Source organism: Xiphophorus hellerii, chromosome 22 (genome assembly GCF_003331165.1).
Source record: "Xiphophorus hellerii strain 12219 chromosome 22, Xiphophorus_hellerii-4.1, whole genome shotgun sequence".
NCBI lineage: Eukaryota > Metazoa > Chordata > Actinopteri > Cyprinodontiformes > Poeciliidae > Xiphophorus > Xiphophorus hellerii.
Window position 1 is genome coordinate 4,713,627 of NC_045693.1, and position 213,218 is coordinate 4,926,844.

General features: G+C 37.0%; 4 protein-coding genes across 6 annotated transcripts; 2 read left to right on the forward strand and 2 right to left on the reverse strand.

Annotated features, from left to right (window-relative positions):
• Positions 1–1,847: 1,847 nt before the first annotated feature.
• Positions 1,848–9,469, reverse strand: ccnj (cyclin J). The gene is made up of 6 exons (XM_032552574.1): positions 9,348–9,469; positions 9,062–9,153; positions 6,105–6,315; positions 5,010–5,309; positions 4,272–4,431; positions 1,848–2,710 (listed from the first exon to the last, which is right to left on the reverse strand). Exons 2-6 carry the CDS (start codon positions 9,128–9,130, stop codon positions 2,395–2,397), a joined length of 1,056 nt encoding a protein of 351 aa, XP_032408465.1. The 5' UTR covers positions 9,131–9,153; positions 9,348–9,469; the 3' UTR covers positions 1,848–2,394.
• Positions 9,470–13,212: 3,743 nt separating this feature from the next.
• On the forward strand, positions 13,213–19,158 carry znf518a (zinc finger protein 518A). Its single transcript, XM_032553988.1, has 3 exons — positions 13,213–13,522; positions 14,286–16,175; positions 18,104–19,158. The coding sequence occupies exons 2-3, from the start codon at positions 14,300–14,302 to the stop codon at positions 18,751–18,753; spliced, it is 2,526 nt and encodes an 841-aa protein (XP_032409879.1). The 5' UTR covers positions 13,213–13,522; positions 14,286–14,299; the 3' UTR covers positions 18,754–19,158.
• A 3,131-nt stretch (positions 19,159–22,289) lies between these two features.
• On the reverse strand, positions 22,290–58,580 carry blnk (B cell linker). Of its 3 annotated transcripts, none has more exons than XM_032554081.1 (24): positions 58,287–58,580; positions 58,094–58,156; positions 43,367–43,413; positions 36,165–36,230; positions 33,061–33,107; positions 32,561–32,598; positions 32,370–32,478; positions 31,665–31,771; positions 31,516–31,585; positions 31,323–31,391; positions 29,295–29,320; positions 29,158–29,186; positions 27,811–27,864; positions 27,449–27,467; positions 27,308–27,353; positions 27,123–27,183; positions 27,021–27,048; positions 26,474–26,504; positions 24,663–24,738; positions 24,515–24,543; positions 24,377–24,432; positions 24,218–24,301; positions 23,983–24,138; positions 22,290–23,233 (listed from the first exon to the last, which is right to left on the reverse strand). In XM_032554081.1, the coding sequence occupies exons 1-24, from the start codon at positions 58,353–58,355 to the stop codon at positions 23,117–23,119; spliced, it is 1,497 nt and encodes a 498-aa protein (XP_032409972.1). In that variant the 5' UTR covers positions 58,356–58,580; the 3' UTR covers positions 22,290–23,116. The 3 variants fall into 3 exon arrangements, with proteins under 3 accessions (XP_032409972.1, XP_032409971.1, XP_032409973.1); XM_032554080.1 differs by having other exon boundaries at positions 27,434–27,467; positions 58,287–58,579; XM_032554082.1 differs by lacking the exons at positions 43,367–43,413; positions 58,094–58,156; positions 58,287–58,580 and adding an exon at positions 36,435–36,610 and having other exon boundaries at positions 27,434–27,467.
• A 9,459-nt stretch (positions 58,581–68,039) lies between these two features.
• Positions 68,040–161,091, forward strand: dntt (deoxynucleotidyltransferase, terminal). The gene is made up of 11 exons (XM_032552410.1): positions 68,040–68,582; positions 78,541–78,715; positions 84,031–84,132; positions 98,442–98,612; positions 105,148–105,219; positions 105,299–105,422; positions 107,191–107,323; positions 116,426–116,528; positions 129,478–129,726; positions 129,933–130,016; positions 160,766–161,091. Exons 1-11 carry the CDS (start codon positions 68,389–68,391, stop codon positions 160,850–160,852), a joined length of 1,494 nt encoding a protein of 497 aa, XP_032408301.1. The 5' UTR covers positions 68,040–68,388; the 3' UTR covers positions 160,853–161,091.
• The last annotated feature ends 52,127 nt before the right edge of the window (positions 161,092–213,218 follow it).

Here is a 213,218-nt window from a genome sequence, read left to right on the forward strand (position 1 = left end):
TGTTTCTGAAAATAGTTAAATTAAAGCAAAGAAAAAAACCAACAATGTGTATTGGTGGTAATTTTGCAATTTAACATGACAGGCAACCATAGTTTGAGTTTTGATTGCTTTTTTTCTCCTTGAAGTTCATGCCACTGTTGCCTGCTGTTTTGTGGGTTCAGAGTTGAAACCAGAAAAATATTTTTAGGGTTTTATTTTTTGCTGATAATGAAAGACACAACCATGTAGGACTCATTTTATTATAGATTTAGTTAAAAAAGCTCTGGTTGTTTCCATTCATGCAGAGAAACAGATGGGTGAGTGGACTGCTGGGGTTTTTCCACACAGAACAACGAGGCAGAAATAAAAAATTAAGAGGAAGTCACTGACTCATTTTTTTAAACTTCCTCACTCCTGAATCTTCTCTGGTAATTATCTAGTCATTGTAATATATTTATATTTCAGGTCAAAGTTTTACATTTTGATAAATTTTTGCAGGACTTAAATCTAATCATTTCACAAGGTTGAAACATACGAACTATTCCTCCTCTGTTTTTAATCTTTACAGGGTTTCTGTAGGATTTAGATCTGGAAACTCAAAAAAAGGATGTTTTGTTCTTTCTGACCATATTTTGGGTTAATCTTCCTACTAAAAGAATAAAAGTTGACCCATTTTCTGTTTTTCCATAGATACCACCAGACTTTTATTCAAAATGTCGTCGTATTTTATTTTTACCGACTTGTTTTTGTTCTGACTGGAAAACAAATTAACGATTTGGAGCAGGCCAGGCAGAGTCCTGACGTGAACCCGACAAAGAATCAATGAAGGAAGCTAAAGATTAAGCAAGAAGGCCTTCTAACTTCAGACACTGCAAAAACAAAAACTCTTACCAAGTATTTTTGGTCCAGTTTCTAGTGCAAATATCTCATACAGTACAATATAGAGGGTAAATATGGTAAATCTGCTTCCTTCTGCACAGGAAACTCCATCCCATTATAACAAGCAGGAACCAGGAATCCATTAGAGGTTTTTACTCACCACATTGTTTTAGTGACAGGAACTCATTTCATTTCAGTCCCCTTAGAGATTTTCATTCAGAAACAATCAGTCTATTCAAAAACAAACTAAGAGTTTGAAAAAAATGACAGCGTGTGATTCACGCCTTAACAAAGAAAAACAAATATTTTTGTTTTAGCTGACCTTTAAATGATCGGTCTGTTTTTACGTCTTCAGGGTCGAAGTTTCTTTTGAGGAGTTTAAAAAAATATATATTCTGATATTTTTCTCTGGAAAATCTGCAGGATGAGCAAGAAGTTTGATGGCTGAGTTTTTTTATTTCTCATTTTTACGTCTGAGATGGCAAGGAAGATTTCTTAGCGCTCAATAGACAAATGCTGCCCTCTGCTGGCTATCAGCTGTCACTTCACTTCACATGCAAAACATGCAGAAGTTTTCGCATTCCTTTGCACATTTGTTACATACACATATATTACACATATATTAATCTGTTATTGGAAATTTTAGGTGGTGGGAAAATAAAGAATGGTTGTTTTACTTGTTTTTTTCGATGTTTGTTACATATCAGTGTAACAAATATGCAAATAATAATAATAAAAAAACATTTCCTGGAAAAACAGGGACATTTGCTAGAAAAAAAATCAAATCTTTAGATTAATATCAGAATTTTTTTTTACAAAAAAAAACTTGGAATTTAAAAATTTAAAACGGCTAAAATTTTCTACAATGGCCCTAATACATCGTTGTAAAAATAAACACTTTCAAGTTTTGGATCTACAATAAATATCGATCTACTTTATTTGCTTGATTTTAGCTTTTTATTTTTGGAAATAAAGATACAGACTCAGTGTTGCAGTCATCCATTTTTAAGGATTTTTATACAGTGAAACTGACAGAATTTCAAGTTGTAACGTTTTCCCCCCTGAACTGGATCATTAACACAGGTCAGCGTCTTATTTAAAAGGACTGTAGAAGCTGACAGAAATCTGGGGGATCATTTTCAGGTGCTGCCATCTTTGTTCTTGACATTTGCCCACACAACTAGAGAAAGAAAACTTAAAAAAGAACAACAACACAACAAAAACTCTTAAGTTTCCCCCTGAAACCCACTTTTGGCTACTGCTGTCTTAACTTTCAACACAGGGTAATTAATACTTCAGGTTGGCATAAAATGAACACAAGGCTTTTTGGTCTGCAGCAGTGATACTAGCAGAGATTGGTGCAAAATAGTCCATCAACATTCACTCTGTATCTCAAACATTAAGAAAAGAAACATCCTCATGTATTGCACACTGTACGGCTCAAAGTGCTGCACAAATCTTATCAAGTCTCCGGAAATTAAAAACAACATTCTGTACGTTCAAACGATCGCGGCTGGTTCTCTCCCAAAACGACAATCATCTGTCGTAGCACGGCGCCTGGTAGCTGTAGTGCATGCTGACCGGGTACGCCCGGCTGGGAAGGCTGGGCTTCGGGTCCAGACAGGCGACGGAGGCTTGTGTGTCGCTCTGCTGGGGGCCCTGCGGGTAGGATGCAGACCTGTGGCTGGCAGGCAGGCATGCCTGTGGGGCTTTCTGAGCAAACTGCATGGAGGGCAGCTGCAGGAACTGCGACACAGCGGCTGGCTGGCCTGAACTGTGGAGCAGCGCCTGGCTCTGCTGCTGCTCAAGGCACTGCTGCTTACTGGCTTCTTCCACATCACTGTCATGTGCACTGAAAAAAAACAATGTCATATTTATAATCCTTTAAATGCATAAATAAAATCCTTGAGTGAGTAGTTTAACCCTTTTATGCATTGTGGTCACTACAGTGGACAGGTATCAAAAAGCCATTTTCTTGTGCTTCTTGTGGATTTCTATGTTATAAATGCACACAGACCACTGAAGTGGACACTAATGCATCATAAAATACACCATCAACTACTGGCCATCAGCTGCAAATGCAAGAAAAATTTTTGTTAAATCCAAAATGGCCGACAGACAAAAAAATAGCACGAGAACCGACCCGGTCCCTCCTTCTACTGTAGACGACTCTTGCAGGTAAAAAAAATATTGTGACATCAGATAACCCCTAAGAACAATACTACTGATGTATCTTGTCAAATAACAACTTTGTATTTGGAGAAAATTACAATTGATCACCTAAAAAAAATAAAGTAAAATAAAAAAAAACTTTTGTACAAATTTTTTTCCCTAGCTTTTTTTTTTATGCCTTACAAAAATAAAAAAAATTTTGGAAAAAAATCCTGAGACAGAGGATCATAATTCATTGATAAAAGGATTAGTTTTGCAAGTGATTGTGTGTAAACTACAGAAGCTGAGAAAGGACATTTTCTCCATACTTTTCTTCCAGATAATTTTCTGGAAATAAGTTCATTTCCCGATGGTTTTCTTGAGAAAAGGAGTAAATTTCCTGTTTTCCGCATATACGTTTTTATGAGTTTTCTCAAAATAAAGAAAGTCATTTTTTTATGGTTTTCTAGATTTAACGAGTTATTTTCTTGTTTTCAGCTTATACTTTTTCCCAATGGTTTCTCCAAATAAGTTGTTCTCCAGATTGTTTTTAAGACGAGTAAATTTTACGTTTTTAACATAAACTCTTTTCCTGAAGGTTTTCCCGAAATAAAGGAATTCATTTCATATGGTTTTCTCACTATAAGTTAACTTCCTATTTTCGGTATAAACATTCTCCAGATAATTTTGTAGCGATGCCGAGTTAATTTCCTATTTTCCACAAATACTTTTCCGCCCCCAAGGGTTTTCTTGAAGAAGTAAATTTTTTTATGGTTTTCTCAAGAGAACTAGTAATTTTTTTGTTTTCTTGATATCCTTCTTCCCGATATTAATTCATTTTCCGATTGTTTTCTTGAGCTAACGAGTAAAATTTCTGTTTTCCACAAATACTCTTTTCTTAAGGTTTTCTCGAGGTAACAAGTTAACTTCCCATTTTTCGTAAAAATATTTTCACTTTAGATAATAAGTTAATTTCACTTTTTCCGTAAATACTTTCCCTCGATAGTTTTCTCGAGATAACAAATCCACCTTCTTGAGATAACGGGTAAATTTTCCGTTTTCCGCATATACTTTTCCCCAATGGTTTCTCTAGATAAGGAGTTAAAAATATCCTAAGTTAATTTCAATCGAGATGTGAGCTGCTGCTCAGGTGAGCCAGCAGAATACAAATGAATCCTTCACTGTTCAAATTTTCAATTGTCAAAACATTGAAACTCTCGTATGTTTTCAGTTATTCACTAGTTTGTCTTGGCCTCTCTCACATGAGCAGCTTCTCCACGCAGGGTATGAGGTTCTCCCAGGCGTAGCCGGTGAGGCGCTGCAGGCGGGTCGGCCAGCTGGGGGAAAGATGGAGGACGAGGCGGGACGCCGCCACGCAGGCAGCAGCCACCAGCGACGGAGCAAAGCACAAAAAGATGTGATCTATGGAAAATTACATAAAAACAAAACACAGATCAGAGGAAGAAATCCAGCCGATAAAACAAAGGTGTCTATTATTAAACCTTTTATGTCAATAATTTCCTCCAGACTCAAAATTCCAGTTTTATCTGTAATTTTATAGAAGAGTTTAAAAACATAAATACAGAATTCACAGGAGATACTTGGAGAAGGGAGGAAGGAAGAAGGATGAAAGGAGGGAAACATGGACAAAAAGAGGAAGGAAAAACAAAAAGAAAGAAAGGAAGAGCGTATACAGGAAGGGTGGAAAAAAGGAGACAGGAAAGGAAGGAAGGAAGGAAGGAAGGAAGGGAGGAAGCAAAGCAGAAAGGAGGGAGGGAAGGAAGGAATGAAAGAAGGAAGCAAAGAAGGAAGAGGAAAAGGAAGGAAGCAAGGAAGGTAGAAGGAGGTAAGGACAGAAAAAAGAAGGTAGGAAGGAAGGAGGGAAGAGAGAAAAGAAATAAAGAAAGACAGAGAGAGAAATAAACTTGTTCCATTCGTCCCTAAAATAAATCTTCAACACACAGAAACAAGTTCTCTGATTTCCTCCGCCTAATCTTCACCTTGCAAGGAGACTTCCAGGAAGTAGTCTGTGTACTTGGCCATGTACAGCTTGGTCTTCTCCAGGCTCGCCAGGGGCCAGCCGTCGTGCAGATCTCCGTCCAGGACGCCGACGGACAAATAGTAATCAATGAAGTGAGCTGCGGTGGGAAGGTACAGGTTCCAGCTGAACGTTTCCAGCAGCAGCAGCTCCATGTGGAGCAAACCCTGCTTGGTCAGGACCAGGTTCATGGAGCTCATGCACCCCAGGCTGTTCAGGGTCTCCAGCTTCGGCACGCGGTCCTCCCTTTCCTCAAATTTACCTGAGTCAACCGGGACAAAGTTAACCGCATCAACAAACCATTCAACATATTATAAACGTTCCTATTCTGTTGGCCAAGTTCCACATACATGCCTGCAAATTTGCTAAAAACAAACCTAACCTCACTGTTTTAGAGATTATTTGAGATGTTTTTTGGACTCTTTAAAATTTTGCACCAACTCTAAAGCTATGAAACTTGTAGCTTAAGTGATGAATTTGATTTGTAACCTGTTATTTTTTTCTCATGGAGTCCTATGAAATTGTTACACCAGCACCTCGAGCATACTACTACTGTCTGCAATTGAATATTCTTTATTTGTGAATAAAATTAATTTTAAAAAAAACAACAACTGCCTGTTAGCGTACATGCAGTAAGTACGCATGCGTGCGCATTAAGAGTCTGCGACGTTTAGAGGAGCTGTCAGTTCGGCATACACGACAAGATACGACAAAAAATAAGTTAAGAAATTGTTTCAATGATAATTAGATGGATATACATGCATTGTCATGGTTTCAAAGTGTGTTTAAAGCAGCCGCAGCTACAATCAACTACAAAACACGCTGTATAAAACTTGATGATGGTCCACATCACTAGCTAACCGCTAAGTTGGGCTGTCATACAGTTGTTAATAAAGTTTACTATCTAACATCTACGTCAGGATGTCATGTTGCTGATTACATAAAAGCAGATGGCAAAGACGGCGCATACTTCTCTGACAGATACAGCCGTCAGTTTTTGCTACGCCTATGGCGATCTGACAAAGCATCTGAACTGAGAAGTCACAGATACACATACTAGCCAGAAGGAGACAGGACAGAGAGACCATGTGAAGCTGCTGCATGGTGACATCATAGCGGTCCATGAAGAGGTCCAGCAGGTAGACGGCCAGGTGTCTGGCCGCGGGGCAAAGGCAGAAGTGGTTGCAGGTGATGGCGATGAGGTCTGCAAAGTATCGCCTGAGGTTCAGCTGAGGGGACTGGCCTCTGTAGGACGGCAGTTTGAGCTCCTGTTCCAGAATCACAACAATAATAAACTGTATTTACAACACAGACACGATGTACAACTCAAATATAGATATTCGCTGTTTTCATCTGTATTCCCTTAAGTTACCAAAATGGACATACAATATAATAATAAAATAAAACCAAAAGTAAAACACTAATAATCCATAGAGATCTGGCATAACATTATGACTTACATTAGGGTTAATTTTTGCTTTAAAAAACGACCTGATGGGACACTGGGAAAGACTATTTTGTGCCAACAAGAGTTAGATTTAATTAAGCTATTAAATCCTAAAAATTCATCTCAATGCTGAACATGTTGCAGCAGCACAGTTGTCCCCAACGCTAATGTCAGCATCCGGAGTTCACATTTCAGAATAAGTTCCATGAATGATCACTTACTAGCACTTTGCACCAATCTTATGGTTGGACAACATAAATAGCAGATTTTAAAACAATCAGAGGTGGGTAGAGTTCCCAAAAAATGTACTTAAGTAAGAGTAGAACAACTTCAACATATTTTTACTCAAGTAAAAGTAAAACGTAGCCATCCAAGTAAAAAAAAGTATTTGGTAAAAAGTCTACTCAAGTACTGAGTAACTGATCGAATTATCAATCATTTAGTCAATCAATTTTGGTATTTTAAGGACAAAATGGCAATAAGTAACAAAAAATAACCAAATCAGGCAAAAGAAAAATTTTCCAAATTGGTTTCTTTCAATAAAAAACTTAAGCTTTAACAAAAACTGCAGGTGTGTGTTTGTGTCTGGTGAATTTTTGGTTAAAACATGTTTCATTCAGTGGGCAGAAGTTCCAGAAATTTTACTAAAGTAAGAGTAACAAAATATTTGGTTAAAAAAATCTACTCAAGTACTGAGTAACTGGTCAAATAATCAATCATTTAATATTTAAAAATGACATCAGACAGACCAAAACATAAAGTTAAGTGGAAACAACAATAATTCATATAAGTAATAAAAAAATAACAAAATTTACTTCTTCCAAATCAGTTTCTTTCAATAAAAAACTTATGAAACTTTAACAAAAACGTCAGGTGTGTGTCTGTCTGTGTCTACACAAACATGTTTTTGGTCCAAACATGTTTGTTTTTCCAGTTAGTTGGTAGAGAATCCAGAAATTTTACTCCAGTAAAAGTAGAAATACTTTATAATAAAATTACTCACGTAAAAGTAAAAAGTAAAGTATAGTAAAATTATTCCTAAAGGTACCTAAAAAAAACTAAAATAAATGTAACTGAGTAAATGTAACTAGTTACTACCAAATTCTGAAAACAATAAATATATTTGTTGTTGAGCTCATATGTCTATTTATTCAATAATTAACCAGCAAAAATGATTATTGAATTGAAAATGTTGCTTAGTTTGTTGATATACAGTTTGATTAATTAACCCTGGTTAATTAAAACATTTTAATCAAGTCCCACCAATAATTAAAAGCATAAAAAACAAGGAAGCATACAAATTTAAGGTAGTTGGACAAGAACCAAACAGTGGTGGTAAATGACAGATTCGATGCATCTCCAAAGCTTGTTGGTGGGATCCAGGTAGGTTCTGTCCAAGACCAAGTGGTGCAAAACTCACTGATGCAGACGAAGGCTTAATGCTGGTTCTGATGAAACGGTGTCAGAATGAAAAGTGTGTTGCAGTTTGTTGCTTATTGGTTAACCAGTCAGGGTTACCATGCTGACCACCAACATTGGGAAACTCGAGCATCAAAACTGCAACAGAAGAATGTCTCCCAAGAATGGTTGCTTACCTGGTGAACCAACAGAACCATGATGCATGATGGGAAAAACATCATCCAGCTAAGGCAGTAGGACGCTTTATGGAGGCTACTTTGACAAATACCACCAACATGATCTTTGCTACAACCGTTCATGGAGACAGTTGAGTGCCTGATATTTTAGCAGCATACTATAATAAATGTATTCTAGTTTAGTTTGCAAACAAACCTACCAGATCACAAATCAATCAAAAGGTCAGATCAATAGAGGCCCCACCTCACAACTTTCAGGAGTGGAGTCAACAAGTCAGGGCAGAAACATAGCTAATAGGCAGAGTTGGGTAAATGTAATTTAATTGCATTTTCTTGATACCTTTTTTTTTAAAGTTTACTTTTAGGAGATCATGTACTATTTTGCACTTTTTACTTGAGTAATTTTATTATGAAGTATTTCTACTCTTACTTGAGTAAACTGTATTTTCTACCCACTGAATGAAGAACAAACATGTTTTAACCAGAAACTGACAGACACAGACACACACCTGCAGTTTCTGTGAAAGTTTTATAAGATTTCTATTGAAAGAAACAGATTTGGAAAAATTTTTATTTTGCCTGATATTGTTATTTTTTGTTACCTATAAAAATTATTGTCATTTTGGTCCTTAAAATACCAAAATTTCCACTCAACTTTACATTTTAGTCCGTCTGATGACGTAATTTTTAAATATAAGATGATTGACAATTTGATCAGATACTCGCTGCTTGAGGAGACTTTTTTTTACCAAATACTTTTTTACTCTTGAATAATTTCTTGGACAGCTACCTTTTACTAGAGTACAATTGTTGCTACCTGCTCAAGGGATGTGGTCTTAATGACATGCCTGACTGGTAAAACATCAGTAACGTACAGGATGAACACAAGCTATCAAAAACGATATAGATGCACTGAAATTGTTAATAATTTTTTCTCCACTGTGGCTCCATTTGATGGTCAATCGCCCTCACTTTGCATCTGAGCGCCTGGTAAATATCTGCAGCAAGTTGTCCCTTCCACCATTGGTCCTCTAGCTCCATTTAAGACAGTGCTTTGAAAACCTCTGGAAGTCAAAACAAAGTTAAAGTGATTAGCACACTCATACTGGGTGCTGAAGATGCGCTCTCAACGTGTAAAACGCAACGTTTTTGCACGCAGGATTTCAACAACACGCATCGGTTAGCGATCCCGTGGGTGTCATAACTCAATCAGCTTTTCAATCCGTCACACGGAAATGAATGATCGGTGCAGACTCACCCAATGCGCAGGTTCACTGGAGAAACAGTGCAGCCTAGACTAGCCGATCATGCTTTGCTTGGTCTCGTTGTTTTAGGCTCGCAAGCGGCAGCAACACGAGTTCTTCAAACTCCCCAGGTGCGTTCAAGTGCTGCTCGAAAAAACCCAACGCCCCATAGCTTGTCAAACAGAACAACCAACCAGAAAGACGCAATGACACCAGAGAAATGGGGTTCGGAAAGTGAAATAAGCATCAAAATGTGAATGAGCCACTTTTAAAGTTATCCGTCGCACATCTTCATGTTTTTTTACCCGTTATTTGATTGTGGCATCTTTACATTTTATTTAGCACTTGAAAGCATCACTACCAACTACGGCCCAACTATAAATTAATGGGTAGTTTTGTAATTGGGCGTTTATGGGGTGTAAAGTTACATTGTCCAAAATTACCAGCAGTAATATGGATTACTGTCATAAGGGAAAAACAAAATGGGGTTCATTATTCAAAGTGATATTTTCAACTTGTTATTATAAATGACATAGTTTCAAACTAAATATTTAGTTAGCGAGTTAAATATTTAGTTTGAGAATAAATAATTAGATTGCCTACTAAATAATCAGCTTTATCTAAATATTTAGTTAGCAATTGATTCATATTTAGCTTGAGGCTAAAGATTTTGCTTCAAACTACAGCCCCAAACGAAATATTTAGCTTGAAGCTACATATTTAACTAAAAAAATTTATCTAAAAATATTTAGCTACTAGTTTCATTAGTAGCTACCGAAAGCTACTAATGAACTATCATTAGCATCTTTCACAACTAAACTAAACTACAAAATAAGCTAATATTTAGCTTAAAACTATACTTTGGAATTTAACTTCAAGCTAAATAGTTACCTAATAAATATATTGAATGATTACATACAATTTTACTCACCAATAAGCAGAAGTGGACTACCAAAATAGTCCTGGGTCTGGTGAACTTGCATAATATAATATAATATATAATATAATTTCACTTCAGCTGTTGCTCATGTCTCCTCTTCTTTATTGTTCCTTCTCCTCTCGACATGTGCAACATCTCAGCTTAAAACGGTGAGCCATTTTAATGGTAATTCAGACTTTTATCAATGAACTCACCAGCAAGAGTTGATGTGGAGGTTCGCAAGGCCCAGCTTTTACTTTGAGCGTTCACATCTGGTTATTAGCAAATGAATTTGCAGCTAAGGATTTACGTTGGTAATTAAATATTTTGTTTGAAACTGTTGCATTTATATATTTTTCTCTTATGATAGGCTAAATAATCAAAATTATTGCCATTAATTTTTCACCGTGTAACTATAGAAACGGCACCCGGTAGGTGTTATATTATTCTATACTTTGACTGCAGGTGGCGCTGTTTCTTCTTTACACCTCAAATGTTTCGTCCCACGTTTCGTATGATCAAGATGTACATACAAAGTGATTACATATCTAAAATTTTAATCAGCTAGAAAAAAAAATTGCCACATTTTCCGCAATGTCAAAAACATTCAGGCCATTTTCACAATAACGTTAGATGACTTCCGTTCTGACTCGATGCGGTGTATCTGTACTTCCAGCTGCTTTTGCCTCAAAAAAACCTGTCTGGAAAATTCACGTAAACTCATCATTTTTAGGGTATAGCGAAAAGTGAGGTTAATAAAAACAATACTGACGTGTTAATTAGCCATGGCAACGTTATCCATTATTGTTAATTTACCATTTTCTTACCGTGTATAAGGGAAACAGCATCTGATTAGCCAGCTAGCAGTGGCTTTTTAGCCAAATGTAGCTAAAATATACACCGCTTCATGTCAGTGCTGTAACGTTAAAAGGTTTACTTTTTCTGTCAACGTTAATAAAAACAGTATTTACCTGTTAGTTAGTTAGTCGTGTCAGTGTTATCCACCATTGTTAATTTAAAATTTTCTTACAGTGTATAAGGGAAACAGCCTACAATTTTAAATTCAGCTAGCTAGCAGCAGCTTTAGCCACGGGTAGCTAAAAATATACACCGCTGCCTGTCAGTGCTGTAAAGTTCAAAGGTTTACTTTCTGTATTAATGTAAAATCACGGACAACTTCCAACATTGTTGCTTGGAATACTGTTGTAAATATTAAATCATTTACATATTCTGATATGATTCATAATTTTTTATTTTGAGTAGGAACTTGGGTAATCGGACTTCAGAGTTAAAAAAAAACCCTGATTGACCTCTGACCTCTCTGCAGTGTTTCTAACATTCTCTAGCAAACCTCTGACACAGATCAATAGACCCATTCAATAATTTCAATAAAGCTCCACCTATCTCACCTTTAGGACTCAACCTACAGCAGTTGGTCTGTAATCAGCGCTGTGATCATTTCACCTTTTACCTTATTAGGAATGTCATGTTTCAGTTACTATTTTATGACAAATATAGTTTTGTAAACGTTTTAAAAAACACTTTGGAAATTAGCGTCTCACTCAATACTGTGTATTTATGACAAAATTATTTGTCATCAATAAACATCCCTTTATAGATATCTATTTTTTATGTTTATTAATTTTGTTGAAAGTTGTACTTGGTTTACTGTATATCTTGGGGTTCATTTGTAGGCTAACCTTTTTTGTTCGTTTGTTTTTTGTTTTGCCTTTGTAAGTCAGACAGGAAGAGCTTTGTTGCCATTTTCTATAAGTATAGAAACAGGACCAGGATGTACCGGGGTGGGCTTATGTTTTTTTTTTAACCATAGCGGGGGGAGAAGAAGGAAACAATAGAAAGATAAATCTTAATTTATTGCTTACCAAGGTGGATAAATAAACCGTAAAATGCAACCTTATAGCTTTTGCACGTTGGACTTCTTTTTTCTGAGAATAAAATACAGAGCAGAAGTGGCTCATTGATAATTGATTTCTGATGTAGGACGCTTGGTGTGAAAACAAAACAATTCAGTTAAAAAGTTCAATTATTCCAGTAACTAAGTAAAACACATTATACTAAATAATTACCTGATGTTTTCAGGTCTCTCCTTTATTATTATTATTTGCTTATGAAATCATATTTGATATTATAATCAAAAGTATTTTTAAAGGTTATTTTCAAACAAAATCTAACAAACCAGCATAATCAGTTTACTCAACATGGCCAAAGTTGGGTTGTAACTAGTTACATTTACTCAAATATATTTACTTGAGTAACTTTTTGGAAAACCCCCCCCAAAAACCTTTAGGAGTATTTTTACTATGTTGTACTTTTTACTTTTACTTGAGTAATTTAATTATGAAGTATCTCCACTCTTGAGTAAAATTTCTGGATTTTCTACCGACTGAATGAAAAACAAACATGTTTTAACCAAAACTTCACCAGACACAAACACACACCTGCAGATTCTGTTAATGTTTTATAAATTTTTTATTGAAAGAAACTGATTTGAAAATATGTTCTTTTGTTATTTTTTTTTTTTGCTACTTATGTAAATTATTGTCATTTTGGTCCTTAAAATACCAACATTTCCATTTAACTTTATATATTGGCTTGTCTGGATTATGTAATTGTAAAATATTAAATGATTAATAATTTGATCAGTCACTCAGTACTTGAGCAGACCTTTTTACTCTTACTAGAGTAATTTCTTGGACAGCTCCTTTTTACTTTTACTTGAGTAAAAATACGTTAGTAGTGCTACTTTTACTTGAGTTCAATTTTTGGGTACTTTACCCAAAAACATGACTACATTGAGATTAAACTACAAACAAGTGGACCCTGTTTACTAATGAAGTAACTTCTAATTAACTTTATTTATTTATGGTTAGAGTAAAAGAGACTGATGAATGCCCCACCTTTCAGTTTAGTAGTTGCAACAACAACAAAAAAAACCCAAACAGAAAACCGTTCAATCCTTTAACGTCACAGTTGTTAATTTCATATTAAATATTGGTTAAACACACTATATTTTGCGGCTGTAACGCGTGAAACTATACAACAAGCTCAACAGGAATGAATAACTCAGCAAAACGGAGTGAAAACATTGGAGGCAGAGGAACAGCGGAGTGTTTGTGTGGAGCTGCAGGCCTGGGACAGCAGCAGCAGCGAGGAAGCTAACGGCTAAAGCTGCTCACAGGCTGTAATCCCCGGATGAAACCATCATGGCTGCCACTCGATGAGCTGTCAAGCTCTCCACAAAAGAAAAAGGTAAAGGGAAAAAAAATTACCCCAAACACCCGAGGCAACTCCACATTTACTATGAATTTATCCCACCCGACAGCTTTGTCTGCGGTAATAAGTCGAGTCGGCGTGAAAACCCGGTGGTGTGCGGGAACTTTATCGTCGCGCTTTGTGCTCTGTAACTTATTTCGTCTTTGTAAGCTCCTCTTCTTAAGCGTCGCGTTAATTCAAACCGCAGTTAACGCCACTAAATGCGTGTTCAGATATAAACAGAGACGCTCAGCCCGTCTCTTTTCCTCTAATTTCTGCTTCTATGTCTTCTCTGCGCGTTGCAAAGCGAGTCTTTATCGCTTTGTTGTGGTTAACTTTAACTAAACAATGGACCAACGACCCCCCGGCTGTTTGTGCTCGGTCGTTTTAAGTTTTAGTGCGTTTCTTGTTTTGCTTTTCCTTTTAACAAGTCGTAAAAAATGATGTCTTTTTTTTTATTTCGTGTGTTTCTTTTGAAAAGTGGTTATGAATCTTGCAGGTGAAGCTATTGTAATTTTCTGCATGTTGTTGATAACTATCCGTATTTGTTGTTTGTGACACACTAATGCCCACAGTGGGGTATTTTGGACCTGGGCCAAGCAACAGGTGGACCTGTTTAAGAACTACAAGCTTATTTTACGGGCTTACATTTAATTATGATCATTAAATTCAAGTAAAATTACATCCCTTGTTCAAAATGTAATTTTTTTACTTCTAAACAATGCTGTTTTCATTAACCGCTGCATATTTTCTGCACCAGAAACCAGAAGAAACATGGATGTTTGCACAGCCACCTCAACGGGCCACAGAAAACGGCAAGTCAGCAAGAAGAATAGAAGCTGGCACAGACGGCTCCACCTCAGGAAAACTGTAGTTCAGCCCCCAGCTATGCAAAGCCAAGATAAGAATGGGCCAAAGAAGATAGCGAAGAAGTGGGAGCAGACCAGCATGTGGCCTCCATCGAAGGAGCCTCCCCGGGAAGCCCGCGTCACAAACGACGGCGGCAGTACGCTCAGGTTCCCCTGCTCTCAATGCGGGGACAACTCGGATTATGCCCCCAAAGACCTGGCGAGGCACTTCATGGAAAAACATGGAGGCAGTCCACCCGTTTTTTCCTGCCATATGTGCACCTTCAGCGCCCATGAATTCTCCTACCTTCAGGTTCACCTGCTAAGCCACAAAGACACTTTTTCTACCTGCAGCATGTGCAACGACAACGTTCAGCGCACCTGGCCTGAGTTTAGTGCACACCTGACTATGTATCACTGCTCGGACGGGAAGTATTCATGCGAAACCTGTAAGAAATTCTCAACATGTGACTTTCGGGTGTTTCTAGACCACATATATAAGCATAATTTTACCGTTGAAGAAAAAGAAGTTGGTGGTCGTCAGTTCTGCGGCGGCGAGGCGCCAGAGAAATGGTTGATCAATAAGAGCGTTAAAACTGCTCATGTTTGCCAGAATAGCAACCAGAGGAAAGATGGGAGGCAAATTCATTCCATAGCAATGAAACCAAATGAGAGGATCCCCAGAGTGAAGACGAGGTTAACGAGAAGCACTGTGAGGGACACCTGCTGGTTGACGCAGGACTGTCTGTCGCTTCCCGGGAAGGAGTTTCTGGATAAATACTGCCATCTTTCTGATGCACAGACAACGTTAGAAGAGACTCAGCAGTTTTTGATGCAATCTGTCACCGGGGAAACCGACGACCAGAAGTGGACCAAGGCTCTCAAATCCGTTCTGTCAAACGTCCCTCAGAAAAACTCCGAAAACGGCATCGCGCCCAACACGTCAGATCTCGCCGTCCTCACGGTCAAGAACAAAATAACGCTAGCTAAGAACGGTGCTGCTTACGCGAAAAGGTTGAAAATGGCCTCCACAGATAAGGAACCTACCTGTCCCCAAAGCGCCGATGGCGACTCTTTGTGCGCAAGTGACCAGAACGGATTTAATCCAAATCTGAAAAACCAGGCGCCTTGTTTGACTGAAAACAAACCACGCAGTGACTTCTCGTCGTCTGGCGCTGGGACGCAGGAAAACCGGGAGAACCGCAAATTAAAGACTGATTCAGAGATCCAGGAAAACGGTGAAAAACTGGAAGAGCCTGTAGATGATGTGGGCATCTGCAAGTCGAGTGATTTAAAATTGCCGAATGAGAGTGAGGGGAAGATGAAAAAACGACGGCGGAGAAGAAAAGCCAGGTTTAAAAAAGTGCAAAGAAAACCAGAAGGAAAGGTCTTAAAGATTGTCATAAAGAAGACTCTGGTAAAGGGGAAGCAGTGGGTTTCTCAAAGCTCTTCATCTCCAAAACATGTTGAGATCGATGGTCATGTGGAGCCGCCAAATCCTCAGCAAAACGCCATCAAAGGTTCCCCGGCAGGCCTTCCTGATCCGTCTAGACGAACTGCAATCTCTGACTCTGTCCGACCAACGGAGGCTGAAGATGCTAAGACGGAAAATGAACATCGAGACGATCTGGAGGAGTCGCAGGATTTCTCAGACAAAAGTGGATCTGCTGAGGGAACAAGCGAAACGAATACCGTGGCTGCATCAGTGACCTATGTGGGAACGCCGCATGAAGAGCCGGCGCTACAAAAATCCAACGAGGAGACGGAGGAGACGAGAAGTCCTGCTGCTTCTTCGCCACATGGTAAGACAGTAATTTATTGTTCAAACTCTGCAGGCATGAAATGAGTACCGGAAAACCACTTTCTGCGAAGAGAGAGTACAGATGAGTGATATGGACTTTTTATCGCAATATTTTCTTTTACTTTATCTTCAGTCGAGTCAAAAAAGAAAAAACACACTAAGCTGAAAAAGCACAATACAAAATTAGCTCAGAAAAAGATAATATTTAATTTCCTGTCAATCACAAGAACACAAAGTGTCACAATAACAAATTTTATTGTCCCAGATAAATTGCGATAACATTGTTGCTTTGAGATAATGATAGTAATAACATAACAATAATGCAAGAACATTTTATTCTCAAAGATAAATAAACTTTAAATTCTAATCAACATTTTAAACTGGACCTGGAAGTCATTTAAAATATCTAATATACAGTACAGACCAAAAGTTTGGACACACCTTTCTAATTCAATGGGTTTTCTTTATTTTCATGACTATTTATAAGGCAATAAATCCCACTTATTAACCTGACAGGGCACACCTATGAAGTGAAAACCATTTCAGGTGACTACCTCTGGAAGCTCATCAAGAAAATGCAGAGTGTGTGCAAAGCAGTAATCACAGCAAAAGGTTGCTACTTTGAAGAAACTAGAATATAAGGGGTATTTTCAGTTGTTTTACACTTTTTTGTTTAGTGCATATTTCCACATGTGTTATTCATAGTTTTGATGCCTTCAGTGTGAATCTACAATGTCAATAGTCATGAAAATAAAGGAAACTCATTGAATTAAAAGGTGTGTCCAAACTTTTGGTCTGTACTGTATAACAGAAATAACAAATAAAATGGACACTGATGTCTCTGTAAACAAATTCGTAGTTAAAAAAAGGACTAGTTGAGATCAAATCACCACTCCAGTCTTCATTCATGTTTTTGACGTTCGCCTGGTTCAACACACACGATGCGTCTAAAAAAGTACTTCCAATGTCGACATCCAAAAAGCTCATCAATGCAGTGTAGAGCTGATTTGTTTATTAAATTTGAGAGGAAAAGGTGATAATAAAACTATGCCACTTGGAAAATTTTGGGTAGAACATATTTACAGGCAAATGTCTTTTTAATATCTTAAATGCAAAATTTCTATCTTTTGTGCAGTTTTGGACTAATTACTGCTCTGAGTGTGATGTTCTTTCAGCAAATGGCCTTTTTTGAGTCTGTATACTCCAGTTAACGATTAAGCAATTTACTAAATGGGTTGATTATTTCAATAATTGATTAATCACAATTAACCCAATTAATTGTTTCAACCCTATTATATTGGCATATAAAATTGCTTGAAAATTGTTATCAAAACAACAATATTATTGTTTATTGCAATTTCTAACTTATTTATCTTGACAGATCTAGCTACAACTGTTCTGATTATTTTGGATCCCATTCTTACCACAAAGTTGTACATAGGCGTTTATTGAGATAAACGATAATATAGTCATTTTGAGAACATTCTCAGATAATAAAATAATGATAAAAATGACATATGAATGCAAGTACTCAAAGATCAAAAACGTTTAATTTCTAAATCATATTTAACACTGGAACTGGAGAACATTTTAAACATCCAAAATAAGAAACAAAACAACAATAATTAAAATGGATTATGAATTCTCTGTCATTTAAAAAATATTAATCAATTTAGCTAAAACAAGGAAAATAGGCAAAAGTAGCAGGAATGTTGTTGTTGAAAAAACAGAACAAACAAAAAAAATAAAACAGAGTGGCTGCTTTTCAATGATATCAAGTGAGACAACCTCTTTAATGACTGGAAATTATCAAGCTTATTTTAATTTATCATGCTATTAATTGATTTACTGCTAATTGTGACAGACCTAGTTGAATGATATTGCTTTACTGTAAATTTTTCCTTTATTAATCACCTTTATTTTTTACAGTGGAGGAAAATTTGGACTCGAGCCTTGAACATCCATCAGAGCAAAGTGATCAAGGGTCAAGATGCGAAGAGGCGTCGACAGATTTCATCCAGCATCTCCTGAGCGGTGTCCGGTCACCTGAAGCTGAAGCGAGTCAGCGGGAGCCGTCAGCTGGGGCGGCCAGGCCTCAGTGTCAGCTGGTTCCGAAACACCAGCCGAGAACGCTGAGGTTAGTCGCCATAAATCCATCCCAGCCAGTCAAACGTCCGGCGGGAGACCAGCCCGTCGTGGTGCTGAACCACCCGGACGCCGACATCCCCCAGGTGGCCCGCATCATGGAGGTCGTCAACAAGTACAGGCAGGTGCGGCGAGTCCTGCTCTCCCAGCAGACTCTCAGGGCTCTATCGGTTCTGAGTGGTGGCGGGGCGGCGGCGATGACGGACGATCAGGGCGAGAACTCGGTACAGGAGAGGTTCACCCTGAGGCTGAAGTTCCGCAGGGTGAGCAGGAAAAAGTACGAAATCGTGGGCGTGGCGTCGCCCGGCCGGGTCGCCTCGTCGAGGGTCTCCTGCTGGTTCTGCGGCCGGGTGTTTGCAAGGCAGGAGGAGATGATGCTCCACCGGCAGCGCCACCTGATGGACTGGAGGAAGCCAAACTGTGAAAAGTCTTAAACGTCAGACACACTGGATGGGGAGGGGGGAAGGAAAATTAAATCTGGAAAAAAACACTGCAAAAACACAAAATCTCACCAAATATTTTTGGTTTAGTTTATTTTTTAAATATTGTACTACACTTTAAACAAGACAGAACTAACTAATATATAACCTTTTAGTTAGTTTGAGTCAGTAATTCTTAATATTGATGAAAACGTTGACACTTATAACATGGGAAAATTTCTTGTTATAAGGAAAATAATCTGCCAGTGGAACTCGAACTGAGTTGCTAGGTAACGGGCTGGGCTTGGCTGGCGTTGCTAGGTAACGACGCCAATAGAATTCGCCCTTTGTCATCAATATTAAGGAATTTTGTACTTAAAACAAGCCTCTATATTTTTGCTAAAAAGTTAGTTGTAAGTATTTTTGTCTTATTTCAAGAGTATTGAGACATTTGTACTAGAAACTAGAGCAAAAATAATCTGCAAGATTTTGTTTTTTGTAGTGAAATTATTGTTTTAGATGTGTCTTGTGATTTTTTTTATTTTTATTTTATAAATAAATTGATGATGCTTGCTGGAAGGTTCACATTCTCAGGGTAAACAGTTACCTTTTGTTTCTCTTCCAGTAAAGCTCAATACAGAGAGTTTAGTTTATTTTTATGAGTCTTTTTGCCTCCATAAAGGTTTTATTTAAGGTGATTTAGGTACACTGTCATGTGGATTATTTTATAAAAACACTGTAATCTGTTAATTTGCCATACCGTCTGCTTTTGGAGCAGATTATGTACGGGTAGACTACACAGTGTGGTAGCTGTCATATTTATGTTATTGGAGGCAGAACGCTGTAAATTACTCAGATATACCAAATGTGTGTATAAAAATAACAAAAAAAGTACAATAAGCTGTCTTACTCAACATTTATTTATCCTGCTTAGATTTAGTCTTTTAATGCTTCTTTTATGCATTATTTCTAAGGAATCTGTGTATTTCTAAATTCTTTTGTATAAACTTTGAATCATGTTCAGAAAGTATATTATTTACTGTGAGAGTTCTATTTTTCATGCTTGTGGGTGTTAATATCCCTGGTCACAATTTTTAATTAGTTTGTCAAAATTGATTTAGAAAAGAGAAAAAAAAGATTTAACAGATTAGATTTTTGTTTTATTTCTTGAAGATTTGAGGTTTGAGGACTTGAAATGATGCTAATTGTTGAATTGCACTATAAAATGTATTTTCCCTCCCTTTACCTCACCTTTTTAGGCCTTAGCCTTTGACAATCCTGCTGTGGCTCTTTGTTTCCCTAATGTAGCCACTGGCCCTTATTTAAATGGGAAATATGTGCAAAAATCCCTGTTTTCAATGATTTCTTTTTAAATTTAAATAATTAGTCTTGTATATAATCCGTTATAGGTACTGTAAAAATAAATAACCTGAGAATATTCACCAAGTGCCTGGGAATTATGACTATGCAATAAAACTGCATGGGTGTGATAGCATTACGAATGAAACTTGCTGTTTTCGAGTGGCGATGATATGAGTCGAAACATTTTTGTTTAAATTTTTACAGTAACTGTTGAAGTAAGAAGTCCAGCTCCCTTTTGCTGCAGCAACACTGTCTCATTCCTCATTGATTTCAATGGATTGTTTCCTGACTGAGCATGAAAAATCCTAATAAAACACGAGTTATAAATTCTTCTGAGTCCGTCTGCTGCTTTGGTTCTACGTGCTAGCTCGTGGGAAGTATGAAATAACAAGACAGTTGACGTTTGGGTACGGGTTGTAAACTCTTCTTACTTCCTCCTATATGTAGCGCACCTGCAGGCAACACATTTCTAACTGCATGTCATTGCTGGTTTCACACGTTGAGTCATTTGGGTTGTTTAAAGAGACAACACTTCAACAGCTGTCGCATATAGAAAGCAGATTAAGATCAGAGTTAAACACTCAGAGTCTGTAAAAGAGTTTACACACCATAAACGTTATCTCAACCACAAAAATTGTAGAGAAAACAAAACATGGTTGAAAGTTGTATATATTATTTCCTGAACAATATTCTAATCCAATAAATTAGAATGTTATTAAAAGGTCTCATTTATTTGCATTATATTGATTAATTACAAACAGATGGGTGTCGGATAAAGCCTTTATTTTTTGTTATTTATGACGATTTTCCACCTACAGCTAATAAAAATAAGATATTCAAAATTATTATGTAATATTACATCTGTTGTTGTATCAAACCACTCATTTCTTCTGGTTCTGGTTTTGGTCTGCTCTGCATCCCCAGAACCAGAACCAAACATGAAGAAGCAGAATTCAGCTTCTGCGCACCACAAACTTTAAGAAAACTGAAAAACAGCCAAAACACTGACTAAAAACCCGCCTGTTTTGGTCTGCTTTTGATTAATAAAAACTGGAACATTGATCAATATATTTGACATGCCTTGATGATTTTCAGGATGTTTGACAAAATGTCAAATTTATTGCTTGTTTCATAATTGGTGACTGATATTTTTTTTAACTTTAAACTTGTTGCTGAAATGTGCTAAACAAATAAACTTGACTTCACATAAGATAACATTTTAGATACATAAATGTAGCCTTAATGGAAAGTATGGTTAATATCTGCTTAAAGGTTGTCAATTTTCATAAAGTACTGAATGCATATTCTAATTTATTGAATAAAGTTTCTGCTGCGCATCCCTACAGCATGATGCTGACATTTCTTTTTCATAGTTTGTTACCAATTGCAATATTACAGATACCAATGTACTTTGAAGAACAGATTTAAAAATCTGTTATATGTCCAGAGTTGGGTAGTAATTAGTTACATTGACTTAAGTAACTTTTTTGAAAAAAATATATTTTAGGAGTATTTTTACTATGCTGTACTTTTTACTCTTACTTGAGTAACATCTAGATTTTCTTCCCACTGAATGAAAAACAAACATGTTTTAACCAAAAAATTACCAGACACAGACCTGCAGTTTTTGTTAAAGTTTCATAAGTTTTTTATTGAAAGAAACTGATTTGGAAAAATTGTCTTTAGCCTGATTTTGTTATTTTTTGTTACTTACATGAATTATTGTCATTTCTGTCAGAATTTACACTTAACTTTATAGTTTGGTCTGTCTGATGATGCAACTTTTAAATATTAAATGACTTTTTACTTTTACTCGAGCAATTTCTTGAATGGCTTCTTTTTACTTTTACTTGAGTAAACAATTGCTGAAATATACAATTTTCGGGTACTCTTCTATCCTCTGAATATATTTAAATTGAGTGAATCTCACCCAAACCCAGATTAAAAAAGAACTACTAAAAAAACTACCAGCCCTTCAAAATGATACTGACTCAGAATCAAACTTTAGCTTTTATGTTGGTTAATGATTTCTGAATCACAAACCCAGCTACTGCCCAAGTATTTTCAGAGTAAATATGTTGTACTTGGATGTCCAGAACAATATGAACTTCAGAAAATATGCAAAAATGTGAAAGCTTAGAATAATAAACGTTTAGAAATTATGATTGAGAGAAAACAAAAACTCGCTCTATAGCACCAGAAAATGAACAGGAGAATTTATTACAATATGAGAAAACAAAAACAGCACCAGAACAAACCTTTGGGAAAAATGTCTTATTGAGTATTTCTACAAAACAGAACTTAATACATTTTACAAAAATGACCTGTAATGAAAGAATGAACATCTATTGTTAAGTAAAGTTCCTGCTTAAAGAAAACTATTGGTGGTAAAAATGCAAAAACTATAATTACCTCCAAAATGCTCTAAAGCGCAGAAAGGATAGCGGCAGTGTCATACTTTGTAGATGTTTTTCAATTAGAGAACCATGGAAACTAGTAATAACAAAACAGGTAGCAGTAAGAAAAGCAATAAACTGTACACTTTACAAGAAGGTTTTTTACTGGCAGAGTGAACAACAATAACCTGCTGCTTAAAAAGAAACAAAAACTATGAGCAAAAACTCATCAAGCATGAGCACAGAGAGATCAGGATGTGCTACAAATGTAAAAACTCCCTCAGTGAAGCATGCAAGTTGCATTATACAGCAAGATAATGGTCACAATGTGGGAAAGGATAGCTGGAAGTAAGGAAAATGTAATTTTGAAGAACTAAAATTCCACATAAATCCACAAGAAGAAGAAGAAAAAGTTGCATCCAGGATAAACCTTCCTGTTCATTTAATTTCTGTAAATGTCTCCATGTGGAAGAACCAGGACTGCAGTGGAATCCTGCAGGAAGTTCCTGAGCAGTTCTTGGCCGGTTTCAAACTACCGTCACCTACAGGTCTGTGTTGTACTTGTAAGCACGTTGAAAACTGGCCGTAAAGATGCAAAGTGAAAAAACTGAGACAGTCATCTATGGCTTTACAGGAAAAAACAGCTTGGTGGCGTCTTTGCTGTTGCTCTGGCTGTCGATCAGAACCAGCAGGTTCCTCTGGTGGTTCTCTATGATGCTAGAGACGCTGCTGAAGAACTGAAGGGTAAAAACACAAGAGAAAAACAACCGGTTTATTGGTTTGACCTAGATATGTTAAAGCCTGAATGCTGTGATGCTTAGTGACAAAAATATTCCCATATAACTAATAATATTAGGACATTTAAATGCACAATTGTCATCTGCATAAGGTTATGTTTAATTTATTCAACATATTTATTGTTGAGGCGTTCAAAACGTTTCAATGAATTGTAAAAGCACGAAATAAGTGGACAAGTTTGAGTCATTTTGAATTTTCTTTGTTCCATAGAACATCTGTACACCTTTGAAAAGCAGAATTAGAGCCTCCTGCACAACCAGCAAGAATGCACCAAGTGTATTCTGGATGGCAAGCCAACAACTAAACATTTGTTTTCTCCAGCAGCCATTGTACAGCACATACAGTGGTCAGACCAGCTGACCAAATGTGCTGGAGTTCAGCTTGGGTTGCTAGGTAACCCAAGCTGGAGTTTGCTGGAGTTGCTAGGTAACAGGAAGTTTTTGCAAATTTGTGACGTTTTTTTCCCCAGACATTTTTGAAAAGGCTCATTTTCCAGACACCAAAAAATATTAATTTACTGTCAACAACAGATGCATGTTTTTTTTAAATTCGAGATCCAAATGGGAGCACAAAAATGTGCAAAATGTGAATTTTGCATAATTAATATGACATTCATCTTCAAGACAAATGTGTCTGCAATGAATTTAAAAGTAGTCTGATGTTAGCAGCCCAAATGAAGGCGCTGTACCTCCTCTCCCTTCTTCTCTCTCCCCAGCGCGTACTGCTTGGTGCTCGGCACGAAGCGGATCGGGATGTTGTAGACTCTGCCTTTGTAAAACACCACTAACGTGTAAGGTTGCTGCACATCCTGACCCGAGCTCTTTCTCACCATGAACGCACCGTCCTGAAACACAAAACACTCCCAGTCAACCCTATGGCTTTCATGGACAAACACTTTCATACGCGCTCTCATCCATTCAAACCTTATTTGATCGCAGTAAAGCGTCATCTGCTGTTTTGCGGTCACACCCGTTGGCAAACCAGGGTTTGTGATAAACATCTGCATCCTGAAATTAAAGCAGTTACAGAGCTGAAACATTTAAATCAACACTCTTTATGTAAAAGTAGATGTAAAAGCACACCTTGTCATGGTCTGTGGAACAATTTTCAGCAGCAATGCAACCCCGCTCAGCTGGTTCTGGGACAATAACTTGCATCAGTTGATTTGGAAAAACAAAGATTTAGTGTGAATGGTTGCGAACTTACGGATCAGAACTTACTGGGTGGTGTAAACTGTGGCAGGGGGATTCTGCAAGGAAGTAAAAAAAAATCAGCAAAATGCAGTAAATACACAGACAGAAGATGTGATTAAAGACAATTCATTATCAGTGAAGTATAAATGTAAAATTTGAACGTAGAGCGCCTTACTTCGGTCGTTTTAGATCCAGTGAGAAAGCTTTAGGAGACGGTTTCTGTTCTGTGTGCATCACAGGCAGGGAGGCGCCTTTGAAAATGCAGACATCCTGAAATTAGCTGCCTTCCTACTTAGTTATTAGCATAATGATGGTTTCCAAAAATAATCATCTAAAGTTCTTTGCAGAAGTATTCACACACTTTCAACTTTTCACATTTTGCAATGCTAGAACCAAGAGGAATAAATTTGTAACATATCCACAAACTTTAATGTTTACATGCCTTGTGTAAGAAATGCCTAAAGTTTGTTCTTTGATGCTTGTTTCTAGTTTTTATTCACACATAAATGCAGGGTACTGTTTTTATTTTAAGTTATTGCATAATTAATTGTATTTAAGTCCAGTTTCTGTTTTCATGTAACTTGCTTTTGGCTCACTTCTGTTGCTAAATACACTGCAAAAAGACATATTCTACTGCAAAAACACTAGAAATAAGACAAAACTAACTTACAAGTAACTTTTGATTAAGCTATAGAGGCTTGTTTTAAGTAAATAATCCCTTAATATTGATGAAAAAGTTTTAGTTGCACTGGGAAATTATTTCACTTACTACACAATTGTTACCGAGCAGCGCCAGCCAAGCTCTGAGCTGTTACCTAGCAACCCAGTTCTCATTCAATTGGCTGATTATTTCACTCATAACAAGACAGTTTTGCCAGTGGAAATAGTACTTTTTCATTTCTATTAAGAATTTATTTACTTAAAACAAGCTAATATAGCTTGCTGAAAAGTTACTTGTAAGTTAGTTTTCTTATTTTTTATTTCAAGCGTAAGAAGATATTTGGACTAGAAACTAGACCAAAAAAACTTTTGATTTTGTGTTTTTGCAGTGCAGCGATGCATGTGGCTAACTGAAATGGTGCAGAATTAGCCACAATGGCTAATCATTTTTGACTACATGTTAGCCATTGAAAGATTAAAACAATACATCATATTTTTAAATGTGGAATATAAAACATAATCGTAATTTATTTAGATTTTATGTAACACAAAGTCGCTCACAAATCTGAAACAGAAGGAAAATTATAAAATGGTTTTCAGGTTTTTTTATTCTTTAGACTAGATTTAATATTGTAGTATCAGGATAAAAGTGAGCTGAAGTCATTTTCTTTAGCATTTATTAGTAAAATAAAATGAAAACACACATTAATAATTGGGAAACAGAAGGAGAATGATGCATGATTTTTATTTGCGTGCATGTGAGCTTCATTGTTAATGAGGTTAAATGAATAAAAGCACACAATGACAAATTTTCTTTACTACTTTACAGATATAAATTTGCAATAGTAAAAGTGGTGGATTAGCAGTGTAATATTGTGAAATATCATCTCTGCTTCCTGATAATTGAATTGTTTAAAATTTATTTCCCTTTGGGATTAATAAAGTTTTTTTTTTTTTATTTGATTTAATTGAATTAGCATGTCAGGACTGTCAGTAACAGTGTCTTCAGTAAGAGGGCTCTTCAGATTAGCTGCAAGACTGAAAACCTTCCTGCCCACAATGATACTTGTTGATAGGAGTTACAACAAAATTTAACTTCCCTTTGGGATAAATAGAAAATTTTTTAACTGATCTGAATGTGTTTAAGTTTGTAGTTGTGATCTGATAACATATTTTAAAAAAACAACTGCTTTGAGTAATTTAGCTGTGAAAAAAAGATCTTTAAGCTGTTGATGATTTACGTCAAAATAAATCTACTCCTGCCTAACTTTTGAGAAAAACAAAAATAAACATAGCACCAAGAATCTTTCAATTGAATTCACTTACTTTCAAATTGTCTTGGTTTTATGTCTTGTCTCTGCAATAAGACACAGTATTAGAGTCGGTATCATAAGGTGAAAATCAAGTCAAAAAGGAAAAGCAACAGGGATGTCCAAACTGTGGCTCAGGGGCCATTTGCGGCCCGCAGGAGGATTTGGTTTGGGCTCTCGGTCCATAATTCAAGAACATAGCAAATTTGTGATTAATTTGATATTTTTACAAATAAAATCTTAAAACAATATAAAGGATGTTTTTATTTTATTTTTATTTTTTATAGATATTGAGGACAATAAATCCCCAAAAAAGTTTTAAAAAATATTTACCTGTCGTTTAAAACAGCAACTGTCCAAGACTGGGTTTATATTTTGGATCGACAATGATCTCCAAAATTTTAACTGCTTTGCTTGTGTATTTAGTATATTATTGAAGAGATAAAAACAATAAATATCTTAAGTATTCTCACCTTGACATTTTTGGCCCTAATACCAAAAGGTTTGGACACCACTGGTCTACAAGACTTTATTATATTACTAATTTATCAGCATATTCTTACCGGCAATAGAGGCGGCTTTGGTGACCTCCTGTAAACAGATCAGATACAATTTTAACCTCGTCATCAAGTAAATGCTGTGTTTCCAGGGTGAGTAATGCTTACTCTCTCTGTACAGGTTTAGGTAGACGAGGGGGAGGACCGCCTGGAGGTTCATGACTGGGACCTATGAGCGGGCAAACAGTGCAACTTAAAATATCATTTTCTCTTCTAATTTACTCAAGTTGCATATTGTTGACTAAAAGCCCACATTTTTGACTAATTTTCTTCTCTTTTGAACTAATACTCACTATTATCACAGAGTTCATATTCATCATCATCTGTGGGCTGCTGGATCTGAAAAATATGCAGTTTGTGTCCAAGTTCAGCTGAGTCAACAATTTTAAATCTACTGTTCAACATCTGATGACACTTACAGGAGGCGTACTTACAGGAGGCCATTTATTCAGCCTGTAAAAACAGCTTGGTATGAGTAAAGTGTTGGCAAAAACAGTAGCTTTAGTTTGAGCTTTTGACCCTTTGCACGTGACGTCACGCCCTCTAGAACTCCGCCCACTCCGGTCGGTATGGGTCGGTTTCTAAGCTAGCTATTTCAGTTATTTTGTAAATACGGCCATCTATGAGCTCCAACCAGGTGTGTTACCTTCATAGTCAAATTAGCTCGACTCGAAGTGGAAGCCAGGAATAAACTGGCCAAAACGATTCCAGTCGCTCTGAATAATCCTTCACTTCCTACGTTCGTCATGGCGACTGAAACGATTTAGTGACGTAGTTGCTTAGGGTCGATTCCTACCTGGGTGTTGGTTTTGGTAAAGAAAGACCCGGTTTGAAAGGAGGTGGACGAAATCTATAAAGAGAAAAAAAAAGATGTTAAATGTATTTATAAAGTTTTTCATAGCCATAAAATAAAAGAGGAGGAGTATTTTAATTATTTACTGAAAACCAAATACATTTTTTTTATACTGTTTGAAGTTTTCTGCACTTTTTTCATGTTAAAAACACAAACTTGAATGTATCTCACTTGGATTTTATGTTTTAAACCAACATAAATCAAGGCATAATTGTGATGTTGAAGGAAAATTTCACATTATTATTTTTTTTCCAATAAGAATCTGAAAAGCGTGTGCAGATTTACTACAATCCCTCTACTGCCTTTACACATCTGTTGAAGCGTTTGACTATTCTTGGTTGAAATGAATGAATAACTGTAGGTGAAAAATACATTTTAAAGAATTGTTCTCAATGGAATATAGGTCAGAACTTTGACTGGGCCATTGTAATGCCTGAAAATGTTGTGATCAAACCATTCTGTTGTAGTTTTAGCTGTTAAGTTTACTAAACTTGTCTAGTAATGGGAATATCTGCCCAAATATAAAACCTATTAGAGCCTCTAAGAGGGTCAGCCAGTTTTTAAATGTTCAAAAATGTAAAGAAAAAGAATACTCCATATTATTTCCTTTCACTCACAATTTTGCGCTATTTTCATGTAATTAAAATAAAACTGATATTTGTGGATGTAACAAGACAAAAAGAGGAATATTAATGGAAGTAATACTGTATAAACCAACAAATCACTATTTAAAGCTGACTGAAATAGCAAGTATTATACACTTTTCATCACTATGCAACCAAGATTTTATAATTAGTAGTAATTATAAACATATTTTTTCTGCAGTTGTAGCTTTTTTAATCAACTAATATTTCTCAAACTTGTGGCCAGATAAATTAGAGAGATTCTGGAAGAAGAAATACTTTCTCAAAGGTACATTAAGCTTTTTGTATAACATTTTGGGGTTCAGCTCTTTAAATTTGACTATTTGAGAACAATATAAAGGAAATATTGCTAGAATTTTCTTCTGTCAAAAGCATTAATAACCCTTAAAATGTTTCATATTATAACCACATCCTTAAATGTTGACACAACATCCAGACACAGGTTAAATATAATGGTTTAGTATTTAAATCCCAACTTAAATCCAACTACGAATGTGTAGCAAGACTTGAAAATGTATCTTTATGGACATTCTCCATCCAGTTTTATGCAATTGTATAAATTTTTCTGTCAAATTTAAGATTGCACATGAAGTATAAAAAATAACAAAACATGTGGAAATATACTGTAATAAAGTCTAAAATTGACCTGTTTCTCTGTGGAGGCGTAGACGGTTCCTGTAAAAGTGACAAAAATTATAAGTAACCAACAGCATGTTCCACATATTATTGTTCCTATTGAGTAATTATTGTTCATGGAAAATTAGTGAAGTTACAGCAACTTGCCTCTTTCTCAGGTTCTTCATATAAATCTGTCAAAAAAACAAAACAAGGGAAGAATCAGTCACGTAGCAGAAGTTACCTTTGCAACTGAATCAACTATCTGACATTTTCATTTCTATTTCACACATATACAAGCACCTAACAACATGTTTCACTAGCCCTATTTCTTAGCTAATTGTCTTAGTTTCATCTTTAGCAACTTAGCCTTTAGCTATTAGCATTAGTTTTGCCAAATAACTCAGTAGGACTATTTGAAAACCGTTATTCTTAAGTTGAGCCTGTTTAAAATTCATTAGCAATTTTTAGCAGGTTACCAAATAAATAAATGTTAGCATTCACACATGGTGGCATTTGTGCATGCTAGCATGTACAATTTAGCATTTGTAGCTAGCGACCACCACACACTTTAAATTGACACAAATAAGTTTTATTTCTTATCCGTAAAATTAGTTTAACCTGAAAAAGAAATGTTAATTTTTCTGGGACGTTTATAACTACAATTAAAAAGATGCAGAGGAGATTTTGTCAATTTGTTACTTATTCACTAAACTAAATAACTGCACAAAGAATTTCTTTTTTATTTCATTTATTTTTTTTACAAATTATTTTGAACAACATCCTGCTTGTTGACTGCTATTTAGAAAGGAATATATTTTTCTATGAAATGATGCGAGTTAAAACAAAAATGGTTCTTAGAAGAAGAATATTCTGATATCGCCAAGTTGCGCTTGGCCAATAAAATGCTCAGTGTGGCAAATTATTCCTTGCGATATAACTATTTTTTTATTTTTTTTTTTCATTTTTTTCTCCGAAGAGTTTTTGCGGCGCTAGTGGCTCGTATTTTTTTTCACAGTAGGCAGACAGGAAGGAGGGTGAGGAGAGGGGGGAAGACATACGGCAAAGGTCGTCGGGACCGGGAGTCGAACCCGGGACATCCGCGTTGAGGACTAAGGCCTCCAAACGTGGGGCCTGCTAACCCCCTGCACCACCACAGCACGCCCCGCGATATAACTATTTTAAAAATATTCTTCTTCACAAGCAACTGTACATCTAACAACCTGTTGCAAATCTGTTATTTGCAGAAAATGCTGCAGAAAGTTAAGGTATTAGTTGTGAGTTTGTTATTTTTTTGGGTAAAAACTAGCTTTTCCCTGCCTGTTTACAGTGCATATTCACATTTGAATTTCTTGTGAACTTTGTGCTGCATGTCCTTAAGTTATTTGTTGCTTGTGTATGTGATGTCAGCTAGTAATGCTGCAGAAGAGGGAATCATTTATATTTCTTTTTGTAGCACTTTGCACTGTTTCATGCAGAGCTCCTGCAATTTTTGCAACTTTTCCATTATGTTGCTTTATATATTTGTTGTCTTTTTTTGAAGCACTACATACAGGTAGTTGTATTTAAGGGTGCATTCACACCAGTCCTGTTTAGTCTGCTTTAATCAAACTTTAGTTTGTTTGCGTAGAAAGTCCGGTTAGTCTGGTCCTCTTAAACCTTGGTCTCGATTTGGTTGAAGTGAACTGTGGTGAGGTTTGAATGCATATGTGCAAAAACAGGAAGTTCATTACAGCCCAGGGCATTCTGGGTAAATACAACCAACTCAAACAAGCGAGTCTAGCACTAGCGGGAGAAATGGTTCATGGTCTTTTACGACAAAAGAGAAATCCTACAACCACTAAAATCTGACGCTACTCCATTTTTAAAATATATTTTATGAAGAAGGAAATTGCGCTTGGTGTCTTCTTCAGAGGTTTTCATGTCATTTGTTCAAGTGGTTCTTGGTGCAGCACCGCCACAGGGGAGGAGGGGAGCAAGTTTTTCAATTAGTTTGGATCATTTGACTCAGTGCAGCGTGAAAACGAACTGCAGCAGCTGTAAATGTACCAAATGGTGCGATTTTGGTTCCCAATTGAACCAAGTCCACCCTATGAAAACACCCTACGTTGACAAAGTGTAAAATAACTGATTCAAGATTTACTTAGCAATATTAAAAGTAAGGTTTCATATAATCAGCATATTAAATAAACTCACCTTCAGGACTGGATGGACGATCTGGTAAAGCTGGAGGCAAAATGGGATAGTCACCTCTGTTTCCACCTTCTAACGTGGGGTGTGAGGAAAGGCAAGAAAAACACTTGACAAATTATTAACATTTCATATATATAAATTCACATTTTCTGCCAATTGTAACCATATATTTCTTTTTTTTTTTATATCTACTTACTTGGAGATGGATTCTCTGTGGGTTCTATGTAGTCGTCCTCACCATTAGCATCTGGGTCTACGTAGTCTTCCTGCAAAACAAAAAAAGAAAGTTTTAATAAAGGAAGGCATTTAATAAAGGTTAAAAGGAGGTAAAGAAAGCTGCTTCACTTCTTTGTCGCTCCATGGATGTGGCGGTTCAGGAGGAAGTTGTTTGGGGGCTTTAACAGGACGGATGGGCTTCTTGGGAGGTCGGCTTGGTCCGGCATGACTGCTGTCTGGAAAGAAGAAGAAAGACAAGAAACAAAATATCAAGGTATTTGTAAACAATTGACAAAATTAAAAAATTATTCTTTGTTCAAGTATCTAGCTCAGTGCATTAGTAATAGACAAACTCTCCTCTGTGTAAACATTTCTTTTTCAGGTTAAATTATTTTACTTATAAGCAACAAAACTTATTTGTGATGGTCGCTAGCTATAAATGCTAAATTGTAAATGCTAACATGCACAAATGCTGCAATATGTGAACGCTGACATTTATTTGTTAATCTGTGCAGCATTAAATTTTAGCATGCTAACATTTGCTAATGAATTTCAAACAGGCCCAACTTAAGACAATTGGTTTTCAATTAGTCCTGCAGCATTATTTGCCAAAACTAATGCTAATGGCTAAAAGCTAAGTAGCTGAAAGTGAAGCTAAACCAATTAGCTAGTGAAACATGTTGTAAGATGCTTGTGTGAAAACCTATTAACTTATGAAAATGTTTTTTCTGATTATTTTACAATTTTCTGGAAAACAAAAACACTTGAAAATGACTCGTATTGTGTGGAAGAAATGAGTCAATGTATCAGACATTTTCTGGCTGCAGTACTGACCGAGATACTCCCCCTTTGGTAAGGAAATGAAGGGACTTCTGGTGAACTCTCTGTGGACCGGAGGAGGCTCGTAGCTGTCATCATCAGGCGGGTCATCGCATGGCTCGTTCTGGAAACAACACATTTGTAACTCTTCAAAGGAATATCTGGAACCAGAACGACTGGTTTTGAATTCATTTGAAGTGACTTACGTATTCTGGATCAGAGCATTGATCACTGTCTCTGAAATCTGCAAACAGAAATTAATTTCATCATAAATGGAAACTGAAACTCTTTAAATTTGCAGCATATCTAGAAAACCCCCAAACAGTCATAGGTAACATGCAAGTGTTGGCGGACTTTGTCTATTTTTAGAAAGATGCCTGGGCTTTGAGTGCACCGTCCTGTTGTAGGGGTAAGCGGAGCGCGACACCTCACCTCCCAAACTTCAACAGATTTATGATGGATTAAGACAGAAACTGCAATAATTTAGCTCATAAATTCACTCAGGCAAGCACTGAGGAAGTGAAACTGCAGTCAACCAAAATCCCTAATCTGTGAATACAAGTCCTGATAAAAACATGTTAACATCTTAATTGAAAGCTGTGCTTTCATATTTGTTATATTTAATTAATGCAGTCATGCAGCACCATTATTTTTGTTATTAATATTATTTTGGACATACATTGAGCTGTTATTGCTGAATTCTTACCTCTGTAGTCTCTGGCAGGAACGTTCGGACGAGGTTTGTTTTTCAGTCTGTCATAAATAAAACAATAAGAACAGGAATAATTATTTATGATTATCAATTTATTGAGCTCTGCCACATCTGTGAAGACTTTTTCTTTGTAAAGTCTCGACTGTGAGACTTTACAAAAACCAAACGTTGACAAGAACCACTCAGAAAGAAAAAATACAATTCTAAAAGCTTATTTTCTTTTTTTTCCCATCCATACTAATTTATCAATTAAATAATTGATAAATTATTAGTAATAATGGCTTCATTATGGTGTTTAGGTCTATTAATGTTGATTATGGCCTACAATGAATATTACATAAGACTAGGGCAATAACAGTCTTATTAAATAACAGCGTCTTCACTGTTAAATCAATAACAGTGAAGACGCTGTTATTGATTTGTTGGACAATAAATGGACAACAAATATCTTGCGATAGACGCGTAATCAAAATCAATAGATAATATGTCAGAATATTCATTGAACTCCGCACAGCATTCTGGGAGATGTAGGCAGAGAAAAGATGTTAGCCTCTCATCCTCTGAGTTAGCAAAGACTCACTCACTCACTCACTCACTCACTCACTCACTCACTCACTCACTCACTCACTCACTCACTCACTCACTCACTCACTCACTCTCTCTCTTTGGTTACCTAGCAGCAACCTGTCGAGCGCAGCAGTAGTTTAAGGTTCCGCCACCTTCAGTCATAACTGCTTTAAAATAAAAAACAATGGAGTGGAGTAAAAATTGCAGGTAAATGAGGAAAGGTCACACCACCAGTTTGGCTGTATTTCAGACATTTCAAACAAATCGATAATTATTGGTTTCATATAAGCATGAAACGCTTACATTGTTATAAGTTTTTCAGCCATACCGTCCAGCCTTATAGAAGACCAATAAAAACATGTCAGCCTACTAAACATTCTGTTCATTTATTTTACAGTGTTTGAAAGCTGCACTTGGTTGAAGCTCCTTTTGAATTAATTATTATAAATTGTTGTATGGAGTCCAGCCCAAGTTGCTTTAACTTTACTTTCATCTGAAAAAGGGACTTCGACATGTCTGTCGAACTGTGACTCTTTAGTCACTGGAACACATTTAGTTTCCCACACTTTTTTCTTCCACTAAACTTTCCATTAATATGCTTGTATGTGAAACAAAGTGAGCATTCAGATTCTCAAATTGTCTGCTTGACTGCTGACAAGTCACCAGCCCCTTACTGCTTAGATAATATCAGAAGATTTCTCTATTAAAAACTGATTAGTTATTGATCTTTTTCAATATTATATTTTGGGTTTTCTTATGTTCGTCTCTCTCATCAGACATTGTCTTCTAGTCATTTTGTTTGTTGTTTTCGATATCGACTGCTAACCATTGCCGTAATCATTGCATTTGTCAGAAACAAAAGCTTAAAATAAACCATTCTGTGTGTAATAAAACTGGAGTCTTACTTTTTGAACCGAATTACTGAAATTAATCAGATATTTGCAAAGCAAGGTGAGAACAAACCGGCTCATTTCAGGAAAGGAAAGTGAGAGAACGGCCATCTGTTTTAGGTATTTTGGTCCATGCGCCGCTCTCTCTTTCCAACGTTTGTGAAAGAGGAATTGGCGTTGTCCAGTGAAGCATGCACTGTATGCAAACCGCACGGAGAATTTTTAGATCAGCCGACTTCGAAAACATAAAAATCCTCCTACATAAAACAGACAAGTGGACAGAAGTGTTTCAATCATTTCTTGTAGCTACAAGCACTTTTAAAACAATGCAACTGACAAAAGAAGTGAGCAGATGTTGAACAAAAGAGTTGACGCTGATTTAGTTTTAGTGAAGACGTTGCTCCACTGTAAAACATTTGAGTCACGTTTAGTTGTGTCTGCTATCTTCTACTTTTTAAAGTAAATTCAGCGAGTTTTACTTTCTGAACCTAAATGTGTGACTAAGTGAAAGATGAATTTACAGTAGTAAGTTGTGCTAACTTTTTATTAATTTTGTCAAACCTCCCAAGAGTTTTTAGGATAGCACTTAAAAAACTGAAAGAAGAAAAAGAAAGGAGTGGGAACTATTTCCCAGAATGCTTAGCAGCATGTTTTTGTATCCTGAGATGGAAGTGCGTTACATTGATCTGACTCTGATGTTATTAAGGCAAATGTTCATTTTTATGTCCTGTTCTCACTAAATGTTTTTGAGCAGAATTCATTGTGATGTTTAATAAAATTTATAATCAGGTCAGAAATTTTGTTCATGCAGTTTGAAACAAGAATTTAAATTATTCTGAAGTAAAATAATTAGTTATTTTAACTCGACAATGTGTGAAAATAATACAGAAATGCTTTTTAACTCGGTGAAGGCAGTTTCTTTCTTGCATATTGTGAAATAATTATTGGTTGAAATTGAAGCATTAAATTAAAACTCACAATTAAAGATTAATGAACAAAACGATGTTTAGACAACTTGTTGTTAAATCAATTTCATAAACTTTAATTTCTGAGTTAAAAGCAAAACAATTTTTCTGTCGACTTAAACTGCATTTTCAAGGCAGCAGGTGAACTTTCATTTTCAAGTTAAACCACCTTCAAATGTTTTACAGTGTGCAACACAGCCCAAAAGTTCCATAAATAAAATTTAAAACACATTTGTTAGTTTATAAGTCACTGAATAGTTTAGCACCAACATACATAATAAGGATCTGTTGTGGTATGAACTTATCAGGCGACTCAGGTTTTCTGGTTTCTAAGTTCCTCTGCACTGGAGCAAACTTCCAGAAAACTGTAAAACTGCTGAAACACTGAGTTCCCTTAAATCAATTTGTTTAGATTTGCTGCCTTTGATTAATAACAATTGGAACATCATAAAGTGATCAATCTGTCATTGTTTTTCCTTACTCTGCCACTGTAATGGATTGTTTTCTTTTTTTGCTTGCTTGTTGATTTATTTCTGTCTAATCCTTTAAAGCACTTTGAATTGCCTTACTGCTGACAGTGTGCTATACAAATGAAATTGCCTCGACTAAGAAACAAATGGAAGATGTTATAAAAGCAGCTTTATTACCAAGACGACAGGATATTTCAGACACTGACCTTCTGATTTTATTCAGCAGGCTGCCGTCATTTTTCTTGATGTCTTGAACCATTTTCTGAAGTTGCCTGAAAGACACAACTCTGCCATTCAGAAATATGTCCTCAGAACATGAATTCTTCTTCACAAAGAGTTTTTTTCCCCACTCTTATTTAGTTAGAAAAACCTTCAATATCTATTAGAGAAACCCGATAAATTTGTGCTCACAGCTTGTTGAACAACAAAAAGCGAGCAGGAGTACAACTATTAAAAATGTAAAATGATCTTCTTACCGAATTTTTGCTGTTGCAGGCGCTGCGAGTTTATTCAACGTATCCATATTTACATTTAACCCAAGAGTTGACATTTTCCGAGCTTTATTCCTCTCGTAGGTTTGGGCTGTGCTGCCGTGTTATTAGCAGGTTAGCAAACGAATGCTCTGTATGACTGTCAGTCTTGAGAAAAAAGGGAGTGCTTTTGTTCCAGTTGCCTGAGTCTGAAAAAAATCACTTCTTGTTTTTGACCACACTTTCTTGCATCACATGATGCTTTGTGATTTTCTTCAATGTCGCCCGTTTTTCTAGCAGCAGAAGTTGCCCTTTTAACACCTTCACAAGACAATATGTAATAAAAAGACAACTTTGATAGAAATGTATTGAACACTGTAAAAACACAAAATCTTGCCAGGTATTTTTGGTCTGGTTTCTACACTTGAAATAAGACTAACTTAAAAGTAACTTTCTAGTGTGATGTGGGAGCTTGTTTTAAATAAGTAATTCCTTAATATTGATGACAAAATGCTTTTTGCTTGCTTGTTAATTTAAATTAATTTCTAACATGAAAATATATCTTGCTAAAAATGAAATGTATCTATATCATGCTAAAGTTACTTTTAACAAGTGTACTAGGATATTTGCACTAGAAACTTGGGAAGATTTTGTGTTTTTGCAGTGTAGCAATTACAAAACGATATATTAATGTATCAAATAATAATCCATTCAAATGTATTGATTCTTTGAAAATATTATATAAGCTTTAGAGCATTCAGTAGAGAGATAAACATGTAACTTTATCTAATTTAATGTGGTCATGTCATGGAAAACACTGTGTTGCAATCCCAAGTTTTTGCTATTTATAGTAACCTAAAGAAAATGAGTCTGCAGCCTTTCCTGTCAGGAAGATTACCACATGTGTGGTTGCCATGGCGAAATTTTTTTTTTTTTACACTTATTTTAATTTGCCAATATAATTGCTGGCACAGCACATGACCATAAAAACAGGAAGCGGTTTTTGCGAAACGTCCACATCATTCTCTGACCAGGCTTCTGGATGTTTAAGACTTTGAATCATGAGAAAAAAAAGGACTTTAGATGTAAGAAAGAACGAGAAGCTTCATGTGGTTTTTCTCCGAAGCGACTAAATTTTGACATCCTGTGACTTCATTTCCTAAGGGAATAAGTTTTAAAGCCTCCACACGTAAAAGGAGATATCACGCTTCTCCAAAATTAGCTTCTCTTTATTTTTAAATCCAGAGTCTAATTTTAAATTCTCACTTTGTATGTGTGAAGCTCTAAATGTTCAGACTGCAGATTAACTGAACGATAAAAGCAGAAAGAGTGATAAAGTTTTTAGACATCTAGTTCTGTGGAACAAACTTTAAAAGTTTTTTTTTATTTGTAAGAATTATAACATATTTACCTTTAAGTCTAGAACTTTACTTTTTTGATTATATTATCCTGCCATAAGTTTAGTTTTTTTCTCTCTCTTCATTTATGCATTACTTGCTTGTATTTCCCATTTTTAGCCTTCAGTTCTCTCATTGCCTTTTATTTCTGCTAAAGCATAGTACTTCTGTGTTTGGATGAGACTATTTCCTGGACAATGCATTTAATCAAGCTGATTAATACACCTAGGCCAGCATATTTATGTTTCCTATATTTTCTTGTGTTTCTTCCATGAACAAAGCTTGGACAGCGCTAATGCTGCAGCTAACTCTGTCTGCGTTTTTGTTTTTAATGTCTCATAATAACGGTAAACTTTATGTAGTGTGCACCTGAAACATATATGTTGCCATTTTTATTTACAGGTTAAAATAAAAACTAGAATCCATGTTTAGCTGAATCTCTTTCCTGTATTGTTTCCATTGACTGTATGATTGCGCCATTTAACATTTTGAAAATAAATTGTCTTCATAGAAACATAGCAATTTCGAAATTACTCAAGTTTTTGGATAAAAATTTTTATCGCTAGGATGAAGGGTTTTTTTTTGTTTTGCTGTATCAAAATTGGTTTATTTCACAAAATTGCTAAGGAAACACTTTTTTCACACGACAACAGGAGTTCTTAACAGGATGTTGCCACTGGCGGAAACCACGAAGAAGACGATGACAGGAAGTAGTTGGAGGATCATGGCGCTGCATGTTTTTTTTATTATTACTTAATGCATGAATAAGCTTATACACATGGATTTTAATTACGTTTTTAGTAAAACACCGCAATTGCAAAATTTATTTTTTGCGAAATTAACGGAATATTGACAAAGTTTTATGCACATTTGTAATGGAAAGTATTCCTGGCTCAGGAATACAGAGTCTATTCCCACTCATTCTTCCCTGATTGCGATTATTAGCACTATTTCTGCCAATACCTGTGGACTCCTTGTTTGTCAAACATGCACCTGGTCTGGGGCTGGTTTTTTTTTTTGTCTACTTCCTGTCCTCCCAACCTCCTGTTGGTTGCGGCAGATGGTCATACTCAGCCTGGTTCTGCTGGAGGTTTCTTCCTGTTTGAAGGGAGTGGTTCCTCTCCAGTGTCACCAGATGTCTACACAGGATGTTTACTTTAAAGATAGCTTTTTTTAACCAACAGGCAATACATGCTCAGCTGCAATTATTGTGTTGCATTGTGAAAATATAATTGCAAAGAGATTATTTATTTGGTTTGGAATTGGATTTTACATGAGATGATAGTCATTACAGAGAAGATTCTGATATATTTACGCCCAGTGGAACATGTTGCAACATCATGGTACATCAGGATCAGAGGAATAATTTGAGTGGTTGTTATGTTTAACACCACAACACAATAAAAAGACAAGTCATGACATGCTATGTTGCTTTAAAACTTAATGTCCTGGTTCAACAAATGCACAATGAACCACAATAATACTGAAAATGGAAATGTTAAGTGGTTGGTCGGAATAACAATTTGTATTTGCAAGGAAAACTCTATAAATCCACTATATTCAAGAAAACCTTTCCCTTGCATGTTAAAGGCAGGCTCATGTGGAGTGTTACCTTTTTCTCTGCTGAAATTGTCTTACTTATAAGCCAAAAACTTCAATTTATGCCTCATCTGACCAGAGAACCTTCAAAAAATGTTTGCTCTGTGTCCCAAAAAGCTTGTGCAACTCCAAATGGGAGCTCTTCTTTTAAAAATGGTTTTCTCCTTGCTACTTTTCCACAAAAGCCCAAATTGTGGCATGCTAACTGTCTCTTTGACTGTAGCAATTCTTGTTCGGCTTGCATTTTTACCTTACTCTTCACATTTTTGACAATTTATTACCTCAAAATGCTTTAAAGAGGCACTATTATGTATTTTCTAGCACAATCAAGTAACTATGTTATGTCTAATTGTTATAGATAGAAATTAAAAGAAATTTGACTTCATAATTTAACGCCTTGAAATTGGGCCTGTCTCTTTAAGAAACTCCTGTTCTCTCTGAAACTCCGCCTTCAGGAAGTCATCTCAACAGCTGAATGGTTGAGATGGGAGAATCAAGGCTTTCTCAGACATGCATGAAAGAATCAAGGCAACACTCCAGGTATGTTTTTGATGAGAAAATAACTTTATAACATGATGTAAAGCTTAAAAAAAAGAGTTAATTTTACATTACACCGCCCCTTTAAATCTCTAGTGAACTATCTCCCTGGCCTGTCTGCTGTGTTTGGTCTTCATGATGCTTTGCATTCACTATTGTTCTCATTATGGTCCCCCATCTCTAAATGTTTTAAAAGCATCCCTGTGTGCATTTTGACAAAGGTTGCTATCTGTGGAACATCCTAATACATAAGAAGTTATAAATGACATTACGTCACACTACTAATATACAAAGTACTTTAAAATAACTCGCAGCTTGCCATGCAAAAAGAAAAAAACCTAAACTAAAATAAAAAAAGCACCATCTCAAACCAACATCTCAGATTGTGAGATGTTGATGACTCAAAGTCTTCTGGAGAGAAATGTTGAGAGCAGAAACAGGTTTTTCTTAAGTTGTTTTTGTCTCTGTAAAAAGCTTAAAAAAGCGATTTAAAAACAGACGGTGACGTAGTCTGCCTGATGTTCTTTGGCAAGTCATTTTTCCACATTGTGGTTCCACATTTAAGTTGAACTCTATATAAAGGGAAAAAAAGCTTCCTTATTTATAGAAATAGCTGATGTAATATAAGCTGCAAAGTTTAGTATTTGAGTAATCACTTAAAAGAATCCACAATTAGTTGTAACAATACACTTTAATTGAGAAATATTTTTTAGATGTAAAGACAGCATAGTAGAGATACTGTAGGCTGTTTACTTTTTTATAAAATACTGTCACATGGATGTTGCCATGTTGTTTACGTTGCAAGGCATTCTGGGTAATGCTTGCTGAGTTTGAGTTAGCTTTGTTCCCTCTGACTGTTGCCCACACTCCAGTCCAGTAGGAGGCGGTAAATGCACCTTAAGTTGGTTTGTCATCCGCCAATAAAATACAAAAGAAGAAGAGCTAGCTCCGTCCAGCCAAAACAGCTATAAGTAATGTCATTAAGCCTTTTCAGTTTGAATGGGAGCATGTTTAAATCAATGGGAATGTAGAAATCACAAGGAGTAATGAAAATGAGGAGGACCAAATGGAGGAAGATGAAAAATTGGTCCGAGTAGCTGCAAGTGTTTGTGTTGCTACCGTCGCCTTCAGCTGGATAATGAAACAATGAATGAAATGTACCTCTGGTCGGACTACGATCCGGTAAGCAGTTCTGTAAGTAACGCTGAGTCCGGCCTGGTAACGGCTGTTTAGGGTCCAATGTCTGTTGTGGTTTCACATTACGTATCAGTGGCAGTAGCAATTAGCTCCATTTGTAGTAGCAGTTAACTGCGTTAGCATCTAAAACAGCTTCCAGTGCTGCCTGTCTGATGTTTCTTTTTTCGTTTTTTGCAGCGGCTCTTTGTGGATAAAAACTGTGGCACTGCATTTATTTTTTTTCTCGTTAAGGTAACGACCATTTGTTGGAACCTTCATCAGTTTTGCTCGAACAAATCACTCAGTGGCTTCGGAGAGAAATGTTGAGAGCACAAACAGGTTCTTCTTAATTAAGTTGCGCTCTTTTTTTATGTAGGAAGCGATGCAGATTCACCTAAATTATTATTTTTTTTTTTAAATTCCAGTCAACAATGACACCTTGTGGCCTTATCTAAAATTACACCAGTCAAACGCAATATGATGACCAACAACTCGGGTAAAGTTAGGCTTCCTCTGTTTACTTTGTAGATTCCACTGCAGAATGGAATCTGTGTCATCAACCCAGCAGATGAAAAAACAGCAACCTCCATGGGTGAAAAATATAACAAAAGGTCTAAATGTTTTGAAGTAATTATGTTTTGACGTACCACAAACAGCATTTTTTTTAAGGTAATAGGCAAATTACAAGATATTTAGGCCAACATGTTCAACTAACCGTGGATCCCAGCAAAGCACTAAAAACTTAAGTATGAAATTACATATTCTTCTGAAACTGCAACTTTTGCAATAAATTAACAAAATAAGGAAGTGCATTTCTATTACTTTTGTTATTTAAACATAAATCTAAGAATCCAAGAAATTACACTTCTTAACAAAAACAACATATTTAAATCTTTCCTATTAATCTGAACAGAAATTCTTATTCGGCAAAGCTGGCACCGCTAAACGGGGAATTTGTTTCAGGTTGGCAAAAGGTTACATAACCCATAAATAAAGAGGAAATGAACATTTCAGAGTAAAATGCATATGCAGTCAGGCATAACCAAATCTCTTCTGTCTGTCTCTTTCTATCTGTATAACAAAACCAGCTGCTGCACACAGCTGTAAACACAACGTTTGCTCTTTCCACAGTATTTCCAGAGAACTCAGAGATTTTATAGCTTCAGTGGGATGGGCCGTGTTTCTCACTTGAAGCTCTCTGAGAATCACAGCTGGTCTATGACTTCATGTCCTTTAGCAGCATTTATCTTTGGTTCATTTCATAAGAAATTATCAGAAATTTCAACACTTTTTCTAAGTGACACTGAATTTTGTATACTATTGTCTGTTCTGCGAGTTCTAGCTTTCGAACCTAAATGTGAGTTTGTGAAAGATAAACTTACAACAGTAAGCTGTGTTAACGTTTTATTAATTTTGTCAAACCTCCAAGAGTTTTTCAGTTAGCACTTTAAAAAAAACCGAAAGAGGAAAAAGACAGGAGTGGGAATTACTTCCCAGATTGCTTAGCGGCATGTTTTTGTATACTGAGATGGAAGTGTGTTATATTGATCTGACTCTTGTGTTATTATTGTTATTATTTTATTCATGCAATTTGAAACAAGAATTTTAATTATGCTAAAGTAAAATAAATAGTTATTTTAACTTGACAATGTGGGTAAGTTGCATTTTCAAGACAGCAGGTGAACTTTCATTTTCAAGTTAAACCACCTTCAAATGTTTTACAGTGTGAAAAAAAGCTAGAAAAGTTTATACACTTACAGTATATAAACTATAATTTTCACTTGAAGAAGTTAATTTTACTTAGAGACAAAACATTTTTAAATAAACACTCTCGGGTCAGTTTTACTGGCACATTTTCACAAAATGTAATCTTTTATTTTGGCAGTAAAAATGAGAGAACGTAGTGGTCGTGAAAATGAAACGACTCGCTCATAGAGCAGTTTGTTTCGTGTATGCAAATGAAAATACAAAAAATATCTCATAAGAGCTGCACTGCTCTGAACCGATTAAGTTTTGGGTTCTACCTTTTCACCTTAAACACATTAAAACAATTTCTTTGTGACAAATTGATGGCCAATCTCGAATATCATCTCAAATATTCTAAGTTAATTTTTAAAATGTTTTTATCTCAGTAGAGCCTCAGTTTGTTTAATATGATTCTGTTGTACTCAATAATTTTCATAAATTAATTTTCTGCATTAATACAAAAGTAAGTTGGGGGTTACTTACGGCTGCTGAAGGAGGCTGAACTTTCTGATGTCGTTCTCAGTGAGATTCTGTCAAAACATGAAATAAAAAGAAAAAACGAATTTACAGGTGAATCTCAATTAGAAAATCATCACAAAGGGAATTTATTTCCGTAAATGATCTCTGATAGAGCTCTAAGATTTTCGGGTAGATGGTTGGAGTGACTTTGGACTTGATAAAAGAACTTCTCTGCTCTTCTTTCAGACTCTGGGATCTCGAATTTGAATTTAAACAAAAACTTTTCTCATTAGCCCAAGTAACGTTTCTGACATCCCTGCTTAAGGGAACAGCTTAACACAAGAAAACCCCTAAATGGGTTTGTTTCACAATCCTTTCCTATCCCAGTTGCTACCAAACCTTTTCCTTCCACTCAACTTTCCACTGATATTCTTGGATACAGCAGTCTTTGAGCATCCAGCTTCTTTTATGATGACTCTTTGTGGATTTTACTCACTTTTTGAATCAAAATAAAGAAATGGATATAATTTTATAGATATTCTTATTTATTGAGCTTTACATTAGAAATTAAACTAATTTAAGCAGGTGAACAGTGAACGCAATATCTGCTTAATAACAGCAGATGGCAGCATATCTCTGAAGGCTATTCACAAACAGCTCAGTTAAACACTTACTGCACTGTTTGAAAGCTCATTTGAATTGCCTGCAGATCAGAGACACTTGCAAACATTATATTAATAAATTACATTTTCAACAATTGTATTATTCTTTTGTGGACTAGATTTACACAAACTGGAAGCTGAAATCCCTAAAAACCCACCACACAAGGGACAAAATGCCAAACAAATAAATAAAAACATGTAAAAAAAATGTATTTGGCTTACCATTTCAATTAATGACATTAAATATTCAAATAAAAACATAACCAAAATGATCAAACATTGAAGAATTAATGTACCTGCCTGTTACACTGTATTTTATTTTGTCATATTTCAACATGTGCGTTGTTGCAGAAAGGTAATTGTCACTCCTAAATGAAAGGAAAAATGATTAGGTTAAAATATGCAACTAACCCTGCTAAATTATGTATTCCCCTCTTCATTCATAATTCATGGCTCCAGGTCGTTATTTGCTCTAAGTCGCTTCAGTTTCCAAAATTGCTGTAATGTGATGAAGACCCATGATGGCAGATTTCTGAAAGCCTTTGCATTGAAGTTTGAGGGATGAGCAACGACAGAAAAGTTTGTCTTCGGCTGGTTATGCTAAGATACAAATTAAATACAAAATACGTATCAATGATGTAGAAACTGGCCAATATGAGCCGAGTATGTGAGCATTAAATGAACGAGCAGTAAAGGGCGGGACCACCTGGCAGACCACTCCGGACATGAAGGGGGCGCTATTTCCTTTTATTATACACGGTCCCCCTTTTTTATTTTCTTTGACAGCTGACAGCATTCATTGATTGGCTCGTTATGGGCTCTTTGCACCTCAGCTTCCGCGTTCGGGCAAAAGCGGCTCAATCGTTTCCGATCTATTGAAAATGACTCTTTCCACTGGGTGTTTGCAGGGCTTGTCCAAGGTAACAATTAATGATGTACATCGATCCGAAACCCCGACAAGTAGCTGGAGAAAGGTTTTAAGATGTACGCCTCGTTATACACAGATACGAAGGTAAGTTTTACTTTCTTTAAACTTTGCGGCTAACATTAGCTTTAGCTTATGCTAGTAGGCAATATTCTCGGACATTTTTCTTGTAAAAATGTGCTATTTAAGTATCTAAACATTTTTCATCCATTCTAACGGACAATGTTTTTACCTTATGTTCAAGTATATTATGTGCGTTTATTGTCGTTGGTGTCAGAGACCAAGTAACGGGGATTTTACGGTTCAGACTTTTTGCTTCTGAAGCCTGAGGAACAACAAGCCCATAGCTTAACAGTAGAGCAGCTCTGGTGTCGGAGTTCTAGTTCAGCTAACTGTTCAGGTTCAGCAGCGTGAATTAGCAGCAATGCTAGCAGCTAGCTAAAGAGAGAAACGGTGCAGCTGTGGTCAGCTTTCTGATGGAGCTGCTGTTTTGTGCCAACTGTGAAACTCTGGACCTACATAATATTAAATTGTGATGTTAATTTTATTTTTCATTTGGATTAAAGAGTAATAATAAAGTTTAAGCTTGGCTATTGATTTACATATGTTTTGTGCATTACCTAAATCCAAAATGTTGCATATTTAAAAAAATAAAGTGCCAGAATGTAATTATGGTGAAATAATCAGCTGATCTGAACCTTTATCATTATGTCTGGGCCACCTATAAATTTCTGTAAGACAAAATGAAATATCTGGGTTTATTTTAGTCCATCAGAATCAGAACCCTCTCCATTGCTGAGTGTTGCTGCAAACGTCAGCGGACAGTTGACCACAGCTGCTGCTGCTCAGGTCCTGCCCACAACCAGATAATGGAACAGGTTAGATAATGGAATGGAGATTTTCAGATAATGGAAAAGCTTGCTGCCTGCTGTAAAACCAAACCGTACATTAACCGGTTAGAGCGCGACTTGCCAGTGGAAAAGCGCCTATTGTGTTCAACGAGTCAAGTCCTTTGTGGTCCCAATTGTATCTGGTTCTGGTCAGAATACAATGAAGGACAAACAAAAATGTTGTGAATTGTCACAAGTCTATGATGTAAGATTTTATATCTGAGTTACATTAAAATTGTTATTTTTTGACGTTGTTTTTAGGCTGGAAACAGTCCGTCAGATCTGGCAACCCTGAGCTGTATTACCTCTAGGAATACGCCCATAGCATAGCTGGGAGCCCTTTAGGCAAAGCTTGTGATTTAATCATTTGTAAATCAGAGAGAGAGATCACTTAATACGAAAGGCTTTACCTCCTTCAAAGAACTGAACCTTGGCCTCAGAGAAACACTTAATCATAATTCTGGCTCACAGCAGAGCAAAAAGCATCTGTATAAAATCAGACTTAGCCTTTTGACACAGAATGAAATATCAAATAGTCTACCCCAGTGGATACTCGGGTACTACTCCTAGCGTGAATTATTTATAGGAGTGTCTGTGCTTGTTTTAAATGAGACACAGCAGCCACTTTTTTTTTTTGCTCCACAGACCTGGAGTCTTCACGTTCAGCTTCATTTTTATTCTCCAAGTGCTTTTTCAGGTTATATCCAGTCCAGAACGTGATCAGAAAACACGTCTATGTGGCCCTTCACAGCTTGAATTCTTGGATGTTGTTGAAGAACGCCTTCTCGGTTTACGTTGTGAGAAACTTCAAGGTTTCTGGAATGGCAACCTGGCCTCAGGGTTCTGGTCAGACTAATAGCGATGTAGGAATGTTGATAAGAGAAAAAAATCCTAAACTCTAACTTTAAATACAAACTGCATATATAAATGATTAAATTATATATTCTTTCTGATTCAATGTTAAATTAACCAGAGGAGAATTTGAACAGGCTTTGACTTATTAAATTAAGTCGATTGTTTTTTTGTATAGGACATTTGAGTGACGGCTGGGGCTGTAAGGATTTCTCGAATGATTCGAGTACCTTGATTATTAAAAATTCCTAGAGGAAAATTATCTTTCTCAAAGCTTTGTTAACTTATGTTTTATTATTTAGGGTCATGCTCTGGGTGATTGATTATGTTGCGCAACGCTCTCACTTCCACCTATGAGTTGTTGACGAAAGCTAAGTGTTAGCATCATAACGTCCAATTTTCAAGTTCAAAGAAGATGAATACAAAAACTAAAAACTGGAGTATAGACATTTTTATAGAAGTGTCCTTGTGAACCTGGTTGTTATTAAATTGACTATAATTTCAGGTATTTGTATAGCTTTTCTTCAGGTTAACTTAGAAAGTGAGCTTTTGTTGTTACAGGTTAATTTTCTAAACTACAGAAAAGTTGATGTTAGGGATGCTCAAATGTGAAAAATTGGCCAGATGTTGATATCTGATATTTATTTATACTGCTGTTATGGTGGAATTTACCAGTGTTTTATTCGATCAAATTTTTATTCAATTACTCGGTTAAGCATCAGAATACTCAAGTTAGTACTTGATTACTAAAATAATTGTTTACAACAACCCCAGTGACAACACAGTTCAAAGTGCTTTGTGTCATAAAAAGTCATCAATTGTGAAGCAAGCAATAAACACTTAATCAAAATCAAGCATCAAATATGCTGATCAATGTTTATGTCAATATTAATCAAAAACAACTCTAACCAGGTGGGTTTTAATGAGCTCAGTGTTTCAGCTGTTTTTCAGTCTTCTGGAAGTTTGCTCCAGATGTGAGCTGCATAGACGCTGAATCTGCTTTTCCAGGTTTGGTTCTGGTTCTGGGAAATAGTTGTGAAAATAAATTCAGCATGTTGGCAGAAATAAGCTAATTAGCTATTTGGAAGCAAACTGTTTTTGAGGTTTTTAAATTGTATAATACATTCTATTTTAACTTGAAGGGAAAGATTTCCACCAGGAATATTTTATATTTGTTGTCGAATATCAAAATTTGACATTTCCAATTTAGAAAACTCAACTGCAGGAAAATCAGAGGTCCACCACCAACATCAGGCTTCACAATCCAACATGGCTGCCATCTAAAATTATGTAATAATTATGTAATAAGTCTAATAATCAACTGTTTATTTCCTCTTTTGACCCAATCTTGGATAAGCACAAGACAACAGATGGATGTTTTTTATGTTTTTATTTCCTCTATAGGTATAATAGTTAGAAATGTCTGTAATTCAAATTCTTGTCCAATAAAACTAATTTTGATTCTGATTGATCAGCTAACAACCCAACATTTCTAAGTACAAACACCTGAGCTGGTATTATGCAGCTTAAACGCTGAACTAAAACAATGAAAACCTGGATTGCTAGTAGTGATAGTTTCCAAGCAGGAATTTAAATGATTTCTGTTCCTCTTCTGATTAAAATTGACCATACGTGGAAAGAAAATAAAAAGCTTTTGTAAGAGTGAAATCTCGGTTTCAACCAAAAGCAGGCATGAGGAATGCGGCCATTGTTTCTGTACATGTGGTTTGCTGGTGAAATGTCAACCCAGCAAGTAACACTGCTATTCACAGGTTTGTTCAAGCTGTTCTTTTTTGTTTTTGGTAAAAATGAGTTTAATTTTGCAGCAGACAGAACAGTTTCACAGCTACATGCTCACGTTATTACCTCTGATTCTTTCACCACCACTGCATGATGTCTCCTGACCCCCAACATGTTCACAGGGCGGCATTACACGCTCCAGAACCACCGATGTGACAAGCTAATTCCAGGGAGAAGTGTTTTATTTTTCCTTCCTTCATGACCCAAAACATTCAGTCCGTATTTGTTGCTTTTCCATCATATTTTGAACCAAAATGAGGATAAAATTAGATTCTAGCAACATCTAATCCAGGAATGTCAAAACTTTTTGCTAAAAAACCCCCAAATGTAGCAACAAAAGTAGTTTGATATTTATTGTAGATCCAAAATTTTAAAGCGTTTTTATTTATTTATTTTTTTTGGTCCACTGTAGATAGAATAAAAGGAGTAAATTTCCACCAAAAATTCAGACATTTTGTGATTAATCTCAGAAATTTTCTTGAAAACTTTTGACAATTTTTCTAGAAAACTTATAAGAAAATTTTCGACATTTGAAATTCAGTAGTTTTCTACTTTTTTGTAGAAATTTTCTGATGAAAATCTAAAAAAATAGTTTTTTTAAAGAAAATTTCTGAGTTTTCTTTGACAGAAATGTACTACTACTACTACTTCAATTTTGCATGTTTGCTTTATTAAAAGAAATACATCTAGTTTTCAGTTTATTTTGGGTTCGATTGAATAAATTTATTTTATCCAAGTTTAAGAAAGAATAAAAGCTGATTTAGGTGCAGCAAAGTTGACTTTTCAGTAAAAGTCCCTGGATAAACTCAGTTTTACCTTTTGTTTAAACTTGGTTATAAAAAGACGAATACTTTGTGTTGTACTTCATATTTTCCTAAGTAAGAAAATTATATTAGTTACAATTTTCACCCTGATTCCAAATTAAAAGTCTTCGTCTGCATCTACGGACCAAATTTGAATAATTTTTGAACTGGAGTCGGAGGCCTCACAAAATCAGTCCGAGGGCCACAAATGGTCCCTGACCCACATTTGGACACCCCGGATCTAATCCATAAAAGCTGTTCCATCTTTTAACAGAACTACAGTTTACATTTTTAAAACATCTAATGTGAAGCCCATCTCTTAACCTGGATGCTGTAATGCGTTTATTTAATGTGTTGTCATTGACGGGCTGTCCTCCATGACTGGCCTTTGTTTGTAGTGTTGATGTGATACACAAAAGCTAAGAGTAACTTCCTTACAAAGCTGCCAAACAGGCAGCGTCCCAGAGATACAGAGTGACACTTCTTTGATCTGCTACATGTATTTTCTTCTTACCTTCTCTACCTGTGTGAGCAAATCTGACTTCAAAAAGAGAGATTACCTTTATCTTCACTGTGCTGACTGGCTGTCGTCCTCAGCCCTGCTGTAGTACTCTGAATTAGACTGTATTTTTCCACACCTTTCATTCTATCTGATAAACTGACAGGGAAAGTAAGAGGCTAACTTTGAATATTTTTCATGGCAGAGCCAGCTGCCACCATAAGCTAACAATCTGCGGTGTATTTCAGGTGTTTGTATACAATAATCAGCAGGAATTTTAGAATAATTTTGGACATTTTATCACTTATTGGAACTTTTTTTTTTCAAAGTGGAACTCAAAGAGATTATGGTGTACATAGATGAACGGACTGAACTTACGGTTATTGTGACCGTAAAAGTTAACCCACTAAAGCCAAAGTGCTTTAGTGCGTTAACCCAGGCAGGGGGCGCCTTCGAGATATTATCGGAGGATAAGCTCAAAACTATCACTGCACTTGACCCACAAGAGCACAACCACATTTCTAACACGCATCATGTGCATGTCGCACAAGCCTAAAGTTTGCAGCGGATCAATACGCTGCTGCTCGCATTCTCCCTGTTTAACTCTCCAGCAGTTTTAGCACAACGCTCAATAAAAGCGTGGCAGATGTTACAGTCGGCCAACTGGGTGAAAAGTTTCCTCTTCAGTTTGCGAAACCACAAAAGAAAGCCGACCCCCATCCACCAGAACTGCTTAGTGGTAAAAACTTAGGTGGGGTCCACTCACCCCTCTTAGAACTACGCTTATTAATTTTTAGCTTACGAAAAGTGAGCCAAGCTGCCAAATAAACAAAAGTAAACTGACCAAAAACATTTAGTTTTAAGACAGACACATGTCCCTCCCAGTACAAGGCGTACAAGGCTACAAACAAGATGTTTTGACAGAAAATATCTTTTTTCTCCAGAGTTTTGTTAATAATAAAGAGGGTTGGATAATAAAAAAAACCCCAACAACTATTCTTTTAAACTTAAAGGAAAATCTGAAGATATTAACAGTGCATACAGCTGCAGGCGCTAGCTACTGAACCCAGAGGCACATCGACATGTGACAGTTGCAAAACAACAACTCTACCCACTGAGCCACAGTCATCCCTTATGTACTCTTCTTGGCACAAATAGTAGAACAAAAGTAATAAGACAGGGCTATTAAGGATAGTCCATAAATTTTAAATAGGGTTCACTTCTGGGCCAGATGCTTAATGTTGGTCTACTTCCTCCACTCAACAACCATTCAACTCTGCCAACCTTAAACCTTGTGTATGTTTTGATGTGAGGGGAGGAGAAATGCTTCATATTTCACACATTTTGCAGTGAACCAGAAAAAACAGAACCTTACTATGAAGCTACCACCACCATACTAAGTGTGTTAGTCTGGTAGACACGGTTTGATTGGGGACCAAAGTGGCTAAATTTGTTGCTTTCACACTGCACTGTGTCAAACAAACCACAACGTTTTGAAAAACCTGTTCCCCTCTTCGCCTGTGGTGGCGCTGCATCATTGACCACTGAAGGAAATGACACAAAAACCTCTGAAGAAGACATTGAGCGCAACTTCGTTCTTCACAAAATGTAAACAAAAATGAAGTGGCGTCAGATTTTAGTGGTTGTAAGATTATTATTTTTTGTCTTTGCCAAAAGACCACGACCCATTTCTCCCACTAGCGCTAGGCTAGCATGTTTGTTTTGGTTGTATTTACCCAGAATGCCCTGCGCTGTAGTCCGCTTTCTGCTTTTGGAAACTGCGCCAGAGTTCACTTCAAACAAACTCTGGTCCGCCTGAGGCTTGCAAGGCGGACCAGAGTTTTTATTTTTTTATCCGAATCAGAGTCTGATTATGCATTCACACCTCTCCAAACAAACCAAACTTTCTCAGCAAACAAACTAGAGACTGATTAAAGAAGATTCAACACGGCTGGTGTGAATGCACACTTAAAACTGGTGCAGTCTGATAACTTTATGTATCATGTATGTTGGCTTTACAGGAACATGGAGCAGGCAGGTCTATACCAGAAATGATTTAATGAAAGATAATGCCAAACTTACCAGCAGAGTTCAGCAAAGAATGTTTAGAAACAGGAAGTGAGACTGATTAATTGAATAAATTATATCTGAATGGAAGCATAAACTGAGCTAGCTGAGTGGAAAAATGGCAAAATATAAAGACAACACCACTATTAAGAGATGAAACATCAAATATGACAAGAGATCAGAAACAGATGTTAAACGAAAAACAAAATGTAAATAAATCTCATTGCAACTAGTTTACTAAAATAAAAAACAAAAGTATAGCTTAAAACCGAACCTAAGCCAACACAAAAAGACCTAAAGTGCAGAACAAAACCTTACAATTAAGATGAAATCCTTCAGTTTGGACTTTAATCGAATTTCCATAAACATGCTACTCGCTGTCCCTCATCTGATTACAAAACATTTCTCCAGAAGGTGTTTGTCTTGTCCATATGGAAAGCCTCAACCAAAGAAGTAGCAGCAGGCCATAATTGGACCTGCTGCTACTTCTTTGGTGTGGTTGAGTGCCTTTAGTTAATTTTAGTTGTATATATTGTTATTATTATTATTGTGTGTTTGTTTATTTTATTTATTGTATATATTTGACTTTTTGCACGGGAGTTGCAATAGAAATTTCGTTGAATCCTGTTCAATGACAATAAATGCTATCTATCTATCTATCTATCTATCTATCTATCTATCTATCTATCTATCTATCTATCTATCTATCTATCTATCTATCTATCTATCTATCTATCTATCTATCTATCTATCTAATTAAGCATGAAGGTGCTGATTTTGCAGCATTGACACATTATCTTTGGGAAGTCTTGGAGATCATGAGACATTTGCTTTAATCATAACGGGACTGTTTGGGTCAGATGGTTGAAACTGACCCAAACAGTGAGTTTGGGTCAGTTTCAAATGAGTGCTGCAACAGGACAATGATGCAAAACAGTCATTAAATCTGATTCTGGAATAGTATTTGTATGGACTATGCTGAAAAACTAGGTTAAAACCAGAAAACCAATTAGATTTACTGAACTCCATCTTATTTATGCCTTTAAAAGGTGTTGAGTTTCTTGCTAAGAGAAACTTACTGATTCTTACTTGTAGTTGGATCAGTGAAAAACTGATAAATTTAAAACTGCAGGGCATCAAATTCATGTTTTTACATCTTTGACGTTACATTTTTAAAATCACTCAAGCTTCTAATTAATCCAACAAAACTAATAAATGTTTCTTTTTGCTTTTCTCCTGAAATCTCCGCTCGCTGAGCACCCAGCTGCTTTACATTGGTTAAAACTGAAGCCTTCCTAATTATGCATGATTGGAGCTTTCTGATACTAGAGATGAAATAAAACATGTAGAAATATTCTCGCTATATCTCTTCCTCAAACAAAACATGGAGTTGGAATGTCTCAGGATTTTTCTACATCACACGTCCATTCTGGGCCGTTGTTAGATTTTCGCAGATGTAACACAGAATCCTGCCAGAATGTTTTTGCAAAATAAAGGAACAGACATTTGACTGCCAGACGAAAATTCAAGCCGCTGGTCCAAATTAGAAAAAGAACAGTGTGCCTTAAAACCAAGTGTCTTTTACAACAACACATCCAGCGGAAATGTAGCTTTTAAATTTTACTGCAATATTTATACTTTTGTACAATAATATGTGATTTATAACATAGTGAAACAATCAGTTCTAAATTCGTTGGCAGGCCATTTTAACATAAAATCAGCTTTTTATTTTTTTTCATTTTTTTAAGTCTTTCCCAAACTGTCGTCTCTGGACCGCTGGTGGTCCGCGGGTGGTCAGCATGCTAGCTAGCTGTGCTAGCATGCTAGTGTCACCACAAAGTAAACAGCACCTCCATGTTGCTGAATATCAGCGGGGACATTGTTTCTCCAGAGATGTTTGATCAAAGCAGGAGATCATTACTGTTTTTTGGGTAGGTAATTTAATAAATTATATTATTATTGTCTGTCTATGTTGTTGAGATAGGCTGATATAGTGGTATTACATATTCATTGGTCCTTCCTGTTGTTAAGTCTTAAAATAAAGGAATCTTTAATTTCAATTGTATAATTTCATTTATAAATTCAGATTCTAATCAAAGTAAATTTATTATGCGAAGAAAAAGGGGTGTTAAAAAGCAAATGTTTTAAAGTATTAGGCCTGTCATAATACCAAATTTTGCTGAACGACAAATTGTCCCAGAAGTTTTTGCAATATACTATATTTCCATTTTGAGACCATTTTCAAGTAATAAAATGGTAAAGACATATCAATGCAAAAAAATAAATTCTCAAAGATCAATAAACATTGAATTCTAATGAACATTTAGCACTGAAACTGGAAGACATTTTAAGTACCCCAAATAAATAAACAATAGAAGCAACAAATAAAATGAATTATGAAGTCCCTAAATAAAATTGTCCTTAAAATATTGGCTAGTTGAGACTAAAGCATCAGACTGAAGACTTTTATCAAGTTCTTGGTAGAAAGAAAGAGAAATTATTGAGCTCATTTTAATTTGTCATGCAATTAATTGATTTTTTGACTATTGTGACAAGCCTAAGACTGACTGCACAATTACTGCACAATTATTGGTAAACTGCCGATCGATTCTTTACCAACAGTTCACTTCCTTAGCTGCAGTACTGCATCTTGTTTTGGTACCTAATCATACGTACTAAGATGTTTCTTGTAACCAGATAGCAGTTTAACAAAATTTCTTCCTTTTTTTAATTTTACAATAATACAACATATTAACAAAGCTTAACAAATCCAAACAGCCCTACTAAAGCTAAGGCTGTGTAGATTATTTTTGCAAAGTTTGGCATAGTTTCTCATGGTTACCACCAGAATGGGAATCAAAACCAAAGCGACACGGACACCCCCGAAGGTTTGCTCCTTTTACTTATAAACTAACACTGTCTGGATTACATTCAGTCAACGTGGACACACGTTGTGGTGCGTTTTGAATGTCTAGAGCTCCGCAATTGAAGCGTTTTGAGCATCCGACGTTGGAGTTTGAAAATCTGAACTTTTGCCGCTGGGCAATGTGTGTCAACCAATCAGAGAGACTCCGCTATGTAACTATTGGCGGCTGTAGTTGGTGTCCTGCCAGGAGATGAAGGCATGCTGCGGGTTTGCAGATCATCAAACTGGGCTCAGTTGAGACGAAAACAGCGCTCATAGCGATCCTCGACAGCACCCATCTAGCTTGTGAAACCCACGAACCTCACAACACCCTTGAATTATCTGGTGAATTCAAACACTCGCATGATGGCCACATTCTGTTGAATTCAGTAAATAAAACCTACATACACTCAATATTTCATCCGCCATTGTTCAAAGTAACCAGGAGAGGAAAAACAGGCAAGAGGCTCCTTCTATAGAGTATTAGGCTACTATCAGCTGTCGTTGCTTGTTCAATAAAAACTGAACACAACATGTTCAGCAAAGACATCTGAGCCTCTGTTGTGATTGCAGAAGCTGTCACTACGTAATATTTTGGTGCCACTCTCTCAGTTTCATTCACCACTGTACAAAGAGACCGGCAACGGAAACAACGGCTCGTCCCAACGCGCTTACAGAGTGATTTTGATGCAATTTACGTTTATCTAGAGCAAAATGTCAAGCGTCTGACTTCAAAGTGCAAACGCGTTGAACTGGAAGTGTTGGACCTGTTTTTGGCGCACGAAATGCGTTCGGTGTGAATGCAGCATTAGAGCGCCAACGGTGCACTAATGAAATAAGTTAGACTGAACCGCAGTGCAGTGTTTGTTGGCCTAATAGGGCTGAATCTCTCTCTCTGATAGGTATTGACTGGGATCTATCAGTCAATATCTCTATGCTTATGTATTTTTCAGCTCTGCTCTGGTACCTGACTCATCAAAGCCTCTGCTCTGAAACATTCATCATTTTTTGACTGATCATATTTCCTGTTGAGTCTCCTTTAGGAGAAATAAGCTTGTGAGACATAAGGCGCAGCTCAAGGTGAGTAAATAATATGAAAAAATAATACATTATTGCTGTCGTGTGGAGTGTGACAGGTAGGATGTATACATTACCCTGAACTTGTTCATTTTATAAGGTCACAAACATAAAGATCAGTGTATTTTTTCACATTTTCTGGGAGAAATAAACATTTTGGGGAAAAGAATTGTTGCCTTTGACCATCCTCTCCTTTTATTCTGATACTCCTAAATAAAATCTAGTGACACTAATCAACTTCAAAAGTATTTTATCTGTAAATGATGTCCACCTGAAAGTGATTGTCAGTTCTGTGAACCAATGGACATTTATAAAGTAGATTATACAACAATTAGCACTGCATGGCTGCTTGGAGGTCTCAGATTAACTCAGAAGTCTAATTTTCCTAAAAGGTAAAAAAAAAAAAAAAAAAAAGTAAAAAAAAATGCCAAGTGGAAAACTGTATATAATACAATTAATATCATGCCAGGATATATGTGGCATGAGAAAGATGGAATCTAACTTACCCCATTTTCAATATAAAACATGGTAGTGGCAGCATTATGGAAATGTTTGTCTTTAACAAAGGAAGTCTGTTCTGATTTGATGGGAAACCAAAAAAGACTTTAGATGGCAGTAAACCTACAACCAGAGATACAGTGGAGCGGTTTAGATCAAAGCATATTCATGTGTTAGAACGGCCTAGTCCAAGTGCAGACCTAATTCCAACTGAGAATCTGTGTCAAGACTTAAAAATGAATCCATCTTACTGAGCTTGAGCTATTTTGCAATTAAGTAATGCTGATAGAAACCCCACAAAAAGACTTTTAGCCTGATTTGCAAAGAAAGGTTCTGAAAATAAAAGCATGCCACACTTTATAGATTTTCTATTTCGAAAACTATTCATTATCTTACAAAACATTGTGGTAGTCTATCACACAAAATCATTAATGGACAAAATCATTAATGTTTAATTGCTGTTTGATTAATGCCAACAGTTAATAGAAATACATATTTTCTACCGTGGAAAACTAGAACATCACAGTTAGTTGATGTCAAATTAAATTTCTTTCAGTTGTTTCAGCTGAAATCATCATTTCTGGGAAACAACACAAAAGTGCAGTGAATACAAACGCAGCCAAAGCGATGAAAGTGACTCTCAAAGCAGAAGTTGCAACAGATTTACTGACTGCTGTAAGAGGAAGGGCAAATTGTGGGAAGTAATACAAGCAACTGTGTTCGGTTCCGTCATGGTTCAAGTTGTGCACTGCCCCGTCTGTTGTCCCACGCGTTTGCAGAAATACACACACAAAAAAAAAGCTGAATGAAAATGGTACAGAACGAGTTTAGCCGTTTGTTATTTTTAGTGATTTAATACAGAAATCCCCATTTTAATAATTTGCAATAGGGGAGTCAAACATTTTCAGTTTCAGTTTGGGCCACATTAAGATCATGAATGTTCTTAAAGGGCCAGAAAGTATCAATAAACCAACAGTTGGAGCTATTTATAAAATTAAAAAATAAATAATATTGAGCATCTTTTCACACCGATCAGTCCCTCCAGAATTTCAAATTTTTTATTTTTTTTTGCTCTAAAAATCAGAAAATAAAATTTTTCTTTTCTGATTTTTTAAAATGTTTTATTGTTATTTTTCTATGAAAATCAAAACTTTTCTGATGCCAATTTAGAAATACAGTACAGACCAAAAGTTTGGACACACTTTCTCATTGAATTCAATGAGGTGTGTCCAAACCTTTGGTCTGTACTGTATTTGCAAGAAATGTTGAAATATTTGTGCTTACGTATGATAAATTTCTCTCAAATAATCAATCGCAGACTAGAACTTGAAATAATTAAGCCCGAGGCAGAAGTGTAGAAGTTAAATATACTGCCACCGTCTGGTGGGAGTTGGCATCACTTCAAACCAATGTTCTTGACCATTTTTCAATACTCATTTATACACAAAGGTAAAAATTATGCAATTTGTTGATTTTGCGTTCATTTCCGTGATCACAGTGAAATTAGACATATTGATTAATGTAATTTGACAAGTAAAGAGAAAAAAACCACTTTGATTTGATTAATAAAATAATATTTAAGCACATTACTGTTGCCTTGAAGGTTCTAATTGTGCATATCTCAGCCGTTTAAAGGGCCACATAAAAAAGATTTGTTGATTTTAATGTTAAAATAAAACAAAGTGAGGACAACTAAATGTAGTTTGAGATAAAACAATTTTTTTTCTGCAAAACTAATGCAAGAATAATAATACTAGTAAAAAATAGACTCACCAGAAGTCTGAGTCCGTCAATCTTTAATCTGGTCACAGTTCCAGCGCAGTCCTGCATGTTATTCTGACGGTAATCGCAGAAAAACGTTATCAGTAGCCACATCCTGTCAGTCACTGTTTAATTCTTCAAATGTTGAGGGAAATAGATCCCCGCCATCAGCTGTAAAACGTTTTGTTATTCCTCTTAAACCCACCTTACACATAAAAAGCGCCACTTTCATGTGGTCCCACCCTTCACACTCTTCTCTGGTCGGCAGGTTCATGTCTGCCGCCCCTGGGAGCCTCTAACTCCTGACGTTGTGGTTCCAGAGCGAGTTTCCACACACTGATGGTCCAGCGCTGCTTCAGTTTGAAGAAGTACAGGCACCGAGGTCACCTTAGAGTAAAAATACATGCCCAGTCTCATTCTTCATCATACATAAATATCAAATGTCCTGGAACTGTAACTAAAACACAAGTGAACATTTCCCCATTGACGGTCTTACGGCATCAACAAAAGGGAAGCTGGAACTTCCTGAAAAAATATTCTATATTAAAACTGCAAGAAACCAAATGTGTCACAATAACAGGGTTTACTGTTAGGCAATGTAATATGAAATGGAGTTTTTATTTTGAGCATACTCATTATACTGCTAATCAGCACTAAATGGACATTTCTGTAGATTTTGCAAAACCCAAAAGATTCTAAAAACAAAAACAAGTTGAATCCAAGCTTTGTTTACATCTCAGAACGCATAAAAAATATAGAAAACGACATTTTTTAATTATAAGTCTAATACTATCATCAATATTCAAGAAACATTGACTGAAAATAAGCTCCTATATCTTGCTTAAAAATTACTTGTAACTTACTTTCATCAGTTTACATCAGTTCACCAGAAACTAAACAAAGAAACGTGATAATATTTTGTTATAGCAGTGAAAATCTCACAACACACTCAAACTCAAAAGTTAGTTATTTTGTAATGTACATCGGCATGCCCGCATTTTCTCTAGGTTTAAAGAGATAGAAAGAAAAAAATCAACAAAATGTGGAAATCCTTGACAATTGTTACTTACAGGGAATCCATCATGCAACAATTCTCAAGGATTTCCACATTTTGCACCTTTTTATACTTCCACACTGTTTCTTAAAACAAACCAAGCATTTAAAAAACAACACAAAAAAAAACACTCATCTGTTTTTTTGGCAACAAGTTAATGATTTTTGGTGTTTTATGGTTCCAAAAACCTTCTGATTGTTAAAAGACATTCAACAGGCAATGTGCTCTTACCTAGCCTACTTTTGTACAATGGCTGCTGGAAAAGATAGATAGATAAATCTTTATTGTCATTGTCACAAGAACAACGAAATTTAAACCCCACAGGGACTAGTGTTTTATTGTTGACTTACCATACAGAAACCACTTGCTGCATTCTTGGTCATTGTGCAGGAGGCTGTACTTCTGCTTTTCAAAGATGTACGGTTGCATAATTGCACATTTTAATTTGAGAGTGTAAACGTTGAGTTTCGGGGGCGTGGCCAGAAGCAGCTTATTTGAATTTAAAGAGACAAGACACCCTGGAACAGGCCATTCTGAAATGGACCAGGCTAAAATCTCATTATCTAAGAATGATTTTGTGAAAAAAAATGTAGTGATTATGTTTTGTATAGACCATAAATCCTAACCAGATCAAGGAAGCATAATAGGTCCCCCATAGGGCCATATGAAAATATAATAAAAGCCAAATATAATATTTGTGCATTTTTGCACACCTTCACTTTCCACCTCTAAAAGGTTGAACTATGGTTGATTGTAGCTCCTTTTGAGAATCAGCATCAGATGCACTCGCTTCATTTCTCATCTTAAAGAGAAAAATCTGCTTGTACTCAACAAGTGGTACACAAAAATTATCTAGAGGAAGTACATTCCTCAAATATAACTTCAACCGCAGAGTTTGACCGTGTGAGCATCACTTTTACACCGTGTACCAAATTATTATGCAAATTTGATTTAAGTGTCATAAAGATGAAATTTTTTGTTGTGCTATTACATTCATAGATGGTATTGTGTGTCAGGGCTCTTTGAATCACTATAATTAATTTCAGAGAGCTGGTTGATAGTTTGTCTGGTGAGCTCAATTAAAGGAAATCTACTTGAGAAGGATGTTCCACATTATTAAGCAGGCCACAGGTTTCAAGTAACATGGGAAAGAGAAAGGATCTCTCTGCTGACAAAAATCATCAGATAGTGTAGAGCCATATGACAAGATATGAAAACATTAGATATTAACAAAAACTGAAGCGTTAGCATTGTACTGTGAAGAGATTTGTGACTGATTCAGAACAAAGATGGTTTGTGCAGATAAAGGCATAATGAGGAAGGTTTCTGTTATACAAATTCATCGGATTAAGAGAGCAGCTGCTAAAATGCCCTTACAAAGCAGCAAACAGTTATTTGAAGCTGCTGGAGCCTCTGGAACCTCAAGGTGGAGGATCCTCCAGAGGCTTGCGGTGCATGAAGCTACTATTGGGCCACCAACCAGAGCTCACAAGCAGAAACAGTGGCAGTGGGCCGGACATGAAGATTAATTTTAAAACAGGCTTGTTCACTGATGACTGGTGTGCAACCCTGGATGGCCCAGATGGACACAGTAGTGGATTGGTGGTGGATGGTCACCACGTCCCAACACGGCTGTGACGTCAGCAAGGAGGTGGTGGAGTCATGCTTTGGGTCGAAATCATAGGGAGAGAGAGAGAGAGCTGGCCGGCCCCTTCAGAGTCCCTGAAGGTGTGAAAATGACCTCAGCAAAGTATCTGGACTTTCTGACTGATCACTTTCTTTCATGGTTCAAAAAGAAGAGCTGTACCTTCAGTAGCAAAATCATCTTCATCATGACAATCCACCATCTCATGCTGCAAGGAATACCACTGTGTCATTGGCTGCTATGGGCATAAAAGGGGAGAAACTCATGGTGTGGTCACCATCCTCCTCTGACCTCTGACCTCAACCCTATTGAGAACCTTTGGAGTTTGATTAAGCAGAAGATCTGAGGGTGGAATGCAGTTCATATCAAAACAGCAGCTCTGGGAAGGTTTTCTGACATCCTGCAAAGAAATTCAAGCAGAAACTTTCCACAAACTCACAAGTTCAATGGATCAAGAATTGTGCTGTGATATCAAAGAAGGTCCTATGTTAACATGTAACTGGGTCTGTTGAGATGTTTTTGATTGAAATAGCTTTTGATTTTAGTACATGTGACCACTTAATGCTGCACATTCAAAGAATGACATTTTGAAGTTCTTTATAATCCATAAAATGTTTAGAAAATCTGCTGTGCATAATAATTTGGAACATTTTGCATTTTGAGTTTTTTATTTTTGAAAAAAATACTGTTGTCATGGGGAGCTTTGTTCAGTAAAATTAGATTTATACTGTAATAGTTCATGACTTGAAAATTATACTGACCATCATTTGCATTGACCATTTAAGAAAATCTGAGAAAATATCACTTGCATAATAATTTTTTACACAGTGTAGATGATTGCTGAAGTTTTAAGATTTGAAATTAGTAACTAATTCAGTGGTTATGCTCAGCTACTAAACTAACTCTTCGGCTGAAGCGGACTTCCTGTTTGGTGGATTTCACTCATGCAAATGTAAATTTATAAATGTGAAGAATGGGGATGTGGATGAATTACAAAAATATTGGCAGACAATGTTAAAGTATAGAGGGAAAGCAAAGACTGGCATTTTATCGGCCAAAAAAATCTCAAAATACTTTAAAAGATGAATTCAACTGACCAAAGGAAGTCATGCGATTTTATCAAATAGTTTTATTTAGATCCAATTGGAGTCCAAGTCTTAATAGGTAGACAGTTTGGGCCGTCTACCAAGACCAGCTGAGGGAAAAGAAAAACAAAGAGAGTACACAATGTTAATGGCAGCAGCTTCATTAATAACTTTGTCTAAGAAAGATGCAACTAAACATAGAAGCACTTGGCAAGGAGAAACAAATGACAACATGGTGTTAATTGCAGCAATAATTGAAAATAATGCATGAGCAGTGAGTAGAGGGAGTACAAATTTAGTAACCGACAAGAAGCTCTGCTTGCCAATTTGTCCAACTGTGGCAGGTGAAACTAAAGGAGTGTCACACTTTACTCTCAATATGAATATTTTTGTGCCAGAAAAACAAACTAAAACTGAAAAATCTGAATCAAATTCAGCTTTTTTATTGGTTTATTGCTTTATTTTTTTAAACAAAAAGAGGCTTTTCAGTCACGTCCACTAAAACAAGTGTGAATATTATTAAAAAAATTTATTATTTCAGTTGCACAGTTCACAAAGTGAAACACATTATCTTGATTAATTAGACAGACTGAAGTAATTATGATGATTTTCTGCTTACAGCTAATTAAAACACAACAATTACGATTAGAATATTACATCAAGCCAATAAAAAACATTTTTAATACAGAAATGTGACATTGCATATAATTGTGCCTTTTTTACAGGAATATGCTAGATGGATTTGTGGAAGATTATTTATGAGACACAAAGATTTTAGTGAGCACTTTCATTACAGAGGTGAGCAGAGTAGCCAAAAATTACACTCAAGTTAAAGTAGCACTACTTCAACATATTTTTACTCAAGTAAAAAGTGGCCATCCAAGAAATTACTCAAGTAAGAGTAAAAAAGTATGTGGTAAAAAAGTATACTCAAGTAACTGATCAAATTATTAATATTGGTTAAAAGGTTCTAGTTCTTTAGGATATTATTTCACTATCAATGGGCCCTGCGATGTTACCTAGCAACGCCAGCCAAGCCTAGCCCGTCGCCTAGCAACCCAGTTCGAGTTCCACTGGCAGATTATTTCACATGTAACCAAACATTTTGCCAATGTTACAAGTGGAACATTTTGCCAATGGAACTAGTATGTTTTCATCAATATTAACTTAAAATAAGCTCATATTTCTTCCTGAAAAGTTACTTATGATCAGAGGGGACAAAGTTGCCAAATATTGTACTCAAATAAGATCAGCACTACCTCAACATAGTTTTACTCAAATGTAAAAAGTGGTAGAAATTAGTTGGGTAAAAAATGTATTTGATAAAAAGTCTACTCAAATACTGAGTAACTGATCAAATGATCAATCATTTAAAATTTACATCATCAGATGGACAAAAATATAAAGTTAAGTGGAAATTTTGATATGTTTAGGACCAAAATTTAAATAATTCATATAACTAACAAAAAATAACAAAATCACCCAGAAGAAAATTTTTCCAAATCAGTTTCTTTCAATATAAAACTTATGAGACTTTAACAAAAACTGTAGGTGTGTGTCTGGTGAATTATTGTTTTTCATTCAGTGGGTAGAAAATCCAGAAATTTTACTCAAGTAAGAGTAGAAATACTTTATGGTAAAAACACTCCTAAAAGTAATTTTATTCAAAAAAGTTACTCGCGTAAATGTAACTGAGTAAATGTAATTAGTTGCCACCCAACTTTTCTTGGGTGCAAAGTTGTTTGTAGAAATTGGATTGTTTTATTTTAATGATACATTATTTCAGATAAACCTTTTATTATTTTAATAATACACTTTTATAGTAGAAGCTCAAAAGCATTTTTGTTATCTAATTACCTAAATGTGATGTGAAAACTTGTAAAGGTTCATTTAGAGGTAATGTAACAGCTCCTTTTGTCAACATCATTGTTTGTTGCAACTGATATATTTTTCTCCTTTTGTAACCCAAACAGTTTGCCTTCAGAACTGTGTGAGAAGTTAATGCAGATTGAATTTTATCTCAACTTCCTCAAGTTTTGTTGAATATTTGGTTTTGTTTGACTCTTCATGTTCCCTTGTGTAGAGAAATTTTCCAGTTTTGTTTTCAGATCCTTCGCTTGTCTCGCTCTTTTGTTAGCACCATGTCAGCCTGATGTTTGAGTCGTCTCTCGTTTTAAACTTCCTGCCTCAGCATCACGTTTTTTTTCCTTTTTTGTTGATTTATAAAAGTTGTTTATTTTTACTTTCCAACTGCTTTGGGAGTCTTTCTTGTTTTTGAGCGCTGCTCTTTGCAAAAAAACCCCCCAAAAACAAACAAAAGGCTCTTCATGCCCAAAGGTTGTCAGGCCAAAATTTCTCCATGAATAATAAAATAAAAAAATATAAAAACAATGGAAATGCACTCTAGCTGAGCTCTTTCCGCAGAGGAACAACAGCTTATTTCTCGTCAGACTAGAATAGAAATATGTGTACTTTTGTGCTATCCATATGAACAGAAAAATAAGGATAACAGTACAGTGAGGATAAAACTCAAATTAAAACAAATGTGCAACTGAGTAGGAAAATAAATGCAAAAAAAGTCCAACAGACTATTTACAACAAATTAAAAGAGAACAGTTAGATTTGTTTTTTATATGTGTGATCCTTATTTTCCTTATTTGTCAACAGGACAAATATTTCAAATATTACACACCACCACAACTGGTTTCTTTATTTTATTTCAACACACTAATGGCCTAATGTCCAAAAAGTGAATAGAGCCCTAAATGATTATCAAAGTAAGAGATATGCACCATTATTTAATTAAGAAGGATTTTTTTTTCTTTAATATTTGCATGATAAGATGGTCACTAGGGCAGTTGTCCAACTTTTGGACGTTTACAGATGCCTGAAGATGATTGGTTTATCGCAGGAAACATGATGATGACGTATCCTGTATTAGGATGATTTATCATGGAAACTTAAAGTGTCACTGTCCTCAGAAAGCAGAACAGATTATATCTCCCAGAGGTCAACTTGGTGTTTTTATTTATTTTGAACATGATAGCAGTATTAAATAATAACAGACATAAACAAGGAATGCAAAACACATAATCTTAACATGTTTGAAAATGAGGAAGAATATATAATCCCACTTTAAGGAAAAATGCTGGAAATGTCTCTCTGCCACGTTGTAGGCAACCATAATGGACTGACTGACTTTTAACTAAAACAAAACCTAACTCCACTCCGGCCACAAGGGGGCAGTAAATCAGTAAATCAACAGAAGACAAATACACAATACAGTCTAGAAAGGCTGTTTTGTTAGGGGAGGTGTGAATGTGCGATCAAATCTTAATTAGAACCAGAAAAGTCAAACTCTGGCCCGCCTACAAACCTCAGTTTGGTTAAAGTGAACTCTGGTTCGAATGCAAATGTGAACACCAAACGACTGGAAACCGCTCCCAAATCAGGAAGCAGGCTACAACGCAGGACACTCTGGGTAAATGCAACCAAAACAAAAGTTCTAGTTTGGCGCTAACAGGAGGAATGACTTCTGGTCTTTTAACAAAAGCAAAAGAGAAATCATACAACCACCAAAATCTGAAGCCAGTCTATTTTTGTTTACATTTTGTGAAGAAGGACTTTGTGTCTTCTTAAGAGGTTTTTGTGTCTCTACCTTGAGGGGTGTGTGGTGCAGCGCCCCCACAGGCGAGGAGGGGAACAGGTTTAGTTTTGACTCAGTGAAGTGAGAAAGAGAACCACAGCAGTCGGTTCAGTTTTGGTCCCCAATTGAACCGAGTCTACTGGACTATCAGGTGTAAAAACAACCTTAAGGGAGAGCTTTTGTCAGGTGAAACTAAGACTGATGTTGATCCTTTCCCAGTAAATTGAAAACAACTTCATGTGTTGGGTGTGTCAGTGATGCTGTCGGCCATGTTGTTTTCTACAAACCCTAGAAACCTTGAGAATGGCATTAACAAATTTCTTTAAGTTTGAGCTCCATTCTCTATTTTGAGTGTGACTGAATTGAAAGTTTTTCACTCAGAGGCAGATTATTTTGGATAAATACAAATATTATATCAAAAACTGCATTTGGTATTTATTCAGGTTGTTATTAATCTGAAACATTTAGCTGTGACCAAAAAGCCAGACGCTTATTTAATAAAAAACTCCACAGAAGTTTTCACAGAGTTCCTGGCAGGATTTAGCTTCCCTCCAGGGAGGCGGCTGAATCCCGGTCACCTGGCGAACCCCATCTCAGCTGTCCTGCCATGTCCGGTTCGTCCCGCCACTCACCGTCTCATTATGTCCGGACCAAGTCGGCACCATCTGCTCTCCAGCTTTAATTAGCTCGCCTCCTAAAATGAAAGTCTTTGTGTGCGTTTCCCCAGAGGGCCCCGCCGCTCACATACGGCCTTTGCACACATACAGGTTCTGCATGTGCAAGCTGTTGATGATTAGTACCATTTACCGGCGGGAATATGACTGCATGCGCTTTGGTCAGGAACACAGACTGAAAATAGATTCGAGATGCAAGACCCATTGATCGTTTTAATTTCCAAAGAGGTAATTACAACAAGAGGCATTCTGCTGCAGAGAACAACGATACAAAAAAGGTCTTAATTTGCTTCAGCTGTAATTATGCACAAAATGCTTTAGATGCACACGCAGAAACGAGTTGTTTATTTTGGCACTGAATAAAACCTTTGCAGACCTTGATTCTTCATCCAATTAGGACAGCCTTGTTCTCATCCTCACCCTAATAAGCACACCTTGCTTTCCTGTGACAGGAATTAGTACACGACTCTCATTAGTGTGGAGTGCCGGGGGTTAATGGATGTCAGAGGACAGACACGACTAATTGGTGGACTGTTTACCCCTCCAATCAGTCAGCGGTAGATGAGGGTGCTGGCCCCTATCCAAAAATGAAACCAAGGAAATTATGCAATCTTTAGGAGGAATGCTGCTATCTCTGCAAAAGATTTCTGCACCGGATTGGTGCTAATAGCCTGCGCAGGAGTGCTCTAACATTAGGTTGAAAAATGCTTATGAACCCCCCTCACGTTGTTGTTTACATCTGGAAATGCCGCACATGCTCACAATGCTGGAGAGTGAAAAGACGCAGTAGAACAATCCCTAAATGAAACATGGAGATGTAGCTATTATTACTTTAGTGCTGTGCGCCACAGCAGAGGGAAAAATAACGCAGAAAAACTGTTGAAGAACAACTCAGCCACTTTTTACTCGCTCTCTTTGTTGGCTATGATAACGGCGTAGACTCGTTGCCATAGCAACTGACATCATCACAAAATGTTTCAGGATTCAACACCAAAACACACTCAGACATTTCTCACAAAAATAGCAGAACATTCAGTTTGTTACAGTTTTATGTTTTAAGACTTGACGATTAGTCTGCGATTTTAAATAAGTGACCGCTGTGGTAGATTAGCTACCACAGCTATTAGCTAAGCTAACACTGCGGTTGTTTGTGTTTTCATAACCAAGTTTTTATAATAAGTAGAACCACATTTATCCAGAGATTTCTACTGACCAAAATCAGCTTTTATTTAATTGTCTGAATTTGGCTAAATATTCAGTTGGCAAGCATTTTCAGTTGGATAAACTTGATTTGGTTACTTGTAACAAATTAATATTTGCATTGCTGAATTGTTTCAGATGACACTACTAATTCAGGGAGGAAGTGGAAATTTACAGATTATCTGTCTCATATAAAACTGTCATGATATGGCGACAATTTTAATAAATATGAAGAAAATATACAGCTCTGGAAAAAATGAAGAGAATGCTCCACTGAACCCCATTGAAAACCTCGGTTATTCCACCGTATGTTGGTTTCTGAACTCTTCCTGAGTTAAAACATTAGTATTGTAGATTCTAAATGAATATGAACTTGTTTTCTTTGCATTATTTGAGGTCTGAAAGCACTGCATCTTTTTCGTTACTCTGACCTTTTTCATTTTCTACTAATAAATAACATTTTTTTGCTTGTTGTCACTGACATGTCAGTAGTTCATAGAATAAGAAAACAATGTTCATTTTATTGAAATATATACTTAGAAAAAGTAAAATGAGAGAAACTGATAATTTGGTCTCTTAATATTTTCCAGAGCTGTTTACTTAAAGAAAAGTTACATACTGAACCTTTAAGTTTGACAAATTACCAAAAACAGAGGAAGTTTTTCATGGCATTGTTGTTCCCCACCGAACAGCTTTTACTGGAAATGAACGACTTCATACCAGCAGAGTGTTTTTATGTTTTCTTCCCCTCTGGTATTAATAATCAGTCGATCTTGGCAGGTGGTTTTTTGGTAAACACCAAATCCTCAACACCTGTTGCCAGAAGCCTTTTCAGCCTGGCTCTGAGCAGCTTTGTTTCAACTGAAACGCCGTCCCAGAGAGCAACGAGACATAAATAACCAACTGTGCCACAGCCAAAGTGGCCGTTATTCCCCGACAGAAGCTGCACACAGCAACTAAACAACAGCAGGAATTCCCGTAGGTGCAGCTCATATCCAAAGAGATGTTTCACGCTCCCGCCGCACCCCGTCCGAAGAAGAGGTCGAAACCAGCAGAGGACAGTTTCTGCAGGCGTGAAGAGGCGACGTTCCAGGATGTTAGAATATTCCTGGTAGAGAGGAAAATGGGCCGCAGCCGGAGAAGCTTTCTGACCCAGCTGGCCAGGTCAAAGGGCTTTGTTGTGGAAGACATTCTCAGGTTGGAAAAAAGAGATTTTGTTGTTGATGTCTGGCCCTAAAAGCTTTTTCTTAGTGACGCTTTTATAAAAAGGTTCTGATGGATTTCAATGGCATTTCCTAACCTTGAAGAAATAATTTAAAGGCCTCCTTCAGTCGGTCCAGCAGGCAGGCTTATAGAGATGCTAAATTAGGGCTTATCTTTTGTCACAAGCTTCTGCTTTTGTGTCATTTTTATCTAATTAGCCAGTGACAGTGTCACTGATGCCTCATGAAGATCTAATTATGAAGGATTATGGAATCATAGGGCATTATGAGATTCCCCCTGTATGATAACCTTGAGTAAAAATACGGCATTATCACAGAAATTACAAAAACCCTGATAATTCTCTACATATATTTATTGATATTTTTCTAATATAAACCTACAAGATTAGAAAAAGAAAAATTCAGACTTTTTTCTCAGAATTTTGACTTTTTTTTTCTTAAAATTTTGACTTTAATCTCAAAATTAAAAAAACCCAAAACATTTTGTTTTTTGACAAAAAAAACATTTTTATGCCAAAAAAAAAATATATATATATATATGATATATATATATGTATATTTTTGGCATAAAAATGTTTTTATGCCAAAAATTTTTGACTTTTTTGTCAAAATTTTGATATTTTTTATTTAGAGGTTTTACACAAAATTTAGACTTTAATCTGAATTTTGAGTCCAAATCTTGATATTTGGACTTTTTTCCTCAATTTTTTTTTCTTCTGAAAATTTGACCTTTTTCTCAAAATTTTGACTTTTTTTCTTAAAACTTTGACTTTAATATCAAAATAAAAAAAACCCAAAACATTTTGTTTTTTGACAAAAAAACATTTTTATGCCAAAAAATAATATATTTTTTTTGTCTAAAATTTTTGACTATTTTGTCAAAATTTTGATATTTTTTATTTAGAGGTTTTACACAAAATTTAGACTTTAATCTGAATTTAGAGTCCAAATCTTGATATTTGGACTTTTTTCCCCTCACAATTTGTTTTTTTCTTCTGGAAATTTGGCCTTTTTCTCAAAATTTTTACTTTTTTTCTTAAAACTCTGACTTCAATATCAAAATTTACAGTTTTCCTCAGAATTTTTTTAATTCAAACTTTTTACTCAAATTTCAGACTTTTGGTCACATTTTGGACGTTTTCTAAAAATTCTGACTTTTTTCTCAGAATTTTGACATTTTTTTTTAACATTTTGACTTTGATCTCAAAAGAACTTTTTTTCTCAGAATTTTTATATTTTCTTATTCACACTTTTTCTCAGAAAAATAAATTTTGATTTTTTAAAATAAAATTTGACTTTGTTTTCCTCAGAATTTTCCTCTCACAAGATTAAAGTCAAAATTTTGAGTAAAATTTTTTTACTAAGATTAAAATCAGACTTCTTTTTTTCTTCAGTGGCCCTAATTGTCTTCTGTATAAACCTCAGCAATTATTAGTAATTTTGAGAAATGCTTGTTGCAGTCAATATTTGAAAAAACTGAAAAGCAAAAGAAATGTCACTTTTGTTGACTAACATAAGCGCTTTTACTATCCCGATAAATAAAGTGCATTTCTTTACAAACATGAAATGTTAAACTGACCCACAATGATTATTGGAGTTTCACAGATTAAAAAAATAAATGTAACTGCATGTTTACAAATATTTACAGAAAGCCATGTGAGGTGGTGCAGCTTTTTTTTAGCCTTATATTAGTCGCCATATCACAACAGCAGCTCACCGACTTCCTGCTTTCTGCAGAGGGAAGAAAAGAAGCAGGAAGGAAGACAGAGACACGAGTCTGAGAAAAATACCAAAAATAGAGACGACAATCCACATGTCTGTCTAAAATCAGCCGAACCGGGAGAAGGCAGAAAGGTCTATTCAGAATAAAGACCTTATTATTCATAATAAAGACCATCCTGAGAGTTTAAACTTTGTAATGCAGAGAGCTGCAATCACATTAAACACATTTTACATTCAATCTGAGTTACTATAGAAAACAATCCAATTTTCCTTCCTTTCTGCAGATCAACAACAAATGTGATGATCTTTTTCTTCATTACTTTGGGATGAAATGTGCATTATCCTCATTACATTTGGAGCTTTGCTCTTTTTGTGCCTATTCAACCATAGAAAAACTCTGAACTCTAAACCAAAAGTTGCATGTGGTTTGAAAGTGCAGCTGGTTAAAACTTTGATATATTTTCATGGACCCTTGACTCTTTGCTCAAAAAGAAAGTAGAAATTGACTCGACCATCTGCAGATTGCTGGCAGTAAGAAAACAGCACAACAGAGGTAACAAAGAGCAAAAAAAACCAAAAAAAAAACTTTTTTAATTACTTTGGTAACACATTTTTATGCCAAGTCACACTTAAGAACAAAAGCTTTGTGTGCCTGCTCCTTGGAGCGATGAATCCTCCATTGTGTGGTAATTATGGAAGCAGCATGCCCCGTTCGTTTCTTCCGTCTCTGAATGAAAGTGTCTTTCAAATCACAGACTGTGAGCGCAGCAGAAGTCCTCTGCTTGAAATCAGCCGCGTTTCAGTCGCTTTCCTTTGAGGCTGGTTGATACTCTGGATGCAGAAACCTCGCTTTTTTAAATATCGACAGTTTTGCAAAGCCGACACTTCAAGTTTTAGCTTTCGCAGCTTCGCTTTCATTTAAGAGGAGGGGGATAAAAATGAATGAAAATAGGCTCAGTAAAAGCGTCCAGACATGTATACAGTCAGTAAATGTGCATGTGTGAGGAAGAGATTGTTTGAACACGTTTCTTAGCGTTCCTGCCAGCCTGGCCATGGCAGCATTCCCAGAAACACAGCTTGAGCGTTCCTACGGTTACACTTGGCTTGATACACTTGTTTGAAACCAACGACAGGAAGTGGAGCCCGCCTGCCTCAAACTGACATTAATCCTGCAAGCTCACCAAACTGAAATCAGCTGCAGTTTGATAGCAGCACCTCCCTGTCTGGTCCTGTGCGTGTTATAGGCAGACAGCCTGGAGCATATGGCCTGACAAGCTGCGCAATGGGTTCGCAGAGACACACACGTCTTCCCGCTGGTCTGCCTTTCAGGTCCGATGCACATGAACGTCCGTCCAAATATCGGCATGTTTTTCCTGGTTGACAGATAGGCCGCTTCAGAAATGGGAGTAACCCAAATGTTCACACATGCTGTTTTGGTGTCTTGTGCCAGCAGTCATATGAACTGAAACAGTAAAAAAAAAAAAAATTCACATTTTGCTACTAATCTGAGGTAATCAGTGAATTTATACTCTATATATTCTCTCTCTCTCTTTTTTTTTCCTTCCAAATTTGTTCACATTTTCTGGACTAAGAAGAACGTTTTGTGTCAGCCGTCATAAAAGATATGACACCACCACACATGGATGATGAGGCTGAATCTGTTGCTCTCTGGATGTACACAGATTGATTTCTCTGTAGGAAAAAAAGGCCTTTTTAACTGGAACATACAATCTGTAACCATTCTATGTTCGTCTCAGGTCCAGTATGTCGACTTCCCGACAGATGCATTCAGACTGTATTTATTCTAACAAAAGGGGAAATCAAGTTGGTGGTTAACACCAGTCCAGCAGCTTCAGCCCCTATACTTTAAAGAAAATACGATAAATAAGCAAACTACAGAGCGATAGCTTCAGTTAGCGGCAGTTAAATACCTAAAATGGACATTAATAGCAGTTAAAAACGTTTACAAAACATAGCAAAATTATTGATGAAATGCTGTATTTTATTAAATCTGTCTAAAATATATGTTAAAATGTAATATTTGTCAAGAAAACACAGAGCTGATAGTAATATGTACCACAGCTACAGACCAAAAGAAAAAAAGGGGAGGAGCTAACTGCCGAGAGCAACATAACAGAACTTAAAAACACCAATAAATGTCTGAAGAAACAGCTTGTTGACTAAACAAAATAAATCCAATGAACACATTTTGACAAATTTCACATGTTTAATATTGTTAAAATAAAACCCTGTTACATATGTGTCAAATGGATGTATGTTTACTTGCTGGAAAAGAGAAATAATGCCGTTGACAGAAGGAGAAAACATCTGGAAATGGATTTTGCTGCAGGATTATGAAAAAAATCATTTGAATATTGAATTGATATGAAAGCAACTTTTTTGAGCTTTACCTCATAATGTCATTCCCTTATCAAAAATATACCTGGAAAGTTTGAGAAATGTATCTGTGAGAAATTATTTAATCACCATGGCAACCACTCAGCTGTTCAAAACGCCTGGTTGGACCTAGCCCCGCCTTCGAGACGCAGCTTCCGAGTCCCTGCCCAACTCGGCTCCCACAGACTAGCCAGCCTCAATTAGCAAACACCTGTGTGTTTGAGCTCAGGAGCAACTTGTCTGAGCGACACCGGTTAACAGAGGAGCCATGTTGTTTTGACTTCCTGAAGGCGGAGTTTTTAAATAGGCAGAGATCCAATTTCAAGGTTTTAAATTTCTTTGAAGTCATATTTCACAAATGTAACATTCGTAAGAGCTGAATGTAACAATTACTTGGTTGCTATAAAATGGCTCTTGGCCTCAAGCTGAATGACGTCCTAATGAGGTTTTTGAGCTATTTGATTTAGGTACTTTCTTTCAAAAATTAAAAAATGCTCTCCAAAGAATCCATAAAGAGCCAGTTTTTATTTTGTGAATTTGGAGTTACGTTCTACAGAAAAATCGATGAATTTGCAAATACTGAACCGTGAATATGTTGATTTCCTCTGTATCTCTTGGATTCGCTCATGGCAACGAATAAAACTATTATGATCTACAAGCATAAACACAATTAAGAGAGAAAACTTCTTAAAAATTAATGACATTGTGCCTACATTATTCAAAATACTACTTATTTAAATAGTTGGAACAGCATTTACATGCAAACCAGATTGTACGCTGAAATAACTCTTGAGATAAATCAGAATCTAATGTAAGGGGACTTAGATTGGAATAGTAAATAAACTGCAGCTTTTGCTGCTCCAACATGCAAATATCCTGCCTGCTGTGACTTGCCTGCTCTTAAATGGAGCCTTTAGCCAGACTCTCACCGCTGCTTCCTACTGTTTCTCTTTTATGTTTCAGTTCCTTTGGCGAGGCATCAAAGCTTGTGAAATGGAGTAAATTAAGTAATAATCCCATATTGATTGATTAGTATTAACATTTTCGGTAATTGCAGTGAGTCTCAGAAGATGAAGGGGATTATGTACAATAGAAAATAGGTGAAATTTGTGATCTCATCTCGAACTTTAAATTAGTTAATCAACCACCGCCGTGTTAGATTAGCTAATAGTACGGAGACAACATGCTAGCTAATGCTAAACATTAGCTAGCATGTTAAATAGCAAGATAAATGCGGGTAACCATGGCAACCAGTGAGCGTTTAAAGGCCGGCCTGGCTGCAGTTGATTGTGTGCTGTGTTTACAAACAATCCTCTCTATATATTATAATACATATTATTATAATCATATAATAATATACAATGTATTTTATTATATATAATGTAATATAATAATATTAATACTATAATAATATTATAAATATAATACTGATATTAGCTATAATATTATAATTACTATAGTATTATTATTAATAATATAAAGAAGTTTATGATTGTTAACTTCTTTATTATTATTATTGAAACTTGTTTATTATTATAAACAAGTTTAAATTTTATTCCACCATCCATCCATTATCTAACACAAACAAAATCTTTTTGGACTGTGGGAGGAAGCCGGAGCGCCCGGAGAGAACCCATGCATGACATTTTCAAGATTTTTATTAATTCTTGAAAATTGAAGAATTATAGTATTTTAATTATAGTGTCCAATACAAAACATATGCAACAAAAATTACAATTTTACCTTATTACCATTGTACATAAAAAAAAATAGAATACTGCACAGAAATAACCGCTGAAAAAAGCGACAAGTATGGAAGCATCAGAAAAGGAAGTAAGCAAAGGAAAGCAAATACAAAAGAAAATAAGGACACTAACGGTTAGAATCAAACATTTACACCATAAATGTTCTGCATTTTGGTTGTGAATGTCTTCCTCCGTGAGAACTTTCCCGTCCGGGTCAGTTTCTACTTTGCCCACAGTGACAAAACTGTTCCCACGGATTGTGGATTCATCCTGAGCACCATTCTGCGATGTTCTGTCTGTTAAATCAGTTGCTGTGCAAACTTTCAGGTCCAGGTTCATTTTTTCTTTGGCACCAGTGGAAGATTGGTACCCAGGGACTGGGGTCGCATCTTGAGCTCCGTTTGGCAGTGTCTCGTTTTTCAAACTAATCGCTTCGACTGTAGAGAAAACCTTGTCTGTCTCTGGGCAAATTCTCAGTTTCAGGTAATATTTTTGTTTGGCACCAGTGGGAGATTGGTACCCAAGGACTGGGGTCGGATCTTGAGCTCCGTTGTGCAATGTCTCTTTTTTCAAACTAAAGACAGTTTTTTCTTTAACTGGAGAGAAAACTGTCTCTTCCTCCGTGTGAACTTTCCCGTCCGGGTCAGTTTTTACCTTGGGAACATCTTTCCCACTGTTGTCAGAGACCTGTCTCTTCTCCTGATCGCTGCCTTTTGACGTCGTGTTTGTCAAGCTGATCTCTTTGACTTCTGAGAAATCTTTCTCTCTTCTCTTGGGAAGAGTTGACTTATCCATCCCCTGGTCTTTGCTCTCAGGCTGAGAGCTGCCTTCATCCTGATCAGTCCCAGGAAAGTAATTGTCGTAGAGCTTCTTCATTCCTACTATCGCCAAGTATCCGAGTCCAAAAAGTACAGGAACTGGCACCTTTCCGAAAATATTCATTGTGAAATGCTGTGTTTACAATCAACCAACTGCTGGGATCCTAACTGCTGTTCTGAGAAACAAGCCTCCAGAGCCTCATAGATCTTCTTTGGTCTATGATGTCATCTGTGACCTCATCAATGAACTCACTGTTGTTCTGGGGCAAGGTCTTGCTTCTGGTCGTTGCTATGGAGATGATCAGATCAGTTCTGCATGAATTAAACTATTGACCCTTTGCACGTGACGTCACGGTTTCCAGAGCTCCGCCCACTCCGCCTTGACGGACGTCAAAGCAACCAATGCGCTCCTTTAAAGCTGGTCTAAAAGCAGGACGTCTGGAGCTTCATATCGCTTCCATTTAGTTGATTCACCAACCTTGCTAGCTAGCAGAGAGGTTTAGCGGCTAAAGTTTCACCTCTTCCTAAATCCCCCAGAATGCTGTGCGGTTCTGGATTGTATTTTATTGATATTATTTTGTGATCTCATCTCGAACACAGTTTTGAGATATCGTGTTTCTCACATCAAGCACTTTGCAAACTTTCCCGTCCGGGTCGACTTTTACTTTGGGAACAATTTTTCCCGTGTTCCTTAGTACATTAATAGCCTGTTCAGAAATTTTACATTTTTATTCAGAAAGTTGAGCTAAAAGTATGGCGTCATTCATAATAAAAATTTTGCGGATGTGGCAAAGACATCAATAGTTTTGTCAAAAGAAAATGTCATAAAAAATGGATTTAGTTAAATTATTAAAGTTCTCAGCCAACCAACCTCTAATAGTTTAACTATCCATACCAACAGTTATTGCTTTGAAGCATCATGGGGCTTTAATGGAATATAGCTTAATATTATCTACATATGATTAATAATAAATGTCTTTGAGCACATTGTGCTAAAGAGGAAGGAAATACAATAGAACTATAAAGGGCCCAAAACAGGACCTTGTAGTACACTGCGGGCAAGAGAAGTGGAAGAAGACCTAAACTTAGAAGAAGCTGCAGAAAAGGATTATTGAGTCTAATATGAAGAAAAACACTCCACCGTCGACCTTATCAAAACTTTAATGTGTAATACTAGCCATGCTGAAGATCATCAAGAAATGTTGGACTAATCAAAAACAATTTCCAAAATCTGACCAGTAATCGAACATTCTGAGATTTTAATAAATTTGACTACTTCAGGAAAAGTAGTTGATTGTTGAGCAGATAGAGGATTAGCTTTGGTAGAGCTGTGGCCAATCAAGGTGCAGCCTAAAGTCTTTCCAATTACTCCCAGGGGTCAAAAGAGAGGAAGAGGAGGCTCACGCTTGGGGTAATTAAGCATGACTGGAGGCTTTGATTGGGTGCAGCACATCTGAATATGGAAGCGGGAAAGAAAAAGAAAGTCTCTCGTGAGATGAAGAGGGCAGTGGTTCAATAACTTCAAAACCAAAGTATGAAGGGATTCACTGAGCTGATTGTTGTTTACCCAGTGTGGATCTCCCAAAACAACGCACACAAAGACCGGAACTGCATTTAAAAAGTCTTCTTTCACTCTTCTGAGACCATGATGGAGATGCACTTGGTGTTAAAATGAAGAAAATATGTTATAATTTACAATATGTGATCAATCTTCCTTTTGCAGATTTACTTATAGAGACTTATTCATCAGTATTATGAAATTATTGACTTACAGTATTTCTTGCTGAAAGTTACTTGTAAGTTAGATTTGTCTTATTTCAAGTGTACTTATATTTTTGCAGACCAAAAAGTACTTGGTAAGATTTTGTGTTTTTGCAGTGTACCTTAAAGAAGTCATGGGCCAAATCTGATCCAACGTTTTTAATTCTTTCAAATTAAATGTTTTTATTCTTTTGTCTTTTGTAACTTAATAAGTTTTCCTCCAGTCAGAGAGGGGAAACATTTAAATCTATGTTATTCTGGTAAACAAGATAATCATGTATTTTTTTCTGATGTGCACATGGGGTTCTGGTGGTACTTATGCAGAGGATCATATTGAAATTAATGCTCACATTTAGCATGTTGTTCCCAGTGATACTGATACTGACCATCTGGATAATGATGACTCCGATATCAAAAGAGGCGCCGTCTGGGGTGGTGTGTTTGGTTCTGTGGGAGCGAGCCAGACTAAATAAGAGTGATGATAGATCATTGAACCCTAATGAATGGGTTATACTGGGACCGACCCAGTCAACTCAGTGTGTGTTTGAGAAGCTGAGTCCTTTGTTTTTATTGCTGGTTCAAAAATATCAAATTAATGGGTGGCAGAGATTTTTTGAGAAACAAAAAAGAAACATAAATACCTGGTAAAAGAAACTATCTTTGAGTTATAATTATGAACATTTTAGGAACTTTTTGTCTTCGATTTCACTTTAAGTTTAAACTTGAGTGGCTTTTGCAATATTTGTTTATATTGAGGCTAATTTTCTAGTCTGGCTCAAATTTTTGTTGTGTGAAACTGAACATCAACTCAGCCGTTTTGCTATTATTAGGATTTTCATACTGGTTTTTAAGGTTAGGGATGTCAAAACACATTATATTATTTTCCACATCAGCTAAAATTTAAGGGGAGGTTTTATGCAAAATCAACTTTTATCATGTTATAAAGTCAGTCCCTCATCAAAAACATACCTGGAGTGTTGTTTCCCCACTCAGCTCCTCCAGACTAGCAGCAGCAGCAATTAGCAAACATCTGCTGAGCTTATCATACAAACTACTGCTGAGTCCAGCTATAGTAAGAACTGTTGTAAATGGCATTATGGAGAAGTATTGTGAGGAAAGATTAGGTGATTCTTAAAGGGACACAGGTCTAACTTCCAGTCGTTAAATTGCAAAGTCAAACTTATTTTAAGCGATTTTTGATGTTTACAACATTTGTATCACAACTGTAGGCAACATAGTTACTTGACTTTGCTATAAAATGGCATCATATGCCTGGAACATACATAATACAGCCACTCTGGAGGATTGGACTTGGCCATCCTTTAGCCAAGGATTTTTAACAGTTTGGGTTTTTTGTTGAACTCCAACTACCAGCCAGTTGTTATGATATTATAACTTTAAAGTCTATTATGCAGAATGTTTTTAGTATCTGAAATGACATGTAGAAAACCTGAAGAAGCTCTGACTGGATTTATTCCTCTCTTCACAGCGATGCCGTCACCCATGTGGTGTCAGAGGACAGCCAGTCGTCTTCCCTCTGGGCGTGGCTTAAAGGTCGCTCGTTGCCGGATCTCTCCACAGTAAACGTGTTGGACATCAGCTGGTTCACCGACAGCATGAGAGAGGGAAGACCTGTTCCCGTGGTTAGTCGAAGCCGATACACAGCTAAACAAGCGATTACAGGTTACAAATTAACTCAGTTTTTTAAAGTTAGAGCTCCATTCTCTTTTTTCAGTTATTGTAAATATGAATTTGTGCTTAAAGTGTAACTATCTCCCTTGTGAAAGCATAACCCTGGCCCCTGACAATTGGGAAAAATGTCACCAAAGTGGGAGGAGCAAAGAGACACTGAGGGGCGTGGTCAAGTCTGGGGATATTACAAAAAAATCACTGTTGCTTACTTATAAACTTTGTCGCTTTATTTAACGACTTTCCAGAAACCTCTAGTAACTTTTCACACTCACTATTCAAACTCCTGACTCACCGAGTCTGATGTATGGCTGGGCAATAAATCAGTAACAATGTACATCACGATACACGCATGATATGTCTGATAAAATATTAAATAATTTCACTGAACCCCGATCTAGAACTGCATGGCATTCTGGGGGATGTAGGCAGAGGAACGGCTTTGGCCGCTCAACCTCTAACAGCTAGCTAAGCAAGGTTGTTCACTTCAACTACCTCCCTCACTCTTTGGTTACTTAGCAACAAGCTGTTGAGTAACTTGCGCATTAGCAGTTTAAGGTTTCAGCACCATGCCTCATAACTGCTCAGAAATAGAAAAACAGCGGCGTGGAGAAAGGAGAAAATGAATCCAACAGCTTGAGAAGAAACTGCAAATAAAACAGGAAAGGTCACGTCACCAGTTTGGCCAAACATCTTCACCTTGGTCGTGTTTGTGTAATAAAAAGTGTATCCCTGAACTCTTTTGCAAGTGTGACATGTAGCGAATAGATTTTTTTCAGCGGTCTAACCTCAGGTTGAACTTGCTGTAACGTTCAATATTGTGGAAGATTATCAGCTTTCCTGAACATCTTCCTCCAGTCTTGGAAGAAACATTCTTACAAGGACAAACGGATTCTTTCATAATCTTTTCACAGCGCTGATGATCTGTTACTACTTTACACTACACAGATCTCTTAATCAGAAGACTTCTGGTATTCAGTTAACATAATGTTTGATAATTATGTACACTGACTCACTTTTAAGACAGTTTTGACATTTAGCAAGCAAATTAATATATGAATCATTCAAAAATGTACCAAAAAATTCCGGAAGTTTGATGCCTAACTCCAGATGTCTCTGCTCAGTTCTCTTCTCTTTTCTTCTCTGATAGTAAGAAATAAAAAACAAACATCCTCCAGATTGTGTGGGAGTGTCAAATGAACCCATCAGCTGTATGTCAGGGCTCATAGCAGCCCTGACATAACAGACACACATGGATGTATATATATATATATCCATATTTTCATGGATGCACAGTGTTTTCTCTCCTGAATGGCAGCAGCAGAGCCTGGGAGCAGATCAGGCCCTCATACATAACACTCAAGCGTTGCCAGTTTGACAGCCATGATGTTTTCTCTGTGCAGCCTGCTTGGACAGTAATGAGAAAATAATACATTGCAGGTACTTTATATTCTTTGGCGGTGAGTTAGGGGTGTCAGCAGATTTGTTCCCATTCGTCCTTAAAATGGACACCATCAGAAACATCAACAGCGTTTTATTTCCCTACATTTTGATATGTTACGTCGTTATTCCAAATTGTGCTAAATTAATGACTTTCCTCAAAATTCTGCACATAAGCACTTTGTTACAGTAATGTGGAAAAAGGTATAATTTACTCAGATAAATATGAAAAACCAAGAGATCACATTAACGTAAGTATTCACAGCCTTTTCTTAATACTTTGTTGATCCACCTTTAAATCTGAATCACCTGTCTTTGGTTAGTTTAAGCCATTCTTCTTTGCACCAATCTGATGTTTGAATGTCCTAAATAACAGATTAAAAACAAGAGATGTCTTTGTTGTTTACCTTGTATGTGTATTTATTCAACAATTTAGCTGCAATTTAAAGTATTGGTTATTTTGTTGGTATATGGTTTGATTAAAATACAATTAATTCCGATTAATTGATTAGACGCTTCAATTAACTCAATTAAAACATTTAATTGAGGACCACAGTTAATCTCAATTTAGCTGTATGACTAGAATTTATTCAGATTAACTGGATTTATTTAATCTGAATCCAGTCTGAATTTAGTCTGAATCTATGTAAACTGGAGTTGAATGGAACCAGTTTGTCATGTAAACTGACCTGACATCAATTTGTTGTGGTGATATTGCATTTTCCCAGTGGTTGTTTCACATCGTGTTATAATGTTACTCCCTCATAAAAGAAAACAAACAAAAAAAAAAAACATGGAGTGTTGCTTTAATTCTTTCATGCATGTTAGAGAAATCATTTAATCTCTATAGCAACCATTCACATGTGCAAAACACCTGGTTGGACCTAGCTCCGCCTTCGAGACGCAGCTTCAGTTTCCAAACTCCGCCTCACATAACAGCCCTCTCTCTCCCACTCAGATCCGTCAGACTAGCCAGCACCAATTAGCAAACGACTGCTGGAACTGCGCATCACCTGAGCTCATTATAAGAGCCACTTATCAGTGAAACGCTGGTAAAACCGTTGTGAAAGGGTTAATGGAGGAGCCGTGTTGCGATGGCTTCCTGAAGGCGGAGTTTTAAAGAGACAAAGGCCCAATTTCAAGGCCTTAAATTACAAAGTCAAATTTCTTTTCAGTCATATTTTATATGTACAGAAACTGAAGGTAACATAGTGACTTTGTTGAGCTATAAAATGGGAATATGTGCCTGGAAAATACATATTACTGTCCCTTTAAAATTAAGGACATTTCTGGTACTAAATCTGCTGAATTGGGATATTTTATTTTCTGGTTTGTAGAATGGCTGTTTAAGTGTAAATTACTTAAACAAATTTCTCATTTGAAAAGAATGAAAATGGAAAATTGACTCCCAGAGGAACTGAATGTGTGTGCTGAGGAATAGGTGCAGGTACAGGAAGTGGAATCTCATGGACCTTTGCCCCGGTTGCTGGTCTTCGTTAACCCGCTCATTTGGCCCTGTGACGGGCTTTAGCGTGGCAGGAGCTACAAGCCTGGATCGTCTCGACGGTTCCAATGAGAACACGAGACTGTGTGAGAGGTAGCAAAGCTTATGTTGCCCTTTCATCTGAGCATATGGTGTGTGTGGAGAAACGAAGCCCCGGTGTGCAGACTGCACACATTAGATTAGTTACATCTAAGTCACAGAGCAAAGGTGAAGAGGACGCTGGAGGGAAGCCCAGTGGGGGATGTGCTACCTCTGCGCTCTGGCTTCCTCCCTCTTGTACAATATGGCTGCATAATAACTGAGCCCAGATGGGGGAACCAACCTCAGCATGCTGAGGCACTGAGGTTTTTCTCCACGGAGTCACAAAGCCATATTACATTAAACCAACTGCAGTTAAAGTGGAATAGCAAAGGAGAATTCCCTCCTGTTGGGTTTTAAGGAAACACAGACAGGAAATAATGAAGGCAGTTTTAGTTTTGGCTGCCTGAAAAAAAAATGTGGCGTGAAATAAATTCAAAGCTGTTATTTTTCAGGAGGGAAATGAGGAAGTGTCCTAGGGGAGAATAAACGCTGATCATGTTTGAATTCAGCCCAGGATTTGATGTGTTAAATCATTTTATTATCTATTAAACAACATTTTCCTCTCTGAATTAATTCCTGTATCAGGATTGTCTTTCCAACAGAACAAAAGCATTTACTTTTATGTTTTTCAGCCTCTTTATCTTCCAGAATCACACTGAATAAAAGCATCCCCACAGAATCATATTGCCTCCACCGTGCTTCACAGATAGGAAAATGAATTTCGTATGTAGGTCAAAACATTTATTTTGGTCTCAAACCTCCTCCATAAAACCCTGATTGTCCTGTCAATGCTGTCGTGTTTGGTGATATTTGCGATGTATGGAAAATAAATTTTGTCTCAGTAGAAACAAACTTTTGTTAGACAGTGAGTTTATAACACTGATTTTTTTTTTAATCCTTTGCAGTTATGCATATGATTTTACTTTAACTAACAAAAATTTCCCCTGCAGAAATTTGACTGCAAATGTGGCCTTCTGGTGATGAAGTCAAAACAATCAGCACTAGAGCGAGATGAACAGATTGCAGCCACTCAAATTACTCTAATCTGATCATGTGACAAAGCGCTAGCTGGTTAGCACAGCTAACTGCTAAAGGGCTTCTTTACGGTTCTTTTAAATGGCAGAAAAACAGTATCTGAGGTGAAATGGTGAATTTGGTTGTTGCATTAGGTTTGTAAATATCAATATGTTTTAAATTGTTAAACTGAAGAAAAAGTTTCTAGAGTAAAATGCACAGCTGTCATTAATATGAGGGAAGCTTTTTGCTAGTGAATTTAAAGTAAAAAAAAAAAAAATCATATGCATAGCTGCACAAGATAAAAAATCTGTTTCTATTAAGACTTTGTTTCTCCCATAAAGCAGGAGCACAAAGTGGACAAGACAGATTAATACATGAACAAACTAAAATGCAAAGTCTAAGCAAATAAAAAGAGAAATAATCAACAAACAATCAAATACAAATTTCTGCAGCTCCTCCAGAGTTACCTCGGGCCTCCTGGCTCCTAACGTCCCCAGCCTGGTAGGTTTGAAAAGGGGCTCTGAAGGTTGTGATATTATTTTATAACCCAAACCACACATTATATTGCTAATTAGATGACTTTTGAAAGCAGTTTGATGGATTATATTTCAGGGTAAAAGAGGTCATATATTTTGTATGCTGCACTTTTTTTGACTTTTGTCCTTTCACATTTGCCCTGCTTTGCATTTGTCTGCCACATATAATTCCAATAAAAAGAAGCCATGAATATTTTTCGCATGCATTCTCTCCACCCACATATACGGATGATTGTCAAAGCACGCCTTGTTACATTTTATGATGTGTAATTGTCTCCACGAATATTAAAAATTACTTTGGTAATCCGTTTGCAGCTTATTTTACAAACGTGGAGCGTTTTATTCGTGGAATGAAAAGGCAATTTACAGGAAGAAAATTGGATGATGACAAGCAGATTTGTAATGCCACGGGTCAGGTAGTGTAATGGATTTGGATGCCACCAGACTGTGAGATGAGTGTCATTAGCCTGTTGCCCCGGAGACACATAGTCATAAAAATAACTTCTCCAAGGCAAATGGCTGCATTTAGATGTAATTGAATTTGAACTCTTGGCTGTGGGCTCATCAGGAAGTGACCTTACACACTTTTACACATTCAGACCATCGATGGTTTGGACTCTGAGGAAAATATGACCATGAATTTGAGCGTGAATGAGTTTGGGACTCTCTGGTTATTTATTTATTTATTTTTTACAATTTTTTTTGTGAACAGGACATCCTGCCAGAAGCTCCTAAGGCCGCTCCCGTGAACACGGTTTCACAATACGCCTGCCAGAGACGGACAACCACAGAAAACAACAACAGGATTTTCACAGTAAGAAACACTTAGTGGCTGCCCTGCTTTGCCATGTAAAACGCTCCCCTAATCTGTTCTGGTCTAATTGGATAGCTGGCTTGCCTCACTCACTGGCACTCTGACACAAAAATACATTAACGAATGAGCAGCATCTGCAGCCACGACGTACCGAGGCAGAGCAGCTGACATGCCGGTGATCCCTGCCACAGGGGGGCAGACATGGACACGCCCTGCAGCTCCGCCGCCGTATCAATCTCCTGTCTTGTCAGTGGAAGCGATGGGTCTTTCTCTCTGCCATCTGTGGGTTTAGGATGACAGGAAGGAGAGAATCAGCAGCAGAAGAAGGAGTTACTCAGCTTTATTAAGTTAAAGCTGCAGTATGTGACTTTCTTGTGGTATGAGATGGATAATTTGTGAAAAAAATCAAACTTATTTGCCTTCGTCCCAGTGCTAACTGGAAACAACCAATCAGAGCCAGGAGGAGGGTTTTAGGGCTGTCAGTCAAACTCTGTGTGGCGCTGCTCATCCCCCCTCATTGTTCTCTGCTGATTTGTAGAGTAAAACAGTAAAAGTACTCCGCTACTGTTCATATATCTGAAAAATCAACTTTTCAGAAATACAAAATCTTACCAAGTATTTTTTTTGTCTAGTTTCTTAATATACTTGAAATCAGACAAAACTAACTTTTAAGGCTTGCTTTAAATAAATAATTTCTTAATATTGATGAAAAATTACTAGTTCCACTGGCAGATTATTTTACTTATTTCGCAGTCGTTACCTAGCAACACCGGCCAAGCCCTGAGCCGTTGCCTAGCAACCCAGTTCTAATTCCATTGGCAGATTATTTCACTTACAAACAGACATTTTTCCTGTGTTATAAGTTAATTTATATGCCAATGGAACTAGTACTTTTTCATCAATATTAAGGAATTATTTATTTTAAAAAAGCTGAAAAAATTACTTACAGTTTTGCTGTATTTCAAGTTTACTAAGATATTTGCTGTAGAAACTAGACCAAAAATATTTGGTAAGATTTTTTTTTTGTGTTTGCAGTGCTTGAGCATTTATCTTTCTGAGGACATTTTAGTTTTACTTCCTACATTTTAACAGAAATATTTGTACTTGTAAGGAGTACTTTCTTCTACTCCTTATATTTTCACATAGGACTGAAAAAAATAATGATAGAAAAAAATCCACCGCTCGCAGAAAAGCTGTGTTATAGTGTCGGTAATTCACCATTCATTTGGATGCGGCCAAAGCAAAGCAGAAGGAGAACACACTGTGGCACGAGAAAAACGAATCAATGGAGACTTTAACCTGACTAACATTGCAAACAACAGAGGAAAACATTCAGAGACGCAAACATTCCCCATCTGTTGCCTTATTTTAAAATATCCCTGCATTTGTTTGCTCAAGGAATGACTAGGGACGAATTCTCTGTGACTTGTGCAATCAAAATTATAAGTATTTTGTAAAATTTCTATGCCAATACAGTGCAAAAGAAAAAAATAATATATTTTGTATGACTAGAACGTTTTATGTAGTTTAGACTTTATCGAAAGTCATTTACAGTCCAACATGTACTTGTACCTTCACTAGAATATTTTTTTCAAGTATCTGTACTTCTACTCAAGTAGAGAATGTGAATACTTTTGACACCTCTGGCTCTCAACCGGTCATGAATGCTATTATGGAAAAACAGTTTTCCTGCAACAGTAAGTTGTGTCTCCACCATTTAGCACATTTAGCAGCGCATTCATGGCTTTGATTGACAGCGCTAAGCCCCTCCTCCTGGATCTAATTGGTTGTTTTTGGTCGGGAGCGGCTCATGTCGGACACTAACACTTCACTAAAAGGAGAACAGGAAGTGATATGTTGGAGGGCAAACGACGGATCGACAGCTCAGGGAGGAAATGGAGGAGATTGATCTTTTCACAGATTATCTGTCCAATATTACATATTCACAACATAGTGATAATTTTAACAAATATCTAAAAAAAAAGCATAGTTTTAAAAATCAAAGTTGCGTACTGTAGCTTTAAGATTTGGTGAGCGGGAAAGGAAAAGAATGTTTCATTTATGATGATAATTAACAGCAGCTGCAGGTGGTGAGCGAAACGTTAGTAGAGGAAAAAAGAAACAAGCTGGTGTCAGCATGTGGTCAATGTATTTCTCTGGTGAGGAATAATTGACTCGTATGCTGATCATTTAATCGCGTTTCTTTCCACTTAGATTAAATACAAAATTAAAATGTATTTTCAAACAAATAATGCAAAAACTTGATACTTGTCTGGCACAACATTATGACTACTAGTTTAGTAGATTACTGGTCCTTTGTTTGGTGTTAAAACATGCCTGACGCTCTGAGGGAAGGACTATTTTAATAATTTTGGCTAAAAATAATAAAGAGTCAACAATTTTAAAAAATAGAGATATAATTACAAATGCAGGTCTTACTGGTTTTTCAGCGTCTTCATGGAATAATTGCTCTTAATTAACACAACAGAATGACACGAAAAGTACCAGTAATATTCTTTAGATCTTATATTTTTTTCTGGTCATTAGGTTAGAAATTATGTAGTTTTTCCACAAAAAAATGAATCCATCCTCTTTTTGCAAAAATAAAAAAAAAGTAATAATAATATAAATATCTTGATTATAAAACCTTAAAACAGAAGGGAAATCATGTTTTAAAAAAACTGTATCACATTTCCTATTGTTGATATTTATCTAAAATTTTAAGTTTTTAAAAATGTTATGCAACATTTGTAGCTCTAAATGTGTCTTGTTTTGTTGGACGAAAGTGAAAGTGTCTCTTTGGATTGTAAAAGTCGCAGATCTCTGGGCTACTTCTTCAGATACTCACTGCAGTAAGATCTGGGTGTTTCTGACGCTAAGTCAACACCTGAACCTGGTTGTTGTGCTCCATGTGGTAGAACACACTCCAGGAAATATTGTCTCCATCAAAGGCTTGTATGGTCTTAAGTCATTTATAAAGCACTTTAAAAACGGCTATTAACTGCACCAAAGTGCTGTTCAGTATTCATAAAGACCTTGGTTACTCTTGTTCTATAACACGTTTTTCTTCCACTCAACTTTCCATTGATATTCACACTTGGAAAAGCCAGATATGTTGTGGCTTACCCTTAATGAATGTCTGCTGGATTACTTGCGAGTCAGTTTCATCTGTAAGCCATCATCATTAAAATTCCAAGAAATAAAGACCTGAAATATTTTTATATATTATGCAGATTTATCTCATGAATCTACATAATATATGAGTTTCTGAAACAAATGACAAAAATATTAAACTTCATCTCAATATTCTAATTTTCGGAGCTGTACTTGCAGTGAACTCCTCCTTGTAGGAATCCAGCTTTCTGCTTCGTTGTTCTTATTTTGCATTTTGTTGCATCTTTCAAGCAATCTCCCCCGATTTATTTTTGCCTCCGATTGTGAAGATGAGAATCTTCTGTGTGTAATAAGGTGAACCAACTGCCAACTGCAAGTTTGCGCTTGTGTGGGAGCAAGGAGACCCCTTGATGAGTTTTTGTAAGACCTATTAAGAGCTGCTTATGAGGGCCTGTGAGGCATCTGCTTCATAATGAGTCTTTACTTCCCAGAGAGGCTAAATGTTCATATTCTTGGCACACGTGCCACGCTGCTTGCCCACGTGTTTTTGCATGTGTGTATTAAAACTCTCACACGTGTTTGTCCACATGGACGGGCAGGTGCAGATGTGCACACCATCAACACGTTCTCACCTGCGGGAGGCTGCTGTTCAATTTCTGATCCACGGTTTCTTTCCACGGCATTAACTCCGTAATTAGCAATTCCCCTCCGTTTTCCTATCCCCATGATTAACTCATTATCTCTGCATAAAGCCACATGGAAGGAGAGTTTCTGATTAGGAAGGTTGTTCTATCTGTGGACCTGAGAAAACTACAGGTAAAACACTTCACCGGGGCAGAAAAAAGCAATTACTTTGACTAGCCAAGTCAGACAGGAGTAGGGAAAAAAATGTGTTGCATTGCTCTTTGACTGTAAACCAAGTCACTGCTTAGAAATTATTGCTAGCCAACCACCCAGGAGAACTGTGATAGGATAGTGTGATAGTGCTAATGAGGAGAAACCAATTGATCCATATTGATGATCCTGAATCTGCTTCACTGCCTGCTTGGTTACACAATATCTCTACTAAATGTGCCTTCCCTGCCATAGTTGCATTTAGTTTCCTGCATATTTGTTGAAATACTCACTACACTTACAGTAGTTGCTTTACTCTATCCCTTAAACCAATGGTGTTAAACATGTTTTCATTTTGGGCCATATCAAAAATGTCCTTAGAGAGCCGGTTGTGCCAAAATTTGCTAATAAAACACATTAAACTGTTAAAATATTAACAAATAGCTGTTTAATAGCATTCAATAGGTGTTTTTAAAATTAAATATTGAACATCTTTTCACACTGATCACTCCATCCAGGATCTTGTGATAGTTTTTGCAGCTTTTTCGCAATCAGAATCACAGACTTATGGCTGAGGCAGCAGTCACTTAAGTTTTTGGAGATTTTGAGAAAAATTTGCAGTAAAAATCAGAAAATATTTGATTTGAAGTGATTTTGGCAGATTTCTGAAAAACTGGAGGGACTTTTTCATGTAATTTGGAGTCTAAAGGGCCACAAAAAAAAGCTACGATGGGCCAGATTTGGCCCCCAGGCCTCGAGTTTGACACTTGTGGCTTACACTATGTCACATTTCACACACCTAAGTTGGATTTAATGAGGACTTTATGATAGATAAACAAAAAATAGTGCACAATCGTGGCAAGGAAGGAAAATGACACATAGTTTTCAAAATCTGTTGCAAATCAAAATCTGAAAAGTGGCTCAACTTGATATTTAGCTTATTTTCCTCTGATAAAGGAAAATATGCTAAACATGTTCCTCTATACATTTCAGCGTCACAAGTTGCAGTTTCCTTCAAATACTGAAGAAAAATCCACCAATCTGCACATTTTCCATGACTAATTTTGAGTTACTTTCCAAAGAAAAATCTGAAAATATGGTGTAGGTCCACTGTACAGACCATTTATTAAAAGGAAGATATTATTTTAACATAAAATATATGAAATGTAACTAAAGTAAAGTAGCATAACTACTCGATGTGTACTGAGTTAAATGGACATATTAAATTTTATATAATGAATAAATGATTAAGTTATTAAGAATCTAGTGTTTTTTACAGTCTTAAAATAATTTTTTTCATGTCTCGTTGCTCTGTTCCTAATTTGACCCGCGATATTTTTGCATGACATTATTCAACACTTTCCCAGCAGTTGTGAGTCACGGTTATGAATGGCAGCTCCACAAATAGGCAGTGAGTCAGTGGGTGAACTGTGAATGTGAATGTTATCACTAAATGCAATCTCGTGGTGAAACGCGAAACTGTGTGGACTGAATTTGTGTTCTGTGTCACAAGCTTTGCTCTTTTCATGAACTCAGACTAAACGCCGACTTTTGGGAAACTGACCCGAAAGAAGAGAAGGAAGTTACAATCGGATGTCTCTCTGGGCAGCCTAGTCAATTTCCTCTCTGACTGATTTCCTTTTACACTTTACACTTCTCAAACTTTACTTTTCCCTCCTATTTCTGCACCTAGTTGTCTCAAATTGAGACTATTAGTCCCTCTCCCAATTATGTGTTGAATCAACTCTGCTTTTGTCCATGTTCTGCTCTGGATGTAGCAACACCTCTTAGCCTAATAGCTGGTTTATTGTAAAAGCCACTTCTGGTCCTAAAATGAAAAAAGCCCTTTAATTATAAATCACTCAACTCAAAAAGTCCAAGCTGTTGAAGCACAGAAAGAAAATTCATGTTTAAACAAAGAATAAAATCAATTTTAACTATTTTTATCCGTGAAACTAGAAAGATTTAAGATGGAAAAATACATTTTCTTGATACAAAGAAAAATATTTTAATGTCTTTGTGTATAGATTAATTCATTAAAAAGATATAGGAACCACTAGAGAAAAAAACTCAGCAACAATTTATGTCTTCAGGGGCTGAGAGGCGCATCTGGTGGAGCAGGGTTTGTTGGTGTAAGAGCAGGAAGTAGGAGGTGCAGAGAGGTGTCAGGAACACCAGGAGAGAGAGGACAAGCATCATCCCAGCAACACCCCCTACCAGCCGAGGCGTCAATCACACACTGGCAGCGAGCGGCCGGCCCTCCACTCCACAGCCATGCACTATTGATTTATTCATCCCTGCTTCCTCTTCCTCCCCTCCTGCCTCTCCTTTACACCCATTTTACTTCTCTTTTCCCTTTTGTTGTTTCCAATAGCATCTTCCTACAAAATTCTTCGTCTCATTGTTCTGCCTCTCTCCACACTGTGTCTACAAACACACATACACACACACACCACACACACACACACCTCCACAAGTCAATCCCCCAACCTATTTTTTTCCTGCTCACCCTCAAGTCGACTGCTGTCATCACTTCACCACATGCCGGACGTAAGGAAACACAGAAACTGATGTTTGTTTCCTGACTGATTGATGTGCCGCATGGGCAAAACTTTTCTCAAATGGCAACACACCCCACACACACACACACACACGCACACCCCCCCACATTCACCCCCCCCACATATATACACACACCCTTATGCAGTTCTGTGATCCAAATCAACCTGGTTCTGTATGAAAAAACAATTGCCCCCAAATCTCATACTCGTGTTTTCAACTGATTAACTGGTAATTGGCAATAATGACTGTCAAGTGTTTTCTTTTATATTGCTGTGGAAGATTTGTTTTTCACAAAATTGTTTTATTTTCAGCATTGAAGGGTTTTTCAGCAAGAACTGCCCGTTTAAGGTTGAATCTTAATTGAACTTAAGTCTTGTATTTGACTAGACCTCTCCAAATCTTTTTTTTCTTTTCATTTTTTTGTTTCATTCAGTAATGGATTTGCTAAATGCTTAAGATTTAAAGGGGATGTATTGTCTAAAAGCCATATTTTGTTTGTTTTTGTGTTTCCATTTGGGTTTCTACTGCTTCTAAAAAAACAGAATAAGCATTTAAAAAAACACTCAACTGTTTTTTTTTGGCAAGAAGTTAATGTTTTTTGGTGTCTGGAAAACATCACGTCACAAATCTGCAGGCACTGCCTGTTACCTGGCAACCCCATTGGACTTCCAGCATGTTTGGTCAGCTGGTCTTACCACTGATGGTACAATGGCCGCTGGAAAAGACAAGTGTTTTGTTGTTGGCTTAAACATCCAGATTCTTGTTAGTTGTGCAGGAGGTTCCACTTCTGCTTTTCAAAGGTGTATGGTTGTATGATTGCATGAGTAGAAGTTTATTTGGGTGTGCCAGGTGGATTTAAATTGGATTTAAAGTGATAAGAGGCCCTTAAAAAGCTCAATCGGAAATAAACTCAAAATTGGCAGAACTGAGCAGACTAAAATCTCACTACCTTAGGCTGATTTTATGCAAAAAATGTAACAAACATATTTTGTAGTGTTTAGAAGCATAGTGGGTTACATTTGAAGATTCATAACTCGTGGCTTTATCTGCACTTCTAGTAAAACACAACATGACACTTCATGATTTCTCCAACAACGAAACATATATATATATATATATATATATATATATATATATATATATATATATATATATATATATAACCATTGCCAAGGTGGGTCAACTTGGGTCCCTCATTCTGTGTAGAATTTTACAAAACACACCAAGGCTTGCAGAGCTTTTATAGATTTTTGCTTGGAAGGGGCTGTGTGAAATGCAGGAGGCAGTTTGAGCTCTGTCCTAGTTTAATCAATATTGCAGCTGTCACTTTATGGCTCCAGCTAATTAAGCACACATCATCACAAGACATGGTCCACTGGAGCAGGTGACGCGTAAAAAGGCCAAGGTGGCTTAAAAAGGGGTTCCTCCTGGTGGCCATTTAAATACTGATTATCAGATTTTATAAGACTCATTTAGGTTAGAAACATGTTTAAGTGAGCTGGAAGAAGAATGTAAAATGAGCTGGCATAATTATTCTTGCTGTAAAACATCAACAACAACAGGAGTACATAAGGTCCAGAATCAAATCCATCTGTTCTCTGTTATTTTTTCCCCTCATGTATTGAAGCAAAGAGCTGAGAAAAAACAAAAACGTTCTTGAAGGCATGTCCGTTAGAAGTTGGTGGTGGGGGGTAAATGGCTGCACTATATCAATGTCCCCACACACCAAGCCTCCCTGCCTACCTTGTCTCCTCATTAATCAGATAAATGCATATGCAGGGTGTAGCCTGGAGCACGAACACCACATAACTGCTGCAACAGCATGACAGCTGACAAAACCGCAAAGATCGAATGCGTGTGTGAAGTTCCATTTTTCTACAGGTTAAGCAATTACATGGAAATGTTGAGTTGTTTTCTCTGCTCCATTAATTTCAAAAAGCTTAAGGGTCACCAAGGCTTAATTACTCCAATTAATTTTTGTCAGTGATATAAAAGAAAGTTTTAAATCAAGAGCTCTTTGGAAAATTGTCTTGACAAGAGTTAAAACAGAGAATGGCTCACGCAGCTTGTTGAAAGCATGGCTCTGTTATTTGTTTTCTTCCTAAACCTTTTGTGTGAAACACTGGAAATCACAAACAAAACAATATAAACTATAGTCCCTGTTAACTAATGGGGTCATGTGGACAGGCTGATTACTTGTTTGATTAGTGTTGGTTTTTCCACCTAAACTCAGATTTTGAGAAAAGATCTTTAACTTTTCTGGTTTAAGAGCTTAAGATCAGTTATTTTATAAATTACATCAATTTAAGGTCTTAATGCAAACTTTGAGCAAAAACAGTTTTATGTGAAAACTAAAAATGTACGGGACCAAAAACGGAGCCTTGCGGAACACCGTAGTTTAAATCCTGTAAAAAGTCCTCTTTTGGTTATGAAAGTGGGAGATTTTGGGGCAGATTGAAGAATTTTATAGATTAGATTAGGGTTGGGACATCGTAATTTATACTTCAGCTAACACCTTGAAAATCTTGAGATATCTAAATGTGCGTAAATGTTTGTATGTGTAATTTTATGTTCCCTTTCTCTGTACAATACTGTGCAGATTGTTACATATTCAAAAACAACTAAATAAGTAAAAAATATTATTAAAAAGTTGAACCACTTGGAAGATAAAGCACCAAAGGCTTCACTGAAGCTGTTCTGAAGTTTTTGTTCCCGTTCATGTTGTAACTAATGTTTAAAATCAGTAGAGATTAATCTGTTGATTTTGAGAGTTTTATTTAAAAATCTCCAGTGATGTTTATCCAGAAACGCAGTGACATTGAATGTCATTATTTTTTATGGTGGAAAAAATGCCAAACTTCCCAAACTTTATTTTTTTTTCTGAAAGTGTCTCAGCAGGTTGATGTGTTTATATCTAACATGCATATTTCTTCACATAGTCAAAAAAGTTTCAAAAAAATTTACAGAATCTGCCACCCTGCAGCACCAATTTAAAAAGTTTGAAAAGGTTTATTATTTTGTTTACCGTGGCTGCATTATGATTATGGCTTCTAATGAAGATATAGGCTGCAGTACTTTTGGAAAATCTTTGCTAATCCACTCAGTCCATGTGTGCATGTGGCATCTGGAGTAGAGAAAATGTGAGTGCAACAGATGCAGAGTGTTGTCGGCTCAGCTGGAAACATCTCCTATATAACATCAGGTTATGTTGTTAAGTTGGAAAACATTACACTGAAAATATTTAATCTATAATAAAAAAGCGAGAAATTAGCATACTAGCGCCCTGGATCATCTTTTCCATTTGAAAGTGACCCAATTACTGTGTTGTACTTGTTGTTTGGGATGCGATGTGCTTACAACACAGCCTTCCACAGCACCAGTCAGCCGTAAAACCTATTGAGTAACAAGCTTGAATTTTCTATTTGTTGCACGCTGAGAGGAGAGTCCAGCTGTTTGTGTGTGTGTGTGTGTGTGATGTAAAGGGTCGTTTTCTCCCCATGTGCAGCAGTAAACGGGTCAGCGCCTCTCAGGGGTGAGCCGGGCTGAAGGCTGCAGGTCTGCGCCGGACCACGGGCGGTGCAGTGACCTCACATTTCAGCTCGGCTGGAGGAGAGGAAAATCAGACGTAAATGTGCTAAAGTCCAACTCTGCCGAGTTCATGGCCTGAATTTCACTCTCTTCAACTTTAGTCCTCATATAGCAGCAGCCACTATTTTTTAATCAGGCGTAGTGGAATAATTTATAGATTGGTGGGTTTTTTCCCCCTTGCACTGCGAGTCTTATAAATATTCCCTAATCATAGATTTTATAAGTTGGCTTTCCTTTTGTTAACCTCAGTGTCCAGAATGGAGGAATAAATACCCAATCTCATAAGACTTGATACTGACTCCTGCTACAAATACATTGTTAATACAAAACATCTAATATTTCAGTGAAAGTGAATGGAATGATTTTGTGCAGCTTTTAACTGCAGTTCAAGAATTATTCAAATTCGTCTAATTATTATTACTGATGTCACAGTACAACACTTTATAACCCGGCTTTTTAACAAGTAGAACCACATTCTGTGCTCAAATCAGCTGTTATTTAATTTATTAAACTATAGCAAGTGTTTTAAAAGAAACTGATCCTATAACTGAGAACAAATCTGCAATTTGAAAACTGCACGCCTTCCTTTTGTGGAAAATCCTTTTAAAGTTTTGGCTCTACGATGAATGACATTCCTTTCCTGCAAAATAAAAAAAACAACAACAATAAAATAAGACTACTTTATTTGCTTGTTTTTGTAGTTTTAAACTAAAATGCATTGCACAAGGTAAAAAAGTGATTTAAAATGAATTGTTGATGCAGAATCAACAAAAATATGTGATGAAAACATGAAAACCTGTTCTTTGATTTTTTTAAAAAAACGTTTTTACAAATAGAGTTGATTTGTGTTTTTAAAAGTCTGTTTTTAATCAAATCAAAATGTTAAAAAGGTTTCTTAAACATAATTTTACAAAGTTACAATTATTTTAATTTGACACCAGATGCATACACACAACTGGAAATACAGTTTTATGAATAAACTTATTCACAATTTGAAATAATGATTGAATTAACTTAATTTTCTTTCACTGTGATGTAGTGTTGTCCAAGAAAGCATCAGCAACCAGCTCCAGGTTCTTCTGGAGGATTTTATTGTTTAATAATTTTGTTTTCTTTCATCTATCCTAAATTTTACTGGGTTTTTTATTTTTTAAACCAATCCAGCAACACACCTGCTCTACATTAGACCATACCATGACAGAACAGGTCAAACCAAACAACAAAATCTAAACAAAGAATCAGAAATGAGATTATTAATCTAATTTACAAACTCATCTACTTAATTAAATGATCTACAAAATAAAACATCTAATACAGAGCAACTCAAAAGGTTTATTTAAAGAAAATAATACAAAACAAAAAAGAAACCCCTCCACTTGGTAGAACCCAGTGACGCAATCAGTGACATCATCATACATGCATTTAAACAGGAAGTGCTGGGCCGGCCCCTCCCCTACACCGTCCAGGTTTTAGCGTCTAAATGTTCAAACAGTGGTGAGTAAAAAGAAAAGAAAAATAATTTACCAAAAATGTACCTTGAAACAAAAGACATATTCACGTTTATCTAATGGTTTAGAAACGTTAGCTTTAACTAAAACTTACACATGGATATAGACGGCAACATAATGCTACCACAAACACCAAGAATAGTGAAAGTTGTGCAAGTTACAACAGCAGTGTTTAAATTAAAGCATTATGACCAATGTAGAAAAATAAAATTAATAAATATATTTAAGGGGCAAGTGGTAAATAAACACAAACTTAACCACTTTATCAGAATGCTAACATGGGTAGGCTAACACCAAATTTATATAAAATAAACTGGATGGAGCTGACAAATGTTCCCTCCAGAAAATTAAAACAATTATTGGAATGTTTTTAAACTTTTCACCAGTTTAACTGACAGATTAACCTTTTTTTTTTTTTTTACACTTCATCTGGGAATAACTGAAAACTGACCAACTATTGAAACTAAAAAAAAAAAAAAACTGCTCAAGGAACTTTATTTAAAAGTAGCTAAAAAAAGTTTAGCACTTTAGTTTTTTGTGAAAATATTCTGTATCAGTTGAAATTTGTTCGTATAATGTCCTAACTAATGGAACATGACCACAGAAACTGTTCAACTTTTCAGTAAAGAATTTTTTTTTCTAATATGGAAAGTAAAATGTCAACAACTCTAAATGAACAACAGCAGATTATGTTCTGTTTCTAATACACATGAATGATGGTGGGGGCGTTTTGTTCTGTGATGCTAACAACAAAACCTGAAAATAAATTGTTGGGGGGGACGGAACAACCACACACTAACCTGATTTTGAAAGATGAGCAATTTGAGAGGAGACAGACACATTTCTGTTAAAAATGATCGCTGCAGTGTGCAGATGGACCAAATTATAACTTTCTGTTCAAACCCTTTATTGCTTTTACTTTTTGGACATGAAGGCAGCAGGATATTAATAACTTGACTTTATGTCCACCTCCAACACTCTTTTTGTTCTATATTTAGCAGCTGTCTTTTCCTGGAAATTGCTGACTATTAGGAATAATTAATAACTCCAAGAAATTTCTCATAGCTCCTTTTTTAAAGGTTTTTTTCAGTTTGTGCTTATGTTTTAAAATTGAATTAACCAACTAGAGACATGGAGGCCGTTAGCCTGTAGCTGCTAATTTGGTCTTCACCTCGTCTGCACTCAGGGGTATAGTGTCTTATCTTTTTCTTTAGAATACTCCAAAGATTTTCTGTAGGCTTTGGTTGGGCCATTTGGCTGACTAATTAAGAAAACTAATTAAGAAAAATTAAGATCCATTGCCATTGAAGTCCTTCCTCTGGCTCAGTGTAGTTCAGAGAATAGACTTTAAAGTACTGTTGTTAGCTTATAAAACACTAAACAGCTTAGCAACAAAATGCATTAAAGATCTGCTGTTGTTGTACCAACATTCCAGACCTATCAGGCCTTCTGGTACTGGTCTGCTTTGCACCAGAACCAAACATAAAGATGCCGCATTCAGATACTATGCACCAGAAATCTGGAACAAACTTCCAGAAAACTGTAAAACAGCTGAAAAACTGAGTACCTTTAAATCTATCTGCTTCTAAAAACAGCCCATGTGCTTAAAACAACCGCCCAGCCGTTTTTATGTAATAAGTTTATGTTTTTTAGTGTCTGTAAAAGGACCCATTTCAAATCTAAATGACCGGAAACAAGATGGCTGCCAGTTTGTATTAGTTTGGAGTTGGTCAGAAAGTGGTGGATTTTGTTGCGCTACAATGTTGGGTCATAAAAATACAACAGGGACCATAAAAAAACATGAAATATACCATTAAAAAAATACTATTTATACAATGAGAGATGAAGCAAAGTGTTAAAGATAAGAGGGCAATCATGAAGTAAGTAGGAAATTAAACTAAAAGAGTAAAAATCATTGTAATTATTGTACAGTTAAATAAAACATAATCACAAAAACTGATCAACATGTGAGGGGTGTTACAAATAAGACTTTGATATAACTTTATATTTTTGTGAAAGCGTGAATTAGACACCCTGGACTCGGAGAGAGAAGTTCAAGCTTTGGCATTGTGATATGAAAACATTTTTTCTTCTTTTTATTTTGACTTCATTTTTGTTTTGTACTCTTCAGGTTTGATTAAAAATAATTAGCTCTTTAAATCCATAGATTTAATAAACGGTGCACTTACTTTTTACCACGACTGGTAAAATCACTGAAAAATAAAACATTCTGGCTCCTGGTTGTGGGCGTTTCATGTTAACATTAGATTCTACCTTTGGAATAAAAGAAGGTACTATCACCACAGAGCCTCTTACAAACATGTGGAAAATGACTGGAAACTGTCTCCTGTATCTGTGTGTGTGAGGGCGTGTGTGTGTGTGTGTGTGTGTGTGTGGTCATCCAAGAGAAAAGCAACATGCAGAAGGTCCTAGACAGGGACACTGACGGAGAAAAGACAGAGGAGTGAAATGGAGCGTGCAGTTATCTCTGTCTGGTTTTCCTTTATGGTTGAGTGAAGAGAATCCTCACCTGGCATATTTTTTGCGCGACCTCATTTTCTCTCCTTTTCTTATCGCCTCCTCTCTTTTTAAAGCTTCACAATGGTTAATATGTCGTATCTTACAGAGGGAGGAAAAAGCTGCTCCTCTCTCCTGCATTATCCTCCAGCCTGCCTTAACCTGCCCTTGCCTTCATCCCTTTAGGATGCGTTTGAAGTTCTGGCGGAAAACTACGAATTCAATGACATTGAGGGACGGTGCTTGGCCTTCAGGAGGGCGGCCTCCGTCCTGAAGAGTCTTCCCTGGGCCGTGCGGTGTGTCAGGGCCACACAGGACCTGCCATGCCTGGGTGAACATACCAAGGCTGTCATGAAGGTAAGGCCCAGCGAGGCTTGCTTCTTCGTGCTAACTGAGCCCCACCTACTTCAAATCAAATGACATTTGTCTCAAACGTTTGTGCAGCAGAAATTTTCGTTTGTGCCGCTATCATTTTTAAGATACTAATAAATGTTTATGTAGCACAATTGAGTGACACCATGTTTTGTTTGATTTTGCAGCTGTGGAGTGGCTGGCTGACCTTTGACCTCTGGAAACATGTATTAGTATCTTTAAAATGATAGAAGCAAAAAGACAAATTTTTGTTGCACAAACATTTGACACCAATTTAATTTAATCTGAAGAAGGTCGGAGCAGGTAGCTTCACTCGGGTTCACTGTGATTGTATTTTGTTCTGTTGATAGTTCTGTTTTAACTCCCTAAAAAGGTACAGGGTGTAATAAATACATGCACACGAAAACTACAGTACTAGCCACTTAATAGTTGATGTTAGTAGAAATAAGTGCTTTTTTACAAAAAACCCCCACAATAAAATAAAACAGGATAGTTTTAAGCTTCCTCGGTCTTCGTGATGTTATTTATTCACATATATTCTCTAACAAACCTCTGATATCTTCAGAGAACAGCTGCGTTGGAGCTGAGACTAAATTCCATGCACACAATTTTCTTAAGTGATATTTCCTGGTAGTTGTACTGAATTTTATTTTGATTTGATTTTTCAACCCTGTCCCTTTTCAACCAGGATTTGTGATGAAATGAGAAGATTATTCTTTCAATGCAGTGTAGAAAGGATCCTTTCTATGAGCTCCGGTCCATAAATGTTTATCTTTTACCATTTGAGAATAAAATTAATAGAAAATATCAGCCAGTCAGAGTAAGATATTCTCCTCTGTTTAGTTTCTCTGCTAATTTAGTGTCAGGAATCACATCCGAAGGAAACGAGCAGAGAGTGGTCAGTGGTTTTGCTAATGCATGTAATTCTATCAGTGGTAATGAAGGACCCAAAGGAACAGTTGTGTTTTGTAGTAAAATATGACCTTGAGTGTGTTTTTAATAATTCAATAGAAGAAGAAAACCATGATTCTAGTTTTAAACCATATCTCTGACTCCTGCATCAATAATTCGATCAATTATTAAATTAAGATAGATGTTTAATAGTGTAGTACTGAACTAAAAGTATTCCTTTACTGATACATTAATTGAAAAAAAAATTTCTTAAAAAACCAATCTACTTATGGTTTTCTCTGATAAGTTAGATGGAATTTTTTATTGGTTTTTCTTAATTTTCCTTTCAGTTGTAAGTATTTTTAACAGATTTGTTCAGTTTTTTTTTCTGTTTTGTCACATATGAATGTTTCAGATCATAAGAAAAACTTGAATATCAAACAAAAATAATGAGATTAAATTCAAATTGAAGGTTTAAAATGATGACATAAAAGAATTTGTATCCAAACTAATCCTAAATCTGTGTGAAGGAACCTGTTACCTATAAATCAAAGTCTATTGTGGATCTTAAAAAAAACTCTGCATGTTCGTTCATAGGACATGCATCAAAAGATGCTTCTCTATGTTGAAAATTTGAGGATTCAGATTTGATTGCACAAGGTCAAGTTACTGTACTCACAATATCCCAGAGAAAGAGCAACAATCATTCAGTGCACACATGGGATGACGTAAAGCAAAATCACAATGAGCGGTTATGAAAAACGTGGGTAGGGGAGCTGTGGTTTAGACACCAGGAAGGCCGAACCGCGCTCTGTCTGTGCCTCGTGTTAACCTTGATCGCTGCTGCTGCTTTGTTAAAGTCATTCAGACTGTTGACGTACAAAGCAGTCTGCAGTCCTGTCAGTCTGTCAAAGCGCTGTCTCTCACAATGCAGCTGGCTTCTGGTGTTGGCCTTCTAAACCGTACTGACACCTCATTTCAAGTATGCAGAGCTGTCTTTAACCCTAACACCATCTTTGTTTTCTGCATTCTTGTACAGTAGCACAAAATAAACCACCAAGGCAGCAGAAGAAGAAGTTAGTTTATGGAGAGGCCTTGCCAGCCTGCAGGCCTGAGTCCTACAGAAAAACCTGTAGAAGCCAAAAGAAGAAACAAAACCTAAAATATTGACCAAGCACAAGGGCTGTTTTAGCGTTGTGCTTTGCAGCAACGAGTCATGTTTGGCTTGATGATCAAACACTTCATTAGCTGCGCAACCGGATGTTGCCATTGGTGCAAACCAAGAAGAAGAGAACAGGAAGTAGTTGGAGGATGATGGTGTGGCGTTTTTTTAATGACTTATCACGTGAACAAACTTATTCTCGTGTGATGTTAATTGCATTCCTTATCTAATGGAAACATCACAAAATTGTGTTGTTTTATTTTTTACATTAGCAAATTATTGACAAAGTTTTGAGCACATTTGTAATGGAAACATGGCAATGCTGTGGTTCTCAGTCTTGGTGCTCAGGATTTATTGTTCTATGTGTTTTTGTTGTCTAAAATAATGATTGAATTACTTCCTCAGAATGCCATTAAGTGTTCCAGAAACCTGATAATCACCAGTCAGGAGTGTGCTGGCAGGGAAACACCTAAAACATGGACCCGGAAGATCAGGGTGCAGAACCATTCTGCTAATCAATTTCAAATATTGTTTTGTCTTTTATGAATTTCTAGTTTCAGAAATTTTTCATTTCTTTGTAATTGAGCAAGCTTAAAACAAATCAAATCTCGAAAAATTCAATTCAGTTTATTTGTGTAGAGCCAATTCGCAACAAATGTCATGTCAAAGTGTTTAAGAGAAATATGTTGAACTGAAAACTATTTACTTCTTTATAAATTTAGTGTATAGAATTACACAGTAAGTAGAGGACATGTATAAACTGCTTTCTGTGTGAAAGAAGGCAGAAATAAAATGAACAATAATTGACTTTGAGTGAAAGTGCAGCTGTCCTCTTGGTTACCACACAGTTGGTTGAGTTTCTTGCTCTGTAAAATCAATACGAACACAGTAATTACAGTCATTTGGTCCCAAATTGCTGCACGAGTTGAACAGTTGTGGATGAAAAAGGCTACAGATAAACCACACACAGGAAGATGAAAACATGCAAATATGACGAGCACACAAAGCCAATCGATGGTGTTCATCCTTGGAATAAGAGGATAACTCATTTCAGGGCTGATCAATACAGATCCAAACACACAAATCACAAAATCTTTACTATATTTACTCCATATGTATATTTTGTTAATGACAAAGCAGAACACATTCAGTGCTGGTTACTACATTTGGCAACAAATCTAAAGTGTGAAAGATATAAAAACATGATATACATGATGTTTAAAGGCACAAATAAAAACATATGAGAGATAAATTTACATAAAAGCACTTAAACCAGTGCAGACGGGGTCTGGACTGCAGGGACGGCTCATAATGAGTGTAGTAATAAAAATATTTGTGGCACCATTTGGACGTTTCATAAACAAAAATTATTGGTGGTGCAATTATTTGGACTCCCACTGTTAATATTTCTTTCCAACAGGACAATCCTCAGTTTTAAGGAATATTTCACAAATATTCCTCTTTGCACAAAATATCTTAGATCATCAAGAGTTTTGGGTTATTTCCTGAACTTTGCTCATCACCGTTTCCTTCCTGCCATCCCAAACAAATTAGATCTGATATTTGGGAATTTAGTCAAGAAGCTCTGTTGTTGTAGCCATTATCTGATTCATAAAGATTCTGATTCATGGAGTGTACATCTGTCTTTCCCATGTTGAAGAGAGGCTGCACTCTATGGAAATGGAGTCATTAATTTCTAATTAACTTTTTAAAAAGAGCAAAGTAAAATTGTAATAATGCGTCAAGGATTTTTTAAAATTAATATTCATATATCGAGAGGTTTTTGAAATTAATTTTTTTTTAAGACAGCATTGACTGAGCTGCAAGTTTGACATTTACATCAAAATACATAAAGTAAAACTAGTCAACAGTCAACAGGAATGTTCAGCTTAGAAACCAGCACTGTTAGCTACAAAACTCTGAAATATCTTTTAACCAGGGAGACTTTAAGCGCCAGAGTCCTCAGAAGGTTGCTCCATAAGCAAGGTGCAAAATAAGAAAAGGCAGTTCAGCCTTGATCAGAGAAAAATGTGGTACACTCCAAATAAAACTCAAGGACCGAAAATCACAGCAATGTTTGAAGGTGTAAAGAAAGTATTTACAAAGGAGGGGAGTTTAACCCAGCAGAGCTTGTATGTCCATGTTCTACACAGGGAATCTGTTATTAAACATCAATCAAGAGCATTTCAAAAATATAATCTGAGCAAGTTTTTTTTCCCAATAAAGAAAAATCGAGTCTAACTTTCAGCGTTTTTATTAAATGTCCAGTAATTATTCTAACTAAAAAGCATCCTCTGTCTCCCTGCAGCATAAAAACACCAAGGCAAGTTTACTTGTACTGCACATTTCAGCAGCAATGCAAGTATAAAAACAATAAACAAGTAACAAACGTTAATTTTTTTTAAATGTCATCATCAAAATCATCAGATATCATCATCATCACAAATGTTGGAATAAAAACTAAAATTAATCAATTTTCCAGTAATTATTGATCAAAAGCAGCTTTAAGCAAATGGGTTTTTGCCTTGATTTAAAGGAACTCAGTGTTTTGCAGTTTTCTGGAATTTAAAGCCTATCAATTGCCTTCCTGCAGTAGATCCAGCTTAGTAAAGTTTGGTGTTATCTGCATAACTATGCAGTATGTAGTTATTAAAATGTCATCAATAAGAATGGAAAAGAAAACGAGGCTTGAAAGTTGGACGTTAGTTTTTGTCAACAACTCAAAGGCGGAAGTGAGAGCGTTGCGCAACATAAATAATCACCCGGCTGTAACACGGTGCACTAAATAATAAAATGATTTAGTGAAGCTTCGAGGCAGGTAAGTTTCCTCGAGAAATTTTAATAATCGAGGTACTTGAATCATTTGAGGAATCGGTGCAGCCGATAGCAAAAGCACACTGTGTATATGAAAGGTAGCTATTACAATGCCGAATTGGTAAAACCAATTTTACTGAGGTCAGTGTAATCAAATGCATTGGACAGACCAACAAAAGAAGCGGAGTGATGATTCTTCCTGTACCAGTTATGCTACAGTGACATTTCATAGCATTCACTCAAATGTTCTGAATATAAAGGTTAAAATTTTCTTCATTTCTTTGTGTTACCTGAAGTTGTTGCAATAAAAAATAAATTCATTTTAAGGCGTCTTTTAAAGCAACTTTCCAGGGGTGTTAATAAATGCACTGTACAGTTTTGTTGAAGCTTATTTATAAACTCTCACCAGTACACATGGGTCACACCGCAGGAGAAAACAGTCTGCTAAAGTTACTTCATCTTCTCACTTTGTCGAGTTCAGGTCAGAAATCATGGCAGCCTGTCAGAGAAAGTTTGCGTGGAGAGAGCGCAGAGTCCCTGCAGATGAAAAAGTTAAAAAAGGGCAATCCAACTTTCTGACACGTTAAACCTAACGTCGTCACAGCGGGTCTAAGAGCAGGCCTCCAGATCTGTCAGAGCTGTCAGCGCTGAGGCAGAATTATAAAACAAAGTAACATAAATGTGCCGCGGAGACCAAATTAGACAGTCTGCGGTTGACCTCTCGTCTTTGTTGTTTGCTCGACGCAGACACCCACCTCACTCCGAGCTCTGCGCTCCCAGTGTTGTCTCTTTGAACGGATTGCTGCGTGAAAACAAGAGAAGTGACATGACATGGAAAACAAAGTGAAGCCGAATGGAGTTAAAAAAACAAAAAACAAAATGCTTGATGTGGCTGTGAACATCAGAGTGACACCATCAGCGGCGACTGAGCTCCTCGCTGACAACTGAGCATCCAAAGTGTGGAGAGGACATAAGCGTAGCAACATAAAAACAAGGCGGCGCTGAGGGAAGCGTGGGGATGAATGTGTGTAAGGCAGAAACTGCGCTTGTGAAGGAGCATATCTTTCCTGGAGCAGGAAGTGTGGTGAAGCATTATCCTCCCGTTTGAGGTTGGCCTTAGCTGGAGGCTTGAAAAGCAGAGGTGGACGGTTGGATGCTTCGCTGAGCAGTGAAGGCTTCTGCACACTGCTCTGTACTCACAGCCTCGACCTTTGGATCAATAGTTCATCCATGCTGGTTGCCTTTCCTTTATGCTCAAGCTTAAAATGAGCACTAAGCCCTGCAGAATTGAAAAACATATCAATCTCTTTTTTTTTTAGTACTAGCCAGGTAACTGCCACTTGGTTCACACAATGGAGACGTTTAAAATGGAAGTGCAGACGATTTCATTTGGAGCAAATAATGGAGTCTGAGGAAAAAACCCTGTCACCCTGGGCGTTTAATGATTGTCATTAAGCTGGTGTTAATCCCAGGTTTCGCGGCAACAAAGATGTTTTTTCTGGGAACAAAATGGAAATGACGACACCTGATTTAAGTGGAAATAGTTTGCAAATGAGCAGCTATTTGAGGGCATTTGCCGACGGCAGACAGAAAATAGAAACCCAGGAAAACAGCGCTCTTCTCTCTAATCTCATTTGCTTTTATGTTTTACAGGAGATCCTTCAATATGGCCGCTCGTTTGAGGTCGAGAAAATACTCTCTGATGAAAGGTGTCAAACTCTCAAGGTTGGTAAATAAAAACCAACTTCAGTTAGTCATTCATTTGCTTTCTCAGTCATTTAAATCGAACCTCGTTCCCCGGCAGCTGTTCACCAGCGTGTTTGGGGTTGGACCTAAAACAGCCGAGAAGTGGTACCGCAGAGGGCTTCGCTCATTCAGCGACGTTCTGGCGCAGCCCGGCATTCATCTGAACCGGATGCAGCAAAGTGGTACGTCAAAAATTTTCCCCCCGTCTTCAGAAAACCACTTCGCAAATTATAGATCAGGGAATTCAATACAAGCTTGCTTCCAAAAAAACACTCGGCAGCCTAATCGTTAAATTTCCACAGTGACTGTATCTCAATTAAACTTTGAGGTTTATACAGAAGTATTCACACTTGTTGATCTTACATTGCAATCCTCTGCCTGTTGAAGATTTCCTCTGATGAACATGGAGCAGTTTAGTGTGATCATGAAAGTTTGCATTTATATTCAACCCCTTTTACTTTTAATACCTCTAAGTAAAATCCAGGGCAATCTAAAACAATACCCAAAACTTTGAACACCTCATAAAGTTGCATTCAATCCATCATCTAAACATGAACCAATTGCAAAGTTAACAAGACATGTTTGGTGATTGATTTAGTTAAAAATAATTTGACTGGGCGTGCCATGGTGGTGTAGTGGTTAGCGCGACCCATATTTGGAGGCCTTGAGTCCTCGACGCGGCCGTGATATTTGCCACATGTCTTCCCCCCTCTCCTTCCCCGTTTCCTGTCACCCTACTGTCATATAAGGGACACTAGAGCCCACAAAAGACCCCCTGGAGGGGTAAAAAAAAAAAATAAAAAAAATAATTTGACTGATTTAATTAAAGCTAGTGTAACTCAGCGTTGTGTGTTTCTGTCGGCGTATCAAGTAGAACAGCAGCCAGGTCTGGGTTGACCATCTTTTATTTTGTCTGATGGAGATATCAAAAGAAACAGCAGAGAGTACTCTGCACAGTCTGGTCCAAAACGCCTCTCTTTGCAAGAAAATAAAATGCAAAATAAATTAAAAAAATTAATCAAATAAAACAAACAACATATTGACTGAGCGTGAAAGGACTTGGATTAGAATTGGCCCTGGAACACGATTTCAAAAGGCAACGATGGAGGTTTACTTTGTTTCTTTAATTATTTTTCTTCCTTTGCCTTTAAAAATGGTAAAAGTTATGAATCGTTTTCTTTACACTTCATACTTATGCATTATTTCAAGCTGTGTGCATAGTTTAGTATGGAGCTGCAGGTGGATAAATCACATAGACACCCAACCTTTCAATAGCTGAGACTTTCCAAAAGATGCTGCCAGTAGCACATAGTGTTGCGCTTCATGACCGGGTGATTGAAAACCTCAAATTGCAGTGTTCACAGGTTGCCATTCATTTCAAACTCCATTCAATAGTTTATAATGCTGACAGACACGTCCATCAAAACGGTCACAATCCATCATTCGGAACGGCGGATTCGTCACTTTGAACGGAGAAATATCGCAGGTTTTTGAAGTGGAAAATGTCTTTGAACCCTAATCGCCTTGCTGTATTCTGGAAATCTTTACTGAGCAGAAACAAGAGCCATCCCATTAATTTTCTGCAGCACCGACAGAAAAATCATTAAAGGTTTTGTAATTAATTGGAGGTGCATCGCTGTTCGTCTGAGGAAAAAAAAGGAGAATTAAGTGCTTTTTAAGTGGCACAAAGACGGGAGAAAATGCAAAGTGAGATGCATAAAATGAGATAATCATCAATGCATCAATTATAATTAGGAACAGTTTGTAGATACAGTAATCCTCTTGTGTCTGCAGCCGGAGCACGCCGTTAGTCGGCTCCTATCAACGAGCGGAGCGTATCACATTTCTACCTTACTTTTAATCCACCCTGACTCTGTGCTTCCCCAGAGCAAATGGCTGTGATTGATGGCTAGCTGCCAGACTAATAACCATGTGGTCTTTTCCCTGCAGGTTTTCTGCATTATGGAGACATCTCCAGGGCTGTCAGTAAAGCAGAGGCACGGGCCGTGGGGAACATTATTGACGAGGCCGTCCATGTGATCACACCGAACGCCATACTAGCGCTGACAGGTGGCTTTCGGAGGTACAAGGCTTGTCTCCTTCTTTCAGCGTTGAAATTGTAGATGAAGTAGAACAGCGCCTCCGCCTTTTTCTTCCCGCTGCTTTTCTTAAATATCTTTTTTGTTATGCACAGGAAAACACGGGTCTCGGGAGGTGTTGATTCCCATTTGAATTTTCCCTGCTACCTTCTGTCAGAGCAGTAACTGAAGGAGTTAGTTTGGCATTGAAAGTGGATTCTTGGTCTTTTTAAAGGAAAAAAGAACAGGTCAGTCCTGTTCCGCACTGAGTCTAGGTCACTCAAATGCATTACATTGTCAGTATCAGGGCGCATGGCGAGTGTTCTTGTAAAGCAACCTGCTGAGTGCAACTTTTTGGTCACAGACAACACCTCCCTCCGCTCCCACCTCTTTGTGCTGCTCTCTTTTTATGTGCGCTGCTTTGTGCCCGAGTAAGCACGGAGCACTCTGCTCTGTGGCGCTGTAAAAATCCAGCCATAACCCAGCAGCGTGTGAGGTAAATAATTCAAAGCGCAGTCTGGCAGTGAGGACATGCACTTGCTTCTCAACGGGGGTGAGAGAGCTGCAACGACTTAGCTGATGACCTTTAATGCTGTCTGGGCTACAAACATAGTGTACACTTTCTCTTTCCTCCATAAACCTTAGAAAGGTTCATGTTTCATATTCTAACGTAGATCTGGTTTTCCTGCTTAGCAGAAAATTACTTCAGATTGAGCTTTAAATGTAAATAAAGCAACTTGCTTAGTCTACGTCTCAAATGATCACAATCACTAAATAATAGCAGCATGCTGTCATCATCCATTCATTTTATAGTTTGTTTTTTTTCAACCCTTTAAAGGAATCCATGATTAGTTGTAAAAAATAGACTTTATTTGAGAAATATTGATTTTAGATGTAAAAACAATACCGTAATAAAACTATTGGCTGTTTGGTTTTCATAAATTTTAATAAAATATTGCCACACGAATGCATTCTGGGTAAATGATGTCTAAAGGTCCAACTGCCTAGCTCCATCCTGCCAAACCAGCGACGAGTAATGTCATTAAACCTTTTTAATTTGAACAGGAGCGTGTTGAAATCAATGGGAATGTAGAAATCACAAGAGGTAATGAAGGTGAGGAGGACCAAACGGAGGAAGATCACAGAGTTGGCCGAAAAAGCTGGTGTTTTGCTGCTGCTGCTACCTTCAGCTTCGTAAATGAAATAATGATGCTTCTGGTCAGACTTCGGGATTCGGTAAATACTTGATTAGCTTTGGGTCCGGTCTTTGTTCGAACATAAACGACAGTAGTTCCGCTGGTACTACTACAGGGGAGCTCTGTTAGCATTTAAGAGACAGGAACTGCTTGTCTGATGTTTCTCCCAGCGTTTTTTGCTCTTTAGCCAGGTGTTATGTCATAGGCTCTTTGTGGATAAAAACTGTAAGCATGACATTTACTTTTAGCTCGTTATGGTAACGATCAGTTAGAGCCTCCGTCGGTTTTGCTCTTACAAATGACTCAAAGTCTTCTGGAGAGAAATGTTGAGAGCATAAATATAGGACCTTTGGAAGATTTGTTCAGTTATTCCCACTGCATTCTTCTGTTTTTTTTTTTTTTTTGTGTAGGAAGCGATCCAGAATTTTTGTTTTAATTACAGCCAACAGTGACACAGTGTGGCATTACCTGAAATTACACCAGTCAAAGGCAATATGATGAACAGCGACTCAGGTGAAGTTAGCCTTCCTGTATTTACTCTATATATTCCAGTACAGAATGGACCAAAATGTGTCTTCGGTCCATCGGGTGAAAAAATGGCAATCTCCATGGGTGAAGATGTACATTTTTAAAATTAATTATGAGTTTTGGTGTATCACAAACAGCAATTTTTTAGTTCATAGGAAAATTACAACATATTTAGGCCAACATGTTCAACTAATCCTGGTTCACTTTAAAGTGTGGTAAATTTTGAAACATTGAATTTCTATTTACACTCTTAACATTCACATTTTTGTCATAACATCTGTACTGCAGTATAAACAAAGAAAGTGTACAGCTTTTTCAAATTAATACCGCATCAAACACTGCCAGAGGAGGGAAAAAAAAGTAAGCATCCCTAATCTACAGAAGGACAGATGACAGCTGGAGAGATATCTGATTATGTAAATAATGGCTCCTCGATGAGGGAGTGTTGTAAAATGAGCTGAGGAAAGTGATTAGCATATCATGGATAGTTAACATCAAGAATGAAGGGGAGGAACTACTTAAGATTTATGGGCCAGCGGCTCGCTGCAGAGCGTAAAGGGGCCTGTGAGTGAGCCGTTATGGATTTAAACTCGACCAGATGAAGCACTCATTTACCTCGCTTTAGATCTATGCAGACTTGAGGAGTCACATGAGACTTCATTGGAGCCATCCAGAGATGTAGCTGAAAAGTAATGACTTTTACTCCATCAGTCACTAATTTAGCATGTTCTTGCTCAAAAGCAGACGACGCCTGGAACAGTTCAAACGCTCCAAGCTGCACCACTAATAATCGTCTGATTCTCTGCAGTGGGATATATTAGATATCTTTTTGAACGTACTGTCAAAGCTTGATTTAATAACCTATAATTTGAGACTCTCATTAGCTTTGTGGCCAATAGCCCTTGTCAAAATTTACAAGTACAGTGTATCGTATAGCTCCTCGGATAGATATTTTTGGCTCTATCGCGTCTTTTATCTCTGGATAAGATGCACAGAAAATAACTCTGCTCCCAAAACTTTTGCAAAATAAGGGCTGTACTTCATAGGCTGGAGTTGTCATCCACTTCAGAGGAGAGCAGCATGGCAGGGATTTGTTGATGCCACTGACATTAGGCTTATTGAAAGGACAGCTGTGGAAGGCGGGTGACAAGCCTTAAAAGCGGTTTTGTTGGGGTGGAGGGGGATTAAAAATAGATTAGGCGTGAAAATGCATCTCCTACCAGCACTCTGCGTGAAAAGGCTCGCACTGTGTCAGTGGAGCGCTGTATTTATTTCAGCATGTTGCCAGTGATTCCCTGCTGTGGATCTTGTGTAACATCAGATTGTCTGGAATATTAACTCAAAGTGACACTGATGAGGGGGGGCGGTGGTATCTGCTCTCCAAAGCCTCAAACAGGGGCTGAATCTTGTGCTTTGTTTGCCTGCAACAGCAGCTCAGATAAGGATTCCTTATCGGCTTAATTCATGGTGTCATGATTGTTCAGCCCAACTCTATTATCAGCTCACAGGAGGGGAGAGCAAAACAAGATGTCTGGCCTTAATGTATGATCCAAAGTACTTGGTGTGTCTCCATGGCTTCATGTTGCATCCATGAAATCAGACAGAGCCGGAGTCAACACATTGCTCCTGGTGATTTAGCTTCTTGAGCGCGTTCCCAGTGAATGTTGGACTCTGCCAGGTCTGTCCCTGATCACTGATCTTGTTTGTTGCCAAGTGTTGGCAGCATAACGTCCAATTTTTAAGTTTGCTCCGTGGATTGATTGATTGATGATAATGTCCAGGATTTCATAATTTTTCGGGGGACCAATAAGCCTCCTTAAATTAATGGGCCCGATGCCTGGAGTACGGCAGCCTTTCCCCTCCTGGAGCAGCTGCCTGGTGGCCGGTTCAGAGCGAACAGCAGGGAAGAACACGGCGGGTGTATTTATACAGGTGAGCAGATAGACTGACTGTCTATCTGTTGATGCTTTTAATGTAAGTATAGCTTTACGGACAAACAGGAAAAATTAATTTACCACAATTTTGGACAGCGGTACAGCTGTCATTTGTGAACGAAGGAGCATGGATCCCGTTGCTAATATGGACACAAAAGCTGCGAAAGGCTGGGCAGGGTGAGAGTTCATCTATTAAATTGACTGAAGAGGAATATATAAAATAAAAACTGGTTTATAGATATCTTTTATAAGTGTCTCTGTGACCCTGCCTCTTTATTATTAAATTGAATATAATTTTTGTATAATTTTATCCAGGTTAACTTGAAAATGGAGCTATTATTATTAAAGGTTAATTCTCTAAATTACAGCAAAAGTAATTGTTAGGGATGCACAAATATGAAAATTTGAGCCGATGTTGATATTCAATGTTAATTCTGTTGTTATGCTAGAATTTAACAATATTTTACTTTATCACATTTTTTATTTGATTACTCAATCAATCATAAGAATAATTGACAAAATACTCGGTTACTAAAATAATCGTTTATAACAGCCCTTCTTCAGAACCAGGAAAATAAATAACCACTTCACATCGTTATAATGTTGAAATCCTTTAATATCCATGGCAACCATTCAGCTGTGCAAAACGTCTGGATGGAAGTAGCACCTCCTCTGAGCTTCTGCCTCGATTCCCTCGCTCAGCTCCTTCAGACTAGCCATCAGCAATTAGCAAACATCTGGTGGAGCTGCTGAGCTCATTACACGAGCTACTTCTCAGTGAAACGCTGCTAAAAACGTTGCTGAAGGGTTAATAGAGGAGCCATGTTGTGATGACTTCCTGAAGGCGTAGTTTCAGGAAGAGCAGGAGATTTTAAAGAGACAATTTCAACGCGTTAAATATCAAAGTCAAATTTCCTTTAAGTCATTTATATGTATCATTTTTGTAACAGATGAAGGTGACATAGTTACTTGATTGTGCTGTATAACTCACAATACTTCCCCTTTAAGCCCTTTCTCCATTGATACGTCAGTGTGTTACTCACAGACGTTGTTGTAAATATGGGCAGGAATGTTGGAACGTGGAACTGTGCTCAATGGAGAACCTTGAGTTTGTGGTTTAATGCTCTCAAATAAACCCAGTAATTTAATTTTGTCTTATAGAAATTCATTACCAGTCCAAACATAATTAAAACAATCCCAAGACTTAGTGGTGGAACTATTCAACTCTGGACATCTTAGTTTCCATCTTACACCCGTTACCTTGGTGATCACAATGCATTGAATAAAGATAGTTCAGATTTCTTTTTCTGGACCACCTTCTGCTGAGTGCAGCTGAGCTCTCTCCCTCCTGCAGATGACTTCATTCTGTGGATTTTCCATCAGCAGCAGCAACACTTCCCACTTCTTTATTATTCATTCATGTCGCCTTGTCGTCCATAGAAATTTGTAAATAGCTATGTATATTTTATAGGCCTGGTGCATACCTGTGAATAATTTAGCACTTTCCCTCACGCAATAAAAAAGTAGACATGCTGAATTCACACCAGGTGTTCAAAATGTTCTTCACTTCAGCTCTGTGTTGCACCACGTGCTGAGAAACACATGGCTGCTACTCCACACTTTGCATCGGTGAACGAGCAGAACCTTTGTTTCAGCCAAGAATAAAGAGGAAAATATTTGCTTTGCTATAGAAACGTTGCAATGTGATGTCACGCTCGCAGACACTGATTTCTAATGCAAATATCTTAGCAAACGTGAAATAAGACTAAACTAACTTACAAGTAACTTTTTTTTTAGCAAGATATAGAAGCTTGTGTTAAGTAAATAATTCCTTAATATTGATGAAAAAGTTCTAATTCTTTTGGCAGTTTATTTAACTTATAACAAGACATCTTCCCATGTTGCAAGCTAGTGGAACTAATGGTTTTTAATCAATATTAAGGAATTATTTACTCCAAACAATCTTCTACATCTTGCTAAAAAGTCACTTTTAAGTTAAAGTTAGATATTTGCACTAGAAACTCGATAGGATTTTGTGTTTTTGCAATGCAATATGAAAAGCTAAATCTTAAATGTACACCTGATATGTAAAAGAAAAAGGTATAAAGTATTACATTTCACATATCCGTAAAAAGCTTTAATGAAAAAAAAACGTAGCGAGGGAGAAGGAAGTAAGTCAGCTATGCTAGCTTAACTTTGACAACCTTAAGATGTAGAAGTGCTGTGGCATTCAGTGTGTTTCGCTCCAGTTAAAAAGAAGGCAACCCGCACAATTAGCTAATCAACCGCCACTGTATTTAGACGATCACTTATTGATAATCACAAAATAAACATCATGCATGAAAACATAAAACTGCAACACACTGAATGTTCTGTTCTTTTTGTGGAAAATATTTGCTTGTTTTTTTTTTTTTGTTTTGGTGTTGAATCCTGAAACACCAGTGGAGCTGTTGTCAGTTAGTTGCTACGGCAACGGGTCTGAGAAAAACAAGTGGTTTTGAGTTGTTGTTCAGCGATTTTTCTGTTTGTTTTCCCTTTGCTGTTAGTGCAAATTGCACTAAGTTAATAATAACTACATCTTCAGGTTTTGTTTGGTTAACAGAATTGTATAAATGTGCAAAATTTCGGGATGTTAATAATGTCTTGAAATGTGTATGCGTGAACAGACATTTTTAATATCTTCAGTTAAATAATTGCGCTGACCTGACAGATTTTACTAAAAGAAGTTCAAATGTAATGCCATGGTGTCTTTTCTACAGATTAGTACTGAATATCACACAGAGATCAGGTGCAACATGAATGTTTTTTTTCCAGATTTTCCTCCATTCATGAAGCACATTTAAGCTGCACACTTGAGTGAGTTTTGCCTGCACAGCAGAAGCCAGCAGTAAAAGTAATTTAACAACATTAGCACAATGTACGTGCTGGAAACATTAGAGGATCTCGGCTTTGCCGTGTTTAATTAGAGGAATGATTCTCGCTCCACCCAAAGAAATCTTTGATACATTTTAAAACGGTTAAGTCCTACCAGTAAAATATCCTTCTATCTTCCAGGTGGAATAAATATTAAAAAATAAAGGGCAGACATATCATATGTTTAGCTAAACGTCCCATTCTCTTCTTCTTTTTGCTTGTTTTTGTTTCTTTGTCGTTCTTTTTATGTCTCCTACTTTGTTCATAGACAAAAATTATAACTCATGAGCAACAAGCATGAGCAAAATAGCAGAAAGAAATCTTGTAAAAATTATGATTTATGCCCTTTATCCTCTGCCGACTCATCCTGATGTTCCATTAATGCCACCATAACTGTAAGGGCACAAACTTTTCTTATTTCTGACTTGCTACCTGATTTAGCCGTGTGAACCTTTGAAGCTTTCGCCTGCAGCTATCCTCAGCCTCTCTCCATTCCTTTAATGTCACTCACACTGACTGCCGTCAGTCATTTGCCAGTGGCACGAAGGAGAGATCAAACGCAGAGCCTTGTGGATGCAGAAGCTGCTTTGAAGCCGTATCGCCCACAACATTCACTGACATTTTGCTTTGTTGTAACAGTGACACTGGAGCATACTTCTGCAGGAGGTCGCCTGTTGTTTATCAAAGGGTTTCTGTGGGAAAGTGTGTGTAATGTGTGTGCGCTAGGTAATGATCAGCTTGAAATGAATCTTTTTGTTTGTTTTTTTTTGGCAGGAAGGGCCAAATTGATGCGGACAAGTCCATCATAATAAGCTTTCTTCCCACACACAAAATCCTCGTGCGTCACTTCTATCAAAGCTGCTATTTTCTGTCATCTTACTTAAATGGCAGCCAGAAACCTACAAAGAAAGAAAACCATCCTGTGAATCCATCCTGTGTTTGTAGATCAGTTCTACAAACAGTTTAGATTAGATTTTTATGTAATTATTCCTAAAAAAAGAACAGTTGTTGTACACCGTAAAACACTTGAGCCGCATTCAGTTGTCTACTTCTACTCTTTAATAAATTTAGCGAGTTTTAGATTTTGAACAAAAATGTGAATTTGTGAAAAAATAAATTTATAGTAGTAAGCTGTTAATTTTTTATTCAATTTGCCAAACCTCCAAGAACGTTTAAGTTAGCACTTAAAAAAGCTGAAAGAAGAAAAAGACGGGAGTGGGGACTATTTCCCAGAATGCTTAGCAGCATGTGTATCCTGAGATGCAAGTGCGTTACATTGATCTGACTCGTGTGTTATTAAGGCAAATGTTTATTTTAGTGCACTAAATGTTTCTGAGCTGAATTCATTGTAATGTTTTAAAAGAAAAATTTTTCAGATCAGAATTTAAATTATTCTAAAGTAAAATAAGTAGTTATTTTAACTTGACATTGTGAGTGAAGATAATAGATAAATGTGACCCTGAGGGCAGTATTTTCTAGTATGTTGTGAAATAATCAAGTTAAAACTCACAATTCAAGATTAATAAACTTAAAAAACAATGTTTAGACATCTTGTATTTTTTCTTAAATCGACTTCATGAACTTTAATTTCTGAGTTAAAACCAAAAAATTTCCTGTTGACTTAAATTTCACTTAGGCAGCAGGTGGACTTTAATTTTCAAGTTAAACCACCTTCAAATGTTATACAGTGTAGAAACATGTGATGGGTCATAAATATTTCAAATATGCAAGTTTTTTTTAATGATATAAACAACTATATTAACTTTTGCAGAGTTTCCAGATACTTCAGTGTCCTGCAAAAAATATTCAGAACTCTTGAAACTTTTTCACATTTTGCCTCCACAAACTTAAATATATATTCACTGTGATTTTATGTTTACAACATTTTTACAAATTGAAAAAGTCAGGTATTTAATGTATTCAATGCCTTGAAGGAAAATTTCTAACCATTATTTGTCTGATTGGACCGGAACCTTCTGTGACATCAGCCATTGATTTCAAAGTTTTTTCTTTATGAATTGACTTTAACTAGGCCAATCTGACACATGAATAACCTTGATTTAAAAAATTTTATTGCTCCTGACTCTTTATGGTTATTATTTTGTCCCCATTCAGGTTTTATTTTAATCATGGATTATATTCTTATTATGTTACAATTATGCTCTACTTTGTGTAGAAATGGAGGAATGATTTTAGAGTTACTGAGTGAGGTGCCAGAGAAAAGTTCTGATACACCTTTTTCTGTGCGTACTGTTCCTGTGGGGCGTCTGCTGAGTTTTATCTGACATCCGTTCCTGGCAGATACAGTAATCCTGTCATGATAACCTTACAGGACTGAAACCTCCCTCCAACACAGCTGTACTGATGGATAAAACATCAATTCATGCAGAAAAAAATTGAATTGTTAGTACAGGAAGCAAACAAAATATTTGAAACTACTCTAATGCCTACTGCCTGTTTCAGCTACAGTAGGATTAGTTTTCCTTTGAGGATCAAACAGTATATACTGTAGCAACACTTTGTGTTTTATTTTTAGGGGGAAGGACTTTGGCCATGATGTTGACTTTATAGTGACCACAACGGAGCTGGGAAAGGAGGAAAACCTTCTGATCAGCATCATCGAAAGTCTGAAAAAACAAGTAAGTAGACGCTTTCAATTGCCTGCAAAAGTTTGGGGATTTGTGGCCAAAAAAAGCAACAGAAAAAAGAATAATTATTTTCAGATGCTTAGAATCTTTTGATGATTGCAAGTTTACTATAAATTGCAAAGTGAAGTTTGAACAGCACTTCACATCTGAGCGTTTACTGTGTCACGTTGCTTCACTTTACTTATGCAAACATTTATTTCAAACATAATAGTCGTATGAAATAGCAGAAGTAAACAAGGAATGCAAAATTATAAACTAAAATCATTATATCTGATTTTTTTGTCATGTACTCAGCAAACACAGATATTCCTAAATATTTGCATTTACACATTTGTGCCATTTCTCACCCATATTTCTATATCTTTGAAAATGACCTTCTTATATTCCATAACTCCATAATTCTTCCATAATTTTACACCATGAGTTATAAAACAAAAGTCATTACAAATCCTTTAGTTTAAGTAACTAAAAAATAAAATAAGTTGTAGGCAATTATCTTCAACTAAAACGTTTTGACCTCAATTAATATTTAACTCACATGTCTGAAAATTACATTATATAGCAGAAAGAAACTTTTCAATAAAGCTCTGCTGTTCCAGAGACACATTGAGTGAAATGTCTGGGAAGGTAAGACGCGGTCAAACAGAGATGTCAACACAATCGCTCCGTACCTGGAACCTACATAAAATCTGTCACACGTCAGCAGATGAGGCAGTGCATGAACTTAGCTGCAAATCTTTCAAACACATTCACAGAAAAAGAGAAAGTCTTCAACACTGGACGCATTCAAAAACACTGTTTCATTATCAACACAAAAGCACTGCTGGCTTTCCTTTAAGAGATGTTAATAAATACTGAGATTTTGCTGCATCGTGTGCAGCGGCGACAGCTGCTCCTCAGCAGACACCCCCCCTATTCTCCAGCTGTAGGAGCACATCTCAAACTCTCTGGGAAATAAATATATATATATATATATATATATATAAATCTCCCCCTGTGATCCAGATGTGTGAATAGTAATGTGCCAAAAAAATAAAGTCTAAACCAGATTGTCAGCACCTGGCCTGGATCTTCTGTGCTGATGTGTGAAAATAGGCTTGAGTTTGTTACAAATGTGTTCACAAGCCATGTCTGTCTGCCAAAAATAATACAGCTAAGCGCTGATCATGTTCGAAGCTCAAATCTTTGCTCCAGGCCTTTTTTTGGGTTATTTTTAAGCTGAATAGCCAATTTTTACCCCAGATTGTGTGAAAGTAACACAAAACCTAAAACTTTCACAAAAAAAATTGAAAGTGCCAGAACATACTTTCAAATATTCATACTATCTCACCTTTGAAGTTTTTTTTTTTTTTTTAAGTTAGTTGGAGTTTCTAAGGAGTGAAATGTTAGAGTTCATGTGGTCATCTGCTATCAAATATTCTGAATTAGTTTTTATTAATAATAACAAAGTCGGCCTTTTATCACCTAAAGAAGATTTCCAGGATTAGAGGACTAATGTCTCTGCAAGATCTAGAGCACACATGTCAAACTCAAGGCTTGGGGGCCAAATCTGGCCCACTCATGTTTTTTATGTGGCCCACCAAAGTCTAGCAGGACACGTAAATAAAACCTTCAAAATAACAGTTCTGTGCTTAAATATTGTTTTATTAATCAAATGTAATCAGTTTTTATCTGTAGACTCCCAATTTATGCAAATGTGAAAATATATTTAATATTATTTAACTTAATTACTGTAGGCAGAAATAGCTATCTATTCACATTTTAACAGTTTGCTAATGGGCTTTATCAATATGTTCTGGCACAGCTGGACATTCATAATCTTTATAATGAGTTTGACATCCCTGATCTAGCGAAATTTGTCTATGTGTTTATCTTTAGTCGCACTGATTACTGCAACAGTGTATTCACAGGTCTGCTGGAAAACTCAGTCTGTTCCAGAACGCTGCTGCTTGTGTTCTCACTAAAACCAGGAAGATGGAGCACATCTCACCAGTTCTACAGTCCTTACAATGGCCCCATGTAGCTCAGAGACTTTAAAATACTGTTCTTAGTTTATAAATCGCTGAATGCCTTGAAGATCTGCTGTTGTCATATCAACCTTCCAGACCTCTCAGGTCTTCTGGTTCTGGGGATGCAGAGCAGAACCAGAACCAGAACCAAACATGGGGAAGCAGCATTCAGCTTCCATGCACCACAAATCTGGAACAAACGTCCAGAAAACAGGCAAAACACTGAGTTCCTTTAAATGTAGACTAAAAACCCTCCTGTTCAGAGTTGCTTTTGAAACATAATAAATAAAACATTGATAAACATTCTGATGTGTAACGACGGCAAAATGTTTCAGTTGTTGAATGTGCGTTCTACCACTTTGTGTTTTTGTAAAGCACTTTGAAATGCCTTGTAGCTGAAATGTGCTACACAAATAAATTTGACTTGACTTAAGCTACAGGGATGGATTTGACCAGAGTTCACCTGGTTGCTCATGGTAAATGGAGCTAAGCAATTTACAGCCATTATAGCAGATTCCCATTGAAACTTTCTTTTTGTTCATTTTACTTGAATGAAATAACAGTTGTGGTACTTAAGTTATATCTGAAATTGAAAGAATTAAAAAGATGTGACTGAATTTAATAATAGATAACATACAATTGGTTATTTCACAAACTTGTTGCAGAGCATTTAAGGCCATAGATTGCTCTGGACACCTTTTAATGGAAAATGGATCCTTTAATCAAAAGTGGGCAAGATGGAAAGGTGGCTGAAAGAATGAAAGAAGGAGAGCAGGAATGTAAAAGACAGGCAGCTGATGAAAGCAGAGGCAGAGCCATTAGAAAACGATAAAGTGAGAAAATGTGTCAGCCAAAGATAAAACATGGAGAGTCACAGTGTTAATAGCAGGTTATGTTTACATACACTTGATGTTTTAATTAATAGCTGCATTAAAATGACGACAATTACTTTCTTCTAATTTAACAATATAATTTGACAAATATCGTTGTGCCGCAGGGGTGTCTAATTTAAGCGCTGCATGGAAACACATTCCTCTATGCTGAGAACGGCACGTAATTGGAAATGAGCAAACAATGAGACTTTTTAAAAGACTTAAAGAATCTGTTGAAGGGATTTGAGACAAATTGTCTGTTTTTTTCTTTAATTTGTTACCATAAGTGTTCAACTGGGTGGTCAGAAATGTTCAAAGCACACCAATAATCCAAAAGTACTTTTATACATTACCAACACAAAGTAGGGTATAGTTGTGGAACAAAACATGGTATAGAAGCGGACTACAACACAAGGAATTCTGGGTAAATACAATCACCATGTACAAAAGAGAAATCCCCTGGCGTGCCGTGGTGGTGTAGCGGTTGGCGCGACCTGTATTTGGAGGCCTTCAGTCCTCGACGCGGCCGTCGCGGGTTTGACTCCCGGATCCGACGACATTTGCCGCATGTCTTCCCCCCTCTCCTTCCCCGTTTCCTGTCAGCCCACTCTCATATAAGGGACACTAGAGCCCACAAAAAGACCCCCTGGAGGGGTAAAAAAAAAAAAAAAAGAAAAATCCCACAATTGCTAAAATCTAACGCCACTCCATTTTTGTTTGATTTCATGAAGAAAGAAGTTGCGCACATGTCTTCTTCTGAGGTTTTTGTTTTGTTACCTTCAGCGGTACTTGGTGCAGCGCCCCCACAGGCGAGGAGGGGAACAAGATTTTTATTTAGTTTTGTTTTTAAAGCATTGATTTTTGATTACTTAGCTTGCAGGTATTGGTCATACATACAGAACTGCCTCTCAAGAGCTAGCTTATGGTCTGATCCAAGTATTTTGCTCAAAAATAAAAAATTTTTTTATTTTGTTACATCTGACCAGTTGACAGACTTGTGTTGCTTTGTTTGTGTTGTAGCCACTGTGAACTGAATGAATCTGAGGCTTGTTTCTTGATGTTGGTGTGAAGGATTACCAGGTATTGCTTGTTTTCATCTTGCCTTCAGGTGTTTTTCCAAGCCAGAGTGTCAAACCGGAGCAGGGAGCCTCCAAATCCTCACATATTTTTAGGATCTGCTGTTTTGCCATCTTATTAAGCAGCTAATGATGTGTTGCTAATGTTAGATCCCGTTCTCTATGAAGACATAGCCGGTTCTAATTATTCCCAATACTCTGTGTATGGACAGGTGAGAGTGTGTCTTTTCATATGTGATCTTTAAAATCAGTCCAAACCTGAAAAGAAACTGGACTTAGAGGTAGTAGAGTTAACCCAGCATTAATCAGTGACAATCTTTATTCATTCATCATAGCCTGATTCTAAATTTAGCTGAAGTGATCATAAGTTATTTAATCATCATTTCAGAGCCCATTAAACAAAACTCTCCTTAACCAACTGACTGTCAGAATAATAGATCTTACATTGTTCAATCATGACCTTGAAAGTTTGCTATAAATCTACTAACAGTAATGAAGTATATTTTTGCTTTTGTATGTTTCCAATTGTTTGGAAGACTATCTTGCCATCACCCTAGGTTTTATTTTACCCCTGTCAGATTAAGTCAAGACTCCAGCTGGGTCACTCCAAAGCATTAAAGGTGACCCATTATGCTTCCCTGAACAGGTTAGGATACATCTATGTGGAATACAATACATTTTTCTTTTACACAAAGTCATTCTTAGGTAATGAGATTTTAGTCTGCTCAGTTCTGAACATGTTGAGCTCCTTTCAGAATGAGCTCTTGTCACTTTAAATCCAAATAAGCCGCTTCTGGCCACGCCCCCCCCAACTCAATGTTTACTCTTGTAAATGAAAATTGACACAGACAGATACGTAATTATACAACTGTAAATCTTTGAAAAGCAGAAATGCGGCCTCATACACAAACAACAAGAATGTAGCAAGTGGTTTCTGGGTGGTAAGTCAACAGCAAAACACTTGTCTTCCAGCAGCCATTGTACAGCGCATACAGCGGTAAAATCAGGTGGTGCTCAGCTTCGGTTGCTAGGTAACGGGCTGGGCTTTGCTGGGGTTGCTAGGTGGTGGGCAGTGACTTCTGGTTTGCGACGTTACATTTGGAAGGTTTTTGAAACAGCTCATTTTCCAGACACCAAAAAACATTAACGTACTACCAAAAAAGATGCACTTGGGCTGTTTCCAGAAGCAGTAGAAGCCCAGATAGAAGTACAAAAAGTTCAAAATGTTAATTTTGCATAATAGTTCCCTTTTTAATGCTATTTACAGCCAGAAGAACTATGTTGATAAAATTAAAAGATGACTTAAAATCACTTAATTCATTTTCCAAGACTTAGTCTCCAAGGAGCTTGATTTGTCAGCTTTGACACTGATTCAGAGTTGTGTAGAGGTGTACAGTATGAAACGGAGCAGTGAGGACCAGGGTGGATTGTTCTCACTGAATGCTGTTCTAAACATAGTTTGAGAGGGTTAAACAGGAGATAAGTGCTTCACAGACCTGCACTGTCTAGCTACTCTCGTCTTTTTGCCCTCATTGGGTTTAAAAATAAATCCCTCCATCTTCATTCTCTGTTTCAACCACTGCACCTTGTGTCTGCACCCCACCAGAGGTCTGTCCTTATGATAATTACCTCCTACTTACTGTCTGCTATCACTGGGAACTCACATCTTGCAGCCATTTCCATTCACTGTAGGGAGACAGAGCAAGGTGAAGGTGTGAAAGTGTGTGCAGATATGCGAGGACAGCGAATTAGATGGATAGGTGTTAGAAAGGCTTTCAGAGCCTAAGAAAGGACAGCGTGATATGACTGGAAGCTTTCTTCTCAGCGGGGCAGGCAGAAAAGGGATGAGGAGAGAGGGACTGCTCTGCAGGGACGAGGACACGAGAGGTAGTGATTAAGTGGAGGTAGCAAAGGTTGACTTTAAGTCGTGTAACCTTGTCATCTGCAATCGAGCCCCCGGGGGCCGTCGTGTCTTCACTCAGGCCTTGTGTCATAGGCAGGTCTAACACATCCGCACCCCGTCCAGTCCATCCAGGTCCCCTTGTACAGCCTGAAGATAAAAATACTTCCATCTAAAAACGTCCTTGTAAAATGGGGTTCATCATTTTTACCTGCCCCCTTCTGATGCTGGTATTCAGGAAGCGTGACTTGGGGGCAGAGTCAAGGTCAGCCAGGAACTTCTTTATCAGACGGATGAGTTTAAGCTTCACCCGGCTAATGGCAATGGATGTCCATATGATGCCATCGATCATCTTTGTCTCTAAATATTGTCCTCTATGGATCTACAGTAACTTCTGAAGCCTTATCATTAACGGAGTTTCAATTACAAAACTGGGCAGAACTTTGTCTATATTCTGCTACTGTCCAAAAAAAACCAAACATACAATTTCGCAAATGTGTTGTTTCTATTAAACACAATTAAAATCACATGATTACGTTTATTTACGTGATAAGTCATTAAAGAATATGGCGCGCCATCATCCAATCATCTTCTTCTTGGTTTGTGCCAGTGGCAACATCCAGTTGTTGATCACGATTCATGATGGGAAAATGTTTCCATTGCGGTTTTCCAACACGGCCAAAAAAACCCACCTAAGCCTAGAACCAAAACTTTTATCAACAATTGAGAAATTTTTTTTTCATTTCCATGGATCCATTAGGAAAATTTATTTTCAAAATATCAAATTGTGCAGTAATGTTGTCAATGGAAATGCAGTTATTGCTCCTAGATATTGAGATCTTAGTCTGGTCACAATAAGTCATTATTAAATGAATAAGTAATTTTCAGAATTCTGTCACTTTAAATCCAAATAAGCTTCTCCTCGCTTGTGAAATTATGCAACCGAACATCTTTGAAAAGCAGAACTTAAGCCTCTTGCACAACCAACAAACACAGTAAGTTGTTTCTGGATGGAAAGTCAACAACGAAAGACTTTTCCAACAGCCATTGTACAGTGGTAAAACCAGCTGACCAAATGTGCTGGAGTTCTGCTTGGATTGCTAGGTAACGGACTAGACTTTACTGGAGTTGCTAGTGGCAGTGTTGCTGATTTGTGACGTTACATTTGGAAGGTTTTTGAAACGGCTCATTTTCCAGACACCAAAAAACATGAACTTATTGCCAAAAAAATGGCTGTTTTTTTTTTAAGCAGTAGAAATCAAAATGGAAATATAAAAACATACAAAATGTAAGTCTTGCACAATATTGGTCAAAATTGAAATATTAATCATGTGTTTACATATGACAACCTAACCTTAGAATCTGGAACATTTACGTCATAGACTGAAGTTTGATTGTGCTGTGCCTGTTTTTAAAAAAAAAAAACAAGCTAACATTTTAGTTAATATAAACCAACAAAGCTCTCCATGCATCTGGGGTTGTTTAATAAAAATTAATCAATTTAGGACCTAAATGAAAGTTACAGTTACTTTGGCACACAGTTGCACACAAAATGTTCCACTTTTATGTCAGTAATCAGTCGCTTTAGTTCTGACAAATCTCTGCTTCAAAGTCGCAGTGCAGTTCAAACAGACCAGGCTAACACACATTAAGCTACAACTTGAAGGCAATTTCTCCGTTTCTGTGAGTCAGAGGGAATTCGAGATGAGATCAGAGCGCCTGGCTGGCCCCTGACGACGTATCGCTCATCTTTCGGTTCCAGGTGGCTGCTGTGGCCTCTAGTCACACTCCTTGAAGGAAAGAACCCAGGAAATCAAGCTAATAGAAATTATAACAGCGTCGTCTTTAGATCACCTTTTCAGAAGGCTTGTTTACTCAACTTTTATTATTTATTTTTTAAACCACTGCTCAAAGAAAAGGCTTTAGGGAAAAGTTTATCCTCCTGCTGAACTCTTTTATGATTCTCTGTGTAAACAGTTCTGGTAGAATAAGCTTACGCTCAGATGCTGGCTAACGCTACCTGCTGCGAGTGAGATGATTACAGAGAGCTGTTGGGCTAAATAGTTCTTGGAAATGCTGAGATGGGGGAGCTTCATGACATCCTTTTTATGGTGGATTTCTTGGTGACTGACTTACAGCTGTTAGATATTGAACTGTGTTGACGGTTTAGTTTGTAGAGACAGGAAGGTTAAATCTCACAGAACAATCCAGTGATTTTTCTATAACAGTTTGAACAGTGTCTTGTGTGCATTGCTAATGTTTCAGGTCTTCTGTTGTAGCTACTGAATATTCTGCTTAGTATTTTATTTATGCGCAAAGCCTTGAAAAAGTGCATAAGCATCCATCCATCTATACTGGCTCATCCTTGCAGGGTTGAATTGGTGCAAATCTGGGAAATAATGCTGCATGATTTTTTTGTTTTACTTTCACAAATTGCTTTTTTTTTTACCATTTAATTAAATATGTACCTTTATCTTAACTCCTGTTTGCATTACAGATATCTGAAGAGCTTCTGTTGATCAAAATTTTATTTCAGCTATTTGCTTAAATGGTGTTTGTGATACACTAACTGTGAATAGGGAATATGTTATTTTGGATATCTAAAACATACATTTTTAATATTTATAGGTTTACTGGCTGCCTACATAATAAATACAAAATGTCTTGGCATAATCCAGGAAACAGCTGTGTTGCTTTGTATAAATGAGACAGATACTGCGGTGAAGACACTCGTCTCTGTCAGGTATGAATCGCTGTTTACTGTACCTTATCCAGGCAGGCCAAAAATGTATTTTATTATTTCTATCATGGTTTAGGTTTGACTAAAATGTTGACATTTTATTTTTACATGTTTCTATCTTATCTTTATGCTTTTATTTAATGTGATGGCTCGTCTTCTTCGTGTATTTTGGTGTTGCGTTGTAAGGGACAGCCCAGTGTGTACAACCTGGTGCTTTACAAGTAAACTTGCCAGCCTATTATTCAAAAGTTTTCAAATCACATTAATGCCTGTAAATCATATCTGTAGGAGATATAATGTGCTTTCTTTGGTTCACTTTCTTTCTAAGTAGAAAGTTTTCTTTTTCACTTTAAGTGAATTCCTCTAAGATTTACTTAAAATTACGTTGCAGACCAGGTTTCGTTTGCTTGCTCTGCATCAGTATGTGAATTTTCACTTGTGCTTGAATGAAGCGAGAACTCTGGTTTATTTAAAGTGAACCAAACATATATAATGAGAAAGATTTAGGACTACGGTTTTGATTTTTCTTCCAACAGATTCTAACCATACAAGCAAAACTACAATGAAACGTATAAGAATGGCCAAGTCAAAGTCCAGAGCTAAGGTATGCTCACTGTCCAGTTCCTCTGTAATTTAGCTGTTTGCAAAGCAAAAACTGCAAATGTTTTGTTTTACAAAGACTAAATACAAATGCATTCCAGTGTTTTTATATTGTAATTAGTTCAAAATTGCATGATTTACCTTCCATGTTATAATTATGTGCGACTTTATTGCACAAATCGCAGTAAATATTTCAAAAAGTTAAAGGCTTATTATTTCTTTTGCAAAGCACTGTGTTTTCTTAATACTGCACATGTGAAATGGTCTATACCTTTAGTTGGTTCTGCTGTCTGACTTGGGGAGGATTTTATTTTCAGATTTGTCAGTAGTTTAATGCTTTTATGCTGTCATCCCAGCCTCCTCTTAGTTTGTACTTTTAGTGCCTGCAGCTACACTGTTATTGAGCATCAGGCGAACTTTAAGAATCCCAGGCTTGTCCTATTATTGGAGGGTGAATGGTTATCTGTAATTGCAGAGTTATCAGGGATGCAGACAAGGGGTGACATGGAGAATTTCTCCCTACAGTTGCACAAGAAATGACTCCACTTAGAAAGATAATTAGAGAGTGGAAGTAAAGAGGGCCTGCCGGTTTCTTTGAGGTTTTTCCTCCTCTTCTGTCACTCAAGTTTTCCAAACTGCCTCTGGATTTCTCATTGCCTTGTGAGAAACATTGTTCCTTTCCAGTGACCTGTACTCAGGAGCACCCATTCACGCTATGCTGACAGGGTGTTAAATGTTTTGTAATTACCCTCTCTCATCAGATGAGCAGGCAGAGAGGTGGCTTCCTGGATTTACTTCCTTAGTTATTGGTCTTTAAGGAGAATGTGACAAGTTTATGGGCAGCATGAGGAAAGTGGCATCCCAAACAATCACTGTTGGCGCTGGAATTAAATTGAAAATTTGTAATCTAAAGCGCACTAACTCTTTTGGATCTAGGAAAACCTTAATCTTCCAGAGAGCGTCCCTAAGGAAATCAGTCTATTGACTTTTTTTTGGGTTGTTGCCTCAATCTAAGTTGAACACTTTGTACTCAACTGTGCTTTACTTTTTCTTCAGGGTTGCACATTTTAATCCTTAAAAGCAATGTTTACAACTTTAATTTATATTAGTTTCTCAATAGCTTAACATCATGTTTGACTCTTTTTCACTGCTGCATCATATAAAAAGTATTCAATCCATATATGTTTCACCTTTTTTAATACTTTTACAAACCAATCATGATCAACAAAGTTTGGCTTATTTGACAATAGAAACACCTTCAATGTCAAAACGAAACATGATTTCTACAAAATAATGACAATTAAGTAATATTCTGCGTTCACACCAAACGTGATTTGAGTGTCTGGTTTACATTCAAGGTCTCACGGCGTCGCAGCGCGTCAAGGGGGCGCTGTGACGGGTTTTGTGCATCTGGCACTGCGCGATTGGAGCGTTTTGAATGTCCAGTGCGTCCGAAACAGTAGTTGGCAAATCTGAACTTTTGCCATTGGAAGTGGAGCGTCAGCCAAACAGAGAGACTCCGCCATTTGACGTAGTGGCAGCTGTAGTTGGTGAACACAAAATGTTTAGCAAAGGCATCTGAGCCTCTGTTGTGATTGCAGAAGCTGTCACTACATAATATTTTGGTGCCATTTCATCCACCATTCTACAAAGAGACCGGCAACGGAAACAACGGTTCGTCGCAACGCGCGTCTAGAGCAAAATGTCAAGCGTCTGACTTCAAAGTCAACTTGAAGCGAAAGATGAGTTTTTTGACATGAAACGTGTTCAGTGTGAACGCAGCAATATGCAGCATCAAGCATCTTTACAAGCCTTTTTGCTTTTGTTCTGATATTGATGCGTTTGGGTCACATAACCCATCTACTTCCTGAACAGTTTGATGGTTTTGCATTTCCAAACAGATGAGCAAAGTACCTTCAAGACTCTGACCACTTTTAAGGTCAACCTTTAAAGTGGCGTTAAAGTGACCATTATCAACTGTAATTATTACACATTCTGTAATAAGGCCTGTCTTCCTCTTTCCAGAAGTAGTTTATATTGTTAGTTCTTTGAAAAGTTCACATATACTATCTCTGTGAGAATTACTGTCAACAAAGTCATCACTCATGCATATTTGTTTGTTGTTTTCTCTGAAAATTTACATTGAACCTTGTGGCAACACCAGATAATAAAAAAAGAAGAAGAAACTAATTGCCTGCAGCAACGGCATCCACTGGATAAATTAAAATTAGTTTTGCTGGGAGAAAAAAAACGCAGATCAAAGTTTTTGCGTAAATCCTGCAGCAGTGTAATTCACAGCAAATTTCATGCCAGTTATTTGAATAATTATCAGTCCTACTGACCATCAACAATAAACAAATATCAGTCTAGATACTCGCTGAGAGCCAGTTACTGAGAGGATGTTGAGACTTCATCTTTATTCATCAGCGCTCACATGAGAAAGAGACAAATTAACCTCAGCATCACAGCATCCACTTGTCAGCAAGATTTTGTCGCTGAATTCTTCTCCTTCCTTAGTTCACTGCTTTAAAATGGTAAATATATCCAGCCTTGTTTAAAGAAACATAACCTTGATGCAACCATTTTGAACACCGGAGGGTTTGTGTCTGAACTGACTTTTAGCTCCAAGATTAGACTCGGTCTGGCTCTCAAACATTCCCAGTTGCAGTATTTTCTAGGAAAGCATTCGAGTTTCTAACAAAACCACACTACTTTCTCTTCAGGTGAAATTTTACAGAAGTGTGAGGTTCTGTAAAATCTCTTTTGAGTCTGTTGCTAGAAAGCAGGACTTTTTAATAGTGTTACGGTATTTACACAAACATTCATGCCAAAAATGTGTTACATAATCTAAACGCTGTTACTAAACCTTTTGCTTCTGTATGCAAAACGTTACTTGTCAGAAAACTACAAGTCAAAAGTTTGGAGCTGAATCTAATCGCAAAGCTGTTGCAAGACTTGAAAATTGCTGTTGACGGATGCTCTCCATCCTTTCTGATATAACTTGAGATATCTTGCAAAAGAAAAGAAAAGTCTAAAAGGTCACTTTAAAGCTTTGAAAATCTGGGAGCGTTGCTGCAATTTGTGCTTCTGCAAAGAACCGACTTGGTGACATGAAAATGTTTCAGAGTTTTATTCATATGTATAATTGTGTGAATTATTTTCCTTCCACTTCACAGTTACACACTGTTTTATGTTGGACTAAAAATAAAATCACAAATATTTAAATTTGTGGCTGCAATATGGCAAAAAAGAAAAAAGTCCAGTGGGTGTTAGACTTTTACAAGGCAGGTTTTTCTCTTTTACATATCAGGGTCATATTTATATACATATATATAAAAAATTACAAGACCAAAGTCAAAATAAAGTTGAGAATAAAGTTGAAATAATTAGAATAAAGATATATATTGAGAATAAAATAATGTTTTGAGAATACTCGTTAATATTAAACCAATAAAGAAATGTTATTTTTTATGTTTTTGCTGTTCTTTTCCTTTAGAAATGACCCTTTATTATTTGAATGGAAACTAATTACAACCCCCACATTTGAAATCTATTGCATGATTTAATTTTCAGAGTGAATCCACTACAAATGAGCATTTGAGTATTTTGGACCAGAGAGGAAACATGATTGAGATTTCACTATTGTAGCTTAAAGGCTGAAAGAATTGTACGTCTTTTCCAGAAGATGCACTATTTTATCTTTGGAGCTCAACGGTCTACAAGTCTTTGTTTTTCTCCATCAGGGCCTTCTACTCTTCTCTGATTACCAGGCGTCGACCTTTGACATATCAAAGCTTCCCAGCCACAGGTTTGAGGCCATGGATCACTTTGCGAAGTGCTTCCTGATCCTGCGTCTGGAGGGCAGCCTGGTGGAGGGAGGCCTTCAGAGAGCCCAGGGCGACGGCCGCGAATGGAGAGCGGTGCGCGTGGACCTGGTGTCGCTGCCGGTGGATCGCTACGCCTACACGATGCTTGGCTGGACCGGCTCCCGGGTAAGGAAGCTCTTCACTGATGGTTTGGGTGGAAAAAAGCTGCCATCACCATTTAGATGTGGGTTTTTAGTCTCGTCACTGGTTATTTTCTAATGAGGGCATCCTATTGAATGTTAGCCTATCATAAGGGTAAAAATCAAAAAGATTATTTCTGAATTACGTAAAACAAAGTGTTGACTTTAAGCTGCTAATTCCCTCTTTCACAGATGTTTGAGAGAGACTTACGAAGGTTTGCTCGACTGGAACGACAGATGCTTCTGGACAACCATGCCTTGTATGACAAAACAAAGGTACTGTGTATTTTAGGGTACATAAAAATATACTTTCAATCTGAAACTTTATTTTTTTCATGTTTATTTATACTGGTTGTTTTATTGAGATCCAGTTCACTGCAAAAACAAAATCTTATCAAGTATTTTTGGTTTAGTTTCTAGTGCAAATATCTACACTTGGAAAAAGGCAAAACTAACTATGAAGTAACTTTTCAGCAAGAAATACGAGCTTGTTTAAGTTAATAATCCCTTAATATTGATGGAAAAGTACTAGTTTCATTGGTAGGTTATAAATAAAATAATCTGCCAATGGAGCTAATACTTTTCCATATATATTAGGGAATTATTGACTTAAGCAAGCTCCCATTTCTTGCTGGAAAGTTGAAAAAAAATATATCTCTTTTTGTCTTAAAACAAATTTAAATTTCTCTTTTAAAGAAAAAAATGCTGATGATAACAACATTCATTTAAAAAAGACCTACAGACATTTTAAAAGTAAAAATGATCTGGTCGACGTCTGTAGCCACCGTGGATCTACATGGTGCTCCAGTTTTTAAATTGATTTTGATTCATGCAAAGTGTGTTGGCTTTTTAGATCTTTTAGCATTCTTTTTGTTATCAGACAGGTTTTTTATGTGATTTCTTGATTGTACAGGTCTAGCGATATTCAGGCCTGGGCGCCGCTAATGAAATTGTACCAAAAAATGTGTATAATTGCAGTTAATTTATGATCTCATCAATCATGAAAACTGATTTTAGTATGTCACGTTAGTCTGGTATCAATTTATTTGGTGATCTAAAGTATGTAAGTATTGACAAAGGCAAACAGAAGCGATCTATAATAGGAAAATACATTTTTAGATCATTCTAAATTAATTTAAATGAAAGAGTATCTCATTAGAAATCGTTTTAAATACAGTTTGGTGTTGATACAAAAATGTTTTGTATCTATAAAGATCCATGCAGGCTTTAAATCGAACTCCGTTGATTTTCATGTCTTCAGCTAGAAACACCATCTCTGCTTTCTTTTGGCCGTAGTATTCTTAGATCCTGAAACAGTTCATATCTGCATGGTAACTTTAAAGACGCCAACATTTGGCTTATTATTCAGTAAACTGATGGGAGAACAACCAAACCATCAATCTCACTGACAGCCATCTTCCAGCCTCGGTTTTTTCCTGAGCTTGCGACTATTCATCGCCCGACTTATTTCCGATGCATGGAGCAGACAGGCGAGCCGATTTTGTTTCGAGTCAAGTGGGACAAGGGTGTTAGGTGGATCAGCGTGCAGATCGACAGGGAAGAAACCCTGTCACTGCGGCGTCCCGTCAGCGGCTCCCCGGGGACGGAGGTCAGAGTCCCCGGGATCCGCGGGCGGCAGCTCCCTGACAGATATTATACACGGCCAGCCAACTCAGATGGTGTTTATTCAAATGCAAGGGCAGAGCTGCGCCTGCTGACAGTGCAGTCACCCATGCGCTGGGGCTGCATAAGAGGGTAAAACACACAAACAATCTTTTCTTTCCGTCCTACTTTGCTGAGTTCTTTACTTTTTCTGGTGCATTCGCCGCTCTGCCGACGGATTAACTGTCACTACTTCTCTCTGAACCGTCAAGGTCAACAGAAAGCTTCACATGTTGCGCTCAGAAAGCTCTTCACGACCCGTTTCTCATTCTGAGTCCAGCATCACAGCCATAATTAACCCAATGAAGATCAATTAAATGTCTCTGCGTCTGTCCTTCCTCCGCCTTCACACAACATGGCTCATGTTCTCTCGTTCTCACTTTGCCTTGGGCAAAAGGAGACTTTTTTTTTCTTGTCCATACTGACTGCAGTTAATTGGTTGAACGTATGGCTTAGGACAACGTGATAATAGGGCTTTCATCTTTTCCGTGTCCTTTCTAATTGGCCGTCAGTTTTGAAGGGACTTCTGCGTTGCTTGTGTGACTGGTGTCACAGAAACAGGGGGAGCGATGAGGACTTGTGTCTGATTAAAAGGGAAACATCTCAGCTAAGGACCAAAGGCGGTCGTTTAGAGGACTTTAATCATCCGGGTCTCTGGGAGACTCTCAATGGACACCAGCTGGTCTCTGTCTTATTATAAAATGCTTTAAAAAAAGATTAGAAGTCTACAGCATCCTAATGATCTCCACTCAATTATGAACAGACTCCGGGGAAGTCCTTGAACCGCCCTGGGAGTGTCGCACAGAAACACGCTGACTTGGGGTTCGTACATGTCAAATACATTCCTGATGTTACACATTCAGTGAGAGTCAGTTTTACTGGCAGAGAATGCGGTTATTGGCCGTTGTCGAAACATAATCCAAACCAATTACGGAAAATAACACGACAACACAAAGCTTTATGAGCGTAAGGCGATGGATGTTGACAGCTTTACTCATAAAGGTTCACATTACACAATATTCACACTGGTGTTGAGAGTATGAGCAGAGGAGAATACTTCACAGGAAAGCTACTTATTGTATGGGGGGATAATAGAAAGCAGTACATCTTAGAACGGCAAGGAATGGTTGCCACAGTGTAATAGGACCATTGTAGAAAAAAAATTAAATACATTTCCACCAAAAAAACAAATACATCTGAGTTTGAACTTGGCTAGAAAAATAAAAATCTCTTTGAAATTTTCCAGAACAAATCACAACATCTTTCAGACTTTCCAAAGTCTAAAATTTTTGACACTTAAATTTTCAAATTTTTGACATTAATCTCAACATTTCAGAGTTTTTTCTTATAAATTTTGGGCTTTTTAAACTCGGATATTTCCACGTTTTTTCTCACTAATTTCAGAGCTTAATCTCAAAATTTCTGAGATTTTTTTTTCTTGCAAATGTTAAATTTTTGCAGCACAGACCTTTTCAGTTTTTACTAGAAAACTTCTAATGTTAATCTCAAAATTTCAGAATTTTTTTCTCGTAAATTTCTTAATCTTCAAACTCAGGAATGTCCATGTCTTTTCTCCAAAATGTCTGATATTAATCTCAAAATTTCTGGAATTGTTTTCTTGCAAATGTTAAAGTTTTGAAGTTCAGAATTTTCCATGTTTTTTTTCCTAGAAATTTGGGAAATTAATATCAAAATTTCTGAGTTTTTTCTCACAAATTTTTGACTTTTGGAGCTCAGGATTTTTCAAGTTTTTTGTAGAAATCTTCTGATATTAATCTAAAAATTGTTGAGTTTTTTGATGGAAATGTACTCATTTTTTAAAATGATTTATAATGACTCTAATGGTTGAATCCATTTCATTTTTCTGTTTATTTACTTATTTTTTCATTCCAAGAATCCTAACAGAGATTTTTGGAATTAAAAAGTCTCTTGAAACTAAAAGAAATTGTCATAATTAGTCCTTTATACACATGTGCAATAAAAATCCCGAGAGTTTTCCTGATTTTTAACTAAGAATTTTTGGTGAGTGGACATAGATATACACTACATTTATTTGTCCTGTGAAAATGTTCGTGCCTCAAACGTCGGAGGTAATTACTCCAAACGATATTTCCTGAGCAGCTCAGCTGATGAAGTCTAAGTTGGTGATGTTAGCTTGGGTAGTGGACCGTCCAATGGAGGCTGGTGTGTGTGTGTGTCCTCTGCTGTAACTCTGAAGGTTTGTGATAATTAATAAGTGTTGTGGGTTTGATGAATGAGGACAGGTGGAGGATTTCATCATTCCTAGACAGACTGACTCCCTCCCCAGGCAGTAGGGATCCATGACCCTGCCCAGCACCTCCAAAAACACACACACCTCTGTACGTGGCTGGATCTACCCTTGAAAGTTGCTGCGTACGTGTGTGAACGATCAGCGATGCGACTCCGCCATCGCCTCGATCAAAACCCAGGTACTCTTGTTAAAGATGTGTTTGAGCTCATTAAATTCGCCGTCATTTGTTCCGACTGTTCGTGCATACTTTCACACACTGAATGCACGGAGTGCACTGAATGCAGTGAATGAGGGTGTGTGCATATGTGTCTTTCTGTGCAGGTAATTACTCTACGTCATGTGTAGGAGTGTGATTAATGAGGCTCTGGTCAAAAGGCTGTGAGCGTAGATGTCCTGGGTTTGGTCCTGAAGCACATGTTCAGATATGAAAGGTTCATTTATATTTTCTTTGTTTTTACGCCGACATTCTGCAGCTCTGCGGTTCAGCTTCAAACGAACCTTCAAACATGAATAGAAAACTGCTGAAACGACAGCCAGGCATCAAGTCAGAACAGCGACTCAGGCAGTCGGAGGAAAGTTTTGTTTTGGCTTCTTTGCTCGACGTCTTCTTACAAATTATTACTGATTTACTTCTCTGGTCTATAATTATTTCTAGTTTAACTGGATTCACTGGGAATGTGTTTCTCTTTTCTAAGTTCAGTTATGTGTAAAATATCTTAAATTTATATCTCATCAAATTAAGTTTAGTTGCCTGGAATGATGCGGCTTTGAAATAAGTGTGATTACATGTAATTGGACTTGAATTAAAGCTTTTTCTGTTGATTCTCTGCACATTCAAACTAAGACTTGAATATCTGGAACTAAAACAAATGTGTAATCTCCTGATTAAAGGCACATAGCCATTTCATAACACAAACAAGTTATTATGTTACGCTCAGTGTTATAAAATGCTGCATATACTAAACATAACTTTAAAGAAATTTGACTTTAACTTGAAATTGGGTCTCTGTCTCTTTAAGAAGCTGCCATTCTTTCCACCTTCAGTCCCATTATGCAGTTTCCAACTGTTCTTAGCAGCGTTGCTGTTTGTATGATAAGCCCAGAGGATGCGCCGTTCCAGCATAATTAAAATTATGTAATTAATTAATTGAAATTAAAGTGTTACAGTCTTTGCCTTAAAATTAATATATCAAATCCAATCAATAAAAATGTATTTGCACATTTCAGCAACAAGGCAGTTCAAACATTATAGACATATGACACACATGAAAATGACTATATGTAAACATTTCAGTGAACTCTACACTTTATACAAAAACACACTGGCAATAATGTACTTAAAATACTCAATGATTCTAAAAATCCCAACAGTCTAAATTATGAACCAGCCACCCCACAATATAACAAAGTAACTCTCCTTTCTTAGTTGCCAGGACGAATATAAAAAAATCCTCAGAAATATTGGCTGTTATGAAAAGATAAACAAAAAAAAAGGACATTTTTAATTAATCGCAAACTGAAAAACCAAGAATTGCTTCAAGAGCCACTGGAGATTCTTTTCGAGGAGATTTAATTGACTAAATGGAAATTATTCTGCAGGTTGGTCCCCCAATTTTTGACAAAAGTCATAAAATCTTTCATTTAAAAGTGCTGACAATTTTAAGTTAGTTCGGTAATCCACAGGGCACTTCAGTAGTACTTGTGTCAAGCACAGGGCTAAAAGCTAAATTTAATTCAACTCTCTCTGTCAAATTATTGTATCTTTGATTTGAAGTTCCAGCATTCTGCTCCACTCCTCCACCTCCCTTCCAGCAGTGGATGAGTGGACAATAGCGGGGCAATTGCACTGGGCTTTGGGGAGCAGCCGTTTTGAAAGTTCCCCCTCGCCCCCGGCCGGCCGGTTGGTGCTCACAGGTGGCGTCTGCATTGAGGACAGCAGGCCTGCCTGGAAGGAGGGCCTCGGTTTGCTAGCTGAGAATGAGGGAGGAGAAGTTCAATTTAGCTGTTGTTGGCATGTGGACTCTAAGGGGTGTCACAAGCACACTTCCTGACAGACAAGTCAGCCAAAATGGGGGTTATATTGAGGCTTCTGCCCTCTAAATACCCTCCTGGCATGTGAGGAGAGATGGGAAAATTGCCATTCAGAGACATGAGGTTATATTTGGACACCATGCCCTGCAAAAGTTAAAAATGTTTTAAAAGTTGTTGCAAAAAGTGAAAAAACTGCTACATGTTTATTCTCTGGCATTGTGGCACTCAAAATTGTTGTCTGATTGTCGATATGAGGCCCAACAAATTTACCTTCACAAGCAGAACATGGCGGCTTTCGCCATGATGCTCCACTTGGTATTCTGCTGGGTTAAAGACATGTGACCTGGATGATGCACGAAACTCAAATGGGGGTCAGGAAGTGGATTTCACTGGTTCAAAATGTAGCAATATGGATAAGAGTGAGTACGCTCATGCTCCAAAATGTTTCCACCCTGACTCTTTTTATTTTACCAGTAGTAATACTCAAGATAGAATAGTGAAGCAGAAAAGTACATTTAAAAATCAACAAGGTCTAATGTAAAAGATTTTTTGAATCGGCTTCGAACACATTCCTTATGGACGTTGTTACATTTAGATCCACTAACAGAGCGCAGATGACCATGACTCAAATTAAAAGCTTGCTGCAACAATCCAATAAGCTTTAATTCAATAAGCTTCATGATATCTATTTATAGGAGCACGCATGTTTACCGTACTCATGCAATGGATAGATCTGTGCGGAAGTCAACTTAGTAAATAAGACAAAATAGCGAACTGCTTTGTCTATCATCTGTATAAAATGGGGCTGAGGAGGACGGCGTGTAGATAATCAAAAGCCGGAGGGAAAGTTTATTTTTTCCTCTCTGTCTTGTTTTATATTGGCCACAAACAAGATGCTGCATTTCATTAGACGTACTTAGCGGCTCTCAGGCCGAATTATTGTCAATGTTTATTACTGCTGAGTATTCCTGGAACATTAACCTGATAATTGCTACATGGGCAAAACTATTTTCAGGAACTGAAACCGATTTAAAATTTTTGTTTGCTTTTTTCCTTCTTTTAGACTTTCCCCAGTTTGGGCTACTTTATTATGGGCTGCATGCGGTTGGTTAGTGGTTGATTTTGCCCACTGAATTGAATTGTTTTCCCTTTTGCTTGACCAACCACATGGAAGTTCAGAGTGCATCTAGGCACATGAGGATTAGACCAAAAAGGCAAAAGAACAAATCCGGTGCTGCTATCGTTCTTCTTTTTGAGGAGTGATTAAAAAAATCATAAGACAGTAGGAATAAGAAAATTATTCCTGCATGGGTTTACAGAAATCTGGAGCGAGTTAAAGATTAAGGTGATGACAAGGGTGATTTCCAACTTCAGGGTCTGTGATGTCAGCATCAAGAAGAAGAGAAAAAACTGGCCTGCAGCTAAATGAACAGAATTAAGCAATTCAGAATCAAACCCTTATTACTTAAATGCAATTTTTTGAACTCTCCTGTTTGATAGGCTATATTTAGATAAGCCTGTCTGAAACTGTAGGGCGCCCCCCAGTGGTCCACAAGGTACTGCATGTTAGCTCAAGCTGTGACGCTACAGCTAGCTTATCACTCAAAAGAAAAACTGAAGATACTGGTGGAAAGAAAATGCCAGGGCTACTTATATGATCGGAGGGCGCCAAGAGAATGTCTAATTTTTTATTAAAATGATTAATTTAAATTAATTAAATACAGATAAACGATTGAAAGAGTTAATAATTTTTATATTTAATGGTGCAGAAGAGGATATTTGTTTCTGCCAAAGCGACTCAAGTATATTTTTCTTTTATTGTGCTTCTAAATGACAAGTAGGCCTAAATGTTGTTAATGCACACAACACTTGGTAGAAAAGAACTTCTTTTTCGACTTCCATGAGTTTGACATTATTAGAAAGCGTAGAATACACACCGTTAGAATCTGTAAGTAATTCAATGTGCCTCCAGTGTAGGGGTGTTCATGACTTTTTTGTGTCCATTCACATTTACCACACAGCACTGCCTTTGTTCATTAGGACGAACAAAGAAAACATTACTTAAATATTTTCATTTTAGGTTGTATATATTAAGATGATGTTGTTGCAGGGCAGTTTTCATGTTAAGTGCTTGTTAAATAGTCCTCAACCTGAAAAAGCTTGAGAAACACTAATTTAGATCCACTCTAACAGTGGATTTAAATTTTAGAAAGATTGAAAGTCTTTTAAAATCTGAGTAAAAACATAGAAGTTGGCGGCTGTAGTGTGACAAACTGTGGAAAAGTTCAAGGTGTAAGAATACCTTTGGAAGGCAACGTATGGCCAGAGGCAAATGTCAACCTTTACCTAACGGCTATCGTCTATGCCGACCTCTAACCTCAACAAAAAGTAATTACAGAAGGTGTTTAAATTATAAACTCTGTATTTTCTTGGTGTATTTGGATAGAGTGTCAGAATACCAGCGAGAATCCACGGCTGTTTATTATTGAGTACGTAAAAACAAGCAGCATCAGAGGGGAAAGCGTAAAGTCTCAAAATATAATTGAGCATTAATGACAAAATTAAAGAATAGATGCAAGAAAGGAGATTTGATTGGTTTGGTAATTTGTGTTAAAATATTGTCACCATGAGAGGAATGCTTCTCACAGTGGGTCGAGCAGCCACTCCTGTAAATATTTTCACTGCAGATAGAAATGTCATCACCATAGGTATCAATGTCAAAACTACAGGTGAGGATATCACCTCGGGTGATAACAGGTCTTCAACCGCTTGTCACATTTCAGAAAATATCCAATTATTACCCCCAGAGCCAGCTAAAGACTTAAAAAGACACGACTCCATGTTGTGAAAACACTGCCCAGTAAAAAATGGGCATCTAGAAATGGACCGATTCACTGCATTTAAGTCATCTTTAAGCAGAGGTGGATGAGGAATAGCTTCCTAAGCTGGGATCAGAGTGGAGGATTTAAAGAAACTCAACATATCTCATATTTTCAGGCCGTCGGCTGCAGATTTAACTCATAATACCTTGTCTTACGCTCCACAAGAAGCTTGCACCTACCAGTGAGATAAGGACAGGAAATGACAGATTACAAGAGTCACTCGGATTTGTAAATGGGATTTGGAAAATTGGACCACCTCGAATGTTGCAAACATGAGCTTTCTCTCTGAGTGCCGTCACAAAGTTAAGACAAGCACGGTGCTAACATTTCCAACAGATATGAACAATTTGGAGGAAATGGAGAGGAAAACTTATAAAGCAGACACAATCAACGTTCATGACCACAAGGTGAACAGTTTAAAAAAAAAATTATATTTTATCATTCTCAACTTTATAACTTCTTATCCTTTATAGTCAACCCAAAAATCATATAGTCATCATATATATACATACATATATATATAATTTATGTTTTCAGTGAGCATGTTATCCCCCCTATTAATGAATCAATCAGGACCATAACATAAGTTCAATTGATCAACAGAAACAACCTTTCTGTATTCTGCATGTTTACTTCTTCTGCTCTCTTTCTGCATACAAATGTTTTCTCTTCTTTCACCGAAATAAAATCAGAAATAGCGGACAGTTGTCAGACGCAGTGCAAAACAAACGATTTATTGATCTCAAAAGTATTCATGGATGCATACGGTATTTCAAAGTGCAGTGGAAGTATTTTTTTCTTGTTCATTATAGACTTTGTTTAAAGAAACGGGCAGCAGTAGGTAAAAACAGAGAAGGTCCTGTGGAACATTTCGCTGCCCTTCGCCTTGCTTGTCATTACTGATTACATTCGTTCGCCTCCAGTCTGTGTCCAGGCGCTGTAATTAGGATGAATGTGTTTATCTGTTCCCCGTCCATGTTAATACGGTGGCCGCTCAACAGGTCTGACTTCATTTTTTCTGCTTCCCTTTCCTCCTCTAAAAGAACTGTCACTCAGCATTACCACTACTGGAGTTTCTTTGTTTGCACAAATTTCAATTTTTTTCTCTGTCAGTCAAAAACGGGTTTAAGGAATTTTTCATTTCAGGGATTTGCTTTGATCAGAGCAGTCCAAATGGTTTCTCCGGTATGTCGCTGAGTTGGTTATGAAAGACTAGCAGCCTTGCAGAAAGGTAAATCAAAGTGGACTCAGAATGGATAAAACAGAGGCAAAGTTTATGATCTGTACTGTTAAAAAGTGTTTATTTTGCACTCCAAATATACTCTGAAATGTCTCGTCAGTTTACATTTTCTCCTAGAAATATATTAAAGGTCTGTTTCACCCTCCAGATGAGCTGATGAATTAATTTCATTCTGCCTCAAAACAAAGATGACTGACTGTCAGCTGCAGCTGCCAGGAAACGATGTTCCCATGACAGGCGGACAGTGCAAATACAAAACGTTAATTTTAAGGTAGAGTTGCCATGTGACTGGGTCGTTTCTCTTAGAGGTCAGAGAAACAATTAAGAGACTTTAATGAGGAGGATTGGGGAGTGTGAAATGGGAGGGCTGCTGTAATAATGGAGGACTTTGATGGAGTAAACCTGGTCATGTGGAGCCAGTTAAAAATGCCCTGGTTCCATTCTGTTTTACTAACATCGACAGTTTTATCTTTAAAGCAGATTTGAGACTGTATCTACACTTAGGATTAGGAAAATGGGAATATTCCTTGAATTTTGGTAATTTTTGTTGTTGTTGTGACAACGCTTCTTGACAATAAATCCTACACCGTTGAAAAAAGATTGCTTAATTCCCTTTAAATGCAAAATGCATTTCTGGATTGTGTCCATGAAGTTCTTGCCAAATCATCTCTGCCAAAGCCAAAGAACATTTGGTGGAGGCGTGGTGGGGCATCATCTCCCTTTCTGGAAAATAAGGCTAATCACCACTGGAGGCAATCCTAATCTTCAGAGATATCAAGATGAGATTCTGCAACCAGTGTGAAGAAATTTCTTCACTCTTAGGGACCAAACTGTATTTTTCAAGATGAAAACACTCTCCTCCACTTAGTGTGGTTAACTAAAGTATCTCCAGATTAATTTACTCGCTCAGGTTAAGCATAAGGTATTGATTCAGTAAATCATGACACTTTTAATACAAAGTTGACATTATTCAAAATGTCTTTATGACATCTTGACATTAACCAAGAAATTATGATCTGACATAAATTTGTTCTAAATGTATTACTGATTAAACGTTAGCTTTAATAATATAAAGCTACATAATTTTACAGTTGTCTTAGTGGTTAGCATTAGCTCCTGCTAATGTTTTATGTGTTTTGCGGTTTAGCATTAGCGAAGCTAAGATTCTCGTTACCATATCAGTAGTTAGTGAACTTCCCTTTTTGTTTGCTGTGCCTAACGCTTGCAAAAATAACTACTGTCGATTTCGGTGCAACCATATTATTCTCCATGACAACCACGGCGGCCATTCTGAAAAAAGGAAACACAAGATCAAGAAAATGTAACTGATTTCTGTGGTTCTAAATATAAAGTCAGATAATTTGGCGCCCATCACATTCATCTAGTTCAGTGCAAAAAATAAATTTTCCATGACAACCATGGTTGTTGAGAAATCAAAACATTGTCAATAAATATGATTTCTATATGTAAAATTAGGTATAATTTGACAGTAAAATATTTGTCTGTGATAAATATTGGTAAATTTAGTGCAAAAATAAATTTTCTTTGACGGCGATGGCAGCCATCTTGAATGTTTTGCTGTTTTACAGGAAGATGTAAAAAATCTGTCATTTTGTTGGATGATTGGCCCTGTTTCTCAGCTGCAATTGAATATTTCATTACTTTTAATGTGTTTACTACATAAAAATTGAGGTAAATTGATTCTTTAGATACTGAAATGAACTGACTGTATTTATCACCGTAGTTCAGCAGATCTGGAGATTCTCACAAATTGTGAGTGTTATTTTCCAACACATTAAAATGCTTTGGATAGACAGGCTACCACTTTCTGTATCACAAGAATTACACTTAGCTTTTCATTAGATGTGTTTACCAAGTAGCTGTTGAAGAGCTGGGGAATTTGAGTCAAATCAAATATGGTAACCCCAAAAGTGTCTCAGCTGGAAATGTCAGAGGTTGTTCTCAGAGAAATTATCTCGACTGGATAAGCAGAATGTATCCAATTCCTAGACAATTCATTCTGCTCAGATGCTTTACTCAAATTCAAAAGGTGAGGTGGAGGAGAAACCAGCACGTTACCAGGATTCGTCCCCTCAGGAGTCTGAATATCTGAATTTGGTTTCAAACATAAAATAATCGTTGAGATATTTCAGTCTGGAGCAAAGCTATAAAGCTATCACTTACCAATACTATTCATGTGAAAAAAGGCATCTTTCTGCAAATAATACTGCAAAAATCAAAGCAGAATGCAATCTTAATTACCAGATATAGTCAGATATCCTTTGCTATCAAAATAGATGAAAACAATTGGTGAAGCAAATAAATGAAGAGCATTTTACTCTTGTTTAAATAAGATAAAATCCAGAGCAAACGTTGGTTGGTTTGTTTTCACCAACAGTTTTCTTCTCCATCATCACATTTTGTGTGTCAAACAAGGCAACCCTGTAACATCAAAGAGAACGGAGCAAATACAGAAAAAAAAATAAAATAAACATGAGCTGCAATTTATATGCTAACAGGATGGGAGTATTTCTGAATAGTTTCCATGTGAAGCATGAAAGGGGAGGCAGCTCGGGGCAACAACATTTAATACGGACATATAGTGAAGAAACAAAGGAAATAGACTACAGGAAAGACTTAGGAAGAATTAGCATTGGCTCAGAATGGAGATTGGATTTAAGAAGGTTGAGTTTTCAATCCCAAGCTTCCTTTTTTTCTGATTTACTCATTTCTGTAACGATTCTTTTGCTTCAAGGTGTACCAGGCTCTAACCGAACAGATAGCCCGACAATTCAACCAGTTAACATCAATGCTAGTCTTTTTTTACTTAGTAAAGGGTAGAATGGCAAAAAGAAGATATATTCTGTCACAAGTAATAGATTTTTTTCTAAACAACAATAAATACATAAATGTTATTATTGTGCTATCCTCAAAGACAGGACACAGTTCAGATCCAGAACAAAACTGCAGTTTGTTGCTCTAATATCAATGTCATTAATTTATGAGTAAAAGGAAAACTTCTCTCTCTGCAGGGTTCTGCCACACAGGATTAATAGGGAACACACAAAAAGATTTTAGTTAAATTATCAACGAGTCATATGAAAACATGGAGGAGAGGAACTAATGTTCAGTAAACAATAGGATGCTGTATGTGTTGAGTCAGATAGCCTTTTAAATCACTTTGAGTTTATAAGTTTTGCTGTAAATGTGCTCCATCAACACAACTGACTATAATTTTTAGCATGTGTTTTAGATGAAGTGTTATTAGTTTACTAAATTCAAGCTAGAGCAACCTATATCTAGTTCTGGCAGCTGATTTACACACCGCACCATTTACAAGAAAACGGAGAGAAAAATAATAATATGGGTATGAGGGACAAAGAAAACAACAACTGAACAAACAGAAATAATTGTGAAAATATTCACTTTATTAGTTAGCATGCTAACTCCATATAGGAATCCACTAGACTATTATTTGATCTGAAAATACTGATAACTACCACTGTGCAGCTTTTAAATAATGAAGGAAAATGAGACATTTACTAAAAGTTTCTAGCAAATATTATGAAGAATTCATGTAGCTGCTGTATGCTTGTAATTGTGCAACTGTTTTCTTTTTTTCTGCAAATTGGTGTGTGTAAAAATGTTCAAAAGATTATCACTTCACAACTAAAGATAGAGCAGCTTAGCACCACAAACTGTTGTAACTGTTCAGAGGAATTTCTTTTGCTTGAAAGTTGTAACAAAATTTGATTAAATGGTTTTGGACCTTTGAACATGGAGTAGGTCATACAAATTTGAATTGTTAAAACCATTATATATTATTGTTTTAAAGACATGCAATCAGTGTATTTGTGAGGTAAAACTGTGGTATTTTTTTAGGCTTATGATACAATCATGATCTCAAACCGTCCTGACTGGTCTGTGGTTTGCTGTGTGAAAGTCAGTCAGTCTCTAAGACCGATTGCTAAATAAATCAGAGTGGTCATCTATTCAGTTTTCACAGCAGGACAAGTAACCTCAGTGATAAATCACATTGCTTCCTGCCGAGCAGTGAAGGGAAGGAGTGCTGGCAGCATGGCGAGCTTGGAGCTGTTGAAAAATAGACCAAAAATTAAGCTGAATTACAAGCTGAGGAAGAATGATGAACACATGTAGCAGAGGGGAAATCTGAGTAATGTAAAAGAACATTATCTTTTCCCTTAAACTCTCCCATCTCTTTTCCCCCTGTCACCATCCCCAGCTCATCCTCTCCTCCCTCCAGCCTCCCATCCACCCACACGCTGCCTGTTACCACAGCCTAATGGGTGAAAATAAAGGATGGGAAGTATTTATAGATCCCATTGAGCTTGTGTTTTGCATTACTAAAGAATGGAATTCAATAGCAAGCTATTATCCTCTAAATCCTGCAACCTGCAGTCTGTTTTTTTTTTTTTCTTCCTCTGGGCTTACTGCGTGAAGACGAGAAACGGTTCGAGTCTGTGGACTCATGGAAGAAAAGAACGGAGAGGGAAGATGTGGGATTCCGGGTTGAGGGTTGGGAATGTTCCTGGACAAGGACATGAATCGGTTCGTTCGGCAGACGCGTCCACTTCCATTATTGATGAAACCAAATGGCAGAGGATTTTTAGGAAGGCCTGCTGGTTAGTTGTCTGCCTGTCATGTAACATTAATTGACACTGCTGCTGCTGTAGCTCTGAGAAGCCCTCAGTCCAGAACTCCTATTTCAGTTTACCCCATGATTTATTTACAGCAACACTCAACTGAACAGTCATTAGGTTGCTTCAGGTTGGCTCTGTAGTCTCGGCTCTGACTTGCTTCTGAAAATGGATAGATTCACTGAGGAGCCTGGAAAAGTGAAGAAAAATATTCACCATAGAACTTTCTGAACTAAACCGCAGAGTATCGTCACTGACAGATAAGCAATGAATCAATTAATTGCATGACAAATTAAAACGAGCTCCATCATTTCCATTCTGATTAATATTTTATGAAGGGGGATTTTATGAAGAGAGACTTCATAATACGTTTTATTTATGGTTTTGCTTGTTTGGTGATTTTTATGTATTATTGTGTCGCAAATCTTCCAGTTCCAGTGTCTTTAATTTTGTAGTCTTTACAAAATTAAAGTTTTTTAAATTTGAAACAGTAAATTGACATTATTATGCCATTATCAATATATTGCTTGAAGATGGTTTCAAAACAACAATATCATTTATCGCAATATTTATTGGCACAATTTATCGTTCAGTAAAATTTATCGTGACAAATTTTAATGACAAAATTTATCAAAGCAAACTTTCAATGTTGCTTTGATAAAATTTTAAGTTTTATCAAAAGTCTATTGAAAATTGAAAGTTTTTCATAAAAATATCAAAATGTTTTTGATATTTACAAAAATACTTTCAATAGATCAAAAATGGAAATATGTTTTGTGTAAAATATTTCCTAAAATATTTTTGCGAATATTTACAGAAATATCTATCTTACAAAAAATATTTTTGCAAAATATCTTTGTATTATATCAATTGCACCGCAGGGCAATTATCGGGGTAATTTATCATCTAGCTAAATTTGTTGTGACAAAATTCAATGACAAAATTTATCAAAACAAACTTTCAATTTTGTTTTAATAAAACTTTCAATTAAAATTAAGTTTTTTATTTTTAGTTTTTTTTTATTTTAGCAAAAATGTTAATATTTTTTGTAAAGAAATATTTCCAAAAATATGTTGTAAATGTTTTTACAAAATGTAAATACTTTTTGTAAAAATATTATTGTATGCTCTCAATTACACGCCAGCGCAAAGTAGCCACTTTGTGTATATCTCACTGTAAATATCACCATATTTATATTTTTATTGTACACATTTCTTACACTATCTGCACTGGTTATTTTGGCCTTAATCTCATTATAAATTATTATATTAACAATAAATTCATTCATTCACCTTCCTCCGATATATTCAAAGTTTGTTCCATACACTCAAACTCCAGACAATATAAATACACGATTCCCTGAATGCCATCCCATAATATATTTATATAAATGTACATGAAAGCACTCCAGGAAGCAGCACAGCTTTTATCTGCTGATGTCATGAGGCAGTGATTCAGTCTGCACCCGATTCATAGAAGGTCGAGCAGAAGCTATTCCGAGTGCAGCCTGTTGATTAGAGTCCGTCTGCACAAACATGAGAGCGAAAAGCAAAGCAGCGATGTGATGCTCTCCTTCACGCAGGGCGCCGCTTCTATTACGATGCAGCCGCACAGGATGTGGCTCGTCACCTCCTGGCCTCAGTCACCAATACTGTACGCAGTCTGGGCTAAACAGGGATACATTAATCAGGCTGCGTGGGCTTTGACATGAGTCGGACCAAATAAGAACCTTTTCCCCTTTGTTCTTTTCAGACGCAGTCCATTCACGACGACAGTTTAGTGATTCAGAGAACAGTTTAGAAGAAAAAACCCCCACAATCACTGATGCATCACTTAGAAACCTTCCTTTGTGTGAACTGTGATTTATCTACAAGTTTCAAACTAAATACATTTCTGTATAATTTAACAGTGAAAAATGAAGGCGAGAATGGAAATACTGTTTACCTTGTCTTGTTATGGCTGTTGATTTCTCAGTCATAAGGAGAAGCAAACAAATACACATTTTAAAGCTGTAAAGACTGGGGGAAATCCTTTTAGCACCTTATGCCTGTCTGTGCAGTAGATTCACTCTGCAGACACAAACATGTCCAACACGTCCAGCAGATTTGCACCTGGTCGCAGCTCTTCAGTCACCAATAAAGGAGATATCATTAAGCGAACATAAAGTTGGAATATTAAATGTTTCAGAAGTATTTCAGTACACAGAAAAGACTTGGTTTTTACCATCAGAGGCACCTTCTTGTGTCAGAACAGTGTTTCTAATGCTGCAAAATGTAAAAGAGAGTAGAATGATGCATCCCTTATTTGTTTATTGATATAAAGAAATGAGTGAAGTCAAATTTTCTGAATGTCTGCTGAAGTTGGTATTTTTTAAGCGTTTAGTTTCCATCATACCTGCTGTGCGTACAAGATATAGTCCAACAGGTCTAAATGAACTGTTTCTGAGGACATCAGGTAATTTTTGCCTCTTTAAGCCAATGTTACACATAGTGACTTTAAACAGCAGGATCCTTTAAATGTCTAATGTGGAGATATGGTGCATTGCAACAATTTAACAAATCCCAGTGTCTTCCACCTTGCCAAACTCAGATATGATGCGATTCCCAGACATGTCAAATGCAACATAAAAAAATGCATCAGATTATAAAATATTACACGTAATCTTTAGAAATAAAGAAATAATATTTCCCTAATATTTTGTAGTTATATCAGGAAAACAAAAGAATCACTCTGGTTTCTCTTGGGGGTGGTGGTTGTGTATCCTTTCTGGCACCAAATTATAAAAATGTTTAGTGAGAAATCTTTGTGATGCGAACAGCGCTGGTTTGTCATAACACAAAGCTTCCAGCTCTGCTTTTAGGTCACCTAAATATGCATAAATATGGATGGTTTTCCTTTGAATGTACTCATAAAGTTTTATTTAAATGTGTCTGCACACATCGATGCTGTTTGCTCAATATCAGTATCACAGGAGCAGCTCTTATCCTGTGTTGTTTCAATTTAGGAGGGCATAAAAATGAGGTTTGCCCCTCTGGCTCCTCGAACTTCATTCCAACACACAGGTAATAACGGACTCCTTAAAGCTTCCTAACAAGGCAGGGGAAGACTACAAACGTAACACAATTAGCCACCGCCTAAATTAGTCATGAAATTAAGCAGTAGCTGTTGACAAGAAATCTGACAAGGTGATTTATGGGAGATCAAAAACGCATTTTGAGTTTAGTTTTACTGGGATGATGAATCAAAGCCCTTGTTTACAACCATCAGAGAAACGCAGCAGGCTCTGATAATGACCTGTTGCAACATCAGTGCAAATGGACAGAGAAATGAGAAGACAACTCGTTTTTATGTTCTTACTGCAAACGTTTTGATCAGTTTCCACAATATTTTACCAGATACACTGCATCTTTTTGCACATTGAAGTCTTTCTACTTGATTTAAAATTATTTGATGAGAATTTGTAAGACTAGAAGCGGCTCTATTTCACTTCCCCGTGATGAATAAGTTCCTCATCTTGTATTCAAAGCTAAGCCCAGCTTATTTCAGCTGCTTGTATGTTGGATTTAATGTTTTTGATCTTATCGCCATCTTTAAAGCTGGACAATATGGCTGAATAATGTATCACAATATAAGTGTTTCATATCAGTCAGTATCGATAATTATTGATATTTTTTTTGTTTTAAGTATCTACAGTACTGCCAAACTGGTGACATTTTATCCACAGTTTCCTCTCAACCTGTTGTAATCATTTTTTCTTTCACTCCATACTGCTGTTTCATTTTTTATTTTATTTTTAAGGAGTTACAACAGAATCTTAAACTGCTACTGCGCCTAGTTGTTGCTAGGTAACCAAAGAGCGTGAGTTAGTTGGTGCCACCAATCTTGCTTTGCTGGCTGTTAGATGTTGAGATGTTGAGTTAGAAAACTGCAGTTCTGGATCAGAGTTCAGTGAAATTACTGAATTTTCTATTAGAAGTATTTACTGATATTGATCAGTGGCCTATTGTGATATATATATATATATATATATATATATATATATATATATATATATTCAAGTAGGGCTGAATTCCAGCCCTACTTGGAATTCAGACTGGTCTAATGACAGGAACTTTGTTTTTTTTGGTAAATTAAAGCTTTAACTTTCCACAGACGTTCTGTAGGTTTGGGGTCTGGACATTTCCTAAGCCTCTCCATGACTTGAACCTGATTCTGTTGTTCACTAATTTCCTGTGTATTTTGGTTAATTCTAACACTGAGCGACCCATTCACAACCCAACTGGCTAACGGAGTTTTCTTATCCAATATTTTCTTATACACTTAAGCCCATGATCATTTATACTCCCAGCAGATTTCATTCTAAGGAGATCCAGTCTTCTATATCAGGTGTTTTTGGAAAGTCGGGCCCCGGTCAGATTAATCCCAAACTGCTCCTGGGTAGGTGTGTGCTAATCCCTCACATTTCACATTGCAATCCCTTTCGACCTTGTCTGCTTTATGTTTTCCCTGGACTTTTTAAATTTGTTGATATTCTGTCTCTCCATGCTAAAACTCTTCTATTCTTCCCAAGTCAGCAAACTTAATGCATCAGCAAAGATGATAAACTAAGTAGTAAATCTCCTTTCATTCCTTTGCATGGTTATCCAAGTATAAAATATAAAATATAAAACAGTTTATATGTCTTTAAAATGTCTTTCCAATGGCTTTTGCTGTGATGGATGTCTTTTTCTAGATCAGAGTGAGACATTAGAAAAATGTTCCAAAGAAAACACATAAATTAGATCAAACACAATCCTTAAGTGTCCCGGATTGACCTCGGTGAAGCTGAACCCTAGGGAGACATTCAACCTTTTTGAACGTGAGCGTTTTAACCCAGAATGAGAAAAACATAAAAATGAAAAGTTATTTTACAGAAGGTCACTGGATTATTCCCTGGAAGACTTGAGGCTCCCATTGCTGCCAAAACGTCGCTACAAACATCTCAGAGAAGAAAACATGCAAGTGTAGCTGAAAAATTATTCCAAGGACCTGAATTCTTTTAAGTAAATCAAAATTTCAGTGCTCAGATCAACAAAAAGGTGAGAGGATAATTCACAAACAAAGCTTAGATTTGCCAGTGGGTGGCTTTAATTAGGCAGCATGAGAAGAACGCTGACGATGCAGGATCCACTCGCTCTGTCTGAAACAGAAAGCTAATTGGTTGTGCAAAGTTAGCCCCTCTTCAATAAGCCGATTCATTATTTATTAGCTTCAGTGGAGCAGAGAAAGTTAATTTATTGTTATCATTAGAAGACTGTTTTGTAAGGGTCCGTTTGAGAGGAAGTGAAGAGACGGCAACAGGCGCTGCCAGTCTGAGTTAACGCCACGCTGCAGACAATAATGTCCGTTTTAATGGAAAAAGTTTCGCAAAAACAACAAACGTCATCACAAGCAAACTTTCAACACAAATAGAGCCAAGTGTACAGGAATAATATATATAATCAATTAAATGTGTACAATTAGATTCATATTTCATTGAATATATTCCAATTCAATCCTAATTATAATACAATGTGGTTCAGTTTAGTTCATTATGCAGATGGGCAGATAGAGACTTTAAAGGGGCAGTATTATTTAAAATAATTTTTTTGTGATTTTTATATCCTGTTATAATGGTGTTGCCTTGATTCTTTCATGTATGTTTGAGAAATCCTTTAATCTCCATGGCAACCATTCAGTCATGCAAAACGACTGGGTGGACTTAGCTCCGCCTTCCAAGAATTTAAATTCGGAAGTGAGAAATATTTTAAATCATATTTGATATACAGCTCTGGGGGAAAATTGAGACCATTTAAAATGATCATTTTCTCTGATTTTACTCTTTATGGTTATATTTTTGAGTAAAATGAACATTTCTCTTTTATTCTGTGAACTTTTGACAACATGTCTCCGATATTCCAAGCCAAAATGTTGCATTTATTTGCAGAAAATGAGAAATAGTCAAAACAAGAAAAAAGACGCAGTGCTTTCAGACGTCAAGTAATGCAAAGAAAACAAGTTCATATTCATTTAGAAACATCAGTACTAATGTTTTAACTCGGGAAGAGTTCAGAAATCAATATTTGGTTGAATAAACATCAGGTTTTCAATGTGTTCAATGGAGTGGTAGCTTAATTCTTTCCTGAGCTGTGTAACATTTTTATGACAACTGAAGTAAACATAGTTACTTGACTATGCTATAAAGTATCATTATGTGCCTGGAAAATACATATTGCTGCCCCTTTAATAAAGAAACACATCTAAAATATAGCACCATGGAAACAATACTTATTAATAAATGGCTGTGGTCAACAGGAGGCGTTGTGCAGCAGGAATCAAGGATGTCCTTTTAGAAGTGGTTAAAATTTCTCTTTTCTTTTCAAGATTTTAATGCGTCCAGAAGTTTGGAGACATTCCAGTGGACTGTCTGCAGATAACGATGTGGGAGCTCAGCCAAAATTATGGGTTGAAATTAAAGTGAGTGAAGATTGAGCAAAACTTTGTGAATTACTTTGTGTAATTCCTTCCTACATATAACCTCAAAAGTGAATTGAATTTTCACCTTAAACATAACTATTCTGTTAGAGGAATAAAGACCTTTAATGTGTCAAACATGTTGTCTTCGCCTTCTCTGTGAGGATGAAAGTTTTACCAAGGAGCGAAATGTTGCAACGGTGTGCAATGCATTGTCATCTCTTACTTCCAAGTTCCTTTTATCAATGAGGATGTACGCAAATGGAAGTATGAACTTTGAAGTTTCAAACTAATGCTTTGGTGACATTAGGAAGGCACCGAAGAAACATTAAGCTCTTATTGCACCTCTCCCCGGCGCTTTACGCGCCTGTTCATTGCCTTTGGGCAGCCTAATCAGCTAAATAACTTTGATTTGCAAATGTTTACTCCTCCATGGGAGCAGAGCACCATAACACTGCAGATGTCAAGTGAAGATCCCATTGTTTCTGATTAGAAAAATCATTATTTTCTACCTGTCTGCCTCTCTGCCCCGTGCACCGGCTGATTAGCAAGCCAGAGAAGAATAAGCAATGACGATAACACTAAACTCGATAGCTCTTTTATAGACAGCGGTGCTTTATGATGCTTGCACTAATTGCTGGTGTGATTAGTGAGGTGTCTGTCCCCTCCTTGGTTTCTCAGGCTGTCCTGTGAGCTGAGGGCTAGCAGGACGCCGCCGCAGAGAGACGGGGGCGTGCCGCATATTGTTACGGGAGGAACACACTGGGGCATAATTCACCTCCTGCTTTTTCTGCCCCCGTCAGCGATTTTCTGCACACTGCAATAAAACCAGATTTAGTTAGTCAAAATCAAACATTTTTTCTAATCTCCTGACAATAGTCTATTTCTAACAGTAAAAGAGAGACAGAGAAACCTCAAATGAAAGAAGTGGGTACATTTGTTGACTGTGGAATTAACCAAGCTTTCTTAATAAAAGGTACTAAACTCTCATATGAAATACAGCCTCTTGAACCAATAGATCTATAAAAAGACAAGCTAAAACGTTTGGGATATAAAAGTTTTATGCACAGCACATCTTTGACTTCTTAATATCTGGCTCTTAATGATTTCTGCTGTGGACAAGCAAAGTCAAAGCCGGAAAAGAGATGACCACACAGGATGAAGTCTGAGTGCAGATAAATTTTCTTGCTAGAGAACTTCCAAGAGAGCATTTGCATAGATTTGAGTCGTGTTTGCATATTTATTTGCCTGACCTTTAGCTCAGCTCCCTTAGCTGACTTCCTTTTTATTTTGTATTGCAGAGTTCCCCAACACTAGTTTTCTGGTCTTATGTAACGTCTTTGCAGCAGAGTGCAAACGTTGACATGTCACTGAAGATGCAGTAATCTGTCAAAATTTTAAATTATTTATGGACAGAAAACAGTTTGAAGTTTTTTTTTATTCAGTCAGGAGACGGATGATGCCAAGAAACATTGACATACAGCTTTCACGTTTTAAGGTCAGCTCCAAAAATTAGAAAATTATGAAAACCGTTTCTTATCATTTTGATGGTTATGGCTTAAAGATGAGAAATTCAGTGAAAACCAGGTAGTAAAATCATTTTTTTCTCTCTCCTACTATGCACTTCATGCATTTTCTCTCGCTACTATTCATTTTCATCAGTCATACAGACAGGTGACCATAAAGAACCAATCAGTGGCTATGTTACCTGTCAAGCAAACATGTCAGTAAAACCACAGAAAGAATAATGAACCTGATTGTTTGTCTATTGTTTATTGTTGTTTAATACTTCATTGTATATATTTATCAAATTTCATGGCCATTCAGTTTGCATAGTTAATTTTTTTTAGTGGATGTTGCACAAAATTCAAATATATGTTGCATAACAAACATAAATTCAGTCAGTAATTCTTAAATACTTACATCTTCTGATAACTAATTCATAATAAGACTGATGAAGTTTGCTATTGGTACAATTTACCTAAAATAACATATATTAGTGTCTCAGTAAATTAGTAAATTCCCTCGTATCAACAAAAATAAAGGATATTTTAAACAAATGTCAGGATTCTGATAAGTATGTTCATTTCTACTCACTTGCTCATCTAAAAAATGACTACATTTTGATTTTGTTCATGTAGGCCTTGATATTCCCACGTTCCTCATTTTTCCGAGGAGATGTGAAAGTTTCTCATCCTTAACATGCCAGGGAGTGATGATGGTGTCGTCACTCCCTCAGCTGGATGCTGGTGAACGAGCTGAAATGAAGCAAGCAGGCAGCAACTGCAACACTGACGTGAAGTGAAGATCTTTGCAGCTTAAATAGACCATCCATATTGGGATGCTAGCAATCTGGGCTAGCACACCCAGCTAGAGCTGCTTCACTGAAATTTCCCATTGCCTTATTTAACGCACATTTTAGACCTTCTGGCCATTGTGTCTAATTTCAGGGCAACAAATAGTGAAACTCGTCTTGAATCCAAACCAATAATCGAAGCGTTGGGCACCATTGAGATCAGAGGGTGACTTTAATGTAGAGAATTGTTTCAGATGATACAAAATATGCAGTAGCTCAAATAATCACTCACTACAGGCAAGCAAGATGGAGTAGCTTCTCTGTATGCAGAGCAGGTTCATGCCTGAAGCATTCATGCTGAAGTAGACCACACTAGACAAAACAAAAAGCACAAGAACTGAACACCTGGTAAATTTCTACAAGAATGCTTCAAGGCGTGTGTATGAAAATGACCAACGCCCTCATAGAGCTCTTCAGCAGAGGAAAGCATGAAGTGCTTTACATTCCTGGTTGATTACTGCGTTTACTTTAGATTTAATAAAATACTCTGGACTAACACAGCACGTGACTTGACTCCACATATCGTTGTTAGCTGTGGAAACTTCAGAAAAGACCTTCAACAGCTTTGATTCTGAGTTTTTATGCTTTCCCCCAAACTCTCTGGAATGTTACTTTTCAGATAAATGGCAAGATTTCTTTTCATGTATAATGAATCTCACTTAGACCATAAATTCAATGGTTAATAAAGCCACACAAGTTAGTCACAGGAAATTAGTTTGTTTGCTTAGAAAGTTTTGTTCCTTTGGGAAGTTGTGTGCAACTCTGATCCAGACCAAGAACACGAACTCTGATCTGCCTACAAACCTAATGCTGCGTTCACACCGAAGGCGATTTGAGCGTCAGGAGTGTTTGGTTTCTATTCAAGGTCTATGTGGATGTGCATCGAGAGCGTTGCGCTTCTAGTGCTGCATGATTGAAGCGTATATCTGATGCTGGAGTTATAAAGTCTGAACTTTTGCCGCTCTACGAGGAGTGTCAAAAGTGACGTAGTGGCCTGTAGTTGGTGTCGTGCCAGGAGATGCAGGCACCGATGCAGGATAGCAGTTTGGTTGAGACAAAAACAGTTCTCATAACGACCGTCATCTGCGCCCAGCTGGCTTGTGAAACTGACAGCACCTCTGAATTATCTGGTAAATTCAATCCAACAGCAACGTTCTATTGATTTCAGTAAATAAAACCTAGATAATGGCTAGAAATGGCTTGTGGTCTTTTACCAAAGCCAGAAGAGAAATCCTACAACCGCTAAAATCTGCTGCTGTTTTTGACATAAAAACCTTTTTCTTCAGAGGTTTTCATGTCATTTCTGTCAGTAGTTCTTGGTGCAGCGCCATGTGAACAGGTTCTCCAAAGGTTTTAGATTGTTTGACACAATGCAGTGTGAAAGAGAACTGCAGCAGGTGAAAACGCAGCAAATGCTGCAATTTTGGTCCCTAGTCGAACCAAGTCTACTGGACTATCAGGTGTAGCAATCTAGTCAACAGTCTTAATCTAAGTTTAAGTTTGATTTCTAAGTGTCTTCCTCTTGTTCTGTGGAGAAACTCCAATTTTTCACTCTCTGTGTCCTACATGCCTCCCCATTTGCCTCCTGGCAGGGTTAGCGTTGAGCAGCGATCCTAGTTTTCCTCTCCATCGCTCTGTCTCCTTCTCCCGGCTTCGTGTGTCAGTTGATTCGGCCCGGAGGCGGGCAGCCAGCCATGTCCATCAGCTCCTTCCATCAAGCGCTACGCCGGGTGGCAGGGAGAGGATGACGGGCAGCAGAGACGCAGCAGATGTTTTGCAGGAGCTGATATGTGTTCGCGTCCATGAGGGATGTCATTATGCGGTGGACGGAGGAACGTGTAGCTGATTAGTGCCTTATTAATTCAAGGACACAGGCTCGCAGGAACACACGCTGCCGCCTCTCTGGCATGTGGCGCTGATGGTTTGCCAGTCGCAGACAACATGAGTGTCTTAGACAGATAACCTCTCTTCCTAATTAACTGCCTCTCTGTTCCTCAACTCGGCTCCGTTTGATACTCCATAAAGCTCTGAAATGAAAGCAGCCTTTTGCCGTTTTAAGGGCTGGCTTCCTGTTTGTGCCCAAAGGGGAGAATTTACAGGTACAGAAGGTTTGTGGATTCATCTCCCATGGAGCCTGTGCTGTGTTGTGGTAAGTAAATAAAGCAGCAGCTACCTGAGGGCATGTGAGGGTTGTGGGAATTGAGGGTCTGGGACAGCACAGTGAACCGAGGACAATGGCTAAACTGGTGATGTTAGAATCTCCTGTGCTCCTGTTTTTCTCCTTTTCCCTCCCAATTCCCTTCTGTACAACGAGCCTCAGCACATGATGCTTTCTCCCCATTACACATTGACCTTGTCTTACACTCTTATTTGTTCCTGTTTTCTTTTATTCTTCTTCCACTACTTTTAATCACGTGTTTGTTTGATGCAGTAAACTGTGGCAATGTGTGCATTTGCCGCTGTGTTTGGTGGTAGGAGCCAGAAATAGGCTCAAAGTTATGAGAGCAATAAAGAAAACACTGGCAGCGGTGAGGAGGTTAATGGACCTCAGGATGGTTTTAGTCAAACCAAATACCAGCGGTACGCTGTTCCTGTGAGGGAAAGGGCAGCTTTGATCTGGAAAATGGGAATCTAGAGCTGTTGATTGCAAGAACAAATGCTAAAACTAGTGGTAGGACTTGATTTAATTTTTTATTTGAGTTCATTGCAGGCTCTGTGATTAATTAATAATCTTATTTCAATTAAAAATAAGAAACATGTTCAATTCAAAAGCCATTGTTGTTGCTAAATTATTGATTAACTTTAGGTTATTCAACCATCAGGTTGGTGCATAGTGCTGTTATACCCGTTCAGGTTTCAGGAATCCCTGATAATTCATGGAACGTCTTTGAAAAAATACTTCTTTAGAAAACTAAATGCTGATGTTTAGCACTGAGATGCTATTTTAGGCTAGCTCTTTTTAGCACAACTTCAACACAATAATCTTTTCCAGCGTCCAATCAGATCGTTTTTTGAGGCAAAAATTTAAATTAAATGACTTTTTCAATACACCTTTAAGGTTTTTGACACCCTGTGTTTTGTCATCTAATTTTTATTTTTATGATTTCATTTGAAACTAGCTATCATAATTTTAGCTTTTGCTTTTTTCTGCCATCTTCTCCAGTTAAGAAAACGGGTATCAATCCAACATACTCTAGCAATTACTTTGTGATAATGTCACAAAGCATATACATCTTGCCTTCAAGCAGTTTGTTTCCAAACAATTATTGGCCATTTGTGGCAAGTCTGAATTTTAGCTTCAGTTTTCTGTTCTTGTCTGGCAGGAAATAAACCCGGTTTGGTTTTCTGCTGCTGTAGCCCAGCTACTACAAGGTTCAACCTAGGTTGCAATCACTGATATGCCCCCTACCTTGGTTGTAACATTTGAATTTCTGTTTGCTTTTTATCATCTCAAATGAGTTTGGCAATTCTCTTCTGGCCTCTGATATGAAAAATTAACGGTTTTGCGTGAGAAATGCAGACCAGCGCATCATCACCCACATCGCAAAGTCACTTCAATTCCCTTCCTTTGCTTTTCTGATTGAATAGTTTGAACTTCGGTTAGTCATCTTCACTGAGCCTGTCTGAATGAATGACTCACTAATTTATTAATTTAACAAGCAGAGGCTCAGTTGTGCAGAAAATACACAAATTTCTTTTCTTTTTTAAATGGGTTTCACCATCGTGCTAGCAGGGTCACCCTGGACAGTCTGAGATATATTTGTAATGATCCTCTGCTTTCTTTAACCACATGTTACAATATATATGAACACAGCCCAGTGTAAGGTCAGAAAACCGAATAAAAGTGAAACCAAAAACAAACAATGCGCCACACCTTGACCTGCACAGCATTGTCAGGTTTTTCTCTGATGTCTCTACATACAGGTTTCTTGGCAAAATGCTAAGAAAAATGCAGAAGTGAGAAGAGAGGTTTGGTGGAAGATGTGATTGGTTGTAAAACCACAATCCTCTGACTGAATGGCTGGTTAAATTAAAGGTTTCCACTTCACATCTTCCTTTTACTTGAAGAAATTTTGTTTTTTGATTAGACAACTAAATTAAAATATTTATTCATGCTTGTCTTAGGGCTTTATGCAGTGTCAAGTTAATTACATATTTATATTTTCTGTTGCAATGATGTACAGTGGAGTATTAGGCTCACACTGACAAAAAACAAAATTAAAGTTATGGGAATAAAGTGATAAAATTACAAGAATAAAGTAAAGGTATGACGAGAATAAAGTCGTATGAGAATAATTTGAAACAATACAGGAATAACGTTGTAGTATTACCGTAATTCTCAAAATATTATGACTTTATTCTCGTCATACTATTACGAGAATAAAGTTGCACAAGAATATAGTCAACATATTATGAAGATAAAGTCATGACATGAGAACAAAGTTATATGTTGAAAACAAAGTAATATAAAAATAATATTTAAACTTTATTATTGTATTATTTCGTTTTTATGCTCATAATATGATGTACCATATTTCTTGTAAGGTAAGTATAAGAAATATACTCTATATTCTAATACTCTTAATATTACAATTTTAATTTCAAATGACTGTTTTTGTGGAATATCCATGCAGCACCCTGACCATTTTTTTTTACCTTTTATATGGGAAGGTTAAACATTACAGAAAATAAATTGAATGTTTTTATTGCCAGAATTGTATGACTTTCCTCTCTTACATTTTCTTAGCGTCGCTGTGATACGCCGTCGTACTGATGAAAGAATTGCAATGCAGTTTCCAAATATAAACGGTGCAATTTCAACCAAACTCCCATCTGGAAAAGATTTAAACGGGTCTGATATGAGCAAAGTTTCCTGCCGAGCTCTCGACTCTCCCTGCAGCACGACCAACCTGTCATTTGCATTAAAAATAACAAAGCTCTATGGAGGGAGACGTGCCTTGTGGTGGTTTTTCCTTCTCCTCCCCGTCTGCGAGTTTCCCTCAGTTAACTCTGCCTTTGGCTGGCAGTGGGAGCTGACAAGCTCTGGTGTCAGGTCCAGTTTAGCACTTGAAGGCAGTGCGTGTCACAATCACAGGCCTCTTTCTCTCCCTCTGTCTCTGCAGGCTGCTTCACTCCCAAGGTGAGTCATGCCTCGTCACCACTCCTATAGAGACATAAGCCTTCACATTGTGCTGGTGGACGGCCGGCACCTAATAGCCCTGCCGTGATTTGTCAGGGAAAATACTCATCTGCTGAAGAGAGCAATCACTTAGAGCAAGGTTAAAGTGTTTATGTGTTGGAGGAGAGTGGGCTTCTAAATCCACGCAGCCTCGGCATGTCTCGGTGTTTGTGCAGCCAGGGTTCAAGTAGACCTGAAGTGATATTGGCAGTTTGAAATCGAGGTAAAATTCCTACGGAAATAAAGGGAGAAGTTAAAAACGATGTTTGGAAATGTGGGGGGTTTTTTTTCTTCTTTTTGTCTCTGTGTGGAGTGTCGGTTCAAATGTTGGTTGTTTGATTCGGTCCTAAATGTTCAGATCAGATGTTTATTCATATTGACCCCCATCCATTTTCTTTACACCCTTATCCCACTGGGGTCCGGAGGGGTGCTGGTGCCTCTCTCCAGCTGTCAACGGGCGAGAGGCGGGGTCACCCTGGACAGGTCACCAGTCCATTTTGCCAGTTTATTCATGGCTTCGAGTCAAGCTAATATATCTGAACGTAACACACCTGGCTGGGGCTCATAGACGGCCGTATTTACAAAAGTTGGAAATGGCTAGATTAGAAACCGACCCGTACCGCCACCCTGCTGACGTGTTGATCAAATTACCGTCTTTGCCTGAATTCAAACCACATGATTTATGTCACTGTCATAAACGGGGTTTCCCTTCACACCGGAGCAGAGGGCCGACAGTCGCTATGATTGACTGCTGCTATCCATCGCCACCATAACCTCCCTTATCAAAAGTTATAAAATACAAAGACAAGTTTGGTTTCTATCCTTGTCTGTCTGAGCAGCCGACCATGCAGCACCCTGACCATTTTGAAATCTACTAAATAGAAGCGATATTACGCTACCACGTGTGTTTTTTGACAGCTTTTACAGGAGCACATTGGTTGTTTTGGCGTCTGTCATGGCGGATGATGAGAATGAACCGTTTTCCATGCTGAGTTCTTGATGTATGAGGCTGAAGAAGAGTCAGTGAGCTGATTTTATGAATTCCATTTATTATACCAAAATACAGCTGGTCCATTCTGACATGCTGCCTTTAAGAGCTAACAGTCAAAATGACAACAAGCAACATTTGGTAACTTCTTTTGTTAGCCTCTGTCTAAGCTACGCCCCAAAGAGGGCGTTCCCTAGTGTGTCATTTCTTTGACTAGGCCATTCTAAAACATGAATATGATCAAAACCATCCCATTTAGACTATAAAAACAGCAAATCCTACCCAGTATTTTTAGTCGAGCTTCTAGTGCAAATATTTTAGTACACTTGAAATGAAAGAAAATTGACTTACAAGCAACTTTTCAGCAAGAGCTTGATTTAAGTCAAGAATTATTAAATATTGATAATGTACAGATTATTTCACTTATTAGATGGGGAATATATCTTGAAAAGTTACTTGTACATCAGTTTTGTGTTATTTCTAGTGTACTAAGACATTTGCACCAGAAACTAGCAGAAATACTGGGTGAGATTTGGTTGTGTTTGCAGCTGTGTGTTTATGGTAGCCACAACACACTAATGCTGTCTCTAACAGATTTTCTACAAGGGTTGTCCTGTACCTTTCTCCATTTATCCTCCATAAAACTCCAACCAATTTTCTTTCCCTAGCTAAAGAAAACCAGCCTCAGCATGATGCTGCCACCACCATCTTTCACAGTGGGTGTAGTCTGTTCAGTGTCACATACAGTCTCCGACCTTTCTGGTTTAGTTGGATGGTTGTGTTTTGGTGTAAATGCACAACACAGTTTTTAGCTTTTAGTTAAGAAGCTAAAAGGAAAGCAGTGCAATATTCTACTTTTATTTCATAAATGTGCTCTACTGTCTGCAGGTGTTGCAGTGTTTTAAGTTCCAAAACCAAAAATTTCTGTAAAGGCCGTGGGTAGGTGGTTTGGTTTTTGCACACGCTTCCAACGTGATTGTTTGGGGATAAAAAAACAAACTTTAATCTTACTTTAATATTGAACCCTATGGATTAGGAATGGGATGTCACTAAAGCTCATATGTGGTTAAAGGCAGGTGAGCAAATACTTTTGGTATAGAACTTAATATTTACAAGAAGTCAACATAAATGGACACAACAGTTATGCAAAGTGTCAATGAAATGTATTAAAATCTTTGCTGCAAAGCACAATAAAGACACGTTTAGGAATTATTGCACATTTCTGATCAAGCCGGTGACAAAGTGTTTGCTTGTCCTGTCTCTAGAAGGAGTTCCTGACAGCGACGACTGAAAAGGACATCTTTGACCATCTGGGCCTGGAGTACATCGAGCCTTGGCAGAGGAATGCATAGGCCTCCGCTTCTCCCTAGATGGATGGTACCCTGTGCGCACATCAATGATCACCCCATCTGCTTGCTGCTCTCAGGCCTCTCCCGTGATTTACTTTCAAACGGCTTCTGATTCCCGTGTCTCCTTTGTGTTGTTGTTGCTGTTGTCGCCTGAATTACACGCTGATGCATGATTCATAATTCATAATTCGCCCTTGCTCGCTATTGTCTGACAGAGAATAAAAATTCTCCCATACCATTCACGGCCTGCTTGTGTCTAAGTGTTGTAATCATGGGCAGGACAAAGAGGCAAATCAGCCGCCATAGGAAATCGCCTGCAGTGCCTGAGAAGAGGCAGGAGAGAGGGAGCAGTAACAGGGTTGACCAGTCAGAGAAGAAAAGGGTGAGGGAGAAAACAGGAAACGAGGAGAGAGGCGAGGGGGAGGGGAGCTTTTTTGTCAAGCAAAATGTTGTAATCACCCTCCTCCTGGCAGGAAAGTGCTCAGTGTGAAGCTGAGCCAGGTCTCCGGGGGAATGGAGAGGCGGGTAATGAGCATCAGATAGAGGAGTGCTTCGCGTCGCATTTAGCTTCCATTTAAGCTTTCGTCCACTGGAGATCATTTAGCTGACATTCCCCGATCCGAAGACCCGTAGTCTCAGCTCATTGTTCCACAATGAATCCTTTTCCCCGGATAGTCGGCTGAATTGGAGGTAATCAGCTGCACTGGGAAATCAGGAAGAATTCAGATGGAAGTTAGATGAGTCCACTGAACACATGCATGGATCCTGGCACAGCGGATTCATTATCCCACTGCTTTCACTGATCCTGCTACATGCATCGTGATTGTATTTATGAATTTTGTCCTTCTTTATCAGGATTCACTGATGAATAAAGTTGATCCATCCTAACCAGACACGTCAGCAATGACACCGCTGGAAAAACACAACATTTTACAGAGTTTCACTATAAAAACACCAAAATCTTACCAAGTATTTTTGGTCTAGTTTCTAGTGCAGGAATCTTAGTTTTGTCTTATTTCAAGTTTAGTATCTTACAACTAACTTTTTACTAAGACACAGGAGTTTGTTGTAAGTAAATAATTCCTTAATATTGCTGATTAAGTACTTCTTCCATTAGTAGCTTATTTAACTTATAACAAGACATTTTCCCATGTCTGCCAGTAGAACTTTTCATCAATATTAAGGAATTATTTACTTAAAACAAGCATCGATATCTTGCTGCAAAGTTACTTTAGTAAGTTAGTTTTGTCTTATTTCAAGTGTTCTAAGATATTTGCACTAGAAACTAGACCAAAAATGCTTGATAACATTTTGTGTTGTTGCATAACACAACGTATCTTGAAATAAGACAGAACTCATTTAAAAGTACATTTTCAGCGAGCAAATGGCTTTGATTTAATGTTTAATATGGAAAAAAAGTTCTAGTTTCAAAGGGAGATTTTTTCACTCATAAAACATTTTCTACATGTTATACGTAAAATATTCCCCCTAGAAAAACGAGTATATTTTTAATCAGTATTAAGGAATATGGTTGAAAAATAGCAGTATTCAGCTTTTATGCACCACGAATCTGGAATAAACGTCCAGAAAACCTCAGAACTGCTGAAACACTGAGTTTCTTTAAATCAAGTCTAAAAACCAAACTGTTAGTTACTTTTGGGTCATAATAAATGAAACATTAACCAGCATTTTTGATGTGTGTCGTTGGTTTTAGTCCTTGGCAAAATGTAACGTCTGTTATTTGTTTTCACAACTGTTGACTGCATGATGCATTTATGATGAAAGCAAAACAATTTTCTTGTTGACTTAAATTGCATTTTCAAGTCAGCAGGCGGACTTGAATTTTCAAGTTAAACCACCTTCAAATGTTTCAGTGTGTACAAATTAGATTAGCTTTGTCTTACTTCAGGTTTGCTAAATATTTGGTAGGATTTTGTGTTTTTTCAGTGGAGATGCAGCCTTCTGTTTCCATCTCAACCCATTTTACCATGACGCCTGGCCCCCAGTTTATCCCATGGTGCCTCAACAAGAGCAGAGACAGATGAGAGCAAAGCATTCTTGTGAATAACCCTATTTAAAGATCTTTAACTAGAACAGTCCTCCACTTTGAGGACTTGACCCAGGCCTCAAACTCTCCACCTCTTCCTTCTTGCTCCCTCTTGGTCTCTTACTTTCTCTCTCCTGCTGTGTAACTCAGCTCTTTCAGCTTCACAAGCACAAACAAACTTTATAGCTTCCACGCTGCAAGATTAACCAGGTGGTGTGAGCTCCAGCACCCTGATGTTCTGGGTTTTTATATTTTTTTAATGTTTGGACTTTATAACGAAGGAAAATACTGCTTTTGCTTCGCCGAAACCTCCCCAGAGTGAAATGAAACCAAGCTGACCTCAATACATTTGCATCAGTCCTGCTCTCTTTTCCCTAATTGTTTTTCAAGTGCAGATGGGATCTCTCTTCAAGTTCACATTAAACATTCATTAAAATAAAATCTTATTATTTTGGGTTCAGAAACTAACACAATTCCTGAAAATTAAAGAATTAAATGCAATATAGAAACTGTCAAAGCAATTCACTTGTGTAATATTACATGTTTTTCAGTTTTGCCCTAAACTATTATATACAACAGGAGATAGCTCTGAATTACATTTGATCTTTTTTACATATTGTCAAGTTAAAGCCACAAATTTAATGTATTTAAAAGTGATTTATGTGACAGAAAAACACAAAGTAGTGTGCAATCATAGAGTGGAAGGAAAGGCTTTTAAAATTTGCCTATGTGTAATTTTATTCTAGTATAAATCTTGCTGTTGTTCGAAGCTCTCAGAGGTTTATTAGAGAAGATTAGAGGACAAACAGCCTCATGAAGACCAAGGAACACAGCAGACGGGTCAGGGAGGAAGTTGTGGAGGTTTATAAAACAATATCAGAACCTTTTTGACATCTCGCAGAACTTTCTTAAGTCCACCATTAAGCGTGGTACACCTGCAAAGCACTTCAGGACAGAGCTATACAGTTAATCTAGCAGAGAGGACAAGCAGACAATTGTTACTCTGAAGGAGCTGCTTAGGGTCAGGGTTAGTCACAAATCTGGCCTTCATGGAAAAGTGGCAACAAAAAAAGCACTTGCTGATAGAAGAAAGTCTAATTTCTTATGGACTCTGTGTGGTTGAGCCAAACGTTTGAAATCGGTTCTCATGTTCACAAGATACGTGATGAAAATTGTGTCGTTTTTGTTCTTATCCTCATCTTGCCAGAACTTGCCTGGTGAACTTTTTGCTCGTTTCTCCATGTGAAATTATTGAGTGATTGGTGTGAATTTTGTGGGTGTTTGTTGGGTGGACAGGAAAGCCCCAATTGCTCAACTTCCAGATGTTAGCATCTTAGCTAACTGCTCACTGCTGTGTTGTTAGTCTTAGCAAATGCTACGATTGTATTTTTCTGACATGAAAATATGAAATGAGATTTTCCAGCTCCTCAATCATTGTTTTTCCTTGTGAACTTGTGTAAGGGTCCTTCCTCTCCATCATGATTGATGTGTTTACTGTAGGCTACAGTTGTAAACAACACACACGGCCAAACACCCTGACGTTACTGCAGCAGGAGGAGTTTCCTTTTCGGTGTTTAGGAGTCACAGCAAACACGCACTGGAAGTTGCTCTGGTCAGATGAAACCAAAATATCTTTGGAGCCTCAATGCAAAATGCTCTCTTTAAACGCATGACGCCAACAATGAAAGACAATGAGAGGATTGCATTCAAGCTTCTAAACACGCAGGAAAAATTTATTCCAAAGGCCGTCTGATAAAATTGTTTGGAGCATCGTCACCCTGGATTTAGTTCAGTCTGGATGTAATCAGATGACCAGCATGAATGTTAGCTCCAGGTCTTATAAGTCAAGCACCACCACAACACAGGTACAAAACTTAGAGCTAAAGGGTCCTTTAGAAAACCCTGTGGCACTTTGAATCAGCCACAACACAACAGAGATACACTGTAGCAAAAAATGCTTTCTGAAGGTACACTACAGGAATCCTCTAATGGCTTCTTTATTGCACCTTGGTGCAAGCTACATTTATTGCACCAAGGAGCAATAAATGAGCCATTAGTGGAGACTGGCACTGTGCAGACGTCTTTTGTATTTTTGCTGCAATTGGATCTGAGGTGAGCAATTTAATCTCAAGTTTAGGTTTTGGACTGGTAGCAGAAATACTGCAAATTAACCTCAAGTGCCAAAAGTAATAAGAGTTTCTCTAATCAACATACTGAACCACAATTGATCAGAGTCACGCCCCTGAGTGCTTTGATTCGGTTTGTGCACAATAAATACTTGAAGAAGTCTGTTGTTTTGCAGCAGGGTGAAACCCTGTGTCACCTATTATTTCCAGATCTGACTCTGTCGCATGTTTCCATTGGACTGTCATGCAAAGTTTAAGTGGACTTTTAAAAGTTTGCAATAAAACATAAAAAGTAGAAGAAACCTACTGGTTTGGAGCGAATCAACCCGAGTTTATCAGGTTTCATGGATAAAATAAACAAAATAAAATATAAAATGCAGAGTCCTCTCCTCCGTTTTGGGATTAGGCATTTCCCCACATTTCGTGCCTCTGGTAAGGTACCAGTTTATGGGAAAGTTCATTGTGTCAGAACTTATTCTACAGATGTGTTTCCATCTTCCTCTTTTGGAAAAGCCAAAAACCACCTCAAGCGAGCGTAAAAACGTTTTTTTTTGCTGCCAAATCGAAGAAGATATTTCGAATTTTGACTTTTTTGTTAACTGTTTTTAATGAAACAATTCAAAAGGTGCATAAAAAATGTTGATGGAAACACAACTTATAATCTGTAGTGATAATTTCAGCTGCCTCCTCTAACAACTGACCTTTTTTTTACATGCTCGATGTTTGAGGTCTGACTGGAATGAAAGATGTGTGGGGAAATGAATAAAAAATGCTTGCAGAAATTTGCATAGGGTGCTTGATTTGCTGACGCCATGTTTTTTTTCTCCATTCAATCAGTTTTTATTTCTACCTATGCAATCATTTTCCTCCCCCAGAACTCTTTCGTAGACATTAGCTGCTTAAAGCCCTCAATCATTTCTGTCAGGCAACCAATTCTTTAACTTGCACAGATCCATCACAACACAGGAGTTTCACATGGACGTCGTTCAGCCTCACTCTCTGACCTTTTAATAAACACGAGCTCTGTGATATAGACATGGACGGATTACTAAATGGGCCCCCTGGATGTTGGGACCAATGGGGCGATGAGAAGTTTAGTAGGAAACATCAACAATGATTTCAGCAGAAACGACGACACTCAGGTCATTAATTAAAAAAGAAACAGGAAAAAAACCTGCAAACTAAAAGAAAGGTGATGCTCTCAAAATATGGCAGTGAATTGCATTTTCAAGGCAGCAGGTGGACTTTCATTTTCAAGTTAAAACACCTTCAAATGTTTTACAGTGTACCTAACCTGGATTTTAACTAACACTTCTTTAAGTTTCATCAGAAATCCAGTACTAGTGTAAATGACAGATTGTTTTTTTTTCTAACTTACTGACTTTAAACAAACTAGTATTCTTGCAGAAATGTTACTTGTGAGTTAGTTTTGTCTTATTTTAAGAGTAATGAGACGTTTGCACTAGAAACTAGACAAAAACAAAAAACAAAACACTTGGTAAGATTGTGTGTCTGCGACAGACTGGCGACCTGTCCAGGGTGACCCCGCCTCTCGCCCGGAACGTAGCTGGAGAGGCACCAGCACCGCCCGACCCCGCTGGGGACAGGGGTGTTAGAGAATGGATGGATGGATGGATGGATGGATGGATGGATGGATGGATGGATGGATGGATGGATGGATGGATGGATGGATGGATGGATGGATGGATGGATGGATGGATGGATGGATGGATGGATGGATGGATGGATGGATTGATTGATTGTGTGTTTTGGCAGTGTATGACCAAATACATTTTAAGGTAGTGTGGGTGTAAAGTCATTATAATATTTAACCAAACTAATTTTGCTGAATTTGCTAGATGGAATGGAGAGACAGATGCAGAGAGAAAGAAAACATCAGGAGATGATTGAAAATGTCTAACCAGCACATTAATGTGCAGGTTGTAACTTCTTTAATTAACTGAAGTCATGGATTTAGTTTCTCAGGGCCAGCTGGCAGAGTTAGTTCGAAAACTGAACCAGAAATGTCACTCTCACCCAGTGTGAGGAAAAAGTAAGAGCAACACGTTTTACAGATACGGAACCACAGGGTAGAAACGTTTTATTTATAATGTTTGTTTTTTGCTCCGTTTAGAACCGAATCAGATGAGTAGATAACACAGCTGTGTCTTGATGCGTCTTCTGATGAAAGAAAAACCTCTAAAGCAAAGTGTGATGTTTTACAATAAGACATTCTCATTCATGGTTGGGTCAAAGCTGCACAGTGGGTCAGTTCTGAACTTTGTTACTCTGCAGCCGTAACATCTCTGGTTCAAACCCAGGATGTTGCTGTATGAGAGAATGTGTGTGTGTGTGTGTGTGTGGGTGTGGATGGTTCTTCCTAAGACACATAAACATGAAAATACTACGCTCTTTTAAACTGATTTTTGAAGGGAACACATCCACAAATTCCTCTAAATATTTTCTCTTCCACCATAACTTTATGAGCACTTTAAGCCCCGTAGAACTACGACTGCAAGAAAATTTATAAAATATGTTATAAAGCTGCTTGAACAACTAAAATGTTGATTTTTGATCAAAAGCCAGTGAAAAAAATCTGAGTTTTCAGAGCAGATATAAAATACACAGTGATTCAGGAATCAAATTGAACTGACTTTGCCACTCATGACTGATCTGAACTAAAGTAACTAAAATATAACTAAATATGTAACTGTAACCAGTTGCATGATACATTTCTTAAATTTTCCCCAGATATTCAAAACTGCGTTACATAATATTTCGTTCATACATTAGTTAGTTACTAGTAGTAGTGGAAGATATTGCCAACAATAATGATATCATGATATAAATACTTCAATAACAGTATCACAGAGGATATTTCACATTTTCTGCTTTATTAAAATTAGATTTGGTCAAACTACTCTTACTTGAGTAAAATTCATGGATTATGTTTCTTCACTGAATGAAATGAATTTACCAGACACAGACACACACCTGCAGTTTTTATTCATGTTTTATAAGTTTTTATATTGAAAGAAACTGATTTGGAAAAATTTTGTTTTTCTTGATTTTACTTTTTACTTTTATTTGTTAAAATATAAACATTTCCACCTAACTTCATATTTTGGTCCATATGATTATGTATTTTTTAAAATATTAAATGATTGATAATTTGATCTTTCACTCAGTACTTAAGTAGAACTTTTACAAAATACTTTCTTACTCTTACTTGAGTAATTTCTTGGATGGCTACCTTTTACTTTTTACTCGAGTAAAAATTTGTTGAAGTAGTTCTACTCTTACTTTAGAACATTTTTTGTGGATACTTGGTTATAATTTATTCTGTCTCTGTCCCACATTAGTAGTTTTGTCTGTTTATATTTGTCGCCATGATTTGGATTATCATCCCGGTAACTGAGTAATGTCAGCTGTGCAACATTTTCTCTCCTCTTAGACATCAAATCTTCCAAAACACATAAAAAATGTCTCATAATTCAGACACATTGCAATGCAAAATGATGGAAGGTCGTTCTACAACTCCATCAGTTTGTCACTGTATATATATATCAGGAAGTTGACTTAGAGTGCTGATGATGTGAAGATGGGTTGCGTTTATAAGAAGCGGTCAAAGATTAATAGGAGGCTCTCAGAGGAGGAGAAATGCATCAGTAGCAGAGCTTCCCCAGAGATGGGAGTGCCACCTTTCTCTCAAAGTTACATTATATAAAGGTCATTAATAGTGTGGAAATGCAATGCATCTATAAATTAAATTACTCGATTCTATGTTGCGTGAAGACACCATTTGAGTCAACAGCATATTTCTTCTTTTGTGAGAAATGTGCAGGCTGAAAGGAAGAAGGCCAACACATGCAGGGACCAAACATAGACGCTGTCTGAGCTGCGTTCCTTCAGCTAACTTTTCATTTTGTTGTATCAGAAGACAGTGATTTATTGGCTGTGCTGCAGAGGCCTTAAAGCAAGTGTTGGGGCCAGTCAAAGCCAGTTGGGAAAGGTGACAGAATAAGGACGCCCGCTGTTTCTGCCTCTCAAGGCGTGTCAAAGAAGTGAAGCCGGCGCAAAACACAAAAGAACAAAACGGGGAAGAGAAGAAGACGTTTTGAAGATCATTTAAAAATATGATTTTTCTTTGTCGTTTTTTAAAGAAACGGAAAATAGGCTCACTGAAAACTTTTAATTATCAGAGATATCTGCAACAGACCTTAGAGATAATTGCCTTGCAAAGAAAAACTCCCATTGGTGTCACAGTGACTTTCAAACTGCCGAATGAGGAGTTACACACAGAGAGCGAAAGAAACAAACTTTAATTTGAGGTCAACTGCTCCTTTCATGATGAATGACCTACCTCACAGCTTTCAGGAGGGTAGGCGGTTTTCGGAGGGAGAGTGTCCACCTCCACACGTGGCACAGGTACGGGAGGAAGACACAAAGGAGGAAGAGGAGGAGATGTCCCATCTGCTGCCGCTTCCCATCCCATACCTTCTGCTTTCGTCAAAAACAAACAGGAACTGACCTGATCTGTTTGCCTTGAATAAAATTATGTTTGCATTTAGGCTCTTTTAAAAACCTTGTAACATTTTCCCACAGTACAAGTTAATTTGTCTGCCAAAAGAAGTAGTACTTTTTCATCAACATTAAGGATTTATTTACTTAAAACAAGCACCTATGTCTTGCTGAAAAGTTACTTGTAAGTTGGTTTTGTGTAATAAGATATTTGCACTAGAAACCAGACCAAAATTACTTGGTAAGATTTTGTGTTTTTGCAGTTTATGTCTGGAAATTTGGAAATAAAAGCATTTCTGATGCCTTTTTTTGGTCCAACAAATGACTAAGTATACAATTTATTTTAAAACATATCACTATCTAACCAGTGACTTACATCACTTGGTACCTTATTCCTTTATCAATTTCACTAAAACATACAATTTTCCTGATGTCACTGAAGGCATCATCATCAGGGAATAAGATAAACCAAAATATTAGACTATATTTATTCATTTAAAGTCCTGATGAAAATGTTTAACACTTTAAATGTTTATGAAGCTAATATATGAAGGATTTTAATCTAACTGGTATATAACTGGAGTATTGACTGCTTACTGGGCTTTTATGGGACTTTGCATTTGTATCTGGTGACCGTATAAAGACACAACACTGAGCCTAATAAATGCACCGTTATTATAAACTGTACAAAATGCAGCTGAGGTAAACGCTGCCAAGTAAAGGTAATATTATTTACGTCTTTTATTTTATTAGGGTGTGACAATAAAATCAGCTCAAAGAACAAAACAGTACAGGATGGAGGATTTATGAGACCAGATTATTGCGATACGTTTGAGAAAACTCAGAAATCACATAAACACAAATTGGATTTTGTAATCTATATTGAAAATTTCCATCTATGTTTAACTAGTTTCTGACCTGCAGGTTTAATTTAATATAAAATGTCATTGAAAAGTCTCTGTGTTTGTTGGATGATCCTTAAAATACAGAAAACTGGAATAAGTATTCAGATCAGGCTTGTTATTTAGACTAAAAGTACTTTTAAAAAATTATCTTTAAGCAGGTATAGAGCACACTTTTTATTAAGCAGAAGTCTCTATATTAAAAATGTTTTTATTCATCTGATATAACATTCTAAATTGAAAACTGTAAGGTTTTTACTAGCTTTAAGTGGAAAATCATCACAATTAGCAGAAAGAAAGGCTTGAGAGTCTGTGTGTAAATAATCTATACATTTTTCACTTTGTGAATTGAGTCACTAATTTAAATAAACTTTTCATTAATATTCTGATTTATTTAGATTTAATGCTACATACCAACTGCATTTCAGACTAATTAAAATACTCTGATAGCCATTTAGTTAAGAGATGCTAAGTTTAGCAGCTAACAGTTACACAGTCACAGTACGCTCACTGTCCTCACATTCTGATATGTTTTCTTTCTTTGCTTATTAATTTCCACAATAAGCAGGACTTCAAATTAAATTGTTTCCAGCTTGCCCTACCAGTGCTCTTCCTCAGATGAATGAATCTTCAAACCAGCCGGGCACTTCAAGAAATACTTGTTTTCTTATTTCAGAATGAAAATCTCAAACATGGAACTGGAGTATCAAGCTTGTTGCTGTCGTCTCCATAACAATCATTTACAATTCCTTCCTCAGACTGACACTGCTGATCGCAAAGGGACGGCACTTTGTGAGACTGAAGTGCTATCCAGTCAAAGTGACACAAGTCTCAAAGTAATGAAACATTACAATATTGGAGTGAGATCTTTTTACAGTTCTTCTAGCATTGTTGCTGCTGCAAATCATATGTAAGAGAGTATTTAGATCGAAGGGCAGCAAAGTATATGATTTAAAATGCTGTAAAAGTGATAAATGTTTAAATTGAAACTACTTTGAATCCTAGTTTTGAACCATAATAAATGAAACACTAACCAACATTTGGATGCGTAATGATGTAAATGTAGTGTTCCAGTTGTCCATTTTTGTGTTTTTATGACATAAAGCATTTAGAACTGCCCTGTTGTTGAAATGTGCTATACAAATAAAATTGATTTACTGATTAAATTTCTGTCTATTACTCCAATAGAAAGCATGTTTTCTAAGTTATTTGCATTTTATTGTGAGTTTGTCCATAAAAAGTGACAAAAGGTAAAATGTGTCATGAGTTTAGCGATGTGGAGGAGGAATTTCTGTTTTACTGTAGTAAAACAAATTTTCAGAAAAGCTCAATACATGGAAATGAGTAGTTTTCAAGGATCTCTAAGAGGCCATCTGTAAGGATATATCTCTGCACACACCCGGTTTGGAGAAGCCTCTTACTCTCCAAACAAATGCATCTGGAGATGGCTTCAGTGAGGCATTGTTACTGCAGAAGTAAATCCACTTATGTCCCAGAGATGCACAGAGATGCAATATATTCTGCTGCTGTAAAAAGTGTTTTAAGCCTTATGGCCTGAAACTCGCCCTACACAGGATTCTCCGGTGAATGCAACAAAGAGCAGAAGGTAATCTGTAGATCGAGGGATAGTATCCAGCTTCCTTATCCAGAAGTTTCACAACACAATGTAGATAAGAGAAACCATACACTGTCTGTTGATGTTCTATTTAATTTGAAAAAGAGATGAGAATTACACCAGAGTTAAGCGATTTCCAGTTGCAAGTCCCAAAAGAGTGGGAATTAGCTATAAAAGTGATAACAGCATGTTTTACTTTTGCACAATACATATTGTACAGCATTATGTCCAACACTAGTTCAATGAGTGTTAGAACGAGGTAGAAGAAAAAGTGCAAATAAATAGCTAATATGAGCAAATTGTTGTATTTTCACATTCCCACACTGGGCTTTATGAAACAGTAACGATAACACACACACTGTAAAACATTTGAAGGTGGTTTAACTTGAAAATGAAAGTCCACCGGCTGCCTTGAAAATGCAGTTTAAGTCAACAAGAAAATTGTTTTGGTTTTAACAAGAAATAAGTTATCTAAACATTGTTTTGTTTTTTAAGTTCATTAATCTTGAATTGAGTTTTGACTTAATGCTGCAATTTAAACCAAATAAAAAGTGTCCTCACCCAGTTAAAGAGCCACATTTCTCTATTATTTCACTCACAATATCAAGTTAAAATAATTATTTTACTTCTGAATAATTTAAATTCTTGTTTCAGACGGCATGAACAGAATTTCTGATCTGATCATGAATTTTATTAAACATCACAGTGAATTCTGCTCAAAAGCATTTAGTGAGAACAGGACATAAAAATGAACATTCGCCTTAATAACACCAGAGTCAGATCAATGTAACGCACTTCCATCTCAGGATACAAAAACATGCCGCTAAGCATTCTGGGAAATAGTTCCCACTCATGCCTTTTTTGTTCTTTCAGTTTTTTAAGTGCTAACCTAAAAACTCTTGGAGGTTTGACATAATTAGTGAACAATTAACACAACTTACTACTGTAAGTTTATCTGCCACAAACTCACATTCAGGTTCAAAGTCTAAAACTCGCAGAATTTATTTGACTTAGAGTGGAGAGGATAGAAACTACAACTGAATGTGGCTCAAATGTTTTACAGTGAACTTGTGCGTTACATAGTTTTCTCTACTTTGTGAAACATCCCTGACTGCTTCTCTCAGGTCAGAAAGCCTTTTTTTCATGAGCACTCATTGTGTCAATCCCGTTGATTGCTGCCTGTTAAATGGATGTAAAAGAGGAAACTGATGTTATAACTCTGAGAATCCCAAGGCATCTTTAAAAGTCAGTCTGGCTCAAAATGAGCCCCTGTCCTAATTTATTTGACTTAATTTATCAACACACTGGCGTTGCATCCACATGGGAAACGGCAGCAGTTGCGTTAGTCTCTGCCCACATGCTGTTACACTTTGCTTTTAATAGTAATCGTTCTTGAGAACTGACAAGACACTTCTTCCTGCTCCATTTCATTACACCCATTCAGCGCTGATCACAATGTAAAGTGTTATTTAGTCTGTCAACTTCAACGCAGCCGATGTTAAGCTGCAATCAAACAAGAAGGCCAACATGGACCAGACACAGCAGTCTCAAATCTCCCACTCATATTTTACTTGTCTTTTTTTTCTTTCATCTCATTTTCTGTATTCTTCTCTCTGTCTCCTCTAATCCTTTTTGCAAACACAGATTAGCCGAGCAGCAAGAGCTGATAATATTTTGCTTGATGCAGTAATGGCATCCTCAAATCTTTGGCTTTTCAAGGGGACAGAGCAAACATTTTCTAATGAGAGAGATTTTTTTTTTTTTTTTTACCAGCCCTCTTTGACAGTTATGGTAACAGTAAATATGGATTAGTGTTTCTGAATATATGTGTGTTTATTTTTATCTTTGAATTCACAAAACTGATCCAACATTAAAAGCAGAAACATGGAGATCAATAGGCTCAAAAACTGGAGTCTTAAAAGTGAAATCAAGAAAACACACAAAAGTCACGTGGACGCCTCTCACTCCTTCAGACTAACAGGAAACATCAATTGGTGCTGGTAATTGTTAAATCATGTTTTCAGTCGTTATAAGTAAGCCAGGGTTTGTTTTCTAGGATCAAACTTAGTTAAACACAATGTGGATATAGAGATAATGAGCTCTTCAAAAAATCTTTAGACTTAAAAATGTTTTGTGCATCAAATCAATAACAGAAATGAGTAGTTATTGTTCCAGGCGACCAGTAAGGTCTCCTTCACTTTGTCTTGAGTGCCGCTCTGTCTCTCCTGATGCTTCATGGATAACAATGGATTGTTATAAATCTAGAAATGCTGTGCTCTTAATACTCACTAAACATGTTTCTCTGCTCCTTCCCCATCGTAATGCCAGCACCAAAGACAGCACAGAAAAACAAGGATCTCTACCTTACACCATAGATGCACTTTTTTTTGCCGTGGTTGTTCACATTTCTATTAGAGAATTTCTCTGCCATAATTTGAGAGCACACATTTTCAGTCTGAAAGCAGGATTTTATGCCTTTTGTTCTTTAAAAACTTTAGGTCGTGGTTTATTGCTACATCCAATGGGCGGTGCAAGTTGCTACAATCGATAGTAGCCACTCAGGCACACCCACTAGAAGGAAACAAACGCACCCTGTGTAACACTTTCATTCTATTGGCTGAGAGGTTGCCAGGTGACAGCTTTCTTGTTCAAAGCTGGCAGAAAATGATTCACAAGTGAGGAGAGAGGTTTGGAAGCAGAGCTTTGATCCGAGTATAGAGACAAGTTTTGAGCGTGAGGAGAAAGGTTTGAGAAAGCACAGAGAATATTTGAAAGACACCAGAAGAATTATGAGAAGAAAGACATGAAGTCCTGCTTTCAGGCTGAAAATGTGTGCTCTCGAATTACGGCAGAAATATTCCCCCATACATTTCCAAATATATGCAATTTGTATGTAATCTGCTGTGTGAAAAGCAAACAACTTAAAAGTGTTCTGCATGTGCAGTAGAGGACAGAATAACGCCACTCATAGCGAGCGTGCTCAGTGTTTGCAGAAGTAAAATTGTTTTCTGATTTTTAAAGTTGTTATCCTCTTCCCTCCCTGGTTTTCTTTTTGGAATAATTCAGTGTCATTGTCATCAGCAAACGATTGAGTATTTTTGGAATTTGGACTGCTTTATTTAGTGCCAAATTATGAGGACGTTTCTCCATTACATTGTTACTCTATCTTGTCACTTATCATTGATAGTGTTTTTTATGTGTGCTTTTGTACGGCAATAAATTCCTTTACAATAAACCATCATTCAGACTCATATTTCTTTTTTTGCAGCAGGTTTTTTTACATCCCATAACTGTCAGATTTTGCTCAGCTGTAAAATTTTGTGTCCTGAACGCACACCTCTCAAACTAGTCAAATTGAAACTTATGCTTTGCTGTTTTTGTAATTTTTCTTTCCTGATTTCTACAGATTATCAGAGCTGAAATAAAATAAAGACCCTGTCAAGTATGTATAACACAGTGTAACATGTTAACAAATGTATAAATACTTTCTTGAATCCCCCGGTAAAAATAGTCACCAGCAGATTTTCCCACACAAGAACAATTGATCCTTTTCCTTCTTTCAAAGCTGTATATGTGCTTTTCTCGACTTGCATCCGTCATTATAACTGTCATTATAACCCTTTGCACATTACAGGCCCTTGACTGTGCGGCTGCAGGCTACTGGGTGACAGCTGAAGGTAATTCACTTTGCCTCGTTTAGCTTGCTGTTAACAGCTCTTGGGATGATAACGGGAGAGCAAGAACTTTAATCATATTCCTCCGCCTTCAAGAGAGATATTGCTTTTGCTCGGTATATTGAGCGGGTAGGGGGGATGTGTGTGTATTACAGTAAGAAGGCATGGCAGGGTGGATGGTGTGTGTGTGTGTGTTTGCCTTGTAGGTGTCATGAATGGCCGGGGGACATGTATCATTGATCCGTTTCTCCAGGCTTCCTGTACATGGACTGGCATTAAAATGATCCATGGCCCCTTTCCTGGGCTAATACCGCTGATATTAAGATATCAGCCTGCTGCTTTTTGTGGACAGGGGGTGGGTAGGGGCCCAGAACGAAGACACAGTGCAGGACAGGAGATTTCTCAGGTAACAATCTAACAGGGACGTTTCGCTCTCGCTTTTCTCTGCGTTTGGAAAACAAAAGCTTTCAGCAACTCCAGGCTCCCTGCTGCCCCTGTGGTGAATAAACAACCAAGCAGCAGCAAAACAAGTGTAACCTACACCATCTGGCTCTGCACCGGTGTCTGCCGCAGTCACAGAGATAGGCAGGAGTCGTGAAAGGAGGGGGATGGGGCGGATTAGCTGATCAGAATGGCATCTCCTCCTCACCTCGACAGGGATGCCACATGGACGCCAAATTCCTACTAACACAAACATGCAACTCTTGGATTCTTAGCAGGGAAGTCAGTGGGTTAGCGAGAGTTCATTACAAGGTGTATGGGGTACATCTTCTGCCATATGTATAATTACTGTTGGCTACAAATCAAATGACTCTCCGTAAATCTGTCCACAAGCAGGATGTGAGCTGGCAGCCTGCTGCCCACATGCAGTGGAGTTTTCCACATTCGTGGGATTAACCAGGTAGCTCTCCTGCTGTTTTGGCAGAAAATAGAAGCTGGAAATGAAGGATTTGTGTTTATTTTTGGTTTTCTCCCGCTGCCGTGTTCCCTCTATTTCTACTCCATCAAGTTGCACCACAGAAAAGCAGCAAGAGCTCACTGTTCCCACCTGTAATTGTCCCCTAACATCATCTCCCTTAAATATGTTACCCAGATTGTTGCTCATCACTTAAATCCAGATCCATCCCTTCAGCAGAGCATGTTCCACTTGCAGACTTTCACCAGTAGAAAGGTGTGATATTAATCAAATCATGCTTTTGAGGTAACAACCTTGTTATTCTCTCACAGCCAAGTGAAATTAGTATCTGTTTATGTTTCAGGCTCATTGCATATAGGAGAGGAGACATTATGCACAGGTATTGATTATATGTGAAGACAGGAATACATAGTCAATACTTGCAGGTAATGGCTGCATCCTGTAAGTCTGCCCTGAGATTTGTGCTATGTGAGAGTTTATCTATCCTGTTTAAATGGCTAGTATGCTTTGTTTGCTTCATTCATTTACAAGGATGCTGCATGCAGCCAATTGTATATAAATAGAAATAAAAACCTATTTATATAGTGTGAGAATAGGTTGAAAATAGCAGAGACTTACAGTTTTGGTCAAATGTTTACATCCACTCATCAGCAGCATGAATACCATTATTTTAATAATTTAGTTTAACCATTGCTTTTTCTTTTTTGGTTGCTTTACCATGAAAAAGTTTCTATCGTTACTCCGATTGAATATTTGATCACTCTGTTCACTGAAGTTGATTGGTTTCTGGATTTTAAGCATGGTATTAGTTAAACATCTTACAAACTTTCATCCCTTACAGTACACCAGCCATTACCACTTTTTCTTTATTTGGCAATCTAACAGATTGTACTACTGATAGAAAGTGCATGTAAGCACTTTCACAGCTTCTCTGAAGCATTACAACTCTTTACATCTTCATATTCAGCTCAGATTTTTATCATATTGCTTAAATCAGCCAAGCAGGGGGAAAAAAAAGACTTCACATCCTTCCACACTTTGGGTAAAGAGCTGCAGCTGCAACTTCTCCTGGGTGTCTATAACAGGACAGAGCCACACAGCAATCAGCAGGGAGGAGGCAGCGCAGACAGCGCATTTAGCTGAAGTGAACAACTTTACTAGGCTCATCACTGGAAGTGCTATAAAAGCCTCGCTAATGAGAGGCCAGCCCGAGTCCTTTGAACAACAAACTGAAAAGAGTAAATAAAATAGTTTTAACTGCTGCTACCTTTCAATCAAAGCATAAGTAAAGGTATTATTATCTCCACTGGTAGTGTGAAATGCTGATGTGAGGACACAAAGGCTCCGTAGGAAATTCGGTACAGCTGTTTCTTGGAAAAAGATCATGAAACAGAAGAATAACTTTGTAGCAATCACAGCCTGTGGTCTGCTGAGGTTTACTTTCAGTGAATGCTTCCCTGGATGAAATCAAAACACCTTCTGAAGACGCTGGAAAGAAGGTTTTATTATCCACAGTGAAATTATTCTTTCACTGACACGCGTTCAAAGGCAACTCAGCAAGGAAGAAGCCATTAGATGAAAAGCAACATGGCCAGATTACAGTCTGGGAATTCAGACAGGGAAAGACCTTTCATTTGTGGACACATGTCCTGAACTCTGATGAAACTAAAAATAAAGTGTTGGGCCGTTATCACAATTTTTAAAGAAAACCAGGGGAAATTATATTTGTGTTAAATGGAGGATAAAGCTAATTAAGGAATAAATTATCATTCTCTTATGTTTAAGAAAAAAAATAAGTAAATAAAAAAACATAAAAGTTATGTGGAAGCAAAATACAAAAATTGAAATACAAGGCACGGCCTACCTTCAAAGGAAAGAGGAAACTGTAAGAAAACAAAGTTAATGGCAGCAATGATCCCATGTAATTATTTTTATCAATGACAGAGAAACAGCCAAGAAACCCCGATTCAGGCAAACCTTCTACGGAAAGAAAAAACTGTCAAAAATAATACACAATTAGTCCTTAAACTGAGAATAGGAGGGATAAACAAATTTAATGAAGTATGATTAAAAGTAGCCGTTTATTCTGTAATTAAAACCATCTTTAAAACTAAGTGAGAACTCTCAACAGATTCTGATTTAGCTGACTAACACTGAAGCGTGTTGGTGATGTGTAAATGAAGATCTCACTAGTGTTACGGTTTTAAGTACCAAGATCATTAAACATTATTTGTCATTGGAGACTACACAACACATCTCTGTACCAAAATAAGAGCTTATCCGAACATCTCCCCTCTGCATAAGCTTCTGTTATTCAGTTGTGTGTCAACATAAAATATTTATTTTTGAATGTCATTAAATGTCTAGGACACCAGTTACAATATATTTATTTATTCATTCAACTGTGACTTTTTAACAGGTTAAATTTCTGGGTGGCTGGTAATTGTTTTGGACATCTTTTTGTTGTATCTCACGACCGATGGACAGGGTCAAAGGGCAATGGGCAGTGAGGGCAGGTTCATAACATGCCCATTAAATTAAACTGAGGGCAGAAATGCCTCCATAATTAGGAGTAACAATTTTTGCATGTAATGGGTTTTTTTGACAGACTTGTTGAATATTCAGACGTTATTACAACCCCTGGTCCCTTTGAGTTATTCTAGTGAATTCTGTTTTGGAATAATAAAGTCTTTATTCTGGAGTCTGCAGATGTGAAAAGGATAAAAAGAGTTGCAGTAGTGCAGAGACAATCTGTTTATGTGACATGGTTTTAACAAGTTTCACTGCCAAAGGAAATTGCATTTACTGAAACATAACAAATGCAATCCATCATCCTAAAAATCCACTTTTACATCAACAATTTCACATTTATTAAACAAAGATCTAATATAAGAGATGTGTGAAAAACAAATTACATTCTATAACTCAATAGATCATAATAACTTGTATTTTTTTTGACTGTCAGTCTTTTTTATTGTTATGGAGGATTTTTGACTTTATCACATTGCTTCAGCTCATAAAGGTTTGCAGACTTTTTTTTTGCTCTCATCCAAGAAAATTAGTTATTGTAAGCACCTGAACTTTGACTGGGCCATTACAACACACTTATTCTTCCCTTTTGAGGCATCCAGTTTTAGATTTGCTGCTGTGTCCTGGATCATTGTCCTGTTGATGACCCAATTCAGGCCGAGCTCCAGCTGCTGGACAGATGGATTCACATTTGCCTCAGCATGTCGTCATAAAGAGAAGTTAATGGTTGGCTTACTGACTGCAAGGCACACGGTTCCTGTGACTACAACACACAAAAAAGAAGAAAACATTATTTCTTTACAAACGTGCCTTATTGTTGGAGATTTTTCAAAAGTCTTAACCGTCATTCAGGTGCAAATCTAAGTCATTCCATTTGATTCTTTTTATGGATACTTCCACAAAGGTCATTCATGTAAAGTCCTTTTCTAATTGTCCTGTCATAAACTTTAACATTTCACATGCGGTTCGAAGAAAAAAATGATAGATTTTTTTATTTGTCATTTCTCTGAATCTTGGCCGCTGTCTTGTGGTTCCTGCTTTAAAAGTAATCTTTCATTTTTAAAATGATTGATCAAAATTGTTTTGTAATGCCATTGTAACCGCTCTCAGACTGAGTGGGAACAACAGATCTTTGCTGATGTCTTTCTCCTTGGGATTGTATTAGCACACATTTATATGCTCCATACCAGAAAACTGAAAAAGCTCCTGCTTTTATTACAGAAGTCACACTGAGGATAATCATTTATGTAGTGTATGTAATTAAAAAAGTGGTTCTGTTCCTCTTAAATCCTATGCAAGTGTAGCATGGGAAAAAGGAAAACATAATGCATTCCAACAATAATCTCTCATTTATTAATTTTATGTTTACATTTTATTGGTTTATTTAATTTAATTGTCTTTCGTTTTCATTCATCATTATTTTAACAAGGTCTATGTAATAATTTTGAGACAGTTTTGTTTTATTTTTGTGGGCGTACCTTGTGACGTCACTTCCTGCTTCACCGGACCCAGCGTTCGAAGCTGTTATGGAGTAGTGATGGGATTTTCGGCTCCTTTTCAAGATGCGGCTCTAATGGCTCTTCTTACTGTGGAGAGCCGGCTCTTTCGGCTCCCAAACGGCTCCCCATATATATTTTTAACATTATTAATTAATTAATAGCTTAAACCTAATTTTATAATATTTTGTTTCATTATTGACATTGTTAAGCACTTATGATGAGTAAAAATGCCGCATAACAATGCTTTATAAATAAACCTTTTATTATAACCAATTAAATTATCACAAAATAGCACCACTTCCACAAAAATAACTTAAAATAAATTAAACAGTTAAATATAAATACAAACACCCACCACAATACGAAAAAGTATCAAAGCAGCTTCATAACAGAAAAGGTGCCACAATACAAATATCAAATAATATTCAGTGGTATGTGTGATTGGTCAGATGTGTGGAGCACACGCTTGACATGAGGGCAGTGGACCGACCGAGGGAAAAAAACTCTCCACTCTGGCACTGGCAGAAGAGCAAAACGCGCAAGGAGAGGGAGAAGGACGGGAGAGACAGCGAGGCACCGCAGGACAAAAAAAAAAAACGATGTGGGGAAAAACTATCGGCTCTGGCACTTGCAGAGCATAAGCACAACGACAGGGAGGCGGAGAGACAGCGATATACTGTAGAAAAAAACCCGGCTCCCAAATAGGATCCTAAAACGGCTCCCATTGTGGAGCCGGTTCCAATCGTTCACTTCAAAGAGCCGGCTCTTAGAGCCGGATCGTTAGCGACCGACACATCACTATTATGGAGGTCAGATGAGTTTCTTACGGAGCTAAAGTTGATTTACGGTCTAAAAGTTGGTGTGGAGAAGAAAATATTTTACAGTCTTTTAGCTAACATGTTTGTAGGATGTTCGTTTATTTTTTTACAGAAGGTTTGGTGGAGAATGGAATGATTTTGTCCAGTATTTGGCCTTACCGCTGTAGCATGTGTGAACAAGCCGCTGTGTTGCAGTTTTTTTATGTGATTCCTTTGTCACATGCAGGTCAACTGATGCCAGCTGGGTGTTTTTTCGTGCTGCTGAACTGTTTAACTCCACTCTGTGCAGGTATGTTGTTCATTTTTAAAGTATTAGATATTTTATTTTCACAATATACAAATTATGCATTTCATTTGTTAATCAGATATCAGCTGGTGGTGTGTATTTCTTTTATTTTCATGTGTCTGGATTGGCTGTACCCCAAAGAATGGAAATAAGTAAGACTGAATGTTAGCTTCTGTGGCTTCCACCATATTAATGCCTTTTATGGTATATTTGTTGTTTGAGTTATTAAATAAAATAGGTGGCTATAAGCATTTTTAGAGGGGCTGACATATTCCTAGATTGACGCTAGTGGATCCTCTGTACTTAATTTTTCCAAATGATGATTAACAATTTAATTTTTAGTTTCACTGTATGTAAGATTAGTTCAGATAAATCTGAGTTAGTGATTTATAATTCTTGAAGTTCATATAACAGGTGTTAATCTCTCATTACATTAGTCCTGTCGCAATAAGCAATACATCGATTAATCGCATGATAAATTAAAACTACCTCAATCATTTTCACTTGTGTAATTTATCATTTTTCTTTTTCTCTCTGTTTCTACCAAACACTGGATGACAAAAGTCTTCAGTCTGGTGAATTGGTCTCAAACTTTGTTGACAGAGACTTCATGAATAATTTTATTTGTTGTATCTGTTGTTTCATTTATTTTGGATATTTTAATTGTCTTCCAGTTGGAGTGATAAATATTCATTAGAATTTATAGCTTTTTGATCTTGGAGAATAAAATATAGTTTCATTATTATCCCATAACAATTATATCACATGAACGTGGTTTTAAAGCAACAATTTTATTGTTTATTTAAATAACTTCTGGAAAAATTTATCGTCCAGCAAAATTTGTCATTGTGACAGGCCTACATCAAGCTGTACCTGATTCAGTCGCTCTGTCCTGAAGAGATCTTTAACAGATCATACTTGCAACTTGAGACATTGAGGTAATGATATAATTTATGAAGAGGTTTAATAAGTGACACAGATGAATTGTGCCTGTAACTTGAAGGGTGAAAACATGCTAAGATTTATTTTCAACCGTGTAAAAATCAATTTGCATCATTTGAGCTGCTGCAGTTTGATTCCTGTGGGGACTCATGCATCCAGTTAATATTGCTCAAGTGTCGGTGCAAACGAATGACAAATTTCAGTGGCTTCTGAATTAATCAAAGCTCGCTCGTCTCACTGGGTTACTCAAACCCAACTCTGCAATATTACATAAAAAAAATACACAAAGTCCTGGAGGGGGAAAGATTCAGGGGCCTGTTTATATGTTTAAATGTAGAGAGAAAAAGAAAGAATTGATATCGAGGAGATGAAGCAGAGGGGTGAAGGAAAGCGCATTCTTGCACATGGAGTGTTTGGACTGTCCAAGTCATAATACTCTATAAACAGTGTACAGTCAGGAAGTCAAATATTTATCACTAATATCTGCATTCCGCTCGTCTTCATGGAGTTCTGCTGATCAATTTATTTGATTGCCAGGAGAAGAAATGGCCGGAATTTTCAGAAATGTGTTCGGGCTGGGTGGGTTATTAACATCTGTCAACATGTCTGATCAGTGTAAGTTTTTATTACAAACCTCAGATGTGAAGGGAATTCAACTTCAACTTCACATTCTTCTGTAGAGACTCATATTTTGAAGTCAAAGATGATCTGGAGTTACCCTGTTAAATTAACAGTCAAAAAATAAAGATTGCTCAAAAGTATTCATTAACCAGCCATTACAGGCTCCAGCTAACTCAAATTAAAGCAAGTAATAGGATTAATTAGGTTAACTATGCAGATGATGCACCTTAAAATACTATCAGGCACTGACCAGATTCATTGAACAAATCAATGCATTGATGTGCCATAACTTTCTCTTGCCGAATAGAAACAAAACGGAAGTAATTATTTTTGACCTAAAGAGGAATAATCAAGATTCAGCTATTACAGCTAGAAACTACCTATCCAAACTGACAAGAACTGATCTGGAAGGAGCGACTTGAACCTCCAGAGACACATAAATACAGTTACAAAGTTGGCCTTCTATCACCTGAAGAACTGTTTGTTGTTTCATTTTCTAATCTTGTAAAGCACTCTTCATTCCCCTTGTTGCTGAAATGTGCAATGCAAATAAAATTACCTTCCCTTGACTGTAAGTTTCCTACAGCTGAGGAACTGCTAGCTGCTAAATATGGTAAAGTTGATATGTGTCTTAGTGCTAAGACTGTCTATCGGGGGTCAATCCCGCTTGTGTATGTGCTGCTCACGCCCTCCCTTATGCTTTCTGTTATGCTACAGCTAGCTCCCCACAATAGAGTCTGCAATGAATGCTCAGGCTAGTAAACATGGCCACCAATGATGGTGGATAAACCGTGTTTCTTTTAGTTGTTTCTCCACCATTAACAAATTGAGCGTGATTGGCACTGGGAGGAGATGGAGGAGCTTAATGTTTTTTCACCGATTATCTGTCTCAAATTATACTGTCATGACATAGTTTTATAAAAAAGTAACATACTGCAACTTTAAAGTTTTCAGGTAAAGTAATGCTGGCACATCAGTTTGTATAATTGCCTTATTCTGTGTTTGGAGATTAGTGAATATCCAGATACTGTGTGTCTCCACTCTTGTATTTTGCCTGCAGCTTTTCCTATTCTGCCTTTTAGGGCTTCCATACATCAAGCGAGCATCACGAATCAGCACCCATGCCTAGTCCACCTGCTGTGTTCCCTCAAGATGCCAGAGGCTCGGAAAGTTAGTTATATTTGAAAACGGTAAAGGGATGACCTCCATTTGCCGGAAATGTCTCTACAAGGAGAAACCATTTTGTAAAGCAGAACAGAATATTGCAATGTTTGTAAAAAGTTGGGAAGTTTTTCACATTTTAGGTAAGTAAGCCTAAACTTTGTTTTTAGATCCAATGATCCAGATTTACACACTCAGAATAAGCCCAATGATCTTGTCGATGGGGCGTTAAAACCCCCATCGACCCTTCAAGGAGAAGCAAGTATAGCCAATGAATGAATGAACAATCTGAATTGCGCTCAAGCGTCGACTTTGTCTACTTTGTGAGTTATATGAGTAAAGGTATTGGGACGTAGGAAGGAAGAAAAGCTTATCTTTATCACCTAAACATAGTAGTAGCGTATGCACATTTCTGAGTATTTTTGCCAGAATAAGCTGTCATTTGAACTTTATATTCTGATTTTGAGTTCTGCATTGGATAATTCTAGTCATGACATACTTTTGCTCAAACAGAATAGCTTTCAGTGACAGAGAGAATATTTCCAGAGGAATTTTATTATATTGAAAACCTCACAACCAGTTTCACATTTTTGAAAATGAAGATCGAAGAAATTAACACTTGAAGCAGATTTATATATTGAAAACTAATTAAATTCTGCAAACGCACTTACTGAAAATTTGCAATTATGTTTAGGCAACAACAGTTTATTTACAAGTACAAAAGATTATATGACTATGAAGCAAATCTCAACAATAGATTGATTGAAAGAATATTGTCTCTCAGCAGTAACTAAAGTCTACCAGCCCCTCCAGAACTTTCTCACACTATATTTATCTTCGTGCAGCAGAGAGGATTTTGCTGCTGCGACTGTGTATTGTGACATTAATTCAGCAGCAGTATGCTATTTAAGTGGAATAATTACATATTTGCCTGTCAGTTTGATAGGCATTAGGCTGTCCACAGACATTTGTTAGGCTTCCTTTGCGACTCTCAATGACGCTCTAAATTCAGCAACGTTGTGGGAGTAATGGTGTTTTCAGTAAAACTGTTTTCTAAACGAAGAGTGCGTTGTCCACCTGTAAGAACAAATAGCTTCAAACCACTTAAAACTCATCTTTTTTGGTTTCTATTAACCTTGAGGAAATTCCTGTTAAGCCTGTAAGACTCCATCCAGAAAAGCTTTTTCTTTTAGTTTTTAAAGAAAGTGTGTCTGTCGAAAACAGAATCTTAAAGACTAAAATGCATTCACTGGCTCCAGGATCCAGGGAGAGGCATCACTTATCACTGCTTATTCTAATATTTCTTAATATTAGCTTATAGCTTAAAATAAGCTATATTTTAAGCTAAATAAAGCTTAAAAACGACCTATTATGCTTCCTTGAACAGGTTAGGATTGATCTATAGGCTATTAAAAGCCTGTTCATTACATTTTTGTGAACAAAGTCATTCTTAGCTGATGAGATTTCATGCTGCTCAGTTCTGCCTATTTTGAGCTCCTTTCAGAATGAGCTGTTTTTGGTCCTCTTGTCACTTTAAATCAAAATAAGCTGCTGCTGGCCACGCCCCCACAATTCAAAGTTTACACTCGAACGCGAAAATGTCTGCAGACAGATGCGCAATTATGCAACCGTACGTCTTTGAAAAGCAGAAGTAGAACTTCCTGCGCAACCAACAAGAACGCATCAAGTGGTTTCAACATGGTAAATTAATCCAGCAGCCGTTGTACATCACATGCAGCAGTAAAACCAGCAGGCTAGTTGTAATTCTGGTTGGGTTGCTAGGTAACGGGTCAGTGCCTGCTAATTTGTGACGTTACATTCAGAAGATTTTTGAAATGCCTCACTTTCCAGACACCAAAGAACATTAACTTAAGTTAACATTAAGTGTTTGGGCTGTTTTTAGAAGCAGGATGGACTGAAAGGGAAGGACAAAACTGTGCAAAATATGAATTCTACATAATGGGTTCCCTTTTTATGCACTAATTCAGTAGAAACTGACTCAAAACTGCTGCAGATGCTGAAATCCACAGTCCTCCTTAAACATCTTCGTTTAAGGCGGTGCTAGTTCCAACGAGATGTTTTGAACAGCTGAAGGGTTGCCACAGGATGTTAAATATTTCTCCACTCTTGGGGAAATATCTACAAATTTGTGGATTTTCTATGGCTAATTTATTTACCTTCCACAGAAAAGAGGTGATAAGGGGCTGATAGTCGGGTAGCCCTGAACATTGGGGTTTGGTCTTGTGCTAGCTGGGCTTGCAGACAGGGCTGTTGGCCTGGAAAAGCTAATTCCATTATGTGGCTGGAAAAAACAATGGCTCCAGTAATTAATTGAGTTGTATGTTGTTTAATTCACTGTCTCACTGTCACTTTTGTGGACACAGCTTATGATTTTATTAACTGTTCAAAGATATTACAGAGTTTAAATCTGTTCATTGTTTGCAGTACAATATCTGCTAAGCCACACCATCGAATGTCCAATTTGCTCGGGATGGAAAGCTAAAATTACAGCCAGACAAGAGTTGAGACTTTAGGTTAGCTCTGTTGTCTTGGCTGAACCTTAGTGCCAGTTTGTGCAGATGGTATGCTGCCATATACACAGAGCAGTTCCCAGGGAAAATACCAAATGTTTTCCAAAAACTTCTGAGATATAATGTGATATTACACAGACCCACACTCTTATTTTTTCCTTAATCTCACATTCTCTGTCACTGCATATGGTACAAGTTTAAGTTAAGAATTTTGTGGGAAGGATACACATAGGAAGATATCACTTGATTTCCACAACCAATGACAGATGGTATGTTATGATGCAATTATTAAATATTAACATCATATTGCACATAGTGAATAAGGATTCATTTACATTACAGTCGAGCATTTTTTAAGATCTGTGCTGAATCTGTGCTTAAAGAAGTAATTACTTTAATCAGCCAGTGCCTTTGATCCAACTCCATTTCCAAGTCCATCTTGTCCATGCTGCTTATGAGAGAGAGGGCTTCAGATTACTGTAAAATTGACTAATCACACTGAGTCACAAAGTCTACTTTTGCCACAATCTCATTGACCATTTTAATTTTACTGGATGACAACATATTAAAAATAAATATAATTTCAGTCAGTGTAAACACAACTATTCTACTGCTCTCTTAGGTAAATAGGTTTTTGATCATCTTATGGTCACTGGTATCTGCATTTTTATCTGCAATATGAGAGTTGAAGAGAGGGAGTTCTTTTTTCTAAACATTCAGTGAATCATGACTTTTTGTACTAATTCCACCTTGAAACCACTTTGTGTACATATCCAGGTGAGCGAAATTACAAGGAATTGTTCACATCAATCAATATTGGTTTTTCTGGTATCTGTAATCTGATCACTTCAAGTCTTTAAAGCCTGAAGTGCTTTTATTTTAAAGATTTTGGTAGACTCTAGTGGCTTTTCTGAAACTCTAATAATTTAGAGTTTCAGAAAACTCTAAATTAGGGATGTGATGATCACTTCTTCAGGAAGTGATCAACACATCCCTCCTCTATTAACCCTTTAACAATGTTTTTACCAGTGCTGCACTGAGAATTTGCTCGCATAAAGAGCTCAGCAGATATGCAGTTCCACCAGGTATTTGCTAATTGCTTCCAGCTAGTCTGAAGGAGCGTGAAAACTGCAGCTTAGAGGAGGAGCTGCGTCACGAAGGCGGGGCTAGGTCCAAACAGGCGTTTTGCACAGCTGAATGGTTGCCACCGAAGATTAGAAGATTTCTCAGACATTCATGGAGAAATCAAGGCAACACTCCAGGTATGTTTTTGATGAGGGAATAACATTATAACAAAATATAAGTCTAAAAATGCAGATGTTACACAATACTGCCCCTTTAAAACTTACAAATTTCCTTCACTATATCAGTAACCATATGCTGTACCTTGGACCCAGACATGCTGCCACATTGGAACATCATGAATTTTGAGCATGCTGAAAACACGTCAGGTAATTTAAATTTTTTATGTTGAGGTGTGAAAAGTGGTGGAGGTATAGACACATTATGTTGCAGTACTGCTGCAACATAATGTGATCCTATTAACTTCAGACTCAAACTGTGTGCTTTGTAACATCTTTTTTGTGTTTTTCTAAAGTATGTGTGTAGAGGATCAAACTATTTTAGCTGGAATGCTTTGGGAAGCAATTAAGCTCAAAGGCCAGCTTTCCTTTTCATTGATCCAGAGCCCCTTGTGCAAGCAGGCTGCATTGAGTTGTATAGATCTGGGTTTTGTTATTTATAGTTAATTTGCGTCAAAGTCTTCTCCTGCCTGGAGAAAAAAAATATATGCAGGGATATAGGAACTTGATCAGCCATTGTCTATGTGATGGAATCCAGACTAATTAGAACAGATTTTTGTTCAAATTATAATTTACACTTTCAATGATTGCATCTGTCTTGTTTAGTTACTGAACACTATATTTTCAAGCTTATATTCAAAATTAAAGCAAATAAATTGAGCCTAATCGAAACATGTTAAATATTCTACTATTGAACCATTACAGCATATAAAATAGGATGAATTTAAAATGAATTTATGGTTAGAAATGTCATATTTTTAAAACCTTTGATCATTCTGCCCTGCTGCTTGGTAATAACCTCTGCCATTGTGTTTGACTTAGATGACAGAAAATTGAACTTCAACAAAAACATGCCTACTCAGCACTCACTAAAGCTAAAAAGGGAAAAAAGAGAGATTTCTCAAGGGGAATAAATGGGACTATCTCACTGCTCTAGTAGAATAAGGGCCTCATATTGTTAGTGCTGCTGCCACTTGCTAGGACACTCTTGTAAAAGAGATTTTTAATCTCAAGGCGTTTCTTTTTTCATATATTTTGGTTAGATAATGGTTGATGTTGATAATCTTCACTTTCTGCCTAATGTGGTTTGGATTGGGTTCATATAAATGCAGAGCAACTCCAGGATGATTTCACCCTTGCACTCTCCATTTACTGCAGCTTGTGTGGACACCAAACAATGATTTGATGTGTTATATGCTGTACAGAAGAGCTTCAAGTAAATAAATTGTGCAATTGTGAAATATGATGCATATTTTCCACGATAGAATCTATTTGTAACTTATCTTTATGCCATGAACATGTCAGGATCAAACAGGAGTAAAACATATCCAAGAAGGAAGTGTTGGTGAGTATTTATTAACGCCTTTTTGATATAAATGCTTTCCTCTGAGGGTGATTTTGGGGATTTAGAGTCAACTTTTTCCTTGGTACATCATTAAAAAGTGGGGAGAGTTACTGCTGAGGCTCTCAACCTCTTTTAGAGTTTTGCACTTCTAAAAGGAAGAATGATAAACAGGACTGCAATTAAGGATGCAATTTGCTTGCATCCCTCGGCCTGGGTTCTTAGAACCAATCCCTGGTGCCTCACATTTATAAATCTATGTACAAATATTCATCAAAATATTCTCAGTCTGCCACTCTTGTTTGCATTCTGCAGCAGCATGCTCTGGGACCTTGGTTGACCAAGAGCACTCCATGCACTACAAGAGAAACATAATTAAATCTCCAAAATACATGAATTATTCAAAACTGAAAATAAGCCTCAACAGATTGTCATTGTCACTACATGTGTGTATATGTGGCTCTGTGTGTATGCCTATATGGACCTCCTCATGGTCATATTCATGTGTACCTAATGGAGCCTGATTCACAAGGTGGGAGTGGAAACTGCTGTGAACATACATATAGTGTTATTTTAATCCACAGAAACCAAAAATCTTAGCATGATTATCCATCCATTCTCTAACACCCTTGTCCCTTGTGGGGTCGGGAGGTGCTGGTGTCTATCTCTAGCTAACGTTCTGGGCGAGAGGCGGGGTCACCCTGGACAGGTCGCCAGTCTGTCGCAGGGCAACACAGAGACAGACAGGACAAACAACCATGCACACACACACACACACACACCCTCACACCTAGGGAGAATTTAGAGAGACCAATTTACTAGTCATGTTTTTGGACTGTGGGAGGAAGCCGGAGTACCCAGAGAGAACCCACGCATGCACAGGGAGAACATGCAAACTCCATGCAGAAAGACCCCGGGCCGGGAATCGAACCCAGGACCTTCTTGCTGCAAGACAACACCTGCCAACTGCGCCACTGTGCAGTTGGCATAATCACTGTTATGATTATGTTTAAAAATGATCATCAATTACATTGGACATTTTACATGTATGTCTCTAGAAACAAAACTGCCAAATCTATATGCATATCCCATTATTAGGAAACATTTTTAGTGAACATAATCTCCTGCACCAACATAAGTCTCGGTCTAATTTTAAGTGTCAGAAGGTGTTTAGGTAGAACTCAGTAAACTAGACTCAACAAAAAGCAAAACATATATTAAATATATGTATAGCACTCAGAACATGCAGAAATACACCAGGCTGGGATTTAAACACAGGACCTCCTTGCTGTTTTTCAAAACGAAAATGACAGTTACATAAACCCAAAAAACAAAAACTGAAAATGTATCTCACAGACTGTCACAGCTAATAATACAAATGGAAGTTGACCTTTTAAATGACTGTACTAATATTTTCTGTATCATAAATTGGTTTACAAGTGTTTATTATTCTGCTGCAGCAGTTACACAGCGAATGCTTTTATTTTGAAAGGTGATTTTCGCCAGGTGTTGTAAATCTATTGTCGCAAACTACAGCTGCGGCGGGAAGCCAGTGTTCATAGAGAAGGTGTGCTCGACGGTTAAAAAGGGAAAATTACTTAGTTAAGGTGCAAACGGTTCCTTAGCACCTTGTTGATGAAGGAACAAGGTTGTATTTGCGTTTTGTTGCGTAAATGTATATTTATGTGTATTTCACGGAGCATACAAGTTGCTATTAAATGTAGCAGCTACCGTTTTGGCCTGTAGAGGGTGCTCATGTTCTCTGTTAAGTTAGTTATGCTTAGTCAGAAATACAAAGGTTCACAAGTTTCAATGTTATTTGCTATGTAAAGCCACAGACAGTTGGAATATGATGTATTTTATTTTATTTCACGGTACAGGCAATGTCAGCAGAGGTTTGATAAGTATACATGATAAATGCATGGTAATAGCACTCAAAAGTAGTGATTGTCTAGGATAAAAGGTTGTAATAATTTAAGATAAAAAATTAATTCATGGTAAATTAGTAAGTCATTAGCAAATCAATTGTTGCAAACGGTGACACATACCGGTGTGATCACATGCAAGATTGTTCAATAAAAAGACTGAACCATCAGTTTGAGAGACCATCTTTTAAACTAGGACACTATAGACCTCACTATAGTCCAAGAGGCAGTGATTTTCACCCTGACAAGGAGAGCCTCAAAATGTAATCCCTAAAGAAATTAGCTGTTCAAAGTGTGCTGTATCCAAACATATTTCTTGGAAAGTTAAGTGGAAGGACATAAAAATTAAAGGAAGATGAAAGAACAAAATCAACAAGGATAACTGTAGCCTTGTGATGATTGTGAAGCAAAGCCAATTCAAGAGCTTTGTGCAGATACATCCAGATCATAGTCAGGAACTGTAACATTCATTGTGTTAATCTGAACCACAAATATTGTTAGACGTGTCTTAGCTGGGCTAATTAACAAAAGTATTTCTGGTGTTGGTCCACTGTGTTTTATGAAGTTCAAAGTTAGGGCTGCTGCATACCAGGAAATTTTAGAGCACTTCATTCATAAACCCAATGTTGATCTCCTCAAGATGGTACAGCTCAGCAAACCCAGAACTCAGTAAAACATCCAGAAGGGTTAGATTCTAGTGTGCAATTATTAGGATTTTTTTGGCTGTTTTCTTTTTCTCTGACAGATAAAAGTTGTTTTTTTTCCTGACACCAAGAAAAAAGGAGAATTAATCAAAGTGCAATGTTGTGACAACTAGTACTGCTTGATCTACTGATATGTCACTGAAAATGTAAAAATGAAGAATTGTTAAAGATTTTAATACCAGAGATGTTAAGAGAAGATGGCTGTGGGACAATTATACCATTAGAAGAGACACAAAAATCAATCTGCTGCAGCCTCCTTGTAACGCGCTCACCAGACATCACTAAAGCATCTATGTTGGAAAACCTTTAATCAGACAGGCTTTTCAGAGCGTATGTGCTCTTTCTGAGAAAAGTCTAAAATAGAAAGAAAGGAAGAGGATAAGCTATTTATCTTTGGCTCATTATGGCTCCACTTTGCCTGTCTTCATCTGGCAGAAAATTTCTTCTCTTCACCGAATCAGAGGGCCATTCATTTTTAATGGAAGACCTTCAAAAGCAGGAAAAAAGCACTTCTGTATTCCTCTCTCCTGTGTTCTCAGAGCCAGGCCAGGAAGAAATGGAAAATATGAATAGATTAGCTACAGGAAGTTTTATGCTGTACTGTAATAAGAGACACGTTTCTGTGGCGCTATAAGAACCCTGTGATAGAACAGAACAGGCAGAAACAAAATACCAACCATCAAAGGAATATGTGATGTACCACTGAAAAAATGACTGAACTCTGTTCTGTTTGACTACTGAAACTGAAAACTTGAAAAGGTATTTGGATGAAAACAGGTGTGGTTTTAATTCTTACCTTAGAAAGGAATGTTTTCTGACTCAAGCTGGAAAGTACATGTCTTGCTTTACATTCTGATGTTTTGGTTCAAAGGTATTTGGAAACTGTTTCTGCTAACTCCCCTGACTTTGCTTAAACCAGATACTGTCAAAGCTTTGCAGTGATAACACAGAAAGACTTGCAGTCATTATTCACTTGATTCCTAATTAATTAGCTCATGGGCCAATTAATTAGACACACCTCTCGTTAAAATAAATGGTGAATCAGCCAATCAGTTGCCAACAGCTTAATGTATTCATGCTTCTAGAACCCAAACATAAAAATAAGCGTCTTTGTACATAGTTGTTGGTGCAAGAGATGCAAGCATGAGAATTTCAGAAACTGATGAGGTGATGGGACTTAAAACACATTAAATATCCAGTGAGATCCAGTTACATGGACAAAAAAATGAAATAGCTTTTTGATTTCAGAAGTCAAATGAAAATGAGCATACTTTAAGATGATGGGAAGGCAACAGTGGCTTTAAAACTATTTGTTACAACTAGGCAAACTGAAAGCATGCAAACATTACTCTTGACTTTTTAAAAGTCCACAGCTTTGCTTGAATCCTTCATAAACCACTTTATAGCTGCAGGTTTGGGATAGAAGTAATTTAACTGTCTGCAATTTAAATTACATTGACAAAACAGTTCAATGTGCTGAAAAGTGCTACCAGCACCTCTTTTAACTGTGGGCCTCCTGATGTGTTGGTAATACTCAATGTTATACCAAAATTACCTTGTAAATTTTCACCTAAAACTTAAAGCTTGTTTTCATCAGAAGTTTTTGGGAGATTTTAGCTCATTCTTGTTGCTTTGTTTGAAAGAAAAAACTTCTGTTTTGCAACTTCACTCCTTAGTCTACACAGAAAATACAGGCACTTGCTGAAGCATGGAGACCGTAGTTGTTTTCCTCCAAACCTCCAGGTTTCCGTCACCTTGCTTTCTGATTGGCTGCAAGTCAGAACAGGCTGTGATATGGGACCAAGACAATCCAAAATGTTAAATGTCCAAGATTTTAGATAGCCATTTGGGCATCCTTTATTGATTTTTATTGTCAGTATAAAAATGTTGCCATGTGAACTAGGCATTACTTGTAGATGCACATGCTTCCTGTGGACTTGCAGCTGTAAACAATCCAGCCTGTTAATACTTTTGCAAGGTACTGTATATTTGTTATTGACCGTTGGCAGCTTTGCAACTATGCTTCATTACCTTGTCCTCAGACAATTCGTACATTCTCAAGTTTTTGTGTCCAAAAAGAAGTAAACAGTCCAGAATACTGAAATGCATTCTTTTAAGAATGGCTCTCCTTGCCTCAACCCATTGGCAAACTTCATTTTTCACATTGACACCAGCTCATGCCACAGATAGGCTTGTCTGACACAGAGGTAATTGTCTGGCCTCTCATCCAAAGGGAGCAACCATAAAACTCTGCCTAGAGCTCAGAAGTGACAGGCAAGGTGTTGTTAACCCTGACACGCATTCCTGCACTACAGTTTCAACCAACAGACCAAATGCAGGCGTTACGGTTTAAAATGCTAATTTCATTTCTGAAAAGCCAGTGAATATAGTTAATGTAAATCAGTGTGGGTAACTGTGGATTGGTGGGAAGAGTAGTTGTCCCACAAACAATTTCACCTTTATGTTACATGTTGATGTGCCACTCGGCAAGGCACTTAGCCTCAAGTTGACTATAGATCTGTGTTGGTTCATGAGTGTTTAGGGATTTGTGAGTGCTTAGAGTGTTCAAAACACACTAGAAAAGTTCTACATAAATTCAGTTCACTTTCCATATTAAAAGCAAAACCACAATCGTGGTGTTAATAGAACATCTTTGAATATTTCTGTATTACTTTATCCTTCAAGGTTGTGGAGAAATAGAGATTTTCAGTGCAGCTTTTACTTTAAAAAGGTTATGAAACCTAATCTCTGCTAGAAGATAGAAACACCTGATACAATTCAGTCTCAAAAGACTGCAGAAATGAAAACCTACAAAAATAGTACAATACTCTAACTCAGGTTTATGTTCAGAGTTTCTTTAAGATTAAGTTCTTTAAAGATTTGCTATTATTTTTCAAGGATTTTTACAAATATGCAGACCTATTAATTACTTGTTGAAGTGATACCCAATTGTTGTTTATATGCAGTCATGGATAAATAACCCAAGACGAGAAAGATCAAGCAATGAATATGTGCTCATTTTCCTCCTCATCAAACCACTAGTTTCCAACGCTCTCTACTTCAGTGATCAAAAAACATTGTATGTTCTGCAATTTGGAAATGTTAGCTGAAACGAGACCCTGCTGTGCAAAAAGATCCGCCTTCAAAACGGTGAAACAAAACTACAGTCAACATTTGCTTCTCCTAAAATCTAAACCACTTGCAACCTAAACGGCAGCTTATTATGAAAAATCTCTTCGCTTCAGGTTAATTTGCTACCATTAGTGCTGATTGGAGCTGGATCTGATAAATAAAATCCTCCAAACACTGCAAACCAATAAACATCTAGACGTGCTCAAGGCTCACCACCCTTCACTCAGCTTCTTACTAAAGTCTCCCAATCGTCTCTCAAAGCATATTCCTTGTATATAACTAGTGGTGGCTGGTGGTGATATTTGAAGAATGGGCTAATATATGTATGTACAGTATGTGTATATATATATATATATATATATATATATATATATATATATATGTATTTTTTTTTATTCTTTTTTTTCTTTTCTTTTTCTAATTCCAAGGAGAGACCCATCCAATTTGAAAAATAAGGAGAAAACCTGCGACAGACAACCAGAAAAAAAAAAACAGCCATGGAAACATACCAAAGCCCATTTGCATAGAGCCTCTGCAGTTGTCCAAATGAATTCCTCTGCATTAATTCCCCAACACTGGACACAATCACACTGATAAAATGAAACAAGATACAATATGTTTTTAAATGAGACCGACCTTATTTAAAGAGAAACTCACTCCAACGACTTTTCTGGGACGCAAAAACTCTAAATAATCCACCTTGTTTATGCTAATCTCTCCTTCTCAGTCTACGCCAAACCACGCCCACGAGGACAGTCCATCCTGATTGGATGAATCCTGTGGCCGTGGGCTGGCCCTGGGCTGACCAAAATTAGCCCCAATGAGCCACAAACCGAGGGGGCGTGGCTAGACGCCTGTCAATCATTCTGAACCGGGACAGACAGTAACACTGAATGGGGCTGGCAGAAGTTAGCCCTTCGGAAAGACCCCAGGATTTTCTCCAGATGGTTTGACACCAGGTTTGTTGAAAATGTAACAAAATGTGATACATTATTTATAAAATTTATTTATTTTTAGGTAGTTATTTTTAAGTTGTTTATTTTAACAACTTTATTGCAAATGTCAGGGAGGGCTTAGCCCTACTAGCCCACTTATACCAGCCATACCTGTATACAACAGCTTTGAGAGGTAATGCTTTTTATTCAGTTCATTTTGCATTGGTGTCCTACTTGGTTTGCTGCTGTCTAGAATCACTTTGTCAAAGTATTGAGGAGAAAAGCTGAAATAGTCTGTTGAAATGTCTGTTTCATTGCATTCTGCTCCTAGGAAACTATCTCAAATCTTCTGTAACCAATAAGATGAAGAGAAGGGAATTATTACAAAACTGTTTATTTTAGGGGTGCACCGATTGCAGTTTTCTGGCCGACCGTCAATCGGTAAGTTAGGCTTTATAAAAGATGGACTGCTTTATCTTTTATAAAGCCTGACTTACCGATTCCGATTTTGGCCAATGCCATGCTTTTTGTCTGAAATGTTCCTCAATATATCAAGAAATTTGCTAAGTTGGCTACAATGGGGTGACTATTCTGTAAATGTGCAGACGTGACTTGGTTGGCCAGTTTGACAGCCAAACCTTTCTCACAGGAGAAAAGAAAAGCACAGTGGTTGATTTTTAGACCTTTGCTAAGATTAATGACATCGATGGATGAGATCGGTTTCACATGTAAAATTGGCCGATCACCTTCTCCAAAAATTAAGGAAATCAGCAACTATAAGTTGGCTGGCCGATAAATAGATGCAGCCCTAATTTATTTAAACATTTCTGTCTTTCAGGTTTTTTTTGGTTTTTTCAACTTTGAATTAGATTGCTGTGTAGTAATCAGTGATATTACACAGAAGTGGAGCTACTAAATGGCGTTAAGAAGGTTGAGTCCGTTAAGAAAAATATATTTAATGTAAGGGTTTGTAAGTTATACGGCTTTTCAGCTAATGAAAAGACTAATGACCTCCAAGTGGTGTTGGATGCGAACAGTATTTCATCTGTTTGTCAAGGATGAAGTCTAATTGCCTAGTTTTCCAACTGGACAAAAAAATCATCTGATTGGATTTCGTCTCCCTTCTTCATTGCTCAAAATGTCAGTAATTTTCATCATTTAAGGTTTTTCTAGTCAAGGCTGTGACTTCTTTGATGGGGTGAATGGTTTCTAATTGGTCTGATAAGTTGATGCATCCACCCACTGAGCAATAGCTCTGATTTAGATGTAGATGTGTGGATGAAGGTAAGCTGCTTACACTAAATGGAGTCTGTGGGATATTTTAGGTTTTAAGATACATGATAGAAAAGTCCTGGCATTACCGTAAAAACAACTATTAGCTTAATAAAACCCCCATTAATAATCATTTAAATGTCACTGAGCGTTACAAAGACAAAATAATGCGGCTTATGAGACACAGAGAGCACCATATTTAGTTCACACTGGTGTTTCTTTTTATCTTTTCCATGGCAGTATTAAAACAAAATATATTATTGATGGCGTTGTTCATCAGTTGGACTCTATAGAGACCATCAGCCTGAGTCAGAGTCTGAACAGTTTGGAAAACGGGCTGTCATTTATTAGATGCATGATTTGAAAAATCTGTCATGCGGCTCCAGCTTTATGACCTCGTTTCTTTCATCAGTGGCCCTGGATGCATAAATGTGGGCCAGTTGCGATCGCAGAACGGAGTGCATCTTCGAAGAACTAGACCCGCATGAGCAGGCAGCACACAAATTATTCTGACATGGATGCTGAGGCGCATTCACACGTCGGTGTCACACAGAGTTCACCACCCAGCAGCGCTATGCAGGTGGACTCAGGAACCTCCACAGATCGCCCGAGGGCTTATTGGCACCTGCTAATTTGAATTTGACCATGTGCATGTTTGCATGAGCTGCTTTAAATTGTTGTGCTCACAAGCACAGTAACCACATTTTAATTTTTATTTGAGAGTACTTTAGTGGATATGGCATGCAGAGTTGTGTTTGGTTATATGTCATAGACACGTTTTTATGCAGTTGACTCACATTTTAAACTAGTGTACTATCAAACAGAAACAGATTAAATAACTTTTATCGAAGTTTGACATGTTTATCTGCATTTTACTAAACATATCAATCAATCAATCAATCAAATTTTATTTGTATAGCACATTTCAGCAGCAAGGCATTTCATATGCAGTTTGACAACAGGATCGATGACCTATAGATTCCTTACATGTCTTAGTCAATGTATAAGGCTGAAAAGATTTATATATGAATACAGCTAATGTATATTCATGTTGCACAGACACTGCTTCTCATTGTAATAATTCACTTTGTATGATCAGGAAGTGCAGTTTAAAGTGCATATGGAAAGTATTCACAGTGCTTGATTTTTAGTTTTTATTTTTTTCACATTTTGTTACATTTCATCCATATCCCAAGTTGAATTTAATTCCCTTAAAATTCTATACATAAATACCTCATTATAAAATTGTGGAGAAACGTTTTTTGAGATTTTTGTAAATTTATTAAAGAAATAAAAAAACAAAGAAATCACATTTGTGTAAGTATTCACAGAATTTGATTAATACTTTGTTGATCGAACTTTGGCAGCTTTTTCCACCCGCTTCGGATGTTATCATCCCATAGAATGGCGATTATCAGTGGTTATCAGCCCCATTGAATGGCCTCAGTTATCCACAATGTCTCTGTATATGGCAGCATTCATCTGGCCACTCTGCCATCCAGACCTGATTGCTCCAGATCTGGTTGTCCTTCTGGAAAGTTCCCCTCTCTTAAAAACTAAGTTTCAAATCTCTGTCTGGATATTTTTGCTTATTTTATTTGTACGCAGTTCTTTAAATGTCCTGTGAGTAAGTATATTTGCCCATTTATCCATAACAACCAGAACTTTCAATATCTAGCAAGCTATTGTCGCAATTTATCGTCTATTAAAGGCATGCCCCTCAGATTAATTTCACTACCTGCTACGACGGGGGTGAAATTACCATAACAGTCCGATATTGGCTGGAAAGCGCAACGTCTCCCCTTTCAGAAACCGTTCGGATTTTTTAGATGGCGCAAAATGTGGAATTACGGTACTGCAAAGTTGGCTGGATTGTCGCCGACATGTTCTGTCTGAAAGAGTTAAACACCTGGTCAGCTCTAGAAAGAGTCCTGTGGGTTTCTTACTTCTTCCATTGACCAGTGATGGAGGCCGCTGAGCTCACCGGGAATTTTGAAGTAGCAGAATTGTTTCTGTATCCTTCGCCAGATTTGTGCCTCAAGACATTCCTGTCTCAGAGGTCTACAGACAATTTCTTTGATTTCATGCTTGGTGCTTGACCTCTGACCTGCATTGTCAACTGTGGGACCTAATATATACAGGTGTGTGCCTTTCCAAGTCAAGTCTAATTAGCTGAATTTATCACAGCTATTTAAGCTGTAGGAACATCTCAATGCTGAGCTTCAAAGTTTTATACGGGGTGTGAATACTTACATAAATGTCATTCTTTGGGTTTCTTCATTTAAAGAAATCTACATTGTCTTAATTTATGTTTACATTTTTAAAATTACTATATCATTATTAATATTTATTATATTAGGGGCTGGAAATATACCAGCAATGTGTCTCCAGCACATTGTTGGGCTAATTAAGACATATTGCATTTCTTTGGCATGTGATTTGAAATGAGATCACCTACAAACAAAAGAACTGCCAGAACCTCTGTGTCACATTAACACCATCTATCATACATAATATTTTTGTGAGATTTTCTTCGTCTGCATAATTTCTCTTTGATAGCATGTCTTTGTACTTCAGTGTCAGTGTTTAAACAACACCAAGTTTGATTTACATCTCTGTTCTGTTTTTTTTTTATCACCATATTCTCTTTGATGTCTTATGTTTCACTTTGAGCTTCTTATCTTGTGTTTGCATTTAAAGCATTTTTACAACAGCAGGTGTTATAACAAAAGTGACACATTAAAATAAAGATTTGCATGTGAAAATCAATTTATCAACCACAATTTGTTTCAACTCTAAATGTATGAGGCTTCAAGTGGCAATAATTATTTTCTGAGACCGTGTGTGTGTCTTTTAAGTGCTTTGTTTAATAATCAGTTGATAAGCACAGGGACGGTTACTTATTTTTTTTTTTTTCAACATTATTTTCTCTCCAGCTTCATCTCTGGTATCAGAATGAGTCAATCAACAATTTAACAAAGCATTTTTTAATATTTTAAAAGTTGCAAGAGGATCGAAGAGGATGTTAGTGTGACAATTTGCAAGGGGAAACAATTTCAATGAAGGTAACAATATGACTAATGAAGCTCTTTGGATCTTGTTTTACTAATAAATCGCATGGTTGATTTAGTTTGTTCTGCAGCATTTATTATAAAAAAAACAGAGCGGTTGGTTAATAAAAAATAAAAAAATGGGTTGCTGTAGGAATAATCAATATAATCATTTGCAATATGACTTGAAACCAGTTTGCTTGGAAATATAATCTGCATAACAGGTAATCAGTTTTTCAGGAAAGACAATCTGACTGCACAAATTACTACTCTTGTCATCACTGATGTGAGTAGATTTGCTGAAATGATCTGTTCTAATTCAGTTATTATTACTAGAGACTTTATGTTCTGTTTGTTTGGATGCTCTGTGAAATTTTCCATGAATGCCAAATGACTTGATAACAGTGACTGAGCAAAGGCCCCGTCAGGCCCTGCATGTGCTCGGTTGTAGTTACTACATAACAGACGTGAAATATACACCGGGTCATGTTGTTGGGTTACAGCTTTATTTAAATAGTTATATATGGTCTATGTAATAAAACGGAACTACGCCTAATGTTGAATCACAAAAACAAAAGGAGACTATTATCAAAGAGAGATGGGAGGAGAAACTTCTTTTACCATCCGTTCAGGCTTGAAAACAAAGCATAACAAACAAACAAATCTCATCTGTGTGTTTTAAGATGAGATTTGCAAAACACAGCAAATACTTGTTTTAGTTTTATTTATAGATTTCTTTAAAAAGGGGGGTGTTATGGATTTTCCTGGTATATAATGACATTTTATAGCACAATCAAGTGACCGTTACCTTCAGTTTTCAAAAAAAAAAATACTGTATATATCAAACATGGCATTTGACTTCTTGAATCTGGGCCACCGTCTCTTTAAGAAGCTCCTATTCTTTCTGGCACGCTGTCTTCAGCACATCACAGCTGGGGTGACATTATTTTAATTTCCAAAATAGACACCTGGGCCAGCCCTGATACAGACTTACAAATAATTTCTGGCGTTGCACAATATATTATCAATATTGATATTGGCCGATGTTAGTCATTTTAAAGATATCTCTGTGAGTCCAGTAAGTAAAACTGGGCCGATATGAACAGCTGGTGTTTATTTCTACAAAGGGTACCGTGAATGGTTTCCATAGGAGAATGAATGATTCCTCAAGCATACATGAATCAAAGTAACCCTGCAGGCATGTTTAGGATATAAATCTTAAAAAGTTTATTTTGACATTATAAACCTTTCCTTTATTCCACTACCGTCACACATTTGATCAATATGAGGGACACCCTCTAAACCTGGACCCTCTACTGTGGTTGAATTTGCAGAAGAGTGGCATAAAATTCCTCCACAGCAATGCAAGATGTTGAGAAAGTTGTTGCAAGCATTGGATAGTTGCCATCAAGTGCTGCACAGCTCGTTAAATTTTTGTAGAAAACCTAACTGGTTGTGCACCTTAATTTTATATTTTGACGAACGAAGAGAGGAAGAACAGTTATCCTACATGTTTTACTACATTTAGGTAAAATACATGAAACCAGGCATGTTGGTTCTTTGTTCTTACAGCAGAACTGATACTGTAAACAGTTTCAGCTCTTTAATGCGGCTGTTGGATTAAGGAAGTGAGGCTGAAGCAACAACTAGCTGTAAAATTAAGGAGTGGAACAGAAACTCAGCAATAACAATCGTGACGACTCATCTTTTAATTTAGGTGTTTGATTTTCTAGTAAGAAGCAGAATGGTGATTTCACATAGAGTGTGTTGTCTATCGACCTGTTTGCTAATGTTCACTCGGTTGAGCGCAGTATGTTGCACTTCATAATGTTGTTGTTGTTAAGAAACTGAAAGGCTGAAGAGGTAGTTAAATAAAAATAAAACCTTCATGAATAAAACACGAATCCAAACACGACATTAGAAGCAAACAAGAAAAAACATTTGACATAAAAACGGTATGTGACCATAATAAATAACCAGGGGCAGATCTGTTGGGTTTTTTAAACTGGAACTTTATATTTCAGGAACTGAAAGCAAATCCAAATTAGGAAAATAATCACAAAAGCAAAACATAAAAGACAGAAGTCCAAAACATAAACTTAGCAAGACCAAATACAGAATGCATTTATCTTCCGAACAAATTTTGTCCTTTCCCCGCTGTGAACAAGCAGAGTTCAACCTGAATAGACCGCCGGTCTGCTACAGTGTCAACACAAAACCACTGAACATTAAAGGAAAGCCTCTACAGCTGCTGGAAGTACAAAATGATATGAAAAAAGAACAAAAATAAGAACAACTCAAACCAGTAAGAATGATTTACGGTTATTTCTAGAACCAAATTACATAGTTATCAAAGCACTAAGTGACTTTGGAAATTCTTGAATGTCTATCAAATGGCACATCTTTCACTGATACTGTTAGATACAGAAATCCTGTTGCTTTGATGCCACCCATAAGCTACTGATTAGAGAGGAGACAGTCACTTCTTCTATATTGACTCTATTACACATAATAGTCACTCTAATTTTACGTGGTTCTAAGGATAATTGTCCTAACACTCTATGGATTTACAGAGAACAGAACAGCACTTTGGGGGAAAAGAAGCCTCTGCTTTTTACAGCTCTAATCTACTTTGGAACCTAATAACCTGTAAGACAAAATGGTTCCTCTGAAAACTAAAGATGATATTTTCTACTCTGGAAGAAGTACGGTACATTCACCGTCCTTCAAAGAAAGCTGAAGAGTTGATAGGCATTTCTAATAGACTCACCAGCCACTTTATTACATATACTTTGCTACGACTGGGTTTTCTCTGCAGCGACACCTCGGGTTAGGTAGCGTGACTACAGCGAGAGTGATTCATGAAGTACCTGAAAACAATATATTTGCCAAGAGCAATCATTTTATTTCATTGTGTACATACAGCTACTGGGGCCACAATCAGTGGAGTAGTGCTGTAATCATTCCGTGAATGATTCTAGTACCTCGATAATTAAAATTCCTCAAGGAAAATTACCCACCTTGAAGCTTTGTTAAATTATGTTTTATTATTTAATGCAATGTGTTCCAGTCGGCAATTATTTATGTTGCGCAACACTCTCATTTCCAACTATTATTTGTTGACAAATGCTAAGTGTTAGCAGCATAATGCCCAGTTTTCAAGTTCAGTCCAGAGAATACGGGGGTATTTTATTAATTGATGATAATGTTCAGGTTTTTATTGTTTTCAGGGGGACCAATAAGCAACCTTAAATTGACTGGTGCGATGCTTGGAGTACGGCAGCCTTTCTCCTCTGAGAGCTGCTGCCTGGTGGTGTTGAAGAGTGAACGGCGGTGAAGCGCGCGGCGGTTGTATTTATACAGGTGAGTGGATAGACTTGAATACAGCTGTGCTGTAGTTGATGCTAAACGTAAGTGTAGCTTTACGGACTTACCAGAAAATAAATTTACCACTGTCCCGGTTGCAACAAATAGCTGGTAGATGTGTTTCTGTTTGTGACGAAGGAACCAAATCAGTCGTTCACATGGACATAAAAGCTGGGAATTGTGAGAGTTCATCTATTAAATTGACTGAAGATAAATAAACATAAACTGAAGACCGGAGTTTAGACATTTTTTCAGAAGTGTCTGTGAACCTGCCTCTTCATTATTAAATTTAATATAATTTCAGATTTTTGTATAATTTTTGTCCAGGTTAACTTAGAAAAGTGAGCTAATATTGTTACAGGCTAATTTTCTAAACTACAGAAAAATTATTGTTAGGGATGCACAAACATGAAAAATTGGGCCGATGTTGGTATCCGATAGTAACACTGCTGTTGTGGTAGAATTTACCGATATATTTTTTTATCGATTGTTTTATTCAATTAATCATCAGAATAATCGACAGAATACTCGATTACCAAAATAATTGTTTACAGCAGCCCTAATGTCTGCTTAATGCATGATAACACAATGTGGATTCTCTTTCCAGCTTATTGAATGTTTGCTAAACTGAATGAACATTAAATGCAATTGAGAATCTCATTATTACCATCATAATTTTGACATCTGGGCAAAACCCTATTTAATGTGATTTGATCTTTGTGGCATGGTGCATTATCCTACATATGTTTGTGTTAGTGACTGGTTATTTGTACCTCTTGGCTTTCTGTCATCTCAAACTAGTTTGTCCAGTTTTCTTTAACGTCTGACACCAGCAGAGGTTTTTAACTGCTGCTCACTGGATATTTTCTCCCTGTAAACCTGTGAGAGGATTGTGTGTGAGGATCCCAGCAGATCAGCAGTTTCTGAACTTCTAAAAGCAGTCTGTCACGCACAAAAAGTGTACATAATAAAGTTGGCAGCGAATGTCCTTTCATTTTATTTTTTTCTTCCTACAATAATTTGATTTACGGTACAATGAACTGCACAATGTAACAAGTGCAGTTTGCACATACAGAGGACTGGCTGTGATTCCCTGAGGCTCAACAGCCATCAGTGTGTTTGAAATGTGCTGTACAGCATAAAAAAGGCTGAGAAGAGAAACAAAGCACAAAAACTAAATCATACAGCTGAGAAAAAGGCAAAACAATTTTGCTGTGCCTGCAGATAAAAATAACTTCAAAGATCTGTCAACCAAAAAAAAAAAATCTTGCCTCGTTCATTCCTTTATTTTTAGGGGCGAGGGCAAACCTGAAAACTCATGTTTGGTGATTCCTCCACAGTCATGAAATCAGAAGTGATCAAAGTTGGTGTGAACAGCTTCTGGCTTTGCTTTGTGAGCAATCTGCCTTCAGATAGTGAGAAAGCAACGCGCACCTGAGGCAATTTCCAACTGAACCAACTGAACTTGGCCACGTTTTCCCTGGTACTCCAAACCTAACAGGAGCCGGTTTAATTCTGATTTTTCAATTTAGTGAAGAGGAATATAAATGAAAACTACATTTATTTCAGAAAGTCACCTTACAAAATACACAAAGTTATACAGAATGTTTAAATGTCAATTTTGGCTTTTATGATTTACATAAATTCACTTTCAAAATATTTTTGGCTCATCTACTTGTCTCCTATCTTCTTCGCAATACTATAGAGATTCTCTGGTTGGTTTATGTCAGAACTTTCTTTCTTTCTTTTTAAAATTCTTTTATTTTTTCCTCCTTGATGTAATTAAAGACACAATCAGCACTCTTTAATCACAATATAGTCAGCTTGAAATCAGTCCAAAAAAAGAAAATTAGAAGAGGAAAAGCTCAACAAATGTTTCATGTTGTCTCCATCTTTTGTTTTTCTTCTTTTTAACATGTAGATCATCTTCTAGAGAAACATAATCATAGAGAGAGTCTAACCTAACCAGGGGGTTGTAAAAATGTTCATACCTTAGGTACTTTACTCACTTAAGATAAAATTTAATATACATTTTCTGGTATAATTCTCCCACTACTCTCAGTGTTTAATAAAAATGTCCATCTGTAGCAGTCAGTTCATGTTGCACCATCCATTTTTTCATTGTTTTCTTCCCCGATGAAAGAAGAACATTGCACACATATCCAGATAATAGTGATTGTTTGTAGCAGGCTTCTCCATGTGCTTGCACACTATAACAGGGCCATAAAACTTTTGCTCGAAAATAATTTTCCAACAATATTTTGTAACGTCATATTGTAATCAGAAATACTCCAAACTGCTGCTCTGTTTGCTTGTTTTTGCAGTATTGTGTGTATTAAGCTCTTAAATTATTGGCCAAAGAATGGATTAAATCCCCAGAAAGATGAGTGATAAACTTACTTGTACTCCATTTGCAAAAGTAGATTCTTTGCATAATCAGAAATTTATTGAATCCTCTGTGAGCCATCAGTACTGCTTTTTGCGAAGCCTTAAAAGCAAATAAATATGCACACACAGCAGATTTACATAAAAAAATCCTCTTTACATACCATTAAATATTCAGAAGCTCAGCATAAAACAGTTGCAGACTATGTAAACAATATACGCCAACACACTAGCGCCCACGCATGTATCTACAGTCATCTATACTTTCATTTCCATTCCAAGCATTGCATTAAATCGGCAGGTTTTTATTCATGTAATAACACCTTTCATCCTCTTACTTGTTTGGTTTATCTTGATCTACACTCTTACCTATCTGCAAAAGATAACATCACCTTTGCCTGCAATGTATGATCTTTGTATTATACATGTCTAACCTGAAATTGTACTAAAGTAGAACTCAGAGATCCATAATGCTCTAGATCGCCTTTCTTTTTAGGAAATCCTATACATCTCACATGTTTCAGGTGAACTTATTCTTTTGGTTAACTTATTCTTTTCTGTTGTTTGTTATTGATCTGTTAGTTTTGTAAACAGTAGCAGTGAAACAGGCCTAAGAAGATCTCATTTTGTTAACTTTAAAAACTAGGTGTATTTGCTGCATAACTGGGAACTAAACAGAGCAAAAGCAGAATCACTTGCTGAATGAATCCTCTCAGGTTTGCCTTTCACATTAATTTTTTGGGAAATGAGAATACCTTTACGATGAAGCAGTGCTCTTTAAACATATTTTTGCCCTACTGTGTTGATTGATCTACTTTTCAGAATACTAATCGATCAGGAAGGAGACATTTGCTGTAGTCTTGTCAGATTTGCTCACATTTAGCAAACATCACACTCCCTTCAACTCCTCTTTAGCTTAAAATTAGCTTTTGTTCAGGGTTGTGTAAAACAGACTTCTGCAGATGGAATTTTCAATGAAAATTCAGAAAATATCTCGGCTTTGTCACGTCTATAAAGGCAATACATTGGTCTAACGGTGGCTACAGGTTCAGTGATCAAATGCTTTGTTTCAGATTGCTCATGACAATTTAATGATACAACTTCAGTGAACAAATAAATGTGTTCCAAAGCTGCTCCTCAAGAAACAATTATTTTCTGAATCTTCTGTAAGCCAGTTAGCGTAGCATCTCTGACACATAATTGATGATAAAATATGAAACAGAATTTTTCTGAAAATTGAAAGTGCAGACACTATATTATCACTGAGGGATTCACAGGCAGCAGCTGTGGATGTGTGAACAAATGCACAATTATAACTTTTCCACATCACCTGCGACACATTAACTCTGCTGTTCCTTCAGTATATTTCTCTGTGCAGGACACAGAGGGGAAGTAACAGCTTGGAAGAGATTTCTATCAGACAAAAAGTGAGTCATTTAAAGAACACACACACACCACTGTGTTAGTATGAAACATTCAAAACACAAACATTTTCTTTTGCTGCCACAAATGCATGTTTTATTCTATTTCTCATAATTTATTAGCATCATGGTACATATCTGACATACTTGGAAGCATTAAAATGTTAACTTCTTAGTTATACTTTCAACATTAATGTGAAATAATAAAAAAACAGGGGCAAGTCATTTCTGAATTAACCTTTGAGTTTAATTTAACCCAGCATTCTATCTGCTGATGAACTAAAATATGTTAGCATGTAGCATAGTTTTATCTTTCAAATAATACTAGTAGTTTTGATGTCAGTTATTTTTTGTTTGAATAACTGTAATATTATGCAATATTTTTATATATCAGTTAACTCGGATAGAGATTATCCTAGCTTAGCATTGCCGTGTGCTAAACAAGACTTTTACCAAGATTTAAGTTGAAGCAAATTAATTTCTTTCTTTCGAGGGACTTTAAATATTTTCCCTAACAAAACCAAAAGCATGATGGGTGACTAAAGGGAATTTTAATGCTTACATTTTCAAGGGTAAAAAGCATTTGCTACATATCAAGTAAGTGAATATTGTCATATAAACTGAATGCAACAGGTCAGGAAATGTGGTTTTGTTAATTATTTTGTCTAACTCTTCTTCTTGGCAACAAACCCATTTTTCACTTGAATTTATTCCAAAATTGTAAGGAAAATGCATTTCTTGGTTGAAAATCACAGCTGAGTATGTGCGGGCTGAGCTAATGGAAAGCTAGCCAAATGCTCTCTGTCAAAACCAAACATCTTTTGGTGGTATGGGTTAGCATCTCCCTCGTTGGTGAAACAAGCTTTGTTTTCATTTAAGAGGATTTTGATGTAGAGCGATATTGAGATGAGGTTCTTCAACCACCGACAAGCAAACTCTGTCATTTATCCTCTAAGATGTCAAGGCTCAAAACCCAGAGCAAGGTTTATAAGAGACTGCTTTCAGGATGTTGGAGTTGGCCTGTCTGCGGTTCTGAACTCAACCCTACTGAACCCTGCTGGGGTCATCTTGGCCACTACAGTGCGAGACACAACTGGTGTCATGTTTCTTCAAAAGTCAGTCATCCAATCAAATAAACTGAACCAAAAAAGAGTCAATACTAGAAAAGGCAGAGAGGATTTGACACATTTTTCATGGGTACTACCTGAATATTTTGCTGATTATCCCAAAAATGCATTTTCAGTTTACGTTAAATGAGGAAACATTTATGGGTGAACAAACAGGATTTCTAACAGTATAAGACTTACTGCCAAGAACTGTTACCTCACAGAAATAATTGATTAAACACATTTACTTTGCTCATCTGTTGGATCGGACTGCAGATACCTGTCATGGTTTCACCGCTGCTCTTTGCTTGGACCACTTGTTAGATACTGATCAGTGCTGCCTGGGAACACCCCACTCTGCTCTGACCCCGTCATCAAGCCCACACACTCTGGCTCTAACAGACTCACTCAAGTCCTTGGTTTCCCATCCCACTTCTAAGACATCAGTTTTGAGCTCAAAATGTTCAGTTGCCACCAAATATATTACACCCACCAACAGGTGCAGTAATGAAGAGATACTTAGTGTTGCACACTTCATCTGTCACTGGTCATAATGTTTGCCTGATGGGTGTATTCCAATATTGTTTCCGTGAACAAAATGGGCGGACATTTATGATTAACTGATATGAAGATGCTTGATAAATAACATGTCTACTTTTCATCTGTCGGAGTTTAAAGCTCAGCCTTCTGATGCTCATTCATTTGGTTGGTCATAGAGACGTGTTTGTCTGCCTTTTCATTCAGACTTTTGAATCTGAAAAGTTGAGTGGGTGGTGACAGCTCTCCACACTGTTGGTCAGGCAGATAGCATATTTCATTGCAATGTCAGTGTGGGATATTGCAACCTCCTTCCTCTGTCACCATGGTGATTAAGTCACCTCACGCCAGGTGGTGGCTTTTGCTCACAACGTTGTTCTCATACTCACTAATTAGCCCCAAACAATCACAGTAAATTCGCTGCAGTATTGACTTTATGTCTTATAAAGACTTTTCTTGAAAGGTCATGTCCTTCATTATCACAGTTTCGCTATAAATATTACAAAACAACAGCAGATAATAGCACACATTTTGTTATTTACGATATATACAGTATGTACTATCATCTGCCTTCAGGTCTTTGTTTCTAAAGTAAAGTGGTCAGAATAAACTATTAAAGTGAACAGATCTACCTCTGCCTTCCTTATATGTTGCTGTCATTTCACTAATGACCAACATTTCTGATTCATGTTTTTTATATCTTGGTCAAATGAGAAGCTGAGGCTGTACTGCAGATGAAAGGAAGTCCAACCCAGTGCCAGCAAGGCGTACCTAATATAGTGGCTGATGAGTGTAGCTATACATACTGCAGGATAATGACAAAATGCATTACAGGTGTGGAATGGAAACCCACAGGAAATGAACAGAATCAAAACCACTCTGAGTATCTTGCCAGGCAAACTACGGCAGCAGAAAGAACGGGGAATCAAAGAGCCACATAACTTTCTTCAGGGATCAGACTATGACTCCACCTTAACAAAATGAAGTGAGAGGAAGCTTTCTGCAAAAAGTAGCTAAAAATTCCTGAGACATTGAGATAAATGTCTCCAACTTAACACCACTTTTCATTAGTTTTGTGAATATTTAGTTTTTGCTTTTTATCTTGGATTTAGGCAGGACAATTTCATTGTTACTAATAAGAAAAAAAATCAAGATTTGAACTAAGCATAGTTAGACATTTTTGTGTCTTCCCAGGTGCAGATGTAAACTGGCTGGAGTAGCTTGAAAACATTGTTTTTGGTCAGTGCATCTGACTCATTAAATATTTTAGCTTCTGTCTAAAGAGACTGGCCTCTTTCTGGGACTTATGATCTGTTAATGGTTCGTTCTGACATCCACAGTCACAAGTCAACATTTCTTTGCACTAATCTGATAAAATTACATGAAACATCTTTCCAATTTGAGGATTACTTGTTGATAATCCATGTAATATTTCTTGAAGACACCAGCTGCGTTTCCATAACAATATAATTTTGCATATTGGAATTACTAAAATAAATTCACTTAATCAAATCACAGCAATACTTGTGTATTTAAAAAGAAAACTGCACTGGAGACACTTTCTTTGCATCACAAGTCATGTGATCAACAACCGGACGTTACAACTGGTGGGAAAGAGGAAGAAGACAACAGGAAGTAGTGCAGTATGTTTTTTAATGACTTATTACATGAGCATACTAATTCATGTGTGATTTTAATTGCCTTTCTTATTTAACAGAAACATCACAATTGTAGAATCGTGTTTTTTTTCAAAATTAGTGGAATATTGACAAAAATTTGCGCACATGGTAGTCTTCCCAGGAGAAGCCAGTTGGCCAACAAAAGCGACTCCAAAATTTTCACTGTTGACCCTAAACATCATGCTTACAGTCAAACATTATGGTGGTAGTTTCATGGTCTGTGGTTGCTTTACTTAAGAATCCAAAGGATCTGTAAATGGTAGAAATATTAATTCTGCTCTTGAACAGAAAGGTTTCAGGGAGAATGTCCAACTATCAAGTATGTTTAGATAATGCAGCAAGAAAATAATCCAAGACAAACCAGGAGGTTCACATCTGAATGGTCAACAAATGCAGGTTTTTATGTGGGTTTATGAAAGTTTAGATTAAACCCAAAGAGATGAAAAAAACAAGTGTAGAAATCACCAACACAGTTGGATTACCAAGCAAAAATCTTAAGGCCAAAATTCCTCCACAGCAATGTAAAAAACTGACAGCACCTTTTTCTCTGCAGGGTATAGACTTACACACCAAATGATAAATTAAACATGTGTGCATGTATCTACTGGGAATAAGCCAGAGTGTTCAGATTAAATTGGATCTCCACCTATTCACGGTTCAGTATTCACAGATTTTTATGAACAGAACTCAAAATTAACGATGGAAAATTCCCTTCCTTTTTACATTTCATCAAAATTTGTTTCCCTTTTGTCACATCAAACTGGCACCAGACAGACAATGAAATACTCTGAACGAAAAAAAACCCCGTCACCTTTTCTGAAAGTGAAATCTCAGTCAGCGTGCATGTAAAGCAAAGCCCCCGGATAGGAGGAATTTAAAAACAGAAAAACTTCTCGCTATGAAGACACGGAGCTTGCTTTTGCCCCCTGATAGGATGGTGTCAGTACTCGCTGATGCAACTCTCTGGGGAACCATGAAACAACGCTCAGCTTTGTCTGCTCAATAAAAAATTAATCAGTGGGAGTCTTTTCCGGGCCACAATGGGACAAGTGTGAACAGCATTGATGCAACTCTGTGGATGTGCCACAGAAAAAGACTGACAAACGCCGTTCACATTAAAAACAACAGTCTCAAAGAATACACTGACTCAATTTGTGTGGTGAGCATCGCATGTGACCCATCGTCCCTGGGTTAAAACAAAGCTGAAATATGAGTAAAATTAAGACAAAGGTGACACAGTGTGCTTCAAATTACTGATAATTTAAGCTGCATATTTAAACTGTTATTGTTTGAGGGAAGGTGAACAGTAATAAATGAGCCTGAAAGAGTCTACCCTTTGATTCTGCACCTTAAATTCCTTTTTAGCTGCAACCATTGTGAATGAAAGTGTCTTGCTTGCTTTGGGCTTTAGGTTATCACTTCTGCTCCGCTCAGACACCCGATAAATTATCAAATGCATCTGCACACTGCCACAGTACAGCCTGCAAGTTTTCCTATCTCTTACACCCCAGCACTCCTCAAAGTATGCAGAGAAGCCCTTAGGGTTTCAGATTTTCCATTTTTAAACATTTCCCTTTTTTAATCGAGACACAGTGCTCTCTTATATCTAGAAGGACAAAATTTCTATTTTCACTCCTCAAACTGTTACCCTATCATTTTAAAGTCCTCTTTTGTGCTCAATTAGAGATGCAGCTTTCTTCATTTAGTCACATTTTCATGTCATGTCAGTGCTGCTGGCTGAGCTGAGTTATTCAGTGTCCCAGAGTAAATATCTACAGCCAGCTGCCATATTTTGTCATAACACACCATTCCTTTTTAAGCCATCAAATATGATCCCTTTCCGTCTGTCCTTCCACAAACCCACACTGAGCAAAAATAAATATGCCCTTCACTTGCCCTCTCATTGGTTCTCATTTTAGGTATATCAGCCAGAATTATGAGACAGCCTCCTGTAGGTAGCCCAGTCGATGGGGATGTTAGACACACACACTGTACACTTCCATTATGAATGGGGGATGTTGCTCCC

Coding starts and splice junctions, on each gene's coding strand:
- ccnj (XM_032552574.1), bottom strand. CDS start 9,130: ATGGAGCTAGAGGACCAATGGTGGAAGGGACAACTTGCTGCAGATATT. Junction 4,432..5,009: donor CCTGGAAGTCTCCTTGCAAG/GTGAAGATTAGG, acceptor AATTTTCCATAG/ATCACATCTTTTTGTGCTTT. Junction 2,711..4,271: donor TGCGTGGAGAAGCTGCTCAT/GTGAGAGAGGCC, acceptor GTTTTTTTTCAG/TGCACATGACAGTGATGTGG.
- znf518a (XM_032553988.1), top strand. CDS start 14,300: ATGGATGTTTGCACAGCCACCTCAACGGGCCACAGAAAACGGCAAGTC. Junction 16,176..18,103: donor TGCTGCTTCTTCGCCACATG/GTAAGACAGTAA, acceptor TATTTTTTACAG/TGGAGGAAAATTTGGACTCG.
- blnk (XM_032554080.1), bottom strand. CDS start 58,355: ATGAACCTGCCGACCAGAGAAGAGTGTGAAGGGTGGGACCACATGAAA. Junction 26,505..27,020: donor CAAAGCCGCCTCTATTGCCG/GTAAGAATATGC, acceptor GTCTTATTGCAG/AGACAAGACATAAAACCAAG. Junction 23,234..23,982: donor GAGAGAAGAAGGGAGAGGAG/GTACAGCGCCTT, acceptor TTTACCCTTCAG/TTCTTCAGCAGCGTCTCTAG.
- dntt (XM_032552410.1), top strand. CDS start 68,389: ATGTTTCACGCTCCCGCCGCACCCCGTCCGAAGAAGAGGTCGAAACCA. Junction 107,324..116,425: donor CTGACAGGTGGCTTTCGGAG/GTACAAGGCTTG, acceptor TTTTATTTTTAG/GGGGAAGGACTTTGGCCATG. Junction 129,727..129,932: donor TTGGCTGGACCGGCTCCCGG/GTAAGGAAGCTC, acceptor CCTCTTTCACAG/ATGTTTGAGAGAGACTTACG.